Source organism: Anomaloglossus baeobatrachus, chromosome 2 (genome assembly GCF_048569485.1).
Source record: "Anomaloglossus baeobatrachus isolate aAnoBae1 chromosome 2, aAnoBae1.hap1, whole genome shotgun sequence".
In the NCBI taxonomy this organism is placed as follows: domain Eukaryota; kingdom Metazoa; phylum Chordata; class Amphibia; order Anura; family Aromobatidae; genus Anomaloglossus; species Anomaloglossus baeobatrachus.
The window spans coordinates 284,127,075-284,415,432 of record NC_134354.1 but is presented as its reverse complement, the minus strand read 5'-3'; the positions used below and the strand labels follow the sequence as shown (position 1 = coordinate 284,415,432).

General features: G+C 47.6%; 1 protein-coding gene across 1 annotated transcript; it reads right to left on the bottom strand.

The window, feature by feature from the left end:
* Positions 1-91,301: 91,301 nt before the first annotated feature.
* On the bottom strand, positions 91,302-205,169 carry LOC142289876 (pancreatic secretory granule membrane major glycoprotein GP2-like). The gene is made up of 11 exons (XM_075333818.1): positions 205,100-205,169; positions 204,318-204,338; positions 152,332-152,514; positions 144,366-144,473; positions 144,044-144,258; positions 128,857-129,014; positions 128,478-128,726; positions 96,382-96,541; positions 96,202-96,268; positions 95,415-95,447; positions 91,302-91,641 (listed from the first exon to the last, which is right to left on the bottom strand). Exons 3-11 carry the CDS (start codon positions 152,393-152,395, stop codon positions 91,577-91,579), a joined length of 1,119 nt encoding a protein of 372 aa, XP_075189933.1. The 5' UTR covers positions 152,396-152,514; positions 204,318-204,338; positions 205,100-205,169; the 3' UTR covers positions 91,302-91,576.
* Positions 205,170-288,358: the final 83,189 nt, after the last annotated feature.

Here is a 288,358-nt window from a genome sequence, read left to right as displayed (position 1 = left end):
AAGTGCCGTTAGGTCAGCAGTATTTTAGTATCCACCGGCCCTCCATAGTACATTAGAACTTATATGATCTAGTTTCCCTTATAACGTTATCCATCTCATTGGTTTCAGCGACCCAGGTGCACCTGCGTCTCTGCGGGATATATTAGATACTGCCTGAGTATAGCTATTTATTTTCGCACAGTACGTCATTACTTTTATTACTGTGTGGCGCCCCTGACCTGGTCAGGCACCACTGAGTACTGCACCCATGCTGGGGACAGTACAATACAGGTAATCCAGAAGGCTGACAGGGGTGTGGTACACAGGCGCATAGTAATCAGCTCTCACACATGTACCCATGAGAGGACCCCTGGGGATCCCAGGAGGGGGAAAAGCCTTGACCTTCACTGGAATAGTGGAGGGGGCCAAAAGCCTCCATCTCCTCTCAAGGGGTGTGGTAAGAGAATCTGGTTGCTAGGTGGCGTAGGCAAGAACAGGAGAGGAGGGGCAGTGAGTCAGTTAGAGCAGAACTCCATAGGGCTCAGTGAGGAGCAGACCTGTGGGGCTGTTGCTGTCTAACAGCGCCCGCGCAGTGGCTACTGACGGGGGAGAACGGTCAACTAGGAGTGCTACCCGAAATCCATCTTCAGCTAAAGAGAGAGCACGGAGTGGGAAGTAAGGAGACTGCTAGAGAGCACCAGGCCCAAACGGGCGGCAGATCCCGAAGCGGAGATAGATCCAGCTTTCTTTTGCTAAACCTGCCGGTGTGGGGCTCTCAAAGCCCACGCCACAACACCACAAAAAGCCGCAGCCACGTAGCCACAGTTAGGGCCCATAGCTCACAGGAGGCAAGAAGCTGGAGTGATCTGGCCCAGGCGACAAGCACACGGCGAACGAAGGGGAGAGAGGCTGCAGCATCTTCCCTGGGTGACCCCCATAGGGACTCAAAGTCGGGGTCACCCCAAACCACCAAGGGCTAAGGAAGGCGAGTTGGTAGTCACCCTCATAAATTCAGCCTGAAGGATACCTGGTTCCCACCTGGTTCATCTCAGCTACGCCCGGGTTACTCACCCTGCCACCTGAAGTGAGTAAAAACCCTGAAAGACATTCTGCCTGTGTGGAGTTATTCTGCGCCTTGTGGTACTACGCACCTACATCGGGCCCTGGGGCTTGCCTCACTCTCAGGAGGCTATTTCAACTAACTGCACATACCATCAGCCCCAGGCGACCCTCAACCTGCAGTGGCGGTCCCTACTGGCCGCAATACTGAGAGTGGCGTCACGACAAGAAGAAGATCTCCTACCTGTGACCAGATCCAGCTGAGTGGAGTCCCTGAAGGTAATGCACCGACACAACACCTGTGGGGCTTCACATCTGGCGTCACGAACAGGATAAGGACTAGACCTGTTGAGACAGGTGACCATGTGCCTGGGCGGTCCGCTTGAAAAATTGGAAGCGCCGCCATATTGCCACCATGAAAAGCGCGCTGAAAAACAACAGCAGCCCGCGCTGGAAGAAGTTACCGCCCACGAAGAGGTGTGGCTACCCAGAGATCCCCTGCAGAGTTCTGACCTTGCCAGCTATGAGAGTGGAAGCGTCCAGAGACGTCGGGACAGAAAGGAAGCCACAAGCCTGCTGCTGGGAGAGGAGCTGCTGAAAGAGGCAGAGCAGAAACTGAACAGCTTGCTATCAGAGGCAACGGCGAGTCCACAGCTGGAGAGTCGTGCAGAAGAGGGCGCAGAAGAAATGGCGTCTGACCGCAGAAATCCAGAACCGGGCTCCGCTGCCTGGTGGTATCGGGAGCTGGCCCAGTTCTGCGACCGACTGGAGACCCGGGTTGTGGAGCAGATCCGGGAAGAACGAATGGAAATGCTGGAGATGACCGCGGCGGTTCGGGCCTATGAAAGGAGAGCCGCGCGCCGAGTGCCAGACAGGACGGCGATGACGCAGACCCCGATGCTGCCACCGGTGGGTGAGTCGAGTGATGCCCCGGCCAGCGCAAGTGCCCCGACCCCTGCTGCCACGCCCGCGGTCCCCGAAGAGGCGTCCGGTGCGGCGACGCTGAAGCAGGCCGCAGCCACGCCAGGTGCGGCCTTCCAAGCCCCAGCGGCCGCAGCGATGCCCTGCTCGGCCCACCAAGACCCGGTCCCTGCAGCAACGCCCAGTCCGGCCCGCAAAGAACCGGCTGCCACCGCGACCCTCATCCGCGCCGCAGGCGTAACGCTGACCCAGGCCGCCGCCCTGCTAGGCCCGGCCCGCCGAGACCCCACTGCCGCAGCAACGCTCGTCCGCGCCGCAAGTGAGGTGCTGAACCAGGCCGCAGCCACGCCAGGCGCGGCCCGCCAAGCCCCGGCCGCCGCAGCGATGCCCTGCTCGGCTCACCAAGACCCGGTCCCTGCAGCGACGCCCAGCCCAGCCTGCACCGATTCCATCGCGACAGCGACGCCGATCCAGGCCGCCGCCATACAGGGCGCGGCCCGCCAAGACCAGGCCGCCGCCAAACAGGGCGCGGCCCGCCAAGACCAGGCCGCCGCCATGCCGGGCGCGGCCCGCCAAGAAGAGATTACCTCATCATTTACCCCGGCCTGCAAGGCCAGAGCAGACACCGCTCCCCAGTCCAAAGAGGTCCCTGCTAGGAAGACCCTGATAGGAGAGGACCCCGAATACTGGAAGCTGAAGGCTGACCTAGAGGCCCAGTTCCCACAAGAGATGGTGGATCGGTATCTGCTCCCTCCGCATACCCCCAAGGAGATTCAGGCAACCCCTGCAGCCGCGCCAGAGAGTCCACCGCCCAGACCAGCTGAAGAAAGCCCATCCCCAGCACTGCCACCAAAGGAGTGCCAAGAAGAACTAAGGGGGAGAGGAGGCCAGGAAGCTGAGGAGCTGACTCCGGAGCCACCGGCAGTGGAGCAATACTCAGAGCCGGAGATGTTACCCTATTCCCGTTGGGATGAGGAGGACTTGACACCGTCTGCTGATGAAGACCAGCCCAGAAACCTCACCTGGGGCCCTGCAGGCATTGAGGTAACAGCTCAGCAGAACCCAGCCCGCAAGACCAGGCGTCGCAACAGAACAACGCTGTCCCCTGCACCACAGTCTCCAGAGCAGAGAGAAGTCACAGCCAGAGACCTACAAGAAAAACGGTCCCTCAGAAGAGCCAAAGCCCAGGTCAGAGGACCCCTTTGCAGAGGAGTAGTGGAGGATTTCAATTTGAGAAGTGGATATGGATTCATTGTAGCCCCTGGTATCAAAGAAGGGATATTTGTCAACCGAAGAGATGTGAACGCTCATCTGCCTAGAGGACACCCTGGCAGAAACTTAAAGATGGGAAATACAGTACAATTCACTATGCATGAAGGCGAAAGAGGATTGTATGCGCTTGATGTAGCACCATGTCCCAAAGAAGAAAGAAAAGACAGAGATAAAGAAACAGATGCAGCAAAGGAAACAGATGAAGATCAAGAAAGAAAAGACAAGGAACCTACAGATGAAACTACCTCAGACGACGACAAAGAGCAAGAAAGCAGCAGGTGCCGCAGCCCTACAGGCCCAAGCCCTGGTGAAATGGAGGAGTAAAGTAAAGAAAGAAGTTATCAGTTAAAGTTTTGAAAAAGTTTGTTTTGCAACGTTCTCAAGTTCAAGTAATGTGCCCACAAAAACTATTGTGAGAAAACCATAAACCTTAAGGCTATGAACTGGCTATAGCCACAAACTCTCGCAGTGTAAATAGTTACACCAGAGGGCACCACCACCACCAGAGTCAGCCTGTTTAGGGGCTTGGCTCGTCTGCAACCAGGAGGAGCCCGTCCGTATATAGGGCCTTGGCTCGCCTGCGACCAGAGAGCATGCCTGTTTATGGGGCCTGGCTCTCCACCACAAAGAGGGTACCTGGTCAGCACCAACTGTGGAGGCTGCCTCTGCATCCTGCCAGAAGAGGCTGAAGGCGCGGATCCACCAGGCCAGGTATACCCTGAAACCACCAGCCCATGTAAGCCGCCTCTACATCCTGCCAGAAGTGGCTGAAGTCGCGGCCAACGTGAAAGGGTTTTGGGTGGGTTAACGGACTTGTGGGTGGAGGGTGGTGATGTATGGTACCTGGTGCTTTTAAAAATGTTTTACATGTTTTAATGTTTTATGCATTTTAAAATGTTGTCTTGCAGCCCGAGGACGTGCTGGTGATAACTAAGGGGGAATGTGGCGCCCCTGACCTGGTCAGGCACCACTGAGTACTGCACCCATGCTGGGGACAGTACAATACAGGTAATCCAGAAGGCTGACAGGGGTGTGGTACACAGGCGCATAGTAATCAGCTCTCACACATGTACCCATGAGAGGACCCCTGGGGATCCCAGGAGGGGGAAAAGCCTTGACCTTCACTGGAATAGTGGAGGGGGCCAAAAGCCTCCATCTCCTCTCAAGGGGTGTGGTAAGAGAATCTGGTTGCTAGGTGGCGTAGGCAAGAACAGGAGAGGAGGGGCAGTGAGTCAGTTAGAGCAGAACTCCATAGGGCTCAGTGAGGAGCAGACCTGTGGGGCTGTTGCTGTCTAACAGCGCCCGCGCAGTGGCTACTGACGGGGGAGAACGGTCAACTAGGAGTGCTACCCGAAATCCATCTTCAGCTAAAGAGAGAGCACGGAGTGGGAAGTAAGGAGACTGCTAGAGAGCACCAGGCCCAAACGGGCGGCAGATCCCGAAGCGGAGATAGATCCAGCTTTCTTTTGCTAAACCTGCCGGTGTGGGGCTCTCAAAGCCCACGCCACAACACCACAAAAAGCCGCAGCCACGTAGCCACAGTTAGGGCCCATAGCTCACAGGAGGCAAGAAGCTGGAGTGATCTGGCCCAGGCGACAAGCACACGGCGAACGAAGGGGAGAGAGGCTGCAGCATCTTCCCTGGGTGACCCCCATAGGGACTCAAAGTCGGGGTCACCCCAAACCACCAAGGGCTAAGGAAGGCGAGTTGGTAGTCACCCTCATAAAGTCAGCCTGAAGGATACCTGGTTCCCACCTGGTTCATCTCAGCTACGCCCGGGTTACTCACCCTGCCACCTGAAGTGAGTAAAAACCCTGAAAGACATTCTGCCTGTGTGGAGTTATTCTGCGCCTTGTGGTACTACGCACCTACATCGGGCCCTGGGGCTTGCCTCACTCTCAGGAGGCTATTTCAACTAACTGCACATACCATCAGCCCCAGGCGACCCTCAACCTGCAGTGGCGGTCCCTACTGGCCGCAATACTGAGAGTGGCGTCACGACAAGAAGAAGATCTCCTACCTGTGACCAGATCCAGCTGAGTGGAGTCCCTGAAGGTAATGCACCGACACAACACCTGTGGGGCTTCACAACTGCATATTAGACTGCTTAAACTGCTGTATGTTCTAAACTATATTGGGACGTACAACATACCCTGAGTGGTATCTTGTATGACCTCATTGTGTCTTTGGACTGATAAATGTGGTAATCCTTAAACTTACAGGATACTTGGGCAGACGTGCATCCATGTTCTAAGTGAGGAGCCTTGTGGATATTACTGTGTCCATTTGTATGCAGCCTTATATTTTGTTTTAGGCTTTATTGTTTAAAATCTACAAATTGGCACTCCTTGTGCTTCCTATGGGGGATTACATGTATTTACTGTTTTAAATCCTGATCAAGTACTGTTATCTGCTATTTTGTCGCAGGGAGGCTGTTTCTGAAATTTATTATTTGATATTCATTATATTATTATAGGGTTCTGACTTAGTACCTTATGCCTGTTTGGCTTTTTAAATGTTTTTAAACAGTTGTGTGTCCTGTTTAACCAATGTGTGGCAATGTGCTCTGTGCTCTACTAATAAAGATTTTGTACTTTGTTATATATCTTGTCTGGTGATCCCTGTTTTTGGTATACTCTTCTCCTCTTGAAGTTAGTGTTTTATAGTATACCAGGAGATCCCAGTGGGTGGTGCCCTTCCTCCCTTGTTCTCAAAGGGGGCCTTACATGGTAAATCATTAATTAGGCTCCTTCAGACAAGTGTCTAAAGGGGGCTTTACACGCAATGATATTGCTAACGATATGTCGTCGGGGTCACGGAATTCGAGACCCACATTCTGCATCGTTAGCGACGTCATTGCGTATGATGCCTATGAGCGAGTGTTAACTATCAAAATTACTCACCTAATCGTTGATCGTTGACACGTTGTTCATTTCCCAAATATCGTTGCTGGTGCAGGACGTAGGTTGTTCGTCGTTCCTGAGGCTGCACACATCTTTACGTGTGACACCCCGGGAACGACGAACAACAACGTAACTGCGCCCTGCTGGCAACGAGGTGGGCGTGTCGCTAATGCGGCTGGTCTCCGCCCCTCCGCTTCTATTGGTGGGACGCTGTGTGACGTCGCTGTGATGGCGAACAAACCTCCCCCTTAAAAAAGAGGTTGTTCGCTGCTCACAGCGACATCGCTAGGAAGGTAAGTATGTGTGACGGGTACTAGCGATTTTGGCCGCCACGGGCAGCGATTTGCCCGTGACGCATAAAGGATGGGGGCGGGTGCTTTCATGAGCGACATCGCTAGCAATGTCGCTGCGTGTAAAGCAGCCTTTACACATATCTGTGCTGTTTGTGTGTGCCACAGACCAAACAAAGTGAATGCATGTACCCTTCTTAGCCAGTGTGTCAGTGCACATGGCCGATTTTACACATAGATTAATTGTGTGCATGGAAAAAAATTGTAGCAAGCAATTTTCTGGTTTGATTTGGAGACTAGACTACTGCATGTACTACAATTTGTGGACATGACTGGCCCAACTTGTAGAACTGCTGTCTGAACCTGACCTAATATTTCACATTCTGAAGGACAATGGAAATATTTTATTCTGTTGTAAGACAGGATTATTCATAAACTGTATTTAAATATAGTTCTAAAACCAGAGTTTTTAAGAGGTCTTACACAAATACATATTTGGGATTCTTTTCGCAGTGTCATAACATTTGAATGGGGTCACATAAACCAGTATGTACCGCACCTGCTTAATGAATGCAGACTTCACATACAAAAAAAAGATCATAGCTTCCTGCATGTTTGATGTGATTCCTCTCTTTTAAGGTCATGGAACTTCATTCTGAACCAAGTGATCACAATACAGCTCCAGTTTGAGTATATAATGCTCGGCATTGATTAACAATATGCTCATAATTATTTAAATAAAAGTGTATCATCTGGGGGCAGGTGACTGTTTTTATACCAGCTTCGAGAACTTCTTTGAAAAGTGGGTCTGCCATGATTGGAGTACATTCATGGTGCATAGGCACCATTCATTAGAAGACACCTACCTCTTAGGCTAGGGCCCCACTTTGCATTTCCACCTGCGTTTTAGGTCCGTTTTGAGAATCACCTTTTTCATGCCAAAAGGCATACGTTTTGATTTCCCAGCAAAGTCTATAGAAAAAGTGGATTTCCTGACCCCACTTTGCGTTTCTAAACGCTGCGCTTAATTTGCATATTTTGTGGCAAAAAACATGCGTTCAAAGAAGCAGCATGTCAATTGTTTTTGCCATTTTGGGTGCGTTTTGCTAACATTGAAGTCTGAGAAATGGCAAAAACCAAGATTCCAGCAAATTCCTGCGTTTTACCTGCTTTTTCAGTGCAGAAAACATGCGTTTTGGACTACCAAAACGCATGCTTTTTGGACATCAAAATAATGATTTCATATGTCCCTTTACACACACACATAGTCCGACAATTAAAAATAAGAAATTTATTAAATTATTGCTATTTTTCCATTAAATATCATATTACCGCTATAATTTCATTAAAATAATTTATTTCCATTATTTTTCACAAAAATATAGATTTGTTTCTTTTTTCCAAATTTTTCATTGAGTTTGACTATTTAAACTTTATTTATCAGTGTCTAGATGTTTAAAACGCATCTATCAAGACGCAGGTGGAAAAGCATGTAAAAAGCGCTGAAAACGCATCAAGAACGTGGTACATACGTATGCGTTTTTAGCGCTAAAATTCTGAAGAAGGCAACTTTGGTCAAATCAATTAAGCCCAAAACATGCGTTCTGAACTGCAAGTAGGAGAACGCAAAGTGGGGCCCTAGCCTTAACTGGTTTTAGTGCAACAGACTCTGGTATAAGGCTAGGGCCCCACTTTGCGTTCTCCTACTTGCAGTTCAGAACGCACGTTATGGGCTTAATTGATTTGACCAAAGTTGCCTTCTTCAGAATTTTAGCGCTAAAAATGCATGCGTATTTACTGCGTTTTTGATGCGTTTTCACCTGCTTTTTGCCAGATGCGTTTTGTAAATCTAGACCTAAATAAAGTTTAAACTGTCAATAATAAAGAAAAAAAGAGAAAAAAAAGGATTAAATACATAATTTCAGAAATTATAAAGAAAATAGAAATATATAATGAAATTATAGCGGTAATATAGTATTAATTAGAAAAATAGCAATAAATTATAAATTTTCTTTAATTTTATTGTCAGATTATGTGTGTGTAAAGGGACACATGAAATCATTAAATTAATTTGCAAAAAGTATGCGTTTTGTAGGTCCAAACCGCATGTTTTCTGCACAGAAAAAGCAGGTAAAACGCAGGAATTTGCTGGAATCTTGGTTTTTGCCATTTCTCATTGACTTCAATGTTAGCAAAACGCCCTCAAAATGGCAAAAACAATTGACATGCTGCTTCTTTGAACGCATGGTTTTTGCCACAAATTATGCAAATTAAACGCAGCATTTAGGAACGCAAAATGGGGTCAGAAATTTCACATTTTCCATGGGATAACATGGAAAAACAAAACGCAAGCCATTTGGCCATAAAACGCTGCTGCTCAAAACGCTGCAGAAACGCAGGTTAAAAACGCAAAGTGGGGCCCTAGCCTAAAACTAACTTATAAAACATCAGTCTTAATTAAATCCCCCTGATGTGTTTTTTTACAAGCCCCTCCAAAAATTTTGACAGAAAAAGAGCGTAATCAGATGTGCAATTTGAGATTGTTTTTTTTATTTTTATGAAGTTTTTTTTTAGTGGATCCATAAAGAAAAGAAGAATAAAGAAAAAAAAAAATAATTATATGCCTTTTGTATGCATCCTCTCTTAGAACAAAGATGTTAATAAAGGTATTAACAGCAAAGAAATTGCACTTTAAGGATGAATTCACACTCTACAAAGGTGTGTTCACATGACCATAAAGTAGAGGTATTTTACGGTTCAACTGTGGGTCTCCGACCCAAATGAAAGGACTAATGCCGAACAGTGTGTTGTCTGCCGGGTGCTCGGGTTCGGCATATTGCGGATCGGATAGACAGATTGCTGGGTGGGGCTGGGGAAAACCCAGCGGTCATGGTGCACATTGGCACTAATGACAAAGTTAGAGGCAGGTGGAAGGTCCTTAAAAATGATTACAGGGAACTAGGAGAGAAACTGAAGTCCAGGACCTCCAAGGTGGTGTTTTCAGAAATACTACCGGTGCCACGAGCGTCACTAGAAAGACAGCGGGAGCTTAGGGAGATAAATACGTGGCTTAGAAATTGGTGCAGGAAGGAAGGGTTCGAGTTCATGGAGAACTGGGCTGACTTCTCAGTCGGCTACAGGCTCTACGGTAGGGACGGGCTGCACCTCAATGGGGAAGAAAATGGTCGGACGGATGGAGGAGCTTTTAAACTAGGATCTGGGGGGAGGGAGGGTAGTGGAGCAAAAAAGGGGATAGATAGAGCAGATAGAGACAGTGAGATGGTAGGGGTCAATGAAGGATTAGGGGGCGGATGGGACATGCAAGGAACGTAGGGAGGCTAGTAGTAATAAAGGTGTTAATAGGATTAAATGTCTACTGGCAAATGCAAAAAGTCTTGCAAACAAAATGAATGAGTTGGAGACTCTAATGTCAACCATGGATTATGATGTGGTCGGCATTACGGAAACCTGGCTGGATGAAAGCCATGACTGGGTGACAAACATACAGGGTTATAGTACATTTAGGAGGGACAGGAAAGACAAAAAAGGTGGTGGGGTGTGTATATTTATCAAATCTAACCTAAAACCTGTGTTGAATGATGACATTGGGGGGAACTGCAACAATGTAGAGTCAGTATGGGTAAATGTACATGGGGAGGGGAATAATGGAAAAATGCTAATTGGAGTTTGCTATAAGCCTCCTAACATACCTGAACAAATAGAGGGTGAAATGCTGGAACAAATTGAAAAGGCAGCTAATAATAATAATCGGGTTCTTATTATGGGGGATTTCAACTATCCAGACATACAGTGTGACATAGAATCTTCTGGTTGTGCTAAAAGCTGTAAATTCTTATCTACCATTCAAGACAATTACCTCTCTCAGATGGTAGATGAACCGACGAGGGGAGAAAATTTGCTAGATTTGGTCCTGTCAAATAGACCGGATACAATATCAGATCTACAGGTCCGGGAGCACTTGGGCACCAGCGATCATAATATGGTAAGCTTCAACGTAATATTCAATAAAACATTTCAAAGGGGAAATGCTAAAACCTGGAATTTTAGGAAAGCTGATTTCAACAAATTAAGGGAAGAGCTTAAATGTGTAGATTGGGGCAAAGTCATGGTAACTGGGGATACTGAACATAAATGGGGAAAGTTTAAGGATATACTGCTAGAGTCCTGTAAAAAACTTATACCCTCTGGTAATAAAACGTCCCGGAATAAAAAGAAACCACTATGGATAAATAAGACTGTACAAAGTATAATAAAACAAAAACAAAGGGCGTTTAAAATCTTGAAGGCTGAGAATACAGAAATAGTATTTCAGGAGTATAAAGATATCAATAGGCAATGCAAAAAAGAAATCAAACAAGCAAAGCTAGCTACTGAAACAAAAATCGCCAATGACATTAAAATAAATCCCAAAATCTTTTATAAATACATTAATGCCAAAAGGAAAACAAAGGATAGTATTGGACCCTTAAAATATAATAACAAGTTAGTTATAGAGGACAAACAAAAGACTGAGATATTAAATAGGCATTTCTCTTCTGTGTTCACCAAGGAACTGACTGTACCAGACATCATTCAACAAGTGAAAAATCAAAGTTCACCACCCGATATAATTAATTTAACACAAGAAGAAGTACGCCTACGTCTGAGTAAATTAAGCATTGACAAATCCCCAGGGCCAGATGGCATTCATCCACGAATATTGAGGGAATTGAGCTCCGTAATTGACAGACCGCTGTATCTTCTCTTTTTAGACTCGCTTGTAACAGGGTTGGTGCCTCAGGATTGGAGGATTGCTGATGTGGTACCGATATTTAAGATATTTAAGAAAGGTAAGAGGGTAGATCCAGGCAACTACTGTCCAGTAAGCTTGACATCAGTAGTATGCAAAGTTTTTGAGGGCATTTTAAGGGATGACATGCAAAAATATGTTGCAGAAAATAATATAATAACTGACAGACAGAATGGATTCATGAAAGATAAATCGTGTCTAACCAACCTGTTGGGGTTCTATGAGGGGGTAAGTGCAAACCTGGATATTGGTAATGCAGCTGATGTGATTTATTTGGACTTTGCAAAGGCATTTGATACTGTACCACATAATAGTCTTATACTAAAGCTCCAGAAGCAAGGACTAGGGGAAACTATATGCAACTGGGTAAGGAATTGGCTAAAAGATAGGAAACAAAGAGTAGTCATAAATGGAACATTCTCTAAATGGGCCATAGTCAGCAGTGGGGTGCCGCAGGGATCTGTGCTAGGACCAATTCTTTTTAATCTCTTTATTAATGACCTTGTGGATGGGATTGATAGTAAAGTGTCAGTCTTTGCTGATGACACCAAACTATGTAGGATATTAAAAACTGACCTTGATAGTATAATATTACAAAAAGATCTGGATAAGATGTCAGAATGGGCAGATACTTGGCAAATGAGATTTAATGTTGATAAATGTAAAGTAATGTACCTAGGACGGAGTAATCCTATAACTGCGTGTACATTAAATGGAAGTAAACTCGGGACTACAGAACAGGAGAAGGACTTGGGTATAGAGATGAGCAAACCGGTCGCGGTTCGGCTCGAGTTCGGTTCGCCGAATGGGCATCTCGTTCGAGTTCGGTTCGGCGAACGTTCGACGAACCGAACTCGAACCGCATAGGAAACAATAGGAGGCAATCACAAACACATAAAAACACATTATAAATGTACACATACAGTTAATAAACATTGCCATAACACTTACCGGTCCCCGCGATCCCTCCTGCACTCTGTCTCCTGCCACTATTCCATCCGATGATCGCTGAATACTCCCGGTAACCAGCACTGCCAGCAGTGATGCAGGACCTATCGTGACGTGAAAAATAGCCATGTGACCAGTCACGTGCCTGTTATCTCATTGGCTACAGACTGGTCACATGACTATGACGCATCATGTAAGACCTGTCATTGCATCTCTCTGTTACACGGTGCACGTTTGTGTATCGCCGTGTACCGGCGACATGCTCTAGTTCGACTCCCCGCTCTGCTTCCCCGTTCCCTTAAGGTACCGTCACACTAAGCGACGCTCCAGCGATCCCACCAGCAACCTGACCTGGCAGGGATCGCTGGAGCATCGCTCCACGGGTTGCTGGTGAGCTGTCACACAGGCAGATCTCACCAGCAACCAGTGACCACAGCCCCCAGCCAGCAGCACACGTGGAAGCGATGCTGTGCTTGGTAACTAAGGTAAATATCGGGTAACCAACCCGATATTTACCTTGGTTACCAGCGCACACCGCTTAGCACTGGCTCCCTGCACTCCTAGTTACAGTACACAGCGGGTTAATTTAACCCGATGTGTAGTCTGGCTATGTGTGCAGGGGGCTGGCACTGGCAGCGTGAGAGTGGCGGATGCTGGTAACTACGGTAAACATCGGGTAACCAAGGAAAGGGCTTCTGGGTTACCCGATGTTTACCGTAGTTACTAGTGTCCGCAGAAACCGGCTCCTGACCGGCTGACACAGCCGGTCAATCACGGAGATCACCGTTGTCATAGCAACGCACTTGGTAGCGGTGACGGGGACGTCCCGCTACCTGCACGCAGCGGCACCGAAATCACGTGATCGGAGCAGCGTTGCTATGCAACCTGTGCCACTGCTTACAGCCGGGAGCCTGTGGTCACTCTCACAGAGTGATTTCTGCACGGAGCACAGCGTCTTCCCCCATGCAGCTGTGCTGTCTGATGGAGCAGAGCTGCATGTGTTGAAGGGGAAAGAAGACAGAAGAGCAGGATCGTGGAGGGGTGACAGGGGGTAATAAAGATGGAGTCTCTAATGTGTCTGTGTATTTATTTCTATTAAAGTATTTTTTCTCTGTGTGGTGTTTTTTTTAACCCTTTATTGGAGATTCTTAATGGCCGGGTCAAACGTGCCTGACATTAAGAATCTCTGGCTTAATACTGGCTAGTAAAACAAAGCCAGTATTAACTCATGATTAGCCAACAAGCCACCCGGCTCCAGGGCTGTTGGAAGAGTTGGATACAGCGCCAGATGATGGCACTTCTATGAGAGCGCCATTTTCTGGGGCGGCTGCGGACTACAATTCGCAGCAGAGGGTCCCAGAAACCTCGGGCTAACCTGTGCTGTGGATTCCAATCCCCAGCTGCTTAGTTGTACCCGGCTGGACACAAAAATGGGGCGAAGCCTACGTCTTTTTATTTTTAAATTATTTCATAAAATTCATGAATTAATTAAAAAAAGGGCTTCCTTATATTTTTAGTTCCCAGCCGGGTACAAATAGGCAGCTGGGGGTTGGGGGCAGCCAGTACCTGCCTGCTGTACCTGGCTAGGATACAAAAATATGGCGAAGCGCACGTCATTTTTTTTGGAGTTTTTTGGCAAAAAAAATAAAAAATGCTTCCCTGGATTTTCCATTGCCAGTGAAGGTAACACCAAGCAGTGGGGGTTAGCAGCCAGTAGCTGCTTGGATTACCCTTAGCTAGCAATACAAAAAATGCAGCAGGAGCCCATATATATTTTTTTTAATTATTTATTTAAATAACTAAAAACAAAAAGGGCTTCCCTCTATTTTGATTGCCTGACATGACAGTGCTGTAAAAATAAATCTTTAAAAAAAATGACATAGCGCTCCGCAGTATTTTTGATTCTCAGTGCAGATAAAGCAGACAGCTACGGGTTGCCACCCCCATCTGCCTGGCGTTACCTTGGCTGGCAATCAAAATACAGGGAAGCCCATTAATTTTTTTTATTTAAAAAATAGTTAAAAAAAAAAATGATGTTGGATCCCCCCATTTTTGATAGCCAGCTAGGGTAAAGCAGACGGCTGTAGCCTGAAAACCACAGCTGGCAGCTTTACCGTGGTTGGGGATCCAATGTGGAGGTCACCCCAGGCTCTTTTTTTATAATTATTTTATAAATAATAATTACAAAAAAAAAGTAGGTTCCCCCCCAAATTGGATCACCAGCCAAGGTAAAGCGGACAGCTGTGGTCTGGTATTCTCAGGGTGGGAAGGTCCATAGTTATTGGGCCTTCACAGCCTAAAAATAGCAGGCCGCAGGCGCCCCAGAAGTGGCGCATGCACTAGATGCGCCACTCCTGGCGCTTCACCCCCAGCTCATCTCGTGCCCTGGTGCAGTGGCAAACGGGGTAATAAATGGGGTTGATACTAGTTGTAAAGTCACCTGACATCAAGCCCAGCAGTTTGTGATGTCATGGTGTCTATCAGATACCCGACATCATAAACTGTCAGTACTAACAAAAAAAAAAAAAATCGACAAAAAAAATGTATTTGAAAGAAAACTCCCCAAAACATACCCTCTTTCACAAACTTATTGTAAGGAAAAAACGGGAATGTATCCCCCATTTTCTAGGAGTGCAGACCCTCCATGTGAGGAGTGTGGGTGCAATGAATCTGCACCCACTCTCCCCGGGTCCACAGCAGCAGAGTCCATGTCGTAACGGTTGCTACCAAAGCTGCAATGCCCTGCTCATGAGGTAAGGGCATGCCTAATCAGGAGAACTATTCTACATTTCCAAATATTGGTATTTGCTGATATTATTGCTATTCCACCTACTATATATTGGGGATAGGATCTTGGAGATGGAATACCCCTTTAAGGTCAGTTATCCAGCTGAATGAATACTAAACAACAGAGCTCGCTATTTAGATGTGTTTTCTTGTGACGTATAACAGACTCTCATGTTTGGTAGTCATTCAGCAGGGCAACTATAAAATCAAATGCCTCCATTTGGAAATGTAGTATATAGCTCTCCTGATCAACTATGTTCCTTACCTCATGAGCAGCGCATTGCAGTAATAATAATAATTTAATTTATTCATCGCTATTAATTCCATAGCGCTTTGCATACATTGCGAACACTGTCCCCATTGGGGCTTACAATCTAAATTCCCTATCTGTATGTCTTTGGAGTGTGGGAGGAAACCGGAGAACCCAGAGGAAACCCACACAAACACGGGGAGAACATACAAACTCCTTTCAGATGGTGTCCTTGGTGGGAATTGAACCCAGGACCTCAGCGCTGCAAGACTGCAGTGCTAACCACTGAGCCACCATGCCACCCCTTTAGCTTACAGATGCATAACCACCACTCACTGTGTCTGAACACAGGAAATTGAGCTGACAGCCGCTCTGTGCATGCGGCAGCGTCTATTGTGAAGGAGAGGGCCGCGGATGATCAACGCTGCACAGGTACCGTGGGACACCGTGGAACACCGGTGGGGTTATAGGGGGTGACCTGGCAGGGCCTGGGGAAGAGTTTTCTGTCGCATGTGTCATGGCACGTGCTACAGAAATCAGAGGAGTAGGGTGAATGCGGCCGGCACGCTACTGTGCACGCAGCCATCTTGGATTTCTGGGAGGCCATCAGGGGGGGCACATTGGCGACACCGGGGAACAGGAGGGGACCGGGTAGGAGATTTATCGTGTTTGTTCATGCCAGATGGGAGATAAATATTTTTTTACCGACACTGTCATTTACTGTAACGCGATCATCGGTGTACGGTGTATACCTGTGATCACGTGAGCGGGGACCGGAAAAACCGTCCTGAATCAGGATCTCCAGGGTCTCAGCTACGCCTGAAACCCCGGAGATTTTCTGTTGCTGGGGGGCGCTATTCACTTATTTCTGCCTGCTGTTTATAAACGGCAGATCAGAATAAGGCTACATTAACACGACCGATCCATTTTTGCAGTCTGCAAAAAAACAGTCTGTTTTTTTTCACGGGTGCATCCGTGTGGCATCCGTTTCCGTTCCGTAGACGGTCCGTATGTCATCTGTTTGTCATCCGTGTGCCTTCCGTTTTTTTGCGTACTGCAAAGAAACTGAAGGAGGGAAAATACATAAATTTACCCAGGATCCATGGCTTCAACCTACATGAGGCGGTCACATGTTCACTCCAGTGCCATTTTCTACTGCTTTTCACAGCGTAGAGCAATCTGGTGATTTTCTTGTGCTTGTACACTTCATATCAGTCTTTTCTGTCATTATAATGGCAGAAAGACACATAATTTCCCACTCTCCTGCATTTTGTAATTTTGCACCCTTTGGTGCCTTTCATGTGGCACTAAGGGGTGCTTAGCTTTGTATTTAGCCAAATAAATGGAAAAAAAAAATATGACGTAGGGTTCCCCCTATTTTTGTAGCCAGCTAAGGTAAAGCAGACGACTGCAGCCTGCAGACCACAGCTGGCAGCCTCACCTTGGCTGGTAATCCAAAACTGAGGCACCCCACACTGTTATTTTAAATTAAATAAATAATTAAAAAAAAACAAAACATGTAGGGGTCCCCCCAAAATTGGATCACCAGCCAAGGTAAAGCAGACAGCTGGGGTCTGATATTCTCAGACTAGGGAGGTTCATGGTTATTGGACTATCCCCACCCTAAAAATAGCAGGCCGCAGCCGCCCCAGAAGTGGCACATCCATTAGATGCGCCAATTCTTGTGCTTCGCCCCAGGTCATCCCGTGCCCTGGTGCGGTGGCAAACGGGGTAATATATGGGGTTAATACCAGATGTGTAATGTCACCTGGCACCAAGCCCTGGGGTTGGTGAGGTCAGGCGTCTATCAGATGCCCGACATCACCAACCCAGTCAGTGATAAAAAAAAATAGACGACAAACACATTTTTATTTGAAAAAACACTCCCCAATACATTGCCTCTTTAATCAATTTATTAGAAAGAAAAACAAATCCAGGTCTGGTGTAATCCAAGGGGTTGCCATGACGATCCACACTGTCCCAGTCAATGAAGAGCAGGATGTACCCCATTGGCTGGGAGAGCAGTGCAGTGACCTGAGCTAACATCAATGGGTCAGCCCAGGTCACTGCAGGGGATGACAAGTGCTGCTGTCAGCGAGGTACATTACCTGCGCTGATCTCCTGCACTGCTGACAGCACCTGTCACTGAGTTCAATGACCTTCACAGCCAAGTATCGCGAGAGGCCCGTGACGTCACCGCTAGTCAGTCTCGGGTCGGAAGCGAGAGAAGGTGATGTGACAAGCGGCGGCCTTGGAGGACAGTGACAGCGCTGAGGTCGGGACTTCATCACCGCAGGTAAGCCGAGCGGGACCATGTGTGCAGAGTGACAGGTGGGCGGAGCCTAGCGGGGTAATGTGTGCAGAGTGCCAGGTGGGTGGAGCCTAGCGAGACCATGTGTGCAGAGTGTCAGGTGGGCGGAGCCTAGCGGGACCATGTGTGCAGAGTACCAGGTGGGCGGAGCCATGTGTGCTGGCGGCGGAGTGCGAAGTGGGTGGAGCCTAGCGGGGTCATGTGGCGCTGAGGACGTCAGTGTCGTGGACTGCATGGCTGGGGATAGGTGAGTGTGTGTGTATGTATGTGTACATGCCGCGTGCAGGAGGGGGCGGAGCGAGCTGAGCGGGGAAGTGTCGGCTTCCTGCACACGTAACTAGGATAAATATCGGGTTACTAACCAAAGCGCTTTGCTTGGAAACCCGATGTTTATCTTGGTTACCAGCTTCTGGCAGGCTGCCAGCGATGGCTCCTGCACACTGTAGCTGTAAAAAGCCCTGCTTTTTGCTGCTAGAACCGTTCTCAAACGTAACTAGAACTATCGAACTTTAGCAAAAACCACGAGTTCTAGTTCGATCTAGAACACCCCCATAAAACACTCGAACCGCGAACTGGAGAACCTCGAACCGCGAACCGCGCTCAACTCTACTTGGGTATTCTCATTACAAATAAGCTGAGCAGCAGCACTCAATGTCAAGCAGCAGCTGCAAAAGCAAACAAGATTCTAGGGTGTTTAAAAAGAGAGATTAGATCCCGTGATCCCAACGTATTGTTACCCCTCTATAAATCACTTGTAAGGCCACATCTGGAATATGGGATTCAGTTTTGGGCTCCACATTTTAAAAAGGACATTCAGAAGTTAGAGTCAGTTCAAAGGCAGGCAATTAGACTACCACAAGGAATGGAAGGCCTCCCATATGATGACAGGTTGAAAAAGTTAGATATGTTCAGCTTAGAAAAAAAGACGTCTCAGAGGAGATCTCATTTTTATGTATAAATACATGTGTGGTCAATATAAAGGACTGGCACATGACTTATTTCTTCCGAAGACAATATTAAGGACCAGGGGGCACTCACTGCGAGTGGAAGAAAAGCGATTCCGACAGCTAAATAGGAAAGGGTTCTTTACAGTTAGAGCAGTCAGACTGTAGAATGCCCTACCACAAGAGGTAGTAATGGCAGATACTATAACAGCTTTCAAAAAAGGGCTGGATGATTTCCTCAGTACACACAACATTGTTGGTTATAAAGACTTAGTGACCAAATGTAGAACTGGTGGAGGAAGGTTGAACTAGATGGACCTAGGTCTTTTTTCAACCTTAGTAACTACGTAACTATGTAATGCATAAATAAAATGCACATATGTAATAAAAATACAGCTGCCATACAGTTATGCGAATGCACCTTATGGGTACATGCAGTGCTTTTTTTGCGGCGGTACGTGCCGGTACGATGTGCCGGAAAATCTGAATAGCGCTGAAGGCCAGCACCTCTGGCTCTGTCCACATGGCTAATTTGTAAACTATACAAATTAGCCATGTGTGGAGCAGAGGCACAAGCAAAGCAGCTACTGGAGCTGAAGGACCTGCCTTACCTCAGGAGGGGTGGTGCCTCCCCGGACCTACGGAGGCTGTGATTGGCTGATGAACGCCGCTCAGCCAATCAAAGCCACTGTAATGTTTCAACCATTGAAATCCAGCCATGATCAGTGCAGCTAAGGCACTGATCATTGGCTGGAGCTGGGTGACCTCTGCTTCACCCGCCCCCAGCTCTGATTGGAGAGATTGCTCACAAGGCCGGTCTCTACAATCACTGTGGATCTGGGACAAGTGACCGCTCCCCTCAGCTTCACTGCAGCATCTGTGGAAGCTGAGGAGAGCGATCCCTGCAAGTGCCGCATCAGTAAGCCGCTGCCCCCTCCATCTGCCGCTGCTCGCCCCATCAGCCGCTGCCCCCTCTATCTGCCACTGCTCTCCCCATCAGCCGCTGCCCTCTCCATCTGCCACCGCTCTCCCCATCAGCCGCTGCCCCCTCCATCTGCCTCCCCCCTCCATCAGCTGCTGTCCCTTTTATCTACCTCCCCTCTCCATCAGCCGCTACCCCCTCCATCTGCCACCTCTCTCCTCATCAGCCACTGCCCCCTCCATCTGCCTCCCCCTCTCCATCAGCCACTGCCCCCTCCATCTGCCTCCCCCTCTCCATCAGCCGCTGCCTCTTCATCTGCCTCCCCCTCTCCATCAGCCGCTGCCCCCTCCATCTGCCGCTGCTCTCCCCATCAGCTGCTGCTTCCTCCATCTTCCACCGCTCTCTCCATCAGCCGCTGTCCCCTCCATCTGCCACCACTCTCCCCATCAGCCGCTGCCCCCTCCATCTGCCACCCCTCTCCATCAGCCACTGCCCCCTCCATCTGCCACCGCTCTCCCCATCAGCTGCTGTCCCCTCCCTCTGCCACCGCTTATCCCATCAGCTGCTGCCCCCTCCATCTGCCACCACTCTCCCCATCAGCCGCTGCCCCCTCCCTCTGCCACCGCTCTCCCCATCAGCCGCTGCCCCCTCCATCTGCCTCCCCCCTCCATCAGCAGCTGCCCCCTCCATCTGCCTCCCCCTCTCCATCAGCCGCTGCCCCCTACATCTGCCACCGCTCTCCCCATCAGCCGCTGCCCTCTCCCTCTGCTACCGCTCTCCCCATCAGCCGCTGCCCCCTCCATCTGCCTCCCCCCTCCATCAGCCACTGCCCTCTCCATCTGCCTCCCCCCCTCCATCAGCCGCTGGCCCCTCAATCTCCCGCTGCTCTCCCCATCAGCTGCTGCTTCCTCCATCAGCCACCGCTCTCCCCATCAGCCCTGCCCCCTCCATCTGCCACTGCTCTCCCCATCAGCCGCTGCCCCCTCTATCTGCCACCCCTCTGCCCATCAGCCGCTGCCCCCTGCATCTGCAACCGCTCTCCCCATCAGCCACTGCCCCCTCCATCTGCCTCCCCCCCTCCATCAGCCGCTGCCCCCTTCATCTGCCGCTGCTCTCCCCATCAGCTGCTGCTTCCTCCATCTGCCACTGCTCTCCCCATCAGCCACTGCCCCCTCCATTTGCCACCGCTATCCCCATCAGCCGCTGCCCCTCTATCTGCCACCCTTCTCCCCATCAGCCGCTGCCCCCTCCATCTGCCACCGCTCTCCCCATCAGCCGCTGCCCCCTCCATCTGCCTCCCCCCTCCATCAGCCGCTGCCCCCTCCATCTGCCGCTGCTCTCCCCATCAGCCACTGCCCCCTCCATCTGCCTCTGCTCTCCCCATCCGCCACTGCCCCCTTCATCTGCTTCCCCCCTCCATCAGCTGCTGCCCCCTCCATCTGCCACCGCTCTTCCCATCAGCCGCTGCCCCCTCCATCTGCCACCGCTCTCCCCATCAGCCGCTGCCCCGTCCATCTGCCACCGCTCTCCCCATCAGCCGCTGCCCCCTCCATCTGCCACCACTCTCACCATCAGCCACTGCCCCCTCCATCTGCCTCTTTCCCCATCCGCCACTGCCCCCTTCATCTGCTTCCCCCCTCCATCAGCCGCTGCCCCCTCCATCTGCCGCTGCTCTCCCCATCAGCCACTGCCCCCTCCATCTGCCTCTGCTCTCCACATCCGCCACTGCCCCTTTCATCTGCTTCCCCCCTCCATCAGCTGCTGCCCCCTCCATCTGCCACCGCTCTCCCCATCAGCCGCTGCCCCCTCCATCTGCCACCACTCTCCCCATCAGCCGCTGCCCCCTCCATCTGCCACCGCTCTCCCCATCAGCCGCTGCCCCCTCCATCTGCCACCACTCTCCCCATCAGCCACTGCCCCCTCCATCTGCCTCTGCTCTCCCCATCCGCCACTGCCCCCTCCATCTGCCCCCCCCTCCATCAGCCGCTGCCCCTCCATCTCTGCCGCTGCTCTCCCCATCAGCCGCTGCTTCCGCCATCTGCGACGATTCTCCCCATCAGCCACTGCTCCCCTCTTTGATTGAAATTAGCGTACAGACTATAAAACTGAATAATGAGAAACAGGGACTGCACTGACCGCACTGTCCAATTATACAAATTAGCCATGTGTGAATCGGAGGCACAAGCAAAGCAGATACTGGAGCGGCAGGACCTGCCTGACCTCAGGAGGGGTGGTGCCTCCCCGGACCTACGGAGGCTGTGATTGGCTGACGAACGCCGCTCAGCCAATCACAGCCACTGTAATGTTTTAGCCATTGAAAATGGTTGAAACATTGAAATCCAGCCATGATCAGTGCAGCTATAGCACTGATCATTGGCTGGAGCTGGGTGACCTCTGCTTCACCCACCTCCAGCTCTTATTGGAGAGACCGGCCTTGTCAGCGATCTCTCCAATCACTGTGGATCTGGGGCTGGTGACCGCTCGCCTCAGTTTTACTCCATCATCTATGGAAGCTGAGGAGTGCCGCATCAGTAAGATATAGCAGCCCTCCCCTCTCCATCTGCTGTCCCCCCTCTATCTGCCGCTGCTCTCCCCATCAGCCGCTGCCCCCTCCATCTGGCTCCCCCCCTCCATCAGCCACTGCCCCCTCCATCTGCCACCGCTCTCCCCATCAGCCGCTGCTCCCCTCCTTGATTGAAATTAGCGTACAGACTACAAAACTGAATAATGAGAAACAGGGCCGCACCGTCCATTGGACAAGTTGAGCAGTTTGCTCAGGCGGCACTATACTCAGGGGGCGGCAATGCGGCCGGGGGCGGAGCTGTATGGGGTCGGCCGTTTTCCGCCGCCCAGTGCCTCAACAGGTGAACCATGCACAGGATCTCCCGGCCGCCCGACAGCACCCCCTCCCCGCTCCTCAATCTCGGCCGCCGGCTGACAGATTTCCATCCCCCAGCTCTTCAATCTCGGCCACTGGCGCCTGACAGCAACCCCCCCTCGCTCTTTGCCTCAGAGATGCGTACCGGTAAATATTTTTTTTAAAAAAAAAGCGCTGGGTACACGTATTTACATATGAGTGAAGTCCGAGTGAAATCTCTATTGGTGACTACTGCTACAGATTGTGCTGCAGAAATGGTGCTGTTTAAGGCTCATTCAGATGTCCGGTTTTTCCACACCGGCTCGATTTTTTGAATTAGAGTTATTAGAGTGAGTTCCAAGTATTATCAGTTTTTCTCGGCTATAGAGGAAAAAAAAGTTTCTGCATCTTCTCCTCTCTGACAGTCCATGAAAATCGGTCCATAATCGGAAATCATCTGAGTTCAGTCTGATTTTTTCACAGACCCGTAGACTTAAATTGCTGATATTTTCAGGGACCAATAGACTTGCTTTTCTGATTCAAAGTCAGATTTGTCTCTACTATTCTCCACGAAAAATCATGGTCATGTTATTGGCCCCATAGACTATCACAGGTAAAATTGCTAGCAGTGAAAACCATGAATAGCATCCAAATGACATCTAAGCCATATGTTTCACCCTCTGCATTGCAAAGTGTGAAACTCACTTCGGCGAGTGAGTTCAACTCAGTTAAATGCCCATGGCTGTTCTCATGCCAAGTATCGTGAGATGGCTTTCACAATATTTGGACACGGGCAGTGAGCTGCGGTGAGTTGATGATATTACCATTCTTCCCTGCCCGCAGCTGCTCACACACTGCTGTGCGATCTGCTGTAGTGACCTGGGGTGACCTCATGAGGGTGGGGAGTGATGCGCTCCCAGACGGCACATGTTAGGTCCCACTATCAGAGATTGACAAAAGGATTTAACTAGTAAATAGGAGTGGGTGGATCGGAGATCCAGCTGTGCCTGTTACATGCACATGTCGGCTGATCAGAACAGCCAAAATGTGCAAGAAAACATGCGAGCTCAACGCATAAGCCCACATTTAACCGACACACACAGACTATGGCGTAATGGTACATCATAGGTTGTAAATGGGTTAAAACCTTTAATCAAACATTTCTCATTTGGGAAAAATTTGACATATTGCATATTTTTTACTTCACATCTGGAATCTGCACCTTTTATTTTGGGTAAAATCAGCAAAACTACTTAAGGAAGAAGATATTTTTTTAATGTAGTTTGTGGGATTATTCAGATATCTATTTTATGGACCTTGTAAAGGAGACATGTCCATCTATGGGTGTGTAAAAGTCCCAATCAGTACAAAGATGACCTTTATGTGTAATCCATGTGCTTTGCTTGTTTAACATTGTGATGGATCAGAGAAACTTTGTAATTTAATTAGTATGAAACAATCACTGATGACAGAATGATGATAGGAATATAAACTGACAAAATACTAGTGAACAAAGACACTGATGACACTTGGATCGTTCTTAGACCTCTACAGATGTCTAAATGACGCTAAAGGCCACTTTACACGCTGCGACATCGCTAGCATCGGCTAGCGATGTCGCGTGCGATAGCACCCACCACCATCGGTGGCACGATATGTGGTGATCGCTGCCGTAGCGAACATTATCGCTACGGCAGCGTCACGTGAACATACCTGCTCTGCGACATCGCTGTGACCAGCAAAACGCCTCTTTTTAAAGGGGGTGGTTTGTTCAGTGTCACAGCGACGTCACAGCAGCGTCACTAAGCGGCCGCCCAATAGAAAAGTAGGGTAGGAGATGAGCGGCCAGAAGATGCCGCCCACCTCCTTCCTTCCTCCTTTTTCGGTGGACGCAGGTAAGGAGATGTTTGTCGTTCCAGCGGCGTCACACATAGTGATGTGTGCTGCCGCAGGAACGACAAACAACATTGTTACTGCAGCAGCAACGATAATTGGGAAGGGGGGGCATGTCACCGATGAGTGATTTTGAACGTTTTTGTGACGATTCAAAATCGCTCATAGGTGTCACACATAACATCGCTAAAGCGGTCGGATGTGTGTCACAAAATCCGTGACCGCAACGAGATCGCTTTAGCACATATAAAATAGACATAAAAAGTAATTAAATGGGTGCAAAAAAAAGGCGCAAAACAAGACAAAAAAACAGCAGCAAAGGCATGACCTTTGTGAGTAAACCTAGTTTAAAATTGTCTCAACAATGTTTTCAGAATTAGTATCTTGGACTAATTTCTACAAACTAAAAATATGCCAAGTGAATGGATTCATCTAATATTTGTTGACCATTGATGTTTTACTAAGCTTATTGGTAAAGCTAATGTGCTTTCTATAAGACATCACTGATCCACATTGGCCAAATCCTGTGTTGTGTAGTAGGATTATAATTACTCTTTCATTCGCGTCAACAATGTGACATTGTATATTTTGCAGATAACATAAACTATAATATAAAATGAAACATAATACATTTAGATAATAAACAAGTCATAGACTCAAAGTATCACAAAAATACATATTGTTTGGAGATTTTAAACAATAATAATAAGTTAATTTTCCTATATTTCATGAATGAAGAATTTTATAGCAGTTTACTAGACCGTATACATTATTAGGAGAATTTTGTACCTTCAATCCTGAAGAGGCAGTAAAGAAGCAGAAGAAGCATCTTGCTGTACGGAGATTCTGGAAATGTGAGGTTTGTGTGTCAGAACACACATTATGTGACCAGTTCAGCCAGATGACTCCTTGAGGCAATTTACAGTACAGCCTCTCCATTTGCATGTTAGGCTAATAGAAGTAAAAGGTTTGCAGAGTTTGACAGTTTTAAGGCCTCTTTCACACATCCGTGTCCCCGATATAGGTTTGGCCCGTTTCCTCACGTACTGGAGACACGGGCACACGTAGACCCATTAAAATCAATGGGTCTGCACACACGTGCGTATTCTGCCATGGACCGTGTGTACGTGTGGAGCATACGTGTGCCTGTGTCTCCGGCATCACGGGTGTTACACGACCCGCAAACGGACCACACGGAGGTGTTCCGTGTGACACGCATCGGAGAAAACACACGAGTCTGAGAAAAAAATAACAAATCTTTACTCACCTTCCCCAGCCCTGCAGTCTCTGCCGCTGCTGTCACTTGCTTCCGACCGCCGCTCATTGCATATTCTCTTCACTGCGGCCGGAAGCAGCAGTAGCGGTGAGTCGGCAGGACCGAAAACCGAAGATCAGCACCACGGACAGCGAAGCCAGGGACAGGTGAGCAGAAAGTTCCCGTTCTCCTTGTGTTATCACGGATAACACACAGAGAACACACATGTGCCATATACACGGCTCATGGAGGGCAATACGCACCTCTGACACGTGCATGATTTTCACGGACGTGTGAAAGAGGCCTAAAAGAGTATGATTTTACTATATATTATTATAGAAATATTCTCAAAATGGAATATAAAATATATCTATACACATATTTTATCAGAAAAGACCAATGGATGAATTATTCACGTATGGTGACAATATTTTTTTTAATTTTATTTAATTTGTTTGGGACTAAACATCATTTTTTTGCAATTCAATTATATTAAAAATGTTGCTTTATGCCTGACTGGGAGTTTGGAACTTATCCTTTTCTCTGCGCTGTTTTATGACCATAGACCACATAAAACATGAAATCTGCAGGAACCAATATCTTGTAAAAGCAAAATGGTCCCAAATTTAAATGAAACCTGGTTGCAATTTGATCTTTAGCCCCAGAATATGCATATAAGTAAAAAATAACCTGTCTCGAAAGGTGGACATCCCTTTAAATAATATACACATTTTAGTGATTTTTATCCTGTTCAACAATCTTTATCCCACACCACATTCTACCTCTTCATGACACATGAAATACTGGGTGCATCATGGATCGTTGCAGGTTAATCATTGCCGGCTGCCACGGGCAGTCGGCAGCAATCCCTGCACATGTCAGCTGATTTGTACAGCTGACATGTGTGGCTATCAAGCACGAGTGGATCCGCTCTCCACTCTTGCCTGTTAACCCCTTGCTCTTGCTGTCAAAATGTGACAGCGAAATGAAACAGTGCGCCGCGGTAAGCATTCACTTACCCGGTGCCATCGGAAATCAGTCACGATCCGATGGTTGCCATGGTAGCAATCAAGAGTCACATCCTCTTACACCCAGCAGACTGCCCTGTGAAATAGGAGAGCTGCTTTCCTATAGATCTCAGCTGTGTAGTTGTGATTTAGAGAAATGGAAGAGCGATCAAACTGCTGATCCTTATAGTCCTCTAGGGGGACTAGTAAAATAAAAATAAAAATTAAACAATTTAAATTTAAAAAAACCCCAAAAAAACATAAAAGTTCAAATCACCCTCCATTCGCCCCATTGAAAATGAAAGGGTTAAAAAAATAAAAAATATACACCCATTTGGTATCACTGCATTCAGAAACACCCGATCTATCAAAATATAAAAATCAATTAATCTGATCGGTAAACGGCGTAGTGGCAACAAAAATCCAAACGCCAATATTACTTATTTTGGTCACCACGTATTTTGCACAAGTGCGATAACAGGTGATCAAAAAGTAGTACTTGCGCAAAAATGGTAACGTTAAAAACGTCAGCTCGAGATGCAAAAAATAAGCTATTACTGAGCCATAGATCCCAGAAAATGAGAATGCTACGGATTGTGGAATATGGCGTAAAAAGTGTGCCATTTTTTTTTAACAAACTTGTGAATATATTTTTAACCCCTTAGATAAAAGTAAACCTATACATGTTTGGTGTCTACAAACTCGTACCGACATGAGGCATCACAGGGGCACATCAGTTTTGCCATATAGTGAGCACGGTGATTAAAATATCCCAAAAACAATCAGGCAGTTGCACTTTTTTTGCAATTGTTTCACACTTGAAATATTTTTGCCATTTTCCAGTACACTATGTGGTAAAACTAATGATTTCATTCAAACGTACAACTCGTCCCACAAAAAAATAAGACCTCATATGGCAAGATTGACTGAAAAGTAAAAAAGTTTTGCTTTTTGAAGCTTTGAAGTCATATCAATTTTTACAACATGGTGCCCTAATTTACAACATGATGCCCTATACAAAAAGGGGGAAGACACTTCATACATGCCATAAGGCCTATTGGGCCTTGTTTCTCAAAACCTTTCCTATAGTAATAGTTAGACAAATTAATCTTTCACATATATTGCTTCAGTACAAATTACTTTACTAATCTTGAATCTTAGTATATCATATGAGTTATTTAATTAATAATAGTAACAATATTACATTCCAATTATGTTATAAGCTGATAAATAGAGATGAGCATACTCATGAATGATCGGGTTCTGCGGGATCAGCTGGACTTGAGATACATTTCTGTTCTGGACTCATACTTGACCTGAACCTCATTGGAAGTCACTGCTTGGTCAGTTTGGCTATCTATCCACATGCAGCCAGCCATAAACAAAGCAATTACGAGCGAGGGTTTTTCTCATTTTTTTATTTTTTGGGCACACTGCATCCAATAATGCTGATTTTACCCCAAGTTCGAGCCATTCAAACACAGCACCATTTTTTAGGTAGCACAAGCAAAGTCTGTAAGGCTACAACCCCTTCCAACAGGTCTCTAAAACACTAACTTTTATCCAGAAACTCACTGTCACATGGAGTTTTGCACAAACTTTGCCAACTGTTATGCTGGCGTTGGGCTCTTTTCAGATTGCAGATTCTGACACTCCACCTGATGGTTTATTTGGTGTCTGTGATCAACACAATCAGACTTGGTTGTCGACCTGCTGTGTGCTGATTCATAAGCAGGCTAGCAATAGTTAATCTCTGCTAGTCTGCTTGCTCCTGTGGGTTTCATCACACTCCTATCCCATCCCTTCCTGGGGGGAGGCGGAGGAGGAATCAGATCAGAACTTTTCAGGAGCAGGTCCTGGAAGGAGACTGAGGTATCTCCACCATCAGGAGTATCCCTAAGGTTAGGGATATCAAAGGGCCATCTAACTTAAGGGACAGTTTAGGAGCCCAGGATCCCTGCTATCCTATAGTCATCAGGACACTCACCCTACATTAAATGCAGAATAAGAATGGTATTATTAGAGTACAGAATTGCTGTCAATTAGACCTGAAAAGAACTGTTGGTTTACTGTTGTATCAGCAGGTTCTGTCACGCTATAACACACTGTCTAGCAGAATCTCTCTCTAAGTCCTACACTATTTCTGAGTACAGTGCAGAAAACATGACGTGTCTGCCTCTTGCATAGACCCCATGATGCCATGTGGCCGGCCAATCACAGTAATGCCATTAGCCAATCCCTGCATGTTTACTGACTGATTAAAAGCTGGGAAACATTTAGGGCGGGGACTCAAGCATGACATCCAAGCAGCAAAATGATTGATAGTACTGAGCAGTGTTGAGCAAGTTCACCCATAACTAATTTTTAGTCCATTCTTCCTTGGAAGTCTTCAAGTTCTGTGAGATTCTGGGTTGTCTTGCATGTGCTGTTTGTGGAGACACGGGGCTCAGTGGGTGCTCTCGTCCGCTGGCCCGACTGCCTTTAGAAAGACAGCATGGCACAGGGCTCATCCCAACTGAACGCACGACCTCCTTAACCATGGGCGGAACACTACTCAGACACAGGGTGAGGGAATCACAATATTAAGACTTTATTGGATCCCCAAACAATTAACAGCACATAGCACATAACCAGCAGAACACACAAATGTAACAGGCAACAGAGTCTCACTCTTCCGCTGGCTCACCAGGGATTAGAATGTCCATGTCTCAGAGCTTCCAGGGCTATTTACTCCAATCCAGCAGCACCCCGCTTTTGGCGGGCACCCACCGAGAAAGGAATAATGCCAGATTTAGGAAGCTGGCTGAGGTCCGCAAAGTCTGTACCAGGTGACTGAATTGTCCCAACCTGGGTTTCCTCCTTAAGTAGTCTCTGGTTTGAAGTCATGTAGCAAAGTGATCCTCTAGTCAGAGCCAAAGTCCCTAGACCGAGTCCACAAGGTAATTAGAAATAAAAACACTAACAAATTGCCTTGTTCACCAATTTTATAAGCCCGAAAAAGCCCTCCATGTCCGGCGTAATCCAGGATGGTCCAGCGTCGCTTCCAGCTCTGCTGCATGAAGGTGACCGGGGCTGCAGAAGACACCACCGCTTCTGTCAGCTCCACGCAGCTAATGAAGGGAATAGCGCGATCAGCTGTATTCAGCGTTGGCCGCGAGTAATCTCAGTGACATCTCAGCTGATCGCGCTACTCACCTCAGTTGCTGCGTGGAGCTGACAGGAACGGCGGTGTCTTCTGCAGCTCTGGTCACCTTCATGCAGCAGAGCTGGAAGCGACGCTGGACCATCCTGGATTACGCTGGACATGGAGGGCTTTTTCGGGCTTATAAAATTGGTGAACAAGGCAATTTGTTAGTGTTTTTATTTCTAATAAAGGATTGTTCGGGTGTGTGTGTTTATTTACTTTGTCTCTCCAGTAAAGGAGACAAACTCTAGCACAGCGCCACCTATTGGAAGTAGCGATCTTAAAAGTCACAAGTGGATTTTTAACAATCCTTTGCAATATGACTCAGGATATATAAGCCAGATCAGAATCCCAATTTGCAGACACGGTGTTTCGGGGTGCTTGCCCCTCGTCAGTGCAAAGTATGGGGATGTCTGATCTGGCTCATGAGAAAGCTATGTGGGGACCACGGGGGAACACTATTCTCCTTAAGGAGACTTTGCAAGCCAGTCTGGCTGCCAAGTAAGGGGACTTATAGCTGCCACGCCCCTCTAAGAAATATTCAAATTGTCTCTCCAGTAAAGGAGACAAACTGCTTATTTACTGTAATTTACAGATTAATCATGGAAGGTATCTCGGTGAGACGTCTGACATGATTAATCTAGGACTTATTGGCAGCTGTGCGCTGCCAATAACTCCTTATTACCCCGATTTGCCAACGCACCAGGGCAAATCGGGAAGAGCCGGGTACAGTCCCAGAACTGTCGCATATAATGTATGCGGCAATTCTGGGTGGCTGCTGACTGATATTGTTAGGCTGTGGGGCTCCCCATAACGTGGGGCTCCCCATCCTGAGAATACCAGCCTTCAGCCGTATGGCTTTTTCTGGCTGGTATTAAAATAGGGGGGGACCGCACGCCGTTTTTTTTAATTATTTATTTTACTGCACAGTATAGACACGCCCACCTGCTGCTGTGATTGGGTGCAGTGAGACAGCTGTTACTCAGCGTGGGAGGCGTGTCTGACTGCAACCAATCACAGGCGTCTGTGGGTGGGGAAGAAAAAAACCGAACGCCAATGTAAGTATGACTGAGAACAGCAGAAAAAAAGGTAAGTATACTTAATTTAATTTAAAAAAAAATAAAAATATGATCGCTAGTGTAAAAACGCACACGCACGAAACGTGCTGAACACGGACATACTCCGTGTGCAGTCCGTGCAGGCATGGACCCATAGACTTTAGCGGGTCCGTGCCTGCGTGCTGCCGGCCAAAAACGGACATGTCGTCCGTGCAGAAAAGCGCACACACGTACTTATCACACGGACACACGTTCCGTGTGATTTTACAAGTGTGTGCCATCTACCATTGAATAACATGGGTCTCCGTGTGTACGTGTCTCCAGTACGTGCAAATACGTACCGCACACGTACAAAAAAAAACGGATGTGTGTTGCGAGTCTAAAAGTCTTTTGCAGTCAAGCAGGGGTTCTGATATGCCTCTCTATATATCCTTGGAGCAGTTCTCACAGAAATTTTGCTTGGTCTTCCAGACCTTATCTTGACCTCTATGGTTCTTGTAACCTGCCATTTCTTAAATATTTTATGAACTGAGGAAAGAACAACTTGAAAATGCTTTGCTTTCGGGGGGCGAAGAAGAAGTGGCGAAACACGTGTTGGGGTTGCAGGACGTGGACTTCAGGTTTTCACTAGGTAATATGCTAACAGTTTGTTCTTTGTGGTAGACATGTGGATTTGTTATTACTTAAGCCACTAGCTTGTTATATTATGTAAATAAGCACAGGAATGTCCTGCCACGTGTCTATAAAACAATGAATTGACTGAGCAATTACAAGCCCCATATTGGCATATAGCCTTTTGTATAAAACACTCTGAACTTTATTAGTAACTTTTCTTGTGATACAAAATAAGCAAAAGGAAGAATTGCTAGTTATATGAATTGCTATATAGATCTTAGTGAGGAACTAAAAGTCCCACATTACCTTGCAAATATATAATAAATACTAGTCAGCGATTTTGTCCAAATGATAAATTTTGCATTACTAATATACCATATGGTTTGCTTCTATGATTATTATTATTTTTGAATACTTATATTGAGGAGAAATAATACTTATTTCTCATAGCAGCCAATGCATGCACCGTATATTTATTCATTAAGTGATCTGATACCTTTTGGTCTGTAACTATATGCTAATAGGGGATATTTATTATATGACCTTTTTTTTACCATGTCCTTGGGTACCATATTGTGGAAATATGAATTATTTTAAAAGATATTTTCAATAAAAATAATTTTTTTAATGATTTCTGACATCTTGAGCTTCTTTAATATGTATACCAACAACAGACTTTCCTAATGATAATAGCAAACAAGTCATAACCCTAACAAGTCAATTAAGGTCTGAAACCTTGGTCAAAGGTATCTGAGCACACATATATCCAAGGGTGCCAAAACTTTTCCATGGGCCCATTTTCCTTTTTCGTTAGTTTTACGATGCAAAAGATTGAGATACATACATATATACAGTACAGACCAAAAGTTTGGACACACTGTCTCATCTCTAGAACAACTGTTAAGAGGAGACTTTGTGCAGCAGGCCTTCATGGTAAAATAGCTGCTAGGAAACCACTGCTAAGGACAGGCAACAAGCAGAAGAGACTTGTTTGGGCTAAAGAACACAAGGAATGGACATTAGACCAGTGGAAATCTGTGCTTTGGTCTGATGAGTCCAAATGTCAGATCTTTGGATCCAACCACCTTGTCTTTGTAGAAAAGGTGATTGGATGGACTCTACATGGCTGGTTCCCACCGTGAAGCATCGAGGAGGCGGTGTGATGGTGTGGGGGTGCTTTGCTGGTGACACTGTTGGGGATTTATTCAAAATTGAAGGCATACAGAACCAGCATGCCTACCACAGCATCTTGCAGCGGCGTGCTATTCCATCCGGTTTGCGTTTAGTTGGACCATCATTTATTTTTCAACAGGACAATGACCCCAAACACACCTCCAGGCTGTGTAAGGGCTATTTGACTAAGAAGGAGAGTGATGGGGTGCTACGCCAGATGACCTGGCCTCCACAGTCACCAGACCTGAACCCAATTGAGATGGTTTGGGGTGAGCTGGACCGCAGAGTGAAGGCAAAAGGGCCAACCAGTGCTAAGCATCTCTGGGAACTCCTTCAAGACTGTTGGAAAACTATTTCCTGTGACTACCTCTTGAAGCTCATCAAGAGAATGCCAAGAGTGTGCAAACCAGCAATCCAGTAATCAAAGCAAAAGGTGGCTACTTTGAAGAACCTAGAATATAAGACATATTTTCAGTTGTTTCAAACTTTTTTAAATATGTCATTCCACATATTTTAATTCATAGTTTTGATGCCTTCAATGTGAATCTACAATTTTCAGAGTCCTGAAAATAAAGAAAACTCTTTGAATGAGAGGGTGTGGCCAAACATTTGGTCTGTACTGTATATATATATATATATATATATATATATATATATATATACACCGTGTGCAGAATTATTAGGCAAGTTGTACTTTAGAGTTTTTTTTATTTTAGATCAACAAGCATGTTCTCAATCAATCCAAAAGACTCATAAATATCAAAGCTTAATATTTTTTGGAAGTTGGAGTGTTTTTTTTTTTAGATTTGGCTATCTTAGGAGGATATCTGTTTGTGCAGGTAACTATTACTGTACAGAATTATTAGGCAAGTTAATAAAAACCAAATATATTCCCATCTCACTTGTTTATTTTCACCAGGTGAACCAATATAACTTTACAAAATTTAGAAATAAACATTTCTGACATGCAAAATCAAAACCTCAAAAAATTAATGACCAATATAGCCACCTTTCTTTCTGATGACATTCAACAGCCTACCATCCATAGATTCTGTCAGTTGCTTTATCTGTATATGATCAACATTGCGTACAGCAGCCACCACAGCCTCCCAGACACTGTTCCGAGAGGTGTACTGTTTTCCCTCCCTGTAGATCTCACATTTTATGAGGGACCACAGGTTCTCTATGGGGTTCAGATCCGGTGAACAAGGGGGCCATGTCATTATTTTTTCATCTTTTAGGGCTTTACTGGCCAGCCATGCTGTGTAGTAGTTGAATGCATGTGATGGAGCATTGTCCTGCATGAAAATCATGTTTTTCTTGAACGATACCGACTTCTTCCTGTACCACTGCTTGAAGAAGTTGTCTTCCAGAAACTGGCAGTAGGTCTGGGAGTTGAGCTTCACTCCATCCTCAACCCAAAAAAGGTCCCACAAGTTTATCTTTGATGATACTAGCTCATACCAGTACCCCACCTCCTTGCTGTTGTCTGAGTCGGAATGGAGCTCTCTGCCCTTTACTGATCCAGCCTCTGGCCCATCCATCTGGCCCATCAAGAGTCACTCTCATTTCATCAGTCAATAAAACCTTTGAAAAATCAGTCTTAAGGTATTTCTTGGCCCAGTCTTGACATTTTATCTTGTTTCTTGTTCAAAGGTGGTCATTTTTCAGCCTTCCTTACCTTGGCCATGTCCCTGAGTATGGCACACATTGTGCTTTTTGATACTCCAGTAACGTTGCAGCTCTGAAATATGGCCAAACTGGTGGCAAATGACATCTTGGCAGCTTCACGCTTGATTTTCCTCAGTCCATTGGCAGTTATTTTGCACCTTTTTTTCCCAACACACTTTTTGCCAACCTGTTGGCTATTTGCCATGAAATGCTTGATTGCTCGGTGATCACGCTTCAAAAGTTTGCCAATTTCAAGACTGCTGCATCCCTCTGCAAAACATCTCACAATTTTTGACTTTTCAGAGCCCGTCAAATCTGTCTTCTGACCCATTTTTCCAAAGGAAAGGAAGCTGCCTAATAATTAAGCACACCTTATATATGGTGTTGATGTCATTACACCCAGGGCTGCCACTAGGAATTTCAGGGCCCCATACTGGCAAAAGTTCGGGGCCCCCTTGAAGCTCCACCCCAGCACCGCCCTCACCCCAGCTCCGCCTCTACCCCAGCTCCGCCTCCACCCCGCAAATCTTCCATAGTCCCACTCACACACGCAGCCATCAGATTTTGTTTTGGCCAAAAGATTTTTTTAAGCCTGCCACCACGACAAGGTAGACTCTTTTGGCAGGGCCCTACTTTTTTTCTTTTTAAATCTAACTTCTTTGGTGTATATTTATTTTTGCTATATCTATTTTTTTTTCTTTAAGTGAATGTGTCACATACAGTTTTTAAAGTAATTGAAACCAAATTGTGATAATACAGACTTGTGGATTTAGACCTGACAACCCCTTCAAAGGGAATCTGTCACCAGGTTTTTAACACCTAATCTGAGTGCAGCATAACATAGCGGAAGAGATCCTGATTCCAGCGATTGTCACTTATTGGGCTGCTTAGTATAGTTTTGATAACATCACTGGTTAATCAGCAGGAGATTATCATTACAGGGCTACTTGTCATGCTGTAGGTAGTCCAGCATATTCATGAGCTCTGTATAATTGCTAGATCTGCAGCAGAGAAAACATTGATTTTATCACAATGAAAGCAAACAGCCTAGTAAGTGACATCGCTGGAATCAGGATATATGTTTCTACTTTATGCTGCTCTCAGATGGGGGAGCAAAAACCTGCTGACAGATTCCCTTTAAGGCTCTTTCAGCAAATAGATAGATAGAATCATAGATAGATGGCTAGATAGATAAAATCATAGATAGATAGAGGGATATGTGGCACCCCTGAGGCTTCAGTCACCACAGGGTACTGCACCTCACTTAAGGTGCAGTACTCATCCTGGATCCAGAGGAGGTCAGTACCAGTTCCACAACACAAACTCATATACACAACCAGGTTGCCCTCCCCATTGGAGACCAGGCTAGGGTCGGGTCTTAAGCTAGTCACCAAACATAGGGGGCAGCCACCCACTAGTGACAGGGAACCGGGGGAGGAGCAGCCACCAGGGGGAGTTAGGAGCTTACACAACAGTTAGAGTGTTCTGCAGTAGGAGAGAACAGGAGTGGGACCGGTGCGGTTCAGGGTGCAGAGCCTTAGGGTGGAACAGACTTCACCTTGTATCACCAGAATCTGCAGGACAGAGGGATTGCAAGTCCCTCTGACCACCACGAGATCCTGGAGCACAGTGCCACATAGGGTCCCGAGTCGTGATTACAGTCAAGCCCCACAGCGGCCTCTCGTCACCTACACATGAGACAGTAGCTAACACTACACAAACCGGGGCCCCCAAGCAGCATCAGGCCACGGGGATCCATCTGTAAAGGCGCAAGAAGGAAGGGCCCATCAACCACCGTACCGGTTCTAACCTCCAACGGATCTGGGATCGGCTGCGGCCCATCACGGCCGGAACCACAGCAGCTGATTCAGCCTTTTGATTGCCGTCGCCCTGCGTTTTGGCGCCAACAGCCACTACTCTCCTCATCATCCTCCTCGGGGCTGCGCTCAATCTGTGGGGAGCAGAACCATCCTTGCTGCAACACCATCCACCCCGGAGGACAGTGACAGCAGCGGTGGCGGCTAATCCCTGGCCACGTACCACAGGTGGCGTCACAAGACTATCATCCTCATCATTCCCTCACCATCATCCAAATCCCCTTTTATTGTACACCTCGGGGCCATGAAGCCAGGCAGGGCCACCTGTGACATCCCCCTAACCCGACATCACCGGCCCATCGACGAGTAACATTTAACCCCTGCCCCGTGGGTGCTACATATAGATGAGAGACGGATAGCCAGAGGGACGGATGGACAGAGGGACGGATGGACAGAGGGACGGATAGCCAGAGGGACGGATAGCCAGAGAGACAGATAGATGGTGGGGGGATCACAGCAGGTGGGGGGGTCACAGCAGGTGGAGGGGATGACAGCAGGAGGGGGGATCACAGCAGGTGGGGAGGGTCACAGTAGGTGGGTGGGTGGTCACAGCAAGTGTGGGGGGGTCTCAGTAGGTGGGTGGGTGGTCACAGCAGGTGTGGGGGGTCACAGCAGGTGGGCGGGTTTCACAGCAGGTGGGGGTGGGGTCACAGAAGGTGGGGAGATCACAGCAGGTGGGGAGATCACAGCAGATGGAGGAAGGTGAGAGGTGGGAGAGGGGTAGCAGATGAGGGAGGGGGGCAGCGGCTGATGGGGGAGGCGGTGGCAGATGGAGGGGACGCAGCAGATGGGTTCAGTGACGGTGGATCAGAGGCAGTGACTGTTGCAGTTGGCAGCTGATGGGTGGGGTCTGGGGCAATGGTGGCGGCTGAAAGGAGACCGTGTCTTTAAACTTACCGATCACTCCCCTCACTTTCCACAGACGCTGGAGTGAAGCTGAGGGGAGTGGTCTCCAGCCCCAGATCCACAGTGATTGGAGAGATCAGTCACAAGGCCAATCTCTCCAATCAGACCTGGGGGTGGGTGAAACTGAGGTCACCCAGCTCCAAGCCAATGATCGGTGCTACAGCTGCACTGAACATGGCATTTTCAATGGCTAAAACATTACAGTGGCTGTGATTGGCTGAGCGGGGTTCGTCAGCCAATCACAGCCTCCTTAGGTCCGGGGAGGAGACCCCACCCCTCCTGAGGTCAGGCAGAGGGTCCCTCCTCCCCGAATCTAAGATATTTGCAAAGCGATCGCAGCCACTGGGGCCGCCAATCTCGCCATGACGTACTGGTTACATCATGGGTCCTTAAGTACCAGGGAGTCATGACATACCCAGTACGTCATAGGTCGCTTAGGGGTTAACACTAATAAATTCTGAAAAAGATAGCTTAGAAGTACAAACGTGAAAAGCAACAAAAAACTCCTAAAATGCAATACTTGATTCTTAATAAGTCTTAAAAGGGATAGTCTTCGTTGAGCGGTGCGCCATATTGCGCAGACTCTTAGGGTGCCAACCTCCGCGGCAAGGAAGGGGTGAGTCCAGGGCGATATAAGGGCTAGGCCCCTCCCCTTTACTCTTGAATATTCACATTTTATTGTTATTTGATATAAATGTTGGGACATCTCCCTTTAAAGACTTATTAAGAATAAAGTATTGCATTTTAGGAGTTTTTTGTTGCTTTAGGGTTAGGGGTTAACACGTTTTCAGGCTGTATGGGCCCTCTCCCGCTTGGGGCCCCTGTGCGACTGCAGGTGCTGTCAGTCCAACGTCCCCGCCCCCTGCCCATGGGGCCCGGTGAGCAGAGGAATGAAAGGGGAGGGGCCTCTCAGCGTGGATGGGCCCTCCCCTCCTGCCTGCTGCTCACCGGGCCCAGTACAGGAGTCCCAGTAGTAATGCCCTGATGGTAGCCCTGATTACACCACATTCCTCCTCATTACAGAGATGTACATCACCTGATTTACTTAATTGGTAGTTGGCTCTTAAGCCTATACAGCTTGGAGTAGGACAACATGTATAAAAAGTATCATGTGATCAAAATACTCATTTGCTTAATAATTCTGCACACATTGTATATATATAATATAATAGAAGGTGGCCCGATTCTAACGCATCGGGTACTCTAGAATTTACGTATTGTGTAGTTGTATGATTTTTGTTATATATATATATATATATATATATATATATATATATATACATATATATATATATATATATATATATATATATAGATAGATAGATAGATAGATGTTGTTGTGTGTAGTTACCAAGTGTTTGTGTAGGGCGCTGTAAATGTTCTGGGTGTTGTCTGGGTGTGGGGGTGTGAGAGCGGTGTTGTATGTGTGTTGCATTGTGTGTGTTGCGTTGTTTGTAGAGCGCTGTCTGTCTGCAGCGTTCTGTGTGTGTGGTGCTGTGTGTGTTGTGCGGTTTGTGTGTGTGTGGGGTGCGTGTGTGGGGGGAGGTATGTTTTGTGCAGTGTGTGTGTTGCGCGGTATGTGCGTATATTTATGTATGCCGCGGTGTTTGTGTGTTGGGTGTTGTGTGTGCGGCGTTGTCTGTGTGTGTGTGGGTGTCTGTGTAGGGCGGTGTTCGTGGTTCCCAGTGTGTAATGTGTGTGTGGTGTGTTGTGCGGTGCGCGTGTGGCGGTGTGTGTGTGTTTTGGGGGGAGGTGTGCACCCCCATCGTGCTTCATCCCCCATGCTGCACACCCCCCATCGTGCTCCTTCCCCCATGCTGCGCATCCCCATCGTGCTCCATCCCCCATGCTGCGCACCCCCATCGTGCTCCATCCCCCATACTGCGCACCCCCCATCGTGCTCCATCCCCCATGCTGCGCACCCCCCATTGTGCTCCATCCCCCATACTGCACACCCCCATCGTGCTCCATCCCCCATGCTGCGCACCCCCTATCGTGCTCCATCCCCCATGCTGCGCACCCCTCATCGTGCTCCATCCCCCATGCTGCGCACCTCCCATCGTGCTCCATCCGACATGCTGCGCACCCCCCATCGTGCTCCATCCCCCATGCTGCGCACCCCCCATTGTGCTCCATCCCCCATGATGCACCCCCCATCGTGCTCGATCCTCCATGCTGCACACCCTCATTGTGCTCCATCCTCCATGCTGCGCACCCCCCATCGTGCTTCATCCCCCATGTTGCGCACCCCCCATCGTGCTCCATCTCCCATGCTGCACACCCCCCATCGTGCTCCATCCCACATGCTGCGCACCCCCCATCGTGCTACATCTCCCATGCTGCGCACCCCCCATTGTGCTCCATCCTCCATGCTGCACACCCCCATTGTACTCCATCCTCCATGCTGCGCACCCCTCCATCGTGCTTCATCCCCCATGCTGCACACCCCCCATCGTGCTCCATCCCCCATGCTGCGCACCCCCCATCGTGCTACATCTCCCATGCTGCGCACCCCCCATCGTGCTACATCTCCCATGCTGTGCACCCCCCATCGTGTTCCATCCTCCATGCTGCACACCCCCCATCGTGCTCCATCCTCCATGCTGCACACCCCCTATCGTGCTCTATCCCCCATGCTGGGGCCGCCGGGGGCGGGTCCGAGTATGGCAACCTGTGCCGGGGGCGGGGATGAGTGGGCGAGGCGTCAGCCGGCTCCCTGCACATGCGTACCGGGAGCCGGTGTACGCTGGTAACCATGATACACATCGGGTAACTAAGGGAAGCGCTTCCTATAGTTACGCGATGTGTATCATGGTTATCAGCGTACACCGGCTCCGTCACGATCCCAGCATCGCAAGGTTATGTCCGCCGGGGGCGGGGCCGAGTGTGCCAACGTGTGGCGGGGGCGAGCGGGCGAGGCGTCAGCGTATGCCGGCTCCCTGCACATGTGTACCGGGAGCCGGTGGACGCTGGAGCGGGCGATGCGTGCGGAGGGCCGGGGGGAGCGGCTAATCCATGCGGGGGGAGGGGCCAGGCCAAAGCGAGCGGCCAATCCGACAGTTGTCACTGTAACGACACTGTCACGGTGAGACAATTTTGGAGCAAGACAGACATACAGACAGACAGACAGACAGAATAAGGCAATTATATATATATATATATATATATATATATATATATATAATATATGTTTTTGCCTAAAATACAAAGAAAATGTGTCATCTTTAATTATATGCTTTTTAGAGATCATTTAATTTTAAACTTGTTTAACTAGTCACAACACCAACAATTTTGACCAGGAGTGCCCAAAAGTTTACATGCCACTGTATGTATAGAAAATACACATTATTTACCAGTTTTGGAGTCAGAAACTAAAAGTGATTTCAACATTGTTTGAAAGCTGGAATCAGAGTGTATACAGTATGTCTGATGCTGCCTGTATTGCCATTTTTCATGCCCATTTTGTCTAGTCTTTTCACTGTCTGCAGATACTTTACCACTTTGAGAGTGATGAACTGTAGTACTGATGCTGCCTGTATTGCCATTCCTCCTGACCTTTTTGGTTAGCTTCACACTTTCGGCATCTCCTTTCCTATTTTTAGAGTCTTTAATTAAGAGTGTTTTTGTGCCGCCCCCGTGCCAGCAGCCGAACTGCTTGGATCCGGGTTCTCAGTGGCTCGAGGGTCTCCGGACCCAGGAGTCGTGCAGCCACTCAAATGAAGGGGGTATTTAGAAGGGATTTTATAGAGTTTGTGACTCCACCCAAGGTGTGTGGTAATTAGGAGTACCACCGCTGCAGTTGAGAGTACCCGGGGATGATGGAGTGGGGCAGCCAGGTGTTGTGACCCTCCACGGGTAGGGGGAAATACCCTGGGACTCGGTGATTGAAGGGGAGTGCCGTCAGATGCACAGGTGTCACTTGCGTACTCACTCAGTCCATTAAGCTGACACTGACAACTGGATAAACTAAAGTTCTCGACACCGCTGCTGCTGAGGGGAACTTTGTTTGGGTCCCGTCCCCAATGGTGCTGCCTGGTGATCCGTGACCTGCCTCCTGGCACTAAGTTTATTTCTTCGATGGTCCCAGTAGAGTGAAACTTGCCGGGTCCTGCTCCCCGCTATGGCTAAGTGTGGGAGCTTGCTCTCAGGGTTCACGCTTGGGATTTTCTGGACTGTTTTGAGTGGAAAGTCCTATCCCCTCGTTGCATTAGTATCCTGATTTTGGAGCGGTTGGGAACGAATCTTGAAGGCTCCGTTCTCCACAAGTAAATTATCAGGTTGCCTGGAGCTACTCCCCGACCTAGGGTCCACGTACCCCGTTGTGCCTTGGTTCCAGCCCGGTGATGGTGCAAGGCCGCCCGCTGTCCTCCTCAAGAGATCTGTGCCCCTTGCTATGATCCCCTGCGACTGGGGCTCCAACTCCTCTAGGCACAGACCACCATCTGCAACCTAGACAGTTTTCCAGGAGTCCCGCTCCCGACCTCCTCTAAGCTCCTCACAGCTGGAGGGTTACTTCCTTACTCCTCACTCCAACTCTAACTGACAACTCACTCCTTACCTCCTCTCCCTAACCCCCCAGGTGGGCGACTCTATTCCACTGAAGCCATCCACTGGTGTGTTTGGTGGGTGTGGTGCAGGGTGTATCTAGGATTTGATTAGCTGATGTAAGCAACACCATGTAGTTAGGGACCCTAAACCAAGAAGGAGGTGGATGCTGCACGGGAGGGCAGATTGTGCAATACCCTGTGACGACCCGATAGTCCAGGGGCGTCACATTTTCAAAATTGATTGAAAACTGGAAACAGAGTGTTTTCTGTACATCTGTTGCTGCTTGTATTACTTTCTCTTATGCCCATTTTGGCTAGCCTTCACACTATCTGCAGATACTTTAGCACTTTAAGAGTCATTAATTAAGAGCAGAACACAAAAAATTAAATATCCAAAATCTGCTAAAATCAGAAAAATGTATTCCATAAAATATATATAAAACCACATGGAATCCAAACATGATAAAAGGAGAGATCTCTCAGGTTAGTGCAGACATGTTTTGGACAAGGTGTCCTTATTCATTGCATAGAAAAAGCACATGCTATCAGTGTTATACATCACATCCTGTCACTCCCTTCAAGGTAAATAACCAATCAAAAATGTACACACGTAGGGGTACTTTGCACGCTGCGACATCGCAGGCCGATGCTGTGATGCCGAGCGCGATAGTACCCACCCCCGTCGTAACGATATCCTTGTGATAGCTGCCGTAGCGAACATTATCGCTACGGCAGCTTCACATGGACTCACCTGTCCTGCGACCGTCGCTCTGGCCGGCGACCCGCCTCCTTGTTAAGGGGGCGGGTCGTGCGGCGTCATAGCGACGTCACACGCCAGGCGGCCAATCGGAGCAAAGGGGCGGAGATGAGTGGGATATAAACATCCCGCCCACCTCCTTCCTTCCGCATATCCTACGGAAGCCGCAGTGACGCCGGTAGGAGATGTTCCTCGCTCCTGCGGCTTCACACACAGCGATGTGTGCTGCCGCAGGAGCGAGGAACAACATCGGACCGTCGCATCAGTGTAATTATGGATTACGCCGACGCTGCAGCGATGATACGATTACGACGCTTTTGCGCTCGTTAATCGTTTCATCGAGCCTTTACACACTATGATGTCGCATGCGATGCCGGAAGTGCGTCACTTTTAATTTGACCCCACCGACATCGCACCTGCGATGTCGTAGTGTGCAAAGTACCCCTTAAGGTACCGTCACACTAAACAACTTACCAGCGATCCCAACAACGATACAACCTGATAGGGATCGCTGGTAAGTTGCTAGGAGGTTGCTGGTGAGAGGTCACACAGTTAGACGCTCCAGCGATCCCACCAGCAACCTGACCTGGCAGGGATCGCTGGAGCGTCGCTACACGGGTTGCTGGTGAGCTGTCACCAGCAACCAGTGACCAGCCCCCAGCCAGCAGCGACGCACTGAAGCGATGCTGCGCTTGGTAACTAAGGTAAATATCGGGTAACCAACCTGATATTTACCTTGGTTACCAGCGCACGCAGCTACATGTGCAGAGAGCAGGGAGCAGCGCACACCGCTTAGCGCTGGCTCCCTGCTCTCCTAGCTACAGCACACATCGGGTTAATTACCCAATGTGTACTGCAGCTACATGTGCCGAGAGCAGGGAGCCGCGAACACTGCTTAGCGCTGGCTCCTTGCTCTCCTAGCTACAGTACACATTGGGTTAATTACAAGGAGCAGGAGCCGGCACTGGCAGCTAGAGCGGCGGAGGCTGATAACGAATGTAAATATCGGGACAGGGCTTCTTGGTTACCCGATGTTTACCGTGGTTACCAGTGTCCGCAGAAGCCGGCTCCTGCTGCCTGCACATTTGGTTGTTGCTGTCTCGCTGTCACACACAGCGATCTGTGCTGCACAGCGGGAGAGGCCATTCAGCAACAACCAACAACCTCCCAGCAGGGGCCAGGTTGTTGCTGGATGTCACACACAGCAACATCACTAGCAACATCGCTGCTACGTCACAAAAGTTGTTCGTTAGCAGCGATGTTGCTAGCGATGTTGCTAGCGATGTTGCTTAGTGTGACGGGGCCTTTATACTTATTGAAACATCTAAAACAATACAAGTGTACATTAATGATCTTATTCGTAATGATATATCAAATCGTGCCTCATATTCATACCTGTGGGTGATCTACTCTGCAATACGAAAATCCACCAGGACTCTTTTCAAAAGAGCTCTTCTGTGATCACCTTCCCTCAATGGCATATGAGCCTTCTCAATTCCCAACACTGCAGGACTTTCTTCCCATTGTGAATTGTGGAAAAATGTCAAGAGGCCGATGAGCATTTTACCGAAAGTTTTTTAGCCGCATCAGACAAGTGCTTGCGGATTCTATTTTTAAAAGACCTGACGTGCACCCCGCATACTGCAGGTTGCACCATGACAAGTATGCACCATATAAGTATGATGCATTGAATTAGGCCAGAATTGGGCCGGAAGTGACCGGAAGGTAAGTGCATACATAGTCACTGTAAACAATGTTTGTGTTTTTCTTTACTTTCACCCCTATAATACTTCACTTTTTACTGCCCCCTCTGATCCCTAAAGCCAGTAATGAACTATTCATCTCTCCCTCCATCCTCCCCACCCATCTCACCTTCCCCTCAGATATTTTCCTCCACATTTCACCCAGTGTCTCCAGACGCACACGTCCATCTCACGGCCTCTCCTGCTCCCACCTACTAACACTCTCACTGCTTCTCCTCACTGCTGGGGATATTGCTTCAAATCCTGGTCCTCCTCACCACATCCCTATTGTCACTTCAAACCCTCTTCAACAACCTAACACAAATTTCCGCAACCTCGCAAACCTCATACCCATTCACCCAGCCCCCGCTCCTCTAGTCCCACTAACAGGAGCTCTATGGAACGCTCGCTCTGTCTGCAACAAACTATCCTATATTCATGATCTGTTCATCACTAATAAACTCTCCTTCCTCGCCATCACAGAAACCTGGCTCACCCTCTCTGACACTGCCTCTCCTGCTGCACTTTCTTATGGCGGTCTCCAACTCTCTCACACCCCCCGCCCCAGTAACAAGCATGGTGGAGGAGTTGGTTTGCTCCTGTCCGACCAATGCTCCTTTACAACAATTCCACTACCACCCTCTGTTACTCTCCCCTCTTTTGAGGTGCACTCCGTACGCATCTACGCCCCCTCCAACCTTCAGCTGGCTGTCATTTACCGCCCTCCAGGACCAGCCACTGCCTTTTTTGACCATTTCACCACCTGGCTACTACACTTCCTTTCCACCGACATCCCCACCATCATCATGGGTGATTTCAATATCCCCATTGACACTTCCCACTCATCTGTCTCCAAACTTCTAACACTCACTTCCTCCTTCAGCCTCACCCAATGGTCTTCTGCAGCTACTCACAAAGATGGCCACACGCTGGACCTCATCTTCACTCGCCTCTGTTCCCTATCTAACCTCTCTAACTCGCCTCTCCCCCTGTCTGACCACAACCTACTCACATTCTCTTCCCTCTCTTCTCCAAGTATCCAACCCCCCCTCCACAAATTTTCACACCCTCGCAGAAATATCAAACACATTGATTTACACGCCCTTTCTCAGTCCCTTCTCCCCCTCACAGACATTGCATTTCTACATGATGCAGATGCCGCTGCAACTTTATACAACACTACAATCTCTGCAGCTCTCGAATCAGCTGCCCCCCTCACACACACCAAAACCCGCACAATCAACAGGCAACCCTGGCACACAAGGCAGACTAAAGAACTGAGACGGGCTTCCAGAATTGCTGAGCGCAGATGGAAGAGGTCTCATTCCACTGAGCACTTCATTGCATATAAAGAGTCCCTCACCACTTTCAAGTCCACACTCACTGCTGCAAAACAAACCTACTTCTCATCCCTCATATCTTCTTTCTCTCACAACCCTAAACAGCTATTCAACACTTTCAATTCTCTCCTCCGTCCTCCGGCACCACCTCCCTCTCCTCTCATCTCAGCTGAAGACTTTGCCTCTTTCTTCAAGCGGAAGATTGACAACATCAGAGCAAGCTTTGGCCCACAATCACCACAGCCCCTCATCATAGCTACTCATCCCTCTTCCTCCAAATCCAGCTTCTCCACCATGACAGAAAACAATCTCTCCACTCTACTCTCAAGATCACATCTAACCACCTGTGCACTGGACCCGCTCCCATCGCACCTCATCCCCAACATCACCGCAGTCCTCATCCCAGCCCTAACCCATCTCTTCAACCTATCACTAGCAAGTGGTGTATTCCCTTCATGCTTTAAACATGCCTCTATTACACCCATCCTCAAAAAGCCCTCCCTTGACCCATCCTCTGTGTCAAACTATCGCCCCATATCCCTTCTCCCCTACGCCTCAAAACTACTGGAACAGCATGTCCATCTTGAATTGTCCTCATACCTCTCCTCCTGCTCCCTCTTTGACCGGCTTCAATCTGGCTTCCGACCACATCATTCTACCGAAACTGCCCTAACCAAAGTCACCAATGATCTACTAACCGCCAAAGCCAAGCGACACTACTCTATCCTCCTCCTCCTGGACCTGTCTTCTGCCTTCGACACAGTAGACCATTCCCTCCTACTACAGATTCTCTCATCTCTGGGCATCACAGACTTGGCCCTATCTTGGATCTCCTCATACTTAACCGACCGAACTTTCAGCGTCTCCCATTCTCACACCACTTCCTCATCTCGCCCCCTATCTGTCGGTGTCCCTCAAGGCTCAGTTCTTGGACCCCTGCTTTTCTCCATCTACACCTTCGGCTTGGGACAGCTCATAGAGTCCCACGGCTTCCAGTATCATCTCTATGCCGATGACACACAGATCTACCTCTCTGGACCTGACATTACCTCTCTACTAACCAAAATACCACAATGTTTGTCTGCTATTTCATCCTTCTTCTCTGCACGATTCCTAAAACTTAACATGGACAAAACAGAGTTCATTGTCTTTCCTCCTCCTCACTCATCTCCTCCAACAAGCCTTTCCATCAAACTTGATGGTTGCTCACTCACCCCAGTCTCACAAGCTCGTTGCCTTGGAGTGACCCTCGACTCTGCTCTATCCTTCAAGCCACACATCCAAGCCCTCTTCACCTCATGCCAATTACAACTCAAAAATATCTCCCGGATGCGTGCTTTTCTTAACCAAGAATCTGCAAAAACATTAGTGCATGCCCTCATCATCTCCCGCCTCGACTACTGCAACCTCCTGCTCTCTGGCCTCCCTTCCAACACTCTTGCACCCCTCCAATCTATCCTAAACTCTGCAGCCCGCTTAATCCACCTCTCCCCTCGCTACTCCCCAGCCTCGCCACTCTGCCAATCCCTTCACTGGCTTCCCATCGCCCAACGACTCCAGTTCAAAACATTAACCATGACATACAAAGCCATGCACAACCTGTCTCCTCCCTACATCTGTGACCTAGTCTCCCAGTACCTACCTGCACGCAACCTTAGATCCTCACAAGATCTCCTTCTCTGCTCCTCTCTTATCTCCTCTTCCCACAATCGTGTACAAGATTTCTCCCGTGCATCCCCCATACTCTGGAACGCTCTACCTCAGCACATCAGACTCTCCCCTACCGTGGAAAGCTTCAAGAGGAACCTCAAGACCCACCTCTTCCAACAAGCCTACAACCTACAATAGCCCTCAGCCCAGTAGACCACTGCGCAACCAGCTCTGTCCTCACCTATTGTACCATCACCCATTCCCTGTAGACTGTGAGCCCTCGCGGGCAGGGTCCTCTCTCCTCCTATACCAGTCTGTCTTGTACTGTTAATGATTGTTGTACGTATACCCTCTTTCACTTGTAAAGCGCCATGGAATAAATGGCGCTATAATAATAAATAATAATAATAATAATAATATATGTATATATATATATATATATATATATATATATACACACACACACACACAGTATATGTATATATATATGTATATATATATATATATGTATATATATATATATATACACACACACAGTATATATTTATATATATACAATATATGTAAATATATATATGAAAGTAAATAAATTCCAAAAGTAGTGTTACAATTAATGTAGTTTTTTATGCTATAGATGGTATTTGTAACACTGAAAAAAAACTACTTCCAATCACAACATGGTTGAAACAGATACATTTTGAAAGGCTGCATCGAAATAAAACTGTAGTGTGTAGCCATGTTAGAGAGTTTCCACTGACACGTAGAAAAAGACTTGGAGATTACATATCACCTAATGACAGCCCTTTTTGAAATAAAATAAACTGGACAGGACAATATTTTTTTTTAATTCTTGTCCTGGAACAAAATAGGTAAATGAGTTTTAATAATTAATCAATGCTAATTAATTCCCATAAGACCGTAAGGCTGCTTTCACACATCGAGTTTTTGCTATGCGGCACAATCCGGCACTTTGCAGGAAAAACGCAACCGTTTTTTTTTTGCTGCCGGTTGCATTTTTCCTGCATAGACTTTAATTAGTGCCGCATTGTGCCGCATGGCCTTGCGTTCGGTCCGGTTTTTGCCGCATGTGGCAGATTTAGCCGATGCGGCGGCCGGATGGAACGTTGCCTGGCACGTTTTTTTGTGCGGCAAAAAAAAACGCATCGCGCCGCATCCTGCCGATGCGGCGCTTTTCCCAATGCATCCCTATGGATGTTGGATGCGGCGCGATGCGGCAAACACCGCATCCGCCCCCCGCATGCGGTTTTTGCCACTGCACATGCTCAGTAGCATGCCGCAAGCGGCAAAAACCGGACGGGCCGCATGTAAAAAACGTATGCAAAGGATGCGGTGTTTTCACCGCATCCGTTGCATAAGTTTCACAGCCGGATTGAGCTGCACGGCTCAAACCGGATGTGTGAAAGCAGCCTAAACTTCCTGTCCTTTTTTTTTCTTTAATATCAGTGGTCTCTTTATATTATTAATAGGGATGATCGAATACCCTATTATTCGATTCGACGAATATCCGACGAATACCTCGCCGCTATTCGAGTATTCGCGAATATTCGACCGCTAATGTAAGTCTATGGGAAGCCAGAATAATTTTACGTCGGACCTGTCGGGGACCTGTGGTGACTGAGGAAACGGCTGAAATTGATGGGAAAAGGCTTAAACAGTATCGGCACAGCCTGTAGAAGGTGCTTCACTGCATTTCTGGTCTTTGAATAACGTGGTCAGAGCAGCACGCGGCGTTTACATAGTCACCAGAACAGCTCTCAAACCAAAGTAAAAGAGGGGAAATTGCTAAGAAACAGTTCCTAGTGCCTAAAGCCCACTTTACACGTTGCAATTAGTTGTACAATCGCATTTGTGATGTGACACGCCCAGGTTGCATACGGGATCTATGAGATTTCACGTTGGTCGTTCATTTGCTGTCACACGAGCGTTAGTAGTCTATGTTAAATTGGTCAATTGTGTGTGCGATCCTTTAGATCATGTGTTCTGTGACGTATGCATTGGGCACCTTTTTTTTTTTTTTTATTTATTGACTTGCCAAGCGTGTGTAATGTGTAGGGATGCGTTTTTACTATGTCATCTGCCATTCAGCTCTGCTACATGGCCGCTAACAGCAGACACAGACAGCCATGTAGCAGAGCTGAATGGCAGATGACAGCAGACACAGACAGAGCCGCACTGTCAGAATGAACTCGGGTGAACTTCCCCCGACTTCATTGTGATGCTGCGGCTCTGTCTGTGTCGCGTCCTGATTAGCGGTCACCAGTGAAGGACTCACCGGTGACCGCTAATCTCCTGAGTAACTGAAGTTACCAGCCCTCTCTCATATACTCACCAATCCCCGATCCCCGGCACTGCACGGCTTTCTCACTGCTCCGGCGGCTTTTACTGTTTTGAAAAAGCTGGCCGCCCATTAAACAATTTCGTATTCCCTGCTTTCCCCGCCCACCAGCGCCTATGATTGGTTACAGTGAGACACGCCCCCACTCTGAGTGACAGGTGTCACACTGCACCCAATCACAGCAGCCGGTGGGCGTGTCTATACTGTGTAGTGAAATAAATAATTAAGGCTGGTTTCACACTACGTCTTTTTAACATCCGTTAAAAACGTCTTTTTAACGGAAGTACGGATCCTGTGCAAATCCGTTTTCACTGCAATGCATTTTCAATGGACTCGCGTCCACCTGCGTTTGCATGCGTTTGCGTCCGTTAGACGCAGGATCCGTCCTTTTGCGTTATTTTGACATGTTTCAAAAACGCAACATGTAGCGTTTTTTTGCTTTGTCAAAATAACGCATCTCACAGGATCCTTCACATTGCGCCGCGAGCTGCAATGCATTTCAATGAGTGCTGGATCCTGCCTAGCAGAATGCGTTCAGTTGCGTTGTAACAGGATCCTGCTTTTGTACTGAGCATGCCCAGAAAGTACTGAGCATGCCCAGAACCAGTCTCCAGTGATCTGTCTATCTCTCTACTCCCTCCCTCACCCCCTCTCTCTCTATCTCTGTCTTTCCCCCTTCCTCTCCTGTCTCTCTCTCCCCTGCCTGAAAGCTGCGGACACTCGTAACCAAGGTAAATATCGCGTAACCACTTCTCTTAGTTACCCGATGTTTACGTTGGTTACGCGTGCAGGCAGCCCTGCTCCTAGCAGCTGCAGACACTCGTAACCAACATAAATATCGGGTATCCAAGGCCGATGTTTACCTTGGTTACCAGCGTCTGCAGCTGTCAGAAGCCTCCTCCCAGTCTAGTTCCCCTCACTCCCGATCACATGACTCCAATGCCCGCCCCTAAATATCCAGTGCAGGATCCTGCAAAATAACATATGCGTTTGCATACGTTATTTGCTGTAAAAGCAGGATCCGTACTTACGCTAAAAAAACGTTTTCAGCGGATGTTAAAAAGACGTAGTGTGAAACTAGCCTAAATAATTAAAAAAAACGGCGTGCGGTTCCCCTCATTTTTAAAACCAGCCAGATAAAGCCATACGGCTGAAGGCTGGTATTCTCAGGATGGGGAGCTCCAAGTTATGGGAAGCCCCCCACCCTAACAATATCAGCCAACAGCCGCCCAGAATTGCCGCATACATTAGATGCGACAGTTCTGGGACTGTACCCGGCTCTTCCCGATTTACCCTGGTGCGTTGGCAAATCGGGGTAATAAGGAGTTATTGGCAGCCCATAGCTGCCAATAAGTCCTAGATTAATCATGTCAGGCGTCTATGAGACACCCTCCATGATTAATCTGTAAGTTACAGTAAATAAACACACACCCGAAAAAATCCTTTATTAGAAATAAAAACACACACATATACCCTGGTTCACCACTTTAATCAGCCCCAAAAAGCCCTCCTTGTCCGGCGTAATCCAGGATGATCCAGCGTCGCATCCAGCGCTGCTGCATGGAGGTGACCGGAGCTGCAGCACACACAGCCGCTCCGGTCACCTCCACACAGCAAATGAACACAGCCGCGCGATCAGCTGCTGTCACTGAGGTTACCCGCGGCCACCGGTGGATGCAGCGGTGGCCGCGGGTAACCTCAGTGACAGCAGCTGATCGCGCGGCTGTGTTCATTTGCTGTGTGGAGGTGACCGGAGCGGCTGTGTGTGCTGCAGCTCCGGTCACCTCCATGCAGCAGCGCTGGATGCGACGCTGGATCATCCGGGATTACGCCGGACAAGGAGGGCTTTTTGGGGCTGATTAAAGTGGTGAACCAGGGTATATGTGTGTGTTTTTATTTCTAATAAAGGATTTTTTCGGGTGTGTGTTTATTTACTGTAACTTACAGATTAATCATGGAGGGTGTCTCATAGACGCCTGACATGATTAATCTAGGACTTATTGGCAGCTATGGGCTGCCAATAACTCCTTATTACCCCGATTTGCCAACGCACCAGGGTAAATCGGGAAGAGCCGGGTACAGTCCCAGAACTGTCGCAACTAATGTATGCGGCAATTCTGGGCGGCTGTTGGCTGATATTGTTAGGGTGGGGGGCTCCCCATAACGTGAAGCTCCCCATCCTGAGAATACCAGCCTTCAGCCGTATGGCTTTATCTGGCTGGTTTTAAAAATGGGGGGAACCGCACGCCGTTTTTTTTAATTATTTAATTATTTATTTCACTACACAGTATAGACACGCCCACCGGCTGCTGTGATTGGGTGCAGTGTGACACCTGTCACTCAGAGTGGGGGCGTGTCTCACTGTAACCAATCATAGGCGCTGGTGGGCGGGGAAAGCAGGGAATACGAAATTGTTTAATGGGCGGCCGGCTTTTTCAAAACAGTAAAAGCCGCCGGAGAAGTGTGAATGCCGTGCAGCGCCAGGGATCGGGGATCGGTGAGTATATGAGAGAGGGGGATAGACTGACATGGACTGAGAGTGAGGGACAGAGATAGTGACGGACTGACAGAGATTAGTGCATGACAGACATTGTGAGGCGCTTCAGAACGCAGCTTTTCAGCTGCGCTCTGAAGCAGACCTTTTTTAAGCTGCGGTGCAGAGCGCACACCTGCGCACATAGCATCAGACAACAAAATCGTATGAGGGATGTCACACGTTACAATTGACTAGGTTCTTGCAACAAAACGCTCAATTCTAGAGAATGATACGATGTGTTTGCGATCAACGGTTTTGCGTTCAATCCTGATCGCATGTAGCTGTCACACGCAGATACGTCACAAACGATGCCGGATGTGCGTCACTTACAACTTGACCCCAACGACGGATTGTGAGATATATTGAAGCGTGTGTAGCGGGCTTTATCACTGTAGTAAAACATCAAATCAAGAGGAAAAAGAAAGAAACACTTTAGCATATGTTTGTTAACACATTTCGTTTTTTACATTTTTCCTTCTTTTTCGATTAGAAAGGGCTGTAACTTATACATTATATTGGTGTCTGTCTCACACCTCCTTTTTTGGGACATATTTGACAGCACTTTAAAAGGTCAGCTACAATGTGCCTGTTGGGATGTTGACATTGCCCTCCTCCTCCTCCACCAGCACCACCAGCTCCAGTGGCCCTCTACTCAAATGTTGGAAGGGCCACTGGCTGTCCTCACATCTCAGACTTCTTAGGGCTCTCAGGTGGGCCCTGTAACATGGGTGTTGCCATTGGCCATGAGTGTGGGCCATTTGGGTGTTGGTCTTGCCATCCTTCTCCTCCTCCACCACCACCACCGGCTAAAGTGGCCCTCTATTCAAATTCTATTCAAATGATTCAGAAATGTATGTTTTATGGACATATGAACGCCTTGCTGGGACATCGAAGCTGATGTCGTTGATAATGATTGCATCTGACCAGAAGCAGGTTGGGAACAGGAGGCATCATCGCCTGCTTCCTAGACCGCAGTTTGTGAAGCATGCAGCACCGTGGAAGTGGCAGTTGTTTCACTCCGGAACTCAGGCTTTATTCCACCAGCTAACACCGAGGATTTAAAAAAATTTAGTTTCCCCAGGGGGAATGGTTCAAACACCATGTAGCACAACATCAGAAGGTACTCCCAATAGCTCTCAACAGCTTTTTTTTTTTTTTAAAAAAGGATTTGCAACAGGGCATAACATGCCAAGGAGTTTAATACATTCAGTTCCCCTAAAGTGTAATGGTTCAGACACCATGTAGCAAAGCATCAGAAGGTACTTCCAACAGCTTTTTTTTAAAAAATGGTAGGATTTGCAACAGGGCATAACATGCCAAGGAGTTTAATACATTCAGTTCCCCTAGGGTGTGATGGTTCAGACACCATGTAGCAAAGCATCAGAAGGTACTCCCAACAGCTTTTTTCAATAAATTGGTAGGATTTGCAACAGAGCATAACAACTTCAAGGAGTTTAATACATTCAGTTCCCCTAGGGTTTGATGGTTCCTACACCATGAAGCACAGCATCACAAGGTACTCCCAACAGCTTTTTTTAAAAAAAATTGGTATGATAAGCAACAGGGCATAACATTCCAAGGAGTTTAATAAATTCAGTTCCCCCAGGGGATAATGGTTCAGACACCATGGAGCACAGCATCACAAGGTACTCCCAACAGCTTATTTTCAAAAAATTGTTAGGATTTGTAACAGTACATAACAAGCCAAGAAGTTTAATAAATTCAGTTTCTAACACAGCCAAAAGGTCACGGCAAGCCTCTGATCCCACAAGCCGATACAGCAACATATCAAGGGCTTTCAATCTTGCAATGTGTGCAGTTATGGTTTCTGCTCTTGGGTGCATAACGGGGTATTTTCACTTTTTTTTTGAAGATCTGTGGAATGGACAAAGGAACGGTATGCTGGGACCTCGAAGCTGATGTCGTTGATGATGATTGCATCTGACCAAAAGCAGGTTGGGAGCAGGAGGCATCATCGCCTGCTTCCTAGACCGCAGTTTGTGAAGCATGCAGCACCGTGGAAGTGGCAGTTGTTTCACTCTGGAACACAGGCTTTTTTCCACTAGCTAACACCGAGGATTTAAAAAAATTCAGTTTCCCCAGGGGATAATGGTTCACACACCAGGGAGCACTGCATCAGTAGGTACTCTGAACAGCTTTTTTTTTTTTTTAAATTGGTAGGAAAAGCAACAGGCCATAACATGCCAAGGAGTCTAATAAATTCAGTTCCCCCAGGGGATAATGGTTTAGACACCATGGAGCACAGCATCACAAGGTACTCCCAACAGCTCCCATCAGCTTACTTTAAAAAAAAAAAAATTGGTAGGATAAGCAACAGGAAATAACATGCCAAGGAGCTAAAAAAAATTCTGATTTTGCAGGGGGCCATGTGTAACACACCATGGAGCACAGCATCAATAAAGAACACAAATAGATACTGCCTGACCAATTGTTCTAGACAGTGTAGCCTCGACAGTGCTTGTGCCAGTGCATAATGTACAAAGGCTTGAAAAATATTGCCCTGGGTGATTGGGCCAAACAATTACATCGCAGCAGCATAACAAGTTAAGCGGGCTTTACATGCTGCGATCTCGCTAGCGAGATCACAAGCGATCGTACCAGCCCCCGTCGGTTGTGTGACACGGGCATATCGCTGCCTGTGTCGCACAACCTCGCTTACACCCGTCACCCGCACTTACCTGCCCTGCGACGTCGCTCTGGCCGGCGACCCGCCTCCTTCCTAAGGGGGTGGGTCATGCGGCATCACAGCGACATCACATGGCAGGTGGCCAATAGAAGCGGAGGGGCGGAGATGAGCAGGATGTAAACATCCCGCCCACCTCCTTCTTCCTCATTGCTGGTGGACGCAGGTAAGGTGATGTTCCTCGCTCCTGCGGTGTCACACACAGCGATGTGTTCTGCCGCAGGAACGAGGAATAACATCGCTGAGAGGAAAACGATTTTTTGTTTTAGGATTACCTTTTGCGATCGTTTAAGGTCGCACATAAGTGTTACACGATGCGATATCGTTAATGACGCCGGATGTGCGTCACAAACAGCGTGACCCCGACGATAATTTATTAACGATATCGTAGCGTGTAAAGCCTGCTTTAGATTAGTCATGTGATGTCATTAGATGATAGAAGACAAAATAGTCTTGAATGAGAAACAATGGAACTTATATGAACTTAAGAAATCCAGGCAGCCACAGGGAAGTTGCAGAGTTTTGAGTCTGGAAATCGTGTTTTTTACCTAGAGCTGTCAATCACCTAGTGGTGTGCTTGGCTAACATATGTTTTCTCATGCTGGAGGTACCCAAGCTGGAAGTATTTCTGCCTCTGCTAAGCTTGGTCTGACAGATTTGATATATGGCAACCGTTTGGTCCGAAGGACTCTTGTAAAAAAACTTCCACACAATCGCACCACAGACCCTTGGATGCTGAGATGGCTGAGGTGGTGCACGGACCCTTGGATTCTGAGATGGCACAGGTGGTGCAAGGACCCTTGGACTTTGAGATGCCACAGGTGGTGGTGTCATGTGCACAGTTGATTGACTTCTGGCAGTGGTCGAAACCCTATGTCTTACAGCCTTTTTGTGGACTATGGGCATATGCTCCTCTGCACTGCTGCTCTCGCAATCCATGCCACACGTCCATGTTGGATCAGTCACCTCATCATCGACCTGGTCGTCTTCAAATTCCTGAAAGTCAACATCTTCGGGAATGGAGATTTCAGGTTGACCTGAGGGCAACTGTGTCTCATCATCCTCCAACACTTCTACCTGATTACCCAGCATGTCACGGCCAACATTATGGCTTTCTTCTGGCCTTGAGTGCTCAAAGAACTGTGCATCACTACACACCACGGCCTCACCTGCGTTGGTGGTGTTGTGCGGTGAGAGGCAAGAAAGGTCAAAGGGTCCCGTAAACAGTTCCTCAGAGTAACCTGCTTTGGTGTCATATGTTTCCTTAGAATACTGATGTTGTGAGGAAGAAGGACCAGGCTTAGGATTCGATGGGCCTGCCTCTGGGCTACTCAAGTCTGTCTGTGTGGTCCCTTGGGATTTTCTACTCGACAAGTAACTGGAGGCATTTTCTGCTAGCCAACTCATTACCTGTTCGCACTGTTCAGGGTGCAAGAGTGCTTTCCCACGTGGACAAGAAAATTGGGATAGGAAGGCAGAGGGTACATAAAGCAGGAACCTTTTTCTTTGGCTCGATCACACTGCTTGGGCGACCACCACTGTCACTACCACCTCGTCCACGGCCCTTACCCCCTCTTTTTCCCATTTTTTTGGCTTGATTATTCAAGGTGAATACTGTAACGTGACCTTTTCTACAGGCAGTGAAACAACACTTATGCCGGGTTGTTAAAATTGCGTTAATAGTTTCTCACGATAGCTGTGTCTGTAAGTCTAAAAACCAAAAGGTACCTTTATTGGACAAACTACCACTTAGAGGAGTCAACAAAGATGTTGTGAATGTCTTTCAGCCCCAAAAGAAAACAGGGTTTGACAACACTTTTATTTTAGTATTGGTTTTTGGCACTCAGACTGTGTTTTAGGCTTGAAACACATCCGTGAAACACGTGCGTGTTTGGTCCGTTTCCGTGTATACTGGAGACACGGCCAAACGTGCACCAATGTTACTATATCTCTGCGGTTACAATTGCGTTTTTGGTTATGTCCGTGAGTCCGTCTCCGTGATGCGTTTTTTGGTCCGTGTCTCACGCCAGCATGTCCGTTTTATTCACGCAACACGCAGCACGGACCCAATGAAAGTCAATGGGTCTGTGCGCACGTCCGAGTGACACGGACGCATCTCTGTTTGTTCCCTGTATGTTTTGTGCTTTTTTCATGTGATGTCAGTCTTTTTTCTTTTTATGTTTCGTTCTCTCCCTCAGTCCGTCGGTCGGTCTCTATGTCTGTCTGTCCCTCTAGCTGTCTGTCGGTCAGTTCCCCCCTCTCTCATACTTACCATTCCCCGATCTCCGGCGCGGCGCTGCACGGCTGTTATAAAAACTCCGGCGGCTTTTCCTCTTTTGAAAAAGCCGGCCGCTCATTAATCAATCTCGTATTCCTGCTTTCCCCGCCCACCGGCGGCTGTGATTGGTTGCAGTGAGACACGCCCACCACGCTGAGTGACAGGTGTCACATTGCACCCAATCACAGCAGCCGGTGGGCGTGTCTATACTGTGCATTGAAAAAAATAAATAAATAATTAAAAAAAACGGCGTGCGGTCCCCCCCCATTTTAATACCAGCCAGATAAAGCCATACGGCTGAAAGCTGGTATTCTCAGGATGGGGAGCTCCACGTTATGGGGGGCCCCCCACCCTAACAATATCAGTCAGCAGCCGCCCAGAATTGCCGCATACATTATATGCGACAGTTCTGGGGCTGTACCCGGCTCTTCCCGATTTACCCTGGTGCGTTGGCAAATCGGGGTAATAAGGAGTTATTGGCAGCCCATAGCTGCCAATAAGTCCTAGATTAATCATGTCAGGCGTCTATGAGACACCTTCCATGATTAATCTGTAAGTTACAGTAAAAAAACACACACACCCGAAAAAAATCCTTTATTTGAAATAAAAAACTCAAACAAATTCCCTCATTACCAATTTATTAACCCCGACAAACCCTCCATGTCCGGCGTACTCCACGGACCTCCAGCGTCGCATCCAGCTCTGCTGCATGGAGGTGACAGGAGCAGCAGAAGACACTGCTGCTCCGGTCACCTCCACGCAGCTAATGAGATGAGTAGCGCGATCAGCTGCTGTCAGTCAGTTAACTCGCGGCCACCGCTGGATCCAGCGGTGGCCGCGGGTAACCTCAGTGACAGCAGCTGATCCCGCTACTCATCTCATTAGCTGCGTGGAGGTGACCGGAGCGGCGGTGTCTTCTGCTGCTCCTGTCACCTCCATGCAGCAGAGCTGGATGCGACGCTGGAGGTCCGTGGAGTACGCCGGACATGGAGGGTTTGTCGGGGTTAATAAATTGGTAATGAGGGAATTTTTGTGTTTTTTATTTCAAATAAAGGATTTTTTTCGGGTGTGTGTGTTTTTTTACTGTAACTTACAGATTAATCATGGAAGGTGTCTCATAGACGCCTGACATGATTAATCTAGGACTTATTGGCAGCTATGGGCTGCCAATAACTCCTTATTACCCCGATTTGCCAACGCACCAGGGTAAATCGGGAAGAGCCGGGTACAGCCCCAGAACTGTCGCATATAATGTATGCGGCAATTCTGGGCGGCTGCTGACTGATATTGTTAGGGTGGGGGGCCCCCCATAACGTGGAGCTCCCCATCCTGAGAATACCAGCCTTCAGCCGTATGGCTTTATCTGGCTGGTATTAAAATGGGGGGGGACCGCACGCCGTTTTTTTTAATTATTTTTTTTTTTTTTCAATGCACAGTATAGACACGCCCACCGGCTGCTGTGATTGGGTGCAGTGTGACACCTGTCACTCAGCGTGGTGGGCGTGTCTCACTGCAACCAATCACAGCCGCCGGTGGGCGGGGAAAGCAGGAATATGAGATTGATTAATGAGCGGCCGGCTTTTTCAAATTAGAAAAAGCCGCCAAAGCAGTGTGAACGCCGTGCAGCGCCGGTGATCGGGGAACGGTGAGTATGAGAGAGGGGGGGACACTTCAGTTACTCGGGGGATTAGCGGTCACCGGTGAATCCTTCACAGGTGACCGCTAATCAGTACACGGCACACAGACAGAGCCGCAGCATGACTATGAAGTCGGGTGAAGTTCACCCGAGTTCATTCTCATCCCGCTACTCTGTCTTCCGACATGTAGTAACGACATTTTGCATCACACACGTACATTTCACACGGACAACACATACACATGTCAGTTATTTCACTCACGCACACACGGACATTCCACACGCACATACGGCTAGCATACGGGATACACACGCAGGCCACACATACCATAAAAACGGACCTAAAAAACGGAAAACGGACCCGAAAAACGGCCCGTTTTACACGGACGTGGTTTTCACGGATGTGTGGCGGAGCCCTTAGTAAGAGCAAGCCACTATGTAGGTGCTGTAAGATATGAAGCCCCCCAAAATATGCTAGGTTGTTGCTAGGAAGGTACTGACCTTGAGGCACAATTACTGACCCTGACACCAAGTATTAATAAAAATTGGGTAACACAGACTGTGTGTTAGTTGCAGAAAGCCACTATGTAGGTTCTGTAAGATATGAAGCCCTCAAAACTATACAAGGTTGTTGCTAGGAAGGTACTGGCCTTGAGGCACAATTACTGACCCTGACACCAAGCACCAAGTATCAATAAAAATTGGGGAACACTAAAGGCTGCTTTACACGCAGCGACATTGCTAGCGATATTGCTCGTGAAAGCACCCGCCCCCGTTGTTTGTGCGTCACGGGCAAATCACTGCCCGCGGTGTACAAAATCACACCAACTTACCTTATTAACGACGTCGCTGTGGCCGGCCCACAGCCTCTTTTCTAAGGGGACGGTTCGTGCGCCGTCACAGCGACGTCACACGGCAGGCATCCAACAGAAGCGGAGGGGCGGAGAGCAGCCGCATGAAAGTCACGCCCACCTCATTGCCGAAGGACGCAGGTACGGTGTTGTTCGTCGTTCCTAGGGTGTCACACGAAGCGATGTGTGCTGCCTCAGGAACGACAAACAACCTGCGTCCTGCACATGCAATGATTTTTTGAAAATGAACGACTTGTCAACGATCAACGATTAGGTGAGTATTTTTGATCGTTAAGACTCGCTAATGGGTGTCACACGCAACGACATCGCTAACGACGCAGGATGTGCGTCACGAATTCTGTGACCCCAATGACATATCGTTAGCGATATCGTTGTGTGTAAAGCCCTTTTTAGACTGTGTGTTAGTTGCAGCAAGCCACTATCTAGGTTCTGTAAGATAGAAAGCCCCCAAAACTATACAAGGTTGTTGCTAGGAATGTACTGGCCTTGAGGCACAATTACTGACCCTGACACCATGTATTAATAAAAATTGGGTAACACTGAGACTGTGTGTAAAGGTCCAGTCACACATAACGAGATCGTGAACGAGATCGCTACTACGTCACACTTTCTGGATCGTTTATGAGTCGTTGTTGAAATCGCATGTTGGGTGTCACACATAACGAGTTTATGAACGAGCATGTGTCCCGTATAACGATCTTTCAAATCGCTGGGACCCTGTCACACAGCAACTATGTTAACGATTCCAATCCCATTAGGGGCGTAGTAAAATGCAGTGAGTCACGTAGGCGTGCATTTGCGTCGCCTTTTCCATACCCCCCTCCGCTTTCATTGGCGGCCAATACTGCGTTCTGATTGGGCATGCAGGGGGCGTATCTAGCGGTTAAATTTTGGATCGCGTCACCATTTGTCACTTCTTTTGCGCTTTGCTTTGAGATAGAACCTGCGTCTCCACCCTGATTCCTTCGTCCATTGTACCCGGTCGCTTTGTTGGTGTGTTTTTCGGATCGAAGCCACACCTGCACCTGGAGCTAACCAATCGGTGCAGAGAGGGGCGCGGAAACGGGGACGCAACAACACGCCTTCGTGCATCTCATCTAGGTCGTCAACGAAATCGTTAATAGGGTGTCAAACATACAGATTCATGCAGCCCAGCAGGACTCCAACGAGCCAGAAATGGCCCAAGCTGTTCGGCATCGATCAGCGATTTCGCAGCAGGGGGTGAATCGTTGGTACGTGTCAAACGTGACGAGATCGCAATTGAAGTCGTTCTTGCGTCACAGAAACTGTGACGTAGTAACGATCTCGTTTACGATCTCGTTATGTGTGAAGTGGCCTTTAGTTGCAGAAAGCCACTATGTAGGTTCTGTAGATAAGCTAGAAAAGAGAAGCGCTGATAGGGTTTTACCAGATTAAACACACGGTTAGCAAATGGTAAATGCACTCACCGATTGAGGTTGTGAGAGGTCACAACCACCACAGATAGCATAAGATAATGGCAGCTGCTGCGGCCCCACGTGTTTCAGACTTCAAAGTGGAGAGGGAGAAGGGGTTAAACCCGCGCAATCCGCCAGTAATCCAGAAGGAGATGCTGATAAATTAAACAATCTTTTATTCCATGGGTCTACGCGTTTCAAGGTCTAAGATCTCTTCTTCAGGACCAGTAAATCAACACCAGTTGATTTACTGGTCCTGAAGAAGAGGTCTTAAGCTGGGTTTACACACTGCAACATCTCAAACGACATCGCTGTAACGTCACCGGTTTTGTGACGCAATAGCGATGTTGTTTGCGATGTTGCAGTGTGTGAAACCTATCAGCGACCCGGCCCCTGCTGTGAAGTTGTAATCGTTACAAATCGTTCAGGACCATTCCTAGGTCCTTTGTTTCCCGCTGTGCAGCAAGCATCGCTGGAAAGTTTCAGTGTGTGAAAGACTTTGCAGCGACTTTGTTAGCAACTTCCCTTTCAAAAGGCTGCTTATCAACGTCCCCAACAACCAGCTAGGTCGCTCTGCAGGTCCGGGTCACTGTTGCGTTGTTGGCCAGGTTTGCCTGTTTGACTGCTCACCAGCGACTTAGCAGAGACTTAGGGAGGTCGCTGTTACGTCACAAAACCGGTGACGTTACAGCGATGTCCTTTGCGATGTTGCAGTGTGTAAACCCAGCTTTAGACCTTGAAACGCGTAGACCCATGGAATAAAAGATTGTTTAATTTATCAACATCTCCTTCTGGATTACTGGCGGATTACGCGGGTTTAACCCCTTCTCCCTCTCCAATTTGAACTATGTAGGTTCTGTAAGATATGAAGCCCCCAAAAGTTTGCTAGGTTGCTTGTAGGAAGGTTCTGGCCTTGAGGCACAAGTAGTGCCACTGACACCAAGTATTAATATGAATTGGGTAACACTGAGACTGTGTTTTAATAAGAGCAAGACACTATCTAATTTGTTTAAGATATGATGCCCCCAAAATTAAGCTAGTTTGGTGCTATGAAGGTATTTTGCTTCAGGCACAGGTTGTGCCACTGACACCTAGTATTAATAAAAATTGGGTAACACTCAGACTGTAAATTGAGATGGTGGCTGACAGGCACTACACTACACTTGAACCTATTGTTTTTACAATTTTGGGACCTTTTTTTTTCAAGTTGTAATACCTATTGCTAATATAACAGACACAAGGGATGTAGCAGTGCTGAGATTGTTGATTATTAGTAGCAGATGTTAGGACAGCTTTAAATCTTTCCCTGCCTGTGAATAAGCTCTCCCTATATCACACACTGCAGTAACAGACCGTATGCAGCACTAATAAGAGGATTTTTTTTTGGCCGGTTTAAAACAGAACGGCTGTCACGTAACTAAGCAATGCAGTAACACTGACCCTATACCTTGTTCTATGATTTACACAGCTGCTAGCACACAGTGGACACTGTCTTCAGCCCTTACAAGGACTATTTTGGATTGTGCAGCAGGAACACGATCTCATAGAATGCACTGAACTGTCCCTGTACCTGATTCTATGATTTACACAGCCGCTAGCAGCTAATGCTAAATATCTTCAGAAGGAAGAAGGACTAGTATTAGTTGGCTGGAAAAACGCTGTCCTGCACACAGTACAGTCTCGCTACACCGGCAGCTCAGTAATTAATGCGTGCACAAAATGGCGGCAGCCTTATATAGCCCCTATGACGCTGTGCGGCCAAGCCAATCACAGTTACACCACAACAAAGATGGCTATGGCGTTACTGTGAGGGCAAGCAACGTCAGATGTGTTCATTGGCTGGAAAAAGGTGCCAGGAAGTCCAGAAATAAAATGAAAGTACCGGAGGGAATACCATATTAGCCGCCGGGTACCAAATACCTCGAATACCCCATTATCCGCCGGATACCGAACCCAGATCACAGCATCATGGACATGAAATTGCTGGTATTAAAAGGAAATTTCAAGTCCCAGAGAGATAGGAGACTATTGGGAGTACAAACTTATGATGACCTTTGACAAATTCAGAGCAGGAATGAATGTGTCACATGGATTCATGTCTTTTTACATCAATTAAGAGATGTGCTCCTAAAGCTGGGTTTACACACTGCAACATCGCAAACGACATCGCTGTAACGTCACCGGTTTTGTGACGTTACAGCGACCTCCCCAGCGACATTGCAGTGTGTGAAACCTATCAGCGACCTGGCCCCTGCTGTGAAGTTATGATCGCTACAAATCGTTCAGGACCATTCCTAGGTCCTTTGTTTCCCGCTGTGCAGCATGCATCGCTAGCAAGTTTCAGTGTGTAAAGGGGACTTTACAGCGACTCCGCGGCTCTGTCTGTGTAGCGTCCTGATTAGCGGTCACCGGTGAAGGATTCACCGGTGACCGCTAATCCCCCGAGTGACTGAAGTGCCCCCCCCTCTCTCATACTCACCGATCCCCGATCCCCGGCTCTGCACGGCGTTCACTCTGCTCCAGCGGCGTTTCCTTTTTTGAAAAAGCCGGCCGCTCATTAAACAATCTCGACTTCCCTGCTTTTCCCCACCCACCGGCAAATATGATTGGTTGCAGTGAGACACGCCCACACGCTGAGTGACAGCTGTGTTACTGCACCCAATCACAGCAGCCGGTGGGCGTGTCTATACTGGGCAGTAAAATAAATAAATAAATAATTAAAAAATCCGGCGTGAGGTCCCCCCCAATTTTAATACCAGCCAGATAAAGCCATACGGCTAAAGGCTGGTATTCTCAGGATGGGGAGCTCCACGTTATGGGGAGCCCCCCAGCCTAACAATATCAGCCAGCAGCCACCCAGAATTGCCGCATATATTAGATGCGACAGTTCTGGGACTGTACCCGGCTCTTCCCAATTTGCCCTGGTGCGTTGGCAAATCGGGGTAATAAGGAGTTATTGGCAGCCCATAGCTGCCAATAAGTCCTAGATTAATCATGTCAGGCGTCTCCCCGAGATACCCTCCATGATTAATCTGTTAATTACAGTTAAAAAACACACACCCGAAAAATCCTTTATTAGAAATAAAAAACACTAACAAATTCCCTCATTACCAATTTATTACCCACAACAAAGCCCTCCTTGTCCGGCATAATCCACGGTCCTCCAATGTCGCATCCAGCTCTGCTGCATGCAGGTGACAGGAGCAGCAGAAGACACAGCCGCTCCTGTCACCTGCACGCAGCTAATGAAGAGAGCCGTGTGATCGGCTGAGCTGTCACTGAGGTTACCTGGATCCAGCGGTGGATGCAGCGGTGGCCGCGGGTAACCTCAGTGACAGCTCAGCTGATCGCGCTACTCACCGCCGCTCTGGTCAGCTCCACGCAGCAAATGAGGTGAGTAGCGCGATCAGCTGAGCTGTCACTGAGGTTACCCGCGGCCACCGCTGCATCCACCGCTGGATCCAGGTAACCTCAGTGACAGCTCAGCCGATCACACGGCTCTCTTCATTAGCTGCGTGCAGGTGACAGGAGCGGCTGTGTCTTCTGCTGCTCCTGTCACCTGCATGCAGCAGAGCTGGATGCGACATTGGAGGACCGTGGATTACGCCGGACAAGGAGGGCTTTGTTGTGGGTAATAAATTGGTAATGAGGGAATGTGTTTGTGTTTTTAATTTCTAATAAAGGATTTTTTCAGGTGTGTGTGTGTTTATTTACTGTCACTTACAGATTAATCATGGAAGGAATCTCGGGGAGACGCCTGACATGATTAATCTAGGACTTATTGGCAGCTATTGGCTGCCAATAACTCCTTATTACCCCGATTTGCCAACGCACCAGGGCAAATCGGGAAGAGCCGGGTACAGCCCCAGAACTGTCGCATCTAATGTATGCGGCAATTCTGGGCGGCTGCTGACTGATATTGTTAGGCTGGGGGGCTCCCCATAACGTGGGGCTCCCCATCCTGAGAATACCAGCCTGCAGCCGTATGGCTTTATCTGGCTGGTATTAATAGGGAGAACCGCACGCCGGATTTCTTAATTATTTATTTATTTATTTTACTGCACAGTATAGACACGCCCACCGGCTGCTGTGATTGGGTGCAGTGACACAACTGTCACTCAGCGTGTGGGCGTGTCTCACTGCAACCAATCACATTTGCCGGTGGGCGGGGAAAGCAGGGAATACGAGATTGTTTAATGAGCGGCCGGCTTTTTCAAAAAAGGAAAAGCCGCCGGAGCAGTGTGAACGCCGTGCAGCGCCGGTGATTGGGGATCGGTGAGTATGAGAGAGGGGGGGAAATCACCAGCAAATGAGGTGAGTAGCGCGATCAGCTGAACTGTCACTGAGGTTACCCGCGGCCACCGCTGCATCCACCGCTGGATCCAGGTAACCTCAGTGACAGCTCAGCTGATCACACGGCTCTCTTCATTAGCTGCGTGCAGGTGACAGGAGCGGCTGTGTCTTCTGCTGCTCCTGTCACCTGCATGCAGCAGAGCTGGATGCGACGTTGGAGGACCATGGATTACGCCGGACAAGGAGGGCTTTGTTGTGGGTAATAAATTGGTAATGAGGGAATGTGTTTGTGTTTTTTATTTCTAATAAAGGATTTTTCGGGTGTGTGTTTTTTAACTGTAATTTACAGATTAATCATGGAAGGTATCTCGGGGTGACGCCTGACATGATTAATCTTGGACTTATTGGCAGCTATGGGCTGCCAATAACTCCTTATTACCCCGATTTGCCAACGCACCAGGGCAAATCGGGAAGAGCCGGGTACAGTCCCAGATCTGTCGCATCTAATGAATGCGGCAATTCTGGGCGTCTGCTGGCTGATATTGTTAGGCTGGGGGGCTCCCCATAACGTGGGGCTCCCCATCCTGAGAATACCAGCCTGCAGCCGTATGGCTTTATCTGGCTGGTATTAAAATAGGGGGGGACCGCACGCCGGATTTTTCAATTATTTATTTATTTACACGGCACACAGAGCCGCGCGGCATTAAATGAAGTCGGGTGAAGTTCACCTGCTGTCCCCAACGACCAGCTAGTCGCTCTGCAGGTCCGGATCGCTGTTAGGTCGTTGGCCAGGTCTGCCTTTTTGACAGCTCACCAGAGACTTTGTAGCGATCCCGGCTAGGTTGAGATCGCAGGTTGGATCGCTAGAAAGTCTCAGTGTGTAAACCCAGCATTTTAATCCCTTTAATTTCCCTAATCCCTGTCAGTTCTCCCTCCCTGGCTGCTGCATTATCAGGCAGCTCACATCTTATCATGGCTTTGTGATCTAATCACTGGGTTGATCAGTTTCTGCTATCTCTCTGAAAGGTTTGACTCCCTGTGACTGCATACAGCTCTGGTCTTCAGTAGAGTTGAGCGCGGTTCGCGGTTCGTGGTTCTCCAGTTCACGGCTCGAGTGATTTTGGGGGCTGTTCTAGATCGAACTAGAACTCGAGCTTTTTTGCTAAAGCTCGATAGTTCTAGATTCGTTCGAGAACGGTTCTAGCAGCAAAAAGACCAGCTAATTCCTAGCTGGCTTTCCGCTGTAATAGTGTAAGTCACTCTGTGACTCACACTATTTTGACATTTCAGTGTATAGTGTGCGGGAACAGAGCATTCAGATAACTGCTGTTTGGATAATGGCGATCGCCATTTTTTTTTTTTTTTTCCTTGTCTTCCTTCCCTAAGCGCGCGCGTGTAGTGGGGCGGGCCAGCATGTCAGCCAATCCCAGACACACACACAGCTAAGTGGACTTTTAGCCAGAGAAGCAACGGCATGTGTTATAGGATGTCCATGTCACATGTTCCTGCATTATAAAAACGAGTATCTGCCCGTCCGGACGCCATTATCTCTTCTGCGTCCTTGGTATCAGACATCACTGGTGCAGCTCCTATCGCCGATACAGCTGTATTACGCTCCATACACAGCGCTGGACAGCATGGGGATAGCACTTTCTATCAGTCCTATTAAGGGCTCATACCGGCAGGGTCAGAGCCATAGGTGACAGGTCCTGAAAACAGAGTTTAACAGCTACACAAGATGAAAGCGTCTGTGTAGCTAAGGTCAGAGATTTCCTCGCTGCATTTCCCCATTAGGAGGGAAAAGAAAGGCAGGCTTCCTTTCCTCTACCCAGAGACCCACAACCCTGCCACTGTACCCTCCAGCCCTTTGCACACTCCAACTCATTGTTACTAAGCCATTATACTAGCAAACACTCAGTGAACTTAGTGGCATCCTAAACGTGGCTATTGGACTTCTGTATAGTCCCAGTAGTGCAAAGATATTTGCAGCACGTCTGCCTGCATTGCACACTCAAACTCATTATAACTAAGCCATTATACTAGCAAACACTGAGTGAACTTAGTGGCATCCTAAACGTGGCTATTAGACTTCTGTATAGTCCCAGTAGTGCACAGATATTTGCAGCACGTCTGCCTGCATTGCACACTCAAACTCATTGTTACTAAGCCATTATACTAGCAAACACTCAGTGAACTTAGTGGCATCCTAAACGTGGCTATTGGACTTCTGTATAGCCCCAGTAGTGCAAAGATATTTGCAGCACGTCTGCCTGCATTGCACACTCCAACTCATTATAACAAGCCATTATACTAGCAAACACTGAGTGAACTTAGTGGCATCCTAAACGTTGCTATTGGACTTCTGTATAGTCCCAGTAGTGCACAGATATTTGCAGCACGTCTGGCTGCATTGCACACTCAAACTCATTATAACTAAGCCATTATACTAGCAAGCACTGAGTGAACTTAGTGGCATCCTAAACGTGGCTATTGGACTTCTGTATAGTCCCAGTAGTGCAAAGATATTTGCAGCACGTCTGCCTGCATTGCACACTCCTACTCATTGTTACTAAGCCATTATACTAGCAATTTATGCTGCCAGTTTAAGGGCCGTAGTTGCATTGTCAGGGATATTTATTCTTTATTATTCTGCTGTTAATAAAGCTAGACCACCGCTGAAATCTACACCACCTCTCAATTTTTACTACCACATTTTCAGTGCACAATCTTGTCGCAATCAACATGAGTGGCAAAATGACAGATGCTGGTGGAAAGGGGAAGAGGCGTGGTGGAAAAGGAAAAAAAGGGTTTGTCCGTGGGGAAGGTGGCAAAGCTCCATTATCATCTGCTGAAGATAGACCATCTACCAGCAAAAGTAAGATGTCTACTACTTACCGTGGACAATCCGATGTGCTCCCTTTTTTACGGACACGAACAACAGGAACAAAGGTAGATGATGGCCAAAAAAGGAAAATGCTTGAATGGATCTCAAGTGGTCCAACAAGTGCCCTCTCCGCCACCTCAACTACCGCATCCAAAAAACACCAGTCCTCTGAGTTGTCATCCCAATCAAACTTGCTTTCTCCCAGCTCTGAAGTCTCCATCAGCCCTGCACAGTATGGTGGAACTGAGATGGCTGAGTCTGCAGAGCTGTTCAGTCACACTATAGCCTGGGAATCAGAGGTCTGCTCCCAAGCTACAGTGAGTACAGACCAGGAAATGGTCTGCAGTGATGCCCAGAACCTTTGTGACTCTGACTCAGGCCGTGAGGACGAAGTTTCTGAGCATAATCTTGACCCTTTGTCACAAACTGTAACACCTGTGGTTATAGACAATGAGGAACATACTGATGACGATGAGACGCAGATACCAGATTGGGATGACAACTTAAATATTCGGTCAGGGCAAGGAGAGGCTCGGTCTGAGGGGGAGGAGAGTGCAAACACAACAATTGATGATGAAGTTCTAGATCCCACCTACTGTCAACCCCCAGTCAGGCACTCGAGGAGGTCAACAGAGGCAGTGGAGGAGGATGCAACCAACGACGAAGTTACCTTGCGCCTTCCTGGACAGAGTCGGAGCACTGGTAGCACGTCTACAACTGCATCATCAGCCACCACTCTGCCTCTGAGCACTAGTCGGGGGGGCTCAGCAGGTCGCATGCCCTCTAAGCCTTGCCTAGCCTGGTCTTTTTTTGACATAGAAAAAGATCGCCCAAATTATGTGATGTGTAAAATTTGTCGTGATTCTGTTAGTAGAGGTCAAAACCTCAGCAGTTTGACAACTTCTTCCATGAATCGTCACATGAATAAATATCATAGGTCCCAATGGGAAGTTCACCGTGCTGCAATGCGGCCTAGCGGAGCGAACCATCCACGGCCTGCCCCTTCCAGTACATCCGCGCGCTCTTCATCTTCTAGGACTGTGGGGACAGCTGTCACACCTGGTTTTCCACGCACAACTTCCACCACTGTAACGGCAACAGGCAGTTTGCTTGGTAGGTCGTCAGTTGGTTTGGAAGGGGAAACAAGTGAGTGTGTACAGCTCTCTCAGACATCGATAGCACCAACGTTGGATGAAGGCAACATCATGTCTCCGCCTGCACTTTCCTCACAAACCTGCATTTTTCCAGGGACACCCTACTCAACACCGTCTACACACAGCAGCCAGATCTCTGTCCCTCAGATGTGGTCAAATAAAAGGCCATTTCCTGCGACCCATGACAAAGCTAAGAGGTTGACTCTATCCCTCTGTAAGCTCTTGGCTATCGAAATGCTGCCTTTCCGCCTAGTGGACACACAGGATTTTAGAGACCTTATGTCTATCGCTGTGCCCCAGTACCAGATGCCTAGTCGCCACTACTTCTCTAAGAAAGGTGTGCCCGCGCTACACCAGCATGTCGCACACAACATCACCGCTTCCTTGAGAAACTCTGTGTGTGAACAGGTGCATTTCACCACCGATACTTGGACCAGTAAGCATGTACAGAGACATTACATGTCGCTGACTGGGCACTGGGTAACTATGGTGATAGATGGTGAAGGGTCTGCTGCACAAGTCTTGCCATCCCCACGACTTGTGTGTCAATCCTCTGTCTGTCCAAGTTCCGCCACTGCTTCTGCCTTCTCCACCTCATCTGTGTCCTCCACCTCCACCCCAAGCCTGCCTGGTCAGGCCACCAGCGTTCTCACTGCGCAGAAGGAATCACGCACCCCTCATTACTATGCTGGCAGCAGAGCACAACGGCATCAGGCGGTCTTTAGCTTGACATGTCTTGGTAATAGGAGTCAAACAGCTGAGGAGTTGTGGTCAGCTCTGCGGTCTGAGTTTAATAAATGGTTGTCTCCACTCAACCTGCAGCCTGGTAAGGCCGTGTGCGACAATGCTGCATACCTGGGTGCGGCCCTTCGCCTGGGCAAGGTGACACACGTGCCTTGTATGGCTCACGTGTTGAACCTTGTTGTCCAGCAATTTTTAACACACTATCCCGGCCTAGATGGCCTTCTGACCAGGGCACGAAAACTGTCTGCTCACTTCCGCCGTTCAACCGCCGCAGCTGAGCGACTTGCATCGCTCCAGAAGTCTTTTGGCCTGCCGGTTCATTGCCTGAAATGCGATGTGGCGACACGCTGGAATTCGACTTTCCACATGTTACAGCGACTGTGGCAGCACCGCCGAGCCCTGGTGCAATACGTCATGACGTATAGCCTGGGCCAACGAGATGCAGAGGTGGGGCAGATCACCCTGATGGAGTGGTCTCAGATCAAGGACCTATGCACCCTTATGCACAGTTTCGACATGGCGACGAATATGTTTAGCGCTGACAATGCCATTATCAGCATGACAATTCCAGTCATTTACATGCTGGAGCACACGCTAAACACTATTCGGAGTCAGGGGGTGGGACAACAGGAAGGGGAGGAACTACAGGAGGATTCATATGCGCAAGGGACAACAACATCACCAAGGTCCAGACGTTCATCATCACCAATGCGGCAGGCATGGGACCATGGGGGACAGGGATCAACAAGGGCGCATAGTAGCAGGCGAAATGTTGAGGAAGGTGCAGGAGAACATGAAGAAATGGAGGACGAACTGTCCATGGACATGGAAGACTCAGTGGATGAGGGAGACCTTGGTCAAATTTCAGTTGAAAGAGGTTGGGGGGAGATGTCAGAGGAAGAAAGAACGGGTAGCACCTCTATGCCACAAACACAGCGTGGACTTGGTCCGCATGGCTGCGCAAGACACATGAGTGCCTTCTTGTTGCACTACCTCCAACATGATGTCACGCTCCCCGGGTCCCCTGCCTCGCTCCCCGGCTCACCTGCCACGCTCCCCGGCTTCCCTGCTTCGCTCCCCGGCTCCTCTGTTAGGCGTCCCCCGCTCCACAGCCTCCAGCCCCCATCACCTGCGGTCCCCAGGCGGCCCGGTCCCCGCTCCCGGCGCCCGTCGGCAGCTCTGCTCCAGGCCGGCTCCCCTGCTTCCTATTCACCGCTCCCTGCCCTGGCTTCTGGCACCCGGGCCTCGCGCATGCGCATTAGGGCGCGCGCGCGGTCATTGACCCTCTCTTAAAGGGCCAGCATCCACTGACAGGATATTGAACACACAGGTACAGGGTATAAAGGGGTTTAATGTCCAAGTGGGTGGGGCCTGTTCTTCGTGTCTTCCTAAGCTAGGAGTCAGGTCTCCTTGCGTCTGCTGGTATACTTACCTATCTCTCTTCTAGAGCCGCTCCTGCCTCGCCATCTGGTCCTGACGATTCCCGAACCCCGAACGCTGACTGTCTGCCATCCCGTCAGTCCGTACCATCTCTGATCCCTGTGGTGATCCGTCCTCTCACTCCATCGGTTCCGGACTCTGCCTGACAACATCTCGGCCTCCGAACCTGAGCTCCGTCACCCGGACTACCATCAGTGACTCCGTGGTCCCAGGGACTTCTCCACTCCACTCTTTTGAACGGACTGTCCTGCTACCTGTAGTGCTCCGGCTACCGGACCCCTTGCCTTCAGTAAGGTGTTCGGCCCAGTGGATCCACCTCCTGGGTCTGCCCGTCCACCTGGCCCTAACAGTAAGAACAGGCCATGGATCCCGCCGAAGCACTAGCGGCCTTGCAGCAGGAACTCACACGCCAGCGTGAGACCCAGACCCGCATGCTGAACTTCATGTCTTCTGTGGATACCCGCCTGAACGCGCTACAAGCAGCGGCCACATCCTCGGCATCTCGGGTTTCCACTGTACAATCCACGGCCACTGCTCCCGTGGCAGCCTCCTCGGATGCCTCCAGTGTTCGTTTGGCCTTACCACCCCGGTACGCCGGAGATCCCAAGACCTGCAGGGGATTCATCAATCAATGCTCTCTCCATTTCAAGCTGCTGCCGCACTTGTTTGCCTCCGACCAAGCCAAGGTCGCGTTCATGATGTCCCATCTGGAGGGAGAGGCACTGGCCTGGATGAACCCCTTGTGGGAGAAGGAGGATCCGGTGACCACCAACATCCAGGAATTCCTGCAGGCATTTCGTGGCACCTTTGACGAGCTCGGACGCGCCTCCGCGTCTGCCTCATCTCTCCTCCGGCTACGTCAGGGGACTCTGACGGTGGGCCAATATGCCATCCGTTTTCGCACCTTGGCTTCAGAACTCGGGTGGAACAATGAGGCTCTAACCGCCGCCTTCTGGGAAGGATTCTCAGGTCGAATTAAAGATGAGCTGGCTGGTCGTGACGTGCCGTCCACCCTGGATGCCCTGATTGCCCTAGCGACTCGAGTGGATCTTCGCTTTCAGGAACGATCCAAAGAGGTGTCCCGTGAGAGACGTCCGATACGGCATTACTCTCCTCCGCAGAAGCCCGACGTACTTCAGTCAACGTCGTCTGGTGTCTCCGTCCACGAGCCCATGCAGATTGACCGTTTGCGGCAGTCCGAACAACGCCGAGCAGAACGGCTCGCCAAGGGTCTCTGCTTCTACTGCGGAGAGGGTACACACCTTCTACGCTCCTGTCCAGAGAGGCCGGGAAACTCCAAAGCGTACGGTTGGTAGGAGAGGCCACCCTAGGTGCTGGGACTCTCTCAGACCCGGTTATGTGGACTGTTCAAGTGACAACGGGAGAGACGCGGTTCACGGCCGAGGCGTACCTCGATTCTGGGGCAGCAGGCAATTTCATCCAGCAGGCCACGGTGGACAAGTACCAGGTGCCTGTTACTCCACTCGACAAACCCCTCGTGATTGCCTCAGTAGATGGGAGACCCCTCTCTGACACCATCTCGTGGATCACCAAGCCGGTGGAACTGCGTATCGGTGCCCTGCACACCGAGAACATCGCTCTCTACGTCCCCCCACACATGTCTCATCAAATCCTGCTGGGACTCCCCTGGTTACGGACACACGAACCGTCAGTCAGCTGGGGTACTGGTGACATCACCCGATGGGGCTCCTCTTGCCACGAGAACTGTCTGAAGACTATACAACCCATCCGACGACCTCCGGTTCCAGAGTCCCTACCGGGACTGCCCTCGGCCTATTGGTCCTTCGCGGACGTCTTTGATAAAAAGGAGTCAGAGGTACTGCCGCCACATCGTCCTTACGATTGTGCCATCGACCTGCTCCCGGGAACTACACCACCTCGAGGACGGATATATCCGCTGTCTCCTGCCGAAACAAGGGCCATGTCTCCCTACATCACAGAGAACCTGGCAAGGGGATTCATTCGGAGATCCTCCTCTCCTGCTGGAGCAGGCTTCTTCTTCGTTAAGAAGAAAGAGGGCGACCTACGCCCATGCATTGACTACCGGGGATTGAACCAAATCACCGTGAAAAATAAATACCCCCTGCCGCTCATCCCCGAATTGTTTGATCGGCTTAGAAGAGCTCGTGTGTTCACCAAGTTGGATCTTCGGGGTGCCTACAACCTGGTCCGCATCCGCTCTGGGGACGAATGGAAGACCGCGTTCAATACTCGCGATGGGCACTATGAATACTGTGTGATGCCCTTCGGCCTGTGTAACGCACCAGCAGTCTTTCAGGAATTGGTGAACGACGTGTTCCGGGACCTTCTCTACGTCTGTGTGGTGGTGTATCTTGATGATATCCTGGTCTTTTCTCCGGACCTCCAGACCCACAGAGAGAACGTGCAGCTGGTACTACAAAGACTGAGGGAGAATCGTCTGTACGCCAAGTACGAGAAGTGTGTCTTCGAGCAGTCTTCTCTTCCCTTTCTGGGTTACGTAATCTCCGATACCGGCCTGCAGATGGATCCGGAGAAGGTCTCTTCCATGCTCAACTGGCCCCCTCCTTCTGGACTGAAGGCAATCCAACGCTTTCTGGGATTCACAAACTATTACCGTCAGTTCATCCCTCACTTCTCTGCTCTGACTGCACCTCTCTCCGCCTTGACCAAGAAGGGGGGTAATCCAAAGGACTGGTCACCTGCGGCCGACGCCGCGTTTGGCTCCCTGAAGCGGGCATTTGCTTCCTCCCCTGTGCTCCACCGTCCGGAGTTAAACCGACAGTTCACCTTGGAGGTGGATGCCTCCTCCTCGGGAGTCGGAGCAGTGGTCATGCAGAAGTCCTCCTCCGGGAAGATGGTTACTTGCGGTTTCTTCTCCAAGAGCTTCTCAGCGCCTGAACGCAACTACACCATTGGTGACCGAGAGCTATTGGCAGTCAAACTGGCTCTGGAGGAATGGCGCTACCTTCTGGAGGGAGCAGTGTACCCCGTGATCATTTACACGGACCACAAGAACCTGGAATACCTGCGGTCCGCTCAGCGACTGAACCCACGGCAAGCCAGGTGGTCCTTGTTCTTTGCCAGGTTCGATTTCCAGCTCCATTTCCGACCCGCGGACAAGAATGTACGCGCAGATGCCTTGTCCAGGTCATTCATGCCCATGGAGCAGGAGGAGGAGACATCCCAGCCCATCATCTGCCCTAGTAAGATCATTCCGGTGGCTCCTGTCACCCTGGCCCAGATACCGCCCGGGAAGACCTATGTCTCTGAGACTGACAGGCAAAACGTGTTGCACTGGGGCCATGCCTCGAAAACAGCCGGCCATGCTGGTCAGAAGAGAACATGGAGTACGATTGTACGTCACTACTGGTGGCCATCCCTTCGCACGGACGTCTCTTCTTTTGTCTCAGCCTGCTCCTCTTGTGCCAGGAACAAGACGCCCAAACATCTGCCATATGGCCGTCTTCTGCCTCTGCCTATACCCTCTGTTCCGTGGCAACACATTGCAATGGACTTTATTACGGACTTGCCCCGGAGGACACACAGTCATATGGGTCGTGGTGGATTGGTTCTCCAAAATGGCTCATTTCGTCCCTATGGCTGGACTGCCCTCAGCCCAGGAACTCGCTGACGCCTACATACAGCACATCTTCCGGTTGCATGGCTTTCCATCACACATTGTGTCCGACAGAAGAACTCAGTTTACCTCCCGCTTCTGGAGGGCTCTCTGCAAACATCTGGGAGTGACTCTGGACTTTTCTTCAGCCTACCATCCTCAGTCGAATGGCCAAGTGGAACGAGTCAATCAGATCTTGACCTCCTTCTTACGTCACTACGTCAACGCCCATCACGACGACTGGTCCACGCTTCTTCCTTGGGCTGAATTCTCCCATAACCACCACGTCAGTGAGTCCTCCTCCAGCTCTCCCTTCCATGTCGTTTACGGACTTCAGCCTTCCGTCCCATTACCTGTATCCTCTTCCTCGGATGTCCCTGCTGCTGATGCTGTAGCCCGTGACTTTGCAACAATTTGGGACTCTGTCAAGGCGTCCCTTGGACGTGCTTCCCTGCGGATGAAGAGACACGCAGACAAGAGGCGTCTGGATCCTCCGTGTTTCTCTCCAGGAGATCTGGTCTGGCTTGCTTCCAAGTACGTCCGATTGAAGCTACCATCATACAAGCTGGGTCCTCGCTACATTGGGCCGTTTAAAGTCCTCAGCAAAATAAATGAGGTCTCTTACAAGCTGCAGCTCCCGGCCACGATGAGGATACCCAACTCCTTCCACGTCTCCCTGCTCAAGCCGGTTGTCCTTGGTCCCTTCTCCGCTGCTGCCAGTTCTGCTCCTCCTCCTATTGCTGATGATGACATCTATGCGGTAAGGGATATCGTGGCCATGAAAACCGTACGGGGCCGGCAGTACTTCTTGGTGGACTGTGCAGGGTATGGTCCTGAGGATAGGTCCTGGGAACCCCGGGAGAATGTGGGTACTCCTCTGATACGTGCCTTCCTGTCCCGGTTGCGGGGAGGTGGGCGTGGGGGGTGGGTACTGTCACGCTCCCCGGGTCCCCTGCCTCGCTCCCCGGCTCACCTGCCACGCTCCCCGGCTTCCCTGCTTCGCTCCCCGGCTCCTCTGTTAGGCGTCCCCCGCTCCACAGCCTCCAGCCCCCATCACCTGCGGTCCCCAGGCGGCCCGGTCCCCGCTCCCGGCGCCCGTCGGCAGCTCTGCTCCAGGCCGGCTCCCCTGCTTCCTATTCACCGCTCCCTGCCCTGGCTTCTGGCACCCGGGCCTCGCGCATGCGCATTAGGGCGCGCGCGCGGTCATTGACCCTCTCTTAAAGGGCCAGCGTCCACTGACAGGATATTGAACACACAGGTACGGGGTATAAAGGGGTTTAATGTCCAAGTGGGCGAGGCCTGTTCTTCGTGTCTTCCTAAGCTAGGAGTCAGGTCTCCTTGCGTCTGCTGGTATACTTACCTATCTCTCTTCTAGAGCCGCTCCTGCCTCGCCATCTGGTCCTGACTATTCCCGAACCCCGAACGCTGACTGTCTGCCATCCCGTCAGTCCGTACCATCTCTAAACCCTGTGGTGATCCGTCCTCTCGCTCCATCGGTTCCGGACTCTGCCTGACAACATCTCGGCCTCCGAACCTGAGCTCCGTCACCCGGACTACCATCAGTGACTCCGTGGTCCCAGGGACTTCTCCACTCCACTCTTTGGAATGGACTGTCCTGCTACCTGTAGTGCTCCGGCTACCGGACCCCTTGCCTTCAGTAAGGTGTTCGGCCCAGTGGATCCACCTCCTGGGTCTGCCCGTCCACCTGGCCCTAACACATGACCCTCGTATTGTCAAAATTAGAAGTGATGATGACTACTGGCTTGCCACACTATTAGATCCCCGGTACAAGTCCAAATTTTGTGACATAATTCCAGCCATAGAAAGGGACGCACGTATGCAGGAGTATCAGCAGAAGCAGTTACTCGATCTTAGCTCGGCTTTTCCACCAAACAACCGTGCAGGTGCAGGGAGTGAATCTCCCAGTTGTAACTTGACAAACATGGGACGGTCTCGTCATCTTCAACAGTCTACCCGTACCAGTAGGACTGTATCTGGTGCTGGTAACAGCAATTTTATGGAATTTTTTCATAATTTTTTTAGACCCTCCTTTGCAAGGCCACCAGAGACAACAAGTCTGACACATAGTCAATGGCTGGAGAGGATGATACAGGAGTATCTCCAAATGAACATCGATGCCATGACTTTGCAAATGGAGCCTTGCTCATTTTGGGCTTCAAATCTAGAAAAATGGCCAGAGCTCTCCAGTTACGCCTTGGAGATTTTGTCGTATGCAGCTGCCAGCGTTGTCTCTGAACGTGTCTTCAGTGCTGCTGGGTGTGTGCTGACAGATAAGCGCACGCGTCTGTCCAGTGACAATGTGGACAGACTAACGTTCATCAAAATGAGCAAGTCATGGATCCACCAGGAATTTACTACCCCTGTGTCATCCTGGGGAGAGTAAATGCTTGTGGATTTGGAATGTGCTTGATGCAAATCTAGCTGTGAAGTGTACAACTAGGGCACAAGTGCTGCCACTGAATGGGTGGGTGTGTGTGGGGCACAATTTTTGGAAAAAGGGAGACTCCGCTTGGAGTAACCCTTGCTTGCTGTGTTTTTTAAAAATGATCCAAGATGACCAGAGCTTGGATCAGGAAAGAGTTTGCTACCTACCCCGGTGTCATTCTGGGGATGGTTAAGTATGGCGTATTTTTGAATGTGCTTGATGCAAATCTAGCTGTGAAGTGTACAACTAGGGCACAAGTGCTTCCACTGAATGGGTGGGTGTGTGTGGGGCACAATTTTTGGAAAAAAAGGGAGACTCCACTTGGAGTAACCCTTGCTTGCTGTGTTTTTTAAAAATGATCCAAGATGAACAGAGCTGGGATCAGGAAAGAGTTTGTTACCTACCCCGGTGTCATCCTGGGGACGGTTAAGTATGGCGTATTTTTGAATGTGCTTGATGCAAATCTAGCTGTGAAGCGTACAACTAGGGCACAAGTGCTGCCACTGAATGGGTGGGTGTGTGTGGGGCACAATTTTTGGAAAAAAAGGTAGACTCCGCTTGGAGTAACCCTTGCTTGCTGTGTTTTTTAAAAGGAGCCAAGATGAACAAGTCATGGTTCAGCAAAGACTTTACTACCTACCCCGGTGTCATCCTGGGGACGGTTAAGTATGGCGTATTTTTGAATGTGCTTGATGCAAATCTACCTGTGAAGTGTACAACTGGGGCACAAGTGCTGCCACTGAAGAGGTGTCTGTGTGGCCCAATTTTTGGAAAAAAGGGAGACTCCGCTTGGAGTCACCTTGCGGTGTTTTACATGATTTTACAAGGGCATGCCATGGCTATATCTGTGTCTCGTCCTCTTTTTCCTCGTAACGCTGTTTTGTTTTCGCATGAGAATTTGTCCTTGTCACTTTCCCATTTGTTTGTGTTGTGAGTTGTTTGTCACCTTTTGGACACCTTTGAGGGTGTTTTCTAGGTGTTTTTATGAGTTTGTGATTGCCTGCCATTGTTTCCTATGCAGTTCGAGTTCGGTTCGTCGGGAGCGGTGACTGTCACCCACCCACAGCAGAGAGCTAATGGCGGCGACGGGGAAAATGGCCGGATCTTATAGAGCAAAGACATGTGACATGCACAGCCTATGACACATGCCCTTGCTTGTCTGGCAAAAATCCACTTTGCAGTGTGTGTCTCTGTGATTTGCTGCCAGCCTGGCCCGCCCCACTGTATGCGCGGTTAGGGAAGAAAAAAAAATGGCGATCGGCATTCTGTCAGCACTCAGCAGCAGCACTGATCTAAACCCCGTTCCCCCCCGCTCACTATACGCTGAATTTTGATAATAGCGTGATTCACAGTGACTCACACTATTACAGTGAAAAGCCAGCTAGTAACTAGCTAGGCTTTTTGTTGATCGAACCGTTCTCGAACGTAACTCGAACTGCCGAACTTTTACCAAATCGTTTGAGTTCGTCGAACGACTCGAACACCCCCCAAAATCACTCGAACATGAAATTGGCGAACCTCGAACATCGCTCATCTCTACCGGTGACATCAGTTTTTTGGATCAGTGTAAACCACGTGTCCGTTTTTTACATCAGTGTGTCAGCAGTGTTTTTCATGGATGGATAAATAAATATATTACAAAGCTTCTCTCATATTTTGCAATGCTAAATATGGACAGCACACGGATGCATATATATCCATAGACTTTTATTGGTATTTGTCATCCATAACAACAAAACACGGACACGAGAAATGCACCATACACTCCCTGACAGAAGTTCTTTCACTTATGCATGTTATGTAAATAAAAGCTTATAACCTGACTTTAAATTCATCCATTGGTTTTATAAATTACTCTTTTGAAAGGTCAGATTTTGGCAAGACAAAAGTTTTGTAGCCTTGTCATATAATGCACCCAATCCTAGTTTACATCCTCACCTGTGCTCACTTAATGATTGCTTAATTAGTGGGTGTGTATAAAAAGAAACCCAGCACCCCAGACCTTCAGTTGAACTGCAACTTGACCTCTGACAACATGGCAAAAATCCACCCTGTGACCAAAGCCTTGATTATCAAGAGGCTGAAGACCAGATCCACTGCAGAGGTGGCTGGCACCTTTAATGTGTCTCAGCGTCAAGTACAAAGAATTAAAAAAAGATTTGAAAAGACTGGAGATGTTTTTGAGAAGCCCAGTCCGGCAGACGCCGCAAGACAACTGCTCAGGAGGAATGTTTCTTGGTTAGAAAATCCAAATCCAGCCCCTCTTCCACTACAGCAGAGCTCCAAGAGGCCTGATCACCTCAAGTCCCTGTGCCAACTAGAACAGTTTGTAGGATTCTGTCTCAAAATGGCCTCCATGGTCGAATCAGTGCCCAGAAGACAACACTAAACAAAAGACAATTAAAAAACCATGTGGCATTTGCCAAGTCCCATAGCCTGCTAAACAGATCGATGCTGGAAAAGTGGCAGAAGGTGGATTTCTCTGATGAATCTTCAGTTGAATTACACCACAGCCGCCGCAAATACTGAAGGAGACCTACTGGAGCCCGTATGGATCCAAAATACACCCAGAAAACAGTTAAGTTTGGTGGTGGAAAGATCATGGTCTGGGGTTACATTCAGTATGGGGGTGTGCGAAACATTTGCAAGGTGGAAGGCAATATCAATAGTCTATAATATCAAGAAGTATTAGCTACCTCTTACATTCCCAGTCATAAAAGGGGTCAAATTCTGCAGCAGGATGGTGCTCTATCTCATACATCCATCTCTACAACAAAGTTCCTCCTGGCAAAGAAGATCAAGGTGCTCAAGGACTGGCCAGACCAGTCACCAGACATGAACATCATTGAGCATGTTTGGGGTAGGATGAAAGAGGAAGCTTGGAAGACAAAACCAAAGAATATAGATGAACTCTGGGAGGCATGTAAGACTGCATTCTTTGCTATTCCTGATGACTTCATCAATAAATTGTATGAATCATTGTTGAACCGCATGGATGCAGTCATTCAAGCTCATGGAAGTCACATACAATATTAAATATGGCTCCCATAGCACCACAACTTCATTCACCAATGTTATGCAACATACAGTTAGGTCCAGAAATATTTGGACAGTGACACAAGTTTTGTTATTTTAGCTGTTTACAAAAACATGTTCAGAAATACAATTATATATATAATATGGGCTGAAAGTGCACACTCCCAGCTGCAATATGAGAGTTTTCACATCCAAATCGGAGAAAGGGTTTAGGAATCATAGCTCTGTAATGCATAGCCTCCTCTTTTTCAAGGGACCAAAAGTAATTGGACAAGTGACTCTAAGGGCTGCAATTAACTCTGAAGGCGTCTCCCTCGTTAACCTGTAATCAATGAAGTAGTTAAAAGGTCTGAGGTTGATTACAGGTGTGTGGTTTTGCATTTGGAAGCTGTTGCTGTGACCAGACAACATGCGGTCTAAGGAACTCTCAATTGAGGTGAAGCAGAACATCCTGAGGCTGAAAAAAAAGAAAAAATCCATCAGAGAGATAGCAGACATGCTTGGAGTAGCAAAATCAACAGTCGGGTACATTCTGAGAAAAAAGGAATTGACTGGTGAGCTTGGGAACTCAAAAAGGCCTGGGCGTCCACGGATGACAACAGTGGTGGATGATCGCCGCATACTTTCTTTGGTGAAGAAGAACCCGTTCACAACATCAACTGAAGTCCAGAACACTCTCAGTGAAGTAGGTGTATCTGTCTCTAAGTCAACAGTAAAGAGAAGACTCCATGAAAGTAAATACAAAGGGTTCACATCTAGATGCAAACCATTCATCAATTCCAAAAATAGACAGACCAGAGTTAAATTTGCTGAAAAACACCTCATGAAGCCAGCTCAGTTCTGGAAAAGTATTCTATGGACAGATGAGACAAAGATCAACCTGTACCAGAATGATGGGAAGAAAAAAGTTTGGAGAAGAAAGGGAACGGCACATGATCCAAGGCACACCACATCCTCTGTAAAACATGGTGGAGGCAACGTGATGGCATGGGCATGCATGGCTTTCAATGGCACTGGGTCACTTGTGTTTATTGATGACATAACAGCAGACAAGAGTAGCCGGATGAATTCTGAAGTGTACCGGGATATACTTTCAGCCCAGATTCAGACAAATGCCGCAAAGTTGATCGGACGGCGCTTCATAGTACAGATGGACAATGACCCCAAGCATACAGCCAAAGCTACCCAGGAGTTCATGAGTGCAAAAAAGTGGAACATTCTGCAATGGCCAAGTCAATCACCAGATCTTAACCCAATTGAGCATGCATTTCACTTGCTCAAATCCAGACTTAAGACGGAAAGACCCACAAACAAGCAAGACCTGAAGGCTGCGGCTGTAAAGGCCTGGCAAAGCATTAAGAAGGAGGAAACCCAGCGTTTGGTGATGTCCATGGGTTCCAGACTTAAGGCAGTGATTGCCTCCAAAGAATTTGCAACAAAATATTGAAAATAAAAATATTTTGTTTGGGTTTGGTTTATTTGTCCAATTACTTTTGACCTCCTAAAATGTGGAGTGTTTGTAAAGAAATGTGTACAATTCCTACAATTTCTATCAGATATTTTTGTTCAAACCTTCAAATTAAACGTTACAATCTGCACTTGAATTCTGTTGTAGAGGTTTCATTTCAAATCCAATGTGGTGGCATGCAGAGCCCAACTCGCGAAAATTGTCACTGTCCAAATATTTCTGGACCTAACTGTATCTTTGTATTAGAAGTTAAGTATTTGTTTGAATTTTACATTACTTTCTGTGGGCGACAAAACGTTTGTCTTGGCAAAGTCTGACCTTTCTGTGTTCATTAAATGATCAATATTTCAGCTTTGCAGCAACTTTATTTTCATAACCTAAACCAAATTTGGGAGGGTTTCAGCTTTCAAAAGAGTAATTTATAAAACCAATGGCTGAATTTAAAGTCAGGTTATAAGCTTTTATTTACATAACATGGATAAGCGACAGAACTTCTGTCAGGGAGTGTAGATTATAATGTCCATGTGGTGGAAAAAGCTAATACCACAAGTACTGAAAACACGGATGAGTGAAGGAGGCCTAACGGGGTGTTTCCCTTAAAGGGACTGTATCGTCTAATTTTTTAATTTTTTTTTGTAGGCCAAATCAGCAAACAATATTATTATAATTGTGTAACAACTATTTTCTTAATGTAATTCAACTTTTAAATATGTAAAATAAAACTTTTATATAAAAAATACTTGTAATTGCCAGTAGGGGGAGCATCTTCCTGTGTACACATTAAAAAGCTATAGTAATCCTTAGTAGAATTACGATAGCTGCAAATTTGGGCAGTCACTAGATGACATGCCCATTCTCCTCCCCTTTTGGGTGTTACACTGCACCCAAAAGGGGAGGAGGTGTATTTCATAGTAATGTGTCGCCATTTTATGGGTGACTGTATATGAATTGTACAGCTCCACCCGGAAGTAAAGTGGAAACACATTTATACATATATATACAGACTGCGTTACCGCCACCGCTGCTTCAATCTCCCGTACGGCGGCAGGTCCGCTCCCGTGCGGCGGCAGGTCCGCTCCCGTGCGGGAGATGAAGCAGCTGCAAAATCAAAAGTGAACAATAGAAAAAAAAGACATACTCACCTGTCTTCAGACTCCCGGTGCCATGCCCGCTCCCAGCTCCTCTTCCGGTACCACCGCTCCAGCTGTGTGCCAGCTCCCAGGCACGTCCGATGGTTGCAGGACCTGGCGGTGGATCACCTGATGCAGTCACCTGACGCATCAGCTGATTGTAAGTCTCGTGGTGACGCCTGCTTTTTACCGCCCGGCTATCAGCTGATGCCGTCAGGAGACTTTATCAGCTGATCACCGGCAGCTCCTGCAGCGATCGGACAGGAGCCAGCACGTAAGTGTGTAGGGTTTTGTTTTGTTTTTTTTCTTCACTGATGCATCAGCTGATTGTATAAACAGCTTTTATACAATCAGCCGATGTGTGATGTGATTCAGGTACTTGAACCTGATACATCATCTGATCGCTTTGCTTTCCAGCAAATTGATCAGATGATATTGGATCCGGATTGGACGGCGCGGGACCCTTGACCCAGGATTTTATTTATAATTAAAATATTTTTTCTGTGTGTTGTGTTTTTTTTTTTATCTTTACTAGAAATTCATGGTGGCCATGTCTAATATTGGCGTGACACCATGAATTTCGGGCTTAGGGACAGTTGATAATATACAGCTAGCCCTAACCCCATTATTACCCAGCGAGCCACCCGTCACCAGGGCAGCTGGAAGAGTTGGATACAGCGCCAGATGATGGCGCCTCTATGAAAGCGCCATTTTCTGGGGCGGCTGCGGACTGCAATACGCAGCAAGGGTGCCCAGAAAGCTTGGGCACCCTGTCCTGCGGATTCCAATACCCAGCTGCCTAGTTGTACCTGGCTGGACTCAAAAATTGCACGAAGTCCACGTCATTTTTTTAATTTTAATTATTTCATGAAATTCATGAAATAATTAAAAAAAAGGGCTTCACTATATTTTTGGTTCACAGCCGGGTGCAAATAGGCAGCTGGTGGTTGGGGGCAGCCCGTACCTGCCTACTGTACCCGGCTAGCATACAAAAATATGGCGAAGCCTACGTCATTTTTTGGGGGGGCAAAAAACTCCTACATACAGTCCTGGATGGATTATGCTCAGCCTTTTAGTTCTGCAGCTGTGTGAGGCTCAGTGGTAATCACTGTACGATGGCTCAGTGATTAGCACTGTACAGTGGCTCAGTAGTTAGCACTGTACAGTGGCTCAGTAGTTAGCACTGTACGATGGCTCAGTGATTAGCACTGTACAGTGGCTCAGTAGTTAGCACTGTACAGTGGCTCAGTAGTTAGCACTGTACGGTGGCTCAGTAGTTAGCACTGTATGGTGGATTAGGATAGTATTAGATACACAGCCCTGCAAACATTATCACACAGGATAGGATTAGATACACAGCCCTGCAGACAGTATCACACAGGACAGAATTAGATACACAGCTCAGCAGACAGTATTACACAGGAGAGGAGTAGAGACACAGCTCAGCACACAGTATCACACAGGAGAGGATTAGATACACGGCTCAGCAGACAGTATCACACAAGACAGGATTAGATACACAGCCCTGCAGAAAGTATCACACAGGATAGGATTAGATACACAGCTCAGCAGACAGTATCACACAGGACAGGATTAGATACACAGCCCTGCAGAAAGTATCACACAGGATAGGATTAGATACACAGCCCTGCAGACAGTATCACACAGGACAGGATTAGATACACAGCCCTGCAGACAGTATCACACAGGAGAGGATTAGATACACAGCTCAGCAGACAGTATCACACAGGAGAGAAGTAGAGACACAGCTCAGCACACAGTATCACACAGGAGAGGAGTAGATACACGGCTCAGCAGACAGTATCACCCAGGAAAGGATTAGATACACAGCCCTGCAGAATCACGCAGGATAGGATTAGATACACAGCTCAGCAGACAGTATCACACAGGAAAGGATTAGATACACAGCCCTGCAGAATCACACAGGATAGAATTAAATACACAGCTCAGCAGACAGTATCACACAGGAGAGGATTAGATACACAGCCCTGCAGAAAGTATCACACAGGATAGGATTAGATACACAGCTCAGCAGACAGTATCACACAGGAAAGGATTATATACACAGCCCTGCAGAATCACACAGGATAGAATTAGATGCACAGCTCAGCAGACAGTATCACACAGGAGAGGATTAGATACACAGCCCTGCAGACAGTATCACACAGGACAGGATTAGATACACAGCCCTGCAGACAGTATCACACAGGAGAGGATTAGATACACAGCTCAGCAGACAGTATCACACAGGAGAGAAGTAGAGACACAGCTCAGCACACAGTATCACACAGGAGAGGATTAGATACACGGCTCAGCAGACAGGATCACGCAGGAAAGGATTAGATACACAGCCCTGCAGAATCACGCAGGATAGGATTAGATACACAGCTCAGCAGACAGTATCACACAGGAAAGGATTAGATACACAGCCCTGCAGAATCACACAGGATAGAATTAGATACACAGCTCAGCAGACAGTATCACACAGGAGAGGATTAGATACACAGCCCTGCAGAAAGTATCACACAGGATAGGATTAGATACACAACAGTGCAGACAGTACCACACAGGCCGACAGGTGGAAGGGGGGGTGTTTTTGGAGAGGACACACACCGGCGGCGGCGGGCAGAACGGGGGCTGGGGAGAGCGCATGGAGGGGGTTTCATTACAGACGGTAACGGCGGGGGGGAGGGGCGGCGAGAGTTGCGGGAGCTGAGGAGAGCAGAGGGAGTGTCATTGGTAACGGGGGGAGGGGAGGCAGCCCGGACACACATCCCGGCGGTTGACAGGTGTAAAGTGGAGCAAAAAGCATTGCTTGAAGCTCCACAAAAATGGCGCTGAGATCCTCCCTCTGCTGTGAACTGGACAGCCCAGGGGGCGCGTCCAGGTCACAGCAGACGCCCACTGTAACGTTACACATAGGGTCGGATCACGACTACTGTTCTCTATGCACAGGGGCTGCCATAAAGGAGTGTGTAACTGTTGTTACACACACAGCAAATCCAACATGGCCCCCAATGCATACAGTAAAATTAGAATAACAGAAAAAGTAAATAAGCTACGATTTTCATTTTGTATTAAAAATACTTGATTTCATAATCACTATTTTTTAATACAAAAATAAAAAAACCCGATATATTACCCTTAATCTGCTTTAATGCTTGTGGATAAGCCAGTGAATTTTCTCCTTTATTGCTACTTCAAAAATACCATCTACAGACTTCTGTGTACAGTACATTGAAAGCCAAAAAAAGCACTGTATTTTCCGGTTTATAAGACGCACCGGGTTATAAAACGCACCCCATATTTAGAGAAAAAAAAGGTAAAAAAATTGAGTCCAGCTTATAATCCGGTGGTGTGTTACCGGAGGGTGGGCAGCAGCAGTAGTGGAGCATTATCACAGTAGGCAGGAGCAGTGTTGAAGCAGAGCGATGATCCAGCAGGTGTCTCAAATACTCACTGCATGCGGCTTGAGGCAGGCAAGATCCACAAAATTCTGTGGGCTGCGGACTGCTGTGGTTGGGGCTGCTGTGCTGCTGATGGTGAGGTGAGGCAGGGACCATCCTTAGGTCGGTGGTGTGGGCTTCAAAGAAATGGCATCCGAAGTCAGCACTTGTGCAGATTGAGCTGTCGGCTCAATGACAAGCTGAGATCTCATCTGCACAAATGCCACCTCTGGGCACCATTTCCTTAAATCTGCTGCTAGGCTGGAGGAAACATATGCGCAGATGAGATCTTAAGCCGAGAGCTCCATCTGTGCACGTGCTTACTCCGGGTGCCATTATTTGAAGCTGAACTGCTGACCTAAGGATGGCTCCTGCCTCACCGCCCCCCAGTACAGTGCTGGCAGCTGCCATCACAGTTGCCCCCAGCACAGTGGCCCCCAGCACAGCGCCAGCAACTCGCAGCATTGCTCCTACGTCCTGCTACCCCTCTCCATCACCTCAGGCAAGCTACATTCAGGTTATGACGCACCTCTTATTTTCGTCCCAAATGTTTGGTAGGAAAAGTATGTCTTATAATCTGAAAAGTAACTCTGACCTGCTTATTGGCATTGTTTTCTGCTGCACACAATGTAATCAACAGGACTGTGAAAATGAAGAACTATGTAAAATAAAACACTTAACTAATATTGGATCTACATTCCCATAACTGTCAGATATTTGGAAACACATTTACTATTGCTATAAATCGAGGAATTTGATTATGTTTTAGGTAAATTATTATCTTTACTCATTACCTTAGAAAAGAATGTGAAAAATATTTTTTTTTCTATTTCTACCATTATTTTTTTTTACAAATACCCCACATAATTTAAAGCTCGAAGCAATAAAAAAAAACGCAAACAAAAGAAACAATAATAAATTCCTTTCTGAATGCAATTAAAATTTGTTATTTCTTTTTTTTTCAATTCAGTTCCAACCTCCTTGAAATATTTGTAATTGGATAATTGAAAACATTTTTAGCAGTTAATACATTAATGTTTATTCGATTTAACAAGTTGTCCCCATCCAAACTGCAGAAAAACAATTATGGGTATTATTAGATGTCTGTAATATACGTATGTAATGTAACTTAACTGGAGTAAGATCTTTTTTCCATGGTGCCATAACGTTTTTCATAAATAAAAGAAATCAGAGCCTTAGAGGCCAATTTTAACATTTTATTAAAAGACAAGGGTGTTTCACACGCTGCGACATCGCTAACGATATATCGTCGGGGTCACGTCATTAGTGACGCACATCCGGCGCCGTTAGTGACATCGCAGCGTGTGACACCAAGGAGCGACGATCAACGAGCGCAAAAACGTGAAAAATCTTTGCTCGTTGACACGTCGCTCCTTTTCCAAATATCGTTGCTGCTGCAGGTACGATGTTGTTCGTCGTTCCTGCGGCAGCACACATCGCTATGTGTGACACCGCAGGAACGACGAACATCTCCTTACCTGCGTCCAGCGGCAATGAGGAAGGGAGAAGGTGGGCGGCATGTTTCGGCCGCTCATCTCCGCCCCTCCTCTGCTATTGGACGGCTGCCGTGTGACGTCGCTGTGACGCCACACGAACCGCTCCGTTAGAAAGGAGGCGGATCGCCGGCCACAGCAACGTCACAGGGAAGGTAAGTCCATGTGATGGGTGTGTTTAGCCATGTTGTGCGCCGCGGGCAGCGATTTGCCCGTGCCGCACAACCGACGGGGCGGGTACGCTTGCTAGCGATATCAGTACCAATATCGCAGCGTGTAAAGTACCCTTTAGGCTCTGTGCCCAAGTGTGCGTATTGCATGCAGTTACGCTGCGTATAGTACTGCAGCATAACTGCATGCGTCCTGCGTCCCGAGCACAATCTATGAAGATTGTGCATAATCCATGCGCACGTTGCATTTTAGAAGGCAGCGATTTGCATGCTGCCAAATCGCTGCGTTCTAAAAAGCAACATGTCACTTCTTTCGTGCGCTTTGTATGCAGCCCCCGCTCTGTCTATGGGAGGGGCTGCATCCAGAGCGCATGAAATCAGCTTTTCAGTACGCAGTGTTTCTGCAGCGATTTGAAGCGCACATGTGCTGTTCAAATCGCTGCAGAAATTTGTGCACGGACAGAACGCAACGTGGGCACATAGACTTAGTCAGATCCATAGAAAATATTTTCTAGGGAATTCTGGGCTGGCTTTATCTGTGCCTATGGCATCTCTGAGGAAAGGGTGCCAGTTGAAGTGAAACTTTACGTAGGTATAGCTAAATGTAAAAGGTAAACTGCTTTGTTAGGGCTGACAAACATATTATACTGTAGCTTGGGTTCAGAAGATCATATTTTACGGTACCTATATGGACCACAATCCCCGGACTGATCACGGATCTCATGTGCTTATAAGGCTGTAAATTTGGTCACTTCAAGCATTGCAGACAATCTATAGACTGTGGGTTCCTTCTATATAAATCTGGTACACAAGTAAGTAAACCTACTCCCATTATTATCTAAAGTTGATGCAAGACTCATATTAGTATAGTTAAGAATTAAATACACTGTGTGCAGAGTTATTAGGCAAGTTGTATTTTAGAGGATTTTTTTTATTATTGATCAACAACTATGTTCTCAATCAACCTAAAAGACTCATGAATATCAAAGCTTAATATTATTTAGAAGTTGGAGTGTGTGTTTTTTTTAGATTTGGCTATCTTAGGAGGATATCTGTTTGTGCAGGTAACTATTACTGTGCAGAATCATTAGGCAACTTAATAAAAAAATAAATATATTCCCATCTCACGTGTTTATTTTCACCAGGTAAACCAATATAACTGCACAAAATTTAGAAATAAACATTTCTGACATGCAAAAACAAAACCCAAAAAAATTAGTGACCAATATAGCCACCTTTCTTTATGATGACACTCAACAGCCTACTATCCATAGATTCTGTCAGTTGCTTGATCTGTTTACGATCAACATTGCGTGCAGCAGCCACCACAGCCTCCCAGACACTGTTCCGAGAGGTGTACTGTTTTCCTTCCCTGTAGATCTCACATTTTATGAGGGACCACAGGTTCTCTATGGGGTTCAGATCAGGTGAAAAAGGGCACCTTGTCATTATTTTTTCATCTTTTAGACCTTTACAGGCCAGCTACACTGTGGAGTAGTTGGATGCATGTGATGGAGCATTGTTCTGCATGAAAATCATGTTTTTCGTGAACGATACCGACTTCTTCCTGTACCACTGCTTGAAGAAGTTGTCTTCCAGAAACTGGCAGTAGGTCTGGGAGTTGAGCTTCACTCCATCCTCAACCCAAAAAGGTCCCAAAAGCTCATCTTTGATGATACCAGTCCATACCAGTACCCCACCTTCACCTTACTGGTGTCTGAGTTGGAGTGGAGCTCTCTGCCCTTTACTGATCCAGCCTCTGCCCATCAAGGTCAGGCTATGTGCACACGTTGCGTATTTACATGCAGTTACGCTGCGATCTGCACCGCAGCATAACTGCATGCGTCCTGCGTCCCCAGCATAATCTATGAAGATTATGTAGGAGACGTGTGGACGTGGTGTCTTAGAGCGCAGCGCTTCGGCTGCTGCCCGAAGCGCACATTCTAAGAAGTGACATGTCACTTCTATCGTGCGCTCTGCCTGCAGCTCTTCCTCTGTCTATGGGAGGGGCTGCAGTCAGAGCGCATGAAATCGGCTTTTTTTTCATTACGGACTCTTTCTGCAGCGATTTGAAGCGCACGTGTGGTGTTCAAATCGCTGCAGAAATTTCTGCAGTGACAGTACGCAACGTGCGCACATAGCCTCACTCTCATTTCATCAGTCCATAAAACCTTTGAAAAATCAGTCTTAAGATATTTCTTGGCCCAGTCTTGACGTTTTATCTTATGTTTCTTGTTCAAAGGTGGTCGTTTTTCAGCCTTCCTTACCGTGGCCATGTCCCTGAGTATGGCACACCTTGTGCTTTTTGATACTCCAGTAACGTTGCAGCTCTAAAATATGGCCAGACTGGTCACACTTGATTTTTCTCAATTCATGGGCAGTTATTTTGCGCCTTTTTTGCCCAACACGCTTCTTGGGACCCTGTTGGATATTTGCCATGAAACACTTGATTGTTCTGTGATCACACTTCAAAAGTTTGGCAATTTCAAGACTGCTGCATCCCTCTGCAAGACATCTCACAATTTTGGACTTTTCAGAGCCCGTCAAATCTTTCTTCTGACCCATTTTGCCAAAGGAAAGGAAGTTGCCTAATAATTAAGCACACCTTATATAGGGTGTTGATGTCATTACACCACACCCCTCCTCATTACAGAGATGCACACCACCTGATTTACTTAATTGGTAGTTGGCTCTCAAGCCTATACAGCTTGGAGTAGGACAACATGTATAAAAATTATCATGTGATTAAAATACTCATTTGCCTAATAATTCTGCACACGGTGTAGAAGGCAAATTAATAAAAATGAGTTATTTCTAGGATTTGGTTTGGCTAAAATTGGTTTCTGCGTCATAAAGGGGTTTTTTTTAACAATATTGCAGAATTTTACTGCATGGACTTTTGTATTTTCTTTCAATCCTAATACCATATGTTACTAAAGAATTTTAGTGTAAATCCATACTGTCTAATTTCAATATCAATCTTGTAGACATCTCCAGTAAGAAACTATGGAGAATACAAATTGACTTGGATTTATTTTAATTACGACTAGACGTTAGGAGTAGCCTAAATGAGATGGATTCGTTTATGCAGGAATTATAGAACTGTGTCTTTATTAGTCAGTTCATCTACAAACTGATAACACAGCAGTAGGGGTGGACATATTATTGGCACAACCTGTGTGGCTGCTCCGGGGCCCAAGAGGTCACAAGCCCAATTCTACCTCTAAACAGGTGTACTTGTGCATAATAATGAGATTTATGACTGCAAAGGGCCCATATATTGTTCTTGCTCAGAGGCCCCTTTCTGTCTGTGTTTGCGACTGCACAGCAGATAACATTTTTATTGGATAGCAGAAAAGACAAATATTTCATGAAACTGATAATCTTAATCCAAGAAATGCTCAGCAGAAATCCTGAATTTGGATGATTAGTGGTTTGATCCAGGAAAAAGCGATAGTAACTTCTTCACCATTTAATAAGGTGTATCCAAATGCACAGAAGACTGCCCAGCAGCACAGTAACAGACAGACCTGAAAATAAAGTTTTCTTGTTAAAGGTGTTGTCCCAAGAACAAAAGTACATCTTAATCAATAGTTCCTGGAATATTAATGGAAGACATTCTAGATAGAAGCACTCTGCTAATATTTTATGTTAGTCCTCTACTACTGTAGTAGATATAAAGCACATACAGACACAATATATAGAATATCCTCTAAATGCTTGCAATTATTGTAAACTGGAGCATAGCATTGATTCTTTAGAGGGTTTATCTGGCATCAGTTTTACAGATGAGCGAATCAATTTGCAAGACCCTGATTCAGTGTCCACGTCTGTTTTCATCATTCTCCAGGCAGGAGCCTTGTGATCCACCTCTCATCTGCCGGGATCTACACTGCCTGTTCTGAATTGTAGGCCTAGTGTGACATTGTTGCAGCATGACACATGCATGTATTTGCGCTGAGGACTCCTGCAAATAGGAAGAGATTTGCAGAATTCCACTCCCACTGCCACAGAATATTGATGTGACCACTCAACCATGGACCTGTGAATCAATTTGCTGATCATTAATCAATTTTCATATTGTACAAACAGTATCTGTACCGCCCCGTGGCTCAGCCGGCTGCCGAGCTGCTCGGATCCGTGCTCGTCGGTGGGTGGCTCGAGCTCCTCATGGACCCGGGGGACACGTCGCTCTGAAAGGGGGTTGGCGCTACACGTAGGGACTTCGGTGGGGAGATCCACGGCCGGAGCCATGGTGGTTTGTAGGGGATTTAAGTTCGTGACGCCACCCACGGGTTGTGGTGAATGGATGGACACCACTGCTGACGTTTACTAGTCCTCCCAGGGACGGTGTTGCGCAGCTTGGTGTTGACCCCTCCATGGGTAGGGGAATGATGGTCCCGGGGGCCCGAGGGAGGTGCTGATGCGAGGAAGTGGGTGCGTGCTGGGGTGTCGGTGCGGTGCGGCGCAGTGCGCGGCCCGAAGGCACTGTTGTACTCACTATGACAAACACGCTGGAGTCTCTGGTAAACCAAACATGATGGTGAACGGTGCCCGCAGCTGGCTGCAGTTTTCTCCCATTATTAGGTTGGTGGTTTCCACCTTTCTCCTGCACCTCACTTGTGTAATCTGTATTGACTCCTATGCCTGAGCAACGGTTGTCCTCTACCCGGCTTAGCTTGTGCCAGGGGAGCCCTCTTTGCCCATAGACGCTGGCCCCTTGGGTCTCTATGCCTGAGCAGTGGCGTTACCCTGTATGGTTGGGCTGTTGTCTTCAGACGGGTCTTAGGTGGGATAGGTCCTTAAGTCCAGTCCTCAATCAGTTGATTTGACTCAGCCCTGTTGGTTCTGGGCCTCGTACTGGGTCTGAGTACCCCCTCCTGCTGCTCCAGTTTCCAAACGGTTCCCCGGTTCGGTACCGGTGGGCCACCGCCCGTCCCCGGTCCCTACGGTTCTACCGGTTGTAATCCCAGCTCCTGCAGGCGGCCACCACCGTCTGCCTCCTTGCCAGAGGTGGCTGGGCTCCAACCCAGTCACCTGAGTAGACTTTTGGCAGGCCTGGTCACAGGTCTGCCCTTGAACTTGACCACTCCACTCCTCCTCTGTCAAAGCTCACAACTCAACTCCGGTTTTTCCCGCCACTAGGCCTGTGAACTCCTTGGTGGGCAAAGCCAACCGCCTGGCTCCACCCCCCTGGTGTGGACATCAAACCTGGAGGGAGGTGACAAGGTTTTGTAGTTTGGCTGCTGTCACCTTTTTAGGGGAGTCGGTGTGTGTGTATGGGACTACCTGGGACGACCTGGCTAGTCCAGGGCGTCACATATCCCATATTAGGATCCCTACTATCATTTTAGATTATTTATGGATTATTATGTGAAAGTGTTATTATTTCATGCATGTCTATGTACTTTGAGAGCAATTACTTTAACAAGGTTGTCCACTCTAAAATGATAAGTCTGCAGCAGTCACTTCATGTGACTGCAGGCTTATGAATCCTCCCAATGCACACACTGTATGCTGTGATGATCCGCAGGTTTCTAAACTAGAAATGACAATAATGTGACTGCAAGTGTGAGCTATGCGTCTTCCTGGCCAAAATCTGACTAATGAATGCAGCCTCACTCAATTCAAGTGTATGGAGTTAGCACCTCGGACTAATCAGTGTGGCCGTCCAGTGGGCATGGCCTTGCTCAATATATTTGCATTGAGCAAGGTGACACCCACTAGTTGGGTTCTGGCCTGGAACATGCATATCACACAATTGCAGTCATGTGACCGCCATTCTCGGCCCAGAAACTGGCAAATCCTTGTAGCACAGTGTGTGTGCTGGGAGGATTAATATAGAGTGACTACAGACTTATCATGTTAGACTGGACAACCCCTTTAACGTTAGAATGAAAATCATTAAATATAGCTTTTATAAGGGATCAAAAGTCATCAAATCATGAAAAGATGAAGAACATATAAGTTGAGATCAAGCACATACATAGACATCTTCTACAGCAAATCTATTCACCAGTTCAAAAAGAGGGACATTTAACCTGTTTAAGACCTAGGACATAACGGTACGTTCTAAATTATTAAGGAGTGATCACCATCAGCTGCTGTATTGAGCTGGTGGTGATCCCCACACATGTCTGCTGATTTTAACAGCAGACATCTGTGCCTTTCAGGCGCAGGTGGATCCGTGATGCACCGCACCTGTTAACCCCTTAAATCGCGCTGTCAAAATGTGACAGCATGATTAAACTAATTAAAGGGATGCAGCAGGGAACGCGCCTTTCCTCACCACCATCGGAGGCTCTGTTACGCAATAATGGATAGCTGATGGTTGCCATGGTAGCAGGGTCATGGTCATGCAATTTTTCCGCACTTGCAATTTTTTTGCTCTTTTCCAGTATACTATATGGAAAAACTTATGGTTTCCTTTAAAAGTACAACTCGTTCTACAAAAAACAAGCCCTCACATGGCAAGATTGATGGAAAAATAAAAAAGTTACGGCTCTCAGAAGAAGGGGAGCAAAAAAACCCCAAAAAAACGAAAAATCACCCGGGGATGAAGGAATTAAGGGGAAAGGTACAACAGGAGGATTTCGGGAACTGTCCTCTCAACAAAGAGAGGTATGAGGAAGGTATGCAATTGCCTATAGGGCAGCTAACATAAATAATGACTAAGGTGAAATAACTGGAAACACGAGACTATGACGTTAATTGTTTCCCTAAGGCATGCATTATCACAAGGCTGTGCTCAAGGTGGACTGCAAGGAACTGGTACAAATATCAATGAAGGGAGAAAAAAGTGTTTTCAGCTCACCTAGTATAAAGTTGTCCCAGGACTTCAGCAGGAGTGCATGTGGTCTACTGAACAGGCCAGTCCAGAGGTAGAGTTAGAAGCAATGAGTACAAGGGACGGACCCAGCACTGATGCATGTAAAAATAAAATACAAGGCTTTATTAGGTCATCTTAAAAACTTTATTAGGGTAAAGGCTCCATAATATGCGCCCAAGCCTGAAACTTGACGCGTTTCGGACTATAAAATAAAAATAAAGTCCTTAATCATAAGCCGATTAAGTATGATTAAGGACTTTTTTATTTTATAGTCCGAAACGCGTCAAGTTTCAGACTTGGGCGCATATTATGGAGCCTTTACCCTAATAATGTTTTTAAGATGACCTAATAAAGCCTTGGATTTTATTTTTACGTTCATCAGTGCTGGGTCCGTCCCTTCTACTTATTGCGTACAAATATCAATGCCTGTAATCAAATATGCAATATATATTGTTATTGAGCTGGACATCTTACCATTTTGATTGCTAGAGGAATAATCTATGGTATCTATAGACAAAGGAAAAACAAGCAGAAAAAAGACCCATAAGACATACGTGTTTCTATCTTAGAGCCTTTATAAATCTCTTCGAAATAGTGTTTTAGACATTTTTAGAAGTACAAAAATAAGGTTCCAATAATAGTTATATTACACAATATAAGTGTAGTAGGTTACAGTATATATTATTTATATACCCAAATCGCTGCGTTCATAAAAGCAACGTGCGCACGTATCAAGCACAATCTACATAGATTGTGAAGGGGACGCAGGACGCATGCATTTACACTGCACTGTAATATGCAGCATAAATGCATGCTATTACACCATGTGCGCATAAGCCCTTTGACCACATTTTAAGCCAAAAATTGGAGCACACCCTTAGAAAATGCAGATAATTTTGCAAGCACCATTATCACCATCCAATATTTTTTTTTACAAAACGGAGATTTAATTTGGCTATCTGCATGAGTTCAATTATTAACAATAAAAATGGGGGGGGGTTAGACTTTTTTTAAAGTGGTTGTATAGGATTAGAAAACCAGCTTTGTTTAACCAGTGTATTGGTCATGAGTGGTTTTGCATTTCCTCCCCACACATCGCTTCAGTGGAACTGAAATGCAATAAGTAATAAAACAGTAATGGACAGACATGTATGGGATGTGAAGAAGCTGATAAAAAAATGTCAATGTTTTTTCTTTAGGGAAATGCTTCCTTTATTTCTCATATTCAAATTTGTGTAAATGTGTAGATTATTTCCATTACCTTGGTATGAAAAGGGACCAAGACCAAATTGCATGGTTTGCTGAGAAGCCTCACGAGATGATGAACACTGCATGGAAAAAACAAAAGCAGAAACTTTTAAAAGAAAAACTATACATTGAAAATGGAGGATACTGTGTGAGAAGTAAGCATATAGGATTTACCTAAATGAGGGTTACTTACTGCTGAACAGCTGTTATTTGGAGTGTGACATAGTCGAGCATCACAAAATATGTAGACACTAGTGAAGCCTTGGAAGGCAAATGATGTCATAGTGAATCTAACCTCCTTAGATATTCCATTTTCTTCAACTTCGACATACGGTCCATTTTCAACAGCACAACTGTCCAAAAAAATGTACAAAATATGCTGTAAATGTCTTTTAGCCTTAAAGGGGATTTCCAGGCAAAGTACACAGCTCTGGGACAGTGTAAGGCCTCTGCCACACTCACGTGTAAAAAACGTACGTGTGCTGTAGTCCGTTTTTTGTGTCCGTGTTCCGTATTTTCTGTCCGTTTTTCACCTCCGTGTAGTGTCCGTATGCATATCGTGTGTGATACGTGTGTACGTGTGTGCGTTTTCCTGTGCGTGACATACGTCAGTGTGTGTTCCGTGTGCAGTCCGTTTTTTTGTGCGTGTTTCACATGTTTCACACATTGAGATAATGGTGATCAGTTGGAATTAAATGACACATAGGTGTATGTGATTAGGACATAAATATAAGTTACCTATAAACTGTTGCCTGCTTGTATTCTGCCTTGGAGCACCTATGTGTTTTGACAAATTTTTGACAATGCCATTATCCACGGAGGCATTATTGTTTTTATGTTGGATTATATCTCGTCGTTTTGGCGTTAGACGGCACATGTTGCAATATGATAATGTAAGAAGAAACAGATTGTGGGTGCATCCACTAATCATGATGCGGCCTATGCATGGTCATTTCCATACTTTATTTTTTGAGTTACGGAATTTCCCAGATAAGTTTTTTTCATACTGCCGTTTGTCAGTTGAGAGTTTTGATTACTTACTAAATATTTTACGACCTCATTTGCAACATCAGGACACTTGGATGCGGCTTTCCATTTCCCCAGAGGAGAGATTTATGGTGACTCTGAGGTATTTGTTGTTTTTACATAATTTTTCAAATGTGTTATGTTTCACATTGAAATGTGTAATTGATATTTCTTGATCTCATCTCAGTTTTTAATCAATGTTTGTGTTTTGTTTTGTTTATTTTTCTTTAAAAAAACATATTGCTAATTGAAAATCATTGTTTGTCTTGTGTTCATAGATTCTTGGCGACTGGTCAATCTTTTATTGCTTTACATTTTGATTTTTTGTTGGGGAGATCAACCATTGCCGTTATAGTACGTCACACATGCGACATGATATGGCAACATTTAAAAGACCAAATGATGCCTCAGCCAAACAGAGAAGATTGGTTGAAAATCTCTAAGGGCTTCAAGGACTCTGTGGACTTTCCTAACTGCATAGGAGCTTTGGATGGCAAGCATTTCAGAGTGAAAAAACCACCAAACTCTGGTTCACGTTATTTCAATTTTCATAAGTTTTTTTCGGTTGTTATTTTGGCATTGGTTGACACTGAATACCGTTTTATTTATGCAGACATTGGGGCCTATGGTAGTGCCTCAGATGCCCGTATTTTCCGGTCATCAAGATTAGCCCAACGCCTGCATGAAAATTCATTATTGATCCCCCCACCAGTTGCCCTACCTGGTACATCTGGACCGTTGGCACCATATGTGATGGTAGCAGATGCAGGATTTGCATTATCAAAACATGTTATGCGACCATATCCAAGGAGATCAATTGATGACAGGAAACAGTACTTTAATTATCGGCTAACTAAAGCAAGACGTTATGTGGAGTGTGCATTTGGTATTTTAGCTAACAAATGGCGCATTTATCACACAACTATTCAGTTGCAGCCAAACTCTGTCAAATCTGTCATCAAGGCTACCATAGTGCTTCACAATTTCTGTCGGATACATGAAGGAGGAACTTATGTTGATGATGAATCTCAGATAAACCATGTTGTTAATCCAACCGGTGAACCTATGTCTCATAATTCCGTGACATCTGGCTTACAAATTAGAAACTTATTTACTGATTACTTTAATTGTTTTGATGCTAATAATAATATTGATGTTTGTTAACAATTTTTTTTTTTTTTTGGTTAAAATTTTTTCTTTGCACTTAGATGAAAAGTTTTAATTAGTTTAAACAATCTAAGAGCTAAAAGCTTACTTGTATTAAAGTGAAACTGCGTTAATCATCAACTGACATTTCTGTTACCAACATGGATTTCTGAATGTTGTATGTATGTGTTTGTACATTTCTGTGTTAGTATCATGTTATTTTTTTTGTTGAAACTTACAAAAATAATAATGTAAATCGTCTATGGAAAAAATGCTATATTATATATAAATATAAAAAAGAAACAGAATCTTTATTTTGAAAACATATTTTTTTATTAATAATATGCCTATTATTACATAAAGTAATGATGGTTTTTTGTTATTTTCCCAATAACAAATGAAAATCGTGCTCATCTTCTCTTAACTTTTACAAAGGAAAAATTTTTATTTTTTTTTTTTTTTAAATCTTAAGACACTTTACTTAAAATCTTAAACTTTTCTAAATTTTTAGATTGCTTGCAATGTTGGTAAATTGTCACCCAATTATGTTTGTCTCATGTTGGACATTGACATAGACATAATAATTTGTAACTTTTTTTGAGAAGATATGAACTCATCTACCCATCAAATTAGTTGTGTACAATTATGTTAATAAAAAAATAAACATATCCATGGCATAAAACATATATGTCATCCGGCACCAAATATAATCACACATTGTTTTTTTATTTTTAAGACTCTGATTTTAATCATTTTTGGCAATCCTTTTTATTTTTTTGGTCACATTCATTGTTTGTTGAATGTAAAGATTACCAAAAATGTGTATCATAAGTCAACAAGATCTTCTAGGGAAGTAACCTGAGTGTTGCTGAGTATGTTGTTTTGGGTGGCCTCAGAAATAGTATTTTCAGGGATGGAAGCAGTTGATTGCTGAACCACATTCCTATTACTAACTACAGTAGTGTGTGGAACAGTCTGTTGCATGCTGGTTTGGCCCAACACATTGCCTGTTGTTGAGTACACCTGTGGGTCTACATGGGTAAGTGGGTATTGTGTGTGTGTATGTTGTTGACCTTGAGGATAGTTGACTGTTGTTTGTAAGTGTGGTGTAGGTAACATAGTTGAGATTGGATAATGAGGCATCATGAATGATTGTGGGTATGTTGCACCAGGAAACATGTTAGGTAAACCACCAATATTTGTGGGTTGAGTAAAGTAACTAGTACTTGGAGTGGGTTGTAAATTCATATAGTTTATGGGTTGCTGTGAGGTAGCACTTTGTACAGTGCTTAAGGCACCAGTATTGGTTGCAACATACCCTTGCCTAATTGGTGTTGGGAATACCGTACTTGAATAAATAGAAGGTTGACCAGATTGTTGTAATACTGGATTAGTGACAACTACTGTTGCCATTGTTGTTTGTGTTGCAATGGTATTTGGATTGTCTGTTGTGTTTGGGACTGTATGTTGTTGCATAATGGTACGCCAATTTTCAATGGCCTCATAAACTCTCACTGGTTCCTGTTCTGCCTGACTAGCTGACAGTAGGGTAAGCATAGCAGCACGTACACGTTCCTGCCTATCGGATGGAATTTTGGTTAAGCTAGTAGATAAAGACCGACAAAAACGCTCGGCATCTGTTTCTGGAATTAAAGTGTTCATTATGTGAATAATGCGTGTGTCAATTATTTCTGGTAAGGATCTCATTTCCTCAGGTCTGCGGATTCTTCTTGCACGGAGAGGTTGTGGTGCAAAACGTGGAAGTACATTTGTTTGTGTTGATTGTGTTGCTGGTGTTGTTGTTTGTTGTGTGGATGAGCCTTGGGTGTTGGTTTGTGCACTCTCTGTCCCACCCTCATGTGATTCAGTTGCTGCTGCTGCATCTTGTTGAATATCCTGATTTTCACTTTCTTCTCTGCCAGGTTCTTGTTCTGATGCTGAGGTGGCTGTAGCAGAGGGACCAGCTGTTGGTTGGTCATCAGAATCGTCGAGATTATCCTCCGTTCTATAATCACATAGATAACATATTACAATCTTAACAGTTATATTTTTGAAAATAACTTCTGCAAAAAAAAGTGATTAATATTTAAAAATATTTTTTGAAACAAAATAAACATTTTAAAAAAAAAAAAAAAAACTTACTGTGTTACTTCTAAGATGGGTGCTAGGAAGCTTATTTGTTCATAATAAACATATCTGCGTTTGCGGCCTTGGCTGGATGAGGATGGTATAGGGTTGTACTCCCTTCGGTACTGATCACGTGCTGAACGCCAACGTCTTTTGACCAAGTCAACTGTGGAATATAACAAAATATGTCACTTGCAACATTCACCATTATTGTGCACACATTAATGACAATAATGTTTGTTAAATGTAATATACAATGATAAAAAATAAAGGTGGCCAAATACATTAGAGGAAAATTAAAAGTTTTATATATTGTTCACTCAAAAACATTTTGCTATATTCACACATAACAAAATAATATTTCTCAGAAATAAAATTTCAAGTAATTGTGATATAGATATTAAAAAGGTATGTTTTTTTATTTGCAATATAATAAATTTAAAAAAAAGAGAAATATTATTTTATTATTTTATGACATGATATAGAAATGTTTTTTTACAAAAATGTATATAAATTTTAAAAAAAGAAAATATGAATTGTTAAAAAAAAAAATATTGAATCACAACACATGGAATTGAAAATCACATGACAGTTTTATCTGTTAATTAATTAAATTCATGAAGAATTAATAATCATATTATAAATAAAAGTTTACTTTTAATTATTGAACTTTGGAAATGTTAGGTAACCTTTTATAAAATTTAACATTAACTGAATAAATAGATTAATACATATACCAATTCTTCATAAAGTTAAATTTAAGTAAAAACAACATTACAATAACAAAACATTCACAGTTTTAAATCATTTTAAAAAACAAAACAAACACAAAAACAAAGATAATAAAAAAATAAAAACTTACCATATTTAGCACGCTTTGCAGGCGAACATCTATCCCATGCATTATTGGGGTACACTTCCTCAGCAACTTGAAGCCAATGGCGGTCAACTGTCAGTCTGTCATGGTAACCATCAACACGTGTATCCCATAATGGTGGGTGAGTCTCGACAGCTGTTATCAGTTTCTCCGTGTCCACCCGTGGAGCCATTATTATATTTTGAAGCAGAAATTGTGCTTAAAATAAGTATTTCAATACACAGAAATACAACTGGTTGCTTGCTCACTCCTTCTGCAAATGCCAAGTAAGTTTTGTGCAAAACAAATATGTTAGCTACGCCACCTGAAAGTATTTGAAATTGTAACAATCTTCTAATTTAAAACACGGACACGGACCACACGGATAGCATACGGAGGCCATCCGTATCACGTACGTGTAAACACGGACCCATAGGATTTAATGGATCCGTGAGGACGTTATGCCGGTGGAAAACGGACATGTCAGCGCTTTTTCGGCACAGGCAAACGTAGGCACGGAACGGACACACGCTCCGTGCCAAAACACTGACGTGAGGCTATTTACATTAAAATTACTGTGTCAACATAAGCACGTGTCTCCGGTACGTGTAAAAAATGCCAAACACGTACCGGAGGCACGGATGTGTGGCGCAGACCTAAAGCTGGGTTCACACTAAGCGACAGCGACAACGACGTCGCTGTTACGTCACCATTTTCTGTGACGTAACAGCGACCTTGTAAGTCACTGTTATGATCGCTGCTTAGCTGTCAAACACAGCGACGCAGCAGCGATCATAACGTCGCTGTGCTACATGTGCAGAGAGCAGGGAGCCGCGCTTAGCGCTGGCTCCTTGCTCTCCTAGGTACAGTACTCATCGGGTTAATTAACCCGATGTGTACTGCAGCTACATGTCACAGTGCAGAGAGCAGGGAGCCGCGCGCACTGCTTAGCGCTGGCTCCTTGCTCTCCTTGCTACAGTATACATCGGGTTAATTACCCGATGTGTACTGCAGCTACATGTGCACAGAGCAGGAGCCGGCACTGGCAGCAAGGGCGGAGTCTGGTAACGAAGGTAAATATCAGGTAACCAGGGAAAGGTCTTCCCTTGGTTACCCGATGTTTACGCTGGTTACAGCTTACCACAGCTGCCAGGGCCGGCTCCTGCTCGCTGCTCGCTTCATTTCGTCGCTCTCTCGCTGTCACACACAGCGGTGTGTGTCACAGCGGGAGAGTGACGACCAAAAAATGAAGCTGGACATTCAGCAACGACCGGCGACCTCACAGCAGGGGCCAGGTCGTTGCTGGATGTCACACACAGCGACAGCGACAGGACGTCGCTGCAACGTCACAGAAAATGGTTACGTAGCAGCGACGTCGTTGTCGTTGTCGCTGTGTGTGACACCAGCTTAAGGCTATGTGCGCATGCTGCATTTTTTGCCGTGTTTTTGCGCGTTTTTTGGGTGCAGTTTGGTCTCAACACGGCATGAATTTCCTTCCCTAGCAAAGCTTATGAGATTTTATTTTTGCTGACCGTACAGTGCAGTTTTGTGGCTGCGTCTTTGTGGTGGCCACAAAGATGCAGCATATCAATTCTTTTTGCGTTTTTCATTGCGTTTCACCTATTGAATGCATTGGACAAAAACGCAGCAAAAAAAAGCATTAAAACGCATAAAAAAACAAACAAAAACGCATGCGTTTTTTATGCGTTTTCCCTGTGGGTGCGTCTTTGTGTGTTTTTGGGGCCAAAAACACTGCATCTTTGTGGCCAGAAAAAAACGCAGCGTGCGCACATAGCCAAACATTAGAAAGCTTGGCAGTGTGTAATATACAGGCTGTTAGGATTTTGCTGTTTCACAGCTCCAGTGTGGTCGTTGTGATTGCTCATAAGCAATCTGCATACTTGTGGTCATATGAAGACTGCCAGAAATGTCAAACATAGTAGAAGTCTGGATATTGCAGACTGGGAAGACTCCCAATGATATACTTCTCTAAAAGCTGTGTCCTTCACCCGGATAACTCTCTTAAATATTTATCAGGTTTGTTTTGCTTTTTAATGTTTTTTTTTTAAACAATGACCATCATATTGGGCTACAAATTACATATCGATTAACAATCATTAACCATTTCTAGACAAATAAAAAAAAAAAGCATTTCCAACAATTTTTTATGTATTAAATTTAGTGCTGATCCTCTTGTGGCATAAAAAACTCAATAGCTTTTTTTTCTGTGGGTCAGTATAATTATGGGGATTTTACTACTTTTATGTACTAAAATAAACCTGTCAATAAAACATTATTTCTTTTTGTGCCACCATAACCTGAAATGTAAATTTACCGTACATTTTCCTATCGATCTATGGAGCTGTGCAAAGGCTTGTGTTCATTTGAGTGAACTTCAGTTTTTCTTGCTATTATTTGGGGATAAATGCAACTTTGGGATCACTTTTTATTACATTTTTTGGAGACAAAGTTGTAAAAAATACTAATTACAGTAGTGGATTCCTAGGGATTTTTTTTATTACTAATTATGTAATGCAATATGAGAAAAAAAAGAAAAAATTGCATTGAATTCAGACCAATGTTACTGAATGAGGCAATGTTCATCTGTCAGCTTTTTCTCAGTTTAAATCAACCTAAGGCCGGCTTCTCACTTGCGATTTTCTCGCAGTAGTGCAATGCGAGAAATTCTCGCATTGCACTCGGACACATGTTATTCAATGATTCAGCTCTCATCTGCGATTTTTTTCTCACTCCAAATTGGACTGAGAAAAAAAAAAATCGCAGCATGCTGCGATTTGGAGAGCTTCTCGCGCGAGTCTCTTCAATTATTCTCTATGGGAGCGGGTAAATAATCGGATGTCACATGGACGGCACTCACACAATGCTAGTGACATTCGTTTTTCTAAATATATTTATCGCATGTTTCACAAAACACTGGAAATGAGTGAGGTCTCACAATGTCGGTCAATCTCTACCTCTGTCAGTCGGTCTCTCCCTCTCGGTCTCTATTCTCTCTCTGTCGGTCGGTCTGTTGGTCGGTCTCTCTCTCTGTCGGTCTCTCCCTCCCTCTCTCTGTCCATGTCAGTCTATTCCTTTCCCCCCCTCTCTCATACTCACCGATCCCCAATCACCAGTGCGCCGCTGCACGGAGTTTTTCACTGCTCCGGCGGCTTCTCCTCTTTTGAAAAAGCCGGCCGCTCATTATTCAATCTCGTATTCCCTGCTTTACCCTCCCACCGGCGCCTATGATTGGTTGCAGTCAGACACGCCCCCATGATGAGTGACAACTGTCTCACTGCAACCAATCACAGCTGCCGGTGGGCGGGTTTATATTGTGCAGTAAATTAAATAAATAAATAATTTAAAAAAAAACGGCGTGCAGTTCCCCCCAATTTTAATACCAGCCAGGGTAAAGCCACACGGCTGAAGGCTGGTATTCTCAGGATGGGGAGCCCCACGTTATGGGGAGCCCCGCAGCCTAACAATATCAGCCAGCAGTCGTCCAGAATTGCCGCATCCATTAGATGCGACAGTTCTGGGACTCTACCCGACTCTGGTGCATTGGCAATCGGGGTAATAAGGAGTTATTAGCAGCAACCCATAGCTGCCACTAAGTCCTAGATTAATCTATGAGACACCCCCAATGATTAACCTGTAATTTAAAGTTAATAAACACACACAGTGAAAAAATCCTTTATTTGCAATAATAAACACTAACAAATACCCTCGTTCACCACTTTATTAAGCCCCAAAAACCCCTCCAGCTCCGGCGTAATCCACGGAGGTCCCGCGTTGCTTCCAGCTCTGCTACATGAAGGTGACAGGAGCTGCAGAAGAACATCGCCGCTCCTGTCAGCTCAACGCAGCAACTGAGGTGAGAAGCGCAATCAGCGATGACGTCACTCAGGTAACTCGCGGTCACCACTGGATCCTTCGATAGCGACAGCAAGTCTGCCGAGTGACAGCGATGAAGTCACAGGTGAGTTGCGGTCTCAGGTGGAGGAGTCCAGCTGGCCGCGGGTAATCTGAGTGATGGCAGCGCTAATCGCGCTCTCACTTGAGTCACTCAGGGGATTAGCGGTCACCGGTGAGTCCTTCACAGGTGACCGCTAATCAGGACGCGATACACAGACAGAGCCGCAGAATGACAATGAAGTCGGGTGAAGTTCATACGACTTCATTCTGATCGTGCGGCTCTATCTGTGTCTGCTGTCAGCGCGTATTCAGCTCTGCTGAATGGCAGATGACATAGTAAAAAGGGATCCCATACGCATCAAACACGCATTGCACACACTCTGCTAGTCATTAAATAATTTTAAAAAAGCATCGCACTTGCATTGCACACTAACTTAATGTGAACTAAAATCGGCCGAGTTTTTTTCAGGCAATTCGGACCGATTTTACACGCATAAATGTGATTCCAGCCTAAGAAAGAATCTCAGCTTCCTACAACTGCTCGTCTATCATCAATGGGTGCGGGAAAAAAAATCAGATGCCATACGCATGTTCATGTGGCATCTGTATGACGCCCGTTTTTTATGGATACATTACCGTTCTGTAGCCTAGAACATTGAAAATGGCTCTGTAAATGATTGTGGAATAATAGCTGGTGAGAAAAAAAAACATATTATAGGATCCTAGGCAAGAAAAAAACTCCCTAAGCACTCACGTGACATACAGAATACATAATGGATTTCACTTGTTCCACTTCTCTGGATGAGAATAAGATTGATTTTTTTACACGATATATATATATGATCCTAGCTGATTCTCTTTTAACACCTTCATGACATGACCGTTTTCCATTTTTTCATTTTCACTTTTTCCTCCCTTTGTTCCAAGAGTCATAGCTTTGTTTTATTAATAAATATAGCCATACGAGGTCTTGTTTTTTGCAGGACGTGATGTACTTTTGAATGACGCCATTCATTTAATATATAAAGCTGAGTGTATGTATGTATGTATGCCCACTAAAGGAATCCGCACCATCGCATTTATAATCACAAAATTTTGCACAGACGCCTCATGTGACTCAGGGAACGTCATAGACTATGTTTTGAGGGAAAAATTTAACCCTGCATTTTAGTTATTCACCAAAAAAACCTGCTTACATTTAAGTCACTAGAGCTGAGAGTCATTAATAGGAGCTGTTATTGGTTGCTATAGGCAACAAAAGACATTCTTAGTATAAAACAGCTTATAAGTGAGGTAATATGATATCGGTAGAGACAGAAAGAGCCAGACAGAGAGAGAGCCAGACAGAGAAATACACACACAGACACACACAGAGACAGAGACACACAGAGACAGACACACACAGAGACAGACACAGAGACACACAAAGATAGAGACACAGACAGACAGACACATTTAAGCTGGGTTTACACACTGCAACATCTCAAACGACATCGCTGTAACGTCACCGGTTTTGTGACGCAATAGCGATGTTGTTTGCGATGTTGCAGTGTGTGAATCACATCAGCGACCCGGCCCCTGCTGTGAAGTTGTAATCGTTACAAATCGTTCAGGACCATTCCTAGGTCCTTTGTTTCCCGCTGTGCAGCATGAAGTTTCAGTGTGTGAAGACTTTGCAGCGACTTTGTTAGCAACTTCCCTTTCAAAAAGCTGCTTTACAACGTCCCCAACAACCAGCTAGGTCGCTCTGCAGGTCCGGATCGCTGTTGCGTTGTTGGCCAGGTTTGCCTGTTTGACAGCTCACCAGCGACTCACCAGAGACTTAGGGAGGTCGCTGTTACGTCACAAAACCGGTGACGTAACAGCGATGTCCTTTGCGATGTTGCAGCGTGTAAACCCAGCTATAGACAAACACAGAGATAAATACACAGAGACGCACGCACAAAGAGAGAGACACAGAGACAGATGCACAGAGAGACAGACAAATAGAGACGGACACAGAGACAGAGATACACACAGACACACAGAGACAGAGACACATGGACTGAGACGGAGAGGCAGAGACAGAGAGCGAGACAGACAGTCAGAGAGGGAGAAAGACAGATAGATGAAGAGAGGGAGAGTGAGAAAAAGGGAGCGTGGGAGAGGGACAGTGAGAAACTTAGTTACTGTCCCAGGCAGTGGCGTAACTAGAGTTGGATGGGCCCCGGTGCAAAGTTTAGACCTGGGCTCCCCCTCCACATACACAGACACTTGGGGTAGGGGATAATGACACTGACACTCGGGGTACAGGATAATGACGCTGACACTTGGCTCTCACCCACAGCACCCTGAAATCCCTCTATCAGCACCCAGCTTTCCTATGTTCTGATATTTATCTTGTCCTCAGCACCCAGCTTTCCCATATCAGAGCATGAGAAAGCTGGGTGCTGAGAGATGTATATCAGAACATGGGAAAGCTGGGTGCTGAGAGATGTATAGCAGAGCATGGGAAAGCTGGGTGCTGAGAGATGTATAGCAGAGCATGGGAAAGCTGGGTGCTGAGAGATGTATAGCAGAGCATGGGAAAGTTGGCTGCTGAGGGAAAGAGCCTTTTTCCCTCAGCACAAAACATTTCCATCCCATACTTGTATCTTTGTCCCCCCTGTATAAAGTTCTCAAAATACTATAACAGCCCCCACATAGCCTTCCAAATAATTGTATAAAGGGTCCCACATAACCCTTCATATATTAGAATGCAGATACATAGCCCTCCATATATTATAATGCACCCCCATAATCCTCCAGGTATAAAGTAGCCCTTCAATTATAATGCATTTCCCATAGTTCTCCACGTATTAAAATTCACCCCATAGTTCTCCATATATTATAAGGCACCACATAGTCCTCCATGTTTTATAATGCACTTCCATAGTCCGTGTATAAGGTAGCCTCCATAGTCCTCCATATATTATAATGTAGCCCCCATAGTCCTATATGTATTATAACACAACCCCATAAAACTTCAGATGGTATTATGCAGCCCCATACTCCTCCATGTATAATTCACCCCTATATTCCATGTATAAGGTGTCCCTTCATTTTGTATTATACAGCCCCCCCCCCCGACCTCCATTTTAATGCAGCCCTATAGACCTCCAGTATAATGCAGCCTCATAGACCTCTATGTATATTACACCTCTATATTCAATGTATAAGGCGTCCTTCATGTTTATTATGCAGCCTCACCAGGCCTCCATATATAATAATGCAGCCAACCTCTCCAGGCCTCCATGTATAATATAGCAGCCAGCCTCCCAGGCCTCCATGTATAATATAGCAGCCAGCCTCCCCAGGCCTCCATGTATAATATAGCAGCCAGCCTCCCCAGGCCTCCATGTATAATATAGCAGCCAGCCTCCCCAGACCTCCATGTATAATAATGTAGCCTGCCTCCCCAGACCTCCATGTATAATAATGCAGCCAGCCTCCCCAGACCTCCATATAATAATCCAGCCAGCCTCCCCAGGCCTCCATGTATAATAATGCAGCCAGCCTCCCCAGACCTCCATGTATAATAATGCAGCCAGCCTCCCCAGGCCTCCATGTATAATAATGCAGCCAGCCTCCCCAGGCCTCCATGTATAATAATGCAGCCAGCCTCCCCAGGCCTCCATGTATAATAATGCAGCCAGCCTCCCCAGGCCTCCATGTATAATAATGCAGCCAGCCTCCCCAGGCCTCCATGTATAATAATGCAGCCAGCCTCCCCAGGCCTCCATGTATAATAATGCAGCCAGCCTCCCCAGGCCTCCATGTATAATAATGCAGCCAGCCTCCTCAGGCCTCCATGTATAATAATGCTGCAAGCCTCCCCAGGCCTCATGTATAATAATGCTGCCAGCCTCCCCAGGCCTCCATCTATAATAATGCTGCCAGCCTCTCCAGGCCTCCATGTACAGTATCATGCAGACTCCCCACCCCAGGCCTCCATGTACAGTATCATGCAGCCTCCCCACCCCAGGCCTCCATGTACAGTATCATGCAGCCTCCCCACCCCAGGCCTCCATGTACAGTATCATGCAGCCTCCCCACCCCAGGCCTCCATGTACAGTATCATGCAGCCTCCCCACCCCAGGCCTCCATGTACAGTATCATGCAGCCTCCCCACCCCAGGCCTCCATGTACAGTATCATGCACCCTCCCCACCCCAGGCCTCCATGTACAGTATCATGCAGCCTCCCCACCCCAGGCCTCCATGTACAGTATCATGCAGCCTCCCCACCCCAGGCCTCCATGTACAGTATCATGCAGCCTCCCCACCCCAGGCCTCCATGTACAGTATCATGCAGCCTCCCCACCCCAGGCCTCCATGTACAGTATCATGCAGCCTCCCCACCCCAGGCCTCCATGTACAGTATCATGCAGCCTCCCCACCCTAGGCCTCCATGTACAGTATCAGGCAGCCTCCCCACCCCAGGCCTCCATGTACAGTATTAGGCAGCCTCCCCACCCCAGGCCTCCATGTACAGTATCATGCAGCGTCCCCACCCCAGGCCTCCATGTACAGTATCAGCCAGCCTCCCCACCCCAGGCCTCCATGTACAGTATCAGGCAGCCTCCCCACCCCAGGCCTCCATGTACAGTATCAGGCAGCCTTCCCACCCCAGGCCTCCATGTACAGTATAATGCAGCCTCCCCACTCCAGGCCTCTGACCACCGTGTACTCACTTATATATATATAAAAAAAAACAAGTACTCACCGCTCTCCTCCTTCCACTGCTGCTCTGTCCTGACGTCTCCTTGTTCCACTGCTGCTGTACTCCCTGCTCTCCTCCTTCCACTGCTGCTCGTCCTCCCCTCTCCTCGTTCTCCCGGTGCTGCGGTCGGCGTCCTCCCTCCCTGCGCTCTGTGCACTCAGCACAGCAGTCGCACAGGAGTGACGTCACTGCGCAGGCACAGGGGGAGAATGATGATGCAGAGCGGCGCCGGCCGCTCTATGCTTCATTATTACTGTGCGCGGTGACGGGGGAGGGGGGCCCCGGTGCCGCCGCTGACATCGGGCAGGAGGGCCCGGTGTCGGGGGCGGCAGCGGGTCATATAGTGGGCACGTGCACTGTGATAGATCAGCGCAGCTTCTCTCTCACTGAGAGGAGCTGGCTGCTGATCTGCCGGGTCCCCGCGGGCCCCAAACCGCCCGGGCCCGGTCGCGATGGCGACCGCTGCGACCGTGGTAGTTACGCCACTGGTCCCAGGCAATGCTGGGTACTACAGATAGTTTTACTATATAATTTTCTGGAAAACGGGAATTAAATTCTAAGTGCCATGAAATTGGAAAAAACAGTACAATTCCAATTTTCTTTTTTTTTTTACATTTTTATTTACTATATGATAAAACTAACCTGATGGTATGATTTCTTAGGTCAGTACATGTTCGTAGATACTAAACATGTATGTTTTTTTTTATCTAACTGGTGAAAAATTTTGGGAAATTTATAAGAATTTTTTTTTCTTTTGTTGTCATTTTCCGAGACCTTTAACGTTATTATTTTTCAGGATCTATGGCTAAATGAGGGCTTATTTTTTGCGGCCTAAGCTGATGTTTTCACTGATACTATTTTTAAGTAAATACAATGTTTTAATCACCTTTTATAATATTTTATTGCAATGTTGTGCTGGCCATTATAATTGTGACATTTTGAATTTTTATTACGTTACGCTGTTTACCAATTGGATTCATTTATTTTATGTTTTGCTAGATCGGACATTTCTGAACTCTGCAATACAAAATATAATTTTTTCTCAATGGGGCAAAAGGGGGCTAATTTGATCTCGTGTTTTTTTATTTTTTAAAATAACTTTAAAAGAACTGAATTGGGCATCTCATGTTTATACTTTATAAGGGCACAGACCATGGAAGAATGTTTTATCTTCCCGGTGTACCACTTTAAAACCATATTGACATCTTACAATTCAAACTTCACCACATGCCCTGACTGAAAACTGTGTCAAAGTGGCATATTTGTTATTTTCCCAGCATTGGACTGCTGCTGTATAAATAACATAGGTTCTTAATGTTTTCATATGTAATATGAATACTTAATATCAGGGGTGTCACTAGGGTCAAAGATCCGGGTCTCTGGCCCTGAACTTCTTGCGTTGAGCCCTGGATATCCGTGACCACAAAAGTTCAATCCTGTCATAGCGTGAAAGCTCCAATCTCTATCATTGTCCGTCTCCTAAGCCGCCGACAGCTATAGGCCTGCGGCTTATGAGATGTCAGCATGCCTACGCAGGAATCGCAATGATGTAATTGCATCACTCTGCCTCTTCAGGCTCGCCATAAAGGAAGATATGGAGACTGCAGTGTCAGGGATCAAGATTAGGTGAGTATTATCATTATTGTTTTTTTACATATGAGGGCCATAATAAGGTATAACAGGTTGTGGGGGCCATCATACTATATAGAGAAAAGTGGGGGCCCTCATACTATAGAGGGAGAAGTGGGTGCTCTTGTGGCGCCCCTGACCTGGTCAGGCACCACTGAGTACTGCACCCATGCTGGGGACAGTACAATACAGGTAATCCAAAAGGCTGACAGGGGTGTGGTACACAGGCGCATAGTAATCAGCTCTCACACATGTACCCATGAGAGGACCCCTGGGGATCCCAGGAGGGGGAAAAGCCTTGACCTTCACTGGAATAGTGGAGGGGGCCAAAAGCCTCCATCTCCTCTCAAGGGGTGTGGTAAGAGAGTCTGGTTGCTAGGTGGCGTAGGCAAGAACAGGAGAGGAGGAGCAGTGAGCCAGTTCAGTGTAGAGTCCAGGGAGCTCAAGTGAGGAGCAGATCCCTGGAGCTGTGCAATCTGACAGCGTCCGCGCAGTGGCTACAGACGGGGGAGAACGGTCAACTAGGAGTGCTACCTGAAAGCCAGCTTCAGCTAGGGAGTGCAACGGAGTGGGAAGTAAGGAGACTGCTAGAGAGCACCAGGCCCAACCGGGCGGCAGATCCCGAAGCGGAGATAGATCCAGCTGAGTGGAGTCCCTGAAGGTGATGCACCGACACAACACCTGTGGGGCTTCACATCTGGCGTCACGAACAGGATAAGGACTAGACCTGTTCAGACAGGTGACCATGTGCCTGGGCGGTCCGCTTGAAAAATTGGAAGCGCCGCCATATTGCCACCATGAAGAGCGCGCTGAAAAACAACAGCAGCCCGCGCTGGAAGAAGTTACCGCCCACGAAGAGGTGTGGCTACCCAGAGATCCCCTGCAGAGTTCTGACCTCGCTTGTGAAGAGAGCGGAAGCGTCCAGAGACGTCGGGACAGAAAGGGAGCCAGAAGCCTGCTGCTGGGAAAGGAGCTGCTGAAAGAGGCAGAGCGGAAACTGAACAGCTTGCTACTAGAGGCAACGACGAGTCCACTGCTGGGAAATCGTGCAGAAGACGGCGCAGAAGAAATGGCGTCTGACCGCAGAAACCCAGAACCGGGCTCCGCTGCCTGGTGGTATCGGGAGCTGGCCCAGTTCTGCGACCGACTGGAGACTCGGGTCGTGGAGCAGATCAGGGAAGAACGCATGGAACTTCTGGAGATGGCTGCCGCGGTTCAGGCCTATGAGAGGGGAACCGCACGACGAGTGCCAGACCGGACGGCGATGACTCAGACTCCGATGCTGCCACCGATGGGTGAGTCCAGTATTACCCCTGCCGGCCCGGATGCCCCGACCCCTGCTGCCACGCCCGCGGTCCCTGAAGAGGCGCCCGGCGCGGCGACGCTGAGCCAGGCCGCAGCCACGCCAGGTGCGGCCCGCCAAGCCCAGGCCGCCGCAGCGATGCCCTGCTCGGCCCGTCAAGCCCCGGCCGCCGCAGCGATGCCCTGCTCGGCCCGCCAAGCCCCGGCCGCCGCAGCGATGCCCTGCTCGGCCCACCAAGACCCGGTCCCTGCAGCGACGCCCAGCCCAGCCTGCACAGATCCCATCGCAGCTGCGACGCCGATCCAGGCCGCCGCCATACAGGGCGCGGCCCGCCAAGACCAGGCCGCCGCCATACAGGGCGCGGCCCGCCAAGACCAGGCCGCCGCCATACAGGGCGCGGCCCGCCAAGACCAGGCCGCCGCCATACAGGGCGCGGCCCGCCAAGACCAGGCCGCCGCCAAACAGGGCGCGGCCCGCCAAGACCAGGCCGCCGCCATGCCGGGCGCGGCCCGCCAAGACCAGGCCGCCGCCATGCCGGGCGCGGCCCGCCAAGACCAGGCCGCCGCCATGCCGGGCGCGGCCCGCCAAGACCAGGCCGCCACCATGCCAGGCGCGGCCCGCCAAGACCAGGCCGCCACCATGCCAGGCGCGGCCCGCCAAGAGATTGCATCACCACTTACCCCGGCCTGCAAGGCCAGAGCAGACACCGCTCCCCAGTCCAAAGAGGTCCCTGCTAGGAGGTCCCTGATAGGAGAGGACCCCGAATACTGGAAGCTGAAGGCTGACCTAGAGGCCCAGTTCCCACAGGAGATGGTGGATCGGTACCTGCTCCCTCCGCACACCCCCAAGGCGACTTCTGCAGTAACCCCGCCAAAGAGTCCCCCGCCTGGGCCTGTTGAAGAAAGCCCGTCCCCAGCACTGCCACCAAAGGAGTGTCAAGAAGAACTAAGGGGGAGAGGAGGCCAGGAAGCTGAGGAGCTGACTCTGGAGCCACCAGCAGTGGATCCATACTCAGAGCCGGAGATGTTGCCCTATTCCCGTTGGGATGAGGAAGACTTGACACAGTCCGCTGACGAAGATCTGCCTAAGTTCAAGTAAAGTACAGCAAGTTTTGACCAGTTTGGAAAGTTTGTTTTGCAACGTTTTAAAGTTCAAGAATGTGCCCACATAAACTATTGTGAGAAATAAACCTTAAGGCTATGAACTGGCTATAGCCACAAACTCTCGCAGTGTAAATAGTTACACCAGAGGGCACCACCACCACCAGAGTCAGCCTGTTTAGGGGCTTGGCTCGTCTGCAACCAGGAGGAGCCCGTCCGTATATAGGGCCTTGGCTCACCTGCGACCAGAGAGCATGCCTGTTTATGGGGCCTGGCTCTCCACCACAAAGAGGGTACCTGGTCAGCACCAACTGTGGAGGCCGCCTCTACATCCTGCCAGAAGCGGCTGAAGGCGCGGATCCACCAAGCCAGGTATACCCTGAAACCACCAGCCCATGTAAGCCGCCTCTACATCCTGCCAGAAGTGGCTGAAGCCGCGGCCAACGTGAAAGGGTTTTGGGTGGGTTAACGGACTTGTGGGTGGAGGGTGGTGATGTATGGTACTTGGTGCTTTTAAAAATGTTTTACATGTTTTAATGTTTTATGCATTTTAAAATGTTGTCTTGCAGCCCGAGGACGTGCTGGTGATAACTAAGGGGGAATGTGGCGCCCCTGACCTGGTCAGGCACCACTGAGTACTGCACCCATGCTGGGGACAGTACAATACAGGTAATCCAGAAGGCTGACCGGGGTGTGGAACACAGGCGCATAGTGATCAGGTCTCACACATGTACCCATGAGAGGACCCCTGGGGATCCCAGGAGGGGGAAAAGCCTTGACCTTCACTGGAATAGTGGAGGGGGCCAAAAGTCTCCATCTCCTCTCAAGGGGTGTGGTAAGAGAATCTGGTTGCTAGGTGGCGTAGGCAAGAACAGGAGAGGAGGGGCAGTGAGTCAGTTAGAGCAGAACTCCATAGGGCTCAGTGAGGAGCAGACCTGTGGGGCTGTTGCTGTCTAACAGCGCCCGCGCAGTGGCTACTGACGGGGGAGAACGGTCAACTAGGAGTGCTACCCGAAATCCATCTTCAGCTAGAGAGAGAGCAACGGAGTGGGAAGTAAGGAGACTGCTAGAGAGTACCAGGCCCAAACGGGCGGCAGATCCCGAAGCGGAGATAGATCCAGCTTTCTTTTGCTAAACCTGCCGGTGTGGGGCTCTCAAAGCCCACGCCACAACACCACAAAAAGCCGCAGCCACGTAGCCACAGTTAGGGCCCATAGCTCACAGGAGGCAAGAAGCTGGAGTGATCTGGCCCAGGCGACAAGCACACGGCGAACGAAGGGGAGAGAGGCTGCAGCATCTTCCCTGGGTGACCCCCATAGGGACTAAAAGTCGGGGTCACCCCAAACCACCAAGGGCTAAGGAAGGCGAGTTAGTAGTCACCCTCACAAGTCAGCCTGAAGGACACCTGGTTCCCGCCTGGTTCATCCCAGCTACGCCCGGGTTACTCACCCTGCCACCTGAAGTGAGTAAAAGCCCTTGAAAGACAATTCTGCCTGTGTGGAGTTATTCTGCGCCTTGTGGTACTACAAACCTACACCGGGCCCTGGGGCTTGCCTCACTCTCAGGAGGCTATTCCAACTAACTGCACACACCATCAGCCCCAGGCGTCCCCTAACCTGCAGTGGCGGTCCCCACTGACCGCAATACTGAGAGTGGCGTCACGATCAAAACCGAAGATTTCCTACCTGTGACCAGACAGATCCATCTACGTGGAGTCCCTGAAGGTAATGCACCGACACAGCAGCTGCACTTGCGGGGCTTCACACTCTCATACTATATAAGGAGAAGTAGGGGCCATCATATATAAAGAAAGGTGGAGTCATCATACTATATACCAGGAGTCTCAAACTCGGTTGGGTATATACCGTAGATTGCTCATAGAAAAAAACTGAATTTGGGGGGAAGCATTCTTTGCAGAACAAAGTGACATTTTAGTGATACCATAATTTTTTCTATACACCTTTGGTCACTTTTTTGAACATTTTTGCTAGTTTATTTTATTTTAGAATTTTGACCCACCTCTTGGTCCCCATCTTGTAGTAATGTGCCCATATTTGTCTCCATCCTGTAGTAACATTCTCATCCGTATCACCTACTTATAGTAATGTCCTCTTTCCTAGTTCTCTTCTGGTAGCAATGTCCCATCTTGTAGTACTGTGGCCATCCTGGTCCCCATACTGTAGTAATGTGCCCATCCTTGTCCTCATCCGATAGTACAGTCCTCATCTTATAGTAATGTGCCCATCCATCCTCGTCCTGTAGTAGTGTGCCCATCCTTGTCTCAATTCTGTAGTAATGTGTCTAATCTTGTCCCCTTGTAGTAATGTGCCCATCCTTGCTCCCATACTGTAGTAATGTGCCCATCCTTGTCTCCATCCTGCAGTAATGTGCCCATCTTTGTACTCATCCTGTAGTTATCTGCCCATCCTTGTCTTCATCCCTGTAGTAATGTTTCCATCCAGTAGTAATGTGCCCTAACCTTTTCCTCATCCTGTAGTAATGTGCCAATTCTTGTCCCCTTGTAGTAATGTGCTCATGCTGGTCCTCTTCTTGCAGTAATGTCCCCTTTCCTTGTCCCCTTCTTGTAGCAATGTCCCATCCTGTGGTAATATCCTCTATTTTGCCATTCTTTACATACTCATAAAAAAAGAAAGATTCTTCCCACTGTACTCCCTTCCCTCAGTGTTTTCTTTCCTGCTTCTTGAGACTCACAGGCAGTCAGACCCCTTGACTATCATGGCCAGTGCAGGGGCAGCTGCTTTCACTTGAATGTATAGCCAGAGCTGCACAGAGAAGCTCTCTGCACAGATATACCAAGAGCAGCCACCAGCCAATTAGAGGCTAGCAGCTGTCGTCATACACCGACATCAGCTGCTGGCCTCTGATTGGCGAATGGCTGCCATTAGTAAATCTGGACAGAGAGCTTCTCTGCGTGACATCTGCAATATATTCAAGTAAAATAAAGTGCTGACAGCGGCAGCCTCTGCACCGGCCACGATCGTTATGAGGTCTGCGAGCCTGCAGGTCACAAGAAGCAGCCTCAGGGGTTGCATGTGTGTCACCCCAGGGTTCAGTTACCACAAATATACCTGTACCTGGGGCAGGGAAGGATCTCCACATCAGGTAATCCCACATACAACATTTCCACTCCAAGCCTGGAGGGGGAGCTCTACAAGCTGAGTTCAGGTGAGCTACCCTTTCAAATCCAAGTTTGGAGGCGGAGTCAGAGAGACAGTTGACAGTTGGAGAAAAGGGGACTGTGCGAGCAGAGAGTGAGGGAAGACATCAAAATGGAGAGGGCTGTGCTTAGCCCGTACGAGTAACTGTGTGACCGCCTGAGGGATCAGGAGTGAGGCAAAAGAGGAGTGACCGGGGAGGTGGAGCCAGACCGGTTCATCCCCGATGAACAGCACTGATTACCGGACACCGGCGTCTGAGATTGTGAGGGATCTAATCTACCCAGCAATAAAGACCGGGGCCAGGGAGACTCCAAATCTCCTGGCTGCAGCAGCACCTGAAGGCAAAGCTGCTACACAGAGCTTAGGGACCGCAGTGAGTACAGCAGTGCCCCTTAGAGAAGCTCCCGCCGCCTGCCATACAGGTGAAGACAGTGAGAGAGGGACAAGGTTTAGCTACAGGCAGCCTAGGACCAAGGAGAGACAGCGCAGCAGGGAGGCCTCACAACTGACCTGGTGCAGAGATCCTGAACTGTTCCCAGATTACCCAAAAACTGTCACATCAGAAACTGAACCCACTTTTAATAACACCTGCAAGTAAAACCTGGTCAGAGTTAATGAATTGGTGTGACACACTTTATTTCTTCATCTGAGGAGCCATAGGCTGCTGCACAAAAGTGACAGTTGAAAAGGCTGTGAAGAAAAACCGCCATATCTGTGTACTACTAAAACTGCCCTGGGGATCCTGCTTCACCTATGGGAAGCGTAAACAACTGGCTGCCTAACCATCACCCCAGAGGTCTGACCTGCAGCCCCAGTAACCATACTGGAACCGTAGGTGGCGTCACAAAATACTTTTATGTTTTTATTTTTTTTTTCTTCATTATTTTTTTTTTATTTTATTTTTTTTTTAAATTTTTATTATTTACTGACTTTCAGCGACCACCAGGGCCATGGACCCGGGCACAGGCCCCCGTGACATAATCCCATTAACCAACACTCGGAACCAAGTACCCCACGGCCCTGGGGCGGGTCAGCTTTTGAGTTCCCCCTTAGTTAAATTCAGTACTCCTGGACTGGAAACACAAACTTATAAAACATTAGCAACAATAAAGAATAGTACAAAGTCTTAAAAAATAAAAATTACAAAAAACAATAAAATGGAGAAATGCAGGCCTTCCGCTGCAAACTGTGAGTATGGTATATGTAAGAAAGTTTTTGACCACTACCAGTCCTGTGGTCCACTGGTCCATATGTCAATAAAAGTTCAAGAAGATGCAAAAGTTCATGCAAAAAGTCCTGCAGGCTCAATACGTTTGACGGTTATGGATTTACTTAGTTGCAATAAACAAAGAAATAAAACATTTTTACATTTTACTAACTACTACACTTTCTATTTAATATTCTGCTACATAACGGGATGGGGGCTGACCAAAGTTGCTACAGCTAGACCTACATAATGCCTGTGTCTCAACTGGTCGGTGCGGTGTACTGGTACCTATTGCTGGTGCTATGCGTGCAATATCTACTAGTCTGCATGAGGATCTACGCAATATTGATATGCATGAATGTTGTCTTAAGGGGTACTTTGCACGCTGCGACATCGCTAGCGATCTCGTTAGCGATGTGAAATTCTAGAGCGCAAGTGCGATCTTTTGAGATCGCACATGCGTAAAATGACCTATGTGCGATCTCAAAAGATTGCACTTGCGATCTAGAATTTCACATCGCTAACGAGATCGCTAGCGATGTCGCAGCGTGCAAAGTACCCCATAGTCTTACCATAGGACTGGCAGGTTCACCAATAGCAGGGTTCTCTGGTTCTACTGCGACAGGTAGTTCTTCTGAAACTTCGACAGGTTCTACCAGTCTTCCTGGGACTTCTACTGGTTGAGTGGTAGTCAATAATGGTATTATTATGGCTTCATTGTACTGAGGCCAACTTTCAGGAAAATCACCAAGTACTGTTTGTATCATCTTCTCTTTCTTTTCCTCCTTAGGTGGAGGTTTACAGGGGATGACTTCTTTTGGCTTCAACTGTTCAGGACATTCTTAAGGTGGTCTCTAGAAACTGCCGCTGACGTTTTTCCCTTATTCTTGCTGATTAAGCAGATTTTCTTGTTGTCAAATTTAGAGGGCAATACTGTGTATGATTCTGCTTCCCACTGGTCATCAAGCTTATGGGTACTTCTTTGTCTTTTTAGAACCATCTCTCCAGGTATTAAAGGAGCAGCTGGTGCATTCTTGTTATAATCTTTCTCTTGCCTTTCTCTAATTTGGTCTAGGCTTCTTTCTATGCACTCATGTACCTTTTTGTACTGCACCATCTGAACATCTCTCCTGGGTACCACTATTTGCCACATCCCACACTATGAAGAAAAAGACATGGATCGCACATCCCAAAAATACAATGATCTAAAGCCGCTAGGCAAAAAATTAAATAGAACATGAGGTTCTTTTGTTACCATTCTGATCAGATTGTATTAAGCCCACTGCCACGTCACGGCAAACCTCTTGAGTGGGTCCCTAACCTGACCTTTTTGTGCGGCACTGTGCACTGACCACCGCCGCAGCGACAAAGCACCAGCAGGGCGGGCGACCTGATGCCTCACAGCACCCAAGCTGCAAGACAAAGACCCCAAGGCTCCAGGCCGCGCCGCCCCACTGACACGACAACACCACAACAGCAGCCACCACACAGCACCAGCACACAGTGAGAGGAGCTGTGCACTCACCTCCCACTGGCTCCCATATGTAGACTGGGAGCAAAAAGAAGGCTGACCCCTCTTGCAGTCTCCTGCTGATTAAAATCCCCTGTGCCAAATGGGGAGAGTACAGATCCAAGCAAAAAAAGAGAGGGATAGAACGTTGTATAACACACTATGAAGAAAAAGACATGGATCGCACATCCCAAAATACAATGATCTAAAGCCGCTAGGCAAAAAATTAAATAGAACATGAGGTTCTTTTGTTACCATTCTGATCAGATTGTATTAAGCCCACTGCCACGTCACGGCAAACCTCTTGAGTGGGTCCCTAACCTGACTTTTTTGTGCGGCACTGTGCACTGACCACCTCCGCAGCGACAAAGCGCCAGCAGGGCAGGCGACCTGATGCCTCACAGCACCCATGCTGCAAGACAAAGCCCCCAAGACTCCAGGCCGCGCCGCCCCACTGACACGACACCACCACAACAGCAGCCACCACACAGCACCAGCACACAGTGAGAGGAGCTGTACACTCACCTCCCACTGGCTCCCATATGTAGACTGGGAGCAAAAAGAAGGCTGACCCCTCTTGCAGTCTCCTGCTGATTAAAATCACCTGTGCCAAATGGGGAGAGTGCAGATCCAAGCAAAAAGAGAGAGGGATAGAATGTTGTATAACACACTATGAAGAAAAAGACATGGATCGCACATCCCAAAAATACAATGATCTAAAGCCGCTAGGCAAAAAATTAAATAGAACATGAGGTTCTTTTGCTGTTGTGGTGGTTTCGTGACAGTCGAGCGGTGCGGCCTGGAGCCTTGGGGGCTTCGCCTTGCAGCATGGGTGCTGTGAGGCACCAGGTCGCCCGCCCTGCTGGCGCTTTGTCGCTGCGGCGGTGGTCAGTGCACAGTGCCGCACAAAAGGGTCAGGTTAGGGACCCACTCAAGAGGTTTGCCGTGACGTGGCAGTGGGCTTAATACAATCTGATCAGAATGGTAACAAAAGAACCTCATGTTCTATTTAATTTTTTGCCTAGCGGCTTTAGATCATTGTATTTTTGGGATGTGCGATCCATGTCTTTTTCTTCATAGTGTGTTATTTGCCACATCCCCGCAAGGTTCGAATCCTGTTCGTGACGCCAAAAGCTGACCCGCCCCAGGGCCGTGGGGTACTTGGTTCCGGGTGTTGGTTAATGGGATTATGTCACGGGGGCCTGTGCCCGGTTCTGTGGCCCTGGTGGTTGCTGAAAGTCAGTAAATAATAAAAATAAAAACAAAATAAAATAGAAAAAAAATTAAAAAAAAATAAAAGTATTTCGTGACGCCACCTACGGTTCCAGTATGGTTACTGGGGCTGCAGGTCAGACCTCTGGGGTGATGGTTAGGCAGCCAGTTATTTACGCTTCCCGTAGGTGAAGCAGGATCCCCAGGGCAGTTTTAGTAGTACACAGATATGGCGGTTTTTCTTCACAGCCTTTTCAACTGTCACTTTTGTGCAGCAGCCTATGGCTCCTCAGATGAAGAAATAAAGTGTGTCACACCAATTCATTAACTCTGACCAGGTTTTACTTGCAGGTGTTATTAAAAGTGGGTTCAGTTTCTGATGTGACAGTTTTTGGGTAATCTGGGAACAGTTCAGGATCTCTGCACCAGGTCAGTTGTGTTGCCTCCCTGCTGCGCTGTGTCTCTCCTTGGTCCTAGGCTGCCTGTAGCTACACCTTGTCCCTCTCTCACTGTCTTCACCTGTATGGCAGGCGGCGGGAGCTTCTCTAAGGGGCACTGCTGTACTCACTGCGGTCCCTAAGCTCTGTGTAGCAGCTTTGCCTTCAGGTGCTGCTGCAGCCAGGAGATTTGGAGTCTCCCTGGCCCCGGTCTTTATTGCTGGGTAGATTAGATCCCTCACAATCTCAGACGCCGGTGTCCGGTAATCAGCACTGTTCATCGGGGATGAACCGGTCTGGCTCCACCTCCCCGGTCACTCCTCTTTTGCCTCACTGATCCCTCAGGCGGTCACACAGTTACTCGTACGGGCTAAGCACAGCCCTCTCCATTTTGATGTCTTCCCTCACTCTCTGCTCGCACAGTCCCCTTTTCTCCAACTGTCAACTGTCTCTCTGACTCCGCCTCCAAACTTGGATTTGAAAGGGTACCTCACCTGAACTCAGCTTGTAGAGCTCCCCCTCCAGGCTTGGAGTGGAAATGTTGTATGTGGGATTACCTGATGTGGAGATCCTTCCCTGCCCCAGGTACAGGTATATTTGTGGCAACTGAACCCTGGGGTGCCACACATGCAACCAACGGGGCTGTGTGTTTGAGACTGATGCTATATAGGGAGAAGTAGGGACCATCATACTATACAGGTATAAGTGGGAGCCCTCATACTATATAGTGAGACGTGGGGCCCCTCCTACTGTATGGTAAGAAGTGAGGGCTCTCGTACAATATAGAGAAAAGTGGAGGCCCTCATACTATATATGGAGAAGTGGGGGAACTCATACTATATAGCAAGAAGTGGGGCCCTCATATGATATAATAAGTGAGGGCCCTCATACTATATAGGGAGAAATGGAGGCCATAATAATATATAGGGAGAAGTGGCGGTCCTCACACTAAATAATGAGATGTGAGGGTCCTCACACTACATATGGAGAAGTGGATGCCCTCATATTATATAAGAAGAAGTGGTTGTCATCATGCTATATAGTGAGAAGTGGGGTCTCCCATACTATATAGTGAGAAGTCTGGTAAGCTGGGGTGGAGCCCGGGAAGAGTCTCAAGGAGGCCCTAAAATGTTGCTAATATGAGGCCCTGAAACTCTTGGTGGCAGCCCTGGTTGAAGGAACCATCATACAGACCATCATACAGTGTATAGAGAGCTGTAGGGACTAATATACAACATATAGGGTGTTGTGGGGCCCATTATACAGTGTAGAGGGCACTCTAGGAACTATCTTACAGTGCAAAGAGAGCTGCTAGACCATCATACAATATAAAAGAGGACTGTGGGGGCACTCCATTCATTTTTTGTTTTAAATGGATGCATTTTTTTGTTTTGATTGGGGTTTCCGAGGGAATTATTACTTTTTTTTACTTAAAGGGGATACTCAAGGGTATTTATTGCTTGGAGGGGGCACTTGGGATATTATAACTTTCAAGATTATTAGGCATTATTACTTGTTAGGTAGTGTGGGCTTTACTAATTTCTATGGGACATTATGTTTAGAGGCCCTCTCTGACGCACTACCTTTGTATCATTAATTGGTGGAGGTGTAATCATAGTAATGAGATATGTCGCGGGCGGGGAGGAGGGTGTTAACACTGCGCTCACCCCTCTGCTCGGGTCCGGCTGCTGCTGCTCAGTGGTGGCTCGAGCGGTGGGCCGGATCCCGGGGGTCTCGAGCGGCGCTCCTCACCCGTGAGTGAAAGGGGATTGGGTTTTGGGATATAGTTTATTGTCCGTGATGCCACCCACGGTTGTGGTGATTTGTTGACACCACCGCTGCTCCGTATGGGGATCCCGGGAGTGATGGTATGGAGCAGCTAGATGTTAGTCCTCCCCTCCGTGGGTAGGGGGTTGGTTGTCCCGGGGCCCAGTGATGAGGTGGGAGATGTAGGGCTTGGTGGGCGCAGGGACGCGGGGGCAGCGCTGTGCCTTGCGGCACTGTGGTACTCACTCAGCCTGAGACGATGACACAGTTCTCGGTAAAACACACGGCTGGAAAGACGGTTCCCACGGACGGCTGCACTTGCTTTTCCCCAGTAGTTGACGGTGACGGTCCCTTTGTCCTGCACCTAAGATGATGATGGTTGCGATGGGTTCCCACCGGTAACCCGCTCCCCGGCTTGGGTATAGGCCGGAGGAGCCCTAGTTTGCCCGCAGGCGCTGGCCCTGAGAAACTGGTGCCCTGGCGGTGGCGGTGTCTCTCCGTTACGGTTGGGCTGTTGCCTTCAATCGGGACTTGGTTGTTGGGAGACAGTCGTCCCCTTCACTGACGGATTTGGCAAATTATGGCGACTCCTAGCCTTGCCGGGATCCGAAAGGCCCCTGCCCTGGTGCTGACTGTTCTTCGTATACTGCTCCAGACCGCCGGGTCACCACCCGTCCGCGGTCCTTCCAGCAACCTCCGAGCAGTTCCCCTGCAGACTATCACCGCCGTCTGCTGACCTTGCTGTCACTGTCCGGGGCACACACCCGGACTAACTTCAGGCTTTCTTAACTGTTTCTTTTCTGTCACCACTCTTACTGTCCTCCTTTACCACTTCACCAGCTTCACTCTCACTTCCTTTCACTTTCCCTGCCCTAGCTGGACTCCACTCTAGCCCTCAGCTAGACTTCAACTCTCAAGCTCATCTGCCTGGTTTTCCCGCCTCCAGAGCTGTGAACTCCTCGGTGGGTGGAGCCAACCGCCTGGCCCACCCCCTGGTGTGGACATCAGCCCCTGGAGGAAGGCAATAAGGATTTTTGGTTAGCCTTGGTGTTCCTAACTGGGGTGTAGGGTGTGGTGGTGTTATGACCTGTGACCCCTGGCTTGCCCAGGGCGTCACATTCCCCCTTAGCAAAATGCAGACCGTCCGCGGACTGCCCGTCCAACACCGGTTTTATTTTCTGAAAATATATAAAAGGTAAAACGGTAAACATATATACAATTTATAGCATCATCCTACATCGGGAGGTTCAGCACTTAAACGTTGCAAACGGTTTACGGTTACGGTCTCTGCTCTCTCCCACTCAAGTAACCTGGCCCTGATGCTGCCCCTAAAACCCAGGAAGCACCCCTTGACCCAAGTCTAGCACAAGTTACCCGAGCGGGATCTGTCCTTCCCCTCCAGAGGGTAGCCACCGGTTTTTATGGTGGCTGGGCCCCAGCCGGCTCTACTGCGGGCCCTCCCTCCAACCTGCCTCTCCGGAGGCGGCACTGCGGAAACGGTAACGGTAAAACAACTTATTTACATTCCACTAACGTTTGTGGTTGCCCTGCAAGTTCACGGGCTTGTCCATGAGCAGTTATTCATGCAACTTTTTAAACGGTCCCCATGGGGACAACGGTGCCGGCAACGGCCGGTTTTCTAATCACAGTTAATCAGGTGAACTTTTCGGTAATCATCATTTTACTTATCATCTTTGCAAACAAAAACTCAGTTGTGGTCCCAACGGGGACTGGACAACGGTGCTCCGCTGCCATTACTCCTGGTAGTCGGCTTCGGCTTCATCTGAGGGAGGGGGTGCAGAACTCACACGGCTCTCCTGGCTGCCCCTCAGTTTTGCATCTAGGGCGAACCACCCCCTCTCTCCACAGTGTCGGGTATACTGTGCGATGTCACCCGGCATCAGGTTACGGCCAGGATGCTCCTCAGGCAGGTGGGCATTCACATCCCGCCGGGCTACAAACACTTCGGCCTCCAGGCCCGGTTCATATATAAACCCATAGCCTCGGCGGACATCAAACCGCCTCACCTGCCCTTCGTACAGCGGGCCCCGGACACGGAACGTCGCCTGGTGGAGATTCTCCTTCTCTCGGATTGCCTGTGCCACCAATTCTGCTTTCCTCTTTTCCCTCTCGCCGATCTCTGGGCCCAGCGGTACCGGCTCTCTGTCCCAATATGGCGCTGCTGCGAGCTCCGGCCCACGGGTCGGGCCCCGCGGGACATTCTGGATGCTGCCCACTGTCAGGGATCTGGGCGGCGGGTCCCGCGGTGTCTTGGCCTTGGGCGCTGCCTTGCAGCAACAACCCGGCGCCACCTCAGCCGAGGTGTGGGGGATGGGCACAGGGGCTTTCCGCGTCTGGGCCTTCGGCTCGGAACGGGTCACCAGCTCCGGCTCGGGGGACTTCTCAGGGGATGCCTCCGGTGCAGACTTTGGGGCCTTCCATGGCAACACCTCCGGTCGACTACGGGATCCGGCTGCAGGTCGGCCCGCCTGGGCGGGGATGTGGGGTATCGCTGCCGGTTGCGGTGGCAGCGGGCCTAGTGGCGGGGTCACAGCTTCCGAGATGGGTGGCGAGGGAGGCAACAGAGCGAGAGGGCTTGGACCGGGTCCCGCAGCCGCGATGACCGGCCCTTCAAGGGCATCGGGGCGTGGGTCACTCACCCTCCCTTCCTCCGCTTCCTCCTCGCGTCTCCGCACGGCTGCTATAACGTCCGCCATGTCAGTCTCCCACTCCTCCGTGAGGAGCTGCATCCTGACCTGCAGCCGTTGGTAGAGCTGCGCGGTCCCGATCTCCACCCACGCCGCGGTTCCAGGCGCGGGGGCTACGGTGTCGCGGGACGGCATCCACATGGTGACTTCTTCCAGGAACAGGGTGACTGCAGAGTCCTGGCGTCCCTGCTTCTATAGCTGCGCTCACATGCAGCCAGCCGCCATCGCATCCCCCTTAGCTTCTTTTCAGCCCCTCCCCTGTTGGGGCGGGGTTTTGGCCTTCGCGCCTCTGCTACTCGAGAAGACGCTCGAGCGGGAACTTTTCGCGCCAAAGATGGCGACTTCTGAAATTTTTCAGCCGGATACCTCCGGCGGTCACAAGGCGCACCTCTACCCAACGGCAGAGTGGTAAGATCCTGTTCATGATGCCAAGTTGTCGCGGGCGGGGAGGAGGGTGTTAACACTGCGCTCACCCCTCTGCTCGGGTCCGGCTGCTGCTGCTCAGTGGTGGCTCGAGCGGTGGGCCGGATCCCGGGGGTCTCGAGCGGCGCTCCTCGCCCGTGAGTGAAAGGGGATTGGGTTTTGGGATATAGTTTATTGTCCGTGACGCCACCCACGGTTGTGGTGATTTGTTGACACCACCGCTGCTCTGTATGGGGATCCCGGGAGTGATGGTATGGAGCAGCTAGATGTTAGTCCTCCCCTCCGTGGGTAGGGGGTTGGTTGTCCCGGGGCCCAGTGATGAGGTGGGAGATGTAGGGCTTGGTGGGCGCAGGGACGCGGGGGCAGCGCTGTGCCTTGCGGCACTGTGGTACTCACTCAGCCTGAGACGATGACACAGTTCTCGGTAAAACACACGGCTGGAAAGACGGTTCCCACGGACGGCTGCACTTGCTTTTCCCCCAGTAGTTGACGGTGACGGTCCCTTTGTCCTGCACCTAAGATGATGATGGTTGCGATGGGTTCCCACCGGTAACCCGCTCCCCAGCTTGGATATAGGCCGGAGGAGCCCTAGTTTGCCTGCAGGCGCTGGCACTGAGAAACTGGTGCCCTGGCGGTGGCGGTGTCTCTCCGTTACGGTTGGGCTGTTGCCTTCAATCGGGACTTGGTTGTTGGGAGACAGTCGTCCCCTTCACTGACGGATTTGGCAAATTATGGCGACTCCTAGCCTTGCCGGGATCCGAAAGGCCCCTGCCCTGGTGCTGACTGTTCTTCGTATACTGCTCCAGACCGCCGGGTCACCACCCGTCCGCGGTCCTTCCAGCAACCTCCGAGCAGTCCCCCTGCAGACTATCACCGCCGTCTGCTGACCTTGCTGCCACTGTCCGGGGCACACACCCGGACTAACTTCAGGCTTTCTTAACTGTTTCTTTTCTGTCACCACTCTTACTGTCCTCCTTTACCACTTCACCAGCTTCACTCTCACTTCCTTTCACTTTCCCTGCCCTAGCTGGACTCCACTCTAGCCCTCAGCTAGACTTCAACTCTCAAGCTCATCTGCCTGGTTTTCCCGCCTCCAGAGCTGTGAACTCCTCAGTGGGTGGAGCCAACCGCCTGGCCCACCCCCTGGTGTGGACATCAGCCCCTGGAGGAAGACAACAAGGATTTTTGGTTAGCCTTGGTGTTCCTAACTGGGGTGTAGGGTGTGGTGGTGTTATGACCTGTGACCCCTGGCTTGCCCAGGGCGTCACAGATAGTTTTTGAAGTATTGGGGTTACTGCTCCATGACGGAAAAATCCGTAGGATGGGGAGTTTTTGCAGATTAGGAATTAATGAGAACAGTGCAATCTAAGAAGTCAGATGTTTCTTTGTTGTAATCTCTGCAGGGGAGTCCTGGCTGAAAAAGGTTATTGTGTACTACTCCACCAGAAAGAACGTCAGCTGTAAGTTACTGTAAGTCACTATACTGTATATATCTATAGTGTAATCTCTGTACTATGGTTGGCAGGACTGGTATCTATCACTAATATATATATATATATATATATATATATATATATATATATATATATCTTTAATAGTTAATAGCACTTTGTTCTTGTGTTTCTTTTTTGTTTTAGTTTAGCAAAAGCTTAATGCATTTCGGCATTAGGTTGTGGTATGTGTATGGTGATATTATTGGTCTGCATATAATGTGTGTTGTTTTGTAGAGGTAACGGTCATATTCTAATATTATGTACACTTTATGCAGTGGACATGGTAGTGGACATTGTATAGCGGTATTATTTTGGCCTTGTATAGTAGTTATTTTGGTAATATTGGTCTTTCTATAGTGTGTTTTAGTGTTAGCAACAGTGATGTAATTTAATTATATGTGTAGAGATCTTCTTTTAAGTGGTGGAGAGGTCATATGGGGAGACATTTACTTTTGGGCTAAGGTCCCTAATTTTTTAATTGGTTAAAATATATAGCCATAGCTGTTACTTACCCTCCTTGAATCAGTTGCACTTTTATTGCACCACTGCCATCACTAGTTGGAGTAGCAAAGCATTGATCTACTCGAAGAACAAAATCAGGGTCAGGGAATTTTGTTATCATTCCAAAATATAATGTTGTTCCAATTGTTAATTCTTGCTGTTGTGACTGTTCTAAGGGCTGTGTGAATGATGGGTTAGTATAGGCTGCAAGTGTTGTGCCGGAATCACCGTCAATGCCACCTGTATCCAGATTCTCGGTGCTGTTAGAGACAATGGACGTATTAGAATATAACAGATAAACCTGCACTACTCAATGAGCTTTCATGTTTTCATTTATTTTCTATATACTCTACAGCTATTACTACGATGTTCAGTCGTTGGCATACATACGTCATAACAGGCTTGAACACGGTGTATAGTGAAGTCTCCATGGTAATATTGTATGTGCAGGAGAACTGCATGCTAAGGTTTCCCACAGTGATAACACCATTGCTGATCTGTCCTGGAATATTAACGGTATTTGCAAAAGTAACATGGGTCACATTTTTCTGCAAGTAGGAGACAAAAAGAAGTGGAAAATGAAAATAAAGCTAATTTATTAAATAAGGAATCTGCCTGCAAACACACAGTGGGTACGGAAAGTATTCAAACCCCTTTAAATATTTCACTCTTTGTTTCACTGCAGCCATTTGGTAAATTCAAAAAAGTTCATTTTTTTTCCTCATTAATGTGCACTCTGCACCCCATCTTGACTGAAAAAAACAGAAATGTAGAAAGTTTTGCAAATTTATTAAGCAAGAGTAACTGAAATATCACATGATCATAATTATTCAGACCCTTTCCTCAGACACTCATATTTAATCACATGCTAGCCATTTCCTTGTGTGATCCTGCTTGAGATGGTTCTACTCCTTCATTGGAGTCCAGCTGTGTTTAATTAAACTGATAGGACTTGATTTGGAAAGGCACATACTTTGCCACAATTCTGTCTCTGAGCTCCTTGGGCAGTTCCTTTGACCTCATGAGTAAAAAATTTAAAGGGGTCTGAATACTTTCCTTACCCACTGTATATTACATAAAATGTGGATACGTGTGGGTTTCCTCCATGTTCTCTGTTTTTTCCCACACTCAAAATACATACTGATAGGGGATTTTGATTGTGAGCCCCAATGGGGACAGTAACGAGGATGTCTGGAAAGTGCTGTGGAACTAATCCCTTCACCCCGGGGTGATTTTCCATTTTTCTTTTTTCCTCCCCTTTTTCCAAGAGCCATTACTTTTTTTTTTTCCAAAACGTTTTTTATTGATTTTTCAAATTTGTAAAAACATGACAAGTATCATTGCAAAAGAAGAACATTCGTCTGACAAAATGTGACATAGAGGTGGGTGATACCCCAATTTGGAGTTCCATGTTGCTGTTCGATTTAAGATAGTATACAGTAACATTAAACCAAAACATAGGTAATGAAATATAATATAACATATGCAATACAATTCGTTAAATCTCTGTGTCGTCCCTGAATGATTTCAATTTTGCTAGCGTGTCTTGGTATTCCCAACCGTCTCGTCTCCCCCTCCCGCCAGAGCCCCCTCCTAGGTGATTCTCAGTTTACCCAGGCTGTCCTGAATATCGCTCAGGATATACCACTCCGAGTGAACAAAAGGTGCCATCAGGTTAATTATTTCTCCCTGTGTGAATTGGCTTTCAATAAAATGTCTCCATCTCACAAAAAACTTGGCTGTCAACCCATCTTTATCCCTCTCCGCTTCTAGTTTTTCCCACTTCAGAAGGTTGTGTAGTTCGCCCACAACCTCCTTTATGGATGGGCCCTCCCTTTGAATCCAGTGTTTTAAGATGCAACGCTTAGCTATCATGGCTATGTCATGCATTATTGCGTATTTCCTCTTTTCCTGCGTGCTCGGTCCTCCTCCTACTCCTCCCTCAAAGGAGTGGAAAATCCACACCATTAAGTCTAGTTTGCTGAAAATTCCCCATGTTGACTGGGCAAATAGTCTGACTTGGTTCCAGAACCTAGCGATTGTCTCACATTCCCATAGCCCATGCAGCATATCCGTTTTTTCTTTTTGACACTTAGGACACCACCTATCCCTACCTGGTATGTTGAAACCTATAATGGCCCTATGTAGAATTCTGAATTGAGTGTCTCTCCATCTCTCATTGGTAATATGTTTCCGCACTTGTACCCATCCTCTCAGTATATCATCCACCACTTCTTCCCTTCCCAATTGTTTCCCCCACGCTTTTAAAGTCCGACTATCCTCCCGTGAGATAAGCACCCCCTTAGCGATCGATAAATTTTAGAGACATTTATACTTGTTACATCACATTCCAGTAACTCATCAATCGAACTTCTGTTCAGCTCTTTTCCAACCACACCCAGGTCTCCTATTATTCCATGTTTCAATTGTTCATACTGGATGACATGTGAGCTATTAAGGTTGTACTTATCCAACACTTCCCGACCTGTCATCCACCTCCTGTCCTCCACATTCATAACATCTATCATTCTCCTGACTCCCCTCTCTTTCCATCTAGTAAATAGCTTGTTTTCTCGTCCCAGGGGAAAATTTGGGAATGCCCAGGGGTTCAAGTACTTGGACACTTTCCATGAGAGCCCCAGTTTTTTCCTTACCGACTTCCATGTTAGCATGGTGTCTCGGAATATAATTGAGTTCCTTATGTGCCCTTCAACCCTGGATAGTGGGGAGTGCAGAATGGACGTCAGATCCCACGGTGACGCATATTTAGTTTCCATCGCATGATCTGAGTGCCTACTCGTTCCTCTCACCCAATCAATTACATGCCTCATGATACATACAAGATTATACCCTTGGACATCTGGAAAGTTTAGACCTCCCTCCTCTGCTGACTTCATCAGCGTACGCAGCTTTATTCTGGGTTTCCTTCCCCTCCACAGAAATTCTGTATACGCGGAGTTGAGCTTATTCACATCCTTTAGTTTTAGCAATAGCGGGATTGTCTGGAAGGGATACAGCAGCCTAGGAAAGCTCATCATTTTTATCAGGTGGCATCTTGCCAGTAATGGAAGTGGCAGACCTTTCCATCCCTTTAATTGAACTATAATTTTCCTGATTAGCGGTTCATAATTCAAGTTATAGATTGTTTCCACCGATCTTCCTATATGCACTCCCAGGTATTTAATTGAAGATTGTGCTATAGGAATTCCACATAGACAGCCATCCCTTATTTGTCCCCCCATTGTCCCATGATGCCCCTTTAGGAACATGATCTCGCATTTTTTTTTGTTCAGTTTGAAACCGGAGAATGAGCCAAATTTTTCAATCAAGGCAAGAGTCTGTGGCAAATCCGCACCGGGGTCCCCCATATAAAGTATGATGTCATCAGCAAAAAGCGCTGTCTTTACTTCTGAACCCCTTATCTTGATTCCTTTAAAGCTATTTTGTCCCTGTAGTATTCTTGACAACGGCTCGATTGCCAGGTTGAATAAAAGAGGAGATAATGGGCAGCCCTGTCTTGTTCCCTTCATCAAAGGGAACACGTCTGATAGAAAGCCCGGAGTGTGTACCCTAGCTCCCGAGTTGGCATAAAGGTTTCTAATGTAAAGTCTCATCTTGCCTACAATCCCTATGGCCTCCATTACCCTGTCTAACCACCCCCAATTTACATTATCAAACGCTTTTTCTGCGTCAAGTGTAACTAGGGCAGGTCTAGCCCCTCCCTCAGTGAGACCCAGTCTAACCGCGTCTACCACTAGAATTGTCTTTCGGATATTGGTAACGGCATTTCTCCCCTTGATAAACCCCACCTGGTGATTCGTAATGATCCTAGGTAAGATCTCGGCCAGTCTATTAGCCATGATCTTGGACATAATTTTTAAATCCTGATTTATGAGCGATATAGGTCTATAACTAGAGGGATCATCCAGGTCCTTGGTTCCCTTGGGGAGTAATTTAATATATGCTATGTTGGAATTTTTGGGTATTTCCGCCCCTCCCAGGAAAGCATTAAAGACTGAGGTTAGATCCGGCGAGATCAGATCCTTCAGAGCCTTATAGAATTCACTATTGAAACCGTCAGGTCCCGGTGCCTTGTTGGTGTTAAGCTCCCCAATTGTTCTCGTCACCTCCTCTACTGTGACATCTGCGTTTAAGGCACTCAAATCTTCCTCCGTCAAGCTAGGCATTTGGGCTTGTCTTAGCCACTCTGCCTCATCAGTCATGTCGTTATTCCCTGACCCATATAGTTTTCTATAGTAATCTCCCAACAGTTTATTAATGTCCTTAGGATCCGTAGTCACCTCTCCCCCCTTTGTTTTCAGTTTAGAGATCACTGTCATCTTTCTGCTGCCCCTTGCCAGATTGGCCAACATCCTTCCCGCCTTGTTGCCAAACCTATGTAAGTCAACCTCCTTGTGCGACCAGAATAGTTGTTCCTTTTTTTTGGCCCATTCGTCAAATCCCTCTTTTGCCTCCAACCATCTGCCTTTTGTCATGGGAGATCTATTTGTCACATAATTTGTATATGCTACCCGTACTGCTTCACTATGGAAATTATAATTCTCATTGGTTTTCCGTTTGATCATGGCTGCGTACCCCACCAGACGGCCCCTTAGGACCGCTTTTGCCGTTTCCCAAAATATCACTGGGGACTCTCTATGTTCCTTATTGTCCTCTGCGAATTCTCCCCACCACTCCTGTAGCACCTTATGGAAATTATCTTGCCTGAGAAGGAACGATGGGAATCTCCATATGATATCTGTACCTCTCCTGAATTTCTCTCTAATGCCCAATCTCACCGGACTATGATCAGAGATCACCATATTCTCTATCACACAATCTTGCGTTCCACTCAGTAAGTCTTGCGAGATCCAGAACTGATCAATACGTGACCAGCTATCATGAGGGTGAGAGAAGTGTGTATACTCTCTGTCATGTGGGTGAGTTAGTCTCCAGATGTCTTTCAGTCCTACGTCTTCTAATGTTACATCCCTATTGTCTAAACTCCTGCCCACATTAGCTGTCCCTTCCTCGCCCCTCCTCCTATCTTCAGCTGAGTCTGGGACAGTGTTAAAATCGCCTCCCACTATAATGTTAGCCTCCCCATCTGCTAATATGGTGGCCTTTATGTCATCATGAAATGTGATTTGTTGTGAATTTGGGCCATAGACATTATAAATACTGAGTTTACCCGCTGGACTAACGATTGTTAAGTGCTGCCACCTTCCATGGTCGTCTGCCTCATGTGCCACTACCTCATGACTGAATTGTTTATTTATTAGAATCATAGTGCCCGCTTTTCTACCTTGTGCCGCTGCCCCGTAAACGGTGCCCACCCAATGTTTCTTCATGCGGAAAAAGTCCTCCCCCCCCAAGTGGGTTTCCTGTAATAAGGCAATGTCTGTCTTTAGTCTTTTCAGATGTCTCAATATCATTGCTCGTTTGTTAGGTGATCTCAGCCCTTTAACATTCCACGTAGTTATCTGTATCATGTTAACCTGTGTATTCTGCTTTTACTACTCCCTCCCCTATGGGCCCCTGCATCAAGGAAGACGAGATGTTCGACACTAGAATCACAGTTGGTACCACAAAATCGACACTCCCTTTCCCCACCTTGCAAATATAACAAATACAACAAAAAGCATGTAACTGTAAAACATATTTTCCCTTCCGAGAAATCCACGGCGCTTCCCGCCACGTTGGTGAGCTCCCCTATTCCTAGCCAAAATATGTAGCTCCCTAATCACCCCCCAAAAAATATATGCTCTATCCCCGGACTAACTTGAATAAGCCTTTGAAAATTATGCAAAAATTAGCACAGTATGTCAAAACCTCAGCAAGATTCTCCAGTCCTACTTATCTCTGACTCCAGGTAGCCATCAGTCCGCCCAGAACAGGCCCACTTCATTTGAATTTGGATGATGTTCCTGGACAAAGGAGAAAAAGAAAAAAAGAAAAAAAAAAGACCAAGGGGAGAGAAGATGGAGAAAGAAAGGAGAAGAACAAAAAAAAAAAAAAAAAAAAAAAGAGAGGGGGGGGAAGAGGACCCAGACTTTGGGATGTTTTCCTCTCTTTTCTCCCTTCCCCCTCCTCCTCTCACCTCCCCAACCCTCTCTCCGTAATGCATCCTCCTCAACGCCTCTCCCTGTTTGGGAAGAGAGAAAAAAAAAAAAAAAAAACAGGCAAAAAAAGGAAAAACAATGAGCGAGTTCCAGTTCAGGTATCATGGTTTCTCTCCAAGGGTTGGTTCCTGTGTTCCAGGCGAGAATTATGCTGTCGACCCGGGCTTGGCCTCCTTTCCTCCCTGGTCTCGACTTGCTTTTGTCCCCCAAAACGTCCCACATCTCTTCCTGAGCTTGTGGGGGATCTTCTTCTATTATTCCCTTCTCCACTAGCTCCTTTTTCTTGCCTTTCTGACCTAGTCTTGTCGAGCTCTGCCATGAGAATGTTTTCTGCTTCTTTGTAGTCCTTGTAGTATACAAACGAGCCATTGGGGTTTCTAACTTTCAGTGTAGCAGGGTATAATAGCTGGCACTTTACTTTTTTGTTGTACAGAAATGAGCAAATTTTGGTAAATTCTTTTCTCCTTCTGGATACTTCCGCTGAATAATCCCCAAAAATTAGCAGTCTGTTGCCTTGATATTGTAGTGGACGCTTTCGTTCTCTAAAGGCCCTCAATATTTCCTCCTTATGCTTATAATCAAGGTATTTGACAATCACCTGCCTGGCTCTTATCGGGGTATTCTTGTTTGAGTTTTGGCCCTCTCCCTTATTCGCCTCCTGGTGTCTCAGTGGACCCACTCTGTGGGCTCTTTCAACTCTGAATTTCGCCTTTATGCCCAGGGCCTGCGGTAGCTCCAACTCGCATATATTATCCAACTGTCCAATCGACACAGACTCTGGCAACCCGACTATACGTAGGTTGTTTCGTCTCGATCTGTTTTCCAAATCGTCCGCTTTATCCTTCAAGTATTCATTAGATTTTGCTAGAGCTGCTATTTGTGCTTGCATAGCCAGTATTGTCTCCTCGGAGTCAGATATTCTCTGCTCTGATTCTGCCAGTCTAGAGGCATGGGCATTTATCTGTTTTTGCATATTAGCTAATGATGTTTGTATGGCTGCCTCAATAGCCACTTTAACCTCTTTTGACAAGTGTGATGTCACTTCTTCAGCCAGTTTTTTATAGTCCACATTAAGCTTTTGTGTGTACTTGTCTTGGCCTGCAGGTGGTGCTGTTTTCTTAGTTCTCTTTGTCTGGACTGGGCCACCACCTCCATCCCCCAATAGCTTGCAGGCTTGTGATGTTGGTGTAGTAGGCTGCTTTTTGTTTCCTTTGGAAGGGGTACTATGAATTCTTGCATTTGACTTCCTGTGAGTCTGAGTGGGATTAATCTCCCTGTGCTGTTTGTCAGTTTCATACTCCAACACTGCTGTGTCTTTGAGCTGCCCTGCTTTGTCTGCATCCTCTCTCCCCTCTGCCTCCATATCCCCTTCATCCTCCCATTGAGATCCACCGTCATCAGTCCCCTGCATCCACCTCTCTCCTGCTGTGTCCTCCTGTGACTCCTCGCTCATATCTTCCTTATCTCCTGTCTCCTCGCTCATATCTCCCTTATCTCTCCCCTTCCAGCTCTGTGTTTGCTTTTCTGTGTCTCTCACCATGCGTTCAGGCTCCTCCCCCATCAGGCTCGGCGCCATTATCTTATCTTCTCCTCTGTCCATATCAAAGCTTCTCCAGGCTGATTCACTGCTCCCAGCACTTCTCAGGAGGTACCTTTCCATAGCTGTCTGCTTTAGGTAACCTCCTGTGCTGCTCTCTGTTTGGTGGCTCGTCCGGGGGGTCTGTTTTTAGTCGGTTTCTGTGAGGGGTGGCAGGAGATTCTCCTCTAAGCTTCCACCTCAGCCAGGACAGGAACAGGAAGTCGAGCCATTACTTTTTAATTATTACAGCCATACAGCCATATGAAGGTTTGTTTTTTTTTGAGGGATGAGTTTTACTTTTGAATGACACAATTCTTTCTGCCCATATTGTACTGGAAAACTGTAAAAAAAAAAAAGTCAGTGAAATTACAAAAAAAAGTGCAATTCCACAGATCTTTTTGGGGTTTTATTTACCATGTTCGATATATGGTTAATCTGACCTGGCAATATAATTCCCCAGTTCAGTACCAGTATGTAGAGACCAAACATGTATAGGTTGTTTTTTTATTTAAGCAGTGAAAAAAAAAAATCAGAAATTTCTAAAAAAAATTTACTTTATATTTTTGATAGATCGGACATTTCTGAACACGGTGCCAGGAAGTAATTGTATTTTTTTTAATTGTTTTATTTTTAATGAGACAAAGGGGGGTGATTTGAACTTGTGTTTTTTTTTTTTTTTAAATGTTGTAAAACTTTTTTTTTAAAAGGTTTTACTGGATGTAATAGTCCTTTAAGATGACTTAAAGCTGCAATCATCCCATCGCCTGTGCTATACTGAACAGTGCATAAGATGACATGATGTTCTGAAGGAACTAAGGACTTAAGGGCCATTTACACGTTGCAACATCGCTAACGATATATCATCAGGGTCACGGTGTTTGTGACGCACATCCGCAGCATGTAACACGTATGAGCGACCTTAAACGATCGCAAAAGAGGCAAAAATTGTTGGTATGTGAGACGTCGTTTACTTACCAAAAATCATTGCCTATTCAGTAGCGAGGTTGTTTGTCGTACCTGCGGCAGCACACATTGCTATGTGTGACATCGCAGGAATGAGCAACAACCTCATACTTGCGGCCGGCCGCAATGAGGAAGGAAGGAGGTGGGCGGGATGTTTGTCCCGCTCATCTCCGCCCCTCCGCTTCTATTGGACGGCTGCCGTGTGACGTCATTGTGAAGCCGCACGTACCACCCCCTTAGAAAGGAGGCGGTTCGTCGGCCACAGGGAAGGTAAGGGAAGGTAAGTCCAGGGAAGGTAAGTCCATGTGATGGGTGTAAGCGATGTTGTGCGCCATGGACAGCGATTTGCCCGTGACGCACAACTGACGGGGGTGGGTACGCTCGCTAGCGATATCGTGAAAAGTACCCTTAAGTGGAGGAAAGATTTCTGATCTCAGGCAAGGAGCCTAAGGCAAGGATTCAACAGAAGGAAGGACTCCTTATCTCAGGCAAGAGACCTAAAGCCATGGTAAGGGTATGTGCGCACGTTGCTTTTTACCTGCTTTTTACCTGCTTTTTTGCTGCTTTTTCTTCTGCGCTGTTTAATGCCAAAATGGATGTGTTCTTCTATTCAAGCAAAGTCTATGGGAATTTGGGTTTCTTGTTCACACTATGTTGTTCAAAATGCTGCCTTTTTGTGGCAGAACTTTGGTCAAAAACTCAGCTTTGCAGTGCAAAACCCAAATGGCAAAAACAATTGACATGTTGCTTCTTTGAAAAGCTGAGTTTTTGACCAAAGTTCTGCCTCAAAAAGGCAGCATTTTGAACAACATAGTGTGAACAAGAAACCCAAATTCCCATAGACTTTGCTTGAATAGAAGAACACATCCATTTTGGCATTAAACAGCGCAGAAGAAAAAGCAGCAAAAAAGCAGCAAAAAAGCAGGTAAAAAGCAACGTGCGCACATACCCTTAGAGTGCTTTCACATCAGCATTTTTTTGCCGGTCGGCAAAAAACCGCAAACCACATATGACCGGATCCTTTACAAATGCGTTGTCATTTCAATGCATTTGCAATGGAATCGCGGCAATATGCAGTGACTTGCGGTTGCTTGCGGCACACACTGGATCCGTTGTTTTGCAGTATTTTCCGAGTTTCAAAAATGCTACTTGTTGCGTTTTGACCTCGGCCAAATTACTGCATCTCACTGGATCTGATGCATTGCGGCGATATCTGCAATGTAGTTCTATTGGCACCGGATCCTGCTGTACCGGACGTCGCCGGATCCTGACAGACAGGATCCTATTTTCTGTACTGAGCATGCCCAGAAAGCAGCCTGGCATGGTCAGTACAGAAATCTCTCTCTTTGGCCGGTTTCAGATGTTCGTGTTTTATCATTTACAAGCCACACACATGGTTATGGTCATACGTGTGACACTTACTGGAGAAAACACTTGTCTGTGTAATAAAAATGTTCTATATACACTTGTATCCAGCAATGCTGTCTTCATCTTTGCTGCTTCCCGCTCCTGACCGCCGCTCATTATACTCACTGAATATTCATTGCCCGAGGATCTGGAAGCAGGAGCATAGCGGGGACAGCGCCGGGACAGCACCACGGGGACAGGTGAGGATACAGCAAGCAGTGTGTGTGCAGAGACGTCCAGGAGGTCATTGGAGTTCCCAATGAACTCATAACATCCTAATGACATGACACCCCTGTGACACCCTCGCTACAGCGGGTGTCACCATGGTGACTTCACGGGTTCATCAGAGTTCATTGGGAACTATGATGAGTCCCCGATGCTGGCCCCACGATGCTCCGGTTTCCGGATCCTAACTGCACACACACACGCGCGAGCACATGCATGTATACACTGAACACAGACACACACATATGTCTTTAGACACACACACACACACACACACACACACACACACTGCTGGATACTCACCTGTCCCCAGCAATGCGGTCCCCGGCACTGAAATCCTCAGCGCTGCTCCAGCTTCCAGCTCTTCAGTGCACTTTATATTCAGTGAGTATAATGAGCAGCGGCCAGGAGGGGGAGGCAGCAGACGGACGTCTGAAACCAGCCTCTCTCTCTCTCCAGAAGACCAGGATCGTGGAGGGGTGAGAGGGAGTACTAAAGATGGAGTCCCTAAGTGTGTCTGTGTATTTATTTCTAATCAAGTAATTTTTCTCTTTGTGGTGTCTTTTTTTTAACCCTTTATTGGAGATTCTTAAAGGCCAGGTCAAACTTGGCCTGACATTAAGAATCTCGGGCTTTATACCAGCTGGTAAAACAAAGCTCATATTAACCCCTTATTACTAAGAGTGCCACCCAGCACCAGGGCCGCTGAAGAGTTGGATACAGCGCCAGAAGATGGTGCTTCTGTGACACATGCTCTTTTGCTGTTATCAAATTCAGCTTTATGAATGAGTAGGGCTGTGTTTCAGTACAATTGTTAACATATACCGTGGTGGGTGGTTTGTTGGTAGCATCCTCAACTTAGTTTTGAGGCCAACTTTTGCCGTACCCCATCACTAAGGGCCAATATTTAATTGGTCTGTTTCTTCTGTCCCTGTGTTTAACAAGATTTTAATTACGTCTGTGTTTTACTCACCCCTAGTGAGCCTAGGTTCACTTTTTATCTAGCACGTTTAATAAAAGTTATATATTAGGTCTCCATTCCTTAGTACCTATTTTTGCCTGGATTCAGCTATTTGCTTAGGTTGATACTGTGGATCCTCTTTGTATATTGCTATTGCTGTTTTGTACCTGGCTGGACACAAAATTGGGGCGAAGCCCATGTCGTTTTTTTTTTAATTATTTCATGAAATTCATAAAATAATTAAAAAAAGGGCCTCCCTATATTTTTGGTTCCCAGCCAGGTACAAATAGGCAGCTGGGGGTTGGGGGCAGCCAAAAAAGGGCTTCCCTGGAATTCCATTGCCAGTGAAGGTAACACCAAGCAGTGGGGGTTAGCAGGCAGTAGCTGCTTGGGTTACCCTTAGCAATAGAAAATGCAGCGGGAGCCCACGCATTTTTTTTACCCTTAATCCTAGGGTTATGTGTTTGGGTTTTTTTTTTTTTTAAATGAATTTAAAAAAAAAATCAACATGGGCTTTGCCCATCGAGCACCCCAGCATTTTACTGCTCACTCATCCCTACTCGTGACCACACACAAAGCGGAACAAGTAAATCAGATTAGCTGACTCCAGTGTCAGCCAATTATTCCAGCAGACTCCAGTTCGTCCGGCACTGAAGTCCGCTAATCTGAACTCAGTTGAACTTCAACCCGCACACTCTGCAATGGATGCAGTGGGACACAGAATAAGTAATCGGCCGACACTGTAGTCAGCTGATCTGATTACTTGTTCTGCTAGCTATGAGTTCAGCTGAGTTAAGATCAGCTGACTCCAGGGCTGGCCGAACTCAGCTGACCTCACAGCCCGCACACACTGCGTTGTATGCAGGGGGGCACAGAACAAGTAATCCACAGACACTGGAGTCCTCAGCTGATCTGAACTCAGCTGACTCCTGACCACACACGGTCACATGTGATCGGCAGCAGGCAGTGACTGCTCTTAACCTGCATCCATCGCAGCGTGTGCGAGCGGTAAGCTCAGGAGTTCAGCTGACTCCAGTGACGGCCGATAAGCTCTGTGTCCCGCTGCAGAAGAATCCGGTAAAATAAAAATTGAGGTTGCATGAGTTGCACATTCAATCCACAGGATCCAGTCATATGAGGTTTGCGTTTTTTTGCCAAAAACCGCTGATGTGCAAGCACCCTTAAGTGAAAGAAGGATCTATTAAAGGGAACCAACCATCAGGATTTTCATATATAAACTAAAGCCAGTGTCATACTAATGCTAGGATGCTGAATCTAAGCATATATTCTATTCTGAGTTTGGATGTTTTATTTCAGAAATACGTGCGAAGGGCTCACCCTACTTCTAAATATATTCCTTATGGATGTTGTTTACAAGACGAGGTCACTTATGGGGGATTTCCACTGTTTAGATACATCAGGGGCTCTTCAAAAGCGACATTGCATCCGCTATCTATTTTATCCAATCTTGCCCTTCAAAATTCGAATGGTGCGCCTTCCCTTCTGAGCCCTGCAGTGCGCAAACAATAGTTTTCCACCACACATGGGGTATTGGTGTATTCAAGAAGAATTGTACAACAAATTTTATAGTCCATTTTCTCAAGTTACTTTTGTGAAAATGCTAAATTTGGTGCTAAAACATTATTTTTGTGGGAAAAAGTAAAATTTTCATTTTTTTCCCCACATTACTTTAGTTTTGGAGAAGCACCTAAAGGGCTAATACACTTATTTAATGTAGTTTTAAGCACTTAGAGGAATGCAGTTTTTAAAATAGTGTCACTTTTGGATATTTTCTGTCATATAAGACCATCAAACGGCATTTATCATGGCAAAATAGTGCAATACACTCAGCTATTCTATTTTGTGTGACAGAGCCTTTAAAGTGTTTTCCACTACTAACGTGACCACCTTTCATTTGTCCTAACTCTTCCTAACACTTTCCTAATATAGTTCTGCTACTTATCCTGCTCCTGTAAGCTTATCTCCCTGCGGCTCTTATATTCCTATGTTGACCAGAATCGGACAAACTGAGCAGGGCACGTCACTGGTGGAGGCGGGTTAGCCTCTCTGTGAGTGACAGCAATCTAGGCACACATGCCCAGATCACACTTCACTCTTTTCTCTGCCTACTTTACAGTGTGGTGCTTTTATGTGACAAACGCTGCAATGTACGATACATGTCCCAGCGAGGCGTACTTGTACATCAAATGTCTGGAAGGGGTTAAATGTTTATCTTCTGAAAAGTGTGATTAAATGGCAACAGGGCTTCCAGCAATCTTTACAGAACTGAATCGTACAGTTTTGTACTTAATATATTTTATCAGAGAAATCTGCTTCCTTGCCTGCTTATAAGACACTTTTTATTCTCCCACATGCCTCCTGAATTTGTCACCCATTCTGAGGAAGCAGCTCAAATCCATAAAAAATAAAATGCCAGCTCATTGTGATAACATGTAACAGAGTCTAAAGGCCCTGTTACACGCAACGATGGATCTAACGATATATCGCCGGGGTCACGGATTCCGTGACGCACATCCAGCATCATTAGTGATGTCGTTGCGTGTGACAGCAAGGAACGACCGTTAACGATGGAAAATACTCACCTTATCGTCCATCGTTCACACGTCGTTCCTTTTTAAAAAATCGTTGATTGTTGAGCACGCAGGTTGTTCGTCGTTCCCGCGGCAGCACACATCGCTATGTGTGACACCTCGGGAATGACGAACTGCAGCTTACCTGCGGCCGCCGGCAATGCGGAAGGAAGGAGGTGGGCGGCATGTTACGGCCGCTCATCTCCGCCCCTCCGCTTCTATTGGGCGGCCGCTTAGTGATGTCGCTGTGATGCCGCACAAACCGCCCCCCTAGAAAGGAGGCCGTTCGCCGGCAACAGCGATGTCGCTAGGCAGGTAAGTATGTGTGACGGCTCTAAACGATTTTGTGCGCCACGGGCAGCCATTTCCCCTTGACGCACAAACGACGGTGGAGGGTGCTTTCACATAACACCCCCTTAAGGAGAGGGAGAGGTGGAGAGAGGAGCAGAAGGAGGAAACAAGCAGAGGAAGGCACAAAATGATCATGCTGAAATTTGTAAAGCGTCTTTTACCTCACCACAGAGCAATATTTATATCTATACTGATCACTACTGCTGTGTAATGTCCTCCATGCTTCTGCTGTTTCTCTATGTGTGCTGAAAAAAAGGAATGAAGCAGGAATCCATCCCTATATGCTGCATTGTGTAAGGGGATATCACAAACTGCCAGACGCCGGCTCCTGCTCCCTGCTCGCTTCAGTTCGTCGCTCTCTCGCTGTCACACACAGCGATGTGTGCTTCACAGCAGGAGAGCAACGTCCAAAAAATGAAGCAGGACATTCAGCAACGAGCGCCGACCTCACAGCAGGGGTCAGGTCATTGCTGGATGTCACACACAGCGACAGCGACGGGACGTCGCTGCTACGTCACAGAAAATGGTGACTTAGCAGCGACGTCGTTGTCGTCGTCGCTATGTGTGACACCACCTATAGAGATGGTGCACTCGTAGGGGAAAAAAATAGGTACAAATGCATATAATGGCTAGATTATTCCTCATGTGTATACACTGGACAGTTTATTCTGAAAAGTTCCTTGAAAACAGTTATTATTACTACAGATCTAGCACATACACTAACAAGTCAATTACTTAAGTGTCTTTAGCAATGAGATAAAATGAAATTGTAGAAGTTTCCAATTTGTACGTCAGAAGGCATTCCTACATAATCACAAAAGTATTTTTTCTTTAAAGAACATGATAATTAATCGATAGTTCATTTAGATTAAAATTGATAAGCAAATACTAAGTATTATTGTCAAAGGGAAATCTTCAATAAAAATGCTGGGGTTCCCCACTGACTTGTTTTAGGTTTGTTATTCGTGTTGAATTTTGGAATAGTACCTAGGTATTCAAAACGAATAATATGAACCTGAATATTTAGTATTCACCCATCACTAATTTTAGTACATTGTTTAGTTGTGGCTGTTGCCAAAGCAGCGTTCAGCCAATCATTGGGGATAATGGCTCATATTGATTACAAATCCCAATCATAGGCATTCAATATGTCAGTACAACCCCATTAAGAGTAAAAGGAACCTTTCTGGGATACAATTATAGTTGTATAAATGTTGTGATTTGCAGGTTATTGCCAAATAAAAAAAAAAATCTTGAAGTGTGGTTTAGAAGCCATAATCTTTTGCAATCTCACCAGATACTAGCATATAATAGCACATATTATAAGAAAAGGATTCCAGCACACACAAAATATATATGTACATGAATCTTGACTCACCGTCATTATATTCCCACAGACACCGTCCTTGGTTTGTACAGTGTATGAATACACGCGCTGCCCCTGCTGTGTGTCCACCACAGCCCCTGTGCAGTTGTTCTGGGATAGAGTTAGGGCAGATGGATTATAATGTAGGGTTTCCAACAAGTTCTTTCCCACTGACACCGTCATGTTTGCTCCTTTACAGTTTATCATAGAGCTCACATTATATACACCTGCAAAGATGAAATGCCACAAGGGTCAGCCCACTGCTAACGGTGTCTACATAATCTTTTGACTTGTTATCAATTGGTACATTAAAGTAGCTCATTAATAAACTTACTAAGGCCAAGGTTTTGATAGTAGGTTGTATTAGCAACACAGGCTGCAGAGTTATTAACATATGTGCACTGTTCATCTGCAAAACAGGCTGGGATGCAGTATGGGTCCACTGTCATGAAAAGAAGAATATCTCAGATTGCAAAGTAAATACACAATTATATATCTCATATACAGTGGGGAAAATACGTATGTGATACAGTGCCAATTTTGCAAGTATACCATAGTAGCAGCTAGTTGAAAAAGGTGAAGTACCTAAGGACCCTCCCTGTTTTACCAGGACCATTATCTGGTGTTTTTTTTTGGGTTGAATCTCATGGTGGCAATCCTCTCAGTAATCATTTTTGCACAGATGTGATAATGTACCTGGAGAGCATTCAGACATACACAGATAGCTATACCTGAATTACTCAACCTTTTAAATGAATATTCGTATGCCTCCTTTTACAAACTAAGCAAAACAAAATCTAAACTCCTTCCTTTTTTTTTGACTCTCCCACCACTAACCTGCTCAAATCTTTATTTTCATTCATTATTTTCATTCTCTTGGGAAGATTCTAAAATTGATTATCTTGGTATTCAAATAATGAAAATCCCTCATACTATGATTTCTACTAACGTCAACAGAGTAATTGAAGTAATTAATGCTGATATCAACATGGCCCAAAAATATGATCTTTCTTGGTTGGGGAGACTTACCACTTTTAAAATGATTGTCCTTCCTAAGATTTTATACCTGTTCCGATCTATTCCCTTGATATTTCCTATTAAATGCCTAAATTCCTTCCAAAAGATCTTAAATAATTTTATATGGCATAACAAAAAAGCTTGAATATCTAAACTATATCTAGTTAAACACAAAAATAGGGGGGGTATAGGGCTCTCAGATATCCATGCGTATTATATTACCAACATACTAAAACAGAGTCAACTTTGGGTAAATTAATCTTATTCTCTTCCCTGGGTGGATTTGGAAATGTTCTCTAATAATTATAGTCCGTTAAAAAACCTCCTTCTCCTCCACCTTTCTTCCCCATTTTTACCTTCTCCCGATTCACCAACTATAGCTGCCACCCTCCACGCATGGAAATATATAGCAAAACAATCAAAACATCCCAATAAATACAAAAATGTCAAACATTTCTCTATACAATTTATAGCACTTTCATCCAAGATTAAAGTCCCAGCCTCATGGCAAAACTCTAAATTACGATTCTTAAGCGACCTTCATGATGGCGCCAATTTTATTTAATTCTTGGATTTGAAAATTAAGCACAAAATTCTTGACTCTGACTTCAAACTATTGCTCTTTCTTAGAGATTCCATTCAGAGATTACTTAATAATAAACATCCCCTCCCATCTTTATTAGATCCTTTATTCTGTAATCCTAGGGACAGCAGGCCCTGGAGTAGTAAATTGATTTATCAATATATTATAGGAGATTATTGCTTTGAAAAAACAAAATCTTTTCTCGCTTGGGAAAGGGACCTTGGTCAAACATTTCCAGATGAAGACTAGCAAGATGCCATAAAAACGACGCACTGTGCAAGCATCTGTTCTTCTGCACTGGAAATACATACCAAACTCACGACGCGATGGTACTTGTCCCCAACTAGGCTACATCAGATTAATAATAATATTTCACCATCTTGTTGGAGAAATTGTGAAGGTAATGGGGACCTTTTACATCTTTTCTGGGGATGCCCAATCTTAAAAACCTTATGGACTGGTATTTCAAACTTGATAAATCAAATTACCAAAACAAATATTGTGATCACCCCGTAACTAGCTTTTATCTTTAGATGCCAAATTAATTGACCCCATTTTTAGATCCATTGTCATTCATATCCTTCTCACAACAAAGAGTAGTATAGCTGCCAACTGGAGGAATATTACTCCCCCCATTTTTAATCAAATTATTGAAAAGATAGCCATACACAGAAACTATGAAAAGTGTGAAGCCCCACCGGTGTTGTGTCGGTGCATTACCTTCTGGGACTCCACGTGGATGAAACCGTCTGGTCACAGGTAGGGAACCTTCTTCTATGATTGTCGTGACGCCACTCTCAGAATTGCGGTCAGTGGGGACCGCCACTGCAGATTGAGGGACGCCTGGGGCTGATGGTGGGTGCAGTCAGTTGTAATAGCCTCCTGAGAGTGAGGCAAGCCCCAGGGCCCTGTGTAAGTGTGTAGAACCACAAGGCGCAGAATAACTCCACACAAGCAGAATGTCTTTCAGGGGTTTTACTCACAGAAGGTGGCAGAGTGAGTAACCCGGGCGTAGCTGGGATGAACCAGGCTGGAACCAGGTGTCCTTCAGGCTGACTGATGAGGGTGACTACCGACTCGCCTTCCTTAGCCCTTCTGTGGTTTGTGGTAACCCCGACTTTTAGTCCCTATGGGGGTCACCCAGGGAAGTAACTGCTCCCCTCGTTTGTTTGCCGTTTGCTTGTCGCCTGGACCAGATCACTCCAGCTGCTTGCCTCCTGTGAACTATGGGCCCTAACTGTGGCTACGTGGCTGCGGTCTTTGGGGTGTTGTGGCGTGGGCTTTGAGGGCCCCACACCGGCAGGTTTAGCAAGGAAAGGTGGATCTATCCCCGCACCGGGATCTGCCGCCCGTTTGGGCCTGGTACTCCCTGACAGTCTCCGTACTTTCCACTACGCTGCTCTCTCTCTAGCTGTGTGTGGAGTTCGGGCAGCACTACCAGGTGACCGTTCTCCCCCGTCGGTAGTCACTGCGCGGACGCTGTTAGACTGCAACAGCTCCAGGGGTCTGCTCCTGACGTCTGCTCTCCCTGGACTCTGCACTAAACTGGCTCACTCGTGGGACCTGCACTGCTGCTCCTGTCTGAGCTCCACTTCCATGCTCCTCACTCCTCCACACTCTGCTGCAGACTGTTTACTCCTCCTTCTCTTTTCCCCTTGTGCCTGCCTACGCCACCTAGCAACCAGGCTCTCTACCACACCCCTTGAGTGGAGATGGAAGCTTCGCCCCCTCCACTCCTCAGGGGTCCTCTCAAAGGTACATGTGTGAGACCTGATCACTATGCGCCTGTGTAGTCACACCTCGGTCAGCCTTCTGGATTACCTGTATTGCACTGTCCCCAGCATGGGTGCAGTACTCAGTGGTGCCTGACCAGGTCAGGGGCGCCACAAAAGCACTATGCCACTTTCAATAATCAATATACTCGCTATTTGAAAGATTGGCACCCCTGGGACACTTATCGATCGGAAGTCACCTGATTTACATACCTAAATAACTTGCCTATGTCAAGTATTACTATTCTCAAACATATGGTTCTGGTATTTAATTTTTCATGGTCATTTTAAATAGGTACATCTTCTTGTATATACGTTTTGTATAAGGTTTATAGTTTTGCAAGTTAATATCTTGTTCTCCTTTTCCCTCTACCCTTTCTTTCCCATTTTCCTTAATCCTAATTTCCCTATTAAATTGCTACATCTTCCTCCCCTTCATTCCTTCACCAATCCTTTCCCATACCTCCTCACCTGAAAGATATTTTATGCTAAATATTTACTAATGTCACAATTTAATCGGGGGAACACTATTCTCCTTAAGGAGACTTTGCAAGCCAGTCTGGCTGCCAAGTAAGGGGACTTATAGCTGCCACGCCCCTCTAAGAAATATTCAAATTGTCTCTCCAGTAAAGGAGACAAACTCTAGAGCTATAAGTCCCCTTACTTGGCAGCCAGACTGGCTTGCAAAGTCTCCTTAAGGAGAATAGTGTTCCCCCGTGGTCCCCACATAGCTTTCTCATGAGCCAGATCAGACACCCCCATACTTTGCACTGATGAGGGGCAAGCACCCCGAAACACCGTGTCTGCAAATTGGGATTCTGATCTGGCTTATATATCCTGAGTCATATTGCAAAGGATTGTTGAAAATCCACTTGTGACTTTTAGGATCGCTACTTCCAATAGGTGGCACTGTGCTAGAGTTTGTCTCCTTTACTGGAGAGACAATTTGAATATTTCTTAGAGGGGCGTGGCAGCTATAAGTCCCCTTACTTGGCAGCCAGACTGGCTTGCAAAGTCTCCTTAAGGAGAATAGTGTTCCCCCGTGGTCCCCACATAGCTTTCTCATGAGCCAGATCAGACACCCCCATACTTTGCACTGACGAGGGGCAAGCACCCCGAAACACCGTTTCTGCAAATTGGGATTCTGATCTGGCTTATATATCCTGAGTCATATTGCAAAGGATTGTTGAAAATCCACTTGTGACTTTTAGGATTGCTACTTCCAATAGGTGGCGCTGTGCTAGAGTTTGTCTCCTTTACTGGAGAGACAATTTGACAATTTAATCGCTGTTTCATCTCAACAATCTCTCTAATTTTCCCCCTTCCTTTTATTTTTGTTGAAAACCTTAATAAATACATTTTAAAACAGACAGTCACAGATTTGGTCAAAATGCAAAAGCAGGACATATATGGGAAATGAACATTCAAGTAGCAAGATAATAGACAATAATAAAAACATAAAATACATGTTTTGTAGGCTAAGAAAAATGACTAAACAGCAAAGGATAATCGGCAAAGGCTTTGGCTGAACTGGCTGTCAAGAAACCAGACATTCAGGTAGATGACGGCAACAAAGTTCACAAGTCGGTGAGAGGAGTAGGATATTAAAACAAAGCAAAAAATAATAAATGAACAAATCACAGGATTATAAGTAATGCAAGCACTTATACACCATTGATATGTAAGCACAGCAGATATTTGGATGCAACATTGCAGACAATGAGGAGGCAGTGGTGCCTGAACCGACAACGGTTTATTAACTACCGTATGTACAAATCAAGGATTAGCACTTTAACACTAAAACTACTGGACTCGTGACACCTATATAGAAATACATGGTGCAAAGTAGTCAAAATGACTACCTCAGTAGTTCTAGTGTTAAATGTGAGATATCGGTATTGCAACAGTAAGGCTATGTGCGCACTTACCGGATTTTGCCGCGGATTTTCCGCGGATTTGCTGCATGTTTCGCTGCAGAAAATGTTCATAACATCTCTGCAGTGAATCACCAGCAAATCCTATGGAGAAAAAAAATCCTGTGCGCACTAGGCGGAATTTGACAGCTGCATGTTTTGCTGCGGGAATCCCGCAGCAAAAACAAGTGCATGTCACTTCTTTTCCGCACATAGCTGCGGGATTTCACTCCATTGACTCCAATGTTAATCATGAAATCCCGCAGGGAATAACGCAGGCAGCAAATTCTGTGCGGTTCACTGCGTTTTCCTGCGTTATTCCCTGCGGTATTTCGCGGTTTACCTCCGGTAATGTACATCGCTTGTCTGCGGTTTTGCAGGGAAGTGATGTCATTACAGGAAGAGGAAGCCGTGCAGAGAGTTAAAACACACAGATCACAGACACATACACATCACAGACACAGAACACATCACAGACACATAGAACACATAGACACAGACACATAGAACACACATAGAAAAAAAAGAACGTGGGCTCCGCTGTATATTTACCTTCCAGCCGAGGTAAGCACACAGCGGCGGCCCGGTATTCTCAGGCTGGGGAGGGCGAGGGGCAGGGATAATGTCCCCCGCCTCACTCCCCCTCCTGCAGCCGAGAATATCAGCCGCAGCTGCCCCGGCACTGTCGCATGCATTATGCGGCAATACCGGCGTGTCTCCGGCTCTTCTTGCCGCCATGTAGCAGTGGCAGCAAGGTAATACAAGGGGTTAATGATGGTGGGGGACCACCGCCATTAACTCCAGGCTTGATCATGGCAGCGTCTATGTGACAGCTGACATGATCAACCCGTAAGTAAAGTGAATAAAACACACACACAGAAAAATCCTTTATTTTAAATAAAACAAACAAGCCTCATTCACCATTTTATTAACCCCTCCCGCACTAAAGCTCCGGCGTAATCCACCGCTCCGGCGTAATCCACAGGTCCTGCGCTGCTTACATCCAGCCGAGACTGTCACAGACACAGCGCTGAATGAAAGCAGCAGACAGCAGAGGTAATTACCGGTCATTTCCCACGGCCGGTAATGTGAACTCACTGCCGACCGTGGGAAATGCAGCGATCTGTCCTCTATCTATCTATCCCTCTATCTATCCCTCTGTCTGTCTATCTATCTATCCCTCTATCTATTCTTCTGTCTATCTACTATCTCAGAATTAAATGACTTTTTTTTTTTTTTTTCAATGTGCTTTATTGCATTGAATGCAATAAAGCACATCCCAACCCGCACGCGGCAAAACCGCGGCAATACCGCGAATAATACCGTGGTAAAACCGCAGCAAACCGCATGCGGTTTTCGGGTGCGGTTTCCCGCGTTTTTTTACCGCGGGTGCGGTAATCTTTGAAAGCATGCGGAATTTTCTCAAGAAAATTCCATTTCCCAGTGCGCACAAGGCCTTAGAGTAGTAAATCAGATTATTTCATAGTGGATTAATCAGCAGCACAAGTATACTGAATGGAATCACAGTATTCTTTACTCGGTATTATCACACAGTATTATTCTTACCACTAACAGTCAACTTCGGCGTCACTTCGCTATTGATGTCTACTTATCTAAATAATACTATACAGTGTACAGACTCGAGCGGGCCTGTGACACTACGCGCTAGGCTGTAATTCCAATTTGGGGATCTCTGAACATCCTCCACTAGCTGGTCACCTTTGTGCTCTGAAGTACGCCCAAATTCCCTACTCAATACCGTATCTCTGTGCAGAAAGCAACAGCCCAAAGAAACGGTCTTCTGATACAGAATGGTTGTCTCTCAGGCCTAGTTTTGATTGGGTTATGGTCTTCTACTGATGCTGATTACAGCCTTCTACTGGCATAGGTCACAATCTTCTAGTGGCACAGGTCACGGTCTTCTACTAATACAGGATCTTCTACTGGGGTGGGTCAGGGTCTTCTATTGGTTTGGGTCATGGACTTCCACTGACACGGGTCACCAAGCTTCCACCTAGCTCAAGTTCTCTACAGGTTCTGACCATTCTAGGACCCTTTTGTTATGATGGGACTTCACTGCCATATGGCCATCCTCAAACAAGACTCTGGTGTCAACTCTTCCCTTCTTGGCAAGGGCAGACCTTTCATATTTAGTAACTGCAACACTGCTGTCACCTGACCCATGTCTCTTCTAAACATTTCTCTTGATGAAAACACACAGTCTATTCTCTAGTTCCTGTTTGCTCTCCTTAACTTCGGCCAGCAGATGGTGATGTTTCCTTGTAGACACTGAATGCATCTTCTGCTGCAGCTGTTTGCTTAGGCTATGTGCGCACAGTGCGTTTTTTGCTGCGTTTTTGCGCGTTTTTCGGGTGCGTTTTTGCCCTCAAAACTGCATGACTTTGCTTCCCCAGCAAAGTCTATGTTTTTTTATTTTTGCTGTCCGCACACAACTTTTTTTTTAAGCTGCGTTTTTGAGCTTGGAAAAAAAAATGGACATGTCAATTCTTTCCTGCGTTTTTCTGCGTTTTCCCCCCATGCAATGCATTGGAAAAACGCAGCAAAACGCAGAGATCAAAAACGCAGCAAAACGCAGCCAAAAACGCACCAAATCGCGGTAAAAACGCATGCGTTTTTTTACACGTTTTTTCGACGCGGGTGCGTTTTTGTGTGTTTTTAGCGGCCAAAAACGCACAAAAACGCAGCGTCAAAAAAACGCAGTGTGCGATCTTAACCTTACAGATACAAAGTGAAACTCCTCATTAATCTGTATCATTAGATGTCACAATGACACAGTGTTTCACGAATCATATGAGTGGCCCTGCACAGTGGCTGCACTGTAGGTCTACATGCAGGACAGTATTAATGACCTCTCCTATTTATATCAATATCACAAAAAGGCAATGTCCACAGGATATGTCAGAACATAACATACTGCCTATTCCCAAAAAGTGTATATAGTGAAAAAAAGAATGCATTGTTAGCATTTTTATAGCAAAGAATGGTATCTCTCACCTATACAGCAGCCCAGATTTGGATACCAGGAAAGGTTTGAGAGGCAGCAGCTAGAGGAGTTCATTGAACATGTCTGAGGGTCAGGAAGGCAGGATGACAATGATGTGGTACACTTGCAACCCGAACCTGCAGCACAGTTTCCGCTGCATGTGGAACATAATGGTGGGTCTCCATTTACTCCAGCTAACAGGAAAAATAACAGTACAGAGAGAGATCAGGCAATCATAAATAAATCAAGCTGCAGTTTTTAGTACTCTATTATATTTCAGTTCTGGATTCACAGCCACACAGCCAAATACTCTTGTATAATGTCTTCCATTGTGCTGCAGTTGCTTTTGTCTGTGTTACAGAGAAAGTAGAACAGGAATCCATCTCTATATGTGTGCTATGTAAAGGAGACATTATGGCAGCTAGTCTCCACTAGGTCAGACAACTAAAAATTGGAGACAGAGGCCAAGGAGTTGAAAACAGATGAAAAATGCAGTAAAATAATGACACGCACATGACAGATTGTTCTGAAAAGTTCCCTGAGCTGACAAGGACTTTTTAATAATGTCCTGTATTGGTGATCACAGTAAGATTTCTCAGCTTTGTTCATGTAAATGAGACTTAGGGGCACTTTGCACACTGCGACATCGCAGGCCGATGCTGCGATGCCGGCGCGATAGTCCCCGCCCCCGTCGCAGCTGCAATATCCTTGTGATAACTGCCGTAGCGAACATTATCGCTATGGCAGCTTCACATGGACTCACCTACCCTGCGACCGTCGCTCTGGCCGGCGACCCGCCTCCTTATTAAGGGGGCGGGTCGTATGGCGTCACTGCGACGTCACACGGCAGGCGGCCAATAGGAGCGGAGGGGCGGAGATGAGCGGGATGTAAACATCCCGCCCACCTCCTTCCTTCCGCATATCCTACGGAAGCCGCAGTGACGCCGGTAGGAGATGTTCCTCGCTCCTGCGGCTTCACACACAGCGATGTGTGCTGCCGCAGGAACGAGGAACAACATCGGACCATCGTGTTAGCGTAATCATGGATTACGCCGATGCTGCGCCAATGATACGATTACGACGCTTTTGCGCTCGTTAATCGTATCATCGAGCCTTTACACACTACGATGTCGCATGCGATGCCGGAAGTGCGTCATTTTCAATTTGACCCCACCGACATCGCACCTGCGATGTCGTAGTGTGCAAAGCCCGCCTTAGGGTGCAGAGGCCGGCTCCAGATATTTGCAAGCTCTTTGGGCGACAGAGTCCCAGTGATCTCCTCTTCACTTCCAATTTTTTTATCTTCACCTTTCAAGAACTATAACCTTTTTATTTTTTATCATTACCATTTTGGGGTCCATGCAACATTCTCATCTCTATTAATTAAATTTTTGGAGCAGCCAAAGTGACTAAACAACATTTATTCTGCGATTTTAATTTTTACCACTTTGGTATTCGTTGAATCTTTTCCTTCCATTTTTATTTGTCCCTCTAGGAGACTTGAATCACATTTTCACTTTATCATACTCGTATATACAATACTGTAATATTATAGTAAACTGTAATATGACCTGTGTCCTATGAAACCGACCCACAGGTTTTGCTTCACAGACGTACAAATATGACATACAAAATCATGTTGAAGGCAGTGTCCCGTCAGCGAAGGTATAGACACTTTTCCCCATTATCAACCTCTTCATAACTGACAACTGACCCTAAGAGGTTAAACTGCTGTGATATGCGCGCTCTCCATTCTTAGCAGTTAGACTTGTGTCGGGCACTCTATCAGTTGGGCTCAGCTGCTTAGCTGACCCAACTCTGGGGTCATGCGCACTGAGCCGAAAAAGCCCGTTAGATGCGATGGCGGCGGAGAGGTGAGTGAGATCATCCTGTGACGCTGCGTATTCATTAGCATGTTAGCACACCCACAGGGGTGTACTAACATGCTAATGGGGTGACTGGCTGGAGAACTAACGCGCGGAGGACTAGTGCCCTCGCTCATTAGCATACAGTAAAAGATCTTTAGAAATACTTTTTCTAAAGATCCCTTTATCTATGCTAGTGTATACAGAGACAGCTAGGCAGGGATTAGTAATATGCACCCAGAACTGCTCATGGTTCTGGGTGCATATTGGACCTGACAGTTTCCCTTTAATAAACACTCCCCAAAACTTTGCCTCATTTGCCATTTCATTAATAAAAATAAAACATGCAGCTTCGCCGTAGTCCAGGCACCATCGTAGCCATAGTCCAAAAAAGGATATCTGAAGAAACCATAAATATAAAAACACAGAGAAACAAAACAAGACACATACTTTCAGCACTTTATTCAAAAGTAAAAAAAAATTCTGAGCTTGTCCGACATAGTATACAGTTAATCTAGCAAACAAAAGTCTATGGATCATTGTTCTAGCACTCCGTAGACTTTGCTAACAGGCATATCTGGGTCACGCGCAATGTATGAGATCCAGTGCCTCTGAAGAGCTGTGACATCAGTGATGTTACTGCTTATCACAGTCACCGAGGAACACACAACGCAGCTTGACCTGGAGCATACCTCCCAACCGTCCCGGATACAGCGGGACTATCACGCTTTGCAGAGTTTGTCCCATTGCCACGGGCGGGAGGTCCGTATCCCGTGGCTCCGCCCACCCACTCTCTCCCCGCCTCGCTGCTTTTCCCTCCTACCATCCTAACACGTGTTAGAGCGCGCTAGTCTCTGTGCTGCTGCTGCTGCTGCTAAGGTAATGAATCTCCCCAGCGCTGATTCCCTCCCCTCCTCCGGTCCGGAGCCTGTGCTCCTCTAGCTGTTTCTCTGACTCCCGTGTGTTTGTGTCCTGATCTATCGTGTGTGCAGTGTTTGCCTCTCAGTGCTGCAGGCACATGACTCGCCCACCCCAGGGCTATGGGACACCCGGTGCCGGGCAGAACTGGTCCGGTGATAGTCAGTGGTGGCTGGGCCCGGCTCCGTGGCCCTGGTGGGTGTCAGTAAAATATGTGGCTTGAAGTAATAAAGTTTGTGTTCGTGACGCCACCTGTGGTCTGCGGCTATTAAGCCGCCGCTGCTGTGTAAGGCCTCCGGGGTGATGATGTGGCAGCAATGTTGGTACTGCTCCCCACAGGTGGAGCAATGCCCGGGGCGCTGTTGGTGCTTGTGAGAGTCTATGGGGTTGTGCGGCTAACACGGTGCAGGGCCGACAGGCAATGAAAGAATCAGGCATAAACAACAGTCTCTTTACCTTTTCCTCTTTTACTTCGAACACAGTCCAGTCCTGGGAGACCGTTACAGGTGGTGATGGGGATCCGGTCGGCCTGGAAGTACTTGGGGTGATCTTTCTGGCCAGCTGAGTATGAGGCCTACTCCTGTGCTTTTCTTTGTTATCATAGGACCCTGCTTCTCTGAATCCAGCAATGGCCCTCTTTCTGCTGGGACTGATGGTACGTCCCTTCCCCTCTGTAGCAGGCTGCGCAGGCCCTCTCTCTGGTGCTTCTCTGCTGGAGTCCACACCGGGCCCTGATGCTGCAGCTGTACCTTTGGGATGTTTGGGCCAGGTGCTTGCAGCTCTCCTGCCCTTCGGATTCGGCTACCAGGGAATATGTTTAAGCCCTGGTGGCCACAGACTCCGATGTCCGAGTCTCTCTGCTGCCTCTCAGCTACTCCTGCTTCTCTGGACCAAGCTACTCTAGCTCCAGGCCCCAGATTCACAGGACAGCTCACTCTGCGTCTGTTCACTTCTACTGCTCCCTACAGACTAACCACTACTTCCTCCCTTCAGCCAGACTTAAGGAATGCTCCCTGAAGTTCCAGGTTCAGAGCTCCCCCTGCTGGCCGGAGGGAGAACTGTGTTGGGTGTTAACTTACTGGCCAATAGATCTCCCAATTACCTCCAGGCTCAGCATTAACCCTTTGGGAGGGCAATGCTGTTGTGGCGACCAGGTCCTGGGGCGCCACACTCCCCCTTAGTTAAATTCAGTACTCCCGGACTGTAGAAACAAACATAACATGTTAGAACATTTCATCCCATTATGGGAGGCGCATTACTTGAACGTTACAAACTTAAACATTACTATAAGAGTCCAGTGCGGCTCCCTGCCGGGTGTCCATTACACTGCTCCATGGGGGACCCGCCGCGATCAAACCCCCAACGTAGGCTCTGGGCGTGCGTCAGAGCATTGATGACCCCACTCTATGCACGCCGGACGGGTTTTCCTTCAGGGGTGTTGAACACACTAATGCTAACTATGAACAATTTAGGTGTTGGCCACCCATAGTCCAGTGGCCCAATTGTCCATTTTTGCAATCAAAGAAAAAGAAAAACATTTTGTACACAACATTACAGACATTTTGCATAACTATTTACATTCTAATAAGTACTCCCTCTCTTTCCCCTATACAGTTGACTCTCTATACCTTGGAGGGGGTTGTCCCCGAGTGCTGCGTTGGGACCTGCGTAGCTCTGGTGTTTGCCCCTGACTACTTGGTGTGTCTTCTACCTCAGCACTACAGGTGGGCCTAACCCCGATAGGTAAGCGTGATGGTTGCCTATGTGGTCTAAGAGTCGCCAAGGGTATGACAGGTTCACCACTGACAGGGGGTTGATCCTCCTGTTCCACTGCTGGCGTGTCATCTCGTGTTGGAGCGGACGGTTCTTTAGGTGGATCCGGAACCTTTTCTGTTTCTGGCTCGACCAACTGCGGAAACGTCAAAACTGGTACCACTTCTCGATCATCTTTCTCATGTGCACCCAATAGAACCGATCACGGAGTAGGGCCTCCAACTTCTTCCACCCGAAGTGTCCTGCGTTATCATGATACGCTGCTAGGACCATTGGAGCATCCCTCTGCGGAACCACTATCTGCCAGACAAGTTCATTTGTTCGCCAGTTGACATATCTCTTGCAGAGCTTGCCTTGGTAGGTGAACAGTCGTCCCCTCTCCTTCCACAGCTGCTGGGCTTCCTCTGGAGCGTCTGGGCCAAGATGGGTCTCAGCTTGCGCTAGCTTCTCTTTGACCAATCGCACGGCCGGGTCACCGTTCTGTGTCTCTTCCCAATTATGGTGGAGTAATGGGTTGACCGAGACCTCGTGCTGGCTTGAGCGCTTCACTCCCACAGCATGCTCACACTGGGAAACACCTTGGTGATGGAAAGCCGGTAACTCTATCTCTTCGAGTTCATCCAGGTCTTCTCCAGACTCGGGTAAGTGAGGCATTCTGGACAGCGCATCAGCATTGTTATTCTTCTTGCCAGCCCGATACTTGATGGTAAAGTCAAAGTTAGACAGCCGGGCCATCCATCGCTGTTCCATCGCACCTAACTTGGCTGTTGCCAGGTGTGTCAACGGATTGTTGTCCGTGAAGATGGTGAACTTGGCCGATGCCAGATAGTGCTTGAAGCGTTCAGTCACTGCCCAAACAATAGCGAGGAACTCCAGCTTGAAGGAACTGTAGTTTTCTGGATTCCTTTCTGTGGGCCGAAGGTTCCTACTGGCGTACGCTATCACCCTCTCTCTGCCTCCCTGTACCTGGGACAGAACTGCTCCCAGTCCCACGTTGCTGGCGTCTGTATACAGTACAAACGGTTGGCTGTAGTCAGGGTAGGCCAGAATTTCTTCTCCCGTGAGAGCCCCTTTCAGCCGGACAAAGGATGTTTCTAGTTGGCTGCTCCATTCAAATGGAGGGCTCTGCTTCTTAGCCTGCTTTGGCTGGCCCACCAGGAGATCTTGAAGGGGCGCTGCTATCTTGGTGAAACCATCAATGAACCTTCGGTAGTAGCCCACCAGTCCAAGGAACTGCCGCACCTCCTTCACTGTGGTGGGTCTTGGCCAGTCCTTGATTACAGTGACTTTCTCCGGATCAGGTGCCACACCTTCTGCGCTGACCACATGACCCAGGTACTGTACCTTTGGCTTCAAGAGGTGACATTTGGACGGCTTGATCTTCAGGCCATATTTCGACAAGGACTCAAACACTTCTGCTAAGTGCTTCAGGTGGTCCTCATAAGTCTTGGAGTAGACTATGACGTCATCCAGGTACAACAGCACGGTTTCAAAGTTGTGGTGGCCCAAGCAGCACTCCATCAACCTTTGGAATGTCCCTGGGGCGTTGCAGAGCCCGAATGGCATACAATTGAACTCACAGAGGCCCATTGGTGTCGTGAATGCAGTCTTCTCCTTGTCCGCCTCTGCCACGGGAACCTGCCAATACCCACTGGTGAGATCCAAGGTGGAGAAATAGTTAGCTGACTTTAAGGCTGTTAGTGACTCCTCTATTCTGGGCAGTGGATAAGCATCTTTATGTGTAATGCGGTTAATTTGCCTGTAATCTACACACATTCTCATTGTACCATCTTTTTTCTTTACGAGCACTAGTGGAGCTGCCCAGGGGCTACAACTATCTCTGATAACCCCAGCCTCCTTCATTTCTCGTAACATTTCCTTGGCACACTGATACTGTGCGGGGGGTACAGGGCGGTATCTCTCTTTAATGGGATGATGGTCACCCGTGGGGATTTGATGTTTAACCCCTTTCACCTGCCCAAAATCTAGGGGGTGTTTGCTGAAGACCCGCTCGTACTCCTGTACCACCCGGTAAACCCCATGCTTTTGGTGGGAGGGGGTGGAGTCGGTGCCTACATGTAATTTTTGGCACCAGTCTTCCAGCTGCCCCTTGGAGCCATTGTCTTCCGCCTGGTCGGACGGGATCAAGGGTTCCACTGTTTTAATGGTATTGTTGCTGACAGTGTACAGTTTTGCTACAGTGGCGTACCGGGGCAATTTGGCCTCCTCCTCCCCACAATTCAAGACACGGACGGGCACTCTCCCCTTGCGAACGTCTGCTACCCCTCTGGCTATCAGGACTCCAGGCCTACTGTCTGAATACACCGGTTCTACCAAGGCATGGTAATCCTGACCCTTGAGGCCTATTGCTGCCCGACACCATATCAACATTTCACTTCTTGGGGGTATTGCAATGGGGAGGGGGTCACTTACCCTCACACTGCCAATTTCTCCTCCGGCCAGCTCTACCTGCTGCCTCCTCATCAGGGCTCTGATCTCCCTCTGTAGGGCACGCTGCTGCCCGGAGCTGGCAGTTTCAGACGCCTGTTGCAACAAAATTATCACTTCGGCAATACAATTTTCTATCACATTTGTACCAATGGTTAGCAGTGGATCAGATTCTTTGCGATCAATATCTACAATTATCATCCCCTGACATGGCAATTCCACCCGCCCCACTTTAATGGTTACTTCTTTGTACCCAATTTGAGGTAAGGGCTGACCATTACTGGCCACAATTGTTAAATCATCATCTGGGCCATGGTCAATGTCTGAATCAGCCCAATATCTTTTGTACAGTTTGTGGGGGATGGTTGTTACCTGGGACCCCGTATCCAGGAGGGCATTCAAAGGGATCCCATCCAGCACAATGGGAAGGACCGGTCGTCCTCCCACATACTTGCTGCGGCTGGGGTTTGAGCCGGGCTTCCTTACACCTGGGGGTTGGCTCCTGGCCCCAGGCTCAGCCCATTTAAAGGACAGCGTCATGCAATGTGGCCCGCCTGGCTGCAGCGGCGGCAGATCGGTTGTCCCGTTGAATCATACCGGTCTGTGTCTTTTCCTCGGGTCGGCGGAATCCTCCTCTGTCGCATCCATGGGACGTCATCTGGGCTGGAGGCCAACTCGATTTTTGCAGGCGAGGGGGTCATTTGTAGAGACTGCACGGTCTTGGCAAGGGCAGCCACAGTCTTGGTCAGCTCCTGGACCTGCTGTCTGAGCTCTGCAGTGGGATCCTTATCCAGGGACTGCGCCTCAGCCCCTGCAGTGGCTCGTGTTGCAGGCACCACCCCGGGGTACGTGATAGCAAGAGGCCGGAGGGGTACTGGGTCATTCGGTGTAGATTCTCTCAGTACCCTGATGGCCTGGTCCTTAAACTTTGCAAAGTCCAGAGCAGGGTTCTGCAGGACCAGGATATGCAGCTGGGTCCTGTGGGCATCTGACAGGAGCCCCTCTATGAACTGCTCAGTTAGGAGTTTGTCTTCTTCACGTACACTCTCTGGGTCCACCTGTTTAACTGCTTTCAGGGCCTCTTGCAGGTTTAAGGCATAGTCCCTTATGCTGTCTGTGGCCCGCTGCTTGCACCCAAAGAATCTCATCTTTATCTCTGCTGCGGTGCGGGTGTCAAAAGTACTCTTTAGCTTGGCCAGTATCTGGGTTGCTGTCCCTTTATCTGTATCAGGCCAGGACTTCACTTCACGCTGGGCCGCGCCGGCTAGCTGTCCCATTACTATGCCCACCTTCTGGCTCTCAGTCAGCGGATACACCCGGAATAAGCTGTGCAGGCTTTCTCTGAAGTCACTCAAGGTATGGGACTCCCCGGAGTACTGCGGCAGCCATTCTGCTCCCGGTATGTACGGCATGGTGATCGGCATTACCGGCGCTACAGTGGGGGCTGGGGCGACGGCGACTGGGACTGCTTCGGCCGGTGCTGCGGCGCCTTGGGCGATGGCAGCCACCTGCTCTCCCTCTGAGTCGGACATCTTCCTCCCCCTTAGTGAACCTTACCAGGCTCCGTTCACTTTTCAAATTTTCTTCTGGGTCGCGCGGGGTTAACAGCGCTCTGCTCTGATGGCGCGCTCCCTTCGCGCTCTTTGTCAGGCACGCCCCCTTTCTTCCTGCGCTCGGCGCGGCTAATGGCGGCGGCAATTTACAACCAGTACACAGTCTTTTAAGCACAATTCCTGCAGGCGAAATCCTGTTCGTGACGCCAAAAGTTGACTCGCCCACCCCAGGGCTATGGGACACCCGGTGCCGGGCAGAACTGGTCCGGTGATAGTCAGTGGTGGCTGGGCCCGGCTCCGTGGCCCTGGTGGGTGTCAGTAAAATATGTGGCTTGAAGTAATAAAGTTTGTGTTCGTGACGCCACCTGTGGTCTGCGGCTATTAAGCCGCCGCTGCTGTGTAAGGCCTCCGGGGTGATGATGTGGCAGCAATGTTGGTACTGCTCCCCACAGGTGGAGCAATGCCCGGGGCGCTGTTGGTGCTTGTGAGAGTCTATGGGGTTGTGCGGCTAACACGGTGCAGGGCCGACAGGCAATGAAAGAATCAGGCATAAACAACAGTCTCTTTACCTTTTCCTCTTTTACTTCGAACACAGTCCAGTCCTGGGAGACCGTTACAGGTGGTGATGGGGATCCGGTCGGCCTGGAAGTACTTGGGGTGATCTTTCTGGCCAGCTGAGTATGAGGCCTACTCCTGTGCTTTTCTTTGTTATCATAGGACCCTGCTTCTCTGAATCCAGCAATGGCCCTCTTTCTGCTGGGACTGATGGTACGTCCCTTCCCCTCTGTAGCAGGCTGCGCAGGCCCTCTCTCTGGTGCTTCTCTGCTGGAGTCCACACCGGGCCCTGATGCTGCAGCTGTACCTTTGGGATGTTTGGGCCAGGTGCTTGCAGCTCTCCTGCCCTTCGGATTCGGCTACCAGGGAATATGTTTAAGCCCTGGTGGCCACAGACTCCGATGTCCGAGTCTCTCTGCTGCCTCTCAGCTACTCCTGCTTCTCTGGACCAAGCTACTCTAGCTCCAGGCCCCAGATTCACAGGACAGCTCACTCTGCGTCTGTTCACTTCTACTGCTCCCTACAGACTAACCACTACTTCCTCCCTTCAGCCAGACTTAAGGAATGCTCCCTCAAGTTCCAGGTTCAGAGCTCCCCCTGCTGGCCGGAGGGAGAACTGTGTTGGGTGTTAACTTACTGGCCAATAGATCTCCCAATTACCTCCAGGCTCAGCATTAACCCTTTGGGAGGGCAATGCTGTTGTGGCGACCAGGTCCTGGGGCGCCACACACACACCACAGTAGATCAGGACATTGGGGAGAAGACAGTGTGTACTTACTACTTGTTTCCTCTCCTGCAGGTGCACAGACAGCACTGGCCGGTAATATGCAAAGATAGAAGCATTGCCAATGCTTCTATCAACTACCGACCACACCCTGCCTGGCAGAGCTGCTGCATCTTAGGCTAAGTTCACACCTCCGGTTTTGCAGAGCCAGCCAATCCGGCTCTAAAACCTATGCAACGGATGCGGCGACAAAACCGCATCCTTTGCATAAGTTTTTTAGATGCGGCCCGACCGTTTTTTGCCACTTGCAGCAGGCTACTGAGCATGCGCAGTGGAAAAAACCACATGCGGCGTCCATAGACATGCATTGGAAATCGCGCCGCATCGGCCGGATGCGGCGCGATGCGGTTTTTTTTTGCTGCACAAAAAAACATGCCAGGCACCGTTCCATCCGACCGCCGCATCGGCTAAATCTGCCGCATGCGGCAAAAACCGGACCGAACGCAAGCCCATGCGGCACAATACGGCACTAATGTAAGTCTATTCAGGAAAAAACGCAACCGGCGGCAAAAAAACCAGTTGCGTTTTTCCTGCAGAGCGCCGTATTGTGCCGCATGGCAAAAACCGGATGTGTGAAAGCAGCCTTAGGCAAAGTTCACACATCAGTTTTTTCCAATCAGGCACAATCCGGTTTGTGCCTGATGCAACGGATCCGTCTCAGATTGTGAAAAAACTGATGCGACGGATCCGTTTTTTTATTTTTTTTGTTATGCTGAGAGAGAGACAGAGACCCCACCATCACTGCACAAATACCGGCACTACCTCACACACATCATCACCGCACACGCCAGCACTACCCAGCACGCATCATCACCGCACAGACAGGCACTACCTCACACACATCATCACCGCACACGCCAGCACTACCCAGCACGCATCATCACCGCACAGGCAGGCACTACCTCACACACATCATCACCGCACACCCCTGCACTACCGCACGCATTATCACCGCACACACCGGCACTACCCTGCACGTATCTTCACCGCACACAACCAGGCATTACCTCAGTGACGTCACCGCTGACAGCGCAAATCCCTTCAGTTGCTGCGTGGAGCTGAAAGAGAGAGGCGGTGTTCTACTGCCGTTCCTGTCAGCTTCATGTAGTAGAGCTGAGAGCGTCGCGGGACCTCTGTGGATTACGTCGGACCTGGAGGGGTATTTGCTGATTTTAATAAAATGGTGAAAGAGGGTGTTTTTTTGTCTTTTATTCCAAATAAAGGATTTTTTTGGGTGTATGTGTTTATTTACTTTCACTTACAGGTTAATCATTGGGGGTGTCTCATAGACGCCTGTCATGATTAACCCCTTATTACTCCGATTGCCATCACACCAGGGCAATTCGGGAAGAGCCGGGTAGAGTCCCAAGACTGTTGCATCTAATAGATGCGGCAATTACGGGCAGCTGCTGGCTGATATTTTTAGGCTGGGGGGCGCCCCATAACATAGAGTTCCCCATCCTGAGAATACCAGCCTTCAGCTGTGTGGCTTTATCTTGGCTGGTATCAATATTGGGAGGGAACCGCACGCCGTTTTTCTTGTCATTATTTATTTATTTTACTGCACAATATAGACCCGCCCACCGGCGGCTGTGATTGGTTGCAGTGAGACAGCTGTCACTCAGTGTGGGGGCGTGTCTGCCTGCAACTAATCATAGGCGCCGGTGTGCGGGGAAAGCAGGGAATACGAGATTGAATAATGAGCGGCCGGCATTTTCAAATCAGGAGAAGCCGTCGGAGCAGTGTGACAGCCGTGCAGCCCTGCGTCGGTGATCGGTGAGTGGGTGAGAGTGAGTGAATGAGTCAGTGAGTCAGTCAGTGAGTGAGAGAGTTTGAGAGAGAGTGAGTGATTGATTGATTTTCTGACAAGCAATGAATTTATATCACTTCTGGGCATGCTCAGAAGTAAAAACCGGATACGGTACATGCTTCCGGCATTTGAAGCATGACACCGTATCCGGCTCGCATAGACTTTCATTATGCACCATGCCGCCCGGCGCTAGGCATTTTTTTGCCGCTGGCAAAAAACGTTCCTCTCTGCATCCTGTGCGGCCGCCGGAGTGACGATTTTTGTTGCATCAGGCAAAAACCGGATCAAACGCAAGTACATGCGGCACAATCTGGCGCTAATAAAAGTCTATGAGGAAAAACCACACCTGGCGGCAAAAAAAACCCAGATGCGTTTTTCCCGCAAGGTGCCGGATTGTGCCGCACAGCAAAAACCTGATGTGTGAACATACCCTTAGCTGCACACCCTGTTCAGCTCTCCTCCTAGGTCCTAGCTGCCTGCACACCCTGTTCAGCCCTCCTCCTGGGTCCAAGCTGCCTGCACACCCTGTTCAGCCCTCCTCCTGGGTCCTAGCTGCCTGCACACCCTGTTCAGCCCTCCTCTTGGGTCCTAGCTGCCTGCACACCCTGTTCAGCTCTCCTCCTAGGTCCTAGCTGCCTGCACACCCTGTTCAGCCCTCCTCCTGGATCCTAGCTGCCTGCACACCCTGTTCAGCTCTCCTCCTGGGTCCTAGCTGCCTGCACACCCTGTTCAGCCCTCCTCCTGGGTCCTAGCTGCCTGCACACCCTGTTCAGCCCTCCTCCTGGGTCCTAGCTGCCTGCACACCCTGTTCAGCCCTCCTCCTGGGTCCTAGCTGCCTGCACACCCTTTTCAGCTCTCCTCCTGGGTCCTAGCTGCCTGCACACCCTGTGCAGCTCTCCTCCTGGGTCCTAGCTGCCTGCACACCCTGTGCAGCTCTCCTCCTAGGTCCTAGCTGCCTGCACACCCTGTTCAGCCCTCCTCCTGGGTCCTAGCTGCCTGCACACCCTGTTCAGCTCTCCTCCTGGGTCCAAGCTGCCTTCACACCCTGTTCAGCTCTTCTCCTGGGTCCTAGCTGCCTGCACACCTTGTTCAGCTCTCCTCCTGGGTCCTAGCTGCCTGCACACCCTGTTCAGCTCTCCTCCTGGGTCCTATCTGCCTGTACACCCTGTTCAGCCCTCCTCCTGGGTCCTAGCTGCCTGCACACCCTGTTCAGCTCTCCTCCTAGGACCTAGCTGCCTGCACACCCTGTTCAGCCCTCCTCCTGGGTCCCAGCTGCCTGCACACCCTGTTCAGCTCTCCTCCTGGGTCCAAGCTGCCTGCACACCCTGTTCAGCTCTTCTCCTGGGTCCTAGCTGCCTGCACACCCTGTTCAGCTCTCCTCCTGGGTCCTAGCTGCCTGCACACCCTTTTCAGCTCTCCTCCTGGGTCCTAGCTGCCTGTACACCCTGTGCAGCTCTCCTCCTGGGTCCTAGCTGCCTGCACACCCTGTGCAGCTCTCCTCCTGGGTCCTAGCTGCCTGCACACTCTGTGCAGCTCTCCTCCTGGGTCCTAGCTGCCTGCACACCCTGTTCAGCTCTCCTCCTGGGTCCTAGCCACCTGCACACCCTGTAGTTAACTCCCTGCCTGTTCTGCACATTGCTGATCTGTGGTGGCTCAGAGCGATCACGGACAGCTTCTGCAGTTTCAGTTTGCTGGATGGGTGTAGATGGGGAGTGGATATGGGTGTGGACGTTTGTAAAATGGGTGTGGTTTGGGGCGTGGCCTAAAAATTGCCACGACGCGCGTTGCGCGCCGCAAACTTTGTCCCTCTTTCCATTCTTTAAAAGTTGGGAGGTATACCTGGAGTGATCTGGGGACAGGGCGACTCTGAACAGCAGTAACGTTACTGATGCTACAGCTCTTCAGAGGCACCTGGTATCACTTCACTTTTTTTCATTCACTCATCATTGTTATTACTCCTGGTTTGCTATATATATATCTTTATTGATCTTTGCATTTGCACTTTTACACATAGTTTTATACATAGAGTATTATCAATTATATTGAGTTTTTGTATATGAATTTAGATATTTGTATGTTCATGTAGTGCACACACTTACACTTTAGGCACGTTATAATATTCGTTCCATTTTCACACATTTTTATATCTATGAAATTAATATTGCTGATATATTTTAGCCTCCAATGCCCTCTATATATACGGGTAACTTTGATATAATTTGTAGTGGCCATAACTGGAGTGTGCGCCTATGCAGTTATGACTTCTCTCTGACTTCCGCCCAGCGCATTCGGCACGTGATGTGTGTTTACTTCCACCTTCATGGTGGCTGAAACACATTTGCGTTCCACTATTGCCGCGACCGGAAAGTCACTTTTCCTCCAGAGGTGAGGTTATTAGCCGCACTAGGCACCGCCTTCTCTGACGATATGGTCATTGATTAGAAATTCTCTCATTGGCTCACACGCATATAAAAATCACATGTTTCCCTCTCCAATATATGCCCCCTGATGAAGCAGGCATGAAACATATGTTGGGGTGAGGTACCACGCTCAGTCCGAGGTTTACAGACACGGCAAATCTTATTTTGAGGTAATATGTACGTCTTTTGTTAATTCTAATCCCCCCTTTGGTGGTTACATGCTGCTCGGTGGTTTGCACCGCTCTCACATCACTTGTGACAAGTGTTTGAACTTTTTCCTGCGGTTGCAGTTCCCACTGTAGCTCTGCTATCACCTTATGGTGATATCTTGTCAATGCAGGCTGGTAATTTATATATTGTTTTGATACTCCTTTGCTGACTGTATATTTAAACATACCATGCATTGTTTTATTATGTATTGTTTTGATCTCATATTTACCACAGTGCACTGCCTTTTTGCATATTCATATTAATTATTAATATATACATATTTTTGAACTATTTATTATATTTATTTATTCATGAAATCGTATTTATTGATTAGGCATTGGCAGTACCTCACATAATATTTTTCCAAATATCTATACCTCGGCTGTGATTGGTTCCTTCTTGTTGTTGTAGTATTTATTTTTAATAATTTTTATATCTTCAATAAAAAAATTGATTTTATATTATTGCACTTTATGCTTTATTTATGAGAATCCATCGAGATTTCTCATGTGGTGTTTGATTTGCCCCTGGTATCATGTAGGGTGACCCGAAATTGCCCGTGAACAAAGTATATGGGCGTCAGAATAATGCGCCATAGACTTTGTAGGATTCACTCTAGACTACATCGGATAGGCTCGGATTTTTTTTCTTTTAAATAAAAGGGTAAATGAGGGTAAGTGTCTGGTTTTATTTCTCTGTGTTTGTGTTTTTTTTTCCAAATATCCTTTTTTGGACTATGACAAATTGGTGGACTTTAGCGGATTCCCTGGACTACGGCGGTATGTTTTAATAAAATGGTAAAGTAGGGAAAGTTTGGGGGTTGGTATATTTAGGCTGCGATAGGCCCAATGCCATGGACCTTCCTAGCCTCAAAATATCATTCCGCAACTGTCTGCTTTACCTTTGCTGGTTACCAAAAAATCTTTTATTTGTTTATTTGGTTAATAGCTGTGAAATCTACCTATTTATCTATCTATCTATCTATCTATCTATCTCTATCTATCTTTGGACATCTTTAACACATAAAAAACATTAATTTCACTGTCATGCATTTTTTTCTGGTACATGTCACATGGATGTAACGCAGAAGTCATATGTACGGCACATGGGCCGTACGGATGGTCAAAACGGAACGTGATACATACGTTTTTTAAGCGGATGTGTGAAGGGGGCCGAAGACTGACAGGCTACAAAGCTTTGTAACACTATGAATTCCAAACTATGTGTAAGTGATAAATGAGCTCCGATCTCCCCCCCAAAAATAAAACATAAAAATTAGGCATAAAATTATATGCCCCAAAAAATGACATAAGAAACAAACCCTTTAAGGCTGCTTTTCCACGTATGTACTTTGATCAATTTTTACATCAGCATTTGCAATCCAAAATCAGGATTTTTTCTCTATGTAGATACCACTCCTGGTTTTGCCTCACAAATACTAATGCAAAATACTGATTACATTCTGCCATGTAAAAGTCATCAAACAAGTGCTTATATGAAACCTTTTTTCACAGATGTGTCTTTAGCGTCTTTTTTCTCAAATAAATATCCCCTTTTCTTTGAACCCATTGTGGTAGTCATCAGACCACTGTGGGTGAGGCTTCTCCATCAGGAAAAGATTTTTCCAAGGATAGGGTCAAACAACCATATTTTCTCCATCTGAGTAAGGCCCCTTTCACACGTCAGTGATTCTGGGACGTTTGTGCTTTTTTTTAAACGTACCAGAATCACTGACATACGCAGACCCATTCTAATGAATGGGTCTGCTCACACGTCAGTGATTTTTCACTGCACGTGTCTCCGTGCAGCGTACCCGCGTGTGCGTGATTGCTGCACGGAGACATGTCCATTTTTTTCTGGCATCACTGATGTTCCACGGACCACGCAGTTGTGTGGTCCATGAAACACGTGCCAGAAAAAAACGTGCATTTAAAAAAATAAACATTTTAACTCACCCGGCTCCAGCGATGTCCTCTGCAGCCCGTGCAGCTTGCTGCTTCTAAGTCGGCTGATTACTGTCGCGCATATTCATTATGCGCGACACAGCCGACCCGGAAGCAGCTGCTGCGGGGGTCACCACTGGCCGGATGCTGCACCGCGGGAGCGATCAGCACCATGGACAGCGGGAGCGGGCGCAGGTGAGTGAATCTCTAAGTGCAATCACGGGCCACGGAGAACGGAGCCCGGATTGCACTTAGACAACCCACGTGTGCCGTGATTTTCGGCACACGCAGGGACATGTGCGTGTTTTACACGCCAGTGAAAAACGTCTGTGTTTTTCACTGACATGTGAAACGGGCCTAAATCAGTCAGATGGTAGTCAAGCTCTGATTAGACTCAAATCTGTGTTTGATCAGAATGGAATCCGGTTTTCTTAGAAGTGGAGAAGAATAAAAATAAAATTGTCTATGCTCTCGATTCTGAATCTCTGATATGTTTCGTGAACGCATAGATTTGGTTGTCCCCGTGCAATCCGATTTACAGAGTCAAATTGTGCAAGTTGTGATTTTATTCCTTGAAGTACTTGATCCAAAGAAAAACTCAGAAGTGCAGTTGCAGCACCCTGGGTTATGCTACCTGAGTGGTCTGCAGGATCCTAAGGCTTTCTGGAACGCCCTCTGCTGACAACCCACACCTCACACACAGGTAGGGGCACATTCCCTGAGAACTGGGCGCAGCATGTAGAGGGTTAACAGTGGGCAGATGTGAGAACCAATCCCTTAGCTGTTAGCCTGGGGAAGGGGAGTGGCTAGTGCGAAGCGACAGGGGTTGCTAGGCAGAGTAGGCAGACAGAAAAACGACAGTTGAAGGGGTGTAGTAGCCTGAGGGTAGACAGAAGATCCCAGGTACTATGCACGACGGGGTACTGGACCCCAGAGTAGACGACAGCTCCAGGCGGTCAGCTGATCCAGCCGTGTGTAGTGACTTCCAGGATACCACACCACTCATAGGCTCAGAGACACAGCCTCATATATAGGACTCGGGAGAGGGCACCGAGAAGTAGCCTACCCCACAAGGGACCGCGAGGTCTGTCATACTGGGCCTGGAAAGAAAAGGAGAGGAGCGCCACAGGTCACCAACAGCTTCAGGCAAGGGGACCATCAGCTCTTTATGTGCATGGAGGGCTCAACTGGGTCTCAAGTCAGCACTGGGATAAAGGAAAGTCGGTTGACCAGCTGTGCCAAACTGCACTTGCAACATCCAGTGAGTAAATACCGGTTAATCTGCAAGAACTGTGTCGTGTCTATTACTGGCGCACCACAAGGCGCAGCACACCTACATTGAACTTAAGCCCCTACTGGCAGTGGGTGCGAAAACACTTGCTGCTATACCATCTGTCCCTAAAACCACAGCAGCAGCGGGACATCTTATTACCGCAACCCGCCAGTGGCGTCACGAGTGACATACAAAATAACCCTTTTACCGAGCGCCCCCCAGGTCACGGAACCGGGCACGGCCACCTGTGACAGTGATCCCCGTTATCCACTGCCCGGAACCGAGTATCCCAAGGGACTGGGGTGTGGCAGTGCTCTACACAGTGCCTCAATGAAAAACATTGGTCCGAGTGGTCCGAGTGCAATCGGATCACACTCGGACAGAAAAATATGGTCGTCTGTACGGGCACTAATGTGCCGCTTCCGTGTCAGCAGCCAAGCTGCTCGGATCGGAATCCGCGGTGGCTCGAGGGGTGTACGGACCTGGGGGTCTTGCGGCCACTCGAATGAAGGGGGTATTTACAGGGGGGTGGTATATTGAAAGTTAGTAACGCCACCGTGGTTTGTAGTAAGTTGGAGTACCACCGCTGCAGCTGGGAGTACCGGTGGCGATGGAGTGGGCAGCCAGGTGTTTAACCCCTCCACGGGTAGGGGGGGAATACCCTGGGACTCGGTGACGGTGACAAGGATGTGCCGTTGGGGAGGTAAAAGTCACTTGCGTACTCACTCAGTCCAATAACGCTGACACCGACAACTTTAGTAAACCAAATTTCTGGACACTGCTGCCGCTGAGGGGGGAGCACATTTGGGTCCCATTTCTGCTGGTGTTGCCTGTTGATCTGTGACCTTGTTTCCTTCTAGTTGGTCCCTTTAGCTAGAAACTAGTCAGGTCCCGCTCCCCAGTATGGCTAACTGGGGGAGCTTGCTCTTAGGGTTCACGCTTGGGATTTCTTGGACCGTATTTGTGGAAAGTCCTATCCCTCTCGTTGCGCTAGTACCCCGATTTTGGAATGGGTGGAGAGCGGATCTTGAAGGCTCTGTTCTCGTCGGGCAAATTGTCAGGTTGCCTGAAGCTACTCCCTGACCTAGGGTCAATGCCGTGCCCCTTGTCATGATCCCCTGCGACCGGGGGTCCAGATCCTACAAGGCCCAGACCAACATCTGCTACCTAGTAGTTCTAAGGACCCCAGCTCCTTACCTCCTCTCACTTTCACCTCCAACATTACACTCTCCCTTTCTGTGACTGACTCCTGACACTCACACTCCTGACACTGACACTCCCCTTAACCAACGCCCCAAGTGGGCAACCCTATTCCACTCAGGCCGTCCACTGGTGTGTCTGGTGGGTGTGGTGCTGAGTGTTCCTAGGATTTTGATTAGCTGGTTTTGGCAACACCAATGGTTAGGGACCCGTAACCAAGGAGGAGGTGGATATTGCACAGAAGGGCAGATTGCACAATAATCTGTGACAACCTGATAGGCTAGGGCATCACATTCCCCCTTGGTTAAATGTAGCTCGTCCCCAAGCTACAGTACATCAGAGGTATATTATTTTTTTTTAAATGTGGAAAAATAGAAAAAGAACATTTTTATTTACACAGGTATATCCCACATTAGGGAGGCTTGTCACTTAAATGTTACTAAACACTTTATGAGTTCATCTTTCCAACGGTGGAACGCTACCGGTTTCAGTAGTAGCCGAGGCTCAACCTGCTCCGTTGCAGCCTCTTCCTGCTACAGTCCAGTCCCAATGTCCTGGATCCCATTAACCCACCACCCAAATAACCTGAGCCCTTGCAAACCTATTGTGCGTCCATGACCAGGTTAAGGTCCCGGGTGTTGTGATAGACGACTCTGGTGGGCACAGGAGGTGCAACTATTTACAAAAACACAAGTTTGTGTTGGTCACAACCAGTCCTGTGACCGTGATCCATTTTTACTATTTATAACTAACACAGTCCATGTACCGGAGTACACATTACAACAAATCTTCTCGTAAATCTGGTAATTTTCACTCTGTCATTCAGACCCGGTTGATTAGGTATTTATCTTCTAACATTTTCTATATTTAACATAACAAACTTAGGAAAACAAGAAACGAAGGCACAGATACCTAACACTTTCTATTTAAAACATTAAACTACTGGTAACGCTCACTGGGAGGCCTGTAAGTGGCGGCTGGCACAACCTGCTCGTTAACTATAGCGAGCCGCTTCACATCAAGGGCGTACCAACCCCGTTCACTCCAATGTTGGGTATATCCAACCACTTCTCCCGGCTCCAGATTACGGCCCGGGTGATCCCTCGGGAAATGTTGCTCTATATCTCTTCGAGCAACGAACACCTCCTCGGAGAGATCTGCTTCCCATAGGAAACCCCACCCTTATTCGGGGTTGAACCTCCTTACAAGGCCCATGTGCCATGGCCCTCTGAAGTGGAAAGTGGCCTTCCTCAGGTTTTCTTTCTCCCTCTGTGCATGGGCAACTGCTTCCTGCTGCCTTTGATCTGGAGTCATCATCTTTGGTTTTAATCTTGGGTGTTGTTCCCAGTAGCCGGCATCGGCATCCGGCCTCAGCTCCCTAGATGGCTCTGGCTTCAGGTGCGCTCTTGCGGCCCCAACAGCCGTTGAGATGCTGTGCGGCGGTGTAACCAGCAGCTCTCCAAGCTCCACTTCTACTTTGGGTTACAAAAGGACCGACTGCTCCGCAGCCAGGGTTGCAGAGTCCAAGTGCTCCGCCTCTGAGGACGGGCTCGGTGATGTGGCTGGGTCTGGTCTGGCCAGTGTCGGGGTGACTGGTGACGTGACCGGGTCGAGGGACAGAACCGGGGTTTCTGCAGCTGGAGTTTTACACAAAGGCACCGAATGTTCCGCTGCCGGGGTAGAAGTGGGCAGCTCGGCATTCGCCGAGGACGGGGTTAGTGGCGGTGATGTGCTCACCGGGAGGGGGGGCGGTCCGAATCCCACAGCCGCATTGGCCGGATTAGGGTAATCAATAGAGACTGGGTAATCGCTTACCCTCTCGTCTCATGGGATCTCTATCTCACGGGCTCGCACCGCCATCGCCAGGCTCCTCATTAGAGATGAGCGAACCGGTCCCGGTTCGGCTCGAGGCCGGTTCGCCGAACGGGGGTCCCGTTCGAGTTCGGTTCGTCGAACGTTCGACGAACCGAACTCGAACGTATAGGCTATAATGGGAGGCAATCACAAACACATAAAAATGCATTATAAATGTACACAAACAGTTAATAAACATTGCCATAACACTTACCGGTCCTCGCGATCCCTTCTGCACTCTGTCTCCTGCCGCTATTCCATCCGATGATCGCTGAATCCTCCCGGTGACCTGCACTGCCAGCAGAGAAGCAGGACCTATCGTGACGTCAAAATAGCCATGTGACCAGTCACGTGGCTATTATCTCATTGGCTACAGACTGGTCACATGACTATGACACGTCATGTAGGACCTGCGAGTGCATCTCTCCGGTACACGGTGCACATATGTGTATCGCCGTGTACCGGCGACATGCTCTAGCACACGGTCGACTCCCCGTTCCGTTAGGGACCGGCTGACACAGCCGGTCATTAACGGAGATCACCGTTGCCATAGCAACGCAGTTAGCGGTGACGTCACCGCTAACCGCGGCTCCGGGAGCACCGTTGCTATGGTAACGCGTCTGTCAGCGTTACCGCTAGCAGCCAGCAGTGATCACTCACGGAGTGAAGGCTGCACGCTGCTTCCCGATTGTAGTGAGCATTGTAGTTAGGATGGAGGTTCCCCAGCCCCAAGTGATGCCCCTCACTACAATCGTCACTACTACTACACTAGAAAGAAAGAAGACAGAAGAGCAGGATCGTGGAGGGCTGACAGGGGTAATAAAGATGGAGTCTCTAATGTGTCTGTGTATTTATTTCTATTAAAGTATTTTTTCTCTGTGTGGTGTCTTTTTTTAACCCTTTATTGGAGATTCTTAATGGCCGGGTCAAATGTGCCTGACATTAAGAATCTCTGGCTTAATACTGGCTGGTAAAAAAAAGCCAGTATTAACTCATGATTACCCAACAAGCCACCCGGCTCCAGGGCTGTTGGAAGAGTTGGATACAGCGCCAGATGATGGCGCTTCTATGAGAGCGCCATTTTCTGGGACGGCTGCGGACTGAAATCCGCAGCAGAGGCGCCCACAAACCTCGGGCTAACCTGTGCTGCGGATTCCAATCCCCAGCTGCCTAGTTGTACCCGGCTGGACACAAAAATAGGGCGAAGCCCACGTCATTTGTTTTTTAATTATTTCATGAAATAAGTGAAATAATTAAAAAAAACGGGCTTCCCTATATTTTTGGTTCCCAGCCGGGTACAAATAGGCAACTGGGGGTTGGAGGCAGCCCGTGGCTGCCAGCTGTACCTGGCTAGCATACAAAAATATGGCGAAGCCCACGTCATTTTTTTGGTGGGCAAAAAACTTCTGCATACAGTCCTGGATGGAGTATGCTGAGCCTTGTAGTTCTGCAGCTGCTGTCTGCTCTTCTCCATACAGACAGACAGCAGCTGCAGAACTACAAGGCTCAGCATACTCCATCCAGGACTGTATGCAGAAGTTTTTTGCCCCCTGAAAAAATTATGTGGCTTCGCCATATTTTTGTATGCTAGCCAGGTACAGCAGGCAGGTACGGCTGCCCCCAACCCCCAGTTGCCTATTTGTACCCGGCTGGGAACCAAAAATAAAGGGAAGCCCTTTTTTTATTATTTCATGAATTTCATGAAATAATTAGAAAACAAATGACGTAGGCTTTGCCCCATTTTTGTGTCCAGCCAGGTACAACTAGGCAGCTGGGATTGGAATCCGCACCACCGGTTGGCCTGAGCTTTCTGGGCCCCACTGCTGCGAATTGCAGTCTGCAGCCACCTCAGAAAATGGCATTTTCATAGAAGCGCCATCTTCTGGCGCTGTATCCAACTCTTCCAGCACCTGCCTGCTATACCTGGCTAGCATACAAAAATATGGCGAAGCTCACGTCCTTTTTTTGTAGCTTTTTGGCAAAAAAAAAAAAAATGCTTCCCTGGATTTTCCATTGCCAGTGAAGGTAACACCAAGCAGTGGGGGTTAGCAGCCAGTAGCTGCTTGGATTACCCTTAGCTAGCAATACAAAAAATGCAGTGGGAGCTAACATATATTTTTTTTAATTATTTATTTAAATAACTAAAAATAAAATGGGCTTCCCTGTATTTTGATTGCTGGACATCACAGTGCTGTAAAAATAAATCTTTAAAAAAATGACGTAGCGCTCCGCGGTATTTTTGATTCTCAGCGCAGATAAAGCAGACAGCTATGGGTTGCCACCCCCATCTGCCTGCCGTTACCTTGGTTGGCAATCAAAATACAGGGAAGCCCATTAATTTTTTCTATTTAAAAAATAGTTAAAAAAAAATTACGTTGGGTCCCCCCATTTTTGATAGCCAGCTAGGGTAAAGCAGACGGCTGTAGCCTGAAAACCACAGCTGGCAGCTTTACCGTGGTTGGGGATCCAATGTGGAGGTCCCCTCAGGCTCTTTTTTATAATTATTTTATAAATATTAATAATTACACAATAAAAGTAGGGGACCCCCCAAATTGGATCACCAGCCAAGGTAAAGCGGACAGCTGTGGTCTGGTATTCTCAGGGTGGGAAGGTCCATAGTTATTGGGCCTTCACAGCCTAAAAATAGCAGGCCGCAGGCACCCCAGACGTGGCGCATCCACTAGATGCGCCAATCCTGGCGCTTCACCCCAGCTCATCCCGTGCCCTGGTGCAGTGGCAAACGGGGTAATAAATCGGGTTGATACTAGCTGTAAAGTCACCTGAGATCAAGCCCAGCAGTTTGTGATGTCATGGCGTCTATTAGATACCCAACATCATAAACTGTCAGTACTAACAAAAACAAAAAATCGACAAAAGAAATTTATTTGAAAAAACAGTCCCCAAAACATTTCCTCTTTCACCAATTTATTGTAAGAAAAAAAATAAAGGGGTCCCACGACGACTCTGGACCGTCTAGAATATGGGGGGGAGACACTCAGGGAACGTATCCCCCATTTTCTAGGAGTGCGGACCCTTCATGTGAGGAGTGTGGGTGCAATGAATCTGCACTCACTCTCCCCGGGTCCACAGCAGCAGAGTCCATGTCGTAATGGTTGCTACCAAAGCTGCAATGCCCTGCTCATGAGGTAAGGGCATGCCTAATCAGGAGAACTACTGTAGATGAAGCTCTGCTCACTGGTATATAGGTGCTCAGAGGTAATAATAGATAAAATTAGTGAGTAACCTCGGCACTCTATATCTCCCAGACTAAGTCAGTAAGTCACAACGGATAGTAATGCAAAATCACTCTTTATTGGTCCGTATTAAGAAAATTTTTTTTTCATAAGCATATATGTTTTTGTCCAAAACAAGTTACAAATGATGTTTCGGCCTGAGCCTTCGTCAGATTGGACTTATCTGCATGTAATCATGAAAAATGACAATAATCAGTATCACATAAGAGTGAGAGAACAATAACATAAACTCGAACAATGTAGAGGTACAATTGGGATGCAGCAAAAAAATTGCAACACAGCAAGAAATGAAACACATGATACAAATGTCATAATACAGTACAAGGACAATATAGTAATGACAAATATGGGGTCAGAGTAGACTTAGACAGCTCTGGTACGAAAGAGATGTCAATCATAAAGTAACATGTGCAGTAGGTGTAGAGCTACACTATGCATGGCAGAGCTAATGGGTAGACCGACCATAGAAAAAGTAGAGAAAAAGTGGAGAAAAAGTGGAGAATAAGTGGAACATAAGAGGAGAAAAAGTGGAGAAAAAGTGGAGAAAAAAGTGGAGAAAAAGTGGAGAAAAAGTGGAGAAAAAGTGGAGAAAAAGTGGAGAAAAAGTGGAGATTAAGAGGAGAAAAAGTGGAGAAAAAAGTGGAGAAAAAGTGGAGCATAAGTGGAGAAAAAGTGGAGAAAAAGTGGAGAAAAAGTGGAGCATAAGAGGAGAAAAAGTGGAGAAAAAAGTGGAGAAAAAGTGGAGAAAAAGTGGAGCATAAGAGGAGAAAAAGTGGAGAAAAAGTGGAGAAAAAGTGGAGCATAAGAGGAGAAAAAGTGGAGATTAAGAGGAGAAAAAGTGGAGAAAAAGTGGAGCATAAGAGGAGAAAAAGTGGAGAAAAAGTGGAGAAAAAGTGGAGAAAAAGTGGAGAAAAAGTGGAGAAAAAGTGGAGCATAAGAGGAGAAAAAGTGGAGATTAAGAGGAGAAAAAGTGGAGAAAAAGTGGAGAAAAAGTGGAGAAAAAGTGGAGAAAAAGTGGAGCATAAGAGGAGAAAAAGTGGAGAAAAAAGTGGAGAAAAAGTGGAGAAAAAGTGGAGAAAAAGTGGAGATTAAGAGGAGAAAAAGTGGAGCATAAGAGGAGAAAAAGTGGAGAAAAAAGTGGAGAAAAAGTGGAGAAAGTGGAGAAAAAAATGGAGAAAAAGTGGAGAAAAAGTGGAGAAAAAGTGGAGAATAAGAGGAGAAAAAGTGGAGAAAAAGTGGAGAATAAGAGGAGAAAAAGTGGAGAATAAGTGGAGAAAAAAATGGAGAAAAAGTGGAGAAAAAGTGGAGCATAAGAGGAGAAAAAGTGGAGAAAAAGTGGAGAAAAAGTGGAGAAAAAGTGGAGCATAAGAGGAGAAAAAGTGGAGAAAAAAGTGGAGAAAAAGTGGAGAAAAAGTGGAGCATAAGAGGAGAAAAAGTGGAGAAAAAGTGGAGAAAAAGTGGAGCATAAGAGGAGAAAAAGTGGAGAAAAAGTGGAGAAAAAGTGGAGAAAAAGTGGAGCATAAGAGGAGAAAAAGTGGAGAAAAAGTGGAGAAAAAAGTGGAGAAAAAGTGGAGAAAAAGTGGAGATTAAGAGGAGAAAAAGTGGAGAAAAAGTGGAGAAAAAGTGGAGCATAAGAGGAGAAAAAGTGGAGAAAAAAGTGGAGAAAACGTGGAGAAAACGTGGAGAAAACGTGGAGAAAAAGTGGAGAAAAAGTGGAGAAAAAGTGGAGCATAAGAGGAGAAAAAGTGGAGAAAAAAATGGAGAAAAAGTGGAGAAAAAGTGGAGAAAAAGTGGAGAAAAAGTGGAGAAAAAGTGGAGAAAAAGTGGAGATTAAGAGGAGAAAAAGTGGAGAAAAAGTGGAGAAAAGGTGGAGCATAAGAGGAGAAAAAGTGGAGAAAAAAGTGGAGAAAACGTGGAGAAAAAGTGGAGAAAAAGTGGAGAAAAAGTGGAGAAAAAGTGGAGCATAAGAGGAGAAAAAGTGGAGAAAAAAGTGGAGAAAACGTGGAGAAAAAGTGGAGAAAAAGTGGAGAAAAAGTGGAGCATAAGAGGAGAAAAAGTGGAGATTAAGAGGAGAAAAAGTGGAGAAAAAGTGGAGAAAAAGTGGAGAAAAAGTGGAGATTAAGAGGAGAAAAAGTGGAGCATAAGAGGAGAAAAAGTGGAGAAAAAAGTGGAGAAAAAGTGGAGAAAGTGGAGAAAAAAATGGAGAAAAAGTGGAGAAAAAGTGGAGAAAAAGTGGAGAATAAGAGGAGAAAAAGTGGAGAAAAAGTGGAGAAAAAGTGGAGAATAAGAGGAGAAAAAGTGGAGAATAAGTGGAGAAAAAAATGGAGAAAAAGTGGAGAAAAAGTGGAAAAAAAGTGGAGCATAAGAGGAGAAAAAGTGGAGAAAAAGTGGAGAAAAAGTGGAGAAAAAGTGGAGCATAAGAGGAGAAAAAGTGGAGAAAAAAGTGGAGAAAAAGTGGAGAAAAAGTGGAGCATAAGAGGAGAAAAAGTGGAGAAAAAGTGGAGCATAAGAGGAGAAAAAGTGGAGAAAAAGTGGAGAAAAAGTGGAGAAAAAGTGGAGCATAAGAGGAGAAAAAGTGGAGAAAAAGTGGAGAAAAAAGTGGAGAAAAAGTGGAGAAAAAGTGGAGAAAAAGTGGAGAAAAAGTGGAGAAAAAGTGGAGAAAAAGTGGAGCATAAGAGGAGAAAAAGTGGAGAAAAAAGTGGAGAAAACGTGGAGAAAACGTGGAGAAAAAGTGGAGAAAAAGTGGAGAAAAAGTGGAGCATAAGAGGAGAAAAAGTGGAGAAAAAAGTGGAGAAAACGTGGAGAAAACGTGGAGAAAAAGTGGAGAAAAAGTGGAGAAAAAGTGGAGAAAAAGTGGAGCATAAGAGGAGAAAAAGTGGAGAAAAAAGTGGAGAAAACGTGGAGAAAAAGTGGAGAAAAAGTGGAGCATAAGAGGAGAAAAAGTGGAGATTAAGAGGAGAAAAAGTGGAGAAAAAGTGGAGAAAAAGTGGAGAAAAAGTGGAGAAAAAGTGGAGAAAAAGTGGAGCATAAGAGGAGAAAAAGTGGAGAAAAAAGTGGAGAAAAAGTGGAGAAAAAGTGGAGAAAAAGTGGAGAAAAAGTGGAGCATAAGAGGAGAAAAAGTGGAGAAAAAAGTGGAGAAAAAGTGGAGAAAGTGGAGAAAAAAATGGAGAAAAGGTGGAGAAAAAGTGGAGAAAAAGTGGAGAATAAGAGGAGAAAAAGTGGAGAAAAAGTGGAGAAAAAGTGGAGAAAAAGTGGAGAATAAGAGGAGAAAAAGTGGAGAATAAGTGGAGAAAAAAATGGAGAAAAAGTGGAGAAAAAGTGGAGAGAAAGTGGAGAAAAAAATGGAGAAAAAGTGGAACACCCTTTGGTACCTTTCATGTGGCACTAAGGGGTGCTTAGCTTTGTATTTAGCCAAAAAAATGAAAAAAAATGACATAGGGTTCCCCCTAGTTTTGTAGCCAGCTAGGGTAAAGCAGACGGCTGCAGCCTGCAGACCACAGCTGGCAACCTCACCTTGGCTGGTAATCCAAAACTGAGGGCACCCCACGCTGTTATTTTAAATTAAATAAATAATTAAAAAAAAAAACACGTAGGGGTCCCCCAAAATTGGATCACCAGCCAAGGTAAAGCAGACAGCTGGGGCCTGATATTCTCAGACTAGGGAGGTCCATGGTTATTGGAATCTCCCCAGCATAAAAATAGCAGGCCGCAGCCGCCCCAGAAGTGGCGCATCCATTAGATGCGCCAATCCTGGTGCTTCGCCCCAGCTCATCCCGCGCCCTGGTGCGGTGGCAAACGGGGTAATATTTGGGGTTAATACCAGATGTGTAATGTCACCTGGCATCAAGCCCTGGGGTTGGTGAGGTCAGGCGTCTATCAGATACCCGACATCACCAACCCAGTCAGTAATAAAAAAAAAATACACGACAAACACATTTTTATTTGAAAAAACACTCCCCAAAACATTCCCTCTTTAACCAATTTATTAGATTGAAAAACAAATCCAGGTCTGGTGTAATCCAAGGGGTTGCCATGACGATGCACACTGTCCCAGTCAATGAAGAGCAGGATGTTCCCCATTGGCTGGGAGAGCAGTGCAGTGACCTGAGCTAACATCAATGGGTCAGCCCAGGTCACTGCAGGGGGGTGAGAAGTGCTGCTGTCAGTGAGGTACATTACCTGCGCTGATCTCCAGCACACTGACAGCCCCTGTCACTGAGGTCAATGACCGGCGCCTTCACATCAAGTATCGCGAGAGGTCCGTGACGTCACCGCCAGTGTCAGTCTCGGGTCGGAAGCGATAGGTGATGTGACAAGCGGCGGCCATGGAGGAGAGTGACAGCGCTGAGGTCGGGATGGCGGGACTTCATCACCGCAGGTAAGCCGAGCGAGCGAGCGAGCGAGCGGGCGGGCGGGCGGGGGGGGGGGGGGTGGATGTGTGTGTGTGTGTTTGTGTATGTGTATGTATGTGTACATGCCGCGGGCAGGAGGGGGTGGAGCGAGCTGAGCGGGAAAGTGTGGGCTTCCTGCACGTAACTAAGATAAACATCGGGTTACTAACCAAAGCGCTTTGCTTGGATACCCGATGTTTATCTTGGTTACCAGCTTGTGGCAGGCTGCCAGCGATGGCTCCTGCTCACTGTAGCTGTAAAAAGCCCTGCTTTTTGCTGCTAGAACCGTTCTCGAACGTATCTAGAACTATCGAGCTTTTAGCAAAAAGCTCGAGTTCTAGTTCGATCTCGAACAGCCCAAAAATCACTCGAGCCTAGAACTGGAGAACCACGAACCACGAACCGCGCTCAACTCTACTCCTCATCTCTTCCCTCCAGTGATCCAAGATGAACAGGAACTGCATCCGCATCCTCCTGCATAGCTGCTCTGTCTCCTGCTCGATCCAGGTCGCGGTCCCGGGAACAGCACGTTCCGGTGACCAGCTCCACTCCGCCATCTTGCCTCTGCGCTGTCCAGGAACGTTATGGCAGAGTCCTGGAGTCCCTGCTTCTCTTCCGCTGTAGTTAAATTCCGGCACGCCCCCTCGGTTTTCACTCAGCACTCCTCTCGATGCTGTGGCCCTCTGGGAACTTCCAGTTCCAGCCTCACACACAGGACGAAGGGCAGGGCTTCTGCTTTGCGCACTTTCGCGGGGAAGATGGTGTTTTTTGGCGCAAAAATATGGCGGAAGATGGCGGAATTGGCAGGAACGGGATCTTGACTCGCGTATTTCGGTCTTCAAGCCACACGATACCCAGGTAAGTGGGTCCTGCTAGTATCCTGTTCGTGGCGCCAGGTTTTTCGAGGTATGCCATCCCCGTGTCAGCAGTCAAGCTGCTCGGATCCGGATCCGCGGTGGATCGAGGGGCGTCCGGACCCGAGGGTCTCGCGGCCACTCAAATGAAGTGGGTATTTACAAGGGGGTGATATATTGAGAGTTTGTGATGCCACACGTGGTGTGTGGTAAGCTGGAGTACCACCGTTGCAGCTGGGAGTACCCGGTGGCGATGGAGTGGGCAGCCAGGTGTTTAAACTCTCCACAGGTAGGGGGGAAATGCCCTGGGACACAGTGACGGTAACAGGGATGTGCCATTGAGGAGGTAAGGGTCACTTGCGTACTCACTCAGTCCAATAACGCTGACACCGACAACTTTAGTAAACCAAAGTTCTGGACACCACTGCCGCTGAGGGGGGAGCACGTTTGGGTCCCATTTCTGCTGGTGTTACCTGTTGATCTGTAACCTTTCCTTTGGCACCTTGTTTCCTTCTAGTTGGTCCCTGTAGCTTGAAACTAGTCGGGTCCCGCTCCCCAGTATGGCTAAATGAGGGAGTTTTCTCTCAGGGTTCATGATTGGGATTTCTTGGACCGTATTTGTGGAAAGTCTTATCCCTCTCGTTGCGCTAGTACCCCGATTTTGGAGCGGGTGGAGAGCGGATCTTGAAGGCTCCATTCTCGTCGGGCGAATTGTCAGGTTGCCTGAAGCTACTTCCTGACCTAGGTTCCACATACCCCGTCGTGCCCTGGTCCCAGCCCGGTGGTGGTACAAGGCCGCCAACTGTCCTCCAAAACAATGCCGCCCTTGTCACGATCCCCTGCGACCGGGGGTCCAGAGCCTACCAGGCCCAGACCAACATCTGCTACCTAGTAATTCCAAGGAGCCCAGCTCCTGACCTCCTCTCACTTTCACCTCCAACACTACACTCTCCCTTTCTCTAACTGACTTCTGACCTCTCCTTAACCAACCCCCCAAGTGGGCTACCTTATTCCACTCAGGCTGTCCACTGGTGTGTCTGGTGCAGAATGTTCCTAGGATTTTGATTAGCTGGTTTTGGCAACACCAATGGTTAGGGACCCGTAACCAAGGAGGAGGTGGATATTGCACAGAAGGGCAGATTGAACAATACCCTGTGACGACCTGATAGGCCCGGGCGTCACACTAACAAAACAATTGTCTTGCAGCAGGAAATTTTATATGGTAGCCCTATAACCAATGAAAAGCGGATCACGGAATAAGTTGATGGACTGAATCCACCACAGAATGAGTGACCTTGCCTTGTGGCTTAGGGGGTATGAACAGTGATTGTCATTAGAGGTGAAGTGTTTTAGAATTAGCTTTAAAATTTCGATTTATGTATTACACCTTCTATGGCTTCATTCTTGATATCATTCCATGTTGGTGTCCTTTGTTTTGAGTTTATTTTACTTTAAAGGATATGTTATCACTGAATGTATTTACAAGGAACCTCAGAAAATCTCATACACCATGCTGGCACTGCAAAAACCAGTGGATTTTCAGCATGCAGCTTAGATACACCCGAATTGTCGCTGCATAGAAATATAACTTTAAGGGTCAACTTTAGACCCTTTTAACAGCATACATGTCTATGTAGGCTTCAAAATACAAGGACCTGAAAACTTGTATGGCTCCCAAGTGTTGATCCAGTACTGAAAAATACTGTTCTGAACAGTTATGCTAATGAGGCTCAAATGCTTTGTGGTGGACCGATGGATGGCAAGTGCATAAGTCAGAGGTGTACTTAGGCTTTCCGGCACCCGGGGCAAGAATTCAATTTGGCGCCCCCCCCCCCCATGTGACCAGTTATTTATATGTGATTTGCACATTTAGTCACGTGATGACGAGCTGCTCTTAATAATTCTCTCAATGTTCAAAGAGAAACATAACAGAGAAAAGTGGAGAGGGGTGATAATGCCGCGCCGAAAGATCACTTGCAATGTCAGATTAACGTATCTTTATTATTGGCATAGGTCTACGCGTTTCAGGAGCTCTGCTCCCTTCCTCAGGACCGACAAGCATCAAAGAAACATCAAATCTACAATTGTGACGGCAGACATACATTAAATAGCCACATTGACATCACAAGGACCATCCCTCTTGGAAAAAAACGACCGGGAAAAACAACAAAGCAATGCAGTAAAATAATGACGTCACAGATATATTTACATTTATAAATAAAGATGTAAAGATATGTATATACAAAGAATCACATGAAATAAATATTAAAATCTGTATAAAAAATGTGTATTTATTGTGATGTGAGTGAGCGAAAATATATCAAAAAAATGTGTATTATATATAAGATAGTATGTGTGCGGGGACCAGAACTCACATACATTTATAATTCGTGCAGCACATTAAAGGATTGCAAGGTGGAGGAGATCCAGTGTAGCCACCAAGGCGTGTGATCTTTTTTCATAAGAAAGAACACATAACTAAAGAGAACAGTTGTGAAGAAGGGGGGTGAAAGGACCTTCAATAGAATGTGAAACTGAGACAGATTTTTATGAATTAATCTAAGTGGAATGAATAATGAAGATGGTGAAAAAAGGTGTGTGTGAAACCGCTACAGATCTTCAACACTGACAGCGGTTCACCAGAGTTCAATAGCGCGGGAAAAAGATAGACCGCGCCTGCGCCAAGGATATGTATCAGGGGCAGGCAGGTTAAAAGAGTTCATAAGCGTGGGATAAAAGGACAAAGCGCATGCGTGCAACCCGACAATAGAGATAGTATATGTGTCAACTATTGTCTATTCTCTATTCTCTATTGTTCTCTTTAGTTATGTGTTCTTTCTTATGAAAAAAGATCACACGCCTTGGTGGCTACACTGGATCTCCTCCACCTTGCAATCCTTTAATGTGCTGCACGAATTATAAATGTATGTGAGTTCTGGTCCCCGCACACATACTATCTTATATATAATACACATTTTTTTGATATATTTTCGCTCACTCACATCACAATAAATACACATTTTTTATACAGATTTTAATATTTATTTCATGTGATTCTTTGTATATACATATCTTTACATCTTTATTTATAAATGTAAATATATCCGTGACGTCATTATTTTACTGCATTGCTTTGTTGTTTTTCCAGCTCGTTTTTTTCCAAGAGGGATGGTCCTTGTGACGTCAATGTGGCTATTTAATGTATGTCTGCCTTCACAATTGTAGATTTGATGTTTCTTTGATGCTTGTCGGTCCTGAGGAAGGGAGCAGAGCTCCTGAAACGCGTAGACCTATGCCAATAATAAAGATACGTTAATCTGACATTGCAAGTGATCTTTTGGCGCGGCATTATCACCCCTCTCCACTTTTCTCTGTTATCTGCCATCGGGTGGCTGCAGCCTGGATCAGAGTATTATACGCGAGTAAAGGAGTTGTGACTTGCACAACCACATCTGGTGAGTTTTTACTCCCCCTCCCCCCTCACCCCATGTTATTGGGGTAATACCCTATCTGCGCTTTTATTTCCACAGCTCTATTTACAAAGAGAAACATAGGAAGAGAAGCGAATTGTCTCATGCAAGTATGAAAATCACATATGAGTGGAGAGGCCATGTGGTGACTGCTGGAACCAGAAGCAGAGCTAAATCCTGACAGGGAGTATATTACACGCTGTTAGGATTGGGCTACACTGTTTAATCTATATATATAATTGCCTTATTCTGTCTGTCTGTCTGTCTGTCTGTCTTGCTCCAAAATTGTGTCCTTACCGTGACATGTCCTTACAGTGACAAACAGCGGATTGGTCGCTGGGCTCGCCATGGCCCCGCCCCCCCGCACGGATTGGCCGCTCGCCTCGGCTCCTCCCCACCGCACGGATTGGCCATGTCCTTACGGTGACAAACAGCGGATTGGCCGCTGGGCTCGCCATGGCCCCGCCCCCCCGCACGGATTGGCCGCTCGGCTTCACGGATTTGCCATGGCCCCGCCCCCCGCACGGATTGGCCGCTTGGCCTCACGGATTGGCCTCTCTCCCAGGCTCCGCCCCCCACACGGAATGGCCTCTCGCCCCGAGATGAGCGCATCAAGGTCCTGCAGCGGCGGAACACACACACACGCACACACATCAGATCACACTCACTCTCACACACACCTCACACACACATCAGATCGCATCCACATACTCACAACATCCTGTGATATCGCTTGCTTCTCGGCGGCGATACTGTGCAGTGACCTTCCAGGACTTGCCGGAGGATCACATGGCCGGAAGCATGTGGTATCTCCGGATGTTGTGATTGTGTCAGCGCGTATGTGCGATATCGTCAGTGTGTGTGTGTGAGTGTATGCGATCGGATGTGTGTGAGTGTGTTCTGATGTGTGTGTGTGTGAGTGTATGCGATCGGATCTGTGAGCGTCGGCAGAGGAGCACGGCGTGCAGCACAGCTGCTGGGATCGCCCACCGGTGGGCACAGGGAGAAGTGGGGTGTGTGTGTGAGTGTATGCGATCAGATGTGTGCGTGTTTACTGTCTGATGTGTGCTGTGGAGCACGATGGGGGGTGGGAAGCATGGGGGATGGAGCACGATGGGGGGTGCGCAGCATGGGGGATGGAGCACAATGGGGGGTGCGCAGCATGGGGGATGGAGCACGATGGGGGGTGCGCAGCATGGGGGATGGAGCACGTTTGGGAGTGCGCAGCTTGGGGGATAGAGCACGATGGGGAGTGCGCAGCATGGGGGATGGAGCATGATGGGGAATGCGCAGCATGGGGGATGGAGCACAATGGGGAGTGCGCAGCATGGGGGATGGAGCACGATGGGGAGTGCGCAGCATGGGGGATGGAGCACGATGGGGAGTACGCAGCATGGGGGATGGAGCACGATGGGGAGTGCGCAGCATGGGGGATGGAGCATGTTTGGGAGTGCGCAGCATGGGGGATGGAGCACGATGGGGAATGCGCAGCATGGTGGATGGAGCACGATGGGGAATGCGCAGCATGGGGGATGGAGCAAGTTGGGGAGTGCGCAGCATGGGGGATGGAGCACGTTTGGGAGTGCGCAGCATGGGGGATGGAGCACAATGGGGAGTGCGCAGCATGGTGGATGGAGCACGATGGGGAATGCGCAGCATGGGGGATGGAGCACGATGGGGATTGCGCAGCATGGGGGATGGAGCACGATGGCGTGTGCGCAGCATGGGGGATGGAGCACGATGGGGGGTGCACACCTCCCCCCAAAACACACACACACACCGCCACACACGCACTGCACAACACACCACACACACACTGGGAACCACAAACACCGCCCTACACAGACACCCACACACACAGACAACGCCGCACACACACAACACCCAACACACAAACAGCGCAGCACACACAAATATACGCACATACCGCACAACACACACATTGCACAAAACATACCTCCCACCAAAACACACACACACCCCACACCCACACAAACCGCGCAACACACAGCACTCCACAAACAACGCAACACACACAACGCAACACACAAACAACACCGCTCTCACCTCCCGCCACACCCAGACAACACCCAGAACATGTACAGCTCCCTACACAAACACTTGGTAACTACAGACAACAACATCTATATATATATATATATATATATATATATATAACAAAAATCATACATTAACTACACAATACGTAAATTCTAGAATACCCGATGCGTAGAATCGGGCCACCTTCTAGTTTGATAAATAAAGGGCTTCTCCAGGTTTGAGATAAAAATCTGCAGTCACTCTATCTGTCACTCTATGTGACTGCAGACTTCTGAATTCTCACACTGCACACTGTCAGGATTCTCTGGTGCCGGCGGTGAGTGGGAGGTCACGAAACTGCAAGTATGGGATTAACATACATGTGGTCACGTGCCGTCTAGACATGCGTGGCCTCGCCCAATGAAAATGAGTTGAGTAAGGCCGGACACATCTAGTCAAGAATGTGGCCAGAAATATAAAACTCTCATACTTGCGCTCACATGACCGTCCACTCTCATCACTGGCACCGGAGAATCGTAAAGGTGTGCAAGCGCTGTGAGAATTCAGAAGCCTGCAGTCACCTAGAGAGACTGGAAACTTTCATCTCAAACCTGGACAAGACTTTACTTATAAAATTAAGCAGTGTAGCCCAATTCTAAGTAAAGAGGTTGTCCAATCTCACAATTTATGAATTGTTACTTGTGTACAGGATCAGAACTAGTAACAGCAGCAGAACCACCAGAGGTACAGAAATACATAATTGAAACACCCAACAGTACAGAAACACAGCATCACAACCACCAGCAGTACAGAAATTCATCATCCGAACCACCAGCAGCACAGAAATACATCCATATAACCCCATAAGTTTAGAAACACAGCATCAAAACCCTCATTAGTACAGAAATACATCATCAAAACCACAAGAATGGTACATCAATTGTAATGTTAGGTCAGACACATAGACATTTGTATTGCAGGAATCTACAACTTCCAGTACATCCTTAAAGGGAATTTGTCACCAGGATTTTAACACCTAATTTGAGAGCAGCATAACGTAGGGGCAGAGATCCTGATTCTAGCGGTGTGTCACTTACTATGCTGCTTAGTGTAGTTTTGATAAAATCACTATTTAATCAGCAGTAGATTATCATTACATAACTGCTTGGCGTGCTGCCAGGTAGTCCAGCATATTCATGAGCTTTGTAAAACTGCTAGATCTGCAGCAGAGAAAACATTGATTTTATCAAAATGACAGCAAACAGCTCAGTAAGTGACACATCGCTGGAATCAGGGTCTGTCTCTACATTATGCTGCTCTCAGATGAGGAAGCAAAAACCTGCTGACATATTCCTTTTAACAATGGTAAGGAGATACTTGGGAGTTATCAGTCATCATCAGACTGAGGACTATACAGGAACTACAGTAAGACCTCGGTTCCACTTGCGTTTTGCACGGACAAGTGCAATCCGAAAAATCATCGAATTGCACTCGCACCAGTGTAAAATGATGGGGCAGTGTCCATCTGCGATTGATTTTTCATGATATATTGGCATGAAAAAAAATTTCAGCATGCTGCGAGAGTCTGAGAGTCTCAGCTCACACACCCATACAGGTCTACGGAAGCGTGTGAAACATCGCACTGTACTTGGATGTCATCAGAGTGCAGTACGATGTATGCAGAGACAGGCCGTGGAGAAGGGGGAGAATTACTCCCTCCGTTCCTCTTGTCCAAAGCTGTGATCTGATAGCAAGATTGGATCACAGCCGCATGACACTCGGCTCATGATCGCAGCAGAGTCTGAGCCAAGTGATGCAATCGCATCTGATGCTCTCGCATGGGAAGCAATGCGCAAGTGAGACTGAGGCCTAATGATGAGAATTAGTCAGTATCACAAATAAAGGCTGGAGTCACATTAGCATATGGCATCCAATGCGAGTGCAACGGATGCAATATGATAATGACCCTTGGCTCAGGCTCTACTGCCAGCGTGTGCCAATTGTCATGCGACTGTAACCCGATCTTGCGATACATGCACACAAAGACACATTACAGATATTATTAATATGGGGAGGCCGGCAGCAGCCTCACTCATCTCCCCCGCTTGTGTCCGTCCAGCTCCTCCTCGGCATGTTCACCTCCACTGCTTGTCTCCGTCCAGCTCCTCCTCGCCATGTGGCTGTGCCGCGCTGATTGGTGGCCATGACTAACAGACATGGCCACACACAGAGCACACTGACACTGTGTATATATATCACAGGAGAGGCTGGGGACATACAGCAATGGGGGGGACATGCAGCTCTAGAGGGGGGCAATCAGATCAGTGGTAGTATACAGCACTGGGGTGGGGGACGTACAGCTGTGGGGGCTATATAGCACTAGGGTGGGGAACATACAGCTCTGGGGGGTATACAGCTCTGGGGTAGTATACTGCACTGGAGTGGGGGTGTACAGCTCTGGGGTGGTATACTGCACTGGAGTGAGGGGGACATACAGCACTGGGGTTATACAGCACCGGAGTGGAGGACCAACAGCTCTGAGGGTATACAGCACTGGAGTGGGGGAGAAACAGCTCTGGGGGGTATACAGCACTGGAGTGGGGGACAAACAGCTCTGGGCGGTATACAGCACTGGGGTGGGAGGAGATACAGCTCTGAGAAGTATATAGCACTGGAGTGTGGGGAACAGACAGTTCTGGTGGGTATACAGCACTGGGGTGGGGTTAATAGACAGTGCTGGCGGTACATAGCACTGGGGTGGGGATAATATACAGTTCTGGGGGTATATAGTACTAGGGTGGGATAAATACACAGTTCTGGGAGTATATAGCACTGGGGTGGGGTTAATAGACAGTTCTGGGGGTATAAAGCACTGGGTGGGGTTAATAGACAGTTCTGAGGGTATATAGCACTGGGTGGAGTTAATAGAAGAGTTCTGGGGTATATAGCACTGGGTGGGGTTAATAGAAGAGTTCTGGGGTATATAGCACTGGGTGGGGTTAATAGACAGTTCTGGGCTATATAGCACTGGGTGGGGTTAATAGACAGTTCTGGGGTATACAGCACTGGGTGGGGTTAATAGACAGTTCTAGGGTATATAGCACAGGGTGGGGTTAATAGACAGTTCTGGGGTATACAGCACTGGATGGGGTTAATAGACAGTTCTGGGGGTATACAACACTGGGTGGGGTTAATAAACAGTACTGGGGGTATATAGCACTGGGTGGGGTTAGTAGACAGTTCTGGGCTATATAGCACTGGGTGGAGTTAATAGAAGAGTTATGGGGTATATAGCACTGGGTGGGGTTAATAGAAGAGTTCTGGGGTATACAGCACTGGGTGGGGTTAATAGACAGTTCTAGGGTATATAGCACTGGGTGGGGTTAATAGACAGTTCTGGGGTATACAGCACTGGGTGGGTTTAATAGACAGTTCTGGGGTATATAGCACTGGGGGGGGGTTAATAGACATTTCTGGGGCTATAAAGCACTGGGTGGGGTTAGTAGACAGTTCTGGGCTATATAGCACTGGGTGGGGTTAATAGAAGAGTTCTGAAGTATACAGCACTGGGTGGCGTTAATAGACAGTTCTGGGGTATATAGAACTGTGTGAGGTTAATAGACAGTTCTGGGGTATATAGAACTGGGTGGGGTTAATAGACAGTTCTGGGGTATACAGCACTGGGTGGGGTTAATAGACAGTACTGGGGGTATATAGCACTGGGGTGGGGATAATATACAGTTCTGGGGGTATATAGCATTAGGGTGGGGAAAATACACAGTTCTGGGGGTATATAGCACTGGGTGGGGTTAATAGACAGTTCTGGGGTATATAGCACTGGGTGGGGTTAATAGACAGTTCTGGGGTATACAGCACTTGGTGGGGTTAATAGACAGTTCTGGGGTATACAGCACTGGGTGGGGTAATAGACAGTTCTGGGGTATACAGCACTGGGTGGGGTTAATAGACAGTTCTGGGGTATATAGAACTGGGTGGAGTTAATAGACAGTTCTGGGGTATATAGAACTGGGTGGAGTTAATAGACAGTTCTGGGGTATATAGCACTGGGTGGGGTTAATAGACAGTTCTAGGGTATATAGCACTGGGTGAGGTTAATAGACAGTTCTGGGGTATACAGCACTGGGTGGCGTTAATAGACAGTTTTGGGGGTGAATAGCACAGGGTGGGGTGAATAGACAGTTTTGGGGGTATATAGCACTGGGTGGGGTTAATAGACAGTTCTGGAGTATACAGCACTGGGTGGGGTTAATAGACAGTTCTGGGTTATATAGCAGTGGGTGGGGTTAATAGACAGTTCTGGAGTATATAGCACTGGGTGAGGTTAATAGACAGTTCTGGGGTATACAGCACTGGGTGGTAATAGACAGTTTTGGGGGTATATAGCACTGGGTGGGGTGAATATACAGTTTTGGGGGTATATAGTGTGACGCCCTGGGCAAGCCAGGGGTCACAGGTAATGACACTACCACACCCTACACCCCGGTTAGGTACACCTTAGCTAAACCTGAAATCCTTGTTGTCTTCCTCCAGGGGCTGATGTCCACACCAGGGGGTGGGCCAGGTGGTTGGCTCCACCCACCAAGGAGTTCACAGTCCTGGAGGCGGGAAAACTAGGCAGATGAGTGAAATGAGTTTAGGAGTTGAGTGGTAAAGGAGCAAGGGTGAGGAGGAAAGTGACAGAAGTAGAGCCTGAAGTTAGTCCGGGTGTGTGCCCCGGACTGAGACAGCAAGGTTAGCAGACGGCGGTGACCGTCTGCAGTGGAGGCTGATCGGAGGTTGCTGAAAGGACCGTGGACGGGTGGTGGTGTCGCGGGCGGAGGAGGGGACGCCGCACTCTCCCCCCGCTCGGGTCCGGCTGCCGCGGCTGCCGCGGCCTGCTGCTGCTCGGTGGCTCGAGCGATGGGCCGAATCCCGGAGACTCTAGCGGTGCTCCTCGCCCGTGAGTGAAAAGGGAGGTTTTGGGTGTGGGGATTGTTTATTGTCCGTGACGCCACCCACGGTTGTGGTGATTGAGTGTACACCACCGCTGCTCTGGCTGGGGATCCCGGGAGTGATGGTGTGGAGCAGCCAGTTGTTGTGTTGCCCCTCCGTGGGTAGGGGATGGTGATACCGGGGCCCAGTGATGAGGTTGGGATGGTGGACAGGCGGGCTATGGGGCCTGTGGAGGTGCAGGGGTGCAGGGGCAGTGCTGTGCCGCACGGCACGGAGGTACTCACTCAGCCAGTAAACACGACACAGTTCTCGGTAAACAAACGGCTGGTTGGACGGGTCCCTCAGACGGTTGCGCTGCTGATATCCCCTGCAGTTGACAGTGACGGTCTCTTTCCTGCACCTATGTGTTGTTGTTTGGTTGCGATGGGTTCCACCGGTAACCCGCTCCCCGGCCTGGATATGAACCGGAGGAGCTCCACTCTTGCCCGCAGGCGCTGGCCCTGGGAAACTGGTGCCTTGGCGGTGGCGGTGTCTCCCCTTAACGGTTGGACTGTTGCCTTCAATCGGGACTTGGTTGTTGGGAGACAGTCGTCCCCTTCACTGACGGATTTGGCAAATTATGGCGACTCCTAGCCTTGCCGGGATCCGAAAGGCCCCTGCCCTGGTGCTGACTAATCTTCGTATACCACTCCGGTACCGCCGGGTCACCACCCGTCCGCGGTCCTTTCGGCAACCTCCAATCAGTCTCGCCTGCAGACGGTCACCGCCGTCTGCCAACCTTGCTGTCTCAGTCCGGGGCACACACCCGGACCAACTTCAGGCTTCTTGCTGTCACTACTCCTACTTTCCTCCTTCACCACTTCACCAGCTTCACTTCACTTCCTTTCACTTTCACTGCCCTAGCTGGACTGCGTGGTTTTCCCGCCTCCAGAGCTGTGAACTCCTCGGTGGGTGGAGCCAACCGCCTGGCCCACCCCCTGGTGTGGACACCAGCTCCTGGAGGAAGGCAACAAGGATTTCAGTTTTGACAGTGTGTTCCTGCAGGGAATGTGGGGTGCGTGTGGTGTTGTGACCTGTGACCCCTGGCTTGCCCAGGGCGTCACAGTGGCCCGGCGGTACCGGACCGGTATACAAAGAGAAGCCAGCACCATTGGCAGGGGCCTTTCGGATCCCAGCAAGGCTTGGAGTCGCCGTGAATTTGCCAAATCCATCAGTGAAGGGGACCTCCGGGTCTCCAAACAACTAACTCCCGATTGAAGGCAACAGTCCAACCGTATGAGAGAGACACCGCCACCGCCAAGGCACCAGTTTCTCAGGGCCAGCGCCTGCGGGCAAAGAGGGGCTCCTCCGGCCCATATCCAAGTCGGGGAGCGGGTTACCGGTGGGAATCCATCGCTACCAACATTTCACAAGGTGCAGGGAAAGAGACAGTCACCGTTAACTACCGGGGAAAAGCAACAGCAGCCGTCCGTGGGAACCGTCTTTCCAGCCGTGTGTTTTACCGAGAACTGTGTCAACGTCTCAGGCTGAGTGAGTACCACCGTGCCGTACGGCACAGCGCTGCCCCCGCGACCCTGCACCTCACCAGGCCCTGCACCCGGCCTGCCATCCACCCCTACCCCATCACCGGGCCCCGGGACAACCAACCTCCTACCCACGGAGGGGAGAAATAACAACAAAGCTGCTCCCTGTCACCGCTCCCGGGATCCCCATACAGAGCAGCGGTGGTGTCCACACAATCACCACAACCGTGGATGGCGTCACGGACAATAAATCCCCAAAACCAATCCCCTTTTCACTCACGGGCGAGGAGCGCCGCTCGAGTCCCCGGGATCCGGCACATCGCTCGAGCCACCGAGCAGCAGAGGCCGCAGCAGCAGCGGAAGCCGGACCCGAGCAGAGGGAGAGCGCAGCGTCCCCTCCTCCGCCCGTGACAACTTGGCGTCACGAACAGGATCTTACCGCTCTGCCGTCTGGTAGAGGTGCGCCTTGTTACCGCCGGAGGTGTCCGGCCGAAAAATTTCAGAAGCCGCCATCTTTGACGCGAAAAGTTCCCGCTCGAGCGTCTTCTCGAGTAGTGGAGGCGCGAAGGCCAAAACCCCGCCCCGATAGAGGAGGGGCCGGAAAAAGGCTAAGGGGGACGAAATGGCGACTGGTCGCATGTAGCCGCGGCTATAAAAGCAGAGACGCCAGGACTCTGCAGCAATATTGGGTTCCTGGAAGGCTCGATTGTCAAGATGCACAGTCCGACCGCCAACGAGGACGCTCCTGCACCCGGCACGGCGATGTGGCTGAAAGACCGGACAGCCCCGTTGAATAACCGTCTGCAAGCCCATATGCAGCTCCTCCTAGAGGAGTGGGAGACCGACATGGCGGACGTAGTGGCTGCTATGCGGAGACGCGAGGTGGAAGAGGATTTGGAGGAGCGGGTAAGAGACCCACGCCCCTGTATTCCCGAGGGATCGGCCATTGAAGCTGAGGAGCCCGGCCTACCCCGCTCACCCTGCCTCTCTCCCCGCTACCCGTGTTAGCTGCTGCCGCTCCGCCACTAGGCCCGCTACCCGCCCAACCGGTAGCGAACCCTGCCAATCTGCCCCGGCGGACCAACCGGCTGCAGACGCCCAAGACGTCCCTGAATTACTCCCGGGGGAACCGCTAGGACCGCGGCCCCTTAACAAAAATGTGCCAGAAGTCCCGGCAGTGATTGCGCCAGACCCCGAGCCTGGGACCGTAGCATGGATGAAGGCCCGGGTGATTGCGTTCCACCAACGTCAACAGGATCAGATCTTCCGGATGATGGAGCAGTAGACCAACGAGGTGGAGATGCTGATTGCAACTGCCCCGATGTACGGGAGGGGAACAGATGTAACAGAGTCGACTGGTGACCCACGTCCCTATGTCCTACCAGGACCGGCCGCTGCGGCTGAGGGGCCCGGCCTAGTCTCGACCTATGCATCACCCTTGCCGTTACTTATGGGACGCCTCAGTGTAAACTCACCTGATCCGCTGCCCCGTGCTACTGCGGAAGGATCTGATGTGCAGGATGCTGGAGACCAGGAGGCTGCGGCAGCTGGCGGCAACCCGCCTGACGCAGATGCAAGTGATGGTGACTCCAGCGACGCCGGCTCTGGTGCTGAACTCACCCCTGAAGGTGAGGGGGCAAGTGAGTGTCTCCGCTATGTGGGGGAACCAGTAGTTTATTACACCGCGCGTAATGGTGGGAATGGATACCGGGCGCCCATGTCACAGCAAGCCTGTCACTGCATGTTTGATATGCTGGTGGCAGAGGACCCAGCAGACACAGAAGAGTCACAGTAAGGGCAGCGGAGCACCGTTGTCACAGTCCCCGTTGGGACCACCAGTATGTGTGTTAAAAGTTTGAAAGTTTTTGAAAAATGAAAATGATTACCGAAGCCTCATCTGATTGAACCGTGATTGAACCGGCCGTTGCCGGCACTGTTGTCCCCGTGGGGACCGCTTGAAAAGTTGCGTAAGGGACTCCTTACGGACAAGCCCGTGAACTTGCAGGGCAACCACAAACGTTAGTGGCTTGTAAATATGTTGTGTTGTTGCAGCTTACCGTTACCGCCTCCGGAGAGGCAGGTTGGAGGGAGGGCCCGCAGTAGAGCAGGCTGGGGCCCAGCCACCACCGGAACCGGTGGCTACCCTCTGGAGGGGAAGGACAGATCCAGCTCGGGTAACTTGGTGCTGGACTGGGGTCAAGGGGTGCTGCCTGTTTCTTTAGGGGCAGCATCAGGGCCAGGTTACTTGGGTGGTTGAGAGCGGAAGCCGTAACCATTAAAACCGTTTTGCAACGTTTAAGAAAAGTGCCTCCCGTTGTGGGATGATGTTATTTTATTTGTATTATGTTTTTATCTTTTTCAGAAAAATAAAACCGGTGTTGGACGGGCAGCCCGCGGACGGTCTGCATTTTGCTAAGGGGGAATGTGACGCCCTGGGCAAGCCAGAGGTCACAGGTAATGACACCACCACACCCTACACCCCGGTTAGGTACACCTTAGCTAAACCTGAAATCCTTGTTGCCTTCCTCCAGGGGCTGATGTCCACACCAGGGGGTGGGCCAGACAGTTGGCTCCACCCACCAAGGAGTTCACAGTCCTGGAGGCGGGAAAACCAGGCAGATGAGTGAGATGAGTTTAGGAGTTGAGTGATAAAGGAGCAAGGGTGAGGAGGAAAGTGACAGAAGTAGAGCCTGAAGTTAGTCCGGGTGTGTGCCCCGGACTGAAACAGCAAGGTTAGCAGACGGCGGTGACCGTCTGCAGTGGAGGCTGATCGGAGGTTGCTGAAAGGACCGTGGACGGGTGGTGGCCCGGCGGTACCGGACCGGTATACAAAGAGAAGCCAGCACCATTGGCAGGGGCCTTTCGGATCCCGGCAAGGCTTGGAGTCGCCGTGAATTTGCCAAATCCGTCAGTGAAGGGGACCTCTGGGTCTCCAAACAACTAACTCCCGATTGAAGGCAACAGTCCAACCGTATGAGAGAGACACCGCCACCGCCAAGGCACCAGTTTCTCAGGGCCAGCGCCCGCGGGCAAAGAGGGGCTCCTCCGGCCCATATCCAAGTCGGGGAGCGGGTTACCGGTGGGAATCCATCGCTACCAACATTTCACAAGGTGCAGGGAAAGAGACAGTCACCGTTAACTACCGGGGAAAAGCAACAGCAGCCGTCCGTGGGAACCGTCTTTCCAGCCGTGTGTTTTACCGAGAACTGTGTCAACGTCTCAGGCTGAGTGAGTACCACCGTGCCGTACGGCACAGCGTTGCCCCAGCGACCCTGCACCTCACCAGGCCCCGCACCCGGCCTGCCATCCACCCCTACCCCATCACCGGGCCCCGGGACAACCAACCCCCTACCCACGGAGGGGAGAAATAACAACAAAGCTGCTCCCTGTCACCACTTCCGGGATCCCCATACAGAGCAGCGGTGGTGTCCACACAATCACCACAACCGTGGGTGGCGTCACAGACAATAAATCCCCAAAACCAATCCCCTTTTCATTCACGGGCGAGGAGCGCCGCTCGAGTCCCCGGGATCCGGCACATCGCTCGAGCCACCGAGCAGCAGAGGCCGCAGCAGCAGCGGCAGCCGGACCCGAGCAGAGGGAGAGCGCAGCGTCCCCTCCTCCGCCCGCGACAATAGCACTGGGTGGGGTTAATAGACAGTTTTGGGTTATATAGCACTGGGTGGGGTTAATAGACAGTTCTGGGGTATATAGCAGAGGGTGGGGTTAATAGACAGTTCTGGGTGTATATAGCACTGGGTGGTGTTAATAGACAGTTCTGGGGTATACAGCACTTGGTGGGGTTAATAGACAGTTCTGGGGTATACAGCACTGGGTGGGGTTAATAGACAGTTTTGGGGGTATATAGCACCGGTTGGGGTTAATAGACAGTTCTGGGGTGTACAGCACTGGGTGGGGTTAATAGACAGTTCTGGGGTATATAGCACTGGGTGGGGTTAAGAGACAGTTCTGGGGTATATAGAACTGTGTGAGGTTAATAGACAGTTCTGGGGTATATAGAACTGGGTGGGGTTAATAGACAGTTCTGGGGTATATAGCACTGGGTGGGGTTAATAGACAGTTCTGCGGTATATAGCCCTGGGTGAGGTTAACAGACAGTTCTGTGGTATACAGCACTGGGAGGGGTTAATAGACAGTTCTGGGGTATACAGCACTGGCTGGGGTTAATAGACAGTTCTGGGGTATACAGCATTGGGTGGGGTTAATAGACAGTACTGGGGGTATATAGCACTGGGGTGGGGATAATATACAGTTCTGGGGGTATATAGCATTAGGGTGGGGTAAATACACAGTTCTGGGGGTATATAGCACTGGGTGGGGTTAATAGACAGTTCTAAGGTATACAGCACTGGGTGGGGTTAATAGACAGTTCTAGTGTATATAGCACTGGGTGGGGTTAATAGACAGTTCTGGGGTATATAGCACTGGGTGGGGTTAATAGACAGTTCTGGGGTATACAGCACTGGGTGGGGTTAATAGACAGTTCTGAGGTATATAGAACTGGGTGGAGTTAATAGACAGTTCTGGGGTATATAGAGCTGGGTGGAGTTAATAGACAGTTCTGGCGTATATAGCACTGGGGGGGGGGGTTAATAGAAAGATCTGGGGTATATAGCACTGGGTGAGGTTAATAGACAGTTCTGAGGTATACAGCACTGGGTGGCGTTAATAGACAGTTTTGGGGGTATATAGCACTGGGTGGGGTGAATAGACAGTTTTGGGGGTATATAGCACTGGGTGGGGTTAATAGACAGTTCTGGAGTATACAGCACTGGGTGGGGTTAATAGACAGTTCTGGGATATATAGCACTGGGTGGGGTTAATAGACAGTTCTGGGGTATATAGCACTGGGTGGGGTTAATAGACAGTTCTGGCGTATATAGCACTGGGGGGGTTAATAGACAGTTCTGGGGTATATAGCACTGGGTGAGGTTAATAGACAGTTCTGGGGTATACAGCACTGGGTGGCGTTAATAGACAGTTTTGGGGGTATATAGCACCGGTTGGGGTTAATAGACAGTTCTGGGGTGTACAGCACTGGGTGGGGTTAATAGACAGTTCTGGGGTATATAGCACTGGGTGGGGTTAATAGACAGTTCTGGGGTATATAGAACTGTGTGAGGTTAATAGACAGTTCTGGGGTATATAGAACTGGGTGGGGTTAATAGACAGTTCTGGGGTATATAGCACTGGGTGGGGTTAATAGACAGTTCTGCGGTATATAGCCCTGGGTGAGGTTAACAGACAGTTCTGTGGTATACAGCACTGGGAGGGGTTAATAGACAGTTCTGGGGTATACAGCACTGGCTGGGGTTAATAGACAGTTCTGGGGTATACAGCATTGGGTGGGGTTAATAGACAGTACTGGGGGTATATAGCACTGGGGTGGGGATAATATACAGTTCTGGGGGTATATAGCATTAGGGTGGGGTAAATACACAGTTCTGGGGGTATATAGCACTGGGTGGGGTTAATAGACAGTTCTAAGGTATACAGCACTGGGTGGGGTTAATAGACAGTTCTAGGGTATATAGCACTGGGTGGGGTTAATAGACAGTTCTGGGGTATATAGCACTGGGTGGGGTTAATAGACAGTTCTGGGGTATACAGCACTGGGTGGGGTTAATAGACAGTTCTGAGGTATATAGAACTGGGTGGAGTTAATAGACAGTTCTGGGGTATATAGAACTGGGTGGAGTTAATAGACAGTTCTGGCGTATATAGCACTGGGGGGTTAATAGAAAGATCTGGGGTATATAGCACTGGGTGAGGTTAATAGACAGTTCTGAGGTATACAGCACTGGGTGGGGTTAATAGACAGTTTTGGGGGTATATAGCACTGGGTGGGGTGAATAGACAGTTTTGGGGGTATATAGCACTGGGTGGGGTTAATAGACAGTTCTGGAGTATACAGCACTGGGTGGGGTTAATAGACAGTTCTGGGATATATAGCACTGGGTGGGGTTAATAGAAGCACTGGGTGGGGTTAATAGACAGTTCTGGCGTATATAGCACTGGGGGGGTTAATAGACAGTTCTGGGGTATATAGCACTGGGTGAGGTTAATAGACAGTACTGGGGTATACAGCACTGGGTGGCGTTAATAGACAGTTTTGGGGGTATATAGCACTGGGTGGGGTGAATAGACAGTTTTGGGGGTATATAGCACTGGGTGGGATTAATAGACAGTTCTGGGGTATACAGCACTTGGTGGGGTTAATAGACAGTTCTGGGGTATATAGCACTGGGTGGGGTTAATAGACAGTTTTGGGGGTATATAGCACCGGGTGGGGTTAATAGACAGTTCTGGGGTGTACAGCACTGGGTGGGGTTAATAGACAGTTCTGGGGTATATAGCACTGGGTGGGGTTAATAGACAGTTCTGGGGTATATAGAACTGTGTGAGGTTAATAGACAATTCTGGGGTATATAGAACTGGGTGGGGTTAATAGACAGTTCTGGGGTATATAGCACTGGGTGGGGTTAATAGACAGTTCTGCGGTATATAGCCCTGGGTGAGGTTAACAGACAGTTCTGTGGTATACAGCACTGGGAGGGGTTAATAGACAGTTCTGGGGTATACAGCACTGGCTGGGGTTAATAGACAGTTCTGGGGTATACAGCATTGGGTGGGGTTAATAGACAGTACTGGGGGTATATAGCACTGGGGTGGGGATAATATACAGTTCTGGGGGTATCTAGCATTAGGGTGGGGTAAATACACAGTTCTGGGGGTATATAGCACTGGTTGGGGTTAATAGACAGTTCTAAGGTATACAGCACTGGGTGGGGTTAATAGACAGTTCTAGGGTATATAGCACTGGGTGTGGTTAATAGACAGTTCTGGGGTATATAGCACTGGGTGTGGTTAATAGACAATTCTGGGGTATACAGCACTTGGTGGGGTTAATAGACAGTTCTGGGGTATACAGCACTGGGTGGGGTTAATAGACAGTTCTGAGGTATATAGAACTGGGTGGAGTTAATAGACAGTTCTGGCGTATATAGCACTGGGGGGGTTAATAGACAGTTCTGGGGTATATAGCACTGGGTGAGGTTAATAGACAGTTCTGGGGTATACAGCACTGGGTGGCGTTAATAGACAGTTTTGGGGGTATATAGCACTGGGTGGGGTGAATAGACAGTTTTGGGGGTATATAGCACTGGGTGGGGTTAATAAACAGTTCTGGAGTATACAGCACTGGGTGGGGTTAATAGACAGTTCTGGGTTATATAGCACTGGGTGGGGTTAATAGACAGTTCTGGGTGTATATAGCACTGGGTGGGGTTAATAGACAGTTCTGGGGTATACAGCACTTGGTGGGGTTAATAGACAGTTCTGGGGTATACAGCACTGGGTGGGGTTAATAAACAGTTTTGGGGGTATATATCACTGGGTGGGGTTAATAGACAGTTTTGGGGGTATATAGCACTGGGTTGGGTTAATAGACAGTTCTGGGTTATACAGCACTGGGCGGGGTTAATAGACAGTTTTGGGGGTATATAGCACTGGGTTGGGTTAATAGACAGTTCTGGGTTATACAGCACTGGGCGGGGTTAATAGACAGTTCTGTGTTATATAGCACTGGGTGGGGTTAATGGACAGTTCTCGGGTATACAGCACTGGGTGGGGTTAATAAACAGTTTTGGGGGTATATATCACTGGGTGGGGTTAATAGACAGTTTTGGGGGTATATAGCACTGGGTTGGGTTAATAGACAGTTCTGGGTTATACAGCACTGGGTGGGGTTAATAGACAGTTTTGGGGGTATATAGCACTGGGTTGGGTTAATAGACAGTTCTGGGTTATACAGCACTGGGCGGGGTTAATAGACAGTTCTGTGTTATATAGCACTGGGTGGGGTTAATGGACAGTTCTCGGGTATACAGCACTGGGTGGGGTTAATAGACAGTTCTGGGTTATATAGCACTGGGTGGGGTTAATGGACAGTTCTGGGGTATACAGCACTGGGTGGGGTTAATAGACAGTTTTGGGGTATATAGCACTGGGTGGGGTTAATAGACAGTTCTGGGTTATATAGCACTGGGTGGGGTTAATGGACAGTTCTGGGGTATACAGCACTGGGTGGGGTTAATAGACAGTTCTGGGGTATATAGCACTGGGTGGGGTTAATGGACAGTTCTGGGGTATACAGCACTGGGTGGGGTTAATGGACAGTTCTCGGGTATACAGCACTGGGTGGGGTTAATAGACAGTTCTGGGTTATATAGCACTGGGTGGGGTTAATGGACAGTTCTGGGGTATACAGCACTGGGTGGGGTTAATAGACAGTTCTGGGGTATATAGCACTGGGTGGGGTTAATAGACAGTTTTGGGGTATATAGCACTGGGTGGGGTTAATAGACAGTTCTGGGGTATATAGCACTGGGTGGGGTTAATAGACAGTTCTGGGTTATACAGCACTGGGTGGGATTAATGGACAGTTCTGGGGTATACAGCACTGGGTGGGATTAATGGACAGTTCTGGGTTATACAGCACTGGGTGGGATTAATGGACAGTTCTGGGGTATACAGCACTGGGTGGGGTGAATAGACAGTTCTGGGTTATACAGCACTGGGTGGGATTAATAGACAGTTCTGGGGTATACAGCACTGGGTGGGGGGGACAGGACATACAGCTCAGCGTGAATTTGATGATTCGGCTCCTGTCTGACAGTGTCTTCATCTGTGGGTTGAGCCTAGAATGTATGGGCTCCTTCCAGGTTAGTAGGTGTGACCAGCTTCATGACAAGTCATACATGGAAGGAGCCCGTACATTCTAGCATCTCCCTTTTCTATTTGATGCAGTTCACATTGCGTGCTAGCTCCGCCCACAGATGAACTTAGGCCCTGTAGACCACAGAGAAGGCTGCGTTCAGGTGTGGATGTAAGACTTATCAGCCAGGGAAGTGAGGCTGCCGACATGAGCGCTGCGGGCTCCGGAACTCGGCCCGGGGGCCACAGCATACATCACCGGCTTTGCTGAAAAGTGCTGATGACGTCCCTGTTTGCCTGGGAAACTCAGTTTTCTGCATCAGTTGGCCCAACAGCGCCCCCCCTGACACTGCGCCTGGGGCAGATGCCTCGCCAGCCCACCCCTAGATGCGCCTTTGCATAAGTCCCTTTCATTACTCCCTTCTCTTCATAAAGCACCACTACAGCTTTTTGTTTGTTTTTTATTGCCGTTATTAGGGATTACATATGTGAATGCAATGCATGTAGTTACATACTCAAAGGTACAAGTCTTCACCCATTTTCAGTCCTTCTCTTGCACCATGTCATTCCAGATGTGACCTATGAAATCACACATTTTGTGCGGTGGAGGTCACTTTTTGAAATCTTCTCAATGCAAGTCAATGGGAATTCAGAGGGAAGCTTTGTAGCCTTGTTCTGAGTCCTATTACTTGTATTGAGAAGACTGACTTTCAGAACACACAGTGATCCAGTGGTTTACAAAAAGCCATTATGAGGTGCTGCAGCTAACAGAATGGTGTTAGAAACAGATGAAAACGTCAACCATTGAGTATGTAAATAACCGTATTACACTTACACATTCTCTCACAATAAAGGGTTTCGGGGAAAAAAAGGCTGGAGTGGTGCTTTAATTCACAACTCTGCCCTCTTTTGCATTAATTAAAAAACAGCAAAAAGAGGAAAAATCCTCCAAAAATTAAGTAAATACAGATGTAAAGCTGCACAGGCCAAAAAAACTAATGCACTAGCAGGATGCACCCAGACCTCCACTAGATGGATGCATCACAGGTGCAAGAAGAGCAAATCACTCACACACTTCCAAGAAATGGAGGGGGTGATTGCTTGATGATAAAATTGCACACATGGCTTGCATAGGGCACCGTTCACACATGTAGGTGCACAGTATCTGGTAGCAGCCTATTAGTTATGCCCATACTTCTCGATCAGGCGGGCTGCCCAGTACTATATATGTACACCATACAGGGACACAGACTCAGCAGCACTGGAGGAGGAGAGATAGCTGACCACTTTTCAGCAGCTCTGGAGTAAGGCCATGTTCGCATGTTGCGTCCAGTACCTTGCAGTTAAAAACGCATCCTCTGGCAGAATTTGTCAATGTCAAATTTCTTTGTGACCACAAAAACGCTGGAAAATACGCATGCATTTTTTTGCGTTTTTGCCACGTTTATACAGCGTTTTACATGCATTTTTTTGCGTTTTTGCCACGTTTATACAGCGTTTTACATGCATTTTTTTGCGTTTTTGCCGCGTTTATACAGCGTTTTGCATGCATTTTTTTAAACATTTAAACACTGAAAAAAAATGGTAAAAAATGAAAACAAATATGCTTTAAATCATACAAAAAAAGAGCTAATTTTAATAAAAAGATTAATGTGAACTAATATTTATGTCTAAAATAACGTTAATTTATTGTTTTTTTTTTTTTCTAATTGGACTATATGTGTGTGAAAAAGGAGACGTCATGACCTCACTATTATGTCAAAAACGCATGCGTTTAACATCAAAAAAGCATGTAAAATGCCTGAATTTTGATTGTGTGTGCGTTTTGATAATTCTCATTGACTTCAATGTTAGCAAAACGCTGTCAAAATGGCAAAAACAATTGTTGCTTCTTCAAACGCAGAGATTTTGACAAGTTTTACGCACCTAAAATGCTGCGTTTTTAAAAGCATTGTGCGCACAAGAAAGCCCTATTATCCATAGACTTTGTCTGGAAATCAAAACGCATGCAATTTGGCATTAAAACGCTGCAGCTCAAAACACTGCGGAAACGCATGAAAAAACACAACGTACGCACACGGCCTAAAGATTTCTTGAAGACTAGTAATAGAATCATTTTTCTTTCTAAATATAGCATGTTTGAAAGTAATTGGGACATATTTAAACTTACCATAACATGTAGGGGTGGAACCTGTTAATAAAAAAAGAGATCAATAGTTAAAATATACAAATAGTACTTCAAAATAATTATTAATATCTGATATTGATCTACAAGTAACAATCTATAGAAAATTGTTGTTTCAGCATCTCTATAAACCTAATTAAGGCTGCTTTCACACTACGTTTTTTTAACATCCGTCATTAACGTTTTTTTAACGCAAAAACGGATCCAGTGCAAATGCGTTTTCATTTCAATGCATTTGCAATGGACTCGCGTCAACATGCGTTCACCTGCGTTTGCGTGCGTTATAGTCAGGATCCAGCGACTTGCAGTTTTTTAACTTATTTCAAAAACGCTACTTGTAGCGTTTTTGAGCTGCGTCCAAATACTGCAAATTGCTGGATCCTGACTAAACAGCATGCAAACGCATGTGAACGCTGGCATGCTGATAGACAGGATCCTGCTTGCTCTACTGAGCATGCCCAGAAACCAGCCTCGGGTGATCAGTGTCTCTCTCCACCTCTCTCCACCTCCCTCCCTCTCTCCACCTCCCTCCCTCTCTCCCTTCCTCCCTCTCTCTCTCCACCTCCCTGCCTCCCCCTCCCTCTCTCTCCACTCTCCCCTGCCTGAGAGCGGAGGACACTCGTAACCAAGGTAAACATCGGATAACCGCGGTCTTAGTTACCCGATGTTTACGTTGGTAACGTGTGCAGGGAGCCGGCTCCTAGCAGCTGCAGACGCTCGTAACCAAGGTAAATATAGCGTATCCAAGCAAGTTACCCCATGCTTACCTTGGTTACAAGCCTCCACAGCTGTCAGATGCCGGCTCCCAGTCTATCATGTTCAGTTCCCCTCACTCCCGATCACATGACTCCAATGCCCGCCCATAAACTTAAAGTGACAGGATCCTGCAAAATAACACATGCGTTTGCATGCGTTTTTTTGCTGTAAAAGCAGGATCCGCTTTTGCAGCAAAAAAACGTTCATGACGCATGTTAAAAAAACGTAGTGTGAAAGCAGCCTAATCCAGGTGTCTTTGCCAAATTTCTAGACTGTGTGCAGTGTGAATGAACTCATACAAATGACAGTATATAAGTATAAAAGAAACCTCATTCAGTGTTTGCTATTAGGCTACGCACACATCACCGCATTTACGGTTTGAGTTCTGCCTGTAAAAAACTGACCTCACCAGCAGCACATGGACCGATGTTATTTAATTGGGCTGTTCAGATGACATTTTGTTGAAACAGACTGGATGCATATATTAAAAAATTGCAGCATGCACTAGTCTTTGTATTTTGGACTTGCCTATTCAATTCTTAGGGTGTGCACAAAAAATAAATAAATAGCGCATATACAGATAAACCATATAGCATCTGATCTATCTAATTAATCCATATATTTCTTATCCCATATCTATCTATCTATCTATCTATCTATCTGTCTGTCTCTCTGTCTCTGTCTGTCTGTCTATCTATCCATTTATCTGTCTATCTATCTATCTATTATCTATCTATCCATCTAATATCTATCTATCTATCATATATAAATATATATATATATATTATCTATCTATCTAATATCTATCTATCCATGTATCATATCTATATATATACATTATCTATCTAATGTCTATCTATCTATCCATGTATCTATATATATATATATATATATATATATATATATATATATTATCTATCTATCCATCTATCTATCTGTCTGCCTATCTACAATCCTTACGAACATGACTCCGGAATGTCTGACTGAAGGCCTGTGACCTTCCCCAACAACACCCTACCCCCTAGGGTTCTTATCTAAAATAAACACAAACACTGTGTGACGTTGGAATATAAAGGCCACAGCAGCCCCATTTATTCATAACATAAACATCAGCCATGTAACAATACAACTCTTCATTGAAGAACCCGAAAAGGAAGGGGGGGGTACCTGAAGGTTAACCAAAATGTTCTTTGCAACATCAGCCTGTCTCCTGACCCTCAGCCGCAACACACCGACTCGAGAGCCCAAGCCAGATGTTGCCCCCACTACGTCCCGCTGAGACTCAACCCAGCAAGGACCCGTTTACCAAACAATTGCACCGCTAGAGGTAACCCGCTCCGGCACTGGGTTCCGTCCTCTCCTCTGTGCAAACCCCCACCTTCAGACACCCCCCTCCTTTCCGCCGCTGCGACAAATACGATCTTCCTTCTTTTCTTCATCGATGTCGAATCCACAATTAGGGCGGGCGGGCGGGAACGATTCCAGTCACGTCCAGGTAGGAATGGCCCACCCCCCTCTGACCTGCCCTATATACGACCCCCTATAGCCACCACCCCCTGACCAATCACACTGACCCCTGATCCTAACTGCCCCTTAGCACCACCCCCAAATTTCGCGCCCAAACTGACTTTCTCCATTAACCCCTTATTAACCCTATGGCCTGGCATCCCTCCTAGTCATGTAGCCCTCCCTTAAGCCCCTTCGGGTCAGCAGTCCGGGCTCTTCCTTGACTCCGGAATGTCTGACTGAAGGCCTGTGACCTTCCCCAACAACACCCTACCCCCTAGGGTTCTTATCTAAAATAAACACAAACACTGTGTGACGTTGGAATATAAAGGCCACAGCAGCCCCATTTATTCATAACATAAACATCAGCCATGTAACAATACAACTCTTCATTGAAGAACCCGAAAAGGAAGGGGGGGGTACCTGAAGGTTAACCAAAATGTTCTTTGCAACATCAGCCTGTCTCCTGACCCTCAGCCGCAACACACCGACTCGAGAGCCCAAGCCAGATGTTGCCCCCACTACGTCCCGCTGAGACTCAACCCAGCAAGGACCCGTTTACCAAACAATTGCACCGCTAGAGGTAACCCGCTCCGGCACTGGGTTCCGTCCTCTCCTCTGTGCAAACCCCCACCTTCAGACACCCCCCTCCTTTCCGCCACCGCGAGCTCGCATGACCCCTTGTGCGCGCGAGTCCTCCCACACCAACAAAGCCTTCTCAAGCCCCTCCATCAGCCCTAAGGCCCAAATATCATTTCCCACCGAATTTAAATGGACCCCGTCCCGGCGCAACAAGTCGGCGGACGCCGCTTCCAACTCCGGGTGCCGAACAGAGACACCCCCAACCCGGGAAATGAACCGCCCAATCTCCCGATTCACTTTACTTCGCGCCCTGTTTACTGCCTCCACCGACCTGGCGTGCCGCCATGTCAGCCGCGCAACCATATCCGACCAGACAATTACTAGACCCGGGTGGGAAGACAGGAGCCGCAGGCAGTCACATTTTATGTCTTGTATCAGGTCCCTGGAAGCCCGGAGACCCAGGTCATTCCCACCCGCGTGTAGTACTACCACGTCCGGTGCTCTGTCCAGCTGCGAATGGTGGCGCCAGGTAGGCAACACCTCACTCCACAGCATGCCCCTGACCCCGATCCATCGCACAGTAGCCTTCTCTCTGGGAACCCCCAACTGGCGGCCGTCCGGTCGTATTCCCGCACGGAACGCCCCCCAATACACGTATGAGTGGCCGAGCACCCACACCAACAATGGGAAACCTACAAAACAAAAGGTGACAACACAACAGGGGAGAGGGGGAGGGGGGGGGGGGGCACAAGGAAGAAAATGGGTAATGATTACCAAACCAATACAGCCCCCGACCCCCCCCCCCCTCCCCACCCGTAGCTCACAACAAGTTCGGCCGGACGTAAGATCGAAACCTGGCCGAGTCCCATCGTCCAATCTTACGGAGAGCCTGCGCGCCCAGACCCCAACGAGCCGCCTGAGTCGCAGCCCCAATCCGAAAGGAGTGCGACGCGAACTCAGCCTCGTTGAGACCGCAACACTGCAGGCACCTCCGAAAGATGCAGACAAATTGGTAACTCGACAAGGCTGACCCGTCCTGGTGGGACAAAAGGGACCCCGGGCGAGCTCCCCTCACCTCTAAAAACGCCGACAGCCATCTGACAGGGCACTCCGCTAAACCAGGTACACCCCATAGTTCCACCATCCGACCTCTACCCAGCTGGTCCGTCTTTGACCGTCTCAAGCAACACCGCACCACATCCATACCGCATTCCACGTCCTCCAGCAACAAACCTCCGTGACTCCTCGTGTTTCTGCTCACCAGTTCACTAATTCTAAACGCCCCAAAGAAGGCCAAAACAAAAGCGGTCCCGAACAACTGGCATTCATACTCCGAACAGCACACCCGAGGCAACACCGACAACAGCTTGCCCAGCAGCTCAAAAGATACCGGGCGCCGAAGGTCTCGGCGCGCCCCCGCCCTCCGGTAACCCTTCATCACCTGGCGCACCCAGAAATCCTTCGTAACGTCCTTCCAGCCCAATAACTTGAAAAAGAAGGAAATGCCCGCTAACCTGCCCGCCACGGCCGACCACGAAAGGCCTTCTTCCTTAGCCCTGCCCAACATAAACAAAACTAAATAAACTCTGTCACCTTCCGATACATGACCTCCCACCTCATCAACCAACTCGAGCCAACGGTCCCACGCTGAATTATAGCTGCGCCACGTACTGAGTGCCACCGAATGTCGGATCAATTCCCAGGCCGGCTGCAAACCAGGTCCCACAACCAGACGGGCCATACGGTCTCCTGCTGCTCCGCGTCCGGCGCCAGCATTCGAAAGCGGTCCCACTGGAAGCGAGATAAAGCATCAGCCACAGAATTCAGCACCCCCGGCACATGTACAGCGCAGACCCACAAGTTCAACTCCAGACATTTCAGCACCAAGTGACGCAAGAGGTCCACTACCGGGGGGGAATCAGCTGTCAACTTGTTAACACACTGAACCACCCCCAGGTTGTCACACATGAAACGCACCTTCCTGTCTTTCAAATCCTGTCCCCAAACCTCTAAGGCCACGACAATAGGGAAAAGTTCCAACAGGGCCAAATTCCTAGTCAGACCGCAAACCCGCCACGAATCAGGCCACCTGCCGACACACCATCTCCCCCCAAAATATGCGCCAAATCCACTGGATCCCGCCGCGTCCGTATACAGCACCAACTCCTCATTTGACACCACCTCACGAAGCCACAATGACCGTCCATTGTACAGCTGCAAAAAACGGGACCACACTCTCAGGTCCGCCTTATGCTCCACCTTCAAACGCACAAAATGCAAAGGGTGCAACACACCGGTGGTGGCTTGAGCCAAGCGACGGGAAAAAACTCTCCCCATCGGCAATATTCTACACGCAAAATTCAACTTCCCCAACAGGGACTGCAAGTCCCGTAAACGAATCTTCTTGGCCTCAATGGCCCCTTGAACACAACGCCTCAAATCCACCAGCTTGTCCTCCGGCAAGCGGCACTCCATGGCAACCGTATCCAGCTCGATACCCAGGAATTTCAAAACCGTAACCGGACCCTCCGTCTTCTCCGGCGCCAACGGAACGCCAAACCGGCGAGCAACCTGCTCCACTGTCCGAAGCAAAAGGGAACACTGCGAGGATCCCGCAGGCCCCATGCACAAGAAGTCGTCCAAGTAATGCAACACTGAATCTAGACCCGCCTCCTCCTTAATTACCCATTCCAAGAAACAACTAAACTTCTCAAAATAAGAACAGGAAATTGAACAGCCCATAGGCAAACAACAATCTACATAAAACTTGTCCTCCCACCAACACCCCAACAGGTGAAAACTGTCCGGGTGCACCGGCAACAGGCGGAAGGCCGCTTCTATATCTGTTTTCGCCAACAGCGAACCACAGCCCAACTTCCTTAACCACTCCACAGCCTTATCAAAACGGACATACGAAACCGAAACCAGCTCAGGATCAATACCATCGTTCACCGACCGGCCAGTAGGATAGGACAAATGGTGGATGAGCCGGAACTTGTTAGGTTCCTTTTTTGGGACCAACCCCAACGGGGACACAACCAAGTCCGGCAATGGAGGGGCATCAAAAGGCCCCGCCATCCGTCCTAGCTCCACCTCCTTCCGTAACTTATCCGCAACAACCTCACCATGTAGGCGCGTCGACTGCAAATTTTTTAAACGAATCTCTCCCGTCTTAACCACTGACGGTATCTTGAAACCAAAACTAAAACCGTCACTCAACAATTCCGCCGATCCCCGGTCCGGGTATCTACTTAGAAACGGCGCCATCCGATCTACCCTCACCGGGGTCCTCCCTTTTTGACGAAGACTCCACGGCCTTTCCTTTTCCCTTCCGGAAGCACTTAAGGTGACTGTGGGCGCCACCACAGCCCGAACACTCGTGCTTGAATCGGCAGGAAGACCCAAACCGGCATTCCTTCTCATTAAACTGCCAGCAAACGCCCTTTTTGGGCCCCGACGAGGTGCCAAATGATCCCCCGCCGGTGCCCCCTGGAAAGGACTGTGATGCCGACTTCGGCGCAGCCATCAGCCGCATCCATAGACTAATTTCTTTGTGGTCCCACCGTAAACTGGGTCTGACCGCCTTCCTCTGGCGAAACTGCTCGTCATATCTTAGCCAAGCAGTCCCCCCATAGGTCCTATACGCCTCACAGATAGAATCCAGATAACAGAAAAGCGCTGTACAGTTATCCGGAGCCTTTTCCCCCACCACACCGGCCAGTATCACAAAGGCCTGCAACCAGTTCTGAAAAGTGCGGGGAATAAGGCGATAACGCCGCCGTTCTTCCTCGTCCTTTTTGCTCTCATCCGGTTTAACCCGATCCAGATTAAACTTTTCCAACGGAAGCAATGAGAATATTTCAACATATTCATCCTTCCATATTTTTTCCCTGGTCTCCTGCTTCAGATGCGCCCCCAACGGGCCATCAAAGCAAACATACACTTCCCCTCTCGCCTTGTCATCCAATCGAACAATGTCCACTGCAGCCGCAGCTGCGGCAGCGGGAGCCGCAGCTGGGGCCGCGGGAGCCGCCACCACCGGCTCACCCACCGCATTGCCACTAGCAACCCCTCCAACCGCAGGAGTCGCAACCTCCTGCCCCGTCGCTCCCTGCCACACCAAGCTAGGGCCCCCCACAGGGGCAAACAAACCCCTAACCAACCTCAACAACTCGGATGCCACACTGCCGTCACCCGTCACCACATTCACGACCCGCCCGCCACTCGGGCCACCAAGTAAACCACCCGTACCACCAACCACATTCACGCCCTGCACGCCATCCGTATCACCAGACACACCATCCATAGCCAAACCAGGTGCACGAGAAATAGAAGAAACCGTGGTCTTACCAGGCTGACTCCGAGAAGATCCCGAAACAGCCGTCACATGTTCTCCGCGTCGCACTCCAGCCGCCTCGCCGACCTCCACGATCTGGTCCCCGTTGCCGTCCTCCGCGACGTCCTCCTCCAGGGTTGCCTCCTCGTCCTCACTGGACCCAGGCCCAGGGAGCCCGCCGTCCGGCAGACTCGACCTTAGGCCCCGTCCGCCCGCAGCACCATCCATCCTCCGCGACGATCCAGACGCTGTCTCCGCCACATAAACGCCGCCTGGGGCATGCCGTCCGGCATCCCCGCGTGCTCCAGCTGATCCTGACGCCGTCCCATCGTTGTCCCTCCGCTGCGATCCCAGGCCGGGCCCCGCTGATCCGGGCCGTCTCCGTACGGACTCCCCCGCCGCCACTGGGACCCCATGCTCCTGCATGGGCCCCGCTCTGCTCCTAGACCTTGCCGCCGCCGCCACTGTGGCCTCATCTGCGCCCCGCGATCCCGCTGGCCCACGCAACCCAGCTGGCCCCCATGACCCCGCTGGCTCATACGACCCCGCCGACCCACGCGACCCCGCCGACCCACGCGACCGCGCCGGCCCACGTGACCGCGGCGGGTCAGGTGACCGCACCGGGTCAGGCGAGCCTGCCGGATCGCGAGGACGCGGCGGGACGGGTGAGTACGCGGGGTCACATGACCGCGCACGGTCAGGTGACAGCGCCCGGTCAGGTGACATCGCCGCCCCACGTGACCGCGCTGCCCCACGTGATCGCGCCGCCCCACGTGACCGCGCCGCCCCACGTGACCGCGCCGCCCCACGTGACCGCGGCGGGTCAGGTGAGCGCGCTCGGTCAGGTGAGGCCGCCGGAGCACAGGGGGACGCCGGGTCACACGAGCGCAGCGGGCCCCGTGACCGCGCCGGGTCAGGTGACCGCGCCGGGTCAGGTGACCACGCCGGGTCACGCGGCCGCGACGCGCGCGTCACTGCCGTGCGCCGCGACCCGGAAGAGGAGGGGAGGCCGGCCGTGTCGCTCACCGCCCCGTTGCCTTGGCGCCCGCGGCCCGACTTCCGGCCGGGGCCTCGCGACGTCCCGGCTCCCGGATCCACCGCCGCACATCCACTCGGGCTCCGTCTCCGCTGCCGGCTCCTCGGCGTCATCTCCGGGCTGAGGCGCTCCGGGGGCCGAGTTCTTCGCTGCCGCTTCGGAGGCAGGGGGGTCCCCTCTTCCTCGCCGACGCCGGACCATCGCAGGAGCTGCTCGTCCATCCAACGCTGTCCACGCTGCTCCGCCATCCTCTTCATCTGTGCCATGAAGTCCTCCATCTTCGGGATCCAGCCACAACGATTCCAGTCACGTCCAGGTAGGAATGGCCCACCCCCCTCTGACCTGCCCTATATACGACCCCCTATAGCCACCACCCCCTGACCAATCACACTGACCCCTGATCCTAACTGCCCCTTAGCACCACCCCCAAATTTCGCGCCCAAACTGACTTTCTCCATTAACCCCTTATTAACCCTATGGCCTGGCATCCCTCCTAGTCATGTAGCCCTCCCTTAAGCCCCTTCGGGTCAGCAGTCCGGGCTCTTCCTTTGATATAAGATATTTTCTAGCAGTTGACAATGAAGGTTTAGATAACGGTATAGTCCCAGGATAGAAAGGTTGCATTGCAGTTTGTACTTTATGTCAGTTAATAATTGACATTTCTTATATGAAACACTTAAGCTACAAAATGTTGCATACAGTTGGACTATGATTGAAGTCTCTGTTGTATTTTCTTCAATTCTTTACCGAAGTAGATTAAAATTAAGTATAAATACTGGAGTCCAAGACTATTGCAAAGTATAATGCAAATTAAAAATATTTCAATTACAAAAAAGAAAATATTGAAAATTTAGCTTTACAAAATGTCTGATTTTTGGAGAAGCTACGTACCTGCGATCCCTAGTGTAGCCAGCAGCAGCACAGAGCCTAACAGGGAGAACATTGTGTAGTGTTTACCCTAACCAAATGCCGAAGAATGACAGAAAGCTCTTCTCTTATACTTGACTTACCTGAATAGCTGGACTGGGCGTATTTCTAAGGGAGAACAATGTTTTGACGTAAATTGCTAATAATTTAGTAAAGGAAATGACACATTTTTTAATATTTTTTTGGAGAAACTTCCTTCTCATTTGCTTATTGTGTGCCCTGTTTTTTAATACTTCCGCCGTACTGTATGCTTAACCAGCTGAGATGATAACCTAATGTATCATTGCATTATATTAACATAATTATTAGACTTAACAAGCATATTAGATGCCACTGTAGAAGTATGTGACTATATGAAAGCCAATGTGTCTAGATGCAAAACACCAAAAATAAGGCAACTGGATCACTTTTAAAAAATGTGCAATTTTCATCTGCAGTATGGACATTCATACAATCAGATATAAAACAATTTAATGTCAGAACTCTGTGGTGTATTAACAAAGATGCAAAATAAAAGGAAAAGGTGCTTAGTCAAAAATTATCTATAAAACACCATCATCTCATCATTGCTTTTGTATCTAGTCTGCATAATTGTCTTTGAGTGGAGATGAATGAACGTGTTCGGTTCATGTTCACCAATTTACAATTCGTAACGAGCATTTTACCTGACCATTTTGGGGAAAATCCGGTAATGATCCACTATGTTAAGTTTCCAAAATGCTTTCCTATTAACAGATGATGCTTTTGGATAGTATTGTGGTACTGTTTGATGAATGGGGGATGTGTTTAATGATGGGAGGGGGTGGAGAGAGGCAAGAGGAGAGGCTCACAGGAAGATGAGCTCACAGCCACGCTCTGCGCATGTGCCTAGCATTTATTGTGAAGTAGGGTAGAAACACCACGTGAATACCTGGCGGTATGGGGGGGTGACTTAGCTGGACCCGGGGAGGAAGAAGGTGAATGCAGGCGGCGCGTTGGTGTGCGTCCTGTCATCTTGGATGTATCGGGAGGATGTAGAAATGCAGTCACACACCTTCTACAGGCTGTGCCCATACTGTTTCTGCCTTTCCCCATTTCAGCCTCTTCCTCAGTCACCACAGGTCCAACATGAAATTATTCTGGTTTCCCATAGACTTGCATTGGGGGTCGAATATTCACGAATACTCGAATAGCGGCGAGGTATTCGTTGGATATTCGGCGAAGCGAATAATAGTGTATTCGATCTTCCCTAATAATTATCACTGACGATGTTGGCATCAGTAGAGATGAGCCACCCCCCTAGTGTTCGAGTTCGGTTCAGTTCGTCAAACGGCGGGTGTGTTCGTCGAACGTTCGACGACCGTTCGTCGAACACCGTCAAACACCATTGAAAACAATGGTAGACAAACACATACAAACACATAGGAAACACCTTCTAAGGTGTCCAAAAGGTGACAAACAACTCAGAAGACACCACAAATACATGGAAAAGTGACAAGTACATATACTCATGCTGAAAGAAAAGAGCTGGATGAGTAAAAGGAGGAGAAGACACAGATATAGGTGTGCCGTCCCCGCGCCAGCAGCCGGTGCTGCTCGGATCCGGATCTGCGGTATGGCTCGAGGGACTCTACCGGACCCGGGGGTCGCGCGGACACTTTGAATAAAGAGGTGACGTAATTGTACGGGATTTGCTATAAACTGTCTGTGACGCTACCCACGGTGTATGGTGAGGTGTAGCACCACCGCTGCTGTTATGGGATGCCCGGGGAAGATGTGATGCCAGCTTGATGTTAACCCCTCTGTGGGTAGGGATGGATGCCCCGGGGCCCAGTGTAGTGCAGGGTTGCAGGGATCAGCACACTTATGCCGGCGTCACACGGTACGATATATCGGGCGATATATCGCCGGGGTCACGTCGTTAGTGACGCACATTCGGCATCGTCAGAGATATCATACCGTGTGACACCTCCGAATGACTGTGAACGAGCAAAAATACTCACCTTATCATTGCTCGTTGACACGTCGTTCATTTTCAAAATGTCGGTCCTCCTTCTGTGCTTCGGTTGTTCATCGTTCCCAAGGCAGCACACGTCGCTCCGTGTGACACCTCGGAATGACAAACACAGCTTACCTGCATCCCGCCGGCAATGAGGAAGGAAGGAGGTGGGTGGGATGTTACGTCCCGCTCATCTCCGCCCCTCCGCTTCTATTGGCCGGCCGCTGTGTGACGTCGCTGTGACGCCGAACGTCCCTCCCCCTTCAGGAAGAGGGTGTTCGCCGCCCACAGCAACGTCGCCCGGGACGTAAGTGCGTGTGACGGGGGTTAACGACTTTGTGCGCCACGGGCAACTAATTGTCCATGATGCACAAACGACTGGGGCGGATACGATTGCTCGTGCGATCGCATGATAGATCGTCTCGTGTGACGCCGGCATTACAGTTCGGTTGTTCTGGTGCTGGATGAGGTTGCACTGATGTGTGGAGTCAATAAACATACAGTTCTTTTGGTAAACCAAGGTGATGGTGGCCGACCTCCACAGACGGGTGTATCTGGTCCCACACCTGGGCTGGTGATCAATGTCTCTTTCCTCTGCACTCAGTGTTTTCTGTGATGGACGTCCTGGTGTGTAACGCAGGAGTCCGCTCCCGGTCCTTTGGTTGGGAGCCGTGCCCGTCAGATGCTTACCCGTGGGATCTACCAGGCCCTGGCGGATACCCTATCCCTCTCGGTGGGTGGTTGTCTACTTTTCGGGACTTAGATTGAAACAGGACCTATAATCCTGCCCTCAATTGGTTAATTAGCTAGGCCTTTGGTACCGGTCCTGGCTTCAGGGTCCAAGTACTCCCTTTATGAACGGTTTCCGGGTTGGTTCTCCGGTATCGGTACCGGCGGGCTACAACCCTGCCCCAGTCCACCTCGGATCTCTGGCAGCCGTCTTCCCGTCTCCTCCTGCCACTGATCACCATCTGCCACCTAGCCAGCACGCCAGGTCTCCAACCCCGACGCCTGTCAGCTAGCACCTCCAAACTCCTCCACTCACTCTAAACTCCAAACTTCAACTCGACTCTCAAACTCTACTGACTGTTTTCCCGCACCGGGTTCTCCAGACCCCTAGGTGGGCGTTTGCCATCTGCCTGGTCCCGCCCACTTGTGTGTCTATCCTAACCTGAGGGGGGTTGACTAGGATTTCAGGTCGGCTGGTTTAACCCTGTGTGGGAGAGGTGTTGTGCGGGGGCCTAAACTGTGGGACTACCTGGTTTTGCCAGGGCGTCACATAGGCATGTCATGCCCTTCTAAAATCATGTAATACACAGCAAGTAGACTCCAACAAGAGTCTCCATTTTTTCAAAAAATTTGGCCACAGACACCACTTAAGTGGCATCAATTGTCCCACAGTTGCAAACTTAAAATGTTGATTTGCATGAAGCACAATCAAAAATAAACAAGCCTTTACTCTCCCCAGGATGACACAGGGGTAGAAAAGCCCTTGCGGATCCGTGATTTGTTCATCTTGATGAACGTTAGTCTGTCCACATTGTCACTGGACAGACGTGTGCACTTATCTGTCAGCACACTCCCAGCAGCACTGAATACACGTTCCAAGATAACACTGGCTGCGGGACACGACAAGATCTTCAAGGCGTAAGTGGTAAGCTCAGGCCATTTTTCCAGACTGGAAACCCAAAATGAGCAAGTTGTACAGTCATGGTATCGATATTCACTTGGAGATACTCCTGTATCATGCTCTCCAGGCATTGACTATGTGTCAGACTTCTTGTGTGTTGTGGCCTTTCAAAGGATGGTCTAAAAGATGTATGAAACGATTCCATAAAATTGCTGTTACCACCAAATACGGTGTTGCTGATACGGTTTGAGTGATGATTACTCGTCAGTCTCATGGTTGGCAAGTTAGAACTGTGAGTTCACTCTGTGCACCACTGGTGTTTAGTGGAAAAGCTAATCTCATATTGTGTAACAGCTTCTGCTGATACTCCTGCATACGTGTGTCCCTTTCTATGGCAGGAATTATTTCGCCAAATTTTGATCTAAGAGTGTGACAATCCGAGGGTCATGTTGTAGGTAGTGCAGCAAGAAGGCATTCATGTGTCTTGCGCATCCAGGAGGCCCAAGTCCTTGCTTTGTTGGTGGCAGCAAGGTGAGAATCATGCTTCCTTCCTCTGCCCTCTCCCCCCAACCTCGCACAACAGAAATGTGATCAAGGTCTCCCTCATCTGCTGAGTCTTCCATGCCCATCACCAGTTCATCCTCCATTTCTTCCTTGGCTCCTGCACCTTCCTCAAGTTTGGCTACTACCATGCGCCCTTGTTAATCCCTCTCCCCCATTGTCCCATGCCTGCCGCCTTGGTGCTGCTGCCCGTCTGGCAGGTGCGATGTCGGTGGGGTCAAATCGAAAGTGACGCACATCCGGCGACGCTCTCGACATCGTAGTGTGTAAATCCTTTATGATACGATTAACAAGCGCAAAAGTGTCGTATCATTGGTGTAGCGTCGGTCATTTCTATTAATTGGGAAATACCGATGTTACGATGTTGTTCCTCGTTCCTGCGGCAGCACACATCGCTGTGTGTGAAGCCGCAGGAGCGAGGAACATCTCCTACCTGCGTCCTGCCGCTCAAGCCGGCTATGCGGAAGGAAGGTGGTGGGCGGGATGTTTACGTCCCGCTCATCTCCGCCCCTCCGCTTCTATTGGCCGCCTGCTGTGTGACGTCGCTATGAAGCTGCACGACCCGCCCCTTTAATAAGGTGTCGGTTCGCCGGCCAGAGCGAAGTCGCAGGGAGGTGAGTGCATGTTAAGCTGCCGTAGCGATAATGTTCGCTACGGCAGCTATCACCATGATATCGCAGCTGCGTCGGGGACGGGGACTATCGCGCACGGCATCGCAGCATCGGCTTGCGATGTCGTAGTGTGCAAAGTGCCCCTAACTGTTACTCCGACATCAACACAACATGGACTTGGATTTCATGAACGCATACGACACATGAGCGCCTTCTTGCTGCGCTATCTGCAACATGATGTTCGTGTTGTTAGGATTAGAAACAGTGACAACTACTGGGTTAACACGCTGTTAGATCCATGGTACAAGAGTGAATTTATCAAGATGCTTTCTCCCCTGGAAAGGGACACGCAAATGTTGGAGTATCAAAACCAGCCATCTTAACGATTGTTTCCCACAAAACAGCAATGAGGCACACAGTGTGCATCGCAGTTCTAGAATTCCAACCACTGGAATGTCGCGTCATCAACCCAGAAACATTAGCAGAAGTAGTTTAAGTGGCAGAAGCAATTGCTGTGAGGTTTGCCACATATTTTTTAAACCATCACATGCACCAGCAGAACAGAGTAGAGATCTGACACATAGTGAATGACTGGACAGGATGGTGCAGGTGTTTCTAGAGCTCAATATTAACGAAATAAGGGGAATTGGATCCTTTTGCATTTTCTTCTTCAATGATCGAAGAGTGGCCTGAGCTCGCCAGCCTCGCCTTGGAGGTTTTGGCCTGCCCGGCAGCCAGCATTCTCACAAAACGTGTCTTCAGCGCTGCTGGCGGTATATTGACGGATAAGTGCATCTGGCTGTCCCCTGAAAGTGTAGACCGCCTAAATTTCATAAAGATGAACAATCATAGATATCCAATGGCTTTGCCACCCCAGTCCCAGACTGTGCAGGCTAGGCGATGGTGTAGTGCCAGGGGTTTGGGAGTACCAGCCCAATGTCTGTCTGTCATCTTGCTGTCTCTGTTGAAAGTAAAAATGCTGGTTCAGGACTTGTTAGAGGCCAGGTCCTACACATCCATGTTGCGGTGTTCCACTATTTGTAGCCCGTGCCAATGGCCAATTTTCCTGTTTATCTGACCTACATTTTTGGCAATGTGGAGACTCCAGGTAGGGTCTCATAATTCTGTCTTGTCTGTACTGGCAAGAAGCAAGATGCCTTATTTTGCCTGATGTGCAAAGACTCTATGGGGAAATGAAGAATTCCACTTTCCTGCTGTCTGCCTAAAATGTTTTTAAATACCTTGTGATTTTTAAAATGCAAAGGCCAGGCCATTTCCTACAGGTTGCATGGACCATATCTCACTGCTGTGAAAAGACACTATGAGGAAATAGGGGGACAATAAATGCCACTGTCCTGCTGTTTGTCTGAAATGTAATATCAAGAGTCTAAGATGGGTCTCCAAGTTGTGTTTTGTCTGAACTAGCAGGGATGTGGGAGCAAAAGGGCTAATCCTGTCACTCATTCACCTCTTCATTTTTAAAATGGAAATGTCAGGCCACATCCTGTGTGGAAGTCAATACAATCAGGCAGTGCTGAAATTAATTTGCATTGAAGAATGTAGTCATACAACTGCAGAGTTGTGGACCATTTTGATCCAGTATCCAGTTTGATCAGTGGCTGTCTTAACTGAACCTGGAGCAAGGGAGTGCCGTGTGCAATAATGGTGCAAACCTAGTGGTATCACTAAAACTGGGCGACATCACACATGTGCTTTGCATGGCTCACGTCCTCAACCTGGTGGCACAGAATTTCTAGGCCAGTATTCCGGCATGGATGCGCTGATGCTGAAGGCATGGTCACTGTGTGCTCACTTTTAAAAATGTAAATGCCATGCCACATTCTGTGCTGTGTGTTGCATTGACCATACCTCACTGTTGGACAAAAACACAATGCAGAAATGATGGGTGGGCATTGATGTCACTATCCTCCTGTCTGCCTGAAATTTTTTTAAATGACAAGACTCCAAGATGGGTCTTTAAGTTGTCTTGTCTGTACTAGCAGAGGTGTGGGAGCAAGATGCCTAATCCTAGCACTCATTCACTTTTGACTCGTAAAATGGAAATGTCAGGCCACATCCTGTGCGGTGCATGTTGCATGGACCATACCTCCCTACTGTGCAAAGACACTATGGGGAAATGGGGGGGGGGGCATTTGATTCCACTGTCCTGCTGTCTGCCTGAAATTTTTTTAAATATCAAGACTCCAAGATTCCAAGTTGTGTCCTGTCTGTACAGGCAGGGGTGTGGGAGCACTAGCTTTATAACTGTCTCTCATCAACCTCAATTTTTCTTATTTCAATAGTCTAAGAATCTCATTGCTATGCCAAAACAGTAGGGGCTACACTGTAAAATGTATTTTTGCTGTTTTGGAAGCTTTTTGCCCCCCCCCCCCCTAAAGGTGTTTTCTTTGTTTGAGGTTTGGTCTCCCATTGACTCCAATGGAGTTCGAAAAGGTTCAATGAATGGTTCGGCAAACATAGGGATGTGTGCCGAAGATTGGCAAACCAGACTTTGAAAGGTTCACTCATCTCTACTAGAGACCAACCATCCAGTAGAGTGGCACCCAGGCTGAATACTTACCTATTTGGACTAATGAGCTGATGAACCCTTTCTTTTGTTCTGTTTCCAGTTCCCTGAACCCACCTACTTCCCTTTCTTGAAAATCGATACCATGTAAGGCTTCTGCCACACTCACGTGTAAAAAACGTACGTGTGCTGTAGTCCGTTTTTTGTGTCCGTGTTCCGTATTTTCTGTCCGTTTTTCACCTCCGTGTAGTGTCCGTATGCATATCGTGTGTGATACGTGTGTACATGTGTGCGTTTTCCTGTGCGTGACATACGTCAGTGTGTGTTCTGTGTGCAGTCCGTTTTTTTGTGCGTGTTTCACATGTTTCACACATTGAGATAATGGTGATCAGTTGGAATTAAATGACACATAGGTGTATGTGATTAGGACATAAATATAAGTTACCTATAAACTGTTTCCTGCTTGTATTCTGCCTTGGAGCACCTATGTGTTGTGACAAATTTTTCGCAATGCCATTATCCACGGAGGCCTTAGTGTTTTTATGTTGGATTATATCTCGTCGTTTTGGCGTTAGACGGCACATGTTGCAATATGATAATGTAAGAAGAAACAGATTGTGGGTGCATCCACTAATCATGATGCGGCCTATGCATGGTCATTTCCATACTTTATTTTTTGAGTTACGGAATTTCCCAGATAAGTTTTTTTCATACTGCCGTTTGTCAGTTGAGAGTTTTGATTACTTACTAAATATTTTACGACCTCATTTGCAACATCAGGACACTTGGATGCGGCTTTCCATTTCCCCAGAGGAGAGATTTATGGTGACTCTGAGGTATTTGTTGTTTTTTCATTCTTTTTTAAATGTGTTATGTTTCACATTGAAATATGTAATTGATATTTCTTGATCTCATCTCAGTTTTTAATCAATGTTTGTGTTTTGTTTTGTTTGCTTTTCTTTAAAAAAACATATTGCTAATTGAAAATCATTGTTTGTCTTGTGTTCATAGATTCTTGGCGACTGGTCAATCTTTTAGTGCTTTACATTTTGATTTTTTGTTGAGGAGATCAACCATTGCCGTTATAGTACGTCACACATGCGACATGATATGGCAACATTTAAAAGACCAAATGATGCCTCAGCCAAACAGAGAAGATTGGTTGAAAATCTCTAAGGGCTTCAAGGACTCTGTGGACTTTCCTAACTGCATAGGAGCTTTGGATGGCAAGCATTTCAGAGTTAAAAAACCACCAAACTCTGGTTCACGTTATTTCAATTTTCATAAGTTTTTTTCGGTTGTTATTTTGGCATTGGTTGACACAGAATACCGTTTTATTTATGCTGACATTGGGGCCTATGGTAGTGCCTCAGATGCCCGTATTTTCCGTTCATCAAGATTAGCCCAACGCCTGCATGAAAATTCATTATTGATCCCCCCACCAGTTGCCCTACCTGGTACATCTGGACCGTTGGCACCATATGTGATGGTAGCAGATGCAGGATTTGCATTATCAAAACATGTTATGCGACCATATCCAAGGAGATCAATTGATGACAGGAAACAGTACTTTAATAATCGGCTAACTAAAGCAAGACGTTATGTGGAGTGTGCATTTGGTATTTTAGCTAACAAATGGCGCATTTATCACACAACTATTCAGTTGCAGCCAAACTCTGTCAAATCTGTCATCAAGGCTACCATAGTGCTTCACAATTTCTGTCGGATACATGAAGGAGGAACTTATGTTGATGATGAATCTCAGATAAACCATGTTGTTAATCCAACAGGTGAACCTATGTCTCATAATTCCGTGACATCTGGCTTACAAATTAGAAAATTATTTACTGATTACTTTAATTGTTTTGATGCTAATAATAATATTGATGTTTGTTAACATTGTTATGTGTTTTTTTTGTTAAAATGTCTTATTTTAACTTAGATGAAAATGTTTAATTAGTTTAAACAATCTAAGAGCTAAAAGCTTACTTGGATTAAAGTGAAACGGCGTTAATCACCAACTGACATTTCTGTTAACAACATGGATTTCTGAATGTTGTATGTATGTGTTTGTACATTTCTGTGTTAGTATCCTGTTTTGTTGTTTGTTGAAACTTACAAAATTAATAATGTTAATCGTCTATGGAAAAAATGCTATATTATATATAAATATAAAAAAGAAACAGAATCTTTATTTTGAAAACTTATTTTTTTATTAATAATATGCCTATTATTACATAAAGTAATGATGGTTTTTTGTTATTTTCCCAATAACAAATGAAAATCGTGCTCATCTTCTCTAAACTTTTACAAAGGTAACATTTTTTTTTTTTTCTTTACAAATTTTTAAGATACTTTACTTAAAATAGTAAACTTGTCAAAATTTTTGCATTGCTTGCAATGTTGGTAAATTGTCAACCAATTATGTTTGTCTCATGTTGGACATTGACATAGATATAATAATTTGAAACTGGTTTTTGAGAAGATATGAACTCATCTACCCATCAAATTAGTTGGGTACAATTGTGTTCATCAAAAAATAAATATATCCATGGCATAAAACATATATGTCATCCGGCACAAAATATAATCACACATGCCTTCTTTTTTTTTTAAGACTCTGATTTAAACATTTTTGGCAATCCCTTTTTTTTTTGGGTCACATTCATCATATTTGTTTGTTGAATGTAAAGATTACCAAAAATGTGTATCATAAGTCTACAAGATCTTCTAGGGAAGTAACCTGAGTGTTGCTGAGTATGTTGTTTTGGGTGGCCTCAGAAATAGTATTTTCAGGAATGGAAGCAGTTGATTGCTGAACAACATTCCTATTACTAACTACAGTAGTGTGTGGAACAGTCTGTTGCATGCTGTTTTGGCCCAACACATTGCCTGTTGTTGAGTACACCTGTGGGTCTACATGGGTAAGTGGGTATTGTGTGTGTGTATGTTGTTGACCTTGAGGATAGTTGACTGTTGTTTGTAAGTGTGGTGTAGGTAACATAGTTGAGATTGGATAATGAGGCATCATGAATGATTGTGGGTATGTTGAACCAGGAAACATGTTAGGTAAACCACCAATATTTGTGGGTTGAGTAAAGTAACTAGTACTTGGAGTGGGTTGTAAATTCATATAGTTTATGTGTTGCTGTGAGGTAGCACTTTGTACAGTGCTTAAGGCGCCAGTATTGGTTGCAACATACCCTTGCCTAATTGGTGTTGGGAATACCGTACTTGAAGCAATAGAAGGTTGACCAGATTGTTGTAATACTGGATTAGTGACAATTACTGTTGCCATTGTTGTTTGTGTTGAAATGGTATTTTGATTGTCTGTTGTGTTTGGGACTGTATGTTGTTGCATAATGGTAAGCCAATTTTCTATGGCCTCATAAACTCTCACTGGTTCCTGTTCTGCCTGACTAGCTGAAAGTAGGGTAAGCATAGCAGCACGTACACGTTCCTGCCTATCGGATGCAATTTTGGTTAAGCTAGTAGATAAAGACCGACAAAAACGCTCGGCATCTGTTTCTGGAATTAAAGTGTTCATTATGTGAATAATGCGTGTGTCAATTATTTCCGGTAAGGATCTCATTTCCTCAGGTCTGCGGATTCTTCTTGCACGGAGAGGTTGTGGTGCAAAACGTGGAAGTACATTTGTTTGTGTTGATTGTGTTGCTGGTGTTGTTGTTTGTTGTGTGGATGAGCCTTGGGTGTTGGTTTGTGCACTCTCTGTCCCACCCTCATGTGATTCAGTTGCTGCATCTTGTTGAATCTCTTGATTTTCACTGTCTTCTCTGCCAGGTTCTTGTTCTGATGCTGAGGTGGCTGTAGCAGAGGGACCAGCTGTTGGTTGGTCATCAGAATCGTCGAGATTATCCTCCGTTCTATATTCAATTAGATAACATATTACAATCTTAACATTTATCTTTTTAAAAATAACTTCTGAAAAAAAAGTGATTAATATGAAAAAATATTGTTTGGAACAAAATAAACATTTTAAAAAAAAAAACTTACTGTGTTACTTCTAAGATGGGTGCTAGGAAGCTTATTTGTTCATAATAAACATATCTGCGTTTGCGGCCTTGGCTGGATGATGATGGTTTAGGGTTGTACTCCCTTCGGTACTGATCACGTGCTGAACGCCAACGTCTTTTGACCAAGTCAACTGTTGAATATAACAAAATATGTCACTTGAAACATTCACCATTATTGTGCACACATTAATGATAATAATGTTTGGTAAATGTAATATACAATTATGAAAAATAAAGGTGGCCAAATACATTAGAGGAAAATTAAATGTTTTATATATTGTTCACTTAAAAACATTTTGATATATTCACACATAACAAAATAATATTTCTCAGAAATAAACTTTGAAGTAATTGTGATATAGATATTAAAAAGGTATGTTTTTTGATTTACAATATAATTAATTGAAAAAAATGAGAAATATTATTTTATTATTTTATGTCATGATATAGAAATGTTATTTTACAAAAATTTTGAAACAATTAAAAAAAGAAGATTAGATATTGGTAAAAAAAAAAATGAATCAGAACACATGGAATTGAAAATCACATGACAGTTTTATCTGTTAATTAATTAACTTCATGAAGAATTAATAATCATATTACAAATTAAAGTTTACTTTGAATTATTGTACTTTGGAAATGTTAGGTAACCTTTTTTAAAATTTAACATTAACTCAATAAATAGATTAATACATATAACAATTCTTCATAAAGTTAATTTTAAGTAAAAACAACATTACAATAACAAAACATGCACAGTTTGAAATCATTTAAAAAACAAAAAAAAAATAACAAAAACAAAGATAAAAATAATATAAAAACTTACCATATTTAGCACGCTTTGAAGGCGAACATCTATCCCATGCATTATTGGGGTACACTTCCTCAGCAACTTGAAGCCAATGGCGGTCAACTGTCAGTCTGTCATGGTAACCATCAACACGTGTATCCCATAATGGTGGGTGAGTCTCGACAGCTGTTATCAGTTTCTCCGTGTCCACCCGTGGAGCCATTATTATATTTTGAAGCAGAAATTGTGCTCAAAATAGGTCTTTCACTACACAGAAATACAACTGCTTGCTTGCTCACTCCTTCTGCAAATGCCAAGTAAGTTTTGTGCAAAAAAAATATGTTAGCTACGCCACCTGAAAGTATTTGAAATTGTAACAATCTTCAAATTTAAAACACGGACACGGACCACACGGATAGCATACGGAGGCCATCCGTATCACGTACGTGTAAACAGGACGTTATGCCGGTGGAAAACGGACATGTCAGCGCTTTTTCGGCACGGTCAAACGTAGGCACGGAACGGACACACGCTCCGTGCCAAAACACTGACGTGAGGCTATTTAGATTAAAATGACTGTGTCAACATAAGCACGTGTCTCCGGTACGTGTAAAAAATGCCAAACACGTACCGGAGGCACGGATGTGTGGCGCTAGCCTAAGCCATCCTCGAATCCTGTAGCACTGACCCTGTTACAAGGGAGTCTAAGAAGATGAGACACAGCAGTCTGTCAATTACAGAGATCAACTCTCTCAATATCCATGAATGAATTATATCTGGTCCAGGGTCTTTTGCAATGTTTACGTTCTTGAGATTCTGCTGTACTTCTCCTTGTGTTAATTTAGTTATTTTGGGTGGTGATGGGCAATCTGAATTGCTGAATTGCAGAGTGAAACCTGCGACAGGCAAGTCATTAATAAGTATGAATGAAAAGAACACATTTCATTTCTCAACTTTCTCTTTGTATATATATTTGCATAACTGTATTCCTGTAGTAATTATTAGACAGACAATACCATCTTGTTTTTTTTTCTTTTTTGCATTAATATTTTTATAAGTTTGTGGAATATTTGTTATAATGTCATTGGTGACTTATTTCTCTGTAGCTTGATTTCTTTGTTACATTTACTCTGGAGATCTTTATATTCCTGGAGTGCTGTTAACTAGTGATGAGCGAATGTAATCGTTGCTATTCCCTACTCGCACGGATAGTATGGTATTCGGTTTACTCATTATATTGTGTGTTTTTGTGTACTCACCTCACGATATTCGTATGTCCCGCCCAGCAGGTTTGGCGCCTGATTTGCAGCCACTAAACATCCTGGGCTTCTTAACCAATCACAGTAATGCCATAGTCATCTTGGTTGTGGCATTACTGTGATTGGCTGGCCGTGCAGTGTCATAGGGTCTATAAAAGCCTTTCCATTGCCATTTTGCGCACATTGCATCCAGAGCCAGCAATGTGTCAGTATAGGAACAGAGCGAGCAGCTGCTAGGGAGAGTCTTTAGGCCTCTTAATAACACAAAAGCCGTTTTCAAGGCAACCTGCAGTGCATAGAAGGTCAGTGTACTGTAGGGAGGTAGAGATTTTCGAGCAGGGACAGAGTTTAAAGGAGGCTGTCACTACCTCCATAGTACCAGAATACAATAGCTCTTTTAAAAGCTGACACCACTGAACAAGCTCCCAGTACAGGGAGGGAGAGATTGTGGACTAGGTAGGGAGAGGTTAAACTGTTCTTCCAGTGTCCAAATAAGAACAGCTCTTGTCAGAGGCAGAGCTCAAACTCTTTTTTTTCAGTACACAGAGTAGTGTCATTTTGTGCTGCCTTTTTGTTTAAAAGCACTGGTCCTTTTTTTTTACCCCGCTATTTTTGGGGTCATAGCTTGGCTTGTGCCGTCCACATCAGCAACATGAATACGTTGCTAGTGGGCTTGCCAAATGCTAAACAGTACTACTAGCATTTTGTGCTGCCTGATACACTAAACGCACCACTTCTGTTTCCCAACTATTTTTGAGGTCACAGCCTGGCTTGTGCCACCCACATCAGCCACATTAATACATTTCTAGTGGGCTTGCCAAATACAAAGCAGCACTACTAGCATTTTGTGCTGCCTGACACACTAAATGTACTGTACCTATTTCCCCGCTACTTTTATTGACACAGCTTAGCTTGTGCCATCCACATCAGCCAATTAATACGTTGCTAGTGGGCTTGCCAAATACAAAGTAGTACTATTAGCATTTTGTGCTGCCTGATACACTAAATGCACCATTCCTGTTTCCACGCTATTTTTGGGGTCACAGCTTGGCTTCTGCCATCCACATCAGCCACATTAATGCATTGCTAATGGGCTTGTTAAATACGAAGCAGTACTTGTCACGCTCCCCGGCTCCCCTGCCACGCTCTCCAGCTCCCCTGCCACGCTCCCCGGCTCCCCTGCCACGCTCCCCGGCTCCCCGGCCATGCTCCCCGGCTCCCGTGCCACGCTTCCCCGCTCCCGTGCCACGCTTACCGGTCCCCCGCTCCACAGCCTCCATGCTCCCTCACCTGCGTCCTCCAGGCAACCCGGTACCCGCTCCCGGCGCCCGTCTGCGATGCTGAGCCAGCCCGGCACTCCTGCCTCCTGTGCACCGCTTCCTGCTCTGGCTTCTGGCACCCAGGCCTCGCGCATGTGCATTAGGGCGCGCGCGAGGTCATTGACCCTCTCTTAAAGGGCCAGCGTCCTCCAACAGGATATTGAAGAATCAGGTACAGGGTATATAGGGGGATCCTTTCCAAGTGGGCGGGGCCTGTTCTTCGTGTTTGCTAAGCTAGGAGTCAGGTCTCCCTGTGCCTTGTCCCATACTCACCTATCTCTCTTGTAGAGCTGCTCCTGTCTCGCCAACCGGTCCTGACGGTTCCAGAACCCCGAACGGTGCCTGTCCGCCATCTCATCAGTCCTTACCATCTCCGATCCCTGGATCCGTGTGGTGACCGACCTCCTCGCTCAGCTGGTTCCGGACTCTGCCTGACATCATCTCGGCCTCCGAACCTGAGCTCCCTCACCCGGACTACCTTCAGAGACTCCGTGGTCCCAGGGACTTCTTCACTCCACTCCTCTGAACGGACTGTGCCCACCTTGCCCTCGGTGGGGTGCTTAGTCCAGTGGATCCACCTCCTGGGCCTACCCGTCCTCCTGGTCCTAACAGTACTACTAGCATTTTGTGCTGCCTGATACACTAAATGCACCGGTCCTGTTTCCCCAATATTTAGGGGGTCACAGCTTGGCTTGTGCCGTCCACATCAGCCACATTAATACGTTGCTACTCGGTTTGCCAAATACAAAGACGTACTACTACCATTTTGTGCTGCCTTATAGACTAAACACACCTCTCCTTATACGCCTTGGAGGTGCTGGCCTGCCCGGCTGCTAGTGTGATGACAGAGCATGTTTTCAGCTGGGCCAGAGATGGCCCATTAAGATACGTTTGGGAGGGACTGCTCTTACTTATACATCTGGGTGGTCCCTCCCTCATTGGGACCAAGATAGTGGAATACATATTCCATAGCAGTTTACAATGCACCCATTGTATAGTTGGGTTTTACCCTCCTCCTCCTTCTCCATGTCCTTCTGCAGCCCTCAATTCAAGTTTTCAGAGGGCTTGCAGGTGTCAAGAAACCTGACTTTGGTAGGAGGTGGCTCTGTAACATACTTTTGGAAGGGCCCTCCTCTATAAATTTTGGAGGGTCCTCTTCTGTACATTTGAGAGTGCCCTCACTTATACATATCGTAGGTCCCTCATTTGCTCATGTAACTAATTTAAGGGCAGAGACTACAGAGAAGAAGGGCAAGCGACTTGGAGTACAAGAAGGGAGCAGTGACTGTAGCCTGCGAGCCTCAGGTTCGGCTGAACTCTACCAACTGAAAAAATAAAACTGCACTAGTCAACTGGATGACAAGCTCAAATATATTATTATTATTATTATTATTTATTATTATAGCGCCATTTATTCCATGGCGCTTTACAAGTGAAAGAGGGTATACGTACAACAATCATTAACAGTACAAGACAGACTTGTATAGGAGGAGAGAGGACCCTGCCCGCGAGGGCTCACAGTCTACAGGGAGTGGGTGATGGTACAATAGGTGAGGACAGAGCTGGTTGCGCAGTGGTCTACTGGGCTGAGGGCTATTGTAGGTTGTAGGCTTGTTGGAAGAGGTGGGTCTTGAGGTTCCTCTTGAAGCTTTCCACGGTAGTGGAGAGTCTGATGTGCTGAGGTAGAGCGTTCCAGAGTATGGGGGATGCACGGGAGAAATCTTGTACACGATTGTGGGAAGAGGAGATAAGAGAGGAGCAGAGAAGGAGATCTTGTGAGGATCTAAGGTTGCGTGCAGGTAGGTACTGGGAGACTAGGTCACAGATGTAGGGAGGAGACAGGTTGTGCATGGCTTTGTATGTCATGGTTAATGTTTTGAACTGGAGTCGTTGGGCGATGGGAAGCCAGTGAAGGGATTGGCAGAGTGGTGAGGCTGGGGAGTAGCGAGGGGAGAGGTGGATTAAGCGGGCTGCAGAGTTTAGGATAGATTGGAGGGGTGCAAGAGTGGTGGAAGGGAGGCCAGAGAGCAGGAGGTTGCAGTAGTCGAGGCGGGAGATGATGAGGGCATGCACTAATGTTTTTGAAGATTCTTGGTTAAGAAAAGCACGGATCCGGGAGATATTTTTGAGTTGTAATCGGCATGAGTTGAAGAGGGCTTGGATGTGTGGCTTGAAGGATAGAGCAGAGTCGAGGGTTACTCCAAGGCAACGAGCTTGTGAGACTGGGGTGAGTGAGCAACCATCAAGTTTGATGGAAAGGCTTGTTGGAGGAGGTGAGTGAGGAGGAGGAAAGACAATAAACTCTGTTTTGTCCATGTTAAGTTTTAGGAATCGTGCAGAGAAGAAGGATGAAATAGCAGACAAACATTGTGGTATTTTGGTTAGTAGAGAGGTAATGTCAGGTCCAGAGAGGTAGATCTGTGTGTCATCGGCATAGAGATGATACTGGAAGCCGTGGGACTCTATGAGCTGTCCCAAGCCGAAGGTATAGATGGAGAACAGCAGGGGTCCAAGAACTGAGCCTTGAGGGACACCGACAGATAGGGGGCGAGCTGAGGAAGTGGTGTGAGAATGGGAGACGCTGAAAGTTCGGTCGGTTAGGTATGAGGAGATCCAAGATAGGGCCAAGTCTGTGATGCCCAGAGATGAGAGAATCTGTAGTAGGAGGGAATGGTCTACTGTGTCGAAGGCAGAGGACAGGTCCAGGAGGAGGAGGATAGAGTAGTGTCGCTTGGCTTTGGCGGTTAGTAGATCATTGGTGACTTTGGTTAGGGCAGTTTCGGTAGAATGATGTGGTCGGAAGCCATATATCACTTATGCAAGTGAATGGACAAAGAATACATGGTGCTCCCCCTCCAAGATGAGTTGGAAAGGGCTCCTCAAAATGGCTCAGAGATATTTATTGGCAATATTCCACAGATTATATAAGGAGAGAAGACTTGTTGATACTCTAGTACTTGGTCCAGTGCAGAATGTGCATCGGATTTCTAAAAATTATTTCTGGGGGCTGTGTCATAGATGCAGGAAGACACCATGACAAGGGCCTTCCATGACAAACATTATCCATGTCGAACTAATGTAGTAGTTGTGGCCCTCAATTCAAGTTTTCAGAGGGCCATCAGTTGTTCTTTAACAGTCATTGTAAATTGCTATAGACTATGCATCCCCTATCTCAGTCACAATATGGAACAACCCAGGGATGTTGTTTTGCCAGCTATGGTGACTGACAGTAGATTTTTAATGAATATGTATCCCCTATCTTAGTCAAACGGGGGTCAACCCGTGACAAGGGTCTCCAATGACATATATTAGTTTGGTAGGACTACTGTCCTGGTTTGTCCAGTACACAATGTGCATTGTTTACAAAAATTAGCCCTATTGCCTGAGTGATGGTTAACACAGGGAGTCACCATCACAAGTGCCTCCAATAACAAATAGTAGTTAGGCTAGAGTAGGAGTACTGTACTAGTTTGTCCTGCACAATGTGCATAGTGTTTACAAAAATTAGCCCTATGGGCTGAGTCATGGTTGATGTAGGAAGGAAATGGCTTTATATGGGAAGGGATGGACGTTTACAGCTGTAGTCAAAATCAATATTTTGGCGGAATTTAGTTTGGCTAGCTCTTACCTGGTGGGATTGCAAACTGTGGAGAAATCCAGTCCTTGTTGAAGATAATTGGAGTAAGTCTGTCTGCATTTGCTGTGAAGAGGCATGTGTGTGTTGCGGACGGGGGCCAGGCCGCTGCAGGGGCTGCTTGGATTCGGGTTCGTTACTGTGGTTCGAGCGGTAGCCAGACCCAGGGCTCGTGCGGCCATCCGTCCTCACAACCGTAGGAAGGGAGTATTTAGAGGGGAATAGTTTGTCAGTGACGCCACCCGTGGGTTGCGGTGAGAGTTGGTAGCACCGCCGCTGCCTGGTGCTGGGATGCTCGCAGCTGATGGAGCGGCGCAGCAGGATGGAATCCCCTCCGCGGGTAGGGGAGGTGTAGTCCCGGGGCCCAGATGAACGGGAGTAATGGCTGCGGAGAATGTCATGCAGGGTTGGACCGGGGATAGATGGTGTACTCACAGTTCAAAGAATTGTACACAGAGTCCAGTGGTAAACCAAATTGCCAGTGACCGGTTGCCTCCAGTGGGTGTATTCGGGTCCTACACCCGGGTGTAGCAAACAGGGGTCCCTTCCTCCTGCACTCAATGTTTGTGTCTTTAATGGGACAACTCCGCTTGGAACGGGGAAGTCCACTCCTGGTACTTTGTATGTTGGGAGCTGTGGCCCGCGAAATCTCAGTGAGGGAGAGACCGCTCAAATGTATAAGTAACAGCAGTCCCTACAAAACATGTTACAGGACCACTTGAGGCCCCTCAGGTCAAAGATCAACATACCAATGGGGACGTTCTAGCTAGCCTTGTAAAGTGCTGGGAATAGCTAACTAGAAAATATGTATGACAGAGGGACCTAAAAATGTTTTTAAGTCATGGCCCTCCTAATTGTAAAAGTAAAAAAATAGCCAAAACACTATGTGTGAACAAACGCTAAGAGAGATATTTTTATTTCATCCGGTTTATTTAGCCCTATATATAAGTGTTTTTGCAGGAAAAACTGTTTCTTAACCTTTTTGGCTTATTAAATGCAATTTAGGTTAGGTTTGGTTGGTATTCTTGTCCATCTGTAAAAGTGGTGTAATACTGTGACACCCTTATTCCCAGAAACCATATGTGAATCAGAAACGCATGCAGGCATATTCTCCAGGCTCTCCCATTTCAGTTTCATCAGTTTCCCATTCATTTCAGCCTTTCACTGAGACTCCCAGACCTCTTTGTTGGGTCCTGCAGAAAATTACTCTCATTTCCCATTGAGTTGCATTGTACTTGCTGTTTGGAAAGAATACACGAGTATTACAAAGTACTCGTTATGACTATAGCGATTACAAATATTTCGGTACTCGCTCATCTCTACTGTTGACTCCTCATCCTTCAATGTTGTCAATGCCTTTTTTTGTCCTATTATACAGTAATACTTCCCTACTAACCATAAAGGTATTTTTTTATTTTGGACATTTTATCCCACAAAATATGTGCATTGTGAGGATTTTCCGGTTTCAGACCTGGGAAGGTGGTTATGTGGCCACCAGTATGTGATATGCATGCTCCCAGCTAGAATCCTGCAAGATGGGCACGGCCTCAATGCAAGTGTATTGATCAAACCCACGTCCATCTTGTCAGATTTTGGCTGAGAATATGCATGTTAAATATTTGCAGACACGTGACCGCCGCTCCTGGATTTGACACCAGAGAATTCTCACAGTTAATCGTGCATATGATGTGAGGATTCAGATTTCTGACCTTAAATAGAGTGACTGCAAACTTGTCATTGTAGACTGACAACCTATTTAGGCCAGGGTCACATTAGCATATAGCATCAGATGGGAGAGAATGACACAACTGAAACTCTGCTGTGAGCACTGTTCACCGATTGTCCCGCATGCAAGAATTTAATCACAGGTTAGAAGGAGAGATTATTCTCTCCACCTCCTCAATTGCCTGTTTCTTCATATACAGGACTGCACTTGGATGTCATCTGAGTTCTGTGCGATGTTTCACACCCACCCATAGACTTGTATGCGTGGGTGTGACTTGTGTATGAACTACTTTCTTCAGTATGAGCATATTACTATTTATCTGTTTCTTGGATGTGCTGGTCAGGTTTTTTTATACTTGTAGTGTAGTTCCTTCAGACTGAGAACCTCACCCATAAGCCAAGGGAATTTTAACAGTAATTATAGCTGGATAGTACCTGTGATTTCAATTGTAGGCTTTCAGCCCAGGTAATAGCATTTAAGGATAGATACCCTTAAAATCAGCGAAGTTCTCTCACCCCCGCTCCTCATGTATATTTTCTGAACAATTAGAAGTTTCCAGTATTGAGAGGCACACAAATTTATTCTCCACAAAACAAACTTTCTGCCAAAATTCGGCAAAGCTGGAGAATTTGAATTTCAAAGGATCTGCACATCTCTAATCGCAATTCGTTAAAGGGGTAAATCCTCTTGACAGGTGGCCTATAATGGCTTTGTAGGTATAACCGCAGCTCTTTTATCTGAATCGTATTTATCCAAACCACAATGTACCACTAATGTAACCAGCAATTTAAGTTCAGATACATTCTGCGGTAGAGTTATCAATTCTCTTTTCTGACAAAACTGCATTGAACACAATGGCATTCAAATGTAATGTATTATCAGAAAAAGATCAGAAAAACATGAATAACCTGGTCCATATTCTCAAGATATATATGAAAAGTCACCAGTTTAAATATATCAGCCTACAAAAGACCTCCATAATCAATTATTATATACTGTATATGTGCCAAAAGACATCATAATATGCAATCAGATTTCTGTTAGTGCCATCAATAGATTGTAAACAAGGTACATAAATTAACAAACATATGTGATCTCTATTGTTTAAAATGATGGTAATGCATTTTATAATAATACAATTACAGGAGATCACAAAATGAGATTGAAAAAACCATTAGACCTGTGTGTGTCAATGACACCACTTAGTAGATATAAAGGAGTGAGAATACCATGGTATATAGGGAGGTAATCCTGGGCAACGAATAAAAGTACAATGACCCACCTGGGTGCCTCTTCAGACCCCACACAGACACACACCACTGCATCTCGACACGTTTCACTACCACTACGTCGGGAGGTCTTTTGGCAGAGTATTATTTTGCGTATTATTTATTATAAACTCTTGGTGCCTGTATAGATTTGATTGTTGGTACTTTTTTTCATATATGCACTGACCTGTCTATATAATTTTGAAGATCTTAGGAGTTTTTGACCATACTTGGGGGTTTAACCATCTGACTAACATGGTTTGACCCTATTAAACACACTACCCTGTTTCTTATTCTGTTTTCATATGTACGTTGCACTTTGTGCTTTACCTGATTGAGTCCCTAAAATTATTGGATATAATACATTTTTCAAATTTCTATAAAAATGTATCTGTGTCAATTTGAGATATAATTGTATAATAATTGATCATGGAGGTCTTTTGTAGGCTGAGATATTAGCAGAAAAAGACCTGTTTGTTCAAAAACATGCTTTTGTGTTAAATGTTTTTTTTGGGGCAATATTCTCCCATACCATGATCTTTATTAAAAATAAAATTTAAAAATCTTACAATTTTCACATTCATATTTCAGGCCCTAACATCCTGTTCTTTCAGAATCTCCAAATGTACATTAGGCACAATGAATAGACTCTGCCTTTATTATAGAAGCATGTAATAAGTTTGTATCAAGATATTTGTGAAGGGACGGGAGCAGAGTCAGATGTGATAGATCTCACCTTTTGTAAGTGGTGAATCCTGTGTTAACAACTGAATAGAGAGGAGCTACCTGTTATTGTAATCTTGCCTCATGCTTATGTGCCGCCCCCGTGCCATCAGCCACCGCTGCTCGGATCCGGACCTTCTAAGGGGGGTGACCCGAGGGTCTCCGAACCTGAGGGTCTCGCGGACACGCCGAATAAAAAAGGGGACGTAGATGTACGGGCTAGGCCGTATTAAGTTCGTGACACCACCCACGGTGTGTGGTGAGGTGGGACACCACCTCTGCCGATGTGGGCACCCAGGGGAAATGTTGTGGCAGCAAGATGTTAACCCCTTCGTGGGCAGGGATGGTTGCCCCGGGACCCAATGTCTTTGTGCTGGGTATAGCGACGGCAAGGGGATGTTTGATTACTCACAGTCAATGAAACACACGAGTCTTTGGTAAACCAAGGTGCTGGTGGCCGGAGCCGTGGCCGGTTGCATTCGGATCCCCCACCCGGGCTGGTGGTCTCTATCCTTTTCCTCTGCACTGACTTTTTGTAAGGTGGACTTCCTGGTCTGAAACTCAGGAGTCCGTTCCCGGCTGGATGTGGCCTAAGGAGCCGTGCCCACAGACGCTGGCCCGTGGGATCTATGAGCCCTGGCGGTGACCTCCTTTCCTTATCGGTGGGCTGTTGTCTTCTATGAGGGACTTTGGGTGAGACAGAACCTATAATCCTGGCCTCAATCGGTTAATTAACTAGGCCGCTGGTTTCCAGTCCTGGCTTCAGGGTCCGAGTACCCCCCTTTGTGCTCTGGTTTCCGGGTCGGTTCCCTGTGTTGGTACCGGCGGGCTACAACCCTGTCCCGGTCCACCTCGGTTCTGCCGAGCCGTCTTCCCGTCTCCTGCTGATGGAGACCACCGTCTGCCTCCTAGCCAAGGTACCAGGGCTCCTTCCCTGGCACCGTTCAACTTGAACTTCCTTTGCTGGAGCTACACTTAGCTCCAGCCCACACTACTTTCCGCTTGTACTACTAAGCTTAACTGCTTGTTTTCCCGCCCTGGGCTGTCTAGACCCCTGGGTGGGCATGTCCAACCACCTGGTCCCGCCCACTGGTGTGTCTATCTTTCTCTAAAGCCTGCTTTACACGGTACAATCCATCGTGCAATTTCACGGTCGATCGTACCCGCCCCTGTCGTTTATGCGTCACGGGCAGTTAGTTGCCCATGGCGCACAAAGTCGTTAACCCCCGTCACACGCACTTACCTGCTTTGCAACATCGCTGTGGGCGGCGAACATCCTCTTCCTAAAGGGGGAGGGACGTTCGGCGTCACAGCGACATCACACAGCGGCCGGCCAATAGAAGCGGAGGGGCGGAGATGAGCGGGACGTAAACATCCCGCCCACCTCCTTCCTTCCGCATAGCCGGCGGGTGCCGCAGGACGGAGATAAGCTGCTGTTCATCGTTCCCGGGGTGTCACACGGAGCAGCATGTGCTACCCCGGGAACGATGAGCAACCGACGCCATTTTAATTAAACGAGATTATGAACCCGAGTGACGAGTACACGACTCACAATTTGTGAGCGATACTGCGTCGCTCGGAGGTGTCACACAGCCCGACGTCGCAAGCGATGGCGGATGTGTGTCACAAAAACTGTGACCCCAACGATCTATCGCACGATAGATCGTCTCGTGTAAAGCACCCTTAAGGGGGGGTGACTGGGGTTTCAGGTTAGCTGTGTGTTTCCTAAGTGAGGGAAGGTGTTATGCAGGGGCCTATCTGTGACTACCTGGTTTTGCCAGGGCGTCACACTTAAACTTCTTCCTGAAAATGTAGAGTGCCACCGGACAGTATTTGTGGGCAAGGTATTGATTCCTGACGCCCTGATGCTACGTGAAATACACGGTCCTGGCTGGATATGTACTGTAGTCTTGTGAGGTGTATACGATACGCCCATGTGCGCCTCATGTTGCCATTGGCTTCGGATAGCCTGAACTGCATGACAATTCTTACTGACATGAAAACCACCAGTTTAATTCAAACAGTAACACTTTACTTAGCAGTTCATCATTATTAATTTTATACGTGAGATAGTGGACACGTAATTTCCAGCATGTCTCAGTTGTACAGAGCATACTCACACACTTTAAGTTCCCTCTGGATTGTTTCTTTTCTTACTGGTCCTGTGAGTCCCAGCACAGGTCAGCCTAGTGCCACAATCAATTTCCCTTTCTGCAGCTCTACGTCTAATCTCCTCATAGAGAATGAGGTAAGGGGTTTGCCATTCTGGCCAAAGTGTGCTGCCAGATTCTTACGACTCCAAGTCTATTCTGCTTGAAGAGGGGAAAGTAAGGTATTTGCAGTAGGGCTATGTGACGCCCCTGGACTATCAGGTCGTCACAGGGTATTGCACAATCTGCCGTCCTGTGCAGTATTCACCTCCTCCTTGGTTTAGGGTCTCCAAATACATGGTGTTGCCTACATCAGCTAATCAAATCCAAGATACACCCTGCACCACACCCACCAAACACACCAGTGGACGGCTTGAGTGAAATAGGGTCCCCCACCTGGGGGGGTTGGAAAAGAGGTAAGGATTGTCAAGAAGTAGAGAGTAGAGTCTGAGAAGTGGAAGTGAGAGGAGGTCGGGAGCAGGGCTCCTGGGAAGCAATCTAGGTGGCAGACGGTGGTCTGGGCCTAGAGGTGCTGGACCCAGAGTTCGCAGGGGATTGTGGCAAGGGGCACGGATCTGTCGAGGAGGACATCCGGCGGCCTTGTACCATTACTGGTCTGGGACCAGGGCACGATGGGGTATGTGGACCCTAGGTCGGGGAGTAGCTTCAGGCAACCCGATAATTTACCCGAAATGAATGGAGCCTTCAAGAGCCCACCCGCTCTAAAATTTGGGTTCTAGTGCAATGAGGGGGATAGGACTTTCCACTCAAAACGGTCCAGAAAATCCCAAGCGTGAACCCTGAGATCAAGCTCCCACACTTAGCCATAGTAGGGAGCGGGACCCGGCAAGTTTCACACTACCCGGACCACCAAAGAAGTAAACTTAGTGCCAGGAGGCAGGTCACGGATAACCAGGTAGCACCATTGGGGACGGGTCTCGAACTAAGCTCCCCTCAGCGGCAGCGGTATCCAGAACTTTGGTTTATCTAGTTGTCAGTGTCAGCTTAATGGACTGAGTAAGTACACATGTGACCCCTTTTACATCCAACGGCACTCTCCCTATCATCACCGAGTCCCGGGGTATTCCCCCTACCCGTGGAGGGTCACAACACCTGGCTGCCCCATTGCATCATCCCCGGGTACTCCCCAACGGCAGCGACGGTATTCACCGCAGTTACCGCGTACCACGGGTGGCGTCACAAACTCTATAATCCCCTGTAAATATCCCCCTTCATTTGAGTGGCCGCATGACCCCTGGGTCCGGAGACCCTCGAGTCACTGAGAACCTGGATCCGAGCAGCCTGGCTGCTGGCACGGGGGCGGTACAGCTAGAGTAGAGCCTTGTGTTCTCAGACACTTGGGGAGACTCTACTGGCTGAAAGTCCACTATGTTCAAGCACCAGTCCATCTCAATCTGTTAGTTTTAAGCTGTAAGTAACTTGGTGCCTTGATGCTAGAGTTTCTTGTCCCCCGGAGTCTTCTGCCTTCTTCTATTGTGACTCTCTGTGTCTTAGTCACCACTTCAGGATCACACTATCCCAGCTCCGGACTCCTTTCTCCTTCTCTTGCAACATATTACAAACTGCATGCAGCCTTGACGACCATCAGACTATATGTTTGTACCTGTCACACACTGGCTCTCAACTTAACTGATGTTCCATAAGGAAACTGTCTCTCTCTCTATCAACTAAAGGCTGCTTTACACGGTACGACCGATTGTGCAATTTCACAATCGATCGTACCCGCCCCCGTCCTTTTTGCGTCACGGGCAAATTGCTGCCCATGTCGCACAAAGTCAGGTCAGTAACCCCCGTCACACATACTTACCTCTCGTGCGACCTCGCTGTGGGCGGCAAACGTCCACTTCCTGAAGTGGGAGGGACGTTCGGCGTCACAGCGACGTCACACGGCCGCCGGCCAATAGAAGCGGAGGGGCGGAGATGAGCAGGATGTAAACATCCCGCCCACCTCCTTCCTTCCACATAGAGCCGGCGGTGGCCGCGGGAGGCAGGTGAGCTACTCATCGTTCCCGTGGTGTCACACGGAGCGGCGTGTGCTACCACGGAAACGATGATCAACTAAATTAAACGATATTATGGAACCTAGCGACCAGTACACGACTCACGATTTGTGAGCGATACTGCATCGCTAGGAGGTGTCACACAGGCCGGCATCGCCAGCGATGCCGGATGTGCGTCACAAAAACCGTGACCCCGACGATCTATCGCACGATAGATTGTCTGGTGTAAAGCAGCCTTAACCCTTTCATTGTGGGCTAGTCCCAACTATCGTTAACCCTGCTCACTGTGAAGTTACTGGGCAAAACTCAGCTTCCTCACAGTACACTGCACAACACTATACAGGTAAACATTACAAGACATCACATCATAATTCATATTACACTTTATATCACAATAATGCGATTGATGTCTTCAGAGAAAGAAATGCGACGGCAACCAGTCCTCCTCCTCAAAAAACACCCAGGAAGTATGAGTCTAAATATAGTAATTTTTTTTATTTATTTCACGGCCTTCAATTTGATTTCAAGCCATTCTTATGACCATTATGTCCTCCAGTGTCTCCAGTAGAGATGAGCGAACGGAGGTCACGTTCGAGTTCGGTTCGGCGAACCGGTTCGACGAACCACTCGAACCCCATAGGAAACAATGGGAGGCAATCACAAACACATAAAAACACCTAGAAAACACCCTCAAAGGTGTCCAAAAGGTGACAAACAACTCACAACACAAACACATGGGAAAGTGACAAGGACATATACTCATGCGAAAACAAAAGAGCTGGACAAGGAAAAAGAGGAGGAGACACAGATATATGAGTATATGCAAGGGAACATCGATGCCATTACTATGCAACTTGAGCCTTGCTCATTTTAGGCTTCCAATCTGGATAAATTGCCTAAGCTCGCCACGTACGCCTTGGGAATCTTGTCGTGTCTCGCAGCCAGCGTTCTCTCGGAACCTGTCTTCAGTGCTGCTGGGGGTGTGCTGACAGATAAGCACACGCATCTGTCCACTGACAATGTGGACATACTAACGTTCACCAAAATGAGGAAGTCAAGGATCTTGTCTGTGTCTCAGTGTGACCCTGGAGCTCCTTATCTCTCCCTCCGGATCACTGCTGCTGCTGCTTGCTTGATCCTTATTAACCTCCGAGTGCTCAGCCTCTCCTTCCCCACGCTGTCACAGCAATGTAGATGAGATTTCTCCCCTGCTTCTTCTGTTTAGTCTTTCAGGCCAGTCAGGGTTTAGCAACAAGGAGATCTCTGGCCTCCATGAGGAGTAGGCCTCACCTCCTCCAAAGTCAAGTTTTGCACAATTTGGGCTCTATAGTCAGTGGCCCCGTCTTCTCCAATAGTGCTAATCCCCTTTGTATTGAAATGGATGTTCAAGGGAGCTCTGCAGCAGCCCGATGGTGTAGATTGGCTCTGCTTAATCAGGAGTTCCCTCAAGCACACCTGCCCACCACGGCGGCCATCTTGGAATCTGTCAGATTATACACCTTTTAATAAATTTATCGAGCACAAAATACATAGGAATCTATTCAAATTAATGTATGATTCCCATCTGATGAACTATCTAATTGTTGTGCAATTGATTTTTGTGGTGAAAGAATCTGCACTAGCGATGTAGCACAAGCGTTCAGCTGTAATTCAGCCTATTCAATCACTGCCGCAAATGTCAGATTATAACACCACAGACACTGACCTGTGTCAAAGGCAGTAAATCACTATACCACCGCCAGTAATTGATCCTTGGGTGACGGGATGACTGACTACTATAAACAAAACTGTTCTGGTTTAAGGAGGTCCGCAGCAGCGATGTCTATATAAGCATAAGTGCCCTAGATTGTCCAGCTAGGTAAATCACTGCTATAGATCTCCCATTCACCATGTTATAAGCTTTTATTAAATATATCAATTCAAAAAGTCGGACCATCACCCAAAAATGAACTAGTGTCATTACTTAATTTGTGGTCTGTCTTTAGAATGTTAAAATATAACGTTAGAATAACTGACATACTGGAAAGATGACATGCCTAGATTGTAAATTCCAAATAACTGAATGTGTTTACATACATGGATCGCTATCACAAGCGGAGGTGCATAAATCAAAAATTGCTCATTCATAAGCTACAAGAAAATTCTCCTCATGTGCCTGTTTTTTTCAGAAATATATCAAATAGGTGTCATAACTCAGAGCTTGCTGAAAAAAACAACTAGCTAGGGTGATGGTCCGACTTTTTGAATTGATATATTTAATAAAAGCTTATAACATGGTGAATGGGAGATCTATAGCAGTGATTTAACTAGCTGGACTATCTAGGGCACTTATCCTTATATAGACATCGCTGCTGCGGACCTCCTTAAACCAGAACTGTTTTGTTTATACCGTGTTTTTCCAAAAATAAGACCTTCCCCAAAAATAAGCCCTAGCAGGGATTTTCAGCTTTTTTGGAGAAAGGCTTAAATATAAGCCCTCCCCCGAAAATAAGCCCTAGTCCCGGATCAATAATGAAGTGTCCGTGCAGCTAAAAAAGTTACAGCTACTGCAGGACACTTCATTATACACAGCGGCACCCGGCAATCACACTCACCCGACACTGAGCGGCAGAACCTGCAGTGATCGCACACCCGCACACATCAGCTCTCACACACACACACACAATCAGATCTCACACACAAACATCGGATCGCACACACAGTCAGATCGCGCACACAAACATCGGATCACACGCAAATATCAAATCACACACACACACACAAACATCGGATCGCACACACATCGGATCGCATACACACTCACCTCATCCAGTGACACCGATCTCTTCTCACCGGGAGAATCCTGAGAGGCAGTGCGGTGCAGCGCAACGAACAGGACCTGCGGCCGGACACGTGACTTGCTCTCATTCCCTGCTGCCGTAAGTGATGTGATGTGATATGATGTGTGCGTGTAATCTGCTGTGTGTCTGCAATCGGCTGTGTGTGTGTCTGCGATCGGCTGTGTTTTTCTGCGATCGGCTGTGTGTGTCTGTGTTCGGATGTCTGTATCTGTGATCGGCTGTGTGTGCCTGTGATCGGATGTGTGTATCTGTGATCGGCTGTGTGTGCCTGTGATCGGATGTGTGTATCTGTGATCGGCTGTGTGTGCCTGTGATCGGATGTGTGTATCTGTGATCGGCTGCGTGTGTCTGTGATCGGCTGTGTGTGTCTGTGATCGGATGTGTGTATCAGTGATCGCATACCTCCCAACTTTTCAAGAAAGGAAAGAGGGACAAAGTATGCGGCGCGCTCAGCGCGCCGCGGCAAATTTTGACCACGCCCCTAGCCACACCCCTAGCCACACCCATTTAGCAGTAAGGGTCATTCAGCAGATGCCGTGGACTGTTCATTCATATTCATAGCAGTCAGAATTTTTTTATATTTCTGTGTCACTATATGAGATGTTGCTTATTTGTGCCTATCAATCTGTGTTCACACGTTGCATAAATTCTGTTTCTTTTTGTTTCTGTCTGCAGTGCACCAAACTACACAATAACAATCTTCTCTGTTTTTTCCATTTTTGCTGCATTTTTTCTGCCTTTTCTCCATTATTTAATGCGTTTTCGGTTCAGATGTGAATCTGCGTTTTTAAGTGTTTATATTGTACAGAGAAGCTTTTTCCTGCATTTTTTAAGCTCCACATAGAAACCTCCAGAGAACCCCCCCCCCCCTCGAAAACCGCAGAATTCAGCGACGTCTTTTCATGGAACCACATACACTTTACTTGGACAATTAAACACAGCAGAATAAATGTGCAAAAAAACAGCAGAAAAAAATGCAGCATTTACACTACATGTGAATATGGACTAATTGTCCAAGCAAAGTGGATGAGACGTCCTGAAATCTCCGCTCCTGGTGCGTGGAAAGACGCCGCTGAACGGTGCGGATTTGGTGTTTCTTTCTTTATAAGCTTCAGGATTCACATCAGCAACAAACATGTATCAAATAAGGGGGACAATGTATAAAAAATACCGCAAACACGCAATAATCAGAGAACATTGTTATTGCACTCGTGGCGCGGACACCTGCAGAAAAAATGCAGCATTTACGCTATGTGTGAACACGGCCTCAGTGATCCATTTTTATTACATTTTTTATGGGTTTTAATAAAGAAAAATAATAAATTGCGCCTTTTTTTTCCCGCCATTTACCGATCCCCATAAATAATCTGATCGCTGTGTTGTTCAGGTCATTACGAATACAGGGACACCAAATATGTCCATGTTATTTGCTGATTTGTGATGTTTATTATTTTATAAAAAAAGTGCAATAAAATTACATTATTCTATTTTTTTTATTATTTTTAGTAACTTTATTAGAAGAAAAAAAATCCTCTTTTCCTCTCCCTCTAGAATACAGGACATAGAGATGCTGCTCTGTACAATGGAGCTGTGTCATGTGTAATCTGCTGTGTAAGAGGCTGCATTGTAGGTTCATTTATGTGAAATCCTCCCTCTGACATCATCAATCCTAGTGACTCAACAGCTAGAGCAGCTAGGAAAGCTAGGAGGTTGCTGGACACAAGTTTTGAACGTTGCTGGTTTGAATCCAAGGTGGTGAAGATAAAAAAATTGTATTTGTATTTTTTTCCTCATTTCTTTATAGTAGTTTTATGGGAACAAATGAATCTTACTCTTTCACCAACATTGAGATACAGTATTTATCTATCTATCTATCTCTATCCCTCTATCTATCTATCTATGATTCTATCTCTCTATCTATGATTCTATCTATCTATGATTCTATCTATCTATGATTCTATCTCTATCTATCTATTATCTGTCGTGTATCTATATATCCCTCTATCATCCATCCCTCTATCATCCATCCATCCCACTATCATCCATCCCTCCCTCTATCCCTCACTCTATCTCTCCATTCATCCCTCCATTCATCCCTCTATCCCTCCATTCATCCCTCCATTCATCCACCCATCCCTCCCTCTATCCCTCCATTCATCCCTCCATTCATCCCTCTATCATCCATCCATCCCTGCCTCTATCCCTCCATTCATCCCTCCCTCTATCCCTCCATTCATCCCTCTATCATCCATCCATCCCTCCCTCTATCCCTCCATTCATCCCTCTATCATCCATCCATCCATCCCTCTATCCCTCCATTCATCCCTCTATCATCCATCCATCCCTCCCTCTATCCCTCCATTCATCCCTCCATTCATCCCTCTATCATCCATCCATCCCTGCCTCTATCCCTCCATTCATCTCTCCCTATATCCCTCCATTCATCCCTCTATCATCCATCCATCCCTCCCTCTATCCCTCCATTCATCCCTCTATCATCCATCCATCCATCTCTCTATCCCTCCATTCATCCCTCTATCATCCATGCATCCATCCCTCCCTCTATCCCTCCATTCATCCCTCCATTCATCCCTCTATCATCCATCCATCCCTCCCTCTATCCCTCCTTTCATCCCTCTATCCCTCCATCCATCCCTCCCTCTATCCCTCCATTCATCCCTCTATCATCCATCCCTCCCTCTATCCCTACTTTCATCCCTCTATCCCTCCATTCATCCCTCTATCATCCATCCATCCCTCCCTCTATCCCTACTTTCATCCCTCTATCCCTCCATTCATCCCTCCTTCTATCCCTCCATTCATCCCTCCATTCATCCCTCTATCATCCATCCATCCCTGCCTCAATCCCTCCATTCATCCCTCCCTCTATCCCTCCATTCATCCCTCTATCATCCATCCATCCCTCCCTCTATCCCTCCATTCATCTCTCTATCATCCATCCATCCCTCTATCCCTCCTTTCATCCCTCTATCCCTCCATTCATCCCTCCTTCTATCCCTCCATTCATCCCTCTATCATCCATCCATCCCTCTATCCCTCCATTCATCCCTCTATCATCCATCCATCCATCCCTCTATCCCTCCATTCATCCCTCTATCATCCATGCATCCATCCCTCCCTCTATCCCTCCCTCCATTCATCCCTCCTTCTATCCCTCCATTCATCCCTCCATTCATCCCTCTATCATCCATCCATCCCTCCCTCTATCCCTCCATTCATCTCTCCATTCATCCCTCCATTCATCCATCCCTCCATCCATCTTTGCAGCTGAATAACTTGTTTCTGGTGTCTCACCTGCAGTATAGAGGTCAAGATAACAAAATCTTCCTATTGGTTTCATTACAGGCAGTAGCTCAGTGGTAAAGCTGCTGCCTTTGAAACAACGAATTCACAGCTCAACGAGTTCGAGTCCTGGCCGCCCCGAAAATCCAGAGCCGATGATAATTTAATTTAATTTATTCACTTCACTGAGGGGAGGAGCCGGGACATCAGCTGTGAGCCGCGGGAGTGCGGGACAGCCCTGATAAATCGTGCAAGTCCCGCAGAATCCGGGACGGTTGGGAGGTATGCCATTCATCCCTCCATTCATCCATCCCTCCATCCATCTTTGCAGCTGAATAACCTGTTTCTGGTGTCTCACCTGCAGTATAGAGGTCAAGATAACAAAATCTTCCTATTGGTTTTATTACAGGCAGTAGCTCAGTGGTAAAGCTGCTGCCTTTGAAACAATGAACTCACAGCTCCACGAGTTCGAGTCCCGGCCGCCCCGAAAATCCAGAGCCGATGATAATTTAATTTAATTTATTCACTTCACTGAGGGGAGGAGCCGGGACATCAGCTGTGAGCCGCGGGAGTGCGGGACAGCCCTGATAAATCGTGCAAGTCCCGCAGAATCCGGGACGGTTGGGAGGTATGGTGATCGGCTGTGTGTGCCTGTGATCGGATGTGTGTATCTGTGATCGGATGTGTGTATCTGTGATCGGCTGTGTGTGCCTGCGATCGGATGTGTGTATCTGTGATGGCTGTGTGTGCCTGCAATCTGCTGTGTGTGATCTGCTGTGTATATCTGCGATCTGCTGTGTGTGTGTGCCTGTGATCGGATGTGTGTATCTGTGATCGGCTGTGTGTATCTGTGATCTGCTGGGTATATCTGTGTGTGTGTGTGTAATCTGCTGTGTTTGTGTGATCTGCTGTGTGTGTCTGTGATCTGCTGTGTGTGTCAGCGTGTCAGCTAGCAGCAGGGTAGGACGGCGTGCAGCACCGACCGGAGATCACAGGAGGACCTGTGAACCACGCAGACGTCCTGGTCTGGTGAGTATGAGTCTCCTGGGAAGTGGGGGGGTCTGCTTTTTGGGGGTAAACTTACCCCCAACCGTGTTTCTCCAAGAATAAGACCTCCTCCGAAAATAAGCTCTAGTGCTTTTTTGGGGGGCAAAAAAAATATAAGACAGTGTCTTATTTTTGGAAAAACACGGTAGTAGTCAGTCGGCCCGTCACCAAAGGATCAATTACTGGCAGTGGTATAGTGACACAGGTCAATGTCTGTGGTGTTATAATCTGACATTTGCGGCAGTGATTGAATAGGCTGAATTACAGCTGAACGCTTGTGCTATATCGCTAGTGCAGATTCTTTCACCACAAAAATCAATTACACAACAATTAGATAGTTCATCACATGGGAATCATACATTAATTTGAATAATATATAATAATAATATTTATTCATTTATATAGCGCTGTTAATTCCATAGCACTTTACATACAATGTCAATAGATTCCTATGTATTTTGTGCTTGATAAATTTATTAAAAGCTGTATAATCTGACAACATACCTTCTGCTTTTTAAATAAGGGGCATATTAACCATCCTTCTAAGGTGTGTTCCCTTGTTTATTTTAACATATTTGTAATCTATTTCAATAAAGTTTTGGGTTTTATCCTAAAAAAAGCTTATTGAGTTTTCCATGTTGCATCTTTACACTCTGGGAATCTCATGATTAAAATCATGGGAAAGTGTTGAAAGTTGTTAAATTGGAGTGATGCTCTATAATTAATATTTGGACAAAATTGCTAATAAATTACCTTTTATAACCTGGGTCCGCCCCAAACCAGGGTGGACCACAATGCACCTCCTGGAGACAAAAGCAGAGTGACACGTCATGAGTGGCATAACTAGCGTCCTATTCGGAACCGCCACTTCAATGATGACCTCATGGCAGCCACGACCCAAACACCTCACCAGTCATCGTCTGACCAAGAATAATGAGGTGACAAGTCATAGGGGCGGGCCTCTGCAAGCCAGTTTGGAGTGGCCTGGCCACATCGTCAGGACACCTGATGCCCTGTGGTCTATATGGGCCCCCCACATCAGCGGCAGGGCCAAAGACTTCATTACCGGACCTAGCCTCTCATGCAGTAAGTGCCTGAGCATGCTCTGTAGCATGAAATACAGTTTCTGAAAAAAAGACTATCCACTTCAGCATGCTGTCTAGGCACAACACAGGACTTAGACCCGGCACGGAGTGAAAGTACCTGTGCAAAGAGGCTTTTCGCACTAAGTGTGGGAGCATGCACTGTAGCCCGAAATGAAGACTAAAGCCTGCCTTACATGTTACGATTAAGCATACAATATCGTATGCGATCGTAACCGCCCCCATCGTATGTGCGGCACGTTTAATTTGTAGAACGTGTCGCACAATCGAGTAACCCCCCGTCATACGTACTTACCTACCATACGACCTCGCTGTGGGCGGCGAACATCCACTTCCTGGAATGGGAGGGACGTTCGGCGTCACAGCGATGTCACGTGGCAGCCAGTCAATAGAAGTGGAGGCGCGGAGATGAGCGCGACGTAAACATCCCGCCCACCTCTTTCCTCCCGCATTGCCGCCGGGAGCCGTGGGAGGCAGGTAAGATCTGTTCAATGTTCCCGCGGTGTCACACACTGCGATGTGTGCTGCCTCGGGAACATTGAACAACCCGACGTGCAATATTTCAGGATTCAATGACGTGTATGCGATGAATGTTTTACCGTTCAATCGCAATCGCACGTAGCTGTTACATGCTACAATGTAACTTACGATGCCGGATATCCTTCAATTACGACGTGACCCCGCCGACACATCGTAAGATATATTGTAGCATGTAAAGCGCCCTTTAGCCTCAGGAATGGTACCTTCAGGCTTACCATACTCAGTAGGCGAAACACTGTACTTAGTCTGCGGCTCGGGTAAATCGGCACACGCATGCGCACTAGCTGCCTCTCCACACTTACTCGTGGAGGAGAAAGCAGCCAGCTGGACAACCCGAGGCACAGCCCTAAATAGCAGCTGACGCCTGGGCGCAACTGGAACCGCAGCAGGCTGCTTGTGTTTAAGGCGGCACCGTTTCGTAACAACAAATACCAGCCAAAAGAACAGGTGTACTTCTTCCCATGGATAATCTGATATGATCCCTTTTTTCACGGACACGACCATCGCTAACAAATGTAGATGAGGCACCAAAACAGCAGCTGCTTCAATGGATCTCAAGTGCTCCATAAAGTGGCCTCTCCTCCACCTCAAGTTCAAGATCCCAAATACTCCATTCCTCTGTGGTGTCAACCCAATCGCACTTGCTTCCTAACAGCTCTCAAGTTTCCACCAGCCCTGCTGAGTATGGGGTAACAGAGATGGTTGAGTCTGCAGAGCTGTTCAGTCACACTATAGCCTGGTAATCAGAGGTGTGCTTCAAAGCTGCAGTGAGTACAGAGAAGGAAATTATTATTATTATATTTATTTATAGAGCACCATTGATTACATGGTGCTGTACATGATAAGGGGGTTACATACAGAATACATATATAAGTAAAAATAGACAGACTGGTACAGAGGGAAGAGGGCCCTGCCCTTGTGGGATTACATTCTGAAGGATTTTGGGGAGGAGACAGTAGGTGTGGTGTAGGTTGGGCATCAGTTACGGACGATGGTGGTGTCATTGAAGGTTATAGTCATTTCTGAACAGATGAGTTTTCAGATTCCGTTTGAAGCATGCGGGTGTAGCAGATAATCTGATGTGTTGAGGTAGCGAGTTCCAGGAGACAGGGGAAATGATCTGCACAGATGGCCAGAAGCTTTGTGAGTCGGATCCAGGCCCCGATGAAGAAGGTGCTGAGCCTAATCTACACCCTTATTTCCAAACAGTAAATCCTCCTGGTGGAGACAATGGGGAACATGATGAGTAGACACGGATACCTGATTGGAATGACAACTTTACTATTCGGTCAGGGCAGGAAGAGGTTGTCTCCGAGAACTAAGGACAAGGGGAATGAAAACACACAGGGTGATTGATGAGGTTGGAGACCACACTTACTGTCAAACCAAAGTCAGCCAGTCGATGAGGTCAGCAGAGTTGGTGGAGGGGGATGCTACTGACGACGAGGTTACGTTGCATCTTCCTGGACAGAGACAAAGTACTGGAATCACGTCAACAACTGAATCCTGGGCCACAACTTTGCCTCTGAGCAGAAGTCGTGTTAACTATGCAGGTCGCATGGGATGTAGGCTTTGCCTAGCCTGGGACTTTTTGGACATTGCAAAGGATAACCCAAGTCATGGAATCTGTAAGATTTGTCAACAATCTCTAAGTAGAAGGCAAAAACTCACACCTTTGAGTACTTCCTCCATGAAGTGTCACATGGATATGAATTGATAGCGTGAAGGTGTATTGCTCAGCTTTAGCCACTGTCAATGCAACATGCTTATTTGCCGTTCATTGCATGCATTGTTGCAGACTACACACAAGGGGCTGCTGTTTTTTTGGATCTGCCTTTGTCTGTTTGGTCACTATAGCAATAGCAAATTGGTCTTCGGGTGTGGACTTGGAGATGCTGTCTATGAACTGAAGGAAAAGCTAAAGGTGTGTGTGCTACAGCATGGAGCCACCGCGGAAACACTTCGTTTAATTGTGAGGGGAGTCGTGTTGTACTTTGATGAGGAGCTCCGTAACGCCAGTGAGCAGCATCCTGTGCCACAGAGCAACATTCTTCCAGTTCTGTCTATACTGTTTACCGTGAGAGGAGCGTAAAGTCTGTATTTCTGGCAACTGGACATCACAGTACCCGGGTATGGTAGGCTGTGGCCAGACAGTAATGCGTGCACGCAACACTTTGCTTTATTATCAAAACACATATCTGTTTTAGGTAGGCCAACTATATAGACAATAAGACTTGCTGCCTCTGCACTGTCAAATTGTCACGTACAGTTTAAATCATAGAGGGACAGCAACACATGTTTGCATTGACTGTTGCTTTTCAAGATTTCCATGACTGTGTTGCACAGCTGTGTGGTTTGCATTCACACTGTTATCATCTGCCTTATCTGTGAGGCTTCAGCTAACAAGGGTATTCAGGGGGGGTAATGTGTTTTGTCTATGTTTAGGTAGATAACTTGGAAGCTCTTGTGATGCGCCACTGGTAAGTCGTGTTCGCATACACACACACACACACACACACACGCACAAACACACAATTACTGCTACGCAGAGGGAATAGCAGGTAGTAGGCAACAGAATAGATTGTTCTATTATTTCAATTTTATGCATGGTTCTTATTGTTTGTTTTGGGAAAGTTAAACAATCATTTATCAACCCAACTGCCTAGAGTCCTTTTCCTGTTGCGTGATTTTGCTGCATACTGGGGAGCCCACCCTGTACATGACTTAAAATGAAGCATAAGTCGCAATGGGAGTTTCACTGTGCTACAATGCAGCCTAGCGTGCCTGTGCAACCACCACTTACCCCATCAAGTGCATCTGCGTGCTCTTCATCCTCTGTGACTGTGGCGACAGCAGTCACACATGCTTTTTCACACTGAACTTCCACCCCTTTACCCGTAAGCGGGAGTGTGATTGGCAGGTCGTCACTTGTTTTGGAAGAGGAAACAGATGGTATTGTTGAGCTGTCAGACATCGAGGGAACCACCATTGGATGAAGGCAACATTATATCCACGCCTGCACCTTCGTCACAGATTGGCTGGAATACCTGCAGTTAATAATTGCGTTCCAGAAATGGAAAGGAGTGTAGAATGCACATGTGTTGTACCTTGCCAGGCAGCAAAGGAACATTAAGGTAGTATCCCAGACAATTGTTGTATGCCCCTAAAAGTGTCAGCACTTTTGTAAATTAAAATTGCGTACCACAAATGGAAAGGAGTGTAGAATGCACATGTGTTGTACCTTGCTTGGCAGCAAAGGAACACTAACTTAGTATTCCAGACAATTTTAGGATGGCAGAAAAAGAGTCAGCTCTTTGGGCAAATTAAACAGCATGGCAAAAGTGGGCAGGTGGGTACAGTGGCCGTGTTCTGTGGGTACCATGACAGTAAAGGAAGCATCACTTTTTATCCCTCCTAATGATGAAATACAGCAAGGAATTCCCTGAGTTTGCTATAAAATTAGCGTAGCAAAATGTGCATGAGGGTAGAATGCAGAGGTGGTGGGACTTGCTTGGCACCTGTGGGACACTAATGGAGTATAGCAGCCACTTTTTCGATGCCACTAAGTTTCAGAACTGTTTGCTATTAAAATAGCGTAGCAAAAATGGACAGGAGGGTAGAATGCAGAGGTGGTGGGACCTGCTTGACACCAGTGGGACACAGATGGAGTATAGCAGCCACTTTTTGGATGCCACTAAGTTTCAGCAGTGTTTGCTATTATAATAGCTTAGCAAAAATGTGCAGGAGGGTACAATGCAGAGGTGCTGGAAATTGCTTGGCACAAGTGGGACACTAATGGAGTACAGCATCCTCTTTTTGGATGCCACTAAGTTTCAGCAGTGTTTGCTATTATAATAGCTTTGTAAAAATGTACAGGAGGGTGGACTGCAGAGGTGCTGGAAATTGCTTGGCACACGTGGGACACTAATGGAGTACAGCAGCCACTTTTTGGATGCCACTAAGTTTCAGCAGTGTTTGCTATTATAATAGCTTTGTAAAAATATGCAGGACGGTAGAATGCAGAGGTGCTGGAAATTGCTTGGCACCAGTGGGACACTAATGGAGTACAGCAGCCACTTTTTGTATGCCAATAAGTTTCAGCACTGTTTGCTATTAAAATAGCTTAGTAAAAATGTGCAGGAGGGTGTCATGCAGAGGTGCTGGAAATTGCTTGGCACCAGTAGGACACTAATGAAGTACAGCAGCCACTTTTTGGATGCCACTAAGTTTCAGCAGTATTTGCTATTATAATAGCTTAGTAAAAATGAACAGGAGGGTGGAATGCAGAGGTGCTGGAAATTGCTTGGCACCAGTGGGACACTAATGGAGTACAGCAGACACTTTTTGGATGCCACCAAGTTTCAGCACTGTTTGCTATTATAATAGCTTAGTAAAAATGTGCAGGAGGGTGGAATGCTGAGGTGCTGGAAATTGCTTTGCACCAGTAAGACACTAATGGAGTACAGCAGCCACTTTTTGGATGGCACTAAGTTTCAGCAGTGTTTGCTATTATAATAGCTTTGTAAAAATGAGCAGGAGGGTGTAATGCAGAGGAGCTGGAAATTGCTTGGCACAAGTGGGACACTAATGGAGTACAGCAGCCACTTTTTGGATGGCACTAAGTTTCAGCAGTGTTTGCTATTATAATAGCTTCATAAAATTGTGCAGGAGGGTGGAATGCAGAGGTGCTGGAACTTGCTTTGCACCAGTGGGAAACTAATGGAGTACAGCAGACACTTTTTGGATGCCAATAAGTTTCAGCACTGTTTGCTATTATAATAGTTTAGTAAAAATGTGCAGGAGGGTAGAATGCTGAGGTGCTGAAAATTGCTTGGCACAGTGGGACACTAATGGATTACAGCAGCCACTTTTTGGATGGCACTAACTGGCAGCACTTTTTGCAATTAAAATGGCATTGCAAAAATGTGCATGAGGGTACAATGCAGAGGTGGTGGAACTTGCTTGGCACAAATGAGACCCTAATGTAGTCTAGTAGACACTTTATGGATGGCACTAGCTGGCAGCATTCTTTGCTAGTAAAATGGCTTTGCAAAAAAAGGCAGGAGGGTACAGTGGCCGGGTTGGGGGTCAGTGTAGAGGAAAGGAAGCCTCACTTTCTATCCCTCCTAATGGTGAAATGCAGCAAGGAATTCCCTGAGCTTAGGTACACAGACGCTGTTATCTGAAGCTATATACAGCGTTTCCACGGACCTGACTGTCAACTATGGCTCTGAGCCTGAGGAAATGAGCCCTCAAAAGGGCTGAAATAAACTTCTGTCCCTAATCTGTAGAGCGCTGTGTGTATAGCGTACACAGCAGGACCGTCGACAGGAGCTGCGTGAGCGGTGACTGTCACCCAGACGCAGAAGGCAGATAATGGTGTCCTAAGGGAAAATGGCCGTATTTATAATGCAAGGATATGTGACATTCACAGCCTATGACACATGCCCTTGATTGTCTGGCAAAAAGTCCACTTAGCCGTGTGTGTGTCTGGGATTGGCTGACATGCTGGCCCGCCCCACTACACGCACGCTTAGAAAAAAAATAGTGGCGATCGGCATTTTCTCAGCACCACAGATCTAAAACCCGTCCTCCCCGCACACTATACGCTGAAATTTGATAATAGTGTGAATCACAGAGTGACTCACACTATTACAGTGAAAAGCCAGCTAGTAATTAGCTACGCTTTTTGCTGATAGAACCGTTCTCGAACGTAACTTGAGCTGCCGAACTTTTAGCAAAAAGCTCGAGTTCTAGTTCTATCTAGAACACCCCCCAAAATCACTTGAACCTCGAACTGGCGAACCTCGAACCCCGAACCGCGCTCAACTCTAGTCTCCAGTGATTATTGTCTTTGTATGATGTGTCCAAAGTAGATAAGTCGTAGTTTGGTGATCCTTTTTTTGTGTGACATATCTGGCTTAATTTGTTCCAACATTGATTTGTTTCTTGTTATTGCCATCCGTGGTATTGATAACATCTTTTTCCATCACCACATTTCAAAGGCATTGATTCTTTTTCTCTCTTGGCCCTTTATCGTCCAGGTTTTGCATTCTTATGTTACTACAGAAAAGACCAATAGCAAGTGGTAAAATTGCAAGATGACTAATTTTATTTTTAAATAAATATTGTGATATGAAAAAAAACTGTGGCAAAAAAATATTTTAAAATACAAGTAACGCAAAAACCAGGTTTAAATAATAGGTAGTTTTTAGTGAGGTTTGCTCAGCGGTCACCATCTCCCTCTTTCCCAGACCAGGGTTTGTCTTCCCTTCGCTTTTGCCGTTTAGAATCATAGAATCAAAGAATATTAAAGTTGGAATGGACCTCCTGGGTCATCTAGTCTAACCCCCTGCTCAAAACAAGATTCGCTAAATCATCCCAGACAGATGTCCGTCCAACCTCTTTTTAAAGACTTCCATTGAAGGAGAACTCACAACCTCTCGTGGCAGCCTGTTCCACTCATTGATCACCCTCACTGTCAAAAAGTTTTTTCTAATATCTAATCTGTGTCTCCTCCCCATCAGTTTCATCCCATTGCTTCTAGTCTTTCCTTGTGAAAATGAGAATAAAACTGATCCCTCTACAGTGTGACAGCCTTTAAGATATTTGTAGACAGCTATTAGGTCTCCTCTCAGTCTTCTCTTTTTCAAGCTAAACAATCCTAAATCCTGTAACCGTTCCTCATAGGACATGGTTTGCAGACCAGTCACAATTCTGGTTACTCTTCTCTGAACTTGCTCCAGTTTGTTGATGTCTTTTTTTAAAATGTGGTGCCCAGAACTGGACACAATATTCCAGATGAGGTCTGACGAAAGAGGAGTAAAGGGGGATAATGACTTCATGTGATCTAGACTGTATGCTTCTGTTAATACATCCTACAATGGTGTTTGCCTTTTTTGCTGCTGCATTACACTGTTGACTCATGTTCAGTCTGTGATCTATTAATATACCTAATTCTTTTTCACACATGCTGTTGGATAGCTCTATTCCTCACATGCTGTATATGCTCTTTTCATTATTTTTTGCCAAGATGTATGACTTTGCATTTTTCCCTGTTAAAAACCATTCTATTAGTTGCTGCTTACTGTTCCAGCTTGTTTATATCTTGTTGAATGCTCTCTCTTCTCTAGAATTAGCTACTCCTCCTAGCTTTGTGTCATCAGCAAATGTAATCAGTTTACCCTTAATTCCTTCATCTAAATCATTGATAAAGATCTTGAACAACACAGGGCCCAGGACAGAGCCCTGTGGTACCCCACTTGAGACAGTCATCCAACTAGATGTGCAGCCATTTATGACCACTCTTTGACTCCGATCACTAAGCCAGTTACGAATCCATCTAACAGTTGCCTTGTCCATTCCACACTTGGTCATGTTTTCAATAAGAATTGTATGAGATACTTTGTCAAATGCTTTGCTGAGGTCAAGATATACTATATCTACTGCATTTCCCTGATCCACATAGTCAGTGATTTTGTCCTAGAAGGAAATTAAGTTAGTCTGACATGACTTATTAGTGAGAAACCCATGCTAGCTCTGGTTAATCACTTCATTCTCATCCAGGTACTTGCATAAATGTTGTTTAATAATTTGTTCAAAGATATTTCCTGGTATGGGAGTCAGGTTCACAGACCTGTAGCTCCCTGGGTCCACCTTCTTCGCCTTTTTGAAGATAGGGACAACATTTGCTCTTCTCCAGTCTTCTGGAACTTCTCTTGTTCTCTAAGAATTTTCAAAAATTATGAAGAGTAGTTCTAATATTTCCTCTGCTATCTCCTTCAGTACTCTGGGGTGTAAGTCATCAGGACATGTGGACTTGAATTCATTAATGTTAGCTAAGTATTCCCTCACTATTTCTTTGTTTATTGATGGCCTGGATTCTTCTAATCCTACAATAGAACGGTGAAGATCAGTTGATTTTACATTTACTTTTTTAGAGCAAATAGATGCAAAATAAGAATTTAAAAGTTCGGCCTTCTCAACATCATTTTTTACAACTTCACCCAGTTTGCTGGGTACTTCCCTAGCGTTCCCGCTTTTAGTTTGCAATTAGTGTCAGGTGAGATTCTTGAGTATGGATAGTGTATTAGAGGCCCATAGGCAGGGATTCTAGCCTTACAAACTGTTCTGTTGTTACCTAAAAATTCTCTTCCATTTTCTAGTAAGTCTTAGCTGCACTTAGTGTCGGGTGCACTTCTGGAGTATGGGTACTGTATTAGATTAGAGGCCCGTAGGCAGGGGTTCTAGACTTGCAGATCGTGCTGCTGATACTTACAAAATCTATTATATTCTCTAATAATACTACTCTTAGCTGTATTTAGTGTAGGGCAAGCTGCTTTAGTGGGGATAGTATATTAGAGGCCTGTAGACAGGGATTCTAGCCTTACAGATCGTGCTGCTACTACCTAAAAAAAAATCTATTCTCTTCTCTATTATTACCACTACACAACAGGAGCGGGACTCTGGATTACCCTTTAGTAGGACGGGCTTAGCTAACGAGGCAGACTCCAAGCACCACTCCCATAGCTGTGACCGGGACTGTGGCAGCTTAAACCCAGGAGAGGAGACGGATTCAGGTAAGGACACAGGTGCAGTCAGGTTCAGGCAGATGGCTGAGGCAGAAAGGAAGGTGGGTAAGGACAGGTATGCTGGGAACAGTAAAGGCTGCTTTACACGCTGCGACATCGCTCAAGCGATCTTGTTGGGGTCACGGAATTTGTGATGCACATCCGGTCGCTTTAGCGATGCCGTTGCGTGTGACACCTATAAGCGATTTTGCATCGTTGCAAAAAGGTGCAAAATCGCTCATTGGTGACATTGGGGTCCATTCTTTAATATCGTTGCTGCAGCAGTAACGAAGTTGTTCCTTGTTCCTGTGGCAGCACACATCGGTACGTGTGACACCTCAGGAACAAGGAAGCTCTCCTTACCTGCCTCCCACCCGCAATGCGGAATGAAGGACGTGGGCGTCTTTTCCTGCAGGGCTCCAGTTCCCCCTGGTGGTAGCCTGACAGTATAGCCGGCCCCAATAGGCATTTATCTTCTCATAGGAAATAAACGCCAGTTTTCCTTGGTAGTGGGGTACATTCAGACAGGTTAAGGGATACTGTAATGGATCCACTCAGTACTTTGTGCGAGCAAGTAGCCAACCTCACGCAGCTACAGAGCATTTCACCCTGGTAGCTTCACATAATATGCAGCAGAATGAGGTATCTGCTTCTGCGAGGACCACCTCAGGGACATCTACCTCACAAAATGTAGGACATCATAGTCTCACGGATGTCCAACTCAACACCCCTGAACCCTCAGTGATCCTCCCCGATAAATTTTCTGAGGAGAAAAACCTATTCCGGACATTTAGGGAGAGTTGCGGGCTCCTTTCCAGTCTCCGGACTTGATCCTCGGGGAATGAGACCCAACGGGTGGGGATTGAGTTGTCCTTCTTGTCTGCCTATCATCCTGAGTCCAATGGGCAGACAGAAAGGACGAATCAGACCCCTGAGCAAATCCTGCGATGTTTGGTTTCTGCTCAGGAGGAGAATTGGTGTACGTTTTTGCCCCTTGCGGAGTTCGTATTTAATAACAGAGTCCACCAGTCTACGGGAACGTCTCCCTTCTTCTGTAATTACGGGTTTCACCCTCACTTTGGGACCTTCTCTAGAGTGGATTCAGGGTGTCCAGAGGCCGACTCCGTCGTTCAGCATCTGGGCGAGGTGTGGAAGGAGGTGCAGCGGTGCATCAAGATGGCTCAGCAGTCCCAGAAATGCCAGGCGGACAAATAGCATTCTCCGGGGCCCTCCTTTTAGGTGGGGGACAAAGTGTGGCTATCCACTCGGAATATTAGGCTTGGGGTTCCATCTGCTAAGTTGGGTCCTAAGTTTATAGGGCCCTATGAGATCATCGAGGTTGTCAACTCAGTAGCCTTTTGGATGCAACTGCTTAAACCATTTGTTCCGTCGGTAGTTCATTCTCAGACCCCTCCGGCACCAATATTGGTAGACGGTGAGGAGTATGAGATCCAGCGCATTATCGATTCTCGGAGGGTTCGTAATTCCTTCCATTATTTGATCCATTGGAAGGGTTACAGTCTAGAAGACAGGCCGATCGGTTGATTGCTGCTTTTCACCGGAGGTTTCCTTTGAAACCTGGGGGTCCGAGGACCCCCTTGAGGAGGGTGTACTGTCATAATTCCACGTCCCCGTCCACATGGCTAGGGGGCGAAGCCTTCTCTCGGGCCTCACTTCCAGAGCTTGGATGCTTTAAATTCTGTCATCTCTGGTGAACCAGTGCCGGCTATAAGTTTAGCACTGCTTTGCCTGTGATTGCTGGTCCCTGTTAGTCTTTCCTAATCTGTTCTTCCCCTGTGCTCTGTCTGTGTTCCGTCCCCCCTCCTTCCTTCCCACAATAGCCCCAGTCGTTCCCCCTTCTCCTACCTCCCCTCTCGGTTGCTTCCTCTGGTACTGATCGCGGCCTGACCTCGACCCCGCTTTTCCTTGTTCCTCCAGTCTTCTTTCTCACCGTACTGTGCATGGCCTGGCCTGCCTGACCATCCCCCGCACGCCCCGTGGCCTCTGCATTCTGGCTGGCTCTGCAGGGCAGCGCTCCAGCACACACTGTGTGTCCACCTCCATGCTGATTCAGCTCTGTGTAGTGCCTTTTCCTACAGGGCTCCAGCTCCCCCTGGTGGTAGCCTGACATTGATAATGGGAAAGGAGCACGGAGCCTGACAATTCACCTGCAGACTGGAAGACTAAATAACTAAAGGCATTGGTGGAAGGTTGCCTTAAATACCTAGTACCTCTCACCCATAGGCTGAGAGACACTTCTGGGAAATGGCACACTAGTCTTTCAGAGGAGGGAAGCTAGAGCACATGTGGATGGCTTCAGGGCAGCAGGGGAGGATACAACCCGGCCTGGGTGGTTAGTAAGTCGGCGACCCTTCTGGGGAGAGGCAGGAAAGTGCAGGGACACCGATACTACAGTTTTTCCCAATAACGCCACCTCTTCACCAGGCCTGAAGAAGGTTTCTTCTCCAGCAATATCACTTCGGAGATGATTGGTGAAGAGATAGCTGGGGTAAAGGGTAGACAGGATGGCTGTTGCTTAAGAGGCTTGTTCCTGGAACCTGAAAGGAAAATGGCACTGGCTTCCACGGTAGACATAACACAGGGATCAGGAGCCACACATCTCTTGCGGAAATCCTGCCACCAATGAAGCATCGCTACAGATTCCCAGTCCAGGATAGATTCATGGCTACAGAGACAAAGTAGACTCAGGACAAGCAGATGGAAAAGTTCAGAATCACCAGGAAAGGTATCTTCCCTGAATGTGAAGCTCCCACTTGACATTCCACCTGCTTGGAAACTAAGTATACTGGCTCTGTCCAGAGTGTTTCATCCACCGCAGACACCGTTAAGGGACTTCGGAGGCATTGGATGGGGATCACGTATAAATCCACCACACCCTGTTGAATAAAGTTCCTAGTAGATCCGAAATCTAGGCGAGCCATCTCAGAGATCTATATTTTTTCACACAATAAGGACACGGACAGGGCCAACAAAGATTTGTTCTCACCAAAGGTGACCCCTCCCACTGAGCCTCACGGCACATGCATGGATTATGTTCCACACCTCTGTAGTAGAAACAAAGGTCCATGGCTCCATGATGGTCTTGACTAGAGTTGAGCGTGGTTCGAGGTTCGCCAATTTCATGTTCGAGTGATTTTGAGGGGTGTTCTAGATCGAATTAGAACTTGAGCTTTTTGCTAAAAGTTCGGCAGCTCGAGTTATGTTCGAGAACGGTTCGATCAGCAAAAAGCCTAGCTAATTACTAGCTGGCTTTTCACTGGATTAGTGTGAGTCACTCTGTGATTCACACTATAATCAAATTTCAGCGTATAGTGTGCGGGGGGATGGGTTTTAGATCTGTGTTGCTAAGAGAATGCCGATCGCCATTTTTTTTTTCTTCCCTAAGCGCGCGTGTAGTGGGGCGGGCCAGCATGTCAGCCAATCCCTGACACACACACAGGTAAGTGGACTTTTTGCCAGACAAGCAAGGACATGTGTTATAGGTTGTGAATGTCACATGTCCTTGCATTATAAATATGGCCATTTTCCCTCACAGCGCCATTATCTGCCTTCTGCGTCTGGGTGACAGTAAACGCTCACGCAGCTCCTGTTGCCGTTCCTGCTGTGTACGCTATACACACAGCGCTTTACAGAATAGGGACAGAAGTTTATTTCAGCCCTTTTCAGGGCTCATTTCCTCGGGCTCAGAGCCATAGGTGACAGTCAGGTCAGTGAAAACGCTGTATACAGCTTCAGATAACAGTGTCTGTGTACCTAAGCTCAGGGAACTCCTTGCTGCATTTCACCATTAGGAGGGATAGAAAGTGAGGCTTCCTTTCCTCTACACTGACCCACAACCCGGCCACTGTACCCTCTTGCCCTTTTTTGCAAAGCTATTTTAATAGCAAAGAGTGCTGACAGTTAGTGCCATCCAAAAAGTGGCTGCTGTACTCCATTAGTGTCCCACTTGTGCCAAGCAAGTCCCACCACCTCTGCATTTTACCCTGCTGCCTTTTCTTGCAAAGCTATTTTAATAGCAAAGAGTGCTGCCAGTTAGTGCTATCCAAAAAGTGGCTGCTGTACTCCATTAGTGTCCCACTTGTGCCAAGCAAGTCCCACCACCTCTGCATTGTACCCTGCTGCCCTTTTTTGCAAAGCTATTTTAATAGCAAAGAGTGCTGCCAGTTAGTGCCATCCAAAAAGTGGCTGCTGTACTCCATTAGTGTCCCACTTGTGCCAAGCAAGTCCTACCACCTCTGCATTGTACCCTGCTGCCCTTTTTTGCAAAGCTATTTTAATAGCAAAGAGTGCTGCCAGTTAGTGCCATCCAAAAAGTGGCTGCTGTACTCCATTAGTGTCCCACTTGTGCCAAGCAAGTCCCACCACCTCTGCATTGTACCCTGCTGCCCTTTTTTGCAAAGCTATTTTTATAGCAAAGAGTGCTACCAGTTGTAGGGCCATAGTTGCATTGTCAGGGTTAGTCAGTGTTGTTTCTTCAGCTGTCAATAAAGATAAACACCAAAAGTTAAAGAATAATACCCATATCACATCAATAAATATGGTACCACCAGTGATATTATATAATAATAAGATTATACTCAATGTGAGGGTATATTGGACCAATAGGACCATTCGGATATAAATATAAGTCACCGAAAAGAAAACCGAACAAAGGTCATAAAAATATATAATTTTTATTGATATTCATTAAAAAACAATTAAACATTCCGTATATTATTTTAAAAAAAACACATACCATATTTGAAAGAAGGGTGTCACAAAAAATATACATGAAATTACATGCAATAGTGTGGGTGATTTGCAAAGGGTAATAGATGTAAATAATTGTAATTGTAAATATGAAGGAAACAAGCACTGGAGAACTGCAGCCAGAGGTCAAGCCACAGCAAGTCCAGCGCCTATTGCCCCCTTTATAATCAAAGCAAGCCACCCAGACTAAGACAAGAGATGCAGTTCATAAGGGAAGCAGCACTATATAAGGAAAAATCATTCAAAGTGTCAGAATTGACATCAAGATACAAATGATAGTAGAATATTTACCCAGCTGATAGTAAGTTACTGCTTCCTGAGTAGACAGTGACGCCCACACCCCGACGCGCGCACGTTTCGTTGCCGTCTTCTTCAGGGCATTATATATTTTTATGACCTTTGTTCGGTTTTCTTTTCGGTGACTTATAGCTGTCAATAAAGCTAGACCACGTCTGCAATTTACACCACCTCTCAATTTTTGCTACCACATTTTAAGTGGCCAATCTTGTTGCTAACAAAATGAGTGGCAAAAGGACATGCTGGTGGAAAGGGGAACAGGCGTGTTGTAAAAGGAAAAAAAGTTTGTGTCCGTGGGGAAGGTGAGAAAGCTACATTAACATCTGCTGAAGATAGGCCATCTTCCAGCAAAAGTAAGATGTCTACTGCTTTCCGTGGACAATCCGATGTGCTCCCTTTTTTACGGAACAAAACAAGTGGAACAAAGGTAGATGATGCACAAAAAAAGCACATGCTTGAATGGATCTCAAGTGCTCCAACAAGTGGCCTCTCCTCCACCTCAACTTCTAAATCCAAAAAACAACAGTCCTCTGAGTTGTCATCTCAATCGCACTTGCTATCTCCCAGCTCTCAAGTCTCTACCCGCCCTGCAGAGTACGGTGTAACAGAGATGGCTGAGTCTGCAGAGCTGTTCAGTCACACTATAGGCTGGGAATCAGAGGTCTGCTCTCAAGCTACAGTGAGTACAGACCAGGAAATGGTCTACAATGATGCCCAGAAGCTTTGTGACTCAGATTCAGGCCCTGATAACCAAGTTTCTGAGCATAATGTAGACCCTCATTCACAAACTGTAACACCTGTTGGTGGAGACAATGAGGAGCATACTGATGACGATGAGACACAGATACCAGATTGTGATGACAACTTAAATATTCGGTCAGGGCAGGAAGAGGCTAGGTCTGAGGGTGAGGGGAGTGCAAACACAACGCTTGATGATGAAGTTCTAGATCCCACCTACTGTCAACCCACAGTCAGTCACACTCAAGATCAACAGAGGCGGTGGAGGAGGATGCAACTGACGACGAAGTTACCTTGTGCCTTCCTGGACAGAGGAGGAGTACTGGTAGCACGTCTACAACTGCATCCTCAGCCACCACTCTGCCTCTGAGCACCAGTCGGGGTGGCTCAGCAGGTCGCATGTCCTCTAAGCCTTGCCTAGCCTGGTCCTTTTGTGACCTTGCAAAGGATCGCCCAAATCATGTGATCTGTAAAATTTGTCAGGAATCTATAAGTAGAGGCAAAAAGCTCACCAGTTTGACAACTTCTTCCATGAATCGTCACATGAATAGCTATCATAAGTCCCAGTGGCAAGCTCACTGTGCTGCAATGCGGCCTAGCGTAGCAGGCCAACCACCGCCTGCCCCTTCCAGTGCATCCGTGCGCACTTCATCTTCTATGACTGTGGGGACAGCTGGCACATCTGTTCTTCCGCGCAGACCTTCCACCACTTTAACCACAACAGGCAGTTTCTTGCCAGGTCTTCAGTTGGTTTGGCAAGGGAAACAAAATGTGTGTGTACAGCTCTCTCAGACATCGATAGCACCAACTTTGGATGAAGGCAACATCATGTCTCTGCCTGCACTTTCCTCAGAAACCTGCATTTTTTCAGGGACACACTACTCACCACCGTCTCCACACAGCAGCCAGATCTATGTCCCTCAGATGTTGGCAAATAAAAGGTCATTTCCTCCAACCCACGACAAAGCTAAGAGGTTGACTTTATCCCTCTGTAAGCTCTTGTCTACTGAAAGGCTGCCTTTCCGCCTAGTATACACAGTGGATTTTCGAGACCTTATGTCTGTCGCTGTGCCCCAGTACCCGATGCCCAGTCGCCACTACTTCTCTAAGAAAGGTGTGCCTCTGCTACTCCAGCATGTCGCACACAACATCACCGCTTCCTTGAGAAGCTCTGTGTGTGAACGGGTGCATTTCACCACAGATACTTGGACCAGTAAGCATGGACAGGGACGTTACATGTCGCTGACTGGGCACTGGGTAACTATGGTGATAGATGGAGAAGGGTCTGCTGAACAAGTCTTGCCGTCCCCACGACTTGTGCGTCATCCTCTTTCTGTCTTAGTTCCTCCAACGCTTCTGCCTCCTCAACCTCGTCTGGGTCCTCCACCGCCTCCCTAAGCCTGCCTGGTCAGGCCACCAGCATTGTAACTGCGCACAAGGAATCACACACACCTCATTACTATGCTGGTAGCAGAGCGCAACAGCATCAGGCGATCTTTATCTTGAAATGTCTTGGAAATAAGAGTCAAACAGCGGCTGAGTTGTGGGCAGCTCTGGTTTGGTAAATGGTTGTCTCCACTCAACCTGCAGCCAGGTAAGGCCGTGTTCGACAATACTGCAAACCTGGGTGCGGCCCTTCGCCTGGGCAAGGTGACACACGTGCCTTGTATTGCTCACGTGTTGAACCTTGCTGTCCAGTAATTTTTAACACACTATCCCGGCCTAGATGATCTTCTGCACAGGGCACGAAAACTGTCTGCTCACATCCGCCGTTCAAGCGCCGCAGCTGACCGACTTGCATCGCTTCAGAAGTCTTTCGGTCTGCCGGTTCATCGCCTGAAATGCGATGTGCCGACACGCTGGAATTCGACTCTCCACATGTTACAGCGACTGTGGCAGCACCGCCGAGCACTGGTGCAATACGTCATGACGTATAGCCTGGGCCAACGAGATGCAGAGGTGGGGCAGATCACCCTGATAGAGTGGTCTCAGATCAATGACCTATGCACCCTTCTGCAAATTTTCGACATGGCGACGAATATGTTTAGCGCTGACAATGCCATTATCAGCATGACAATTCTAGTCACTTACATGCTGGAGCACACGCTAAACACTATTCGGAGTCAGCGGTTGGGACAACAGGAAGGGGAGGAAGTACAGGAGGATTCATATGCGTGAGGGATACCAACATCTACAAGGTCCAGACGTTCATCATCACCAAGGTGGCAGGCATGGGACGGTGGGGGAGAGGGATCAACAAGGGCGCATGGTAGCAGGCAAAATGTGGAGGAAGGTGCAGGAGAACATGAAGAAATGGAGGACGAACTGTCCATGGACATGGAAGACTCAGCGGATGAGGGAGACCTTGGTCAAATTTCAGTTGAAAGAGGTTGGGGGGAGATGTCAGAGGAAAAAAGAACGGTTAGCACCTCTATGCCACAAACACAGCGCGGACTTGGTCCGCATGGATGCGCAAGACACATGAGCGCCTTCTTGCTTCTTGTAGGTAACATGACCCTCGGATTGTCAAAATTAGAAGTGATGATGACTACTGGGTTGCCACACTATTAGATCCCCGGTACAAGTCCAAATTTTGTGAAATAATTCCAGCCATAGAAAGGAACGCACGTATGCAGGAGTATCAGCAGAAGCTGTTACTCAATCTTAGCTCGGCTTTTCCACCAAACACCAGTGGTGCACGGAGTGAATCTCCCAGTTGTAACTTGACAAACATGGGTCGGTCCCATCATCAACAGTCTAACCATACTGGATGCACCGTATCTGGTGCTGGTAACAGCAATTTTATTGAATCGTTTCATAATTTTTTTAGACCATCCTTTGCAAGGCCAACAGAGACAAGAAGTCTGACACATAGTCAATGGCTGCAGAGGATGATACAGGAGTATCTCCAAATGAACATCGATGCTGTCACGCTCCCCGGGTCCTCGGCTCCCCTTCCCGGGTCCTCTGTTCCGCTCCCCGGGTCCTCAGCCCCGCTCCCCGGCTCACCTGCCCTGCTCCCCGCTCTCCAGCCTCCGGTGCCCGTCCTTCCCAGGCCCCCTGGTCTCCGATCCCGGCGCCCGACGGCTTCCCAGGCCCTGGCCGGCTCCCCTGCGTCCTCCTCTCAGCTTCCTTCCCTGGCTTCTGGCACCCGGGCCGCGCGCATGCGCATTAGGGCGCGCGCGCGGTCACTGACCCTTTCTTAAAGGGCCAGCGTCCATTAACAGGAAATGAGGCTAATCAGGTACAGGGTATAAAGGGGTTTATTGTCCAAGGGGGCGGGGCCTGATCTTCGTGTTTCCTAAGCTAGGAGTCAGGTCTCCTGGTGTCTCTGTGCATATACTCACCTATCTCTCTTGTAGAGCCGTGCCTGCCTCGCCATCCAGTCCTGCCGTATCCTGAACCCCGAACGCTGTCCATCTGCCATCCTGACAGTCCGCACCATCCCGGATCCCTGCGGTGACTCGTCATCTCGCTCCAAAGGTTCCGGACCCCGCCTGACATCATCTCGGCTTCCGAACCTGAGCTGCGTCACCCGGACTACCACCCGTGACTCCGTGGTCCCAGGGACTTCTCCGCTATACTCGTGTGCACGGACTGTTCTGCTGTTTATAGTGTTCCAGCTACCGGACTCTTTACTACCATCTAGGAATTCGGCCCAGTGGATCCACCTCCTGGGTCTGCCCGTCCACCTGGCCGTGACAGATGCCATGACTTTGCAACTGGAGCCTTGCTCATTTTGGGCTTCAAATCTTGAAAAATGGCCTGAGCTCTCCATTTACGCCTTGGAGATATTGTCGTGTCCAGCTGCCTGCGTTGTCTCTGAACGTGTCTTCAGTGCTGCTGGGTGTGTGCTGACAGATAAGCACACGCGTCTGTCCAGTGACAATGTGGACAGACTAACGTTCATCAAAATGAACAAGTCATGGATCCGCAAGGACTTTACTACCCCTGTGTCATTCTGGGGAGAGTAAATGCTTGTGGATTTGTAGTGTGCTTGATGCAAATGTACCTGTCAAGTTTGCAACTGGGGCACAAGTGCTGCCATTAAAGGGGTGTCTGTGTGGCCCAATTTTTGGAAAAAAGGGAGACTCTGCTTGGAGTAACCCTTGCGGTGTTTTTAAAAATGAGCCAAGATGAACAAGTCATGGTTCAGCAAAGACTTTGCTACTGTGACGCCCTGGCCTAGCCAGGTGGTCAAAGACACAACACCACACACACCCCTTCCCTGGACAGGTCAAACCAGTCACACATTCAAACCCTTGTTACCCTCCAGGGCTGATGTCCACACCAGGTGGGGCGGAGCCAGGCAGTTGGCCCCGTCCACCGAGGAGTTCACAGGCCTGGAGGTGGGAAAACACATCAGTTTACAGTTGAGTCTAGAGAGGAAGGAGTGAAACTGTTGGTGTCTGGGTTGGATCCCAGGCACGTTCAGCAAGGTTCACAGATGGTGGTGGCCGTCTGCAGGAGTTGGTGAAGGTCAGCGCAACCGTATTGCCGGGGTCGGGTGATGGCCTACCGGTACCGAACTGGGGAGCCGATTGGAGCCAAGCACCAGATAGGGTACTCAGACCCCGACTAGGCTTAAAGCCAACCTTTAGTCAAATTTCCTGATTGCGGTCTGGACCTCAGGGGTTCATTCCCACCCAAGTCCCGAGTGAAGGCAATAGCCCAACCGTGCCAGTTAAGTGCCCCCGCCAAGGGCCAGAGATCCAAAGGGCCAGCGCCTGCAGGCAAACGGGCTCCTCTGGGACGTATACGCCGGGGAGCGGACTCCCGGTGCCCAGGCATTGGAGTCAAGACACAAAACACAGGTGCAGGGAACGACAGCAACCATCAACCCATCTAGGGAGAACACAGCAGCCGGCTGCGGGCCCTGTCCATCCAGCCATTTGGTTTACCAGAGACTCTGTTCATCTGTGTCTGAGTAAGTACACCAGTGCCATCCGGGACCGCACCGCGCTGCACCGCAACACTGCACCCTGCAAACCCCTGCTACGGGACTCTCTCTCTCTCTCCCTCACCGGGCCCCGGGACCCACCACCCCTACCCACGGAGGGGTTAACACCTAGCTGCTCCCCGTCATCGCTCCTGGGAGACCCGTCACCAGCAGCGATGGAGCCCACCATCACCACAACCTGTGGGTGGCATCACGAACTCTACACACATTCACCCAGCAAACCCAACTCCCCTTTTCACTCGGGGGCGAGGAGCGCTGCTTGAGCCCCGGGTCCGGCCCGCTCGAGCCACCGAGGAGAAGGCACCGGATCCGAGCGTGATCTCCCCGAGCAGCCCCCGTGACGGGGAACCGGCCCCCGCCCTCGACACTACCTATCCCGGTGTCATCCTGGGGACAGTTAAGGATGGCGTATTTTTGAATGTGCTTGATGCAAATGTACCTGTGAAGTGTAGAACTGGGGCACAAGTGCTGCCACTGAAGGGGTGTCTGTGTGGCCCAATTTTTGGAAAAAAAGGGAGACTCCGCTTGGAGTAACCCTTGCTTGCAGTGTTTCTAAAAATGATCCAAGATGAACAGATCTGGGATCAGCAAAGACTTTGCTACCTACCCCGGTGTCATCCTGGGGACAGTTAAGGATGGCGTATTTTTGAATGTGCTTGATGCAAATGTACCTGTGAAGTGTACAACTGGGGCACAAGTGCTGCCACTGAAGGGGTGTCTGTGTGGCCCAATTTTTGGAAAAAAAGGGAGACTCCGCTTGGAGTAACCCTTGCTTGCAGTGTTTCTAAAAATGATCCAAGATGAACAGATCTGGGATCAGCAAAGACTTTGCTACCTACCCCGCTGCCATCCTGGGGACAGTTAAAGATGGCGTATTTTTGAATGTGCTTAATGCAAATGTACCTGTGAAGTGTACAACTGGGGCACAAGTGCCACCACTGAAGGGGTGTCTGTGTGGCCCAATTTTTGGAAAAAAAGGGAGACTCCGCTTGGAGTAACCCTTGCTTGCAGTGTTTCTAAAAATGATCCAAGATGAACAGATCTGGGATCAGCAAAGACTTTGCTACCTACCCCGGTGTCATCCTGGGGACAGTTAAGGATGGCGTATTTTTGAATGTGCTTGATGCAAATGTACCTGTGAAGTGTACAACTGGGGCACAAGTGCTGCCACTGAAGGGGTGTCTGTGTGGCCCAATTTTTGGAAAAAAAGGGAGACTCCGCTTGGAGTAACCCTTGCTTGCAGTGTTTCTAAAAATGATCCAAGATGAACAGATCTGGGATCAGCAAAGACTTTGCTGCCTACCCCGGTGCCATCCTGGGGACAGTTAAAGATGGCGTATTTTTGAATGTGCTTAATGCAAATGTACCTGTGAAGTGTACAACTGGGGCACAAGTGCTACCACTGAAGGGGTGTCTGTGTGGCCCAATTTTTGGAAAAAAAGGGAGACTCCGCTTGGAGTAACCCTTGCTTGCAGTGTTTCTAAAAATGATCCAAGATGAACAGATCTGGGATCAGCAAAGACTTTGCTACCTACCCCGGTGCCATCCTGGGGACAGTTAAAGATGGCGTATTTTTGAATGTGCTTGATGCAAATGTACCTGTGAAGTGTACAACTGGGGCACAAGTGCTACCACTGAAGGGGTGTCTGTGTGGCCCAATTTTTGGAAAAAAAGGGAGACTCCGCTTGGAGTAACCCTTGCGGTGTTTTTCATGATATTAGAGGGGCATGCCATGCCTATATCTGTGTCTCGTCCTCTTATTCCTCGTCAAGCTGTTTTGTTTTCGCATAAAAATTTGTTCTTGTCACTTTCCCATGTGTTTGTGTTGTCTTGTGAGTTGTTTGTCACCTTTTGGACACCTTTGAGGGTGTTTTCTAGGTGTTTTTATGTGTTTGTGATTGCCTCCCATTTTTTCCTATGGGGTTCGAGTAGTTCGTCGAACGGTTCGCCAAACCGAACTCGAACGCGGCCTCCGTTTGGCGAACCGAACTCGAGCCGAACCGCGACCGGTTCGCTCATCTCTAGTCTTGACGCTGTTCAGATATCTTGATATGTTCAACCTGCATGGGTTCAGGAGCAAGAACGGCAACTGGAAACTGGCACCCCAGCAGCCTCTGGACTGATAAAGACAGATATATCAGTCTCCTATCATGTTTAACCTCCATGGATCACTCCTGGAACCTAAAGTTGACCCGGGTAGCCAAATATAAAAACCTTCCCAAAAAGTGGCCACCAGAACCTGATTATTCCAACCTAGTTCCAAAGAGAGGGTTCGGAACTGAACCACATATTGGCTGACAGTCTGTACACCTTGACGTAACTGCAGGAGGGAGGGCGCAGCAGAGGCCACCTAACCCAGTTCATAAAATACTATCCTGAAGGCTTCCAGAAAGACTAGGATGTTGGAGGTGACCAGATCTCTTCTCTCCCACAGAGGGTTAATCCAATCAAGAGCCTCCATACCGAGTTGCGACATCAGGAAAGCCACTTTGGCTAGCTCTGAAATGAACTAATGTGGCAAAAGATCTAAGTGCAGACACCAGGTTCCACTCCCAGGGCTGTGACCGTGACTGTGTCAGCTGGCCCCCAAAAAAAGATAAGGACTCAGGAAAGAACACAGGTGCAGGCAGGTACAGGCGTATGGCTAAGGCAGAGACAAAGGTGGTTACGGACAGATATGGTGAACACAGCAGAACAGATAGATATGGGAAGTTGGACTGAGGTATAGCTAACTGGACAGGAGCATGGGACCTGACAACTAGCTAACAGACTGGAAAACTAACTAACTAAAAGCATTGCACAGGCACCTCGACTAGTTGAAGGATGCCTTAAATACCTAGTGCCTCTCAGCCATAGGCTGAAAGGCACTTCCGGGAAATGGTATGCCAGCCCTTTAAGAGGAGGGCAGGTGTCTACACTCGTGACCTAATCTTACTCACGAGGGACCTGTGTTGCGTGCACAGGAGCATATGTTGATGGCTGCAGGGCAGCGGGGGAGGATGCAACCCAGCCGGGGTGGTAAGTAAGTCAGCATCCCTGCTGCGGAGAGGCTGGGATGTGCAGGGACATTACATGCTCTTAGTTTCAATAAGTGTCGGGTGAGATTCCGGAGTAAGGATAGTGTATTAGAGACCTGTAGGCAAGGATTCTAGCCCTACAGATAAAAGGCTGCTGCTACCTAAAATATCTATTCTATTAATGATTTTTTTACCTGCACCTAGTGTAGGACAAGCTGCTGGAGTAGGGATAGTGTATTAGAGGCCTGTAGGCATGGATTCTAGCCTTACAGACCGTGCTGATGCTATTTAAAAAATCTATTCTATTCTAAAATAATACCACTTTTAGATTGCATTTAGTGTCAGATGAAATTCTGGAGTAGTGATAATGTATTAGAAGCCTATAGGCATGTAGGCAGGGATTCTAGCCTTACAGACCATGCTGCTGATAACTACAAAATCTGTAATATTCTCTAATAACACCACTCTTACTTGCATACATAATTTAAATTGCGCATGGCCTGTGATAAGAGACATGGGAGTGGACATCCTACTGATGGTCGTGCATGTAGAAAAGTGGCAGTGAACCAGGACAAACTGAGCCTGCGGTAAGAGCACAGGAAAAACACTTATCATCTACACCTAGCTTCCTGTCTCACTTTGCATGGGGGCACAGGACACCACTGTTGAAGCCAGAACTGTTTGAGCAGGTTGTGGTCTGGATGGCAAATAATGCTTTTAGTCTATTTACCAGTACCACCCTCTCCGCCACACAGTCTAGTCTTGCTAGTCAAGAGTCAGGACCACATAATAGTCACCATGATCCTCCTTCCTTACAGCATGGTGAGTCCCAGGGGACAAGTGACCCCACACTTGGACACTCAAAGTAGCTCTTTCCATTTATGACTTCTTCTGGCCTCTTTCGGTTCATCTTTCAAAAGGCACATAAGGAGATCATTTCCTGTGATGCCCACATATTTGAGCAGCCATGGTCAGAGGAAATCGGTGGTGGGGAACAGTGATGACTGTCTCAAGAGATAGATGATTATGAGACACAGTCGCCAACAAGTCATATTAAGTCTACAAGTTAGGAGAAAGACCTGAGTGTGAAGTGGAAGACAAGTTGGTAGACAATAAAGACACTGACCCAACTTGGCAAGGTGGCATGCAGATCGAGGACAGGAGTGCAGAGGGAGAGGAGAAAAATCCACACCATCATAACAGTAAACAAGAGGCACTGGGGGGTTGGAGGAGGAAGGCGGACAACTGTTCCCTAGAGCATCCACAGGTGGCAAGATCCAGGCCAAGAGATATGTGTTCCCCAGTCTGGCACTTTTTTACACAAAGTGCAGAAGACAAAGAAATGGTCAGTTGCAACCTGTGCTGGACCAAGCTAAGAAGGGGCTGGACCACTTTCACCCTAATCACTACCAGCATGCTCTGGGACATGTCATCCAAACACCTGACTAGGTGGGCCGAACACCTGGGTCCACAATCCTTGTCTGCGGGTGATCCAACTGCCTCTTCCCCTGTCCTATGTGCTGGTCAGTCTAATGTTCAGGATACAGGCTCAGATGCCTCCTACCCTGAACCTGTCATTGCACATTCGCAAACACCATAATCAAGCATGTCCACTTCCTTGTTCCAGTGCAATGTCCAGCTGTCTCAACAGGAGGCCTTGGAAAGCAAGCAGAAATATGCAGCCACCCGCCCACAGGCCTAACCACTAAATAGACATATTTCTATACAGCTTCCCCTGGAAATGTTGCCAGTGAAGCTTGTGGGCAGTGAGACTTTCCACAATGCTATGGTACTCAGTCCTCAGCCATCCATATTTTTTCTCGGAGTGCCGTCCCTGACTTACTCAAGCACGTGTCCAATAACATCATCCATAGCCTCACCAATGCAGTAAATGGGAAGGTCCACTTAATCATGGACACATGGACAAGTGCTTGTGGCCAGGAATGCCACATTTCCCTGACAACACACTGATGGGCACCTAGTTTTGGCCTGGGAGGCACACATGCTAACGATGCCTAGAATTGTGAGCTCTAGTTCCATCAGGGTTTTCTTCACCTTCTATGCCAGTTCTTGCAGATGTGAAGCCCCACGGGTGTTGTGTCGGTGTCGGTGCATTACCTTCAGGGACTCCACGTTGCTGGATCTCCGTCACTGGTAGGAAATCTTCTTGTTTGATCGTGACGCCACTCTCAGTATTGCGGCCAGTAGGGACCGCCACTGCAGGATGAGGGTCGCCTGGGGCTGATGGTGTGTGCAGTTAGATGTAGTAGCCTCCTGAGAGTGAGGCAAGCCCCAGGGCCCTGTGTAGGTTTGTAGTACCACAAGTCGCAGAATGACCACACAGGCAGGATGTCTTTCAGGGTTTTTACTCACATTAGATGGCAGGGTGAGTAGCCCGGGCGTAGCTGAGATGAACCAGATGGGAACCAGGTGTCCTTCAGGCTGACTTTATGAGGGTGACTACTGACTCGCCTTCCTTAGCCCTTGGTGGTTTGGGGTGACCCCGACTTTGAGTCCCTATGGGGGTCACCCAGGGAAGATGCTCCAAGCCTCTCTCCCCTTCTTGTGTGCCGTGTGCTTGTTCCCCGGACCAGGCCACTCCAGCCTCTTGCCTCCTATGACCTATGGGCCTTCACTGCGGTTACGTGGCTGCGGCTTTTGTAGTGTTGTGGTGTGGGCTGTAAGAGCCCCACACCGGCAGGTTTAGCAGGGAAAGGTGAATCTATCCTCGCTTCGGGATCTGCCGCCCGGTTGGGCCTGGTGCTCTCTAGAAGTCTCCGTACTTCCCACTCCGTTGCACTCGCTAGCTGAAGCTGGCTTTCAGGCAGCACTTCTAGTTGACCGTTCTCCCCCGTCTGTAGCCACTGCGCGGGCGCTGTTAGACAGCATCAGCCCCACAGGTCTGCTCCTCACTGAGCCCTCTGGAGTTCTGCTCTAACCGACTCACTGGTGGGTTTTTCCATCTCTGCTCTTTCTGCTGACATCTCCTCAGTCCGAGCTCCCAGCTCTAACTAACTCCTCCAATCTCTCTTTCCTTCCCCACTTGTGTCTGCCTACGCCACCTAGCAACCAGACTCTCTTACCACACCCCTTGAGAGGAGATGGAAGCTCTCACCCCCTCCACTATTCCAGTGAAGGCGTAGGCTCTGCCCCCTCCTGGGTTCCCCAGGGGTCCTCTCTTAGGTACATGTGTGAGGCCTGATCACTATGCGCCTGTGTTCCACACCCCAGCCAGCCATCTGGATTACCTGTATTGTACTGTCCCCAGCATGGGTGCAGTACTCAGTGGTGCCTGACCAGGTCAGGGGCGCCACATTCCCCCTTAGTTATCACCAGCACGTCCTCGGGCTGCAAGACAACATTTTAAAATGCATAAAACATTAAAACATGTAAAACATTTTTAAAAGCACCAGGTATCAGACATCACCACCCTCCACCCACAAGTCCGTTAACCCACCCAAAACCCTCTCACGTTGGCCGCAACTTCAGCCACTTCTGGCAGGATGTATAGGCGGCTTTCATGGGCTGGTGGTTTCAGGGTATACCTGGCCTGGTGGATCCGCGCCGTCAGCCTCTTCTGGCAGGATGCAGAGGCGGACTCCACAGTTGGTGCTGACCAGGTACCCTCTTTGTGGTGGTGAGCCAAGGCCCCATAAACAGGCGTGCTCTCTGGTCGCAGGTGAGCCAAGGCCCTTTTCTACGGACGGGCCCCCCTGGTTGCAGACGAGCCAAGCCCCTAAACAGGCTGGCCCTGGTGGTGGTGCCACTGGTGTAACTATTTACACTGCGAGAGTTTGTGGCTATAGCAAGTTCATAGCCTTAAGTTTGTTTCTCACAATAGTTTTTGTGGGCGCATTTCTTAAACGTTGCAAAACAAAACTTTTCAAAACTGATCAAAACAGTAACTTCTCTTCTTACTTTCCTTTACTTTACTCCTTTTTTTCACTAGGGCGAGGGCACGTTGGGCACTGGCACCTGTGACTTTCCTGCTCTTTGTCTCTTTCTTCATCTGTAGGATCTTTATCTTTCCGTTCTTGGTCTGCATCTGATTCCTTTTCTGTATCTGTTTCTTTATCTCTGTCTTGTCTTTCTTGTCTTTCTTGTCTTTCTTGTCTTTCTTGTCTTTCTTGTCTTTCTTGTCTTCCTTGTCTTTCTTGTCTTGGACATGGTGCTACATCGAGCGCATACAATCCCCTTTCACCTTCATGCAGAGTGAACTGTACTGCTTCTCCAATTTTCAAATTTCTGCCGGAATGTCCTCTGGGCAGGTGGGCTTGAACATCTCTCCTGTTAACAAATATGCCCTCTTTTATTCCTTTCACTACAATGAAGCCGTATCCACTTTTCAGGTTGAAGTCCTCTACTATTCCTCTGTAAAGGGGTCCTCTAGCCTGGGCTTTGGACCTTCTTAGGCACCTTTTCTCCTCCAGATCTCTGGCTGTAACCTCTTTCTGTTCTGGGGACTGTGGTGTCGGAGGACGCTTTGATCTGCTGCGCCGTGTCTTGCGGGCTGGGTTCATGCCTGCAGGCTCCCAGGTGAGGTCTTTGGGCTGATCTTCGTCTGCTGACGGTGTCAAGTCTTCCTCCTCCCAGCGGGAATAGGGCAGCATCTCCGGCTCTGGGTAGGGGTCTGCTGCGGCTGGCGTCGGAGTTAGCCCTTCTGCTTCCTGGCCTCCTCTCCCCCTTAGTTCTTCCTGGCACTCCTCTGGTGGCAGGACTGGGGATGGACTTTCTTCTGCTGGCCCGGGCGGGGGACTCTCCGGCGCGGCTGCAGGGGTTGCCTGAATCTCCTCAGGGGCGCATGGGGGGCGCAGGTACAGATCCACCAACCACTGGGGAAACTTGGCCTCCATGTCAGCCCTCATCTGCCAGTATTCTTCCTCCAGCGTGGGCTTCCTATCAGAGACCTCCGTGGATTGGGGAGCGGTATCAGCTCTGGCCTTGCAGGCCGGGGTAAATGGTATGTCTCTTTTATCTTGGCGGGCCGCGCCCTGTATGGCGGCGGCCTGGTCTTGGCGGGCCGGGCAGGGCATCGCTGCGGCGGCCTGGTCTGTGCGGGCCGGGCAGGGCATCGCTGCGGCGGCCTGATCTGTGCGGGCCGGGCAGGGCATCGCTGCGGCGGCCTGATCTGTGTGGGCCGGGCAGGGCATCGCTGCGGTGGTCGGAGCTTGGCGGGCCGCACCCGGCGGGGCTGCGGCCTGGTTCAGCATATCACCTGCGGCGTGGACGAGCGTCGCTGCTGCGTTGGAGTCTTGGCGGGCTGGGTTCAGCAGGGTGGCAGCCTGGGTCAGCGTCACACCTGCAGCACGGATGAGCACTGCCGTGGTGGTCGGAGCCCTGCGGGACAGGCGGGGCATCGCTGCAGCGGCCTGGGCTTGGCGGGCTGCTTCTAGCGTGGCTGCGGCCTGGTCCAGCATCGCCGCGCCGGGCGCCTCTTCGGGGACCGCGGGCGTGGCTGCAGGGGTCGGGGCACTCGCGCTGGCCGGGGCATCACTTGACTCACCCACCGGTGGCAGCATCGGGGTCTGCGTCGTCGCCGCTCGGTCTGACATGCGTCGCGCGGCTCCCTCCTCGTAGGTCCGCACCGCCGCAGCCATCCCCAGGAACTCCGCGTACTCTTCTCTGACCTGCTCTATGACCCGGGTCTCCAGTCGATCACAGAACTGGGCCAGCTCCCGATACCACCAGGCAGCGGAGCCTGGTTCTGGGTTCCTGCTGTCAGACGCCATTCCTTCTGCGCCGTCTTCCGCACGATCTCCCAGCGGTGGCCTCGTCGCTGCCTCCTGTAGCAAGCTGTCCAGCTTCTGTTCTGCCTCTTTCAGCAGCTTCTCTCCCAGCAGCAGGCTTGTGGCTCCCTTTCTGTTCCGCCGTTTCTCGACGCTTCCACTCTCATAGCTGGCAAGGTCAGAACTCTGCAGGGGATCTCTGGGTAGCCACACCTCCTCGTGGGCGGTAACTTCTTCCAGCGCGGGCTGCTGTTGTTTTTCAGCGCGCTTTTCATGGTGGCAATATGGCGGCGCTTCCAATTTTTCAAGCGGACCGCCCAGGCACATGGTCACCTGTCTGAACAGGTCTAGTCCTTATCCTGTTCGTGACGCCAGATGTGAAGCCCCACGGGTGTTGTGTCGGTGTCGGTGCATTACCTTCAGGGACTCCACGTTGCTGGATCTCCGTCACTGGTAGGAAATCTTCTTGTTTGATCGTGACGCCACTCTCAGTATTGCGGCCAGTAGGGACCGCCACTGCAGGATGAGGGTCGCCTGGGGCTGATGGTGTGTGCAGTTAGATGTAGTAGCCTCCTGAGAGTGAGGCAAGCCCCAGGGCCCTGTGTAGGTTTGTAGTACCACAAGTCGCAGAATGACCACACAGGCAGGATGTCTTTCAGGGTTTTTACTCACATTAGATGGCAGGGTGAGTAGCCCGGGCGTAGCTGAGATGAACCAGATGGGAACCAGGTGTCCTTCAGGCTGACTTTATGAGGGTGACTACTGACTCGCCTTCCTTAGCCCTTGGTGGTTTGGGGTGACCCCGACTTTGAGTCCCTATGGGGGTCACCCAGGGAAGATGCTCCAAGCCTCTCTCCCCTTCTTGTGTGCCGTGTGCTTGTTCCCCGGACCAGGCCACTCCAGCCTCTTGCCTCCTATGACCTATGGGCCCTCACTGCGGTTACGTGGCTGCGGCTTTTGTAGTGTTGTGGTGTGGGCTGTAAGAGCCCCACACCGGCAGGTTTAGCAGGGAAAGGTGAATCTATCCTCGCTTCGGGATCTGCCGCCCGGTTGGGCCTGGTGCTCTCTAGAAGTCTCCGTACTTCCCACTCCGTTGCACTCGCTAGCTGAAGCTGGCTTTCAGGCAGCACTTCTAGTTGACCGTTCTCCCCCGTCTGTAGCCACTGCGCGGGCGCTGTTAGACAGCATCAGCCCCACAGGTCTGCTCCTCACTGAGCCCTCTGGAGTTCTGCTCTAACCGACTCACTGGTGGGTTTTTCCATCTCTGCTCTTTCTGCTGACATCTCCTCAGTCCGAGCTCCCAGCTCTAACTAACTCCTCCAATCTCTCTTTCCTTCCCCACTTGTGTCTGCCTACGCCACCTAGCAACCAGACTCTCTTACCACACCCCTTGAGAGGAGATGGAAGCTCTCACCCCCTCCACTATTCCAGTGAAGGCGTAGGCTCTGCCCCCTCCTGGGTTCCCCAGGGGTCCTCTCTTAGGTACATGTGTGAGGCCTGATCACTATGCGCCTGTGTTCCACACCCCAGCCAGCCATCTGGATTACCTGTATTGTACTGTCCCCAGCATGGGTGCAGTACTCAGTGGTGCCTGACCAGGTCAGGGGCGCCACACAACACCTCCCCCTTGTCCTTCTCCTCATCCTCCATCTCTGAATTATCTTCCCATCAGTCACAAGCTGGAAGCACTTCCTAAGTGAAGCGGCAATAGGCTCTGCTGAAACTCATATCTTTAGATGACAAACCGCACACTGCCGCAGAGTTGTTAAAAGGTATACCAGACCAGACAGATCTGTGGCTCTTTCCGCTGACCTTTCAACCAGGAATGGTTGTGTATCATAATGGTTGTAACCTTGTGGCAGCTCTGAAGCTTGAGAAGCTGACACACTTACCCTGCTCAACTTAGTGGTTCAGCTCTTTCTGAAAACCAACCCAGATTTGCCTAAACTATTTATGAAGGTATGCCACGAGAGCACCCATTTCCACAAATCATGTACAGCTCCCATCAGGCTGTGCTGCAGCAGCGCTTGCAAGTGCCAGCTCACTAACAGATTTGCAAACTGCCCATTTGCTGGAACTCAACAATACATATGTTGGCAAGGCTTTGTGAACAGCAGAGGGCTGTAGTTGAATACCAACTCCAACGTGCCCGTTGATATTTTGGTCTGCCTATGCCAATAAGAACCAATGAGTGACCATGGATGTCTAACATCTGCGTGGCTCTCTAAAACTTTGAGGAATCAACTAAGATGGGGAGATGCGATAGCGCCAAAGTCAGCGTAACCATCTCGCTTCTGTGTTTACTGAAATGATCACTGCTTACAATGAGGAAGCTTTCTGTGCCGAACAGCTGAAGATAAAGGAGGAAAATTCACAAGGTGATACTACCCAGCCCAGCCTCATCTCATCTTGTGTGGATTTCATATTAAGGAGGAGACTGTTGAGGAGGAACAGGAAATGGTTGCTTGTGCTACAGAGGGTAATACCCACACCAGCTTCATCCTATCTGTTCAGCATGGATGGCCTGGAGAGAAGGAACAAAAACAGGAGAAAGAAAAGCAGAAGGAAGAGCTGAGAGTCGTCCGTCTGGTGAAGAAAGTGAAGTCTTGCCTGTTTGCAGTCTAGCACATATGGCAGACGTTATGTTATGTTGTCTTTTCTGTGACCCTCACATTGTACACTTTTTGGGCAACAACAATTATTGGTTTTACATCCTTCTCGACTCATGCCACTAGGAGAGCTTTACATCTCTCTTTCCTGTGGGTGAGAGGGTTATTTAAATGGAGCAATATCAGGAGGACATAGTTGAGGTATTGTTGAAAAAATTCCCATCTGACAATGCTGGCAGTGTTAGGGTGAACTCTTAACCAGAGATCACTTGTTGCCTACTGCCTGGCCGAATTGATATGGGCCAAGTGCATGCATAAAAGAATCCACACCAGACACAGTCGGATGTGTAATCTCTTCTTGGTCACAGTAGAAATGGCACCAAACAGACTGAGGAGACTCATGCATCCTCTTGATATAGGCTAGGGGCGCACACAAGTTCAGATATGCCCATTTAGTGGGACAGTTCATGGGCTAGCGAATGGGGAGATCCGTGTTGCTGTTGATGGGCAGGTCTGACTCCAGTGGATGAAACCATGACGATGGGAGGGACGTCATTTAGTGGATCCATGCTGATGGTTTGGTCTGTGGTGTTATCTGATCTGTGGGTTGGTCTTCTAGCTTGATCAGGGGTCTTTCCTTATATGGTGGTCTTCTTTCATCTGGACATTCCTTGCATTCCAAGCAAGGTGTGGATAACAGGAAATGGCGGCCATCTTTATATCTGTGTCATGTATATGATCTGAAACCTGAATTATGTAAGGCAAATCGATATATTTCCCACAATCCCTTGTCAAAAGGTTAATTAAGTATTTGATGTAAAGGTCCTCCTCAACAGTCCCCCCTAAATACTTTATTAACCTTCTGACCCTACTGCTAACCCATCAGTCTCCAATACCTGGCTGCAACTCTTTTCTTTTTGCTGCCCGCTATACGAGCAATGCTAAGCCTTTGCCCCCGCTGGTACAGACTGCTGATCAGAGAGTTGATCCCATCCCGCACACACAGTTCACAGAGGCACAGGTAACTAGAACAGACTATTTAATGCTGAAGAGCTTACTCAGAATTTGAGATTAATCGATTAGAAAGAGTAAGGCAATTGTAAGAATAAGCTTCTTACTGTTATGCTGCAGCTTTTAGCATTACTGTTTCTGAAAGACTGATTCTCAGTCAATATCCGAGTGCTGTCCGCGTCTTCAAGACTTTTCTACCCGAATACACCTGATTGTATCACAACACTAATTGATCTCTTCTTGTCTCGGGTCTATAATCTACCACCAGGAGGCCTTTAACAAGATTTCCCTTACACATGGATCCGATTACCTTCAGTAACACAGAGTAGCACTTTTACGGCTTCAAATACCAACAAATAAAACAAGTGTATGTTATCCTTAAAAAGTCACTTAAACCCTTAAAATAATTGATTGGTTCAGGTCAGATAATGTTTTTTCCACCATGAGCCCTTATTTGTGTAATGTTCCTGTACCCAATGTTCCCTTATGGTTATTTCCCATGTATCATTCCCAATCTAGAAATTTTCCATAAGGTTCTATGTGAGATAGTCCAGCACTATGTGTGTTGTGACCCCCATTCTGCTGGTACGATGGACTCTTTACAGCCGCTGTTGTGTGGGTTTTCCCTCAAGCTTCATGGAAGTTGCTGTGGTTGGGATAAGCTGGATCGGTCCACCTGATTCTGACTCAGGGATCATTCTGACTTGTCTTTTTAGGATCACCCAGTCTCCTGGCTGGAGACCACGTTCTCCTGACACTGATTTAGGATCTGGAATTGGAGGATACACATGTTTAACACACTATATAGGCAGTTGTATACGGCTCATACATCACTGGTCAGGATATCACACTGTATCTGCAGTATCTGTGAGAAATATAATCACATTGTAGGTACTAAACCAAAAATACCTTATATAAAGATCTAATTATTAAAGGAAAACGAACATTTGTTACATGATTTGCAGCGTTCACCATTATCTTGTGGATCGTTACATGTTTATGTTATAATCATTAAAATTCCAAACAACATACACCCATTTGACTATAGACACAATTAAATATTCCAATAAAGGAGGGGCAGGGATTGGGGCAATAGCCCTAAACTCTCCCTACCTCGCAGCGGAGGTCGGCACCCTATAAGGCGAATTGGCGCCCCCGCTCACCGACGGCTCACCCTCTCTATCCCTACACTGCTAATGCTAATACGTGCTGCTAATGTCAGTGAGGGAATATAGAAACCGTGAGATACAAGGGATAAAGAGGCGTCAATATGCAATTATATATCCAATTCATTCCCAAAGATTAAATATTCACACTCTGTATTTACATAGCTGTTTGGTAGCTTAAATCAATATGATACAGCAAAATTGAAGGACCAAACCCTAAAAGAAATTAAATATCTCACATGTATAACATGTACCCACTGTATAAATATAATAATAATAAGGCCAGGTAAAGTCATGAGGAGATCTCGTCCAATCACAGACCCTCCACTGTGCAATTCACACTCAGGCTAATAAAATAAACGCATATTTATCAGACACTTAGCATGAAAGAAGCGCAAGGCATTTCTCCCCTCTTCGCAGTGGCAGACAGGGTTCATCAGGGGCATCGCCAGGTAGTGTAGGATCTCTATAATGACCTGTGCTATAGAATATGTACTTTTTACCACTTTTTAGGAACTCCATCTTTACATACCACCAGCATCATGAGTTTTTCAGCAGTAACGTTTTCCACACTGGATATGTTTCAGAGCAGGCCTGAAAAGAAATTCACACAACACGCACAAAACTCATATAAACCTACTCATGGTAGATGTATATGACTAATCTGCAATCACCGGAGCAGTAGAGCGGATGAGGGGGGTGTTTCTACGAGGTCTTTACAGTTTTTCTACCTTAATAGACACACGTCTTACAAGACTGGAGGTGTCTGGCCACCTGGGTACTGAGCAGTAGTGCCACCCATATCTTGTCCATCCCAACACCTTTGTCACATGGGTTACCTGGGCCATTATTGAGTAGAACGCTCACGGCAGAGAAAGCTTACCGCCCTTTATCCACAGACCGTCCTCAGTCACTGGCTCCCTGCGTCTCACACTCCGTTCCTTGTTGAATTGCTTGTTCCTGTAAGGATTTAAGAACACAAGGAGTGACCAATGTCACGGACGACGTGACAGGAGCCACCGAGGTACTGGTCTGCTTTGTATAAGGACTCTCAACTCTAGGCCCATTCACTGCTTCTTTGTTGTGCACCTGTGCGAACATCTCCTCCGGCTGCTGCCTATATCCACATTTTTACTATCTTACCCCTTTCCGCTCTACGAACCACAGTGATCGCAAATCTTCATCTCATTCTCCTATTCCGATGAGAGAGGAGTGGTTTGATTTTTAATACCTCATGTTGCGTAACCTCAGCATATCCAGTGCAGAATCAACCAGCATCTTGGTATCTGGATCCATCTACGGAAAAACTCAAAATCTGCATTAGCAATGGGCTCATCTGAGACATGTTCAAAACCTGACAATTCTTGTTACATCAGAGCAATCATGAGATATATGTCTGTCTGCTGTATCCTCCTTACAGATAAAAATATAAAGAACACTTAATAGAAAAACCCAAATCGATGAACAAATTAAAACCTTAAATAATATGTGTGATTTTCCACATCATCTTTCCCCTCCTTTTTGAATCTATTATCCAAAACATAATTAGATTAAAAAAATGCGTGGCCCCGGAGCTCTACATTTAGGCATGAAAGTCACATTGTATAGATTGTACCTAATCGGGAACACCAGAAATATTGTTTTTATCTGTAACGTAATAATGGAAAACCCTTTCAATGGCTTTTATAACCTTTGCTTGAACCACAGAAATCTGCATTGCAATCATTCTTTCTATAAAAAGAAAGCAGATTATTCAATACATTAAATATAAAACACAGAATTCCATAAATAATCCACATTCCTTAAATCAAATTATTGTAATTATTAATAAATATATTAATAAATTATTATTATATTATTATTACTATTATTATTAATAACTATAATAACGTAGCACACCTTTGGATATTGGATGTAGGGGCGTTCATTTTTGAATCAGAGGACATTATCAGCATCTCTGTGATACTGTCCTATAACTTGAAGGGATAAAAGAATCTAGAACAAATAAACTGGCCATGTGGGAAAACAAAATGTTGATTTGCCATAGAAAAATCATCTAACAGACCTCTATGCTTGAAAAGCTATCAATGAATCTAAACATGTCCACAGTTAACTTTTATTTCTTTGGGATAAAATTAGTAAAATAAAAAACACTTTACCATGAATTAAATGCAGAAAGCCCTCTTTAAAAAAAAAAAAAAAAAAAAAGAAACATGACCATGTTTGGGCTGCTCTCACCTTTCACAGCAGGCCCACAATAGGTTCCAAGGGGAGACAAAAAACCCTGTTCCACAAGTTTTTAAGATTGCTCCTCCCCCAAAACCAGATGGAAAGAGGCTTCTTCAGCTGCAGGAGGTACTATAAACATTTACTAACACTTCATAGGTTATTCAGTGAGAGCAGTTTTGTCAATTTCACTGGAGGGCTCCATACAGATTTACTAACAAAATGGCCACTGCCAGAATAGCACATGGCTTCTTTGTGTAAGGGCGGTTGAACCACATGAGAGGGGGAAGGGAGAAACTGATTTTACTTCTGCTAAACTTACAAGTTTAACCAATTATCCTTCCTGCCTATATTCCATACTCTATACATATACACACAGATTTACATATCCACAGTCCTGGTCCAACTACAGTTAAAAACACTAATTTTTCTGTCTAAGTATGTACTACTCCATTCAGCCATGTGCTTCATCCACCATTTTAAAATCTGTAGGAACATGTGGCAGAGAAAAAGAAAAACTGACCTCACATCTGCTCAAACTCTGTCTCCCCATTTTCTATAGTCTGTACTTATACATATATATATATAAATATATATATATATATATACACACACACACACATATGTCCCAGATCTAAGTCTAATTATAGATAAAAACACTTATTTTTCTGTCTAAAGCTGGGTTCACACTAAGCGACAGCGACAACGACGTCACTGTTACGTCACCATTTTCGGTGACGTAACAGCGACCTTGTAAGTCGCTGTTATGATCGCTGCTTAGCTGTCAAACACAGCATAAGCAGCGATCATAACGTCGCTGTGCTACATGTGCAGAGAGCAGGGAGCCGCGCTTAGCGCTGGCTCCTTGCTCTCCTTGCTACAGTATACATCGGGTTAATTAATCCGATGTGTGCTGCAGCTACATGTCACAGTGCAGAGAGCAGGGAGCCGCGCGCACTGCTTAGCGCTGGCTCCTTGCTCTCCTTGCTACAGTATACATCGGGGTAATTACCCGATGCGTACTGCAGCCACATGTGCACAGAGCAGGAGCCGGCACTGGCAGCAAGAGCGGAGGCTGGTAACGAAGGTAAATATCGGGTAACCAGGGAAAGGCCTTCCCTTGGTTACCCGATGTTTACGCTGATTACAGCTTACCGCAGCTGCCAGTGCCGGCTCCTGCTCGCTTCATTTCGTCGCTCTCTCGCTGTCACACACAGCGATGTGTGTGTCACAGCGTTAGAGTGACGACCAAAAAATGAAGCTGGACATTCAGCAACGACCGGCGACCTCACAGCAGGGGCCAGGTCATTGCTGGATGTCACACACAGCGACAGCGACGGGACGTCGCTGCAACATCACAGAAAATGGTGACGTAGCAGCGACGTCGTTGTCGTTGTCGCTGTGTGTGACACCAGCTTAAGTATATAGTACTCCATCCAATCCATTGCTCAAACATTTACAGAGCACATGGTCTTCTTCACACATCCCCTGACTCACTTTGTTTTCTTTGTCTCAATCATGCTGTAGCCATGTGCTTCGTCCACCATTTTAAAATCTTACCTAAAATGTCTGCCTCCATGACTAGCACATGCTTTATCACAGGATTGCGGCCTAGAGTCCCCACATCTCAACACAGTCCACTCATCCGGATTTTTCCGACCACAACTACACACAACTTCATCAATTTCTCCATCTTTCTCTCAAGATAAACAACACCAAACAAGCGATCTTTCTCTATGCATACCAGATAAAAACAGACAAACAAAAAGACGGGGGAGATGACAAATAACTGAAACACTAAAGAAAACCTGCAGTTTGCAGCACACACTTCCAAATCCTTCCTTATACTGCCACGTGGTCCCTGTCTGATTTCTGCGTTCCGTAATATACAAAAAATACCTAGTATCACCACTGACTACAAGGTGTCTATACCGGCCGATTCACTCCAGGAAAACACTTTAAAAAGGTTAGATTTATGTATAACGTAAGGCTCTGCACTCAGTCTAGCCAAAACTGGGCCCTTACATATGGCTCTGCACTTAAGTCTAGCTGATCTTGGCACTTACATCTGGCTCTGCACTCATCTGAGCTGGGCCCTTACATCTTGCTCTGCACTCATCTGAGCTTGGCACTTACATCTGGCTCTGCACTCAGTTTGAGCTTGGCACTACAAAAACCACAAACCGTATCACAGGCAACCACAAACCATATACTTTACACGTTTTACAGACACCACTCACAAACCCACATGCTCTCTTCACAAATACACAACAGGCAGCAGGCAACTGAATATGTGACGGTTCTTCCGAGATTAATATGGCCAATAGCCGTGAGACCCGTCTGCCTGTCAACAGATACCCCAACAAACCGGACACAGTCAGGCAATCAGTGCCATACACCCCACTGAGACCACGGGAAGACTACAGATTATGAAAAATCAGCAGACCTACCGTACTCTCGTTCGGAAGTGATCAGTTTCCTGGGGTGTCCAGCACATCATGCCATTCCAGTTGCCGGTTCATCAGGATTTTTAAGTGTCTACGTCTATTGGCTCCATGTTGGGCACCAATAATGTTAGGGTGAACTCTTAACCAGAGATCACTTGTTGCCTACTGCCTGGCCGAATTGATATTGGCCAAGTGCATGCATAAAAGAATCCACACCAGACACAGTCGGATGTGTAATCTCTTCTTGGTCACAGTAGAAATGGCACCAAACAGACTGAGGAGACTCATGCATCCTCTTGATATAGGCTAGGGGCGTACACAAGTTCAGATATGCCCATTTAGTGGGACAGTTCATGGGCTAGCGAATGGGGAGATCCGTGTTGCTGTTGATGGGCAAGTCTGACTCCAGTGGATGAAACCATGACGATGGGAGGGACGTCATTTAGTGGATCCATGCTGATGGTTTGGTCTGTGGTGTTATCTGATCTGTGGGTTGGTCTTCTAGCTTGATCAGGGGTCTTTCCTTATATGGTGGTCTTCTTTCATCTGGACATTCCTTGCATTCCAAGCAAGGTGTGGATAACAGGAAATGGCGGCCATCTTTATATCTGTGTCATGTATATGATCTGAAACCTGAATTATGTAAGGCAAATCGATATATTTCCCACAATCCCTTGTCAAAAGGTTAATTAAGTATTTGATGTAAAGGTCCTCCTCAACAGCAGCAGAGGTCATAGTTCTTTGCAAAATCAAGGAGAGATGAGGGAGACACACACCAGGTCCACCAGAGGCAGTGTAACACTATGAAAGGTCTGGGACAGTTTCATTAGAACCTCCCAGCTGATGCGCAGGGTACTCTGATAAGGAGGGAAACATTTGAGATGAAAGTGAAGGATTACATAGCTGGCCGTAGCACCATCCTCTGTGATTCCTCCATACCTTAAAACTGATAGGAATCCAAGCTGGACATGTAGCATGAACTGCCCCTCTTTGCCTTGGAGGTTCTGGCTTGTCCTGCCACTAGCATTTTGTATGAGCAAGTTTTTAGTGCCCCTAGTGGAATGATTACCAATAGGCGCATCCACCTGACAACTAATAATGCTGACAGGTTGACTTTTATCAAAATAAACAAAGTGTGGATTAGCCCAGACTTCATAATCCCACAGGATGTCAGCAGCCTGACCTAAAGTCAATTGAGATGTTCCTTTTAATGAGGTGTTGTTACGATTGCTGAGGGGCGGCGATCGTCCAAGGGCGGACCCACTGGACCGTGCACCAAACTCCCTGCTGGAGCAACCCTTATACAAACCCTTATGTGTGGCACCCCAGCAGAAGAATTAAATGCAAGGCAGCCAGGGACCTGAGGAGATAGTCTCTTACGAATGGGATTGTCTCTAAAGTCTGCTACAGGTATATTTGGTTGTGGCAGTGTAACGCCCTGGACTAGCCAGGTAGCCACATACATAACAACATACACACACCCCCCCACCCTAGACAGTTACAACAGTCAGACAAAAACCCTTGTTGCCTCCCTCCAGGGTCTGATGTCCACACCAGGTGGGGCGGAGTCAGGTGGTTGACCCCACCCACCGAGGAGTTCACAGGCCTGAAGGCAGGAAAAAGAAGTCAGATTAGTTTTGGAGGTGAAAGTGAGAGGAGTGAAACGTCTGCGTGTGCCTGGGTAGGAGCCCAGGCACTTACTGCATGGTTGACAGACGGTGGTGGCCGTCTGCACTGCAGGAGGTAGCGGAACTCTGCAGAGCCATAGGACCGGGGTTGGGTGGTGGCCCACCGGTACCGAACCGGTTAGCGGAGTGAAGCTAAGCACACAGGCAGGGCCATCGGACCCCGACCAGGCTTGGAGCCGCCGACAATAGTCAAATACGAGTGTGACAGGAACCCCAGGGGTTTCCCAACAACCAAGACCCGACAGAAGGCAACAGTCCACACCGAGAGGATATACAGCCACCGCCATAGGCTAGAGATCCAAGGGCCAGCGCCTGCGGGCAAAACAGGCTCCTACGGCACCTATACAACAGGGAGCGGACTACTGGTGGGCAACCACAGGAGTCAGAACATTCTAACAGGTGCAGGGAAAGACAGCCACCATCAGCCGTCCGTGGAGAGCACAACAACACTGCAGCCGGCTGCGGGACCCGTCCATCCGGCCGTTTTGGTTTACCACAGACTCTGTCATTGATTGTCTGAGTGAGTACACCAGTGCCGTCCGACACCACGCCGCGCTGTCCCTGCAACCCTTCACCCCCAGCCATCCAGCCTCC

Coding starts and splice junctions, on each gene's coding strand:
- LOC142289876 (XM_075333818.1), bottom strand. CDS start 152,395: ATGAACTCCTCTAGCTGCTGCCTCTCAAACCTTTCCTGGTATCCAAAT. Junction 128,727..128,856: donor GTGTTCAAGCCTGTTATGAC/GTATGTATGCCA, acceptor TGTCTCTAACAG/CACCGAGAATCTGGATACAG. Junction 96,269..96,381: donor CAAATAACAGCTGTTCAGCA/GTAAGTAACCCT, acceptor TTTTCCATGCAG/TGTTCATCATCTCGTGAGGC.